General features: G+C 48.7%; 2 protein-coding genes across 9 annotated transcripts; both read left to right on the top strand.

The window, feature by feature from the left end:
* Positions 1-59,393: 59,393 nt before the first annotated feature.
* PTK2 (protein tyrosine kinase 2) lies at positions 59,394-183,371 on the top strand. Of its 7 annotated transcripts, XM_033125810.1 has the most exons (34): positions 59,394-59,616; positions 70,101-70,267; positions 82,021-82,108; positions 88,106-88,185; positions 88,738-88,800; positions 91,232-91,286; positions 93,209-93,349; positions 93,857-93,934; positions 95,060-95,167; positions 96,651-96,768; positions 102,589-102,619; positions 105,857-105,909; positions 114,617-114,700; positions 115,666-115,683; positions 122,534-122,590; positions 123,977-123,997; positions 125,072-125,169; positions 133,293-133,377; positions 134,504-134,604; positions 136,350-136,465; positions 137,301-137,401; positions 140,368-140,457; positions 142,989-143,193; positions 154,595-154,706; positions 161,576-161,662; positions 163,874-164,011; positions 164,595-164,726; positions 172,811-172,867; positions 176,291-176,330; positions 176,654-176,760; positions 179,789-179,797; positions 180,837-180,992; positions 181,787-181,867; positions 182,139-183,365. In XM_033125810.1, exons 1-34 carry the CDS (start codon positions 59,422-59,424, stop codon positions 182,349-182,351), a joined length of 3,285 nt encoding a protein of 1,094 aa, XP_032981701.1. In that variant the 5' UTR covers positions 59,394-59,421; the 3' UTR covers positions 182,352-183,365. The 7 variants fall into 7 exon arrangements, with proteins under 7 accessions (XP_032981701.1, XP_032981702.1, XP_032981704.1 ...); XM_033125811.1 differs by lacking the exon at positions 114,617-114,700; XM_033125813.1 differs by lacking the exons at positions 114,617-114,700; positions 115,666-115,683; positions 123,977-123,997; positions 179,789-179,797 and having other exon boundaries at positions 182,139-183,371.
* An 11,508-nt stretch (positions 183,372-194,879) lies between these two features.
* AGO2 (argonaute RISC catalytic component 2) lies at positions 194,880-281,461 on the top strand. 2 transcript variants are annotated; one of them, XM_033126155.1, is made up of 19 exons: positions 194,880-194,994; positions 236,737-236,932; positions 250,517-250,637; positions 256,952-257,133; positions 258,284-258,420; positions 259,208-259,342; positions 260,157-260,244; positions 261,476-261,623; positions 262,353-262,472; positions 262,640-262,762; positions 264,237-264,370; positions 267,020-267,204; positions 268,390-268,549; positions 271,186-271,276; positions 273,369-273,563; positions 275,434-275,568; positions 278,593-278,694; positions 280,624-280,823; positions 281,086-281,461. In XM_033126155.1, the coding sequence occupies exons 1-19, from the start codon at positions 194,973-194,975 to the stop codon at positions 281,192-281,194; spliced, it is 2,583 nt and encodes an 860-aa protein (XP_032982046.1). In that variant the 5' UTR covers positions 194,880-194,972; the 3' UTR covers positions 281,195-281,461. The 2 variants fall into 2 exon arrangements, with proteins under 2 accessions (XP_032982046.1, XP_032982047.1); XM_033126156.1 differs by lacking the exon at positions 194,880-194,994 and adding an exon at positions 211,495-211,757.
* The last annotated feature ends 3,616 nt before the right edge of the window (positions 281,462-285,077 follow it).

Genomic DNA, 285,077 nt, shown 5'->3' with positions numbered 1-285,077 from the left:
CTCCTCCCCCTAATCAAGCTTCAAGACCCAGGGCAGCGGCGCCTTGGGGTGAATGGCCCCAGACCTGTGCCAGCTGGCGCTCAGGTAGATACTCTGTCCCCCTCGAGCTGATTTACACGGCCCCTTTCAGACCGACTTCCAGGATCAAATCTTGGCACGCCCAGTATGAGCTACGATGCCACTAAAACAAGTCCCTGAGCCTCAGCTTCCCTGTCTGCAAAGGGGTCCAGGACACCTACCTCCTCAGCGTGGGCATGAAGCCCGGAGAGGTCACCGGCCAGGCCCGGACCCACGGCGGGGTCCGACACCGGTGGTCCCGGCTCCGGGCCAGGCTGTGGCGCCGCCGAGCAGGGCGTCCTCCAGAGAGGCCGGTCTGGGGAGGGCTCCCCCTAAGTGTCCCACCCGCCGGTGCACAGCGCCCTCCAGGACGTCCGCTCAGCGCGGCGCCCCCTCCCGCCCCCGGCCAGGGTTTCCCGGGGCCCCCGCGCGGGGCCGCGGGGCCGGCGGCTACGCCCGCGCGCAGCCCCTGCCCGTCCCGAGACCTCCGCCCGGCGTCCCCGGCGCGATCCCGGGAGCGGAGCCCGGCGGCGTGTGGGCATGCGCGGGCCGGGTCCTCCGGGAGGCGGAAGCTCGGGACGGGGCCCAGGCGGGCGCGCGCGGCGGAGGGGGGCGCGCACCTCAGGCGGCCGGCGCGCACGCGCGGCCCGCGCCGACGCAGCACGGCCCCGAGGGCGCGCGCCCGCTGCTGCCGCCGCCGCCGCCGCCGGGACCGGACCGCTGTGCGCCCGCGGCGTGAGGCGTGGGAGGGATCGCGGCCCGTCCGCCCGCCGCGCCGCCCCGTCGCCGTCAGCCTTCGCCTCCCCGCGCCGAGCGCGGGCCGGGTGAGTGCGGGGCGGGGGCCGGGTCGAGGCGCGGGCGGCCGGGCGGGCCGACTCCGGGAGCTGGTGGTTGGCAGGGCCGCGGCCCGAGGGCGGAGGGCCGAGCGGAGCCGGACCCGCCAGTCCCGGCGACAGATGCGACGGAGATCGGTTCCTCCCGCGCCGCCAGCCCGCGGGCCACGGCTCCGGGAGGCTGGGGGTTCGGGGAGGCCGGGGGATCGGGGAGGCCGGGGGCGGTGGGGAGGCCGGGGGATCGGGGAGGCTGGGAGCTCGGGGAGCCCGGGGGTCGGGGCGGTAGGAGGCTGTGGGGGGGTCGGGGAGGCGGGGAGGCCGGGGGGCTCGGGGAAAACGGAGAGGTCGGAGGATGTGGGAGGCTGGAGGCTCTGGGAGGACGGCCGGCCTCCGCCGGAGCGGGCCAAGTGCCTCAAAAACAAAAGGGGAGAGAGAGGAAGGAGGAGGAAGAGGGAAATCCGCGGGGACGCCGGGGGGGACCGGCCGTGGAGACTGACGGGCTCCGAGGGCTGCGGGCGGGTGAGCCTCTAACCCGCGGCTGGGGTGGCCCCGGCATCTCCCGCTGCGGGCGCTCAAGTTTTCTGTGGCCCAGTGGTTCTCTGGGCGATAGCCCTGAAGACCGGGTTTGATTCATTGTACCTCCCAAGTTTCCTCCTCTTCTGCCCCAGCCCCCAACGCTGCTGCAGGGCCGTGTTAGTTAGGTGGGACGAGTACTTGCTGTTTCTCTCCTACACCCCTTCTTGTTCAGGAGGGGGTGGTGATGTGTGTGTGTGTGTGTGTGTGTGTGTGTGTGTGACTTGAGTACAGGATTTTGTAACTTAATGCACTAAGGGTAAAAAAATTTTTTGAGCCATTTTCAACAGTATCTCATTCTTGCATAGTTAGCCTGCAGCTGGGTTTTAGGCAGTGCGACTAAGATAATAGTAATATTGTAGTAATTATGGGAACTGGTTGAAATACGGTTAAGCTGAAGGCAGTGTAAGAGTTTGGGGATCTGTATTTAAGATGGCCATCATTGGGATTTTTACTTAGAAGGTAAAGATTTTCATGGTTGGAAAAAGGGACAGACCATTACTATTTGAAGTGAAATACAGAGCCTCACCTTTAATATTTTATTTCTAAAACGGGTAGTGAAAATAGTCTCCTCTTCGAAATGACACAGCTGAGCACTCAGGTCGGTTGTCCCATCTTTGAAAACCTTTGAAAGGTGGGAGGAAAGTATGTGGATGAAGTGATCAAAGATACATAAATTAGCATTCTGCTTATTTTTGTCGAGGTACATACAGCATAATGTTTTTATCCAGTTGTACTATTGAGTTAATTTTTTTAAAACCCTGCAATATTTAAACACATGAAACTTTAAAGGAAGTTTGTGTTTCAGTATCTTTATGAGCATATGGTTTCTTTAATAACCGTGGCTCTCCTTGGAGGGGAAAAACTAGCTGACTGTACTGTTAGTCTCTTTTGAACACTTTTGTGTACTAAATGCTGCCGAAATGGCAAGATCAAATAATATAAATTCTCCTCTAAAGAATTTCTTTCAGGTCATTACCAAACAATCCAATTGAATAATGAACACTGGAAAAGATTGTTGAAAACACATGTTCCCTTTTAAAGGAGCCCACAATCACATGAGACTTGAGTACACACAGGCACTGAATGAACAGACCAGGCATCAGATAGCAAGTCGGAGGGTAAATACAGACACTGAATCCAAAACTTAATATTTATGGTTTGGGCAAATACTGGGACTCCTAGAGGAGATGTGACAGCCTCTTTTGAGACTGGCAGCTCACCGAAAGTGAGTAAGTGTTAGGTTAGGAGTGGAGTTCTATGAATGCGGCAGTGATGAAATGTCTGCAGAAAGGGGAAGTTAGGAGCATCAGTGAGGATCATTAAGACGTTTTGAACAAATTGTTTCTGTAACACTCCATGCCCATTGTTGGAAATTACAGAACTTAATGTACTAGTTCTCAAAACTCGGTTCCTCAGCTAGTCAGATAACTTTCTTGGTAGGAAATTAGAGAAATTGTCTAAATAATGTAATTGTATTGTTAAAACTAGTCCCTTTAAAAGTTATTGATTAGCTCCTGCAGAAGAAATTACTACATATTCTGTATTATATATATATGTGTGTATGTGGATATATACATACACTATAATGTAAGAAATAATTTAGAAAATTACTATCTTTTCTTTGGATGTTATTTTGAGTTAGAGAAGTAGAATCTTAGTTCATATCTCTATAAAGATTTTATGGAGTTGGGGGAGGGGGGTTATGTTATCACTTTGTGAGTGATAAATGTCCAACTAGTTTATTGCTTTGTACACCTGAAAGTAATTTAAGAAAAATTCTAGTATACATTTTATAATACATTGTCTACCTTTTTTCCTTTGCTAAAATATATATATATATATATATATATATATATATATATATATATATGGAAACCTTTTTTCCTGTATTTTAAGGTGTCTGAAGTTTGAGAAGATAATTAAAAATTATCTTAAGGGTAACAAAAGATGCGATTCAAAGTGTTAATATAATATGTAAATCCTTAACCTTTGAAATTAAACATCTTTAGACTTATTTTTACTTGTAGGTAGAATAAATCTTGTTTTAAATTTCAATAGCATTAAAAGTTCTGTTATTTTTATCATATTTATGAAAAGAGGTTGTTGCTTTTTTGGCTAAAACAGAAAAATTAGTTTCTATAGTACTTTATTTTGCCTTAAAGCTCTAGTTTAAGAACATTTTCATCACTAAAGGGATTTCAGTATAATCCCTTAAGTAATTAGCAAAAAATTGCTGTGGAAGTCTTTGAGACTTTTTACTGATGCAAATTTTACATAAATTATGTAAAATGGAAATTTTAAAATTTGGGCAAAGTAAATGACCTTATTTGAGTCAACGTAACAAAGTCCAGGAAGTTGATGAATACAAATAGCCGTTAAACGTGAAGATGATGAGCTCTTAGAAGAGTCCTTGGAATGGAGAAGATGGAGAGCAGCTGGACCTCGGATCTGGGTGCACCTGCGCTTCACTCTCTCCCGCTACAATGGGAAGGGATTTCTCTGTAAACAGTATTAGTAGTGGATTATTTCAGCTCTTTATTGCTTTTTCTCTCTACCAACATTTTGGCAGTTTTTTACCCCCCTTCATTTCATGACTACCAAAAAGGCAAAACAAGAGAAATGAAATTCGTATCTATCAGTTTCTGGCATGAATTTCTAGAAGTTGTGCCAGATCTTACTATTCAGAACTGCATACACATGTTTCTGATTGTAAAGCAGCAGAGAACCCCCTCTGCTCTTATCTGTAACAATTGTATTGTTTTTTACTAGGCTCTATGATGGAAATAAATTCAGATAAGCATATATAGTTCCACCTCCAGTTTAAATGGCATTTTTAGCAAATGCTGTTAATTATAGTCTGATTTGCATAAACACTAATGAAATGGTTTATAGGCAGAAGTTGGAAATTGATGTTTCTGCCTAAGTGGCACTATTCCCGCTCTTTAGCAGTTGGAAGCCTCAGAGAAAAATACTAGTAGCATCACCACACAGTTTACCTGTTTTTAGCAACATGAAGGTGTCTCCTTACAAGCTTTGTAGTTAATTTTAAAAATCCTGCCGAAATTTTACGTACACCACCATTTACCATAAACACTTTGAAATAAGAAAAGTGAGTTCAGTTCCACATTTGAGTATCATCCAGTGATGGGGAAGCAGAGTAACATACTGGGTACCTATGTGGGCACGTGTTGTTGGGAGTGTCACTACCTTTTTCCAGACGGATGAAATCTGGGACGGGCGCCGTACTGTCAGTTACATGTGTTTCACACCACGTGCCCAACCTGAGCTGAGTGCGTTAGTGCTTCCTTTCCTGTATTCCTCCCAAGAACTGGAGAGTGACGGTGCTCTTCCTGTCCTCATTTTACAGACGAAGCACTGCAAGGTTAGAATTAGGGTCTCTCACCCTGGGTGTCTCAGCCCGAAAGTGGCGGGTCCTGATGGGCCAGGCTGAGGGGCCAGCAGTGCACACTTGTCTGTAGCATCTTAACCCCGCCTCCTGAAGTAGGCGTGAAGTGTGCAGGAGTAATTACCTTGTCTGGGGAAGTTTACATCAGTATGTCTTCTATTTGAATCTGATACTTTCAGATCATGAAGTTCTGATCTGGCCAACATAGTGTCAGGAAACATTTTAATGAACAAATAATGAAAACTGGTTAATTGAAATCAATTTAGAATTAAGTAAAAATGTATACTGCATGGTACAGTGATTGACAGTTATTTGTCAAAGGACATGCTTTAGTAACTTCCACATTGACAGTTTTTTCATCGGTGACCTTTTTTTGGGGTCGATGTTGTTTATGAATACAGTTTTGTGGGAAGCAAGGAGTAACGTGAGGGAAAAACAAATTGCATGTTTCTCACCTGGGTAGAAGTATAAGCCTGTTGTAATCCTAGTCTTTACCATCTGTAACCATTACCGCTGTGAAAGTATTTCTGAAGTGAATGTATGCATTCTCACCAATTTAGGATTTTCCATCTGGTTTTACGGGTTGACATACTCTCTACTCCTTTATGTGGGGCCAATGGACCAAAACAAAGGCTTAGAAGAATGTGAAAAGTCATGTCTGTGGGCTCTCCGTGCCTGGGATCTCCCTGTGCCTCCATATTCTGGATCACAAGTCCTGCTGTCTGGTGGTTTGGGTTCCGCTGTGAATGCTGGGCGCTTGTGTCTACTCACGGCCACGGGACCACCATTTGTCTTTGCTGGACTGAAGGAAGAGCTTAAACGGTGTCATGCATTGTATGTTTGTAGTGGATTGTGCGTCTTCTCATGAGAACTGAAGCACCTTCTCACGAGGGCAGAAACTTTGTTTTACACACTGCCGCCTCCCCCAGTGTCTGACACAATAAACACTTATTGAATGAAAAGAACTCTAGCCTGTTGATTATTGAGAACTGTTACTGCATCAGGGGGCAGTCTGCTGCTTGCTTTGCTTTGGTGAAGAACCCTCCTTCAAGACCACTTAGGTCTGATACCAGAGAAGAACCTGGATGATCTGTGTTTTCCCTGTTGTCTGCTTTATTTCAGGGTACTAGTAGCATCACACTTGAGCCAGGAAAAGGTGTTGCTATGCCCCTGTACAACTTTGAAATGTTTTTTTCCCCCCTAGAAATTGTTCTTGTGGTTCATTAGGACTCATTCTAAGTTCTGAAGACAGAAAATTGCTCAAGGTGACACTAAATGAGTGGGATTTGTAAAAGTTGCTCCATGGCTGCCCCAGAAGCTCTCATGTACCTTTTACTAATGAGCTGGAGTCATTGGATGCTTTACACCGGTTTGGCATTATGCCCTGAAACCAATTTTTAAAAACCCGTCTTCCTAATACTGCAGTGCCAATTATACAGTATGCCAGCTTTCCCTTGACTTGTTCAAAGAGTCTTTTACTGTCATGCTGCCATTCAGATAAAAGATTTCGAGTGACAGGTCACTTCCCTTCACTTAGGTAAGGACACAGAGCTCAGTGAGCCCCAGGTAGTTGGCAGTGGTTCTCAGTGTGGTCACGGGACACAGTGTCACTGTCCCGTCCCATCGAGCTGAGAAACTACCAAGAAACTCCACTTAGGCTCTGAGGTGGGGCCGGCAGGCTGACCGGTGGCATGTGTTGTCCAGGACCTTTGGTGCCTGGTGCATTGGTGAGCCGCAGCTTTGGCTGTTTCAAAAGAAATGCAAGTTGTAGTGGCAGAAATCAGTCACAAATGGCAGAGGTGCGTGTGTGGTCTCCTTGGCCACCTAGATTTCTAATGCCATTGCCTTCACATCAGGACTCTTAAATATGCTATTCAGCATTTTGGGTCTTGGGGAGACACTAAGAACTATTTTGTTGAGGGAGTTTGGATGTGCTATGCTGAGTCTTTGTTTGGATTTGAAACGAACACGTTTACGTTGAAGCAGCTTGTATGGCCCCTGGATTTGTGGCTTTTGGCAGATAGCAGGAGAGTGTGCATGGGGGTGTTTAAGGCACACGTTCCCTGGTGGTTTTGTCTTGGTGCCAAAAAAGTGGCTGGCTTATACTAGAGTCAGGGTGACTGCCAAATCTGGGGGTGACTGGTGAAGCAGTATTGTGTGAATTGGTTTTCTGCGTAGCATTAAGTTCATATCAAACTTGAATACATTTTGTTTGTTGTTTTGTCCTTTCCTTTTTCCCTAAGGAAAGGGCTAAATAAAAGTTACACGAAGATGGGAATGATGATATACCTCCTGTCTGTTGTGTCTCCTACTGAATTATCTGCACCGTTGGCAGAATATTGTGAGCTTGGGCGAGGACTGTGTATCGTCCTTTCCATATCTTGGGGTCCCTGACAGCTTCCTCATACTGCGAGAGGGGTCGCTGCTCAGTCATTGGTTTAGTGCCTGAACACAAGTCTCTTCTGCTGAGGTCCTGAAGGGAGCTGATTACAGTGACACGTGATGACTGGTGGGGTCTGGAGTCTAGCAGAGTTGTTACAAAGGTAGAAGAGAAGAATTAGGGATAGACGGGGAAGTCAGTGTCATTTCAAAACAGTGAAAAGGATGTTTCCCTGTGAATCACCCCCTCACCTCACCATGGACACCCCCCACCCCCAGCCCCACGATCAAACTTGCAGTCATTGCCCAGTGCTGTGAAGACGAGAACAGAAATGAGCTGGTGTGAAAGCGCCATCTGAACAATATCTTTCTCCTTAAGATTGGTCAGGCGCAATGAAAGTTATAGTTTATAGTGAGTTAGAGGCTGTGGCCCCTTAAATGGATCAGACGCCCGGCGCAGCCAGTCAGTGGTCTTGCTGTTAACTCCTCACTGAACCTTATAGGCTCCAGCCATTGACTGGTCGTCTATCTCATTCCTTCTTCAGCCCCCTCTCTGGTCTTGTGTGTCTTTCCTCCCCACCCCTTCTGGTGGTTTCTGTAGTATTACCACTTGTGGTTTTAAATAGCCTTTTCCTGGTTATAATCTTTTTATACATTTACTGGCCATTTGGCCATTCACTGTTTTACAAAGTGCCCATATTTTTCTATTAGGTTTTTAAAAATTGATTTGTACACTTCTGTGTATTATTCAGAACATAAGTCCTTGGTGGTTATATATTTTGCCACTATCTCTTCCCACTTGATCACATGCAGTTTCACTGACTCAGTTGTGGTGTGTTTTTGTTTTGTTTTTTTGGTTTTTTTTTTTTGGGACAGACATTCTTAAACTTAATGCAATGTCATTCTCAGTCTTTTTCTGTATAGTTGGTGCTTTTTTTGTCTTTCCGTACCCTGAGTTGCTGAATTAATTCCTCTGTTATCTTCTAAAGGCTTTCTAAGTTTGCCTTTCACCTTTAACTTGGTAATTCTCTTGAGCTGGTTTTGGTGTGTAGTATGAAGAAGGGGTCCGATTTCATTGACATGTGAGCATCTAGTTGTGCCAACACTATTGATTGAAAAGAGCAGCCTCCTCCCTAATGCTCTGCGGTGCCGCTTTTATTGTAAATGAAAGGTCTGTATAAATGTGCGTCTGTGTTTGGACTCTGTCCAATTCCCCTGGTACTGAGCTGCCTGAATTACTAAGCTTTGGAGTAAGTCCCATCTTACACCGGCACTCATCTCACCTGGTTCTCCTTCAGGTGTCCCTCGGCTGTCCTAGACCTATGCAGATCTGTACATGTTTAGAATCACTTGTCAACTTCCACAGAATTTCTTCTGGATGTTGTTTGGGATGACAGTGGATGTATATAGATCAGTGTGTGGAGAAGTTTTCTAGTTTTGGATTATTGTAAATAAAGGCTTGAATATTTTTGTGCAAGTCTTTGTGTGGATGTAGGCTTTTGTGTTTCCTGCGAATGGTTGGGTCTGGTACTGTAACGGCTGGATCACATGGTAGGTGTATTTTTAGTTTTTTAAGAAAGTGTCAAACTCCTAAGTAGTGTGTGACGACTCACCTGCCTGATCAACTAGCCCTGAAAATGAATGGGGCTGGCACGTTGGGCCCATAGCTGGCTGGCGTGGGCAGTGGGCTTGAAATTAAAGAAATCAACAGAGTTTTTTTTGTTTGTTTGTTTTAAGTGCTGAACTGTGTTTTAGAGTGGCTGCACCACTTTACATCTCCACCAGCAGTGTATGAGAATTCCACTTGGTGGAACACTTGATACAATTAGTCTTTTAAATTTTAGCTCATCTAATAGGTGACTGATGGTATTTCATTGTGGTTTTAACTGGTAGTGCCCAAATGCCTAGTAATGCTGAGTATCTTTTCATATGCTTGATATCCTTATATCTTTGGTGTTCAAATATTTTGCCTGTTAAAAAAATTTTTTTCTTGTTGGGTTCTTTGCATATTCTAGATACAAGTCTTTTATCAGGTGTAAGTTCTGCTTTTCTCCCTGGCTGTGGTTTGGTTTTTCATTCTCTTAACAGTTCTGAAGGGCAGAAGTTATGCATTTTGATGGTGTCCTGTTTATCAATTTGTTGCTTTATGGATGGTGCTTTTTCGTTGTCATATTTAAGAAATTGGTGCCTAATCCTAGGTCACAAAGAGCTCTTCTGAGGCCTGGAACGAAGGCAGCTCCCTTCAGAGAGCGTTAGTTTTGCTTCATCCAGTCTGGGATCACCTTAAACCAAGTTCAAGGCTTCAGGGTCTTTGCACCACCACGGGCTGTAACTCCTGGGGAGGTGGTTACTCCTGCTTTCCTCTCCTCCTCGAGCGGTGTAGCCTTTGGGGTACTGCTTAGTGAGGTTAGACACTTTGGGGGACCCAGCCTTGGAGTCCTGTCCTTCTTTTCCTGTACTGTTGAAAATTTCAGAGTTGGCAAATGACTTCAGGACAAAGGTGGTTTCTGTGCTTGTTTATCTCTTTGGGTTCTTGATTTCACTTTAATTTGGGCCTGGTATTTCCTTACTGTCTTGTCAGTTTCTGGTTGCTTTTAAGATTTTGAAAGTAGTTTATCAGTCTTTGTTAGTCTTCAACAAGGAGAGGGTTGGCCCAAACCCCAGCCTGCAGTTAAGAAACCAAGGAAATTCATTTTTCATTTCACTCCAGTGTCTGGAGTCTGGAGTTGGACCTGCTGTCTCCTATAGCAGCCACTCACCTCATGTGGCTGTTCAAGTTAAAACTAAATGAAAGGTTCTGTTCCACAGTCACACGGGCCCCATTTCACGTGCTGAGTCCCCCGTGGCTGATGGCCACCACGTTGGACAGTGCAGACAGGGAACCTTTTCCTCGTTGCAGGAGTTCCGTTGGGCCCCGCTGACGGAACTGAGAACCTCGTCGAGACTCGCTGTGGCCTGGGACCAGCGCCAGTCTGCACGGGAGAACCACTGGTACAGGTACTCCGGCTGCTCACGGTTTGACTTTTTCTGGGACCTGCCTGCAGCTAAAGGACATGATTGAACCCCGTTAGAGGCCTTATCATGAAGCCTCTCCAGAAGGTGCAGTGTGGCTTCTCAGACTGGTGTAGGTGGGGAAGGGGAAGCTGTGCTGAGAGCAGCCACTGCGTCCCGCTCCTTGATTTACAGACACCTGCCGACGGGGCTGAGACGTGGAGGGAACACTTACCGTGTGTTGGTCTGAGCGCCTGCCCGGAGGGCTCCTGGTCTAGTCAACAGGCAGTTGCAATTCCGTGTTACTAGTGCTTTGCGCAGCTGCAGGGGGCTGTGGGGACTGGCAGGAGGGCTGCACCCCTGACTCTTGAGGGATCAGTGGGAATTAGCCTGGTGGAAAGGGGAAGGAGCGGGAGGGGTTCTCGGGAGAAGAAAAGCACAGGCAAGGAGAGAGGCTGGTGGGAACGTGCAGGGATTGCTTTACTGCACCTAAATTAGGTTCTCGTAGCAAGAGGAAGCAGAAACCAGAGGTTTAAGAAAATTTCATGAGAGAAAACCTAGAAGGACATCCCATCCATTCACTCAGTAATCCTGTAAGTTGCTAGGAGCGTTATTATCATCAGTTGTCACTGTTCCTAGGACTGAGTTGGAACCTCTCTTAGCTCGCTGAGCTGCAGTCTTGGAGAGTGTTCACAGTAAGATCAGAAACGCTGCAGCAGCCCCGGCGGCCCCTTTGTGCCCGCTGACCATGCTGTGGATGGCCCCGGCCCTGTAAGACTGGGCACGTTTCTAGCCACTCGGGGCATGGTGAGTGTTGCCCACTGCTTCAGGAGGAACGTCCCCCACAGCAGTGAGTGGGGCTGTGACCGCTCAGGCTTTGTCACAGCGAGGACGGACTGAGGCCCCGCAGAGGTGGAAGGTCAGGACCTCGGACACGGGCTGCTCCTTTCAACCCTCTTGGCTGCCCGGGGAGTAGTCTGCCTGCACTTGTCAGCCTTTGCTTTGGGATCAGAGAGCAGGCAGCAGAGATGAAAGTGCAGTGTAACTACGCGAGGGTGTGTCTGAGCTGAACGATCAATGTCAGAATACAGTGTGTGGTGCAGGATGTCGGAGCTTCTCAGACGTGGGCATGCGCGTACATCGCCTGGGGGTCTTGTTAAATTCCAGGTTCGAATTCAGTCTGTCCGGAGTGGGGCATCAGATCTTGCATTTCTAATAGGCTCCAGATGATGCCAGTGCTGGGGTTCCAGGGACCCCACTTCTAGTGACAAGGCGTCGGTTTCCAAAGTATGGCTCGGAAGATGGCATTGGCCACTGAGTTTGACAGTTGCGTAACCGTTGCCGAGTGCAGTGGTTGAGGGCATGGCCTCGGGGTGGAATCTGACTCTGGTGTTCAGCTAGTTTGTTAACTCACCCTGATCTCCATCTTCTTGTCCAGTAAATTGGCCAAATACTGGCAACATAGGCTGATGAGAGGGGGGTACGTGATACACAGCGTGTGATGTCTGATGCTCACTAGTGCCTGGCCTTAGGAAAAGTTTCATAAAGATAGTAATTATCAAAAGCAAACGTACATTAAAAGTTTGCCAGTTTTCAAAGTTCTCGATCCTTCCTGCGTCTTCAGTTTGTAAAATTGCAGCTCAGGGGGAGTGGAGTAATTCTGTCATTTACTGCGCAACACACAGAGAAAGTAGAGGCCCAGGCTGCTGGCTCCCCCTTTCCCTCCCATCCACCCACCCATAAAGAACAGGGCTGGGACACTGATGAAGCAGCCTGCTCGTGGGGAAGGAGTGCCCACTATACAAATTCATAAAGGCTGTCTGGCACGTGGACAGATTTACTCGTCCCCCTGAAGTGGGAGAGGTGGCTGTGGTGTTGGGCCCTTGACAAGGGCTGAGGGGACTCTGAGGGGATAGGACTTGCTCTCCTGGACGGGTGTCCTTTCTCTTTCTCAGTCTCTGCTGACAGCTTCCGCCTTTTCTGTGAGGACCACAAGACGCAGTGCTATTTCTTCACGTGGATTTTGAAATATGCATCTTTTTAAATTTGTCAGTAGTAAGGATGCTGGAAAACTATTTTGTACTAAGGATTTTGAAAGATGCCTAAATGGGAATTGTATGAGAGCTTCTGTTACATGAGTATTAATAATTAAAGTTAAAACATCAATCTTCAGCTTTATTTTAAAACCTTGGGGAAATTTTCAGACCCGTGCAAAAACAATGTTATGAGCTCCCTGTGTTACTCATCAACAATTACCGTTACTTAATTAATGTTGGTAACTATTCAGAGGTACCAGTTTATATTTAAAAGATGTGAAGGCACTTGTTTTGGGGACATGTATGCTAACATTGGACAGATATTGTGGCCCCCGCTAAAATGTGACACAACGATTCGTGACACATTGCTCTAAGTTGGGCAAGTAATGAGATGTAGCTCTGCAGGTTTTCTAAGACCACACAGTGAGTCGGTGATGCAGCGAGGGTCCCATAGTCCCAGGGACCTGGGCGGTGAGCGAGGCTGTGGGACCTCTCCACATCCCCCTGTCTGTCTGTCTGTCTGTCGTCTGTCTTCCTTATACTTGAGTCAGAATAAATGGCAGCTTGCTTCGCTTTGCGACGTTGGTTAGACTTAGTCATTGGATAGAGGAGAAGCACGTGGCTTTCATAGAGCAAAGGCTCATCAGAGAAATATTTTCATATGTCAGTCTTTTTTCAAAAACCGATTTCATGAACTACTGAAGAGATAGGAAAGAATATGTGTAAGCTGCGTGCAAGGTGTAAAGCAGGGTGCTCTGAGCGCCTGCAGGAAGGGCACCCAAACTCCACTAATGCTCCAGCTCAAGGGCTGGCCCCCCGTTCTCTGTAAAGGGCAGTTTAGGCTTTGCAGGTCACGTGTCGCCTCTGTCACAAGTCGTCAGCCCTTACCATTGCAGTGGGAAAGCAGCCATGGACAGTATGTACAGGAATCAGTTATCTGTTTCCCAATGAAATTTTATTTCTGGACCCTCCCTCAGATTTGGATTTCATATAATTTCATGTGCAATGAAATGTTATTATATTATTCTTTTCATTGTTTCTTTAATCAGTGGTGATTAAAGTCTCAAGACCATTCTTAGCTCATGGGCTATACAAAAACCAGTGACAGGGCCAGATTGGCCCTGGCTGCCGTTGGCACTCTGATGCAGAGAAGAGTGAAGCCCACGCTGGGCACCTCCGCTCAGCTTACACCTGGAGCCGTCCCATCACACCCCCCGCCCCCCATCGGGAAACCTGGGGTAACCACCTGCCCTGCAGCCCCTTAGCTCCCTGCCTCCTCCTCCAAGCCCTCTTCACCGTCTGCTGTTGTTTGTAGTTGCCTGATTTCTTGGGTTTTTCTTTCTCACTTGGCTGGGATGCATACTCTGAAAGCAAATGTCTCTGTATTCACTACTGTATCCCCAGCGCTTCAAACACGGCTCATTGAATGACGATTGTGTTTTCTTATCTTGTGTCACTTTTATCTGTGTTGATCTTGAAGGGACTCACACTGTATGTGTTTTTCCGTGACTTGCTCGTCCCCACTCAGCTCTGACTCTGCGCCTCACCTGAGGGGTTGGTTGTTGTCAGTGTTGGTTCATTTTCCCTGGTGTATACGTGGCCTGCAGTTGACGGGCACTGGGGCTGTTGGCAGCTTCCTGCTGTTGCAGACACTGTGACACACCCCTGCTTCCCACGCGTGTGGACATGTCCAGCTGGTACAGCTGGGAGTGTGTGTGTGCTTTCAAAGGGCTCGTTGCACTTCACCCCCTGCTAATGAATGGAAGAAGGACTCCTGGGTGCCCCAGCGTTTCCATTCTGGTGTGTGTGTAATAATATCTATTTGTGGCTTTAAATTGAATTTCCCTTATTACTAATGCTATTGAGCCTCTTTTTATACAGTGGTCGTAGCTCTTCTCTCTTCTGTGAAGGACTTGTGAGGTCATCGGCCTAATTTTCTTTTAGTGTGTTTCTGAACTGACTTGTAGCTGTTCTTTCTATGTGTGGATGACAGTCCTCTGTCATTATATAAGTTGCAAATATTTTCTTTCGGTTTCTGGTTTGTGTCTACTTTAGAGGTGTCTTGGGACTAAAGTTCTCATTTTACTTATTTATTTATTTGTTTATTTATTTATTTAGGAGGGCACAGCTCACAGGGGCCCGTGTGGGGACCGAACCGGCAACCTTGGTGTTATTAGCACCACACGCCAACCAACTGAGCTAACCGGCCACGCCCTAAAGTTCTCATTTTAATATCGTTGACTTTATCAGTGTTTTCCTTTATGGTTTGTATTTTCATGTCTCCTCTAAGGAATCTTTCTTTACCTGAGGGCTAAATTTTGATGTGAGGTATTTTTGTTATTTAGTCCATAAAGCCTGTATTGTTCCGTTCAATAAATGTGGTCAATATTTAGATATCTGTTCTAATTTCCATTACTTCCTTTGATGACTCATGATTTTAAAGTGTTTGATAAATTCCAAATGAATTTTTTTTTACGTACCTTGTTGTGACTTATTTCTAACATTGGATTGTAGTCAGAAAATGTGTTGTATGTGGAACCACTTCTTAGAAATTAATGTTATTTTAGACACACACAGTTCACTTTGGCTAATATAGAAGATCTTGGTCTACCTCAGAAGCTTAAACGCCAGCTTTGCGTAATTTATCCCTTTGTTATGCAAAGTAAGTTAGAATAATAGATTCGACTTAGTTAATAGAGTTTCTTGTATTTCATTTCTGCCTCTGGAAACACTGGTGCTGCTTCCTGGCTCACGTTGAGGTGTTAATGTACATTACCGGCTTTTGGCCTCTGTTCTGCCCAAACTGAAGCCTCAGGACAGGTGACCGCCTCACCTGCTAGTGTGTTTCAGCTCAGCTGACAGACAAGGGGATCACGCTGTGACCGCAGCTGCCTGCCTGCCTGCCTTTCAGTGGCATTTGTTAATTAAGCTGTTTAATTTTACTTGCTCAGGGACTGAAAAAAAAAAAGAAAGAAAATTTTTAGTTTGTGGTTATTCTGAGGCCATTTAGCCTAGTGCTTATTTTGGATGTCCTTTTCATTTTTGTTTTGAAAAAGTAGCATTACCTTGGAAATTATGGAAATTAAATAAGCAGAAATTAAATTTTGTCCCTCCCCTAAAGTCTCAGGTGTTCGTAATTGAAGCCGTCTAGGCATTGGAGTTTGCCTAGAGGGGCAGGTCTTTTTAATAGAAACAGCATCTCATCTGGGAAACATAAGACCTACTGTGTTTCTTCGAAAATAAGAGCTAGCCAGACAGTCAGCTCTAATGCGTCTTTTGGAGCAAAAAGTAATAGACCTGATCTTATTTTACTATAAATATAAGACCGGGTATAGTATAATATAATATAATATAATATAATATAATATAATATAATATCGGGTCTTATATTAATTTTTGCTTATATAAGACCTGGTCTTATATTAATTTTTGCTCCAAAGACGCATTAGAGCTGGTTGTCCAACTAGGTTTTATTTTCGGGGAAACACGGTAAGTGCAAACATTGGCTCTCTGTCTTTGGTCATGTGACTTCTGATCAGTTGTTTAGTTTCTGTGATTCTCAGTGTCCTTATCTATAAAGTCTGTATTTATGATTTCAGCCTTCGAGGTTATATGTACAGTTACCATGTAAAGTGGATACCAGTGTAAAGTGCTCATATTAGATCTTTAACAGACTTGTGTAGTGTTTTACTACTAAAGGCCAATCCTTTGCACTTGGAGTGTTTCCCTACTTGGTTCTTGAGCTGGTCTATTCAGTTAATTCGTTTGTTTGGCATTTGTTACACGTCTGTCTTGTGTCTGGTGCGGTGCTAAGCTCTAGTGGCACCGACATGAGGGGACCGAGTCTGATGCAGCCCGTGGTGTGCAGTGTGAGGCCTGCAGTGCCGTGGCATAGCAGGTGTACTGGGGACCCAGCGGGCACGTCCCCAGGGATGGTCACGTTCAGGCGGCAGCAAGCTTTCTTTGCTAATGGCCAGACAGTAAACACTTAGGCTCGGTGGGCCACATATGGCCTGTCCCTTTTTTTTAACCCTTTAAAATGATTTAAAACCATTTTTTCAGCCCAGGAACGATACAGAAACTGGCTGTGGACCAGATGTGGTGACATCTGGAGGTTCAAGTTCAGTGGACAATGGGAAGCAGGAAGGGCCTTCCACACAGACGACACCTGTGTGAAAGTGCAGAGGGTGAGAAGCGGGGGTTTGTGGAACGGAATGTTTGTACCCAGTGTGGAGTACAGGATGGGTTGGGAGAGGAGGTGGTGAAGTGGATGCTATAGGCAGATCGCTGCAGTTTGTCCTCGATTCTGGTACAGGACAGGTTTACACGGCAGGAAATGGTTGGGCTGCAGTTACAAGGCTCACGTTAGAAGGGGACAGGAAGCAAACCTTTGTCCCTCAGGAAATGGCCACCCAGTGTCGCCTAGCTAGTAGAGTGACGGGCAGAGTTCAGATGGTCTGATTTAACTGCCTGTGTTCTTTTAAGTATAGAACCATGTTGTACAAATAAAGAAAGACGGCCTTAATTAAGGGCATGACTGAGGAGCGTGGTGACTGGCGTGGAGCCTGTCTCTGAGGTCATCTGGCCCCAGCAGGTCAGGGAAGCGAGGGCTGAGCCAGGAGTCCAGAGGAGTGCCAGCATAGCTGCCAGGTTTCTCCTTTGGTGACAAGTTCATGAAGCTCTTTTTGCTCTTTAGCAAATACTAATGATGGAACATTCTCTCGTAGGTCTGGGAACCCCAGAAATTGTAGGAGAACTGTGTGTGCATGTGAGTTGTTTTCCCTGGGGAGGGGCCCTAGGGCTTTCAGCAGATTATCAAAAGGAGCCTACTGCGCGGGAGAGCCCCTTCTTGTCAGATTGTGGGCACCTGGTGCTCTACAAAGGGAGGGCTAATCATCCAAGTCATAGGACTTTGACTTTAAATATAATCCATCCCAAACTGCAATCAAATGCAAACACCAGCAGCTGTCTCCTAAATTGAACCATTTCGACCAGCAATTAAAGCGTTTCCCCTGGCCTCCCTTTCCAAAAGCTAAAACGAGACCCATTTTTGGTACATCGAGGCCAGCCAGGTGTTTGGGATTCTAATTGGGATGGAATGTGTTCAACATGCTATTTGTTGTTCATTAGACAAAGCTAAAGTGTTACACTGTTAGCCACGTGGCTACGAGAGAGACGGACAGTGTAGGATATGCCAGCCCCCAAAATGAGTGTAGTTTCCTCTGTCGAGTTAGAAATGTGTGACTGAGTTTACAGCAGTACCTGCACCGTGTGGTGGTGAGCTCCTTGGTGAGCACGGGCGGGAGAGGCAGGGCCGCTGGTGACTCCGGCGGAAGTACACGCCGCAGGCAGACTCACCTGGTGTGCTGGTCATGCTTGACATTGGCGTTGTTATACGCCACGTAGAAGTTACAGCCTCCAAGGAGAGAGTTGGTGAGCTGGGCAGAGATGGCTGTCCTGTAGGGGTGGGTCTTAGAGAGGAGAGGTTGGACCTGGGTTTTCCTCGGAGAAAGTTCTTCTTTCCTGTTGAGAAAAATTGTGACCTCCACCAAGCTCAAAATTGTGAATGGCAAAGAAATGATGGTATTCAGTGATGGTGTAGAAGGTAAAAGTGACAACGTGGACCATTTAAGATTTCAGGCTGGGGGTAGCTGTGACTCATTGGAGGCGGAAAGCTTTTGAGTCTCCTTGGGCTTAGGTCACAGCAAAGCTTAGGTGGCAGTTTTGCTTTCTGTTTGGAAAAAATAGCATTAGCCGTGTCTTTAAGGAATCAATTTAATAGAACAGGTTGCAGGAGGAATTTAGCTTAAATGCAGATTGTCTACATCTGAATTAATTTTTTTTTAATTATAGTTAACATACACTCTTAATTTCACAGGTGTACAACTGTGATTCATTGAATTAATTTTTGCAGTTCATAGTTGATTATTTGGTTGGTGAAGAGTTGATGTCTTTGCTTTTCATCTATCCTACAAGTCTGCCCTTTTGACTATTTCATTGGACCTTTTGACTATTTCAAACTTCTCCTCTGGGGTTTTGCCCCGTTTATTCTTACTGCTTTTGATAATCCAGAGTTTGAGAGGTTGATCTAAATTTAGGGATCTTCTGGTCCAGGGCTCTCACTTTAGAGATGAGGAAATAACCCAGGGAGGGTAGGTGACTATTTGATGGTGAATGGGAGAGCTGTCCAGAGAACCCTAGCTGTCCTGACTTTTAGATCAATATCGATTATTTTAGTAGATGAGAAGGGTGTGAAGACGGCTTATAAGACTGAACTTTCCTGTTAACTGGCGGAGAGGAGATTGAAACAATTGACATTATTGACAAAGTAGCATAAGAAATGGACGTCGTTGAATCTATTGTTCCCAAGCAACTTGTGGTTTCCATTCACTTATTTCCACCTTATCTTGGATATTTGAGAAATGACAAGACTTACATGTTTATATGTTCTAAGTTTTAAAAGACTAGTAATGTTAGTTCTTCTCACCTATGTGTCACACTTACGGGGTTTCCATGAGGTGTTCTTGAGCACCTACCTACCCTGTGAAGACACTGTGCTAGCTTATGGGGATTCATTGAAGAGACAATCCCTGTCCTTCTGAGGCTTTTAGGTGGGTCCGTGGTGCTGAATGTGGTGTATATGAGAACCACCAAGGAGGGTGTATTAAAAACGTGAATGCCGGGGGCCATCCCGCAGAATTGGTGAATAAACACTCCTGATGTAGAGTCCAGTCACGTCACCTGCATTTTAAACTCTCATTGCCCATGTTGAGAAACACTGCTCTAGTGTTGGTGAAAATAGGAGTGGGATCAAACAATATGGTGAATGTTTCAATTTAAAAAAAATTATTACAGTAGAAGATACATTGCCATTAATGTCCCTCAAAATGCTCCCCCTCGCTTCAAACACACTCATCCCATCATCTTGCCACTTTCTTAAGTTGTTCTGGAAGTCCTCTTTCATGTGTGTCTTTAGTTGCGCTGTTGTGGCTGCCTCGATGTCCTGAATCAATTCAAAACGTTTACCTTTCATGGTTATATTGACTTTGGGGAAGAGCCAGAAGTCGCATGGTACCAGATCTGGTGAATAACGTGGATGAGGACACACTGTAATGTTTTAATTTGACAGAAATTGCTGTACCAGAAGCGATTTGTGACACGGAGCGTTATCATGATGGAGGATGATTTACGGAACACTTTAAAACACACCTTCTCTCAACCATAGCTCACACCCAACTGACTGCACCGAACAAGTTGAAACTTGTCACACACTATTACTAAGGTTTGATGCACCGCTTCCCGTATTGAAGATTCCTGCCTTTCCTTTGGGTGGCATTTGGCAGCAGCATTCACCATATTTTGTGATCACAACGGAAAGGCTCCATGTCACACATCGCTTCTGGTACGGCAGTTTCTGTCAAGTAAAAACATCACTGTGTGTCCTCATCCATCGTACTCGTCGGAACTGTCACCATGCGACTTCTGATTCTTCCCCAAAGTCAATATAACCATGAAAGGTAAACGTTTTGAATCGATTCAGGACATTGAGGCAGCCACAATAGCATAACTAAAGACCCAAAAGAGGACTTCCAGAACTGCTTCAGAAAGTGGCAAGAATGATGGGATAAGTGTGTTAGAAGTGAGGGGGTGTATTTTGAGGGGGATTTGATGGCAATGTGTCTTTTACTGTAATCATTTTTTTTTTTTAAATTTAAACATTCACCGTATTGTTTGATCACACCTTGTAAATCACAAAGACCCGTCGCTCTGGAGGCCCCCAAGACTACCTGAAGGTTCAGTGAGTCCTTACAAGGACTCACAGAACTCAGGAAAGCCATTTTACTCACAGTTATGGTTATGGTTTCTTGCAGTGAAAGGATACCGATGAAAATAAGCAAAGGAATGGCACGTAGGGCAGAGTCCAGGAGAGACCAGGCCTGCGCTTCCCGCCGTCCCGTTCCAGGGGAGTCGTGCTTATTCCTTCCAGCAGCTCTGTGTGACAACACACTGAGTGCTGCCAACCAGGAAGGTCACCTGGGCCTTGGTGTCCAGGGTATCTGTGCGGCTGGACTTAGTCTCCAGCCCCTGCAGGGATCATGCTGGTAGAGTGTGGCCCCAGGCTGCACCACAAATCCCATTGTCAGCAGAGGCCATCGGGTGACACCCAGGGCCCCCAGCTAATCAGGCAGCCTTACCGGGCAGGGTACTCCAAGCGCTGACAGGTCACTTCCCAGGACCAGGGAAAGCCTCTCTTTGGACAAGTTTAATCCTTTATTGCATGAGGCCTAAAAAAAGTATGTAAATGATTATTTCTGTCATTACGAGCAAGTTTAAGAAATTACTGCTTTTAGGTGGAAGATACATGTTGCAGCCACCACACGTAGTATAATTTACCACAAGATAAAAATAAAAATACATAAGAACTTTTACACATAGGATGTTCCCAGAGGTGTGTCACATTTGACACCTGTCCTAACATTTTTAAATCAGGAATTTGAATAAAAATCAGGAGTCATGCGGGGAGATAGCTTATTTTTAGAATCAAAAATTTAAAACATTTTGACAGGTTGTGGTAAATGAAGTGCTAAAGTCAATGAGGTAAAATTTACCAGGAATAAATGTAAAATGGCAGACTTAAAAAGGAAACCAGCTGAGAAAGTGGAGCAATGATCTTAGATCCTTCTTGGTATTTGCCTGTTAGAATGTCATTTCATTGCAGATCTATCACTTCCAAGTGATGGTTAGTCTGTTGGCGCCATTTTTCCAACAGCATTTGCTCCCTTCAGGTCTCTGTGTCACATTTTGATCATTCTCGCAATACCTCAAACTTTTTCATTGTTATTATATTTGTTATGGTGATTTGTGACCAGTGATCTTCGATATTACTATTGTAAATGTTTGGGGGTACCACGAACCGTGCCCACATAAGACGGTGAATTTAATCAGTAAATGTTATGTGTGTTCTGACAGCTCCACCAACCGGCCATTCCCCCATTCTCTGTCTCTCTCCCTTGGGCCTCCCTGTTCTGAGACACAACAGTATTGAAATCAGGCCAATTAATAACCCTTCAGTGGCCCCTAAGTGCTCAAGTGAAAGGAAGAGTCGCACGTCTCTCAGTTTAACCAAAAGCTAGAAATGGTTGAGCTCAGTGAGGAAGGCACATGGGAAGCCGAGACAGGCCTAAAGCGAGGCCTCTTGTGCCAAGCAGTTAGCCAAGTCGTGACTGCAAAGGAAACGTTCTTGAAGGAAATTAAAAGTACTACTCCAGTGAATGCACGGATGATAAGAAAGCAAAACAGTCTTACTGCTGTTATGGGGAAGTTTTAGTGGTCTGGATAGAAAATCAAACCAGCCACAACATTCCCTAAGCCAAAGCCTAATCCAGAGCAAGGCCCTGACTCTCTTCAATTCTATGAAGGCTGACAGAGGTGAGGAGGCTGTAAAAGAAAAGGGTGAAGCTGGCAGAGGTTGGTTCATGAGGTTTAAGGAGAGAACATAAAAGTGCAAAGTGAAGCAGCAAGTGCTGATGGAGAAGCTGCAGCAAGTTATCCAGAAGATTCAGCAAAGATAATTCATGACGGTGGCTACACTGAACAACAGATTTTCAGTGTAGACAAAACAGTCTCATATTGGAAGAAGATGCCATCTAGGACCTTCATAGCTTAGAGAGAAGTCAGTGACTTAGACAGAAATCAGCTTCAAAGGACAGGCTGACTCTCTTACTAGGGGCTCATGTAGCTGGTGACTTGGAGTTGAGGACAGTGCTCAGTTGCCATCCTGAAAGTCCTAGGGCCCTTAAGAGTTGTGCGAAATCTACTCTGCCTGTGCTCTGAAAATGGAACCGTAAAGCCCGGATGACAGCACATCTGCTTATAACATGGTGTACTGAACGTTGTAAGCCCACTGTTGAGACCTACTGCTCAGAAAAAAAGATTCCTTTCAAAATATGACTGTGCATTGACATCGCTCTGATGGTGATGGCAATGAGACTGATGTTGTTTGCCTGCCGGCGAGCACAACATCCATTCTGCAGCCCACGGCTCAAGGAGTCATTTCGACTTCCAAGTCTTGTTAAGAAATAAGACTTACTTAAGAAATACGTTTCTTAAGGCCATAGCTGCCATAGAGAGTGATTCCCCTGTGGATCTGGGCAGAGTCAATTGAGAACCTTCTGGAAAGGATTCACCGTGCTACATGCCATGAAGAACATGCACGACCACAGGAAGAGGTCAAAATATCGGCGTTAACAGGAGCTCGCAAGACGCCGGTTCCGGCCCTCATGCGTGACTTTGGAGGGCTCACGATCGGTAGAGGAAGTAACGGTGGACGCGGGACAAACAGCACGAGAAGCAGAATTAGCAGGGACTGTATGGCTGCAGTCTCGCGAGCAAACTTAACGGGTGAGGAGTGGCTTCTTCTGGATGAGCAAAGACAGTGGTTGCTCGGACGGAATCGACTCTGGTGAAGATTCTGTGAGGATTGTTGAAATGACACCAAAGGGCTTAGTAAACTTAAACTTAATTGATCACGTAAACTTAGTTGATAAAGCAGTGGCAGGGTTTGAGAGGACTGACTCCAAGTTTGAAAGAAGCTGTACTCGGGGTAAAATGTTATCAAACACTCTCCCATGTACAGAGAAATCGTTCACGAAAGGAAGAGTCAATTGATGTGGCAAACTTCATTGTGGTCTTATTTTAAGAAATCGCCATGGCCACCCCAACCTTTCGCAACCACCCCTGACCAGTCAGCAGCCATCACCATGGAGACAAGACCCTCTACCAGCAAAAGGATTGACTCCCTGAAGTGTCAGATGATGTGTAGCATTTTTTAGCAATAAAGTATTTTTAAATTAAGTTATGTACCTTGGTGTTTTTTTTATGACATAATGCTATTGCACACTTAATAAGCTACAGTCTAGTGTAAACATAACTTTTATATGCACTGGGAAACCAGAAAACTCATGAGACTGGCTTTATTGCAATATTTGCTTTATGGCGGTTGTCTGGAACCGAACCCTCAATATCCGAGGTACGCCCGGACAAGGAGTGAGACTCTCTCACCGCCCTTGGAAGGGCTGGCAGAGGTGAAGGTCAAGGAAGGACTTCCCTGGAGGTCATCTGGAATCAAGAGTGATCTGGGCAGTTGGAGCCTCTGCTGCTGATCTTGGCTGATCCCAGAAACAGGTGCTTTCTGGGGTGTCTCTCAGAAGCCGCTGGGAATTCTCAGTAGAAGACGTTCTAGGTCTTAGCTGCCAAAGTTGGTGAATTCTTTTTTTCTCCCTGCACATCTCCCTGCAGCTGTGCTTCTGCCCACACCTGCCTGCAGAGGATTCTGTCCTCCTTCATCTTCCAGTCTCCTGGAGCGCCTCTTATTAGTTACCTCCGACCCCGAGGAGGGGTCGCAGGGGTAGCAGGAAGGGATTGGGAATGTAGTTCTGGCTCCTCTGTGATGCACGGGGGGATAGGCAAGGTGGTGGCTGTGATGCAGAGGTGACAACAGCCAGGCCAACACAACAGCCAGTCAAGAGGGCTGAGCCAGGATGCAGTTTGAAAGTTGTTACATAGCACAGAGACAGCATTTAAAGTGAGTTTGCCTGGGAAGTAAGCACAGGCAGGAGGAGAAAGGGCAGAGCCTGGGGGATTCTAGAATGATCTGGTTTGAGAGAAGAAGGACAAGCAGCTGTGAGGTAAGAAGAAAAGCAGCAGAAGGTGGCATCCTGGAAACCAAGAGAAGGGGAGTAGGGGACCTGCCCTTGTCAGTAGCTGCTGAAATGTCCGGCGAGAGCAGAGTTCGGACCATTGGGTTGAGTGGTCTGGAGGTTATTGGTGATCTTGAATAGAGAAGTTTTCATGGAAGGGGGTGGGGGTGGGCAGAGCCAGCGGGTTTAAGAGTAAAGGGAAGACTAGAAATGATACTGAGCATGTTGGGTGTTTATAGGATTACTACTGGCTAATTTATAGGATTATTCTGACATTTTCTCATCTCGGTGTTGGCTTATCTCGATTTTCTTTTCCCCAAATTAGGATTTTCCCAGTCCTTCCTGTGCTGAATAAGTTTGGAGTGTATCTGCCACATTTAGGGTATTATGTTAGGAGACGCTGGTCATATTTAAATCTGCTGACGTCATAGTGGTTTGAGCTCCAGCCTTCCTTCCTAACCTGCCTGCTCCTGTTTACTTTCCAGAGTCATCCAATAGCTTGTGCAGTTCCTCTGTCCAGGTTTCTAGTTGGGTTCTCCGGGAGAGACAGGATGAAGTGTGCCTACTCTTTCTTCTTTACCTGGATCCGGGGCCCTTCCCTTTGCAAACTCCTTCATCACCCAGGTGAGCTCTCCAGTCTTGGCTGGCTATTGATGCCTAAGTGCCTCGTACCCTGGAGCCGTTCTCTCTCCGCCCCCATGGGTGATGTTCCTTGTAATTACTTCTGCTTTTGGTTCATGGGTCCTGCTTTCGGTTGTGTCTCTCAGATAGACAAAATGACCCTCGATGTACCATGATAGCCACTAGTTCCTTTGAGTATGATTGAAGGGTTGCCTAGTCCTGACTGTATGAACTGTGTCTATTAATTAGTTTGAGTAGAATGGTGTTTCTTTAACATTTTGAAGACTTGCACACAACAGAATTTTCTGGAGCTGGTATTTGCAGTGCAAAATAGGCAGTGTGAAGAGCGCAGGCTTTGGCCAGATTTTGCTTTGAATCTCAGAGCTGACCCCTGCTCCCTGTGTGATGCTGACGGTGTCACTCTCCTGCGTTAGGCAGAGATTATCTGAACTCTTATACACGTGACGTGATAGTTCTCAGTACGTGGCTCGTCATATAAACAATTAAAAACTTACTGTTTAGGGAAGAATCAACCTGATGTCCAGCAAATGTAGTCCCTAACAATCTAGTAATTTCTATTGTGGGAATTTAAAGGCTGATCTTACTTCCTGATGGAGTTTGATCAGATTGTCTAAGGACCGGAAGACAGTTTGTATTCATCATCTGCTCTGCTGCACGCCCAACAGGAAATTGATTAGTATTGTTAGTGCTGCTTTTTCACAATTTAGGCACTGTTCCTTCTCTTTTCTGTTCGTGAGTCCATTTAGTCAGTTGTTTAGTACCAGTGGGATGGCAAACCCTGTACCACACACACTGGCCCCGAGGTCACAGAGACACAGTCTCCCCGCCACGAGCAGTTCCACTGTCTAGTATTGCAATATTTTGGGCTAGAAAATTATATTGAAGCATAAGAAAGCTTTTGTTGGCACAGATGATTTTCATAATCATACTCACATTCTTCATATATTTTTGGTTTTCCAGGAAGTTCCTTCTGACCTCTGTTCTTTCAGAATGCAGGTTGCAGCTTGCCTGAGTCCAGAAACTGTCAATAGACTCAGCTTAGACGAAGAGACAGCTTTGTGAAATGGTTGCATATTTTGGACATTGGACACCATCACAGATAAATTGCTAGGGTGTGATGGGTTAAGAAGTAGTGGGTTGGGGCCTTATTTAGCAGTCAGTATTAAACAGACCGTTTCTTTTCCAGGAGCTCAGCCTGTGTTCTTAATTCCACCCAGATGTCTTACAAGTTGTCAGTATGTTACGTTGAATGTTACTCAGCTTTAGGAAGTTTTTTGGTCATGCTTGTTTTTGTAAAGGCCAGCGCATTGTTCTTACACTATTATCTGGTTAATTGGGGAAGCCAGAGGAGCCTCATAGTTTCAAGACTGCTGACAAGCTGATGTTTGAATCCCTCACCTCTCCCTTGTTTGCTGTGTGACCTTGGACATTTTCTTAATGTCTTTAAGATTTAGTGTCCCTACGTATAAAACGGGAATAATAGTAGTAACCAGTGGGGCTGTGAGGGTTAGGAGCTGGTGCTCGGAAGGCACTTAGGAGAGTGTGGAGCACACCAGACACTCCAGCAGTGTGAGGCTGTCATTGTTCCCACCATGACGATTGTCCCTCGGGCTTAGAGACGGAGGGTAGAAAGTTGGCTGAGTCGGATTGTGCGCTGAAATGCGAGCATTGCAAGCAAGGTGATGAAAGGAAATATTTTACGTGTTAGTGACGCACAGATACAGAGGTGTGACTGGTGGGAAATTGTAGTCTACGTGCTGGAAAGGGTGAGGGTTCTGAGCTGCTCAGGCATCTATCAACTCGCTTTAAAATGTGCCCATCCCACCAAAAACGTAGAGTATCCGTCTTACAAATATCTTCAGGGAGCTGACAATATATTTCGTTGTATAATGAACCATGTTTAATTTTTCTTTATCTTTCTGGAGCAAAAGAATTTAGGCCTTTTCATTATACAGTTTGAGAAATACCTAGTTTTCTGTCCTGTTTGAACTAGTTCAAATTTTTATGCTCATATTTTATCAATTTCCTAGTTAAAATATGTAGATCCATGTTCTTGATAAAGATACATTAATTCATGGGCTAAACAGTGTTGAATGTAGCATCCATGACGCTGCCTGCTGCTCAGATAGCGCACAGTAGGCGTCGTGCTGATAGGATGGGATGTTACAGCAGAGGCACCCAAAGGCAGGGGTCAATCCACTTACCCCTCATTACGCCGTTCCTTCATCCAGTGCGTGTTCACTGACTGTGTGCTCTACGTGTTTGCTGCAGTGCATCCTGCTGGGAATAGAGTGGGGAACGAAAGCCAGACTCGGGGTAGCTGGGATGTTTGGCTTTTGCACTTAGCATGAAGAAGGAAACCAGTCCCAAGAGACTTGCAAGATTTCGGATGAAGACGTTTTCAGGTTTATACTTCCAACAGGAAAGAAGCGAGGGAAAAAAAAAAAAAGGCGGCAGGCCTCTACGCAGCATCACCTGCCTGCTGCAACCAACCGGAGCTTTTGGGCCTTCACTTTGGGTTTATTTAATAGTGCTTAAATTATTTAGCTGGTATCTGCAGTCCTGAGGCTGCAGAGCTAAAAGAAGCTGTCATTGTCCCTAGAATCTTGCTGTGTGGGTGGAGGAAGAAACTGAGGAGGCCAGATTCAACACCCGCTCTAGTGGAAGCGACACCACAAGGCCGTGTCTCTCGTTCACAGCCGTGCGTGCTCATCTCAGTACAATGTGTGGCATGTGTCAGTCACTCCATAAATACCTATGTCAGGGGAGGGAATGCCGAGGGAATGCAGGAGAGAGCCACCTAACCTGGAGGGAGGGGCACAGCCCCTGCCAGTTTGCATCCAGTTCAGCCAGGGGAGGGAGAGCCTGGTGGAGGAACCAGCTAATGTCGGAGGTAAGAGGGTACGCTGGTGGTTCTGTGAACTGAAAATGGTTTAATTTTGCTGGAGTGTAGGATTCATATGAGACAATGGTGAGAGAAGTTGGACTGGTGAGTTAGACGGGGCTTGATCAGGAAGGGCCTGACAGGTCATGTGAAGGAGTGTGGGTTCTCTTTTCTTGAAATGTAATAATTCTAAAGTACTAGAAGCCAGGTTTCTTAATGCCCAGGCCGATACTCCTTTCATACTGCATAATGCATATAATGTCAAAAAAGCATCCTCAGTTCTTGGGTTGCATATCCATTAGTGATAGCTGGACTATTAAAGTTCTATAAGCCACTGGTGAACTTTTCCTCTTTTGAGGAGAATGAGAATATAGGATAAATATTTGTTTTCTCAAGAGTGAAAGATAGTTTAAACCCTTTAAGGGCAAGCAAGGTTGGTATATCTTTGAATTCTAGTCCCCTAGAAGAATGCCGGGTATGTATAGTGGGTACTCATTACATGAACAAGTGCAAAAAACAGCGCTGCTGTTGTGTGTACTACTGTGGTAAGCCTTATACTGAGTTCTGAAAAGTGATAGAGGAGGAATGGCCCTGAAGGTCTTTCCAGTCAGGTGAGGGAAAGAGAAATGAGTCACTGATCACAGTACAGAGGGCTGAGTCCTATGATGGAGATATGCACAGGGTACTGTGACAGGTGTTCACCTTTCTGTGACCACTCAACCCCCCTCTTAGTTCTTTTTATACCTATTCCTGATTTTCCCCATATTTTCCTATAGCCTCTTAGTGAGTGTCCCACAAGGTCAGTCACACAGACTCATCTAGTCACGTTTTATTTCTGGGAGACAATTTCCTGGAAATCTCTGTTCTCTACTGAGCTGGTTGCTCCTTCTGCTTTTCACTGTGTTGTCCCTGGACATCCCCTTGCTCTCATCCTTTGGCTTTTCTCCACAGTTTGTGATATCTCTTGTCTTTGTTTTCCTTCGCCGACTTCTTCATTTTGGTTGATCAGTCATCCAGAGGTTAATCACTTTAAAAAGATGGTCCAGTGCCCTTGAGCAAGGTGAAGACAGCCTCCACACCCCTTCTCTGGAGCGCCTGCCCAGCTGGGCCTCCTTCCCTCCGGGTGCACAGCTGCCATTCTGGAATCTCCCTTCATCACTGTCCTGGAGATTCGCTTATCTTTATCTCTTCTCCATTGAAGCTCATGTTTTCTGTATCCCAGGTCTTCCTCATACTTGCTTATGCTCACATTTTGGTGGAGGACTTTCTACAGTGGCTTTCTCAGATACGATACTTAGGAGGTAAAATGTTTGAGATCATGCATGATTGAAAACACGATTGATAGTTTGGCTGGGTATAGAGTTCTATATTGGCATTTATTTTTCATAAATTCAAAGGTACTGCTCTATTGCCTTCTTATTTTCATGTTACTGTTATTGAATTCAGAAGCTATTCTGATTTTTTATTCTTTGTATGTAACATTTTTTTCTCTCCCATCTTTAGAAGCTTGTGGAAGTTTTAAAATGTAACCGAGCCTTTGAAATGTCATGATGGTGTCCTGAGCTGTAGGTCTGTTTTCATCTACTATTCTGCTTATTCAGTGGGTTCCTTCATTCTGCAAACTTGTAATCTTCAGTTCTAGGAAAACTTTTTTAGAGTTACTGTGCTGAATATTTTCTCTCTTTCGTTTTCTTCTGTCTATCTGAAAGTCCTGTTAACTTGGCTGTCCTGGATAATTTGTAGTTTTCTTATACTTTCATTCCAACATATTTTTTCTTTTTTCCTTCATTCTTTCCTCCCTCCTTCCCTCCTTCTCTCTTTTCCTCCCATGTTCCCTCCCTCCATTCCTTCCTTCCTTCTCCTGTTTGACATGGGTGGGGCCTTTTGATTTATATCAGGATATTCTGGGTGGGCCATTTGTTGGGGAATCCCCAGTGTTGGTATTTTTAGGTTTTTCTTCTTGGGCTGATCGGATTCCCCCCAAATATTCTTCTGTTTGTTTTTCACAGAATTCTGACTACAGAATTTTGGGAGCTGAGTGTGTGGGTGTCATAGGGGAGCTGGAAAGTTCACATTTCAGTGTGTGTACAGTGATTAGGTCCACCTCTGTTTTGTACAGCTGGGCAAGGTGACTTCAGGGTAAAGACACTCTGTTTTTTACAGAGAAGGACCCTCTCCAGTCTTCTGCCAGTGGGGGAGTCACGTGGAGGTGTGGTGTTGGCTTCTAGCTGCAGCCCCACCCACCTTTACCCTCCCCTCCATGCTTTCAGCCTCTGCCTCCCTTACCCCCAGTTCCGTCTGCATTGATGCTGCAGCTGTGAGCCTTCTAGGAGGACGCTGCTGTGGCGCCGGGTTGGTTCCGTTTTTTTCCATGATGGTGCAGGATCTGCCTTTCGTGAGCCTGTGTATGCTTACGATCTTGCATGCTTTCTGTGTCCTCCACGGTTTTTATCCTGCTTTTCTCCTATTTGTTTTGGTTTCCATCTTCCATGTTAGAACTAAGATTTCCTCACAGCTTGCAAAGTGGTGTCCCTTTGTCTCCTTTCGGTTCTCCCTTTGCTGTTTTTCTAAAAAAAAATTTGAAAACTACCTCTTTAGTATAATTTTGGTGGGAGGGAGTAGATGTGTATATTCTGTTTGTCATCTTACCCTGAACTTTTAAGCTAACTTTATGCCATATTAGCTTATGATTACTGATCTATTTCAGTAGTTTCAGTTGCTTCACCTGCATTTTCTTCACTAGAAGACAGGTTTGAAGACAGGAGCTTGGTGTCCCATTTTTATCCCTCGTTCCACACAGCATGCGTGGTAGGTAATAAAGCTGACTGTGAGGTGGTGACACAACAGCTTTGAATAAATACGGACATATAGGTGGTCTGATACGTGCGTGTTGTCTTTTCTTGTCAGGTTCTCTTTGACTACTATGCGAAGAGCAAAGAGGAACTAGGAGTATTTCCTGTAAATCGTCATTGGACTTCTTCACTGAGCTATTGTGGCCTTCTGAACTGTGAGTATAATTCTCTTGATACGCTTGCTTGCGGCTTGGTTTTTCGTTTTGTTTGTTTTTTCTTTCACTTGCCTTGGAGTTTCGATACACAGTGGAAACAAAGAAAAGGTAGTTGAATTTGCAGAGTAGCTAAGGGAAGAAATATCCGTTGTTCATTGGCTCCTATGTGTCCATACTTTATATATATGTTTTCTGACGTAGGTAGTGTTAGAATAATGGTTAACAACATGCCACAGATAAGAACACCAACACGTGCCTTAGAATAGTGCCCGGCACACTGTACACACTCAGTTACAACTGCGGCTTGAGTCCTCACAACAGCCCTGTGAGTGGGGTTACTCCTCTCACCCATCTCACAGTCGCATAACTGAAATACAGAGGTTAAAGGTCACTGAGGCAGACGGCAAAGCTGGACTTACCGACTCCCTGCCCTCCGCGTGCGTGGGCCCTGGACGCTGGTGTTGGCTTCGTGTACCAACTCTTTATTAACGACCTCCCGGTTCCTGGCTTCTCCTCTGGCAGAGTGTTACTGTGGGATGTCCCTCCCAGGCTGTGGCGAAGGTGCTGGGAGAGTGGAGTGTGCTTGCTCAGCACTCAGGTAGTGGCACTGATTCTTCGGGGCTGTTTCCCCATTTTAACAAGGGGCAAACTGCACCCCAGAGAGATGGGCATATGGGTAGCTTTGGAATTTGTAGCTTTGAAATTTGTCCTGTGCTCCGCAGTGGGGGAGTTGTAGAATCGAGGTTGGTTCGATCCCAGTTTGTCTTGTTTCCAGGCTGCTCATTCTGGTGGATTAGTGGTAAGTTGAGGACAGGGAGTTCATACTGGAAGGTTCATAGATCTCTCTGTGTGTATGGCACTGGTAAGCATTTTGTTTTACCAATGTGTTGCTACCGTTAAACCCCATGGACTTGGACGTCATGGGTTCAGGATTCATGATAGTTTATAATCACGTTGAATTGGACTTTGGCAGTGTGTTTGTGTTGGATGCCCAAGCGGCAGGGCCCTGGATTGTTTTTTTCATTTCCTTCTGAGGGTCATTTCCCTTTCCTCCTTTGTTCTCCTTTCTCCCCCAAACCCACTTCTCTTTCTACAGAGCTTAGGTATTAAAGAAAGGAAATTATGTCATGCAGTTTCAATGTCCTAGCAGGCCTGGAAGTGTCACTCCTGGTTTCCCAATTCCCCCGGCTCTTTATTGGCTGCGAGAGAGCCTGCTCTGTGTATGCTCTGCTAGGTGTGATTGTGTTACAGGTTGTGGGGAGATCACAGCCCAGTGACTTGCCGCCCTTGTTGAACCCTTCCCCGTCCTACAATGATGCGCTGTGTGCATTTGGGCCACATCTGTTTCTGAGAGTCCTTGAGGACGAAGATTTTATTATTTCATCTCTGTATCTTCTCTGCTTAACCCACTTAGTTTTCATGAAGTATGAATGGAGGAATGTTTAATGCTTACCACAACATAAATTCTAGATCCGAACGAGCGGGAGCATAGCAAGTGTAACTTACAATAATAGCACCTTTGGCTATTCAGAGTAGTTCATCTTGGTAGAGCACAAGACAGCTTCATGGGGAGGCAGTAGTTAGCAAAGGTTACATAGAATTTTTCTTCTTCATTACTGTGCATTGGAATGCAGGTTGGACAGGTAAGCAGGTGAGCAGCCGTGAGATAGCCATTAGGGATCCAAGTAGAGACCTCATGTCAGCAGTTGGAACTTGGACGAGAAAGCCCAATGACACTGGCTGGCTGAGGGACTGATGCAGAGAAAGGCGACAAGCAAGCCTGAGCCGTGTTTAGGTCACGGCCGTTCAGGGGTCAGGGAGAGGAGTGCGCCACAGGCACCAGTAGGTGCGAGGCAGACCGGGAGCCTGGCCTCCGCGGAAAGAAGGGACGAGAACGTTTCAGGGAGGGCGGTGAGAGCGACTCTGCCGACCGTGCCGGAAGGTGAAGGGGAGGATTGAGGTTCGATGTCCGATTTAGCGCTTGGGGGGCATTTTGGTGGCATTCAGAGCAGCCTGAGGGAATGACAGTTTGAAGTCGGACGAAAGTAATGAAACAAAAACTGCATCTAGGTGACTTGGGTCTGAGGATATAACCGCCATCATCACCGTTACCAGGTGATGTCGCCATGGATTCGACTGCTCCAGGTACCTCCTGTAAATGGAATCCTACAGTATTTGTCCTCTCGTGACTGGCTTGCCTCACTTCACATAGTGTCCCAGGTCCATCCACATGGTAGCGGGTGTCAGGATGACACCTTTCAAAGGTGGAGTGACATTCCGTTGTCTGGATGTGCGGCACATTTTGTTTAGCTGTTCCTCCATCAGGGGACACTTGGTTTGCTTCCACGTCTTGGCTGTTGTGAATCGTGCTGCTGGCTGTGAACGTGGGTGTGCCGATGTTTCTTCAAGACCCTGCTTTCAGTTCTTTTGGGTGTTCAGCCAGAAGTGGGATTGCTGGGTCATGTGGTAACTCTATTTTGATTTTTTTTGAGGAACCTCCGTACCGTTTTTCATAGCGGCTGCACCATTTTACATTCCTACCAACAGTGCACGGGGTTACAATTTCTCCACATCCTCGCCAGTGCTTGTTATCTTCTCTTTGGGTTTTTAAATACTAATCATCCCAGTAGATGTGAGGTTGGTTTTAACATTTCTTAAGGGTAAAAAACTTTAGGTAGAATTAGAAAAGTGCATACATTTCTTGCTAAATTGGAATAATCTGTTAATACCAATGTGACAAAACCAAAAGTGGGAGGGGAAATTGACACAGAAAACCAGCCACTGTGTGGCTGTTTGGAAAGAAGTTGCCTTATTAATGCCTTTTACTCACAGTATAACTAGAGCAAGGGACAGATCCGTACTAGATGCTACTGCTAGTTCTTGAAAACTGACTATGGAGTCATGTTGTCAAAACAGTTTGCTTATTCAAGCCATAACGAGGGGTAGACTGAAAAAGTAGATGTTGGCTTTTCACTCTTATAGCTGAGAAACATAGGTTGTCGAAGGGACTGACATTCACCACCAGGGGTCCTCCAGACACCGGCGACCTTCCTTCCTACTGTAGCTGTGTGATCGCAGGCGCATGGCCTGATTTCTACCAGGCATCTAAGCCAGAGGTTTTCTCCGCTTCCCTTATCTAACGTGGAAAGGAAGTCCTTTGCATTGTTGCTACTTGCTAAATAAGGTGAGTGATCACACCAGAGCCAAATGGATTTATAAGGTAAAAAATGTACAGTGGGGAAATGTTGACATAATTTGGGTGTGTATGTGTCTATTCAAAATAAAATCTCTGAGTTTATGTGAGCAGTGTCAACATTAAAATAAATAACCATTTGGTCGTCTTTTGATATTTCTCATATTTAATCAATATAAGCAAAAGAACCTTCTGTTTTATAACACCTGTAGTTAGGTTGAAATGTTTGCGGAGTTTCTTGTCCTGTCCCGTGTTTCCGTGCCTCTACTAGTATATTTGAAAAACTAAAGCAGCATCTTCTTACAGATTTCAGGGGCTTTTTTTTTTTTTTTAACTTGATGGCAAGTTACCTCCCAGTAGTTTCTAAACCTAGAATTTAGCTTTGATCGCCTATATAGCAAAACAGATAAGAAAGAGCCATTAATTAATGCCTGTGAAGGTACTCTAGTTCAGTACTGTTCAGATTTTCTGCCTTTTTAGAACTGCGTTTTCCCTTTGATTTCCTATATTTCAATGTTGCTTGATTCAGTGGTTGCGCGTCGTTTCTGGTGATTTTGATGCATTCGTCTGGCACCAGCTGCATGTCCAGCAAGTACTACGATGGCGCTTGCCCGGCTTTGTGCTGACACCAGGGGACGGTCACATGAGTGAGTGCAGGGTTTGGTGAATTCGGGGACGCATGGCGACGAGAGCAGCTTCTTGCCTGTTTGTTCTTTCTGCAGACACGTTTCTTCTCTTGCTTTCTTTGTCCCTTTTGTCCTCCTGACTGACTCTCTGGAAACCTGACAACATTAGGTAGGTGGCATTCTAGGTGGGGGTTTGAGTGTGGGTCTGGCTGGTGTTGGTGGTGGTGCGTGTCCCAGCTCTGATCAGATAGCTGTAATGTTAGGTGTGTTCCCTCGTGTCTCTATTCCTGTTTGTCCACGTGTCACATGTGGATTATAAATAACATCGTGCGCCTCATTGGTTGTCGGAAGTCCTGATTGAGAAAATAGGTGAGAAAAAGCACTGTGGCCAGAATTGGTCGGGCGCGCCAGCTGTGGAGTCCGGCTGCCTGACTTTGGTTTCTAGCTTTGCTGCTTAGCAGCCCTATGACCTTGAACAAGTAACTTGGCTCTGTGCGCTTCAGTTTCTTCAGCTGTGAATCGGGTAATAGAGTCTACCCCGCGGGGTTGGTTGTCAATAACGAAATCTGTCAGGATTTTTAAAAGACTTAGAACAGGGCTTGGCACATAGTGAACATTACCTGGGTATCATTGGACCATCCTTCTCGTTATATGTGCACTGGTGTTAGTGTTGCTCTGATGCTGTTTTGTGACTGGCACATAGTCACTCATCAGGAATTGACAGCTATTGTCCTTGTCCTCATTTTACAGGTGCACAAACAGTCGGGGTAGTGGAATAGTCTTTCTTTGTCTCACAGATAGTCTTTGTCTCACTGGGGCTCCTTTGCGTCTTCCAGTTGCAAATTCAGTGCCTTCCTCAGCTTCCCCAGAGTCCCTCCCGAGTGACAGAGGGGATGCAGAGTAATTGTTACGAAGCTTTGCTGGGGAAGCAAGTAACACCAGTACCAACACCTTTTGGAGAAGGCAGTGTTTTGAGACCTCCTGTTATTTGTCTTCACAAGGTGATTATATGCTTTATTGTAACTGGAGTTCTTTCGTCCTTACCAAGTCATATGTTTTGTTGATAGACTAAAATTTTCAGAAAATTATTCGTTTTTTTGTGGTGGAAACAGTGAGACACAGTGACATAGAAATGGTAATTCGATGAGTCCTAATGGAAGTTCATTTAGGGCAGGACACCTTACTTTCGGAGTTAGGGTGTATGGTAACTGTAAGTTGCTAATGGACATGGTGCTATATTGTAAGTGTCGGTTTTATTTAAATCTGTAACTTAATCGATACAGACATAACAGAGATAAGAGAAGATAAATTTTGAATTAATGTGTATATAATGTGAATTATATTTTTCTTTTATGTTTCTCCTGTTGGCTGACATAAAAGTATTTACCAGCACTTTACTGGAAGTTTTGGTGTTACTACTTAAGGCAAGCAAATCAACCAGGATAACTGATGAGGAAGGGGAGCGTCCGGCTTGCATTTGTGTGAATTGCTGGTAGTGACATTTCTAAGCACTTAGTTCCTTAATAGTTCCTTCCCTATGACTTTCTCACAGAGGGCAGCGGTTCTGTAAGGAAGCCACATTGCACAAAACTGTGGTCTTTGAAGGGTTTGGAATTCCCTTTTCTGCTTACTGATCTTGCTCCTAGCATCGTTCTCTAGCCTTCTAATCATTTTTATCTAGCCTGACTCACTATTTTTTTTTTTGCTCTACTAACATTTTCAGTAGGTGTTTTGATAGGAGTGTCAAAATGCCACAATTGTGTGATTGATTTTTTTATGTGGTGTAAGAAGCGGCGGTCCATGTGATTTTCCTGGATTTTCTGTCACTGTTTCTTTTTCCCTTTTTAGATTCATGAAAAAGCAAGGTTTTCTCTAAGTTTAATTCCCTTATTTCTTCTGTCCGTGTTGACCGAGTCCCTGTGTTGGGTCCTGGAGGTAAAGCGGTGCCCAGACCGTGGCCGGCAGCTGGCAGGGCGCTCAGTGTCGTCGGGTTGTGACATCACAACGTCTGGAGTCTGGACACCACCTCTGCAGCCATGGCCTCTGAAATAAACTAGAAATTCCTTCTGCCGTGTTCTTACCGCTTACAGATGACAGAAGGACATTTTACTAACCACTGAGGAACCCGACCCTCGAGATAATATGTGCATAACAGACAGAACTCCTTCCCGCCATACAGATGGCTTTGTGGTGGGGACAGCTCGACAGTCGATGTAATGTACTGACAGGTCAGGTGGTGTTTAGAAGGTGTCAGTGGCGTGGGGAGGGTGACGCAGCAGAAGGGTTGGGCTGCGCAATTTTAGACGAGGCGGTGGGGATGGGCCTCGTGACAGAGGTGACATTGGAACGAAGACTTGGCAGAGGAGAGAGAGTGAGCCTGCTGGGCATCTGGGCAGGAACATCCTGCTGCCAGGGACAGGCAGGGTACAGGCCCTGAGGTGGCCCGGGCCTGTCGTGGTGCAGACGGGGGAACCGCCTGCGCAGGGCCACGCTGACCTCGCCGCGTTTGCAGGCTGGGTTCTGGGGCCTGGCGCCTGGCGCCTGGTGGTGGGTTGTAGCAGAGGCGTGAAACTGTGTGAGTGACGTTTGAAAGGTTCAGTGCAGCTGCTGGGTGATAGTGGAGTGTCGAGAGGCAAGAGGAACTTGGGGATCAGGAGGAGGCCTGCAGCGGTACCCCAGGGGCAAGGTGGCAGTGCAGGGCTGGGTTGGCAGTAGACGTGAGGAGAACTACATGCTTTGGAGGTACAGCGGACCCTTGGGCATGGGTTTGAACTGCATGGGTCCACTTACACGTGGAGGTTTTTCAATAGATGTACAGTCAGTCCCCCGTATCCCCAGGTTTCACAGCTGAGGACTGAACCAACCTCAAATGCGAAGGGCCAACTGTGTGTGACGTTCTAGGCCGTCGATATCAGGGAGTTGAGCATCCATTGGCTTTGGTGTCTGTTGGGGGGGGGGGGTCCTGGAACCAATCCCTGTGGCAACTGAGGGACGACTGCACTGGAGCTTTGGGGGAGTCAGAAGTTACATAGGGATTTTTGACTGTGTGGGGATCTGCACCCCAAACCCCTGCGTTGTTCTAGGGTCAGCGGTATCTCGAAGGTGAGGATGAAGGGTTTTGCCGATGAGCTGCTTTGTGGTAAGAGACAGACAGAGAGTCAGGGATGACTAAGGTTTGGGTCTGAGCAAATAGTGAGATCTTTCTGGTAAAGAAAAGGCTCTCAACGAAGACTTCACTTGTGAAGTGGGACTTACCAGAGTTGCTTTTAACTATTCTGATACTACAGAGAGTTTGTTTTGAAAATCACAGTGAGCGATGGCCTTTATAAACTAGTATATAGAATTCATAAATCAGCAGAAAGAGACTGCTTACTTTTTTCACTTATGTTGCCATTAACTATAGGCTATTCCGGTTCTTGCCAGGATGTCACTGGATTCGGACTTTAAAAGCATAAGTTGTTCTTACTATTGAGCAGGAAGAAAACAAGAGTACTGACGCCGCCAAACTGCCCAGCACGCTCGCACCTGGTCAGCTCTTTGGCTTTAGGCAAGTTGCTGGACCTTTCTGAGCCTCAGGTTTGTCTCCTGTGAAAACGGGGAAGGCAGTGCTTTGTTGGGACTGTCAGGACTGAGCGTCTTGTGTCACATATGGAAGCATCTGGCACCGTGGCTGGTGTGACTGCTCTTTTTGTTGAGAGCTGGGCACCTCCTCTCTCATACCGTCTGCTCTTTCTTCTCAGTGTCGGGGCTGGTTCCGAACCTCCCCACGGCTGCTGCTCCCATCGGGCTCTGCTTCGTGGCCGGGAGGAGGCTATGCTTCTTTACCTTGTCGTTGCCTTAGCCACTCAGGACGTTGTACAGTAGGAGGTGGTACTGGGCTGTCACCAAAGCTTGGCCAGGCTGCGAGAGAAAGCTGCCATTCACTGCTTACTTCAGCCAGAAACTCGGCTTCTCCTCTCCCTTACTCTCTACACTCACTCTCTGCATCCTAAGAAGCTCCGAGTCTGCCCCCGTCCCCTCCTCCCCTGCCCTGCCTTACCTCCAGCTTCCACCCCTGTTTGCTTGCACCAGCCGCTCTCTTTTCTGCGCAGCTGGTGCTGTGGCGTCTGTTCAGTCTTGCTCATGTCCCTTTTCTGTGATACGGGACGTGTGTGTGTGTGTGTGTGTGTGTGTGTGTGTGTGTGTGAAGACCCCTGGCTTCTTGGCTAACGGGTGGGCTCAGTGACACTGTGCCTCTTCCTTTAAAAGATGTGATAGCTCTGATTTTGCTTAGAAGATAGAAAAATTACATGTAATCTGTATTTAGTGTGTAGAATATCGGAGGTGACTGACTAGTGGCGGTAGGTCTTTTAACTTGTGAGAGTCATAAGTTCTAAGGGAGACGCACAGTTTGCTTGGGTTGTTTGTACAGCCTGTCAGTTGATGGTTCAGATTCAACCCCCAGCCATCGTCAGGGGTCTGAGTCCGTTATCAGATTCACTTCCGTTCTTCCCGTGGTGCCAGGAGGCATTTATGTTCTGGGCTCTTGGTAACGGTGGAGCTGGGGCTATTTTTTATGCTTTCGAATTGACCTATCTGCATCTTTTTCTAGCTTGCTTGCCTGTGGTTTTTCTGGAGCCCCTTTTCTTCCCTGGGGTCAGAGTTCACACTGATGAATGATGTGTTTTCACTGGGGCACAGAAGAGGTCACTTGAGCTCTGGCTGCTATTAGGAGCCTGGAAACAAAGCCATCACCAAGAGCAGCGTGTTAGAACTGAAACAGACTGTCCTGGGGCGTCCCTGGACACAGATATGCCTCTTGTTCTTAGCCTTTGTTCAGCTCTTGTTTTCAGACATTCGTGAATTCATAATGCCTCAGTCACGTTCACAGTTAAATAAAGCACTTGACATTTTATTAGTGTGTGAGATTGAGTACGAACAGAATGGCCCATATATTTGTAGCGATTGACTGTATTACATCTACTCAGACGATAAGGGTTTCAGGGCCTCGTTACTTACTGTCTTAGTGCTAAAGTGGGATGTGTTCAGATTAGCTGAATTTTTGAGATGACCGTGACTATCTCGCAGTTTGATGGAAAAGTAAGTAGCTTTACATTTTAAAACATTGCTAGTACAGATTGTTTTCTGTCCTGCTTCTTCAGTGTGAGTCTGTTTCTCACTTATATAATCTGAAGCTAAGAAAGGAGATCAGGCATGTTGGATCTGTCAGTGTTCCTTCAAGGTAATTGTACAAACATTTGGCAACCTCAAGTTCTTGTTTCTGTGTGTTTTCTAGAAAATCTGGAAAAAATTTGACCTCAGAAATGTTGGTGTTCCTACGGACGTAACTTTTCACAGACTTGATTTTACTGTTGATGAGGATTTTTTTTTTTTCAAAACGATTCTTACTTTGTCAAGGTAATCTTTTTAACCGCGAGGTCAGTTCGGCTGGAAAAATGCCAAAGGCATGACTTTAAAAACAAAAATGGTTTGAGGAGGCGTCTACAGACATGACCTGGGTCAGACTTGGTTTGCAGCTGCCTTGACTTCGGAGTCCCTGTCCGTCCTGTGAACAGGAGTCCGCGCTGGTGGGATTAGCATGTAAATTAGCATGTAAATGAGGTGCCGGCCTCCTCCCTCCGTCCCCTCCTGCCCCGAATGAATCGAGGAACACAGGCCCGCGGGTCACATTACCGGCTGGTTTCATTCTGTTCAGTGGCTTCATCTGGCCAGGACGCTCTGTGTTTCAGATTGCGGAAGCAGGAGCAGATTGTGTAACTGAGAGGCATTCCGCGGGGCTGCGGAATATTGCAGAAGGGACACCTCCCGGATTTCGCTTCAGGCTCTGAAAAAAGGAGCGCGGGGGGCAGCGGGGTCTCGCTTGTGGGCGGAAGCATACCGTGTGGGAGCCATGCCCTGGGGCTCGGCGTGCGGCCGGGCCTGCGCTTTATAGCGCTGAGTTCATGTTGTTGGAACTGGAGGGCGGAGAGGCCCGGAGAGCGGCCGCGCCGTCTGCATGGAGAGGAGCGGCTGTAGTCCATTTCCAGTGTGTTGGGGCCAAGGTATAAAGAACGGACACATCTGTTCGGTTTCAGTTTTGCTTCAATTCATGCTTTTGTACTAAGAAGGTGGATAAGAGATTTTCAGAATTTATTTCGAGTAGATTTATAGTTAAATTAAGGAAGAATGAAGATTGATGTGGTGGGTTTGCAACTATTGCCTAAAACCAATTAGATGGCTTTTCAAATGGTAAATAAAACTGGCATGGAAATGCATCTTAAGTGAGTGAGCTACCTTTTTTATGCTCTGTCCTACGTCTCTTAAAATTTTATGTTTTATTTTGTGTTTTAATCAAGACCTTCATATCCATTCTGTGATGTGAAAGTTTTTAAAGAATAAAGAGACTAGCTTTCACTTAAATAGGACTGTAGCAAAAAAGAGGAACATGGATTTTCTTATTTCAAAACTTGGTTTCCTTTACCGACTGTAAAGACTATATTTAGCTTGAAACCCCATTATTATTGTAAAGTGGGCCTGTCGTGAAGTGTCCGCAGTACTGTAACTGAACAACTTTCCGCTTCATGTTAGGGTTTTCATTTCATAAATGTAAAGGGTAGGCTTGTCATTATAACAGTCAGGACAGTATTCGGGGAGCGTGTGTGGAAGTTAAAAATGCCATGTAATTTATGTGTGAATAAGACCAAAGTGTGTAGCTGCTTTGCTTACACTGTAGTGAATATTTAAGCTGGAAGATCAAGTCCTTAATGAAGACTTTAGTAAAATATTTATTATCATTTTGAAATACGCTGTTTAAATATCATGGTACTCCACTTAGGAAGTACTCTTAGGAGGAGGAGCCTGCACGGGGCAAAGGGCTGCGGTATCTCGGGGGACCACAGGATACTGAGGGGGTGGCAGCCAACTGAGTGGCACCGTTAAATTGGTTTTCATGTATTTATCCATTAATTCTCTTCTCGTCTTTTAAACATTTCTAAAACGTGATATGAGGATGCTTTTAGTATGACGCTGCCGGGATGAAGCACCTGTCACTTTGTTAAATAATTAGATTTTCAGAGTAAAGATTTTGCTGAGTTAATTCAAACTCTTGAATTTCAAAGGGGCTTGGGTTTGGGAAATTTTTGTTTTTCCTTTTATGTGACCAGTTTTATTATTTAAAAAAAATTTTTTTTTAAATGTTTTGGATGATAGAGCATTTAATTTTTTAAAAAATTTTTAATCACGGTTGACATTCAATATTTTATATATTAATTTCAGGTGTACAGCATAGTGGTAAGACATTCATATAATTTATGAAGTGATGCCCCCCCAATTAGTCTAGTACCCACCTGGCACCATACGTGGTTATGACCGTATTATTGACTGTATTCCCTGTGCTGTACTTCACATCCCCGTGACTGTTTTGTAACTGCCAATTTGTACTTCTTAATCCCTTCTCCTTTTTTATCCAGCCCCTCAACCCCCTCCCATCTGGCAACCCTCAATTTGTTCTCTGTATCTTTGAGTCTGTTTCTGTTTTGTTTGTTTGTTTATTGTTCTTTAGATTCTACATAGGGATTTGGGAACTTTTTAAATTGGGTTTGTAGCCTCAGGACGGACTGGAATAATTGGCATAACCAGTGAGGAGTTCTCAGAGGCAGAGTTCTGGACTTGTTGAAAATTTTGGTATTTTCCTCATGCCACCTCCATCGTGGGAGCTATCTGTCAGCACTGACCCTTCACTGGAACTGTTAGGCTCTGCCCTCGCTCCCGGAGCTGGATCCAAGACCGGTGACCCCAGTGGCAGTGGGGTATGACAGAATCAGCTGCTAGGTCTGTAAAAATTCCAAGTAACTTTAGAAATAGAAACTAGGGAAGAGACTGGAGTGGTTTTACCCATCTCAAAGCAATTGACCCAAGCAACTTACGTTCCCATTGTGTTTGCTGAGTGGAGGTGTTTTTAGCTGAAATACCCTTTGGATGAACGTGGAACGGGTTAGGCAAGGTGGCAGAGCCCACGTGTGTAGAAGCAGGAAAAGGTGGGACAGCATCAGGCCAGAATCAGCCTCGTTTGTAAGACTGGAGCGGGCCATCTCCTCAGATGAACGGCCTTGCTTTTGCGTCGTTTAGGAGCAGGTTCTGACAACACTGCGGCCCTTCTTGGGGCCGAGCACACTGCTTCCACAGTGAGCCTGTTCACGGCGTCTCGGCACTCTTCCTCTCCGCCTCTCAGCTTACTCGCGCATCAGGACAGGAAGGCAGGAAGCCGTAGATTTTATTCTGGGTAATTTTTGTTGTGTGATAAGGATAACGAAGTCGGTGGATACAAAGTGGCCGAATTGGTTGCTTTCAAGTATGGAAGGTACTCCTTTTAGATGAAGACAAAGTAAAAAGCCCAGGTCCAAAGAATACACAAATCTCTATTTGCAGTTAGACATTCTAAACCTCACCTTTGATTTCACCAGTCCCATTAACCTCAAAAAACAGCAGTGTCCCCATTTAAGAAGGCATGTAAAGTACTTATTAGAACAGGCTAAAAATAGTGAGAAAGACCTATATTTATACTTTGAACTGAAATCTGTAAGGTATCCTTAGAACCTCTGGGGTCTTTTCTGTAATAAAGTTTATTGTCCTGTGAAATTTGGTGGAAAGAGTCCACCTTAGATCCCATACGTGGAAGATTATATTTTAACATGTTTCGAAGGACTTTGTTATAACATGTGTTCAACTGTATCTTAATTTGCTAGGCTTACAGACGGTTTTAATTCCTAGTATTGAAGTAAATGTGATGTTCCAGTGCTGAGTTTGGTCCAGGATGAAATGCAGAAAGGCCTGCCTGGAGAGTTCTTGGATTATATCAGTGTGCACATTACTTGTTTCATCCTTTTGAAAGTCTGGGGAGGATTAGAGATGTCAGAGATTTGGGTGTTAGGAACAAGTGTGTTTGTTCATTTTTTTTTTTTCTCTATTAGGTTGGTGCAAAAGTAATTGTGGTTTAAAAGGTTAAAAAAAAAAAATTGCAAAAACCGCAATTACTTTTGCACCAACCTAATATTACCTTTCAGTAGTAGATTGAGATTGAATGTACTATTACTAGTTCATTTATGTGATTCTGGATTCTGTGGTTTGAAGTCATGACTCCGTCCGTCCGTCCGTCCGTCCGTCCTTCCGTCCATCCATCCATCCATCCCAATAGCTCTGTGTATAGCCCGACTTCTCTGTCTCAAGATGCCCGTGGTCAAGTGCCTCTTGATGTCTATATTTGTATTTTTCACGAGCATCTGACACTTAACCTGCCAGAGATCTCGTTAGCCTCTTCATTGTTGCCCTGACATCTGTCACTCCGCAAATCCTCCATTTTAATAAAAACGTTGGGCCCACATGTACTCAGTTGTTCATGGCACAGACGCAGGATGCCTCTCACACATCTCCTTCCGTGAATAGTGAATCCACCTTTTCATCCTGATGGTTCTGTCTCCACAGTATGTCTCTGGTCCATGACGCAGGACCATGGGAATTGCTTCCTTTTGGTCTCCCTGTTCCCTCACGCATCCATCCATCCTCTAGACCAGGGGTGTCCAAACTTTTTTCAACGGTTTTCACCAAGGGCCATGTGCGGTAAAATACACCAACTGCCGGGCCACTCACTCCAGGTGAAGTACGTGTTGCCTCACCTGGTTTATTTAAGTAAACTAAATATATTTTTGGAATTTGCTGCGGGCCAATTAACAATGGATTGCAGGCTGCAGTTGGCCCGTGGGCCGCAGTTTGGACACCCCTGCTCTAGACAACTACCAGAGTGATTCTGTAAAAACGTAAATCTGATGTTACTCTTCTTAAAACTGCCCAGTGGCCCCTCCTTAGAATCGGGTGAAAGCGCAGGACCTGAGCACGGCCTCCAGGCATCCCCGCCCTCCGTCCCTGCATCCAGCGGCCTCGCGCTCATCAGGCGGCTGTTTTGACTGGTCGGTGCCTTGAACGTCGAAGCCCTGTCCTCTCAGGCCTTGTGCACCTGCAGTGGCCTCGTCCTGTGACCGTCTTCTCTCCTCCTCTGCTTGGCTGACTCCTGGTACCTGTTAGGTCTCCGCTTAAATGAGCTGTAATCCCTCTCGTCCTGAAGCAGTTTCTCTCTGATGTCCCTCCCTGCGCCTTCTCTGGGTCCTGCCCAGCGTCTGCGGCAATTGGTCATTAGATGTTGTACTTGTTTTCATTTCTGCCTCCTTTGCCAGATGGATTAGGTCCGGTTCTTCTGCGTGGCAAGCAGTTGGCACGAATGCATATTCCCTTAATGAGTGAATCAGTTCCGTGTAGGGTTAGCTAATCCACATGCCTTCAAACAGCTCAGGGTGGGGGTGACTTGGCTTTGAGTTTCCTCTGGTAGCAACACACGTGCTACCCTCGAGTCCTAACAGATGGGCCTCGGCCAGGCTCCCACATCTGATGGCTCCCCTGGGAATTACGTCCCTGGTCCTCCCCACTCCTGTGGGATCCTGACCATCCGGTCTGACAGCTTGAGGAGCTAATTGACTCATGGGGCAGACAGATTAAAAATGTATTGGTTTGTAAGCATATAAAGGACTTTATGTTTATACTGATATAAATATCGGATGCCTACGAATTTACAGTAAAAGATATTAAATGCTTTCCAGAAGGGTGACTACGTTTTATGAGTACACAGCCAGGGGACAACTCATGGTGCCTGGCACATAGTAGGCCCTCAGGGCATGCCAAGCTGAGTGCAGCCCATCCTCTACCCACCCGGATGCTGGAGCGGTGTTAGAAAAGACTGTTACCTCTCTCCCACCCCACCTGTCTCAGGCTCCTGCTACACATCACTGCATGTGGCTACTTTGCTGAAAGGACCCTGCTTGGTTCCGCTGCTTCGGGCCCCTTTATGCTTGTGTAGTTCCTTCTGCGTGGAACTTTCAGGATCCCGCTCCAGGACGTGGCCTCCCTCCTCCTCTCTCCCCTGCACGCAGGGCTGCGCCCTGGTGCCTCTGCCTCAACTTCCCCACAGGCCTGGCTCGTGCCCACTTAGCCGCCTCATGTTCTTCACTTGTGAGCTCCCTGTGGACCAGCTTCACATCTGACTGCTGTTTGAGTCCGTGTGTTCTGACCAGTTATCAGCAGTCAGTGACTTGGGGGTGAAAAAAACATGTGAATTGGTGGAGTCCGGGGCTTTTTTCTAGAGGAGGAAGTGGGGAAGGTGCTCCGTGCTGTGAGAGTTCTGCCTGCAAAGGCACCGAGGCCTGTCTGGAGTGCTCAGGAAGACGGGCTTGCCCGCTGGTCGCAGCTGGAGTTGCACTAAGGTGTCTGGCGAGGAGTCAGCAGGCTGGGCTTGCTCCCGGGGCTCCGTCCCAGGCCTTTCTGTCTGGTCCCTGTGCACCATCTCCATGCGTCCCCCTCGGCCCACCACGTGGCTTTGCACACCTGTGTGCCCCGTCCCTCACTGCCATTTAGCCGTAAGTGCCATCTCAGCACCTGGACCTTCTTCAGGTGGTGGTGCTCTTCTTCCTCTTGCCCCCAGTCATGCCAGCTTGGATTCCTTGGTTTTCTCTCAGAGCCCCTCTCCTTCTTTTAAACTTTTCCCATCGTGCAAAGTTCCTTGTTGGTAGGTGTCACTGTGATGTGTTCGTATTGCCAGCATGGAGTAGGTAAGGTGAGTGTGGGGACAGAGCCCCAGAGAGCAGTTTCCAGGCTCTCGGCCTCATGTGGAAAGGTGCTGGCTCAGGTAGTAGATGGCCATCAGCTGTGGCTGGTTGGCCGTCAGCTGTGACCATTGAGCCATTGGCCACTAATATAACTGCCGCGGCTACGGAAGGAAGTCGAGGAGAGAGGAGGAGACTGAAGGAGAGTGGAGGAGAGTCGGTCGGTTGGCAGCAAAGCGGACAGCAGGTCGCACGTCGTGTAAACCCAGCCTCCAGTGAGACCATAGTGGTGTGACTCCCCTACCTATGGCTCCGTGCGTGTTCCTGTTTGGCCTCACCATGTCCTGCGTTCTTGTGTGGGGAGTGGGACCAGAGACCCCGCCGGACACCCTGCACGACAGTGAGTAAGCGAGCGTATGATAAATTAGGGTTTCCAGGTGGGAATTCCCACCCGTTCTCAGGAATTTTTTTCCTTTCCTGTTCCCGAATCCCAAGATATAAACTGTTTTCTGTTCTCCATGATGAATCTTTTCCACAAAGTGACGGCTGATACTACCAACCACCTGGGTTCAAGGAGCCGATTTCCCCGATTTCCCGACCGACTTTTCTCGGGATTCGGGAAGGGGAAAGTGAAAAAAATTCCTGAGAACCCTATGATAAATCAAGTACAGGAAAGCAGTAGGTATCTGCCCCTGCCAAGGTGGCATGGAGGCGGGGGAGCGGCGAGCAGGCAGGAGCTAAAGGACAGCAGCAGGCGGTGTTTGAGCGAAGGTGAGGGGGGCAGCGGCGTGTGTTCTCCGGGCAGGGTCCGCCTCTGCTCCTGGCGTCTTAGCCAGAAGGACGCGTGAACCCCCCCTTCGTCCCTGTTTTGAATATTAGAGCATCAGGGCCGTCACCCACAAAAATAATAGTATTAAGGTTTCTTTGTCTTTCAGATTCTTTCTCGTGCCATCGTTATATCTGGGGAAGAGGCTGCTGCTTCTCTCCAGGATTCCCTTCATGTGTGTTTAGAGCTTTTAGTTGGACATGTGGTTTCTGCTCATTACGTGACCTTCTCAGTGAGGTCGGGGCGCTGAGTGGCCCAGCTTCTGCCTTTTGTCCCAGGCTTCCATCCAGCTCTTGTGCACCAACCCCTCCAAGTCCCCAGTCAGACAATGAATTATAGGGGGACCCTAGCGTGTGCCCTCCTGGAACACCCTGTGTAACGTGGACCATCATCTCGCTGTCATCGTCCTCCCCATTTCTTGGGCTTTGTTTTCTGCGTAGTTTGCTGGTCTGGATGGTTGGCTCCCCACAGCGACATGTGCAGAGAGGACACAGGAGCCTGTGGTCGTGCTCATGGTGCGTCACCCGGGCCTTGGACACGTTAGGCTCCCGTGGTGAACGGGGAACGGATTGGTGAACTGAGTCATCCTGTCTGCTTGGAACAGCACAGGTTCAAGTCACTGGAAGCTAGTAAGAAGGGCGATGGAGGTTTTTGTGAGTAGAGTCCTTTCTAATACTTGAATGGTTAGTGACATTGATTTTTTCAACTAGGGTTCTCAAATCTTGGAACTCAGATTCATCTGTAATTGTTTAAACTGTAAGGAATTTACCGTTTTCTGTATTTCATAACTTTATCAGTTTTCAGTTAAGAGAAACCTCTAACTTCAGAACAATTATCACAATATTTTAATTTTGCATTTGAGTAATATTAGTGTAAATTTTATAAGGTTATTGATGTAGCTCACATAATTTTATATTTATGTGTATATTTAACATCTTTAAGTTATACACATTTGTATTTTTATACCTTTTTTCCTGAAAAGTTATGTAAAATAAGTCATATTTTAAGTATTTTATAGGAGTTTGCTGTTGAAAAGAAACCAATGGTAGTAACTTTTTTCTTTGATGAAAAAGAGGATCAAACGTTTAGTTTGTTTTGTGGCGCATGTGGCTTTGGTTTATTTTCTGTGTTCTTATTTTTATAGATGTTGGTGAAATGTTTTTGCCAGCTGTTCACAGTATTCAGTTGGATTTGCAGGCTTATGGAGAGGAAGTTTTACTAGTTACAGTAGTTTGTGGAGTTAATTAGTTTCTCGTTCTATTCTATTTTGATGGAGCAGTATTGAGACTTGTGGTGTATGTACCCAATTATCTTTGTCTTCTTTAATTTCTCCTAGCAGGGTGTAGTGGATCTGGGTGTGGAGGCCTTCATGGTTTGTTTGTTTGTTTTTTATGTATTGGATAGTTTTGGGGTTTTAAGTTTAATTTTCCAATTCTTGGCCTAGTATGTAGAGATAGATTATCTTGCGTCCTTCCTATGTATTCACTGATTAGTTCTGGTGGTTTATATGAGCAAATAGAAAATTCCAAAGAAATTTCTAATCATGTATCTGCGAATGCAAACTGTTTTCCTCTCCAGTCTTTATATTTTTCCTTTATTTGTCCTGCCTTTTGCCTTGACGAGGACCTTCATGATCGTGTTCATTACAGAAGTGGAGAGAGGGCGTCTTTGTCTTGTTCCGACCTTAGGGAGAAAGTATTCCAGGTTAAATATGATGCATATCTAGTTTTGTCTTTGTGTTTGTAGATATCCTTTATCAAATTGAAAAAAAACTTTCCTTTTAATTCCTAGTTTTCTTGGAGGTTTTTTAAAATCATGAGAAGGTATTGTATTTTGTCAAATGCTTTTTCTGTATATTGAATTGATCATGATTTTTTCTGTTTTATTTTTTATGTGATGAATTATGTTTCGATTGTTAAACCAACCTTGCATTCTCAAGATAAATCCCACTTAATCATGATGTGTTATCCTGTTTATTCCTTGCTAGATTTAATATGCAGTATTTTGCATATAAAGTTTATTTTTTTGTCTATTTTCATGAGGGATACCAGTCTGTAATTTTGTTGTTGTTGTTATAATCTTATTTCCCGGTTTTCATGGCAACGTGACAGATTGGGAAGTTTTCCCTTATGTTTCCATTTCTATGGTTAATTTACATAAAGTTTAAGAAACACTTACCTGTAGTGACGATGATGGGAGGAGTGGTTCCATTTGGTGGGTGTTATTAATTAGAAATGGACATGAAGAGAAAGCAGTGACGGAGATGTTCCGTAGCTGGTCTAGGTGGGCATAGGGTAGGGACACACACACGTGTGTGTATGTGTGTACAAAGTAATCGAACTGTGCACTTGAGATCTGTACATTTTACAAATTACACTTCAGTACAGAACTATTAACATTTATGAGAGATGCATCTCCTATTTAGCAGTGTGTTTCTGAAAATCAGTCATTGTTCTGTTTTACAAAGGGAAAATTATGTACACCAACACAAAACATTAAACCAGTTCCCTTAAAACCCAGAGAAAAGACTGTAGATAGAATCTAAAATGTAAGATTTAAAACGCGCAAATATTGTTTCTTGAGTACCAGACTGTATGGTTAACAATTGTTTATATGGAAAATGCATGCTCTTCACTAAACATTACATGTACAGTAAAGTGCTACACCATTAGATAAGTTTGCTGGAAAAATGCAGACAGAAACTTATAATAAAAAAAGAAGTTAGTTCCCTAGAATTACGAAGTGAGGAAAACTGAGGCTTGAGGCAAGTTGAGGAAGGGAAGGAGCTGAGAGGGGTGGGAGCAGAGGATGGGGGTGAAGGGGTAGCCCATTGTTCTGGGAAGAAGTCCCAGAGGTGCTCAGTCACCTGGTGTGGCTCTCCAGCCAGGACGGTCTGAGGTAGTCCTAGCAGTGGGAGATGTTTAGGGTGCAAACATTGCACACTGGACCCTGTTTGCGCTCCCATTGTTTATGCTCTAAATTTCTTGGGCTGGTGCCGTTAGAGGCTTCCGGGTCCTTCTGGAAGAAAGACTTCTGTAGCACTTTGCAGGAGAGTGTTCCCCAGTTTTCTGACACTCGGCTTTTCAAACTCGGGGGATGATTTGGAGGTCCTACAGTTCTTATTTGGATTTAACTTGAGGCCTCTCCACACATACTTTGGTTTAAAATTATGTATTGAGTTTGGAAGATGTAAATATAAATTTTCCTTATATTTACATTGGCCAGAAAATGTCATATTGAAAGACGTGTGTAGTCTGTCTTATTAAAAACACCAAGGAGGGAGCACTTGAGATCTTGCTCCCCAGCGTATGTCATCAATTTGGCTCAAATAAACTCTTACGGGGGGAAAAAAAAACCTCCAAGGAAAAAACGACCTTGTTAACTAGAGTGATGTCCACATATTGTATCTCCCCAAGGTCTGTTTTATTACCCCCCGCCCCTTTTCAAAGAAATGAAGTACCGCTAGAATATCAGACGTTAATTTTTTTCACTGTAAAATCCTTACTGTTCTGTAGAGTTGACAGACTCTTTGAGAAGGTAAGAATCCCAGACTGTTGAATTTTCTTCATGTTTTAACTTTTAAGTGAGTTCATGATGGAATGGTGGCGTAGTTTCAGTTTTGGAAACTCCATATTTTTCTTTTATAGGGCAAGGTGTAGGAGAAAATTCTAAAGAAACACTTTTTGCGCTTAATTTGTTATTGGATTTAATAATACGTTTCAAATATAGCGGATATTATCATAGCAAGAATGGTGCTCTGTTCCCTTTTCAGACAAGGATTCCTAATGCTGTGACTTGTCACAGGCAAGGTGCTTTTTAGGGCTAGGGTGGTGCTTTCAATGAAATGTGCGGCTCTGGCAGGCTCTCCGTTTAGAACAGTCATACTCGGTGCTCCCTTCCTTGGCCTTCCTTCACAACTGTCATCATCTCCTGCATGCTGACTTTGTTTCAAGTGTCTTGCTAAGCACTTCACATTTATTATCTCAGCTCACAGGGGAGGTATTGTTACTTCCACGGACGGATAAGGAATCTATAGTAACTTAAGAGTCATATGGTTGTGGCAGGCACAGTTCTTAGCGTTACTAGGCGACATGTAGACCTTAATCAAGACCGTGCTCAGATGTCACTGTCTGTGAGGCCGGCTCCGAGACGCACCTTTGCTGTGTCATGTCCAGCCTTCTGCAGTTACAGCCTCAAATCCCATGTTGGGCTCGTTCTTGTAAATGTTTGTGTTTGTGATTGCGGTGAAGTTTTAGCTGCCTTGGAGTCTCTAGGGTGTCTTGCCCAGAGTAAGTCAGTAATCGGCTCGCGGCAGAGTTAATTCCGTCTCAGTGTTCTGAGGGACGCACCTAAGCAGTGAGTCTTCAGAGCCATCGCAGTTGAAACGCTGTTGTATAATAAGAAGTTATTTTCCCCACGTGGGTTGTCTGCCTATATAGCTTTAAAAACGTCACTATGGACATTTCTGGTAGAAGCCAATACGATAATGCTGGTGTGTTCTTGTTCTCAAGATTGGGGGTCGAGTGACGGGGAGCAGGCTTTCTTGCTCCTGGGTCCCCGGAACCCTGTGGCGGGCTTTTACTCGACCCGGCAGGACATGGAAACGTTCTCTTCCGAGGAGACTGGTCTAAGAGGAAAGGAGAGTCTGACATTCGGATCTCAAGCTGATTGGCGGCTTCTCAGCGCAGGGCTCATCCTGCCACCGTCCTGCACGGGTTCCTTGGCAGACAACCCTTTGTTTAAAGGCACACTCTGCTTTCAAAACGTGAGACCAAGACAGAGAGATGTACAGAGAAAACAGTTCACAGGCCACAAAGATGAAACAGCAAACAGAAGGAAGCTAAGAGAACGAGGTGAAACATTTAATGTCAGTGTCAGATCTCCAGAGAGCTCAGGAGACGGCATCTGTGAAGGACCCACAGAATTCTTTAAAAGTGCATTCGAGAACAAGAAAATTAAGGGAGCAGAAATAAACTCAGTGTGGGAAGCATTTGGAAGTAATGGGGAGGTCACTTCTCAGAAGGTGGACAGGAAAGACAAATGGAGGAGAAAAGAAAGAAGTGAAGGTGATGACTGCATAAGGTCCAGCATCCAAATGATAAGAGCTGCAGAAAGAGAAAAAGGATAAAGGCATCAAGGAACTACTCTAAGAACATTGTCTGGAACCAAAGGATAATGCTTTCTAGATTGAAGGCTCTCAAATATTGAAGCTTCCTTCATTCTGGCGAGAGCTCAGGCATGTCGGCCTGTTCCCCAAACTGAATTAATCCTGCTTCCTGCCCCCTCCTTTCCCTCTTGTGTCTCTTATTTAGCGAATGGCATCACTTCCCACCCAGGTACCCAAGCCAGAAAAATGGCTGCTGATTCCCCCCGCCGCCACTTACTGTTTCCTGCCGTTTTCTAATTGTTTACTGGGGCAGGGGGTAATGGGGACCCTGTTACTCTCTCATTTTTGAGTCTCAGATTTTCTCTCCCGTATATTGAGATTCATGTTTACTTCTTAGGATTTGTATCAGGATTAAATTAAATGAGACAGCATGTATAACAAACTGCTTGGGTAGCTGATGTATTGTCAGTGCTCAGTAAAAGGCTTTTTGTTCGTGTTTTTGTTTTTTACCTTGTAATACTTGACTCAGTTTTGTCTTATTTCATAGAGGCTAGACATATGCTGTCTTTGAGTAAAAGTGTAGTCATGTACTCAGTGAACATCTGCAGAATTGCGTGACCTGGCTTCCAGGGACTGTTGTGTGGCCTCCGTGGGCTGGCTGGCAGGTCACCTGGAAGCCCCTGCCACCCCTTCAGTGGCCTCCGGGCTTTGCTCCCCTTTGCAGCAAAGTGCTGGGCGTTCCTTCTGCTTCCTGCACTGCCTTCTTTACCCAGTCGGGACTCCCCTCCCCAGCACAGTGCACTGAAACCACTGTCTCGGGGTCACCAGGATCTCCTAACCTGCCCAATGCCGAGATTCTGATTTTGACCAGGTAGTGTCCAGAAGACACGTCTGTCTTCTGGAGACATTTTCTGGCTTTGTTCCTAAGCGATCACTCCTGGTTGGCCTCCTAACTTATGGGCTGCCGCTTCTTGCTTCCCCCGGTAGTTCCAAATGTCTCTCTCCTGTCTCTAAAGGTTACAGGGAGCTAGACTCAGTTTTCAAACTTCCTTCTATTTGGGAGGTGACTTCGAGGGGGCACAGACATGAAAGAGTTAAAAGCGATGGATGGATGGGCAGTGTTTGCCCGTCTCCAACCGCAGGGCTCTGAGATGCAGGGCAGAGCACAGGGCCTGGAGCCCATCACAGTGGGTCGAGGAGTCAAGGTTGGAAGAATGCCGACAACAGAAGGTACCAAGGCCATTTGGGAAGAAGGGGCACTAACTCCCTTGGGTAAGATGTGACGGAAGAGCACAGAAGCTTTAGAGCTTGTGGAGCCGAGTACTCTCTGAATATCAGGAGGCATTGAAAAGGTGCTCAGGCTGTATCCTCAGGGTCCAGTGGGGTGACGGAGGCAGCATGTGCTGTTCACGTTACTTCTGGGAAGTCACGTGGAGGTCCCACGCTCCCATGCAAAGTGAGAACCAGCTGTGCTTACGTTAGTCGAGGACATGCTTTATCTACTGCTAACAAGCCATCCCAACACAGTGGCTTAAAATGACGAGAATTCATTGTTTTGTTCAGATCCATAACCTGGACAGGGCTCAGCGGGGGCCAGTGCATCTCTCTCCAGGTGGTGGTAGCACAACTGGGAGCCAGAGGGTCCACTTTCAAGGTGGCTGTGTCACATCCTGTGTGGCTCTGTCTGCACAAGATGGCTCGGACGTCGATGCTGGCTGTCGGGAAGCTCAGCTCTTCTGGGTTCCTTGGGCTCCTTGTAGCATGGCCGCTGGCTTCCATGAGCGAGCCCCAGAGGACGGAGGGAACCTGGGCTGCCTTTCCTTTCTGTCTTCTGGCTTCACTGTTTACGATCTAGCTGAGGTTGTTAGAAGTCCACCCAGGTTCAAGGGGGAGGAATGCAGACTTGGCCCCTTGAAAGGAGGGTGTCAGAGTCACATTGGTGGAAGAGCAGTGGGAATGGGAGATAGCATTACAGCTACTTGTGGAAAATATAAGTGGCTGCACTTTGATCTTATAATATTGAATGAACATCTAAGTAATTTAATGTTAGCTTTTCTGTCTAGCAAAATCAGTATAGGAAATTTAGGATATTCAAGTTAGATGTTTTATGAGCAAATAAACTGAAATCTTGTGTCAAAGAATGAAATCAGGGAGAGGAAAACTTTTATACCAGTTTAGTTTAAGTTATTTAAACTAGGATTATTCCCAAATTATTAAAAACTCTTCAGACTTGTTTGCCTTGATTAAAAAAAAAATAGCTGTAGTAATTTACAGTCTTTGCTTCTCTCATATTCCGGCAAGTACCTTGAGTCTTCTTAAAGGGTGCTCTCTCGGTGGGCTCTCTGTGTCAGTGAATATAAACTCGGGAACTCTGGACTAAGACGCGCGTTATGGTCCTTCACTTCTCTCCCATGGTCTCCTGTGCTGTTGTATGGAGCATTTAGGTCAGATTGGGAGCTGAGCCCCTGAGTGAGCTCCAGGGTCGTCAGCACCTTGTTTCCTCACTCCCTGACTTGGGTCTGCCCTGCTTCTTCAAGAGAAGAAAAAGTCGGGCGCGAAGAACCCTTGAGGTGGTTCCTCTGTGAACTAACAGGAGACCTCTGCGTTACGTTTCCATAAGCACTTGCAACCCCTCTTTCCTGCCGCGGCCTGGCTGAGAAGTTGGGCCTCGCAATGTGGTAGCAGGCTGGGGTGCAGCTGGAACTGCTTCCAGCCTAGGGCACAGTAAGAGTAGAATTTGATGGAAGCATCTAGAACCTTTCCAGCAATCTGACAGTAATTTTATGTTTATTGACTCTGACGATAGAAGTTTTGTGCTTGGCTTTTGTATGTCTTTTATTTTTAAATTTCACTTTTCTAGAAATTCCTTTTTATTGTGTTTTACAAAAGTATTGGTCTATGACAGGTTGAAAAATAAAACAAACTGGTCCTTCATCACAGGCAGTTTGAGGAGTATGGGTCTAAGCCTTGGGAAACTGGTTGTTTCAGTTTTTAAAATTTTCATTTCCTCTCCTTTGATACTATGTTGAAAAAGATACTCTGGTTAATGTGTACAAGTATCAGACTCCCAAGTTTGGTTAATCTCAAAAAGTTACAAAAGATACAACTGGCCACAGCTGACAGAAAGGCTACAATTATAGCCAGGCCCTGAGAGAGCCAACCTCTGACCTCTCCTGGGTGGGTAGGAAGCTGAAGGGCTTTTACCAGCTGGAGATGGAATTGGCAGCCCCAACTGTACAGCTTTAGCCATGGGTCAAAAACACATACAGAACCGCAGCAACAGCGCAGAGAATTCTGTTCATTGTTTGGAGACAGAGTAGTGAGTGTAGCAGACAGCAGCTCTGGGCTTCTCATCCGCAGTGGAGACCATCCTCACACTCACTCACTAACCCGTGCTGGTGTCACTGCCGAGAGGTGACCCAGAAGCCAGGTCTCAGCATCCTCCAGGCCAACAAGCAGACAAACATGCGTGCCACCCACGGAGGTGGCATCTAACAGAATCAGATGCAGAACTACCTAGAAAGGTCAAGGAAGACTTAATGGTGAAAATGTGGTCAGTTGGAGAATCATAGCACAAGTAGGATTTAGATAAACAGATGAAAGCACTACACTGGACCACAGAATCACGTTCTGTCAGGGAAAGTGCTTCACTGGTACCATGACAATGGTTTATCTTCCCACCCGCTGCGGCCTGCTTTCTGAGCACTTAGGAGCGGTGTTGCCCTCGGTTTGGGCCCCGGAGGTGGATTGGGTTGGGTCGTGGTTTTGGGTAGCTTCTCCCTTGCTCTCTCAGTACTAAGAGTAATTAGTGATGTTTCACCGCGCGTGTTTCAGTTCTCCTGACTCGGGAGACGCACTGTTTCTTTTCAGGAAGAGTTGCCACTGTACTCTCTTTAGTCTTCCTTCCTTACTGAGGTTGCGGCTCTTGTGCCATGATCCAGCAGACCGCTAAATTCATTGATTAATTCTAATAGTTTATCAACAGATTCTTATAGATGTTCTTCGTACGTAGTGGTGGAGTCTGAGAATGATGATGGTTTTATGTCTTCCCTCCTAACCCTCTTTTTACTTCCCTTTTGCCTCTGGCACGTGGCTCAGACTTCCAGAACAGTGTCAACTACAAGTAGTGGTGCTGGTGGGCATTCGTGACTTACTCCCGGTCTTAGGGCCTGGGGGATGGGTGAGGATTCTTTTCCACCAGTTCTTAATTTTAATGTAGACACTTCTTATCAAATTAAGGAAGTTTATTCCATTTCTACTTTGGTAAGAATTCTTTTTTTTCCATGAATGGTTGATAAACTCTGTAAGATGCTTTTTCTGTACATATTGAGGTAGCTATGATTCTTCTCCTTTCTGAAAATATGGTGGATTACATTGATAGCTTGTTTTAAATGTAAGATTTTATATTTTTTAGAGCAGTTTCTGGTTCACAACACAGTTGGAGTGGAGGGTACAGAGGGTCCCCATTGGCCCCTGCCCTGCATGTGCACAGCCCTCCGATGTCCACCAGAGTGGTACCTTTGTTACAACTGATGGACCCACACTGACACGTGACTATCACCCTACGTCCATAGGTGACCTTAGGGTTCACTCATTCTATGGGTTTGGACAAATGGACAAAGGCGTGTGTCCATCATGGGGTCACACAGAGCAGTTTCACTGCCCTAAGAACCCTCGGTGCTCCCACCTACTGATCCTTTCCCAACACCCCGACCCCCCAGCCTTTGCATCCACTGAAATGTTTACTGTCTCTGGTTTTGCCTTTTGCAGAATGTCCTAGAGTTACCAGCACGCAGTGTGCAGCCTTCTCAGATGGGCTTCTTTTACTTAGTAACATGCATTTAAGGGTCCTCCGTGTCTTTCCATGACTTCACAGCTCATTTCTTTTCAGCGCTGAGTAATGTTCCGTCATCTGGATGGACCACAGTCTGTCTGTCCATCACCTCCTGAAGGACAGCTTGGTGGCTTCCAGGCTTTGGTGATTCTGAGTAAAGCTGCTGTAAACATTGACTGCTTTTTGAATATTTAGCTGCCTGTGCATTTCTTGAATAAACTCCTCTTGGTCATAACATATAATTATTTTTAAATGTTACTGATAAAATTTGCTAATATTTTGTAAAGATTTTTGTATCTGTTTTATTTTATTATTTTTTAAATTATATATTTATTATTAGTTTCAGGTATACAAAACAACATAATGATTAGACATTTACACCCCTCACAAAGTGATAACCCCACCAAGTCTACTTCCCCTCTGACATTGTACATTCGTAGCTATTACCATTCCATTGACTCTATTCCCTATACTGTACTTTACATTCTGTGACTATATTTTTTAAAATTATACTTGCCATTCATTATTATTTTGTATTAGTTTCAGGTGGACAGCATAGTGGTTAGGCATTTATATAATTTATGAAGAGATCCCCCCGATATGTCTAGTACCCACCTGACACTATACATAGTTTTTACTGTACCTGTTTTTATAAGAAATACTGGTTTGTACTCTTTCTCATAGTGTCCTCGTTAGGTTTTTGTATCACTGTTTTGCTGGTCTCAACACAAGTTGGGAAATGTTCCCTAGTCTCTGGAAGAATATCTATAAGATTAATATTATTTCTTCCTTAAATTGTTATAAGAATACAAATATTCCTTTGTGGGAATAATTTTAAGTACAGATAAACTATTTTTAGTAGAATAGGTTTATTTAGATTTTATATTTCTTGTTTCAGTTTTGGTAGGGGGTACTTTGCAAGGAATTGTGCGTGCATCGAAATTTTCAGATTCATTGGCATAAAGTTGTTCATAATATTTTCTTATTAATACATTAATGTTCTATTATTACCTCTTATTACTTGTTAATCTCTTATCTGTTCTCCTTCACCCTCTATGTTGCTAGTTTTACCCTTTCCCCCCTTGATTAGCCTTGCGAGAGGTCTATTGTATAATTTCAGTTGCATTATTCTTTTCAGAGAAATATGCTCAGTGTGTTCAGCTTCTAAATTGTACTGTTAGATGTTAATACTCAGGTCATTGATTTCCATTCTCCATTTCTGAAATACGCGTTTAAAAGTACAGATTTTAATCTAAGTACAATTCTATCTGCATCCATCCAGTTTTCATACTTCTTTTTCTTGTATCATTCAGTTCAAAATACTTTGAGCTCCTTTTTGGCTAATGAGTACTTGAAATATGTTGCTTAATTTCCAGACAATTGGGGGGTTTTCTAGGTATCTTTTTGTTGTCGTCCAGTTTAATGCTAGACACAGAACATACTCTGAATAATTTTAGTCCTTTGATATTTATGAATCCTTCTCTTTCACCCAGTATGAGGTCAATTTTAGTAAATACTTCGTGTGCATATTTAGTAAGAATTTCACCTGCAAAGGTGAATTGCTATTGGGTGTAGTGTTTTCTGTGTCCATTAGATCAGTTTTGTTTACTGTGTTGTTCAGGTCTTTATGGTGTCGGAAGTTAGAAGGGTGTAATCAGGTTTACCTGTCTTCCCCTTAGCTCCCTCTGGGCTGGCTTTCAGGACTGGTGACTGTCTCAAGGGAACAACCAGCAGAGAGGGGGACTCAGTTCTCCACCCCGTCCTTCTCACCGGAATCCTGGGCCCCTCACACACATGCTTTGGTCCCTCACTGCCAAAAGCTGTGCAGTTTCTCTCTCACGAGTGGCTTTTTCTTGGATCTTCAGGCTCTTAGAGGCACAGAACTGGCAAATACCCTTTAGGAAAAGGACGCCGTTACCTGTTCACGGAGGCCTCTGTCACCTGTTGTCTTGGTTGCCTCAGAATGCCTGAGACCCCAGACCTTGCCTGCGTTGTAGTCTGGCTTTGCTGGCTTCTCTTAGTGGGAGTTCTAGTCTTGCCCAAGCTATTCCCTCAGAGTCAAATGGAAATCCTCCTGTCACCCTTTAAAACTGCAGTTGTTGATGCTTTTTGGTTTTATTTTGTTTTCTGTTGTGACGTATCTGCCTCTCCTGCAAAGTGACTGACTAAGTAGAGAACCTGGTTTGAGCTATAGTTTTTCATCACGAATGCCTAATATGTATAATGACCACTTACTGAATTTCTATTGTGTGAGCAAAGAACTTGTATCTCACGTAGAAGTTTTTAAAAGTATACAGTAAAATTAGTATACTTTGTTTTTCTATGAGATCTTCCCACAAGTTTAAAGCTTGTGATTAAAGGAAAGGGAAAATCTAAGTTACATTGTTTGTAGATAACAGTGATTTTTTTGACAGAGCTGAAATAGAACCCTTGGCCTTTTAATATTTTTTATGCCACCGCAAATCAGGTACAGCTCTGGGTGTGGGGGCGGTGGCGGGAAACGCTGATTATTTTGTTGGAGTAGGTCCCAGCTCTCCCACACTCACCTTCTGTATGTAACATGTCAGAGGGAGAGAATATAAAACAATGTTGTTACTGTAAGTATCAACATCACATTTTAACCCGATTTCAAATATTGTACCGTGAAAATTGTTTTGTCTGTCTTACAGAATATGACAGGTACCTAGCATCTAGCAAAATAATGGCCGCTGCTTACCTCGACCCAAACTTGAATCACACACCGAATTCAAGTACCAAGACTCACCTGGGTGCCAGTGTGGAACGTTCCCCTGGAGCGATGGAACGCGTGCTGAAGGTCTTTCATTATTTTGAAAGTAACAGCGAGCCGGCCACGTGGGCCAGTATCATCAGGCACGGAGACGCCACTGACGTCAGGGTAAGTCTGCTTCCGTAGGAGGCGTCTTCCGTGTGTGTGGAGGTTGCACATCAGTGGTACCCACCAAACAGATAGGAAGTAATAGTGTTTATCCCCGTGTTACAGTGGGGTTAGCATTTTATTTATGATACTTATTCAGCTAAGATGTGACTGACCAGAGTTTCAATTGTTGTAAAATTTCTTAGGAAAATAATAACTGAATCATATATTATTCATATAATGCCATCGATTTGTTTTTCTCCCCTGGTTTTCTTTTTCATTCTTTGAAGGGTAGAAAGAAACAACGCAATTAAAATAGCGCCTAATACTTATGAAATAAGAAAGTTATTTTCTAGAGAGTGTAATTTTGAAGGTATTTGCACGACTCCAAATAGGTTAGTTTTCTTAAAAATTGTTGAGTAGCTTCTATGTACCGACTCGTGGCCGCGTTCTGGGCCTAGGAAAGGCCCTGGTAGGGCAGCTCAATGGGAGAGCGACCCCCGTGGCCTGGCCACAGTGCAGTGCACAAGGTGCTTCCCGAGGCCGTCCAGGAGCCAGCACTGCGGGAGTGGTACTGGACATGGGGTGAGTGGGCGCTGGGGATAGAGAACTGGGGGAGAAGCAGTCCTGGCAAAGGCTGCCGCCAGCCGCACGGAGAGGGGGAGGGGCTCTGTGGTTTCAGAAAACTGAGTTCAGTGTGTAGATTTTCAGGAAGGGTTTACTGTGGTCAGATGTTACCTCCTTCCGGCCCCCCGCCACTTAGTCCAGACTCATCTCGAAGGAGGGCGAGTGTCCAGTGAGGGGGAGGAACATGTGTCTTTTCCCCTTTGTTTTTATAATAATGAAAGTAATCAGTTTGCTACTCTTTCATTTACATGTTGTAACTACTTTTAAGCAAAATACAGGGAATAGTAGAATTTCGATTTCAGCCTACACTACGATACTACATTTGAATTCTATCTAATTTTCTGGTTACCTCTGTAATATTGCAATACTGATTATTCGAATGATTAATTAAGAGGAGAGTCATTCAGGATCGAAATACGCATTAATACCTGTTCATATAATGGTTTCTCTTCATAAATGTTTTTGGAAGCCTGCTGCCTCTTTCTAGTTTTTCTGTAGTTCTGTTTTGTATTTAGTCTCATAAACACAACCGCTCGGTAGAGAGGCCTGCAGCCAGTGTTCTACCTTCATGTGAATCAGGTGATAATTGCAAAGAGACTTTGCAAGTGTCACACTTGTGGGAAGGTTCTTAGTGTACGTTCTCGTCTTTGTAAATTTCAGATACAATGAATGAGGAAGTATTTAAACCATTGCATGAGCCTTAATAAATTCAGAATATTTGTACAGGAGGGGAACCTTTCAAAGATTATGAATTTGAAAAGACATTTAGCAAATGTTCAAGATTTACTGTATCCGATTCGCTGTGGAGAGAGTCCGTGGTGACTGTGCCGTGGCTTTAGTGCCATACGTGCCGCACGATTGGTACGTGGAGAAAACAGCTATCGCTGGACACCTGTCAGCTCTCACAGCCAATGCTGGGAACTCACCAGATAGCAGACATCCATCTGTGAAGGAAAAGTTATAAATTAGGTACAAATACGTAAGTTATGAGAACGTACTTATCAAACTTGGATGAAAATCGCCACAAGCAAATCTGTGTGGCCAAAAAGCAAGTTGTTTTATTTCATAGTAATTGATAAATGTTTGAAATTTAATTACCCTTATCAGTTGGTGATTTTCAACTTGAGGCAGAGAAATCTCAGTTGGCGTTGATCTACCACAGTGCTTTCCTGGAATAGCGTGGAATCCACACGGCACTGGGTCAGTGTGATAGAAAGTGGGATTATTCATAAACAACCCACTTCAGCGAATGCTGTGATGTTTGAAAATGTAGTCTTTTTTTACTTTTATTTTTTTATTTTGGGTGTACAAAACAATGTGATAGACATTTCACCCCTCTCAAAGTGATAACCCCTGTGCCCCCGTCTGTTGTCCCTCTGACAGCATATGCATCTATTACAAGTCCACTGACTCTATTCCCTGTGCTGTACTCCATAGCCTGTGAGATATATATATATATTTAATTACAGTTGACATACAGTGTTGTTCCGCTTCAGCTTCAGGTGTCCAGTGCAGTGGTCAGGCACCTACACCGTCCCTGAAGTGGTCCCCTTAGTAAGACACGTGCCCGTCTGACACCAATAAAATCTTCACAGCGTAATTGATTCTGGTCCCTAACCTGTCCCTCACCTCCCTGTGGCGGTATGGTACTTCCGACTTGTGCTTCCCAAGCCCCTCCCCGCCTCCCTAATCCCCACCCACTGAAGTGCAGTCTGTTCATTGTAAGTTAATGAATGGGTGCGTCTGCACCAAATGGCACTGAAGGGCACGCCTGTGACATCTTTCTCCCCAAGAAGAGACATCAGAGGAACACTGTGGAAGCAGAGACTGGCATACACTGTCGGGCAAGAGTAAAATGGGAGAAGCATTTGAGGGCCTGATGGCTTGAGAACAGAAACGGGGTGGGGGGTAAGTTAAGAGTGGACGTGTAGTCACTTGGCAGAGAGAAGCGGACCAATGTGATGGCAGCAGCGAGGAAGCCCCGCCTGCCGTTTTCGGAAAGGACAGAGCTTCTTGTTACCTGGAGTTGTGAATAATTAGATCCAGTCGTTGCCTCTAGCCCTACATGGCCTGGGATGGTGGCCATGCGCTGCTGTTCAGCACGCGAATGTGGCCGCTCTCGGTTGATGTTCTGTGGGTGTGAAAACACACCCTGGATTCCCAAGGTCTAATATGGAAAAAGGATGTGAAATATCTCATCGGTCATTCATTATGAATGTGTGTCGAAAAGATAATGCTCTGACATATTTAGGTTAAGTAAAATGTATTATTAAAATTGAATTCACCTGTTTCTTTTTACTCTTTTTTAATGTGGCTACTAGAAATTTAAAAATGACATGTGGCTTGCATGATATTTCGTCTGAACAGTTGTGTTCTGTAGCAAATAATTATCAGAGAGACTGGTTGGCTCAGAAGAACCAAAACCTTTGGTGAAGCTGAAAGATTTATTTTTACCAGGAAGATACTTGGATCCTGTAATAGTTCATTTACAGAGGTTTTATTTTTCATGCTTCAATTAATAAATTTTACTCCTTTTACATTTTTATGCCAATTACACACATTAATTAGCTTACATGTTTGGTTGCTGAAAGGATTCACAGAAATTCACAGAAATCCTTTTGATTGGCAAAGTATACAGAACAGCAGCAGTAGCGAAACGGTACTCAAGGACGAGATCTGGACATCTCAGGCGCGGGCCTCAGCGCCTTGGACACTCAACAGCATCCCGGCCCACAGGGGCACCTGGGTGTGAGGAGGTCGGAGCCTCCGTGTGGTGGGCTCTGTGAGACGGGCAGGTAGGCACCTTCCATCTAGGAAGCAGCCTCGACCTTTGTAACTGCCAAGCTCCACCAAAATCAAGTGCGAGGCATAAATCCAGTTATGATTACTAACCAACTCTGACAGGCCCGTACGTTCTGCCACTAAGCGGTCAGGACCCATGGCTGCAGACCTCACTTATCTCGGCTGAGGGTCGGTACCGCGCTCCAGGCACCTTTGGCGATAAGTAGGGGGTCGTCCACAGGAGCCAAGATGACCCCATGCTGGACAGTATCGAATCGGATTGGCCACCCAGAAACGTTGTAGTGATGCTTCAGAATGATGCGAGGAGAGAGCAAATTCCAAATTCTACCAGAGAAGTCCCCTGCTTGTGGAGAAGAATGACATTTCCATCAGACTTTTCATCAGTGATGCTAGGTGCCAGAAAACATTGGAACTGTATCTTCAAAGGGCTCTGGGAAAGAACCATATGTGCCTCAGAAACATATACCAGTTAGAATACCAATCACAAAAAAAATGTGGAGTGAAGTTTTCCGTAGAGAAATAAGGATGGAGGAAGTTAATACCATAGACTGTCTTTGGAAAAACAATTAGATGGCATAATGGAGCATGCAAAAGAGTGAACCCGGAAGGAAACCTTCAGGGTGATGGCTGCAGGGGGCAGCGGTCCCCTTATACCTGCCGTCCCACACGTGTCTTCCTGCATGTCACGTCTCGTACACCGTCATGGGCTCTCAGGGAGCAGTCAGCCTCTGCCTCGTCCACAGCTGTACCCCCGTCTGACTGGTCTCATTCCGACCTTTTGATCTTAATGCGACCCAGTGGCCTCCGTCCCTCTCTTCTTGGCCTTTCCACTTCTTACTACAGAAGACCTGCCCAGAGCTTTGGTCTAGGGTTTTCCCTTCTAGTTGCTGTGGCCCCTGGAACAATCTAGTCCTGCTTTGCTTACACCCTACAGTACGTTAACTGACTGCCCACGTCGTCTTCAGAACATACCTGGAACCCACCCACTGCAGGTGACCTCCACTGCTGTGCTTCCTTCCAGCCACCGCCGTCTCTTTTGTACATTGTCACGTGGCCTCCTGACGTCCTGCCTTCCCCACTGTGCCCTCAGGGTGCTCACAGCCCAGCAGCCAGAATGATCCTGTTAAAACGAAAGCCAGAGCACGTTGCTCCTTCACGCAGAACCTTCCAGACGCTTCCTGCCTCATTAGAGTACATTCAAGTCCTTCAGGGGCCCGTCACCCTCTCCTTTCCCGTCATGCCCGGTGACCTCTGTCCTACTCGTGCCTCACTTTACTCCCCACTTCCTGGACTGTTTTTCTAACATCCACTCTTCTAGTCAGTAATTTGCTCAAAACTCCAAGAAGTCCCCATTTCTCAGAGAAAAGCCAGATTCCTGCGGTGGCCAACAGGACCCTCAGGCCCTGGTCCCTGTCGCCCACTGTCATCCCATTTCCCACGACTGCCTCTCCTTCCGCCCAAGGGTGTCCATCCTCCACCTTTTCTGTCCCAGCACCCTGGCTTGTTACATTTTCTTAAGCTCATTTTTCCGTATTGAAATTATCTTGTTTCTTGATTGACTGCTCATTTATTTTCACTTTCCTCCACTCAACTGGCAGCTCTGTGACAGCTGGGACCTGTGTGCTTCACGGCGTGTCAGCGGTGCCTAGCAGGCACGCAGCCTGTGCTCAGCAGACACTTCTCTGAATGACTCCATGAACTCCTAGATGAAGTGGAGGATTTCTGAGAGAAATACAAGTTAGGAAAGGGAAGTAGAAAGTCTTAATAGGCTAATAACCACAAAAGAAATGGAATTGATAGAGATTACACCTGTCCAAAACCATACCTGGCCTTACTGACGTGTCTGTCAGACCCTCATCCCTACCTTATCATTCTGACTGTTTAACTCACAAGGCCGAGAACAACTTACTTTATGCTCTGACACCAGATTCAGGCAAGTACGGTGTAACGCTGCAGTTAAGTTCTTGGGCAATATTCCCGTTCCGTTCAAAGCATCTTCAGATTTATTAGCAGGCTCAGGGAAGTTTCGTAAACACGTAGCACACTCTCAGGGTTCAGTACCGCTCTTGAGCCACTAGAGAAAGGCTGACATAATTACCTGAACCTGTAGTAGTAAGTAAACACAGTATGTCCCTCCACGTAGTTTGCGAAAAGGTGAGTGTACGTGTTTGGGTGAGTATTAACTATTGGGACCAAGCTGTTAGTGGATACAGCACAGCAGTAGAAAGCAATGTTCTGATCCATTTAAAATCAGCCTTCTGGTTGGAGTGGGCAAATGCACAAACAATGTGGGATTCTGTGAGTTTGTGGAAGTTAAGAGAGTTGTGTGCAGAGCTGTCCTATGCCAAGAACGACTAGTAGCTGCAGGGGAAGGAACCCTTCTTTCAGGTTCCCCCTGAGTTCAAGCCCCGATGGTGGCCTGGAGAGTTTGCTGTTAGCTGGCATCACTCGATGTAAATGGCAGCGGTTCTCTCCGATAGAGGAGCGGGAGAGTGCATCCTTTAAAACTGCAACGTTGATTATTACGGATTCAAATAATTGTGGTGCCAGAGAGGACTATAAAGTGCTTAGAAAGTTCAGCTATTTCCTTAATGGATGGAGAATATCACCTAGGAAGAGAAGTAGAAAGAAAATCCTTAAGGATAAACAGCCAAAAGCAGTGTTGAGAAGGGGAAATCTGAGACAGCAGAGCCTGAGAAAGGAGAATTCTGTGTCACGTGTTCCTTAGAGATGGTGATTGTGGTAGCAGAATAACAGCCCAAAGATGTCCACGCCCTCATCCCCAGAGCCTGTGCACGTGTGACCACGGCTAAGGCTTTGAGATGGGGAAACTGAGTCCTTAAAAGCAGCAGACTTTTTCTGGCTGTGGTTCCGAGGCGGTGACAGCAGAAGAAAGGTCAGAGGCAGTGTCACTGGCTTTGAGGATGGAGGAAGGGGTCCGTGATCCGAGGAATGCAGGTGCCTCTAGCCCCTGGAAAAGGCCATCCTGGAACCTCTAGAAAGGAGCGCATCCCTCCTGACACCTCGATTTTAGCCCAGTAAGACTTGGCATCTACAGAACTGGAAAGTAGTGGATTTGTTGTGGTAAGCCCCTTGGATTGTGGCCATTTGTTACGGTGCAGTAGGGAACTGAGAGAGCGACTGCTTTGTCTCAGGAGTTTTAGGGGGACTCCTAGTGTGCTGCTGACCCGAGAGGGGGAGACGGACTGGCTTTGGATTTCCGGATCCTCTTGGTAACTGAGTGATGAGAGCCTCCTGCCAGTACACGTGCGATCAGAGAAGAACTGTGAGAACTGGCTGGTTTCCTAAATGTGAAGAACATCAGGAAAAGAAACACACAGAAAAGTAACCACTGGACATTATGAAAGATGAGTCACTAGTGGTGATAATACTCGGTAATTCTTAAGAGGAAGTAAAGAGACGAATAATAGATACGGTCTTAGGTATCTCCCCTCGTAATAAGGAAAGCTTGCAAATTACCCATGAGTCCATAGCTGAAAATACCAAATATCGCTTTTGTCTTGCCCCCCGCCCCACCTTCCCCACGGGCTGACTAGCCCTTCGCATGTGTTTGTTGTCATGGCTTTCTCCTGCTAGACTCTGCCTCGAGGGTGAGAGCGTGTCTCAGCCGTCACTGTGTCGCCAGCACCACGTGCACACTGGTTCTGGAGATGTTCCCTGAACGAATGAGTGAATACGCAGCTACAGATGAATGAACGGGAAGGGAAAGGTTGCATGGCTTCTTTCTACCAGTGCGAAAACGTCACTGCCTTTCAAAGCGCTGTCTAAAACTTAAGTGCCAAGTTGAACCAAGCAAATCATAAAAGAGAACTTCTAGAAACAAACAAAATTGCAGCCTCATCTCATTAGCAAGTAGTCAGGGAAATGGAAATTATAACAACAGAGACGTGTCCCTACCCCTTTTGTTGGTCCATCAAGTTCATAAACATTTTAAGGTTGATTTCAGCCGGTATTGGCATGGGATTGTCTCTAACGTTATGTGTCACGTGTAATTGGGGTAGTTTTGTTGGTGGGCGTTCTGGCTGTATTTATCAAAATGTCACATTTTGAGTGGCTTTTGACCCAGCATGTCTGTTTCTAAGCAGTGCCTGTATGTATGTGTGACGACAGCTAGAAAGATGTTCACAGCATTGCATGTGCATTGCCACCTCCCTTTCTTCCCGAAACATGGAAGTGAAAATGCAAACACCTGTCCACCGTCACCTGTGTGCGCTGTGCTGCGCTCCTGACATGCTCCTGACACGCTGGACGCACGATGCAGACATTGGCTGCTTGTATTTTCAACCTTAAGGAGAATCCTTGTACTATGACAACTTAATCAGGAAAATTGTGTTTCCAAAGCTTGGGTATGATACAAACAGATAAATGGCGATTTCAGAGTGGCCAACTGTTGTCCTGTTTGCTGCAGGACCAGGTTGTCATGACCTGCAAAACCAGGATGAGAAACTTTAATTTAGCCACCGTTAGAGGCATATCGTACCCCAGGCCTGTTAGCTCCCTAGAGACAGCCAATTTTCTAACTGTGTGTGTGCCCGAAATAATATATGCATGCACGTGTGTTTGTGTGTGTGTGTGATTTCCATAAAGTACTGTTTGTCCAGTATGTGTGCCTCACTAAATAGTTCTCAAAGTTACTTGTTCAGTTACCCAGAACCAGCTATTTGGTTCTCAGAATTATTTAAGTTACTGAATATATGTTTTCAGCATCAAATATTTACGTCCCTTGTATAGTCATAATTTTGGCTGCTATTCATCCACACTGAGTCAGAGATGAAATTTACAAGGGTACTAGAGGATGAGAAATAGGACAGAACACAATATGGAGACAGAATGAAAACGCAAAATAGGAAATAAAAGGTGTCTGTGTGTTACTGCTTTAAACTTAGTGGAGAGTAAAAGTTGTGGCCTTGTTTAGTCACGAGGTGCCACAGTACAGGAATGCTTCATTATGTGAGCCCAAAGCTGAAATTGTTCTGGGTGTCTTTGGACAGTATGATCAAATGAACTGACTAAAATTCTACCTGTTCCATAAAACCCCAAGACTGGGAACCCGCTTTCTCCTCAAAGCACCACAGTTCTGGACTGAGCCTCTCTCGTCAGCACTGCTTCTCTGCAGATGGCTCCTGGGCAGCCCCTTGAGGTCAGAGGACAGGACAGTAACCTTTGCGAAGGGTCGTGGGGAGGGGGGCACCCAGAAACGTGGCGTTTTTCCTGGGGTGTTGATGGCCAATGCAAGCGTCAGGATGGTGTGTGCCCTGCATTTACACACTGCTCCTGGGCGTGGAAGGACAGACAGGTGCGCTGGGACAGACAGATACAGACGTGAGGTGTAGCTGTAACAGGAGAAAGGTCGCTCTGGAATCGACAGTGCCAGTGAGCTGTTGTGCAATAAGGAGATGACCTGTGCTTCAGCGAGGGTGACGGCTTGGTGTGCACTCGGAGTGAGCTGGCAGAGCTGAGACACGGACACAAAGGCACTTTTGTGGGGCTTTGAAAGAGGCGCCAGCTCCCGTCCTTTGCAGCTCAAGGCTTGTGTGTTGGCAAGGAGCAGCTGCAGAAGGCGCGAGGAGAGAACTGCTAGCAAAAGACGTGCCTTCCCTGAGGCACATCTCCCACCCCAGAGCGCAAGATTCGAAGATGAGCTCAGGCTGGATGTCCGCGCCCGCTGGCCCCTCGGCTGGGCGCCCTCGCTCGGCACAGCCTGCACTGTCCGTGGTGGCCCTGTCAGAAGTTCCTGGCTTTGAATCCAAAAGCCAGAAAGGACGTTTTATGCCTATCTCGGTTCCACCCACCTTTCCTGTCCCGTGAGAATTCCTCTTTATAAAGCTATCTTTGACTCTTCCCTCCTGGTCCTATGTTCGCGGATGCCGTGTTTACTCCCTCCTCCCGTCCTCCCTCTGCCAGTCTCCTGGGCTTGATACAGACCTTGTCCCCGGGCCTGAGCCGGCGGAGAGGGAGGTCGGCCACGTGCAGGTACTAGGAGCGCAGCGCACGACTTGCCGTCCGTGCGATGCACTGGGTGCCGGTCGGTTTCTGTGTATAGTACGTGCTGTTATTGATCTGTTCTTCTGGGAGGGCTGGGGCATCGTTAACTGTGTTACCAGCAACATCATGCTGTGAAAAGGAAGTATGTACAGTGTGTGCAGGAACTTGTAAGATGTGTCATACGTTTGAAGTTATATGATAGCCTCAGTGAATTGCTCATTTTAAAAAACACATGATGATTTCTTTAGTAGACATTTTCATGTTAATAATCAGCATCATTAAAACAACTTATTAATGACCTGAGAAGTTGAGAAGATTGTGGGGCGAGATCAGCACACCGTGTAAGGGCAGAGGGTGGTTTCCATCGTATTTCCAAGTGAGTCCCCTGTGCGCCCATTTACAGACACACGTACGGAGCTTCCACACCTGTGCGGGTGCAGGGCCAGAATCAGATGTGCACTCCCTCCAGGGAGCCTTCCCTTCAGAGATTACCTTCACCTCAGGGGCCACATACGTTGGAAGCATCAGATTTGGGGGCTGTTTTAGATTGCTCTGTATTCATGTGCAGAGAGCAGACAGATTGGTTAGGCCCAACTTCGAATAACTTATCCTACATCATCCAAATTATCAGAAACATGGCCTTCATTGTATGTTCCTAAATGTGTGCTTTTTAAAAAGTGGTTTTAGTTGCAGCCAAGTCTCGAACAATACACTGTCCTTGGTTTAGAGAGTGTGGCCCCCTCCTTGGGTCTGGTCCTCAGCAGGTGATGCCCGAAGGGTGGGAAGTTTGGGGGACTGTTCAAAGGGGGAGCTGCAGAAATGTCTTTTACGTTTCCATGCCTTGTTTATCAATCAAGAAAAGGGAAGAGCCACCTTTTGTGTTTTAACTTTGCCTTGTTCATAAAAATACTATTTGAGAAAAAAGATTCCTCAGTAAAATGATGTGATTTATTTAACTTATACTCGTTTACCAAAGATTTCTGATAATTAACGAAAAGAAATGAACGTTGCATTAATTTCAGCATGCAGTTTTTGTTTATAACAGTCGTTTTTGTGGGGGTGTGTTTTAGGGCATCATTCAGAAGATAGTGGACAGCCACAGAGTAAAGCACGTGGCCTGCTATGGATTCCGCCTCAGTCACCTGCGGTCAGAGGAGGTTCACTGGCTCCATTTGGATATGGGTGTCTCCAATGTGAGGGAGAAGTATGAACTTGCACACCCCCCAGAAGAGTGGAAGTAAGATCACAAACCTACTTTGGTGTCGCTCACACTTGATTCGTTTTGTGTATTAAATCACGCACACGAGGATGAATGTCTGTGCTGCATTTTCACCCTGATTGTCCTACGACCTCCATGTCCAGCTGGTCGGTAACCCTTAACCGTGGGGTCTGCCTTTCTCTTCTGCACTTCCTCTGAGTCTGTCCTTGGGGCACCTTTGACTTTTGAGTGCTTGAGCCTTCTAGCCACGCTTCCTTGCCGATGCCACTTTGTTTCACCCTCTGCTCTCAGAATGCCAGGCTTGATTCTTGGCCTTTCTGTTCTGTGGCATCCTTTTGTGCGGCAGGACTTGATCTGCCCCCAGGAGACCACGCCTGATTGTCTTACTATGGGCCTCATAGCTTGCTTTACTGTGTCCAGGGGGTATGTTTGGCATTCACGTGTGACATTAAATTAGGAGGTGATCTAGTGATTCCTGCTGACCTTAAGGAAACGGAAATGATTCACGGTCAATTAAAAGACTTCCCGACAATTGTCCTTTCTCTGGGTCTCTCCTAATAATTTGTTTCACTATTACGTAAACTGACATGCTAGTTGGAAATCGTACATCTAAAACACTTACATCGGAGTGAAGTATAACTTGTAAAAACGGGGTTCTCGTGTTGATCAGTAAGGCTGCAGGAATGAAAGGGATGGTGGACTGAAGAGGGCGTCAGGTGGCGGCGGCTTCAGTCCAGGCACCCACGTTTGTCCCTTAGAATAGACATTTTCAAAGAAAAACTAGCATGTTTAGGTTCTTCAGTCTCTAGTTGAATAAAATCTTATGCCGGCTACAGAATTTAGCAAAGAAATATAATTGTACTTTCAGATTTATCAAATAACTGAAACCGAGTGAATTCCGTGATGATACAGTTTGCTTGGATAGCAGCAATGGCTAGTGAAGATTTGACCTCCAACGGTTTTGTCAGTTAATCGAATAAATGTTGAACAATGAGGACACTTCCAAGTTATCTGACACGGTTCTGCTACCCTCCTATTCATGGGAACACGTCAGAGCTGCAGTTCATCGTATTGATATTCCTAGTGCTCTGCAAATGTTGCTTGGGTGTAAATCTCTGAGTATGTGAGCTTTGTTTTTGTTTTTTCAGCCCGTTTATGTTACTTTATTTCAAGTAAAGATGAATAGGTACTACTTTCTCTGATGGAGCCTGAATTCTCAAAAGTAAGGAAACCTTGAACTGGGGTGGGTAGAGCGTCCCACAGGCCGACCTGCTCAGGTGAAGGGCGGGAGTGGAGCTGAGGATGCAGACATTTAGGCCGTCACCATGGAGTGGCTGCTGAGAGTCAGGTGCTGGGCCAGCTCCATGGTTGTTATCATGTGTAGGTTTGTCATTTTTACAATGTCTATTTCATTTCGTTCTCCCAAAACCTTATGAGGTGTAAAGACTATTGTTATCCCTATTTTACTGATGAAAACAGACACGACAAAATGGATTTAAGTTGTATTGCCATGGGTGGTTTGGGACACAGCTTCGACTTGAATTTAGCATGTTTGTAAAATCAACATGCCTTTCTCAGGAGGAATAATGTAATCTTAGGCTTATAAGATTAGTGAAGGCTGTGTGGAGAGTGGGTGGGGTAATGAAAGAGACTGTGAGCTACAGTGGATATCATTGTAGTGTTTTCAAGGGTGTGAAGGGTCATTACTGATTATTTCAAATATTTAAGAGGAGAGGGAATTTCAAGTGTCACTAATGAAGAGGAGACTATGAAAAATAACCAAGCAGATTTGGGAAAGAACCAAACAGAAGTTCTAGAAATCATTAGACAGCTAAAACAGCAGATTAGGTATAGCTGAAAAGTTAGTAAACAGGAACGTGGATCCAATAAAACGTGCCCAAAGCATGGCACAGAGAGATGAGCAAATGGGAAGTAGGAGCGCAAGTTTATGTAACAGGAAGAATGAGAAGACCAACCCATTTCTGCTAGGAACTCTAGAAGAAGAGAAGAAGAAGAATGAAGAGGAGGAAATAGTCCAGAGATAATGGCTGAGAATTTTCTAGAATCCATGAATGGCACATGCCTCCTTAAATATAGGGTTAACATAAGATCCCAAACAAGGTAATAAAACTAAGTCCACACTTTGGGAGAATATAGTAAAATAGCATTGTATAAAAGAAAAAGATGATGTTAAAAGCAACCAGAGAAAAATTCAGATTTCTTTCTCCAAGAAAATAGTGGACTAATATTCAAGGTGGTGAGAATGAGTAACTGGCAACGTGTAATAGTCTGCCCAGGGACTTGGTGACACAGAAATATTTTCCTTAGAGAGTTTACTGCCACAGGAATCCCCTACAAACATTTTTCCTTCTGGAAAAAGGAGAATGATTTCTGACGGAGGGTTTCATTTGCAAGAAGGAATGCTAGCAAAAAAATTGGGTAGATCTAAATAAACATTGGCTCTAAAAACAGAAATAATGATAAGAACTGACTTTTTTATATTAAAAAAGTAGCACTCAGATACTGAATGTGTGTCAAAAGAGAGGTGGTCAGAACTAAAGTTCTGTCAGCAAAGCTTTAAAATTCTATGTTAGGGTAAAGCTAACGCATTAGGGACAGATTTGACAGCTTAAACAGTAGGCAGGTAAGTAGGTGTTAGAGAAATGCAGCAACCAAAAGAAGGAAAGAAATGGAGGAAAAGAAAGCATGGGGAAACAGGATAAATAGGAATCACAAATAAGATTTTAGAAATACATGCAAGTATACTAACCAGAAATGATCAGAGGTGATTAGTGTGTGATTAAAAAATACATTCCAGCTATCTGCTATTTGTAAGAGCTATCTAAAACAGTGACGGGCAAACATCTTTCTTTGACTTACAGGGAGAATATATTTTACCTTTAGATCCAGTACACATGTAGATGTGTGTGTATCTTAGAACTATTTATATGGAATGGATCTATATATATCCCACAAAACCATACTTAATCTTACTATTTACACTAAAGTCTAAGGTTTTTCTCTTCAGTGTCATTCTATTCTGTTCAACTTCATTTAGGTAGTTGGTAGGTAGGTAGTAGGGGGGTGGGTAGATAGAGGGACAGACAGACAAAAGAATTTCCCTACCCATAATGGGGTGGTGGAGGTGGATTGGTATTGCTCTATTAATATCCTATGAAAAAAGTTTAAAGGCAGAAAAGCCTTATTAGGGATATAGAGCACACTAATAATAAAATTCTAATTTCACCAAGAATTTCGTAAGTATAGAAATAGCTATAATGCCTAAACTTGTAAATTCCTAAAGACATTTCTCAAAATGTATAAAGCAAAAATATTAATAACAGAATATAGCTTACCTCCTAATACTTAAAACAGAAGGAGCACAATAGTAAGGAAACAGTTTTCAGATTATGTGTTTATTCTTTCTAATGTGGAAACACAGGGCTGTGCACGTAACAGTGCATTAATCAGTTTAAAACACATAAATAACTCATGGCTCAACGTACAAAACCCAGCTTGCGGAGCGTGTGGCTTGAATGTTTTGCTCTAAACCCCCAACGGGCTCTCTGTCGTCCTGCAGGCCCCCGGCTGTCGCTCCCTCTCTCTAAGTACTTTCTTCACTCAGCCTCCGGGATCCCAGACTGTCCTGGTGAAGGTTTTCCTCCTGTGTTGCCGATCGTTCAGTCTCTGCTTAGCCTGTAAGTTTGGGGCTGCTCTAGGGACGCTTTTCCCTCATTCCACTCTCTGGAGACCTGCCTTTGTCACTGAATTCACCCTGTACGTGGCTGACACAGGGAACCATAAACAAGTGTGGCAATAACCCAGGCAGAAGGCATTCCAGGTGAAGGACTGGAAAGTAGCTGCAGACTGAGAAGCGGCTGTCCAGGGATGTGTTTCCAAGGCGGAGCTCGCGGGGTGTGCTGCTGGGTTTTAAAATGTAAGCATCCGCTGAAGTGTGTGCCTCATTCATCGCAGCCGGAGCCAGCCCCAGGGTCTGATCCTCTCTCAGCGCTCGTCTCCTCCTGAAGTCCCCCTCCTCCCTTTGGAATGGCCGTTTTCTATTTTCTCAGATACTCGGGTTTGGACTCGATTTGATGGCGTCTTCTCTCCTGCCGGCTCCCTTGCTGGTTGAAGAGCCCTCCACCTCATTTCTCTTTCTGCCTTTATCTTTCAGAACTTTTCACTTGCCCCACTAGCCACTCTGGCTCTCTCCCTGGTTCTTGAACAAGCCAAGTGCACCACTCCCTGGGGCCTTTGAGCTTGCTGTGACTGCCGACTATGCTCTTGTGCCATGTCCAGCGTGGCTGGGACTCCCTCCATCGAGGGCAGGTGCTCCCCTGGGGCCTCCCCGTGGCTGGCTCCACCCACTCTGTCTGTGGACCCCACTGCCTCCTGGTACCTCTTCCTCCTTAGGGCCCTTGTCTCTGTCGCTGCTCTGGTCCTGGGTCTAGTTCTACCTGGTACTAGGAGGTACTCAATAAAAAAACTAGTGAAAATTGAATCCGTGATAATGAAGTTGTAAAGTAAAGCATGAGGCAGAATAATACGAAGGTGTACGACTTGTATTGAAGTAGGAACCGAACAGGACTAGTTTATGTTAGTGAGACTGTTTCCACATTTACACACGCTTATCCGTGGCAGACATGCTAAGCACTTGATTTCCAAAATGAATTCATATCACGAGAGTCTTCTCAAGGAGGTGTTCTCCTTTTGCCATTTCAGGAGAAAGCTGAGGCTCAGAGACATGTGATAACTTTCCCAAGATCATGCAGCTGACGTGGTGGCAGAGTGGACACTGAGTCCAGATGTTCAGCTCTTCCTTCTCTGCTCCTGTGTTAGATTTGTAACTACAAGAAAGAGAGCATTCTATGATTTGTTTTCTCAGGCCCGCAGACATGTCTCTCAGTTCATAGGTGGGCCCGTGAGGGCGTCTGCAGTTCTGCTTTAATTCTGAGAAGTAAGATCTCCATGTCCAGAGGGAAGAGCCCCACTCAGAGAAGAACTGGATTTCAGTTTCCATGCCGTGAGGCTGGAGCATTTTTTATGTGGAAGATGTTTTACGCCGTCTGCTGTAGGATCGGGCATATTATTAAATAAGCCCGAGACGCAAACTCGTGCCCTTGAGTATTCTGTTCTTCAGATGCCTCAGTAAGCGGGCTCGCAGCACATGTTTGCTCCCACCTGCCTCAGGCAGGATGGCCTGACCGATGGCCAGGACATGTCACTGGGGACAGGAAGGTTGGTTTGATAAATAACTATTCTTGTAGGGAGAAGAACAACAAAATTAGATCCTACCTCAAACAATACACAGAAATCCACTTGAGATAGATCAAGTTTTTAAAAAGAGACGTTTAATGAAAGATATAGTTGATTGTATCTCTGGCCCTGGAGTAGGAAGATTTTCTTAATACCCCAAAAATGTTCACTGTAAGAGGAAAGAATGGCAAATTTGACTTTATTGAGATTAAGACATTCTGTTTGTCAAAAAATATATTTTTAAAAACACATCTATAAAGTAGAAAACAAGTTGCACCCGGGAGAAGATATTTGCAGTACATGTAATCCACAAAGGCGGTTCCTAGAGTTCTGAACAGTATGAAATCTGCAGCCACTCTGTAATGGGCAAGAGTCACGAAGAGAAAACAAGTTTGGCCAGTATTCCTGGGAAAATACTGTCTGCTTCATTAGTTATCAGGTAGGGAGATGTGGTCCTGTCTGGACCACAGTGAGGTTCTGGGAGGTTCTCTGACAGTGTCAGTAGCTGGAGAAGTTGTGGCTCCAGCAGGGTCTCGCCTGCACTGCTGGGGAGAATGTAAATGGGTAAACGGTTTGGGGAAACAGCGTAGCGTCCCCTTGAAACTGAGCCACACATACCCCACAACCCTGCTGCTCCGCTCCCAGTTCTGTACGAGGCTGCAGATGCAGGGTGTTCATGGACGAACCTGAGACCGTGCTGTCAGCTGGGAGGGCCGTTCCACAGGGCAGATGAACGTACTGTGGGGACGTGCAGCAGTCGGGTGGATATCAGCCATAAAACTGTGCAGAAGTCAGCCCCAGGACGACGTGCTGAGTGGAGAAACACCTGCGCCCCAAATGGAACACTTTAAAATGGTTCATTCTTTGTTATGTGACTTTTCCCTCAATCTTTAAAAAAAAGAGTAAGTTCCAGAAGAGTAACTAGTATGATACAGTTTTATAAAGTAAAAAGCAAAAGAAACCTGAAACTACTGTTGGGAACACACCAGTTGAGTAAGGCAACGTGGAAGATAGAAATAAAGTGTCAGAGGGAAATAGACGGGCCAGAGCCTTTGCAGGGGGGGCAGCCTGCCCCCCCAGCCTCTATGAGGCCCCAAAGCAACTGGGGTGAACCGAGTCCTGAGGCAGAGTTTGAAATCCCTCCCTTAGTGCGGGCACCTCCTGTCCCTGCTTCCTTCCTGGTCTGTCCAGGAGGGAGCGGGAGCGGGAGCTGCCCCCCCCCCCCCCCCCCCCCCCCCCCCCCCCCGTCACTGGGTTCCTGGGAGATCCCACTTAAGTAGGTGCTGTTGTTTGGTAGGATCAGTCAGCCAAAAACGTTTCAGTTGCAGAACCATGCTGAGTTTACAGAGCTGCACAGCTTTGAGAGATTGCCATCAAACATATTTAAATGTAAAAGTTTTGCATGTACTTTGATAATTAAACTCCGCTTGACTGACTTTTGATAACTAAATTTCAGTTCTCTGGGATCACCTGCATGGAATGTTCTGTTTGGCTTCTGAGTGGGTTAGTCAGTTATAAATAGACTGTAAGAGATTTTGGGGAAACGCCAGCCCTTTCAGATGTTGAATCTGGGCTTTGAGGTCCAGGTAAGAGAAGGCTCTCTTGGCTTTGAGAAAGTGTTGTGGGGCTTTTGCAGAGCCCCACTTGAAACAGAAAGCCCTTTTCATTGTTATCAAGATGTGGGTCACGTTCCCTGCTGAGCGCTGCTCTGTTCCCGCTCTTCAGCAGCTCCTCACTCTGGAGAGCGCGCTCCTCTGCCAGACCTTTGCAGGAGAAAAAATCTTTTATCTAGAGGAAAGGTGTCCTTTTTCACAGATGACAAAAGAAAATGAACACTGATAGTTTAGGAAGTTTTGGGTTGTATTTTGATACAGTTTTTATGTTATCTTGAAGTGACATTCCATATGCATTTACCTTAAGTTGAAAAGCCAGTCTTTCATTCCAGTACAGAATTCAGCAAGAGATCTTAAAAGGATTTCAAGCGGTAAGGCAGCAATTAGAGGAACAGTCTGGCAAGTTTGGAAGTGGCACCTTTGAAAAGTAGGATGGACTTCTACGTTGGCTGATTTATTAATTAGACATTAATCAGATGGTTCTGCAGCAGACACTGACAGCCCAAAGATAAGTAAGTTTCCAGTCGTCTCTGGCTGTACAACAGGTATTTACTGGCCAAGCTGGTTTACAACGGGTTCTGGTGGGTTTGTTGCCACAGCTGCAGAACAATCAGTCTCACGTGTGAGAGTTTTTAAAATTCTCAGTGTATATCCAAAGTTGCAAAAATAGTAGCCTCCCTAAATGTTAAAATCTCACGGAAACATAGTACATTATTGAAACCAAGAAATTCACACGGATGCAGTGCTAACTCATCTGTAGACACACCCCAGATTTCCCAGTTGTCCAGCAGCGTCCCCTCTGGTCCACGGTCCACGTCAGAATCCCACGTCGCCTCTCAAAACTGTCACGTTTCCTTACGTCTTCTCTGGTCTGGGACGGCTCCTCATCTGCCTTTGTCCATCATCATCTTGACATTTGGGAAGAATACTGGCTGGTGTTTCCCCCCAGGATTATATTAAGGTTATGCATTCGGGGCAAGAGAGCCGTGGCCAGGACGTTGTACCTTCTCATTCCATTTTATCAGGAAGTCTGTAAGTACACATGACTCCTTCTCCTGGTGGTTTTAACCTGGGTCTTTGGTTAGTGTGGTGGCCAGGTTTCTTCTCTATAAAGTTACTCGTTTCCCTTTGTAAGTAGGAAGCATCTTCTGAGAGAGACAGAGACTGTCCACATATCCAGTTTCTCATTATCTTCCCCCCGGCCCTCCATCTCAGCGTCATTGGTGAGTCTTGCAGCAGTTATACTGTAATTTTTGCCAAATGATGAGTTTCTGTTTCCATCCTTCCTCCTAGGTCTTTCAGTTGGAAGTCTGTTGTAAGAAAGAGCGTCCACACGGCGTGGTTCACGAGGGCCACCTCTTGTTCAGTGAAGTGGCGCTTGGTTCACTTTCCTGGCTCGCTCATGCCCCGTGTCAGGGATAGCACTTCCTTTGTCCAGCTCACCTTTTCAAGAACATGCCGGCTCCTCCCACCATTAGTTGGTTAGCTTGTGGCGGTCTTGGTGCTCAGAGCTGGTGATAGACTGAGGAAGTTAGACGTCAGTGGCATCGATAAGAATGTGTTACTTAGGTGTAGATGCAAAGGTGTGATTTCATGTTGGGCATGTTACATTTAGCTGCTGTTCAAACACTCATGGAGGGCCCATGGCAGAGAAGTGGAAATGTCCCCGCAGGTAGCCAGGCTCTCAGAATAGTAACCAAGGGGAAGGAAAACGGCGCGTTTCCGGAAGAGAAGGCGAGTGGAGATGTCGGTGCTTGTGAGCAGTCAGCTGTGGTTGCTGTGCTGTGGGGCCCAGGCGGGCGACGGGACTGGGCATGAGCCTGGTGACCTTGGGCAAGTTTCAGCAGCGTGTGGGGGGAGCCAGGCCGGACTGCGGGGGTTGACGCAGGGACCAGAATCCTTCCCACGATGGAAAGACCTTGCCTGTCTACACATAAGCAAGACCAGTGTGTGTTCCTATGTTTAAGCCCAGGTGCCTTCTCGTAGTCTCCTTCTGCCTTTGGCACCCTGCATGTTCTTGCTGGAGGGGAATCCCATGTCTGCCTCCTGATCGCCGTGGAACCTGGGGCAAGTCACCGAATTCCCTGAAACGTTCCCCCCACCTGTGAAAATGGGGTGCAGTAGTAACCTGGTTGCTATTTCTCCCCCACAGTACTGCAGTTGCCCCCTGGTCTCCTGCGGCCTCCTTTGGCCCCCATTGTCCGTTCTGCATAGCGTCCCTTGACCATCCGTAGCGTGTGCTTCCTGAGGGGGTCTGCCCTGTGCATGCTGCTCCAGGGGCTCCTTTCTCACAGTCACAACCTGCAGGTCCCACGTGATCTCCCGCTCTCTGAAGCTCTTCCACTCGCTGTCCCCACTCATGGGCTCTGGCCGCACTTGCCTTCACAAGCACCCTGCAACCCCAGGACCGCGACGCATCCTCCTGCATCTGAGCAGAACTCTTCCCTGCACGGAACTCCTGAACTCCCTGCCTCACTTCCTCTAGGTCTCGTTCAGATGCCACTAAATCAGTGTCCTGCCCTGGCTGCCCTGTTTACGGTACTTCCTCATTTCTTACTCCCCTCACCTTGCTGTTGTCTTTGTAGCGTGACCTACGACTCACGGATATCTGTGCTTCTGCTGTCTGACTTCACCACAAAAACACGCGCTTTCTGAGGGCCAACACTGCACCTGTTTTATTCTCTGTGGTGGTCCATGAGGGGTGCTGAAATAAGTATTTGTGGAGTCATCATTCCTGTAATAAACCAACCCAAGAGCCCGTTGGTTTTATGTGCTAGCGTCTGTGCTAGGTGTTTTGCGTTTTATTTCTCCCAACATCCTTGTAAGGAAGTTGAGGCACAGAGAGGTGATGGCCGACGGTGACCGAGGGTGGGGCCAGGATCCAGGCGGGGGTGCTCTTGATCCCAGAGCCCACGTTCTTTCTCCTTCTCCTAGGCTTGTGCCAATGAAAAGAAGTCCTGTGGTTAAAACGCTCGTCCCAGCTCCGGCCATGTACTGAGTCTTGACTAGTGTTCACTAGCTCATCACCACCGCCTTCAGCGTGCTGCATGTTAAGCGCACAGAATGGAGGCAGGCTGCCAAATGTTTGATTTGGGACCTGTTTCCTTACTGTTGCAGTGGGATCGCGGTGATACCCAGAGCCCCCTGCGCCCGGCGTGATCCGGAGCGTGCCGTCTTGGAACTGGGCGCTTACACTTGCTGAGTGGCGTTTCCCAGTCCGCTAGATACGAATAATCACGTCTGTCCTCTGGTGATGCCGAGTCAGAAAAGTAGTGCATATAAAGTGTCTAAGCCCCAAATTCAAAATACACGAGCTCTGTTCTGTTTCTGTAAATAATTGGCCAGGGCAGACTGTCTGCAGTAAGTTGTCGCACTCCTTCTAAAAGTAAGTAAAACAGACCCTCATGGTCTGCAGTTGTGCTTTTCAATGAAATGGACCCCTGGAAATCTCAGCAGAACCTGCATGTGGTAGCTCACACTTTTTTTCACCTTTAACCAAAAGAGTTGTACTGGTTACTTTGTTTGCATTGTTTTCCTTGTGAGCCTATTACATTTTTTAAAAGATCAATTAACAAAATTTTTAGAAAGAGTAGATATCTTTATAATGTATGGGTACACACATATTTTACAAACAAAACACTAAAAGAATTTACTAAAAAGGAAAAGAATAAGTAGGACTACATAAAGATGAAGACCTTTCCTCCTCAAAAGATACATTAAAATAAAATGATTTTAAAAATCATTTTTAAAAGATACCATTAAGAGAGTGAAAGGCAAGCCTCAGAGTGAGAGAGGCCAGTCACAGGGTAAGGAAGGACTCCCGCCCAGAGCACTTAGGAACACCTGCAGGTACCTGGGCGAGTGCGACGAGACAGGCGACTCAACAGTTAGAAGCAGGTCCATTTTAACGCACTTCAGAAAGGACGCTATCCCACACGGCCAGTTAGCATATGAAGCCCCCAGTTTCATTATCCATCAGGGAAGTGCCGGTTAAAACCACCACGTACTGTTGCAATAACTGTCAGAGTAACTAAAACGACAAAGTTAGAAATAACAAGTAGAGCCGGGGGTCTAGAGGAACCAGAACCCCATGTGGCTGGTGGGCGTATAAACTGGAACTTCTTCCTCTTTGGTAATAACAGCTAAAGCTAACGTGCGTATTTGTTACTATCCGGTGGTTCAACTCCTAGTGGCGAGCCAACAGAAACGTGTACATATGTTCACCAAAATACATACATAAAAGTGTTTATAGGGGTAGAGAGAGAGGGGACAAAAACAATGAGAGAGCGTCCTGGTGAAATTCATTTGTTACAGCGGTTCTTGAAGCTTGACTTCCTGGAGCAAATACATTATTTTTAGAGGAAGATAAAGGAGTTATTCCAATAGCCAAAAAGAGGAAAGAACTCAAATGGCCGTCAACAGTAATGTGGATAAATAATTGTGGTGTATCGTACAGTGGAATACTTGCAGCATCGGGCAAACCACAGCTACCGGATCTGGAGGAATCTCACAAGCCTACTGGTGAAGGACAGAAGCCAGGCACCAGAGGGGACAGACATACTGTGTGATTCCCTGCAGACAAAGTGGGCCACAGGGCACCACGACGGTGGTGCTGCCCTCAGGCAGTGGTGGGAAATGACTCAGGGCTGGATGGACTTGCGGCCCCGTCTGGGCTTCTCCTCACGCTTTGTCTGCTTGCAGAATGGTCGGGCTGACAGCACTGGGTGCATGTTTTTGTGCTGAAAAATAAAGCATTTACAGATTAATTGATTATATTTTAACATATTTTTAAAATAATGTTTCCGAGTAATTGGCAGTGTTATACTCACCATCATATTGTAATTGTAGATATGAATTGAGAAAATTCTTTCTAATTGTTCTATTTTGTGCATTACTTTTTAGATATGAATTGAGAATTCGTTATTTGCCAAAAGGATTTCTAAACCAGTTTACTGAAGACAAGCCAACTTTGAATTTCTTCTATCAGCAGGTACAGGAGGGTGGTTTAATATACATATTCCTTTGTCCTTTGAATCCTATTTGTTACATAGTTTTATTTTAGAATTAAACCCAACATTTGGGAGACTATACAATTCTCACTGTATGGCAATGAGAATCTTTTAACTAGTGAGAAATTAAGAACTTCGTGAATTTGTGTGTGCGTGGGCAGATCTCCCCAGATGCTTCTCTTTGTGTAGACGGTAAGTCCTAGGGGACACAGCCGTGGTTCTGCCTTTCATTCAAGTGTCGCCCTAATGCCTGAATATCAACCCATTTGTCAGATGGAGAATTTATTGTTAGACCAACTAACAATAGCTCAATAGCGATTTGTATAATAAAGCCCAAACTGACTCTTTTACACTAAGAGTAGCTTGCTTTTTACCCCTTAAGGTACTAGTTAGGCAATAACTATATGTGGCTTAAGTGAACCAACACAATTTATGACCAAATGTTACTTGTTAGCATTAGTAAAGTGTCCCTCAGAATTGTCTGAGTGTCAAAGAGACATTTGTACGTACAATTTTGCCATTAAATGCACTTGGGAATATGTTGGTTGAATAAAAATATTCACTATCTCCTGTGGGTCAGGAGTGCAGACACGCGTCACGTACTGCGCGTACCTTCCCCTCAGTCCCTCGGTCTGGTGGCGGAGTCCTGGCAACAGCTCCGTTGTGTTCAGTCTGGTGTGTGGGCAGCTGCGTGGCCATGCACAGGAGGGTCTGCTGCCCAGTGGAGCTTTGGAGTCCAGGGGCTCCCCTGACAACTGCCACATGAGGAGCCTCCAGCTTTGTAGATAAGGAAGCGATATCCTTTAGAAAACACCGTGCGTTTGAGTCGGAGCCAGTGTGCTTTGAGAAGCAGCGGGTCAGAGAGGTAGGACAGCACCATGTAAAGAGAGGATTTTGCTTTTCTCCTGCGATTATTGGGAGCATTTAGAGAATTTCATTAGGGAGGGCTTTGATCGGAATGTTTTTTAAATGAGACTACCTGATGTGTTGGCAGGACAGGGATGGATCGGGTTCGTAAAGGGCTGCCAGTAAGTTGGGGGGCGCTGCAGCCACGCAGGCAAGAAATGAGAGTACAGGAGGTGTAGCAGTGGAAGAAAGCAGATTTGGTGAGTGGATTTGCTAGAACTCAAGAGACCGAACTAAGACAGAGCATGAAAATGAAGAAGAGAGACTCCAGTCGCCGTCAGTCTGAGCACCCAGTGTCAGGGAAGAGAAGAGGTGGGTCGGATTCAGGGGGCAGGGGAGAAGGGGGAGCATTTCCCTGTGTGATCTAGATAGCTGGTATTCCTGCTTAGAAGATCCAAGCTGTGGGAGCAGGGAGCCCAGGAAGTGGCCGCCCATTGGGGTTTGTTTTCTTGTCTGGGGGGTAGTCCTACCGACAGTGGAAGGTGTTAGGTAAAGGGCTCGTGGAAAGTTGGGAACGCTTCCAGTAGTGCCGAGTGAGTGGGAGAAGGAGCTACCCGTGGCAGAATGGAGAGCGCAGTCATGCTGCGATGGCAGCCGAGACTGTTGGAAGCCTTCTCGTACTGCAGAGTCGGTTCCGGTTTAGGAGCTGCTTCTCCCCTGTGCGTACGGCTCCTCCTTTAGCACCACGGGGCACTGCAGGTTTCGGGGAAGCAGCTGACGGCAGCGTTCAGTTCACTAACATGTTTATGTTGTGTTTTTCTGTCGTGTAGGTGACCTGTGTCATTATTGGCATAATTTCCTTGAGAAGAGCCAGCCAGGGAGGAAGTCTGTGACTACTTTAGTGACACTGATTTCCAGAATGCCTGATACAGGCCTAAGTAGCTCACAGTTACTCCTTTTTATAATTTCTAGGCTAACCTACAAGTCGGCAACTTTTTGTTCCTCTCCCGCTGTTACTAGGTTGCCCTAGTTTTCCCTTTCGGAGGACCTCGCCCCACTCGTCTGATGAAAGTTAGCACTGCACTTCCTGGGACCCCAGGTTTTCCCCTCCTAACGGGATGTGCTGCAGTCTGTGGCACCCGGATGGCATACCGCACACTGGGTGGCCGGCTGGAGGTCGCTTCCTGGATGCACTCAGTCCCAGATGCGATGACCATTGTGAGATACTGCAGATGCTTCACTCAAAAGTTTTTGACCCATTTTAGAACATCCGGAAAGATATAAGCACACTCTAAAAATAAACTAGAATCTCGTTATAACCCGATACACTGTAGAGCAGGAGACTATAAAAATAAGTTTTGGTGCTAAAGCTAATGTCTCATTCTAAAGCAAGAAAAATATTGTTTTATCGTGAAACTGAATTTTTCCTTTGCCATATGGCATTCCGCTTTCTTTCTCTGAACTTGTGTTTGTTAAATGGATATTTGATTGATAACCTTTTGCAAATAGTGGTGGCCATTCGTGTGAAGAGCTATGTCCATATTTGTGGTCAAGTTGTCATATTAACGAGCTTGTGTAGAAACCATTTGGCACTGTCGAAATATTCAGGAAGCCTGGGCCTGACATGAAGTTTTCTCCTACAAATACTGTTTTCTCCTACAAATATTTAAAATTTTAAATGAGTATGTCCATCCATTGGCTCTTAACATTACATGTAACATAATCAGTGGTTTCTTTGACAAAAAGAGTTTCAGTAGGCAGTTGAAGACGATGCTGAGTCTAGAACCGTAGCTTAACTATATGGTGTAGAATCGATACTTGTCTGTAGAAATATGCATGGTGCTAGGGCATACTTATTTCTTGTTGACCAGTCTTACTTTTGAGTCTAGTTAATGAATTTGTTAGCTGACAGAGTATTCAGAAGAGAGCAAAACAAAACAGTCTCGTGTGGTGGCCAAAGCGTTGAGTTCACATATGGAATAAATTATGGAGTAACTTAGGATTAATGGTTTCTACCAGAGATGTGGGCAGTTTTTATATTAAACCTTAATTCTATTGCAGAGTAAGATGAAAAAACTCACGGATATAAATGCAGTACTTGCCCCCAGCAGGAAGCTCAAATACATCCTATTTTTTAAGTAGGAAGTTGATATCAACATAGAAACAGATCAATTTAGAAAAACAAGACACAGCTTTCAGAGGTGTCCTCTTGGAAGACTTGCAGATTTGCTGGCCCTGGCTTTGACAAACAGTATGATCTGTGACATAAAAGGAGAACGCAATCGAGTGACAGTGGTGACACTGCCCAGGAGAGGCATGTGAAGCCACACGTAGACCCTGGAGATGCCAGGGTGACGTGAGGAGTCCCCACTGGGCACTGATGTGCCTTCAGTAGAGGAAGCCCACACGTGGGCACAGACTGAAGCCTGGGTTGGAGGGTTGGCACATCTGATTTCGGAGTCTGCATTTTAACACTTGCTATGTGACCTTGGATAAGTCAACTTTTCTGATCTTTGTGTGTAAACGGACTATTCAAACCTACCTTGAAGAGCTGTTGTAAACATTATAAATACTATGCAAAACATTCAGCATGGTACCTGGGCTCTTGCAGACGCTCCTTAAATAAGGAATACGTGGTTCCTCTGCTGTCATCTCCACTCTTCTTAGGCTTTTTCTAGTAAGTTGGGATGGGAGTCGTGCCCAGCTCCCAGTGATGCTGTGACGATTAGATGAGTTAGTACCTGTAAGTCTGCCTGACATGGTGCTGAGTATATTTACCTCAAGCAATCAAACACATGCACACACTTCAATGGTCAATAAATTGCCTGTATTTCACAAATGACAGCAATAAATTCCTCTGGGAGTTAGTAGGAGTTGAAAGGCAGTCCAGAAATGTCTTATAAAAGAAATGAACACTGCTCATAAAGGACCGTGAGTCTTGATCCAGCGTCAGGATGTGACCCTGCCCGCGGCTCCAGAGGACAGCTCCTGGTGACAGGTGACAGGGAGCTGTGCTGGGCTGGACTGCACGGGGCGCCCCTGGGGATGGTGCCCGGTCCTCCCGCCAAGGGAAGCTGCCACGGAGGGGCCTGTGGGGGACGGGGGTGCTGAGGGCCTGTTGTGGTGACTTGCTCCGTCTTGGATCAGTGTACTTCCCAGAATACCCCGGGTGCTTGAGACGGTGAGTGGACTTCAGGCCATGGCCACACAGCTCTGAGGGTCAAGAGCAGCAGGTTGTTGCTGCAGGAAAAACAACTCACAGAACTTTACAGTCACATCCACAAAAAGGAGATTCCCCAAAGGGATTGTTCAGTGATCATGTCCCCTCTCTCCAGTTTTGCAACTAACAGGAACTTGGTTTTGATGAATGAAATAAAACAGGTGATTATACTTTCCCACCTGTGAATAGTGTTTCAAAATGACAGTAATTCATCTTGAGGACAATTTTGTAATGATGCAGTTTTCTCAACATGTAATTGACACCCTGCTGGGGTTTCTTTGAAGTCTGCACCAAACCATAGCGCTAAGAGCTAACATCCCCCGCATGTCTAGGTCCGAACAACTGTGCTGCTTCTCTGACGTGTATAAGTCATTCTTGGTTTATCTCTTGTGCCTTTATTTTTGTGTTCGATAATAAATCTACTTAGGCCAAAGCTTAGATTTTAAATTTGGGTTTATTTTCTGCTCTGTAGGAGAGAGAGCCAATTGAAATGTAAACAAAGTGATTCTAGAATGAAAGCTTTTCACTCAGTGCATTGAGTAGCTCAGTTCCGTTGAGTCAGTCTCCAATGCCCACCGTGTGTGAGGAATAGAAATTCCCATTGCTTGTAAGTCTTACGTGGAAAATAATGTTCACACAAACAGGCCTCTGAACTCCAGTTTGGTCACTGTTTATTCATTCGTTTGCGCTCTCGTTCAGTCAGTAAATATTTATTGACCACCGAGGTCTAAGTGCTAATGCAGAAAACAAAGCACAGGTTTTGAGAGGAATGGTGTGTAGTGCAGAAAGAGCCGCTGCTGCCACAAAGGGAGGGATGAGGAGGTGAGTACATGTGCATGTCAGCGGGTTATAAATTTTCTGCAGGTCCAGGAGGGCGTTGGTATCTGAAGACCGTTCTTTTCCCTGTAAGAAAGAGATGTGGCAGGGTGACTGGCAGTAGAAATCCTTTGTGCAAGTGAACTGACAGGCAAGGGACAAGGAGTCAGGAATTTGTCTAGGGCAGAGGTCAGCACACGTCTTCCGAGAAGGCCAGAGAGTAAACGCTGTAGGGTGGGGGACCAAGAGGCAAAATCAAGGCTGTTGTGAAATACTAGACACAAGACGGATTTCCACAGTTCTGTTGGGTCAAATTCATAATCTAACAGTTGAGCGCAGTTTTTGTCCGACAGATCTACTCATGAGAAGAATGGAGTCGCTCATGGGGGCAGAGATAACATTTCCCTTCACTCAGTTCAGAATGGGTGCTCCCGTCTCCCAGATCAGTTTACCAACGTTGACCCCTTCCTACTCACCTGTAAGGTTTCACGTATTTCACCTTTGAAAATGCCTGCACACTGACGGGTGGTACCGGTACAGTCCCTCAGTTACTTCAGTTGAGTGTCATCATGGTTAGGAGGGATTTATAACATCCTGTCAGATTTTGAGCAGGTTATGACCTCGCACATTGATCACTCACGGTGATGGGTCGGTGGGAGCACCTCAGGTGCAGGCTCATACGGATTTTGAAACATGGAAATTTTCTTTGCCCTTGCACTAAGGTCCAAAAACGCTGTTGGAATTGACATTTGAGTTCAGAAAGTACATCCACTGCGTGTTTGTGTGGAAATGGAGATGTCCCTTCTGGTTTTCAGTTTGACAGCATGGGACGTGAACTGAGTCGGTGTTGGTAGTTTCTTTAATTCCCTTCTAAGTGCTCCTAGATCATGTAAGCTTTCCTTGGTAGGAGAGACCGTTCTCCTTCTTTCGCGAGTTTTTGGTATCACGATTCATATTCATATCCAGCATCTAACCTAATTAATGACACAGTATATATAAGGTATGTAAAAGGGACCCCGTAAGCATTTGCTGAGTGACTAAGTCTAAAGTGGTTTCTTTTCAAACAGCATTGTTTCCCCCTTCCTTCTCATTGTAGGTGAAGAGCGATTACATGTTAGAGCTCGCCGACCAAGTGGACCAGGACACTGCTTTGAAGCTGGGCTGTCTAGAAATACGGTGAGGTGGTATCTGTGCAGTGAGGGCTTTACTCCTCGGTGCTTTTCATTACTTCTGGAAATTACCCCCGTGTTTTCCTTTTCCTCATAAAGATTGTCAATGAAATGTGAGTAAAACTTGGAGAAGATTCTGAGTGAGGTCGAGCGTTCCATGACATGTGTCCCTGTGCCTCTGTAGGAGTGGGTGTGGTGCACAGCTGGCCACAGCAGCCGTCTCGTGTGCCTGTAGCTGCTGTGCTGGCGCGTGCTGTCTCTTGAGAAAAGAGGGAGGACAGAGGAGTGAATTTCGCTGATCTCTTCTACAACTGGAATCTGTCTTATCTTTACAGAGAGCCAGACCTGCTTCACATTAAAAGGGCAAATGAGATTGTTCAGTAGAAATAAGGGCTGCCGTAACTGATTATGCTTCAGCAGGATGTGGGAACAAGGCTGTGATTCAAATTCCTTCTTTATTCAAAGTTTATCAGAATGTTTGTGGCTGAGCAGTGACCATTTAACAACATAGACATTCTCCGTGCGCACACGTAAAAATTCCTCTCTTTCCTGATTCTAGGCGATCATACTGGGAGATGCGGGGCAATGCACTAGAAAAGAAGTCCAACTATGAAGTGTTAGAGTAAGTATTACTCACAGGAAAACGGCCCTGGCAAAGCAACTGCTCAGGACCGAGTCCTTCTTCAAACTGTGGTGGTTATTAGTCTATCTTCACTTAATATTAAATACTAAATCTGAAACACTACTGTTTCTGAAACTTTTTTATCTGGAAGAGGGAAAGTTTTATTAAGAAAAGAAGTCTTGAGGACAGTAGTTGTGTGAGCAAACACTTAAATTCGTTGGTAAGTGTCTTAGTCTGATGAGGTCTATGATATGTTAATATACACATAATAAGTTATTTGTCTCTTTATATTTAATCATATTGGGATGAAAGTTTCACTTCTCATTTATACTGAAATCTATCATTGCCTGTAAATTATTATTTATGTTCTCTTTATAAGCTTACTAAGGAATTTTTTCCTTAGAAAAAAAAAGTAGAGATATGGAAGTTATTTGTTGCTCGTATACCAGAAAATTTAGAATACCTGAAAATTTTTCCAGCAATGGAATTGATTTGTATATTAGACTGTTAAGTTAGATTATTTAAAATACATATACGCCAAGCTGGAGCTTGTATCTTGGGGTGCTAGAGGTTCTGCTCTTCATCTTTTGATAATTTACCAAAGATAGTTGATATTCATTACATCCTAGAAGAAGTCAATTTTATTTTCATTAGCAGTGCTGCAACTTTTTGTCAACACTTTTCAGGCCATACTATTACTGCAGTTCTTATACTGTTTGGAAGGTGTTGGTAAAATAAAGTGGAAGGTTCCATAACTACTCTACTGAAATAGAGACTTTCCATGGCTTTGGGGTTTTATTTGGACTTTCTAGGTCACCCCAACTATCACACTCTGAAAGTTTGATAGTTCATCATTTTGAAAACAAGATTTTGCAGGGGAGTTATGTTTATTTAAAAATAAAAGAAGTAATATTTTTGGAAATTAGTTGCAAACGGGTCCAACCATTTGAGATGATAACTGGTAGTAGTAGCTGTGACTGTTATTTTTGGTAATTGCAGGAGCCTCCTTTGGGCCAAGTTGTGATGAATGAATGAGCACGACGCAGGTGGCCTGTGTAGTTTCAGAACGCCGAAAACTAACGCATGCCTTGACTTCCGGTGTCATATGTTAGTGTGACGTAAGGGCCGTGACACTGCAGGTCACAGTGGACACTCACTAAATCCTTGTGATTGCGTGTGTGTGTGTGTGTGTGGACATACCTGTCGCCTTGCTGTGCCCCTGCGCAGGTTAGAGAAGGACAAAAAGGAGTTGGTTGGAGTTGAATGAAAAAGTCTAGAGATGAGCTAGGATGTCTTCCCAGGCAGAATTACTTGAAGTAGACTTTCCCGCCTTCAGTTGGTGCTGTACATGAATACGGGTCGGTCCTCAGTCCAAATGGCAGTTCAGGAAAAATAGGAGTGGCTTTCCCTAAATGGTTATTTGGCCGATTATCTGGAAAGATACCTGCCTTTCGCTTGGCCGGTTAGCTCAGTTGGTTAGAGCGGGTGCTGATAACACCAAGGTTGCCAGTTCGATCCCCGTATGGGCCACTGTGAGCTACTCCCTCCTTAAAAAAAACACCTGCCATTCACTTTTCTAAGTCTTGACCCTTTTGTACCATTTCCCACGTGTCTGTCCTGACATTCCTTAATGTTTCCAGGCTTTATTTCATCTCCCCAGCACATGACTGCCATCTAGTGGCCAAAAATCCCGGGTCCCTTGGTACCCAAAGTAAGTAGACAAAAAGAATGATCTACTCTTCCCATCTATTTGCTTGGCCAGGGTGCTTTAAGGCTCTTGATAATAATGATTTATTTTGTAGCCTCATTTAAATAAAGTCACTGGGATTTCCAACATTTTCACACATTTAGGTCTTTGACTATAGGTGAATCACTTAATTTCTCTCTTTTTGTTTCCTATGTAAAAATGAGATGATAAACCTTGATTATGTGAATAAGTCCCTTAATCAAAAAAGTTTATTTTTGAACATAGACAACTTTTAGTACTAATGCAACGATTCTGTTTTTAAGAGTTCCATAGTACTTCTCAAATCTTTCCCTAACCGCGTCAGCCTGCTTTCTCTGCAAATACAACGTTACCCATTTGGCGCTGATGTTTATAAGTCTAACCTTCAAGCAGTGTTTGGAAAGTAACAGTTTAGATGTTGTAATTTGCAAAGAGGCAGTATTTTAAATGGGTTTTCAGTAAGTGTTTAAAAAAAGACTTTCTCTTTAAACCAAGTTGTATTGATGTTTTCTGCATATATCTAGAAAATTATATGTCTCACCCCTTCTGGGACTTCGCTGGTAAACTGGAGCTTTATTATACTTCCTTCCTGAATAATATATGGGAGGAGAAATAATTTAAATTGCTTTTATGTTCTTGCAACAGTGTCACTATATTAATGATTTGGTGGTGTTATGTGTTAATACCCTTCTTTTTATATTTCAGAAAAGATGTTGGTTTGAAGCGATTTTTTCCTAGGAGTTTACTGGATTCTGTCAAGGTAATTAGAGCTTGGTTTATCGGAATCAGATGACCATATTATGCAAATACCTTCCCCATGGTGTGTGTTTCTCCGTTACCTGTAAAAGTAGGATGTGCAGAGTTGAGTTATTCTAGTCGTGTTGATGGCAGCTAGGTGTTCGTTCATAGGACAGCTTTTGATCATCGTCTTCAGAAGTGCCCAGAGCTGTCACAGCTGCGGGAGACTGAGGAGGCACGAGTAAATGCCTCCCGGCTTCCCGGGCCAGGAAGAGGATGTAAGTGGGCACACAGGAGGTTAGAGGGCACTGCTGTACTGTGTTGGTGTCTCAGTCTGACATGTGCCCGCTCATGTAGGATGTGTGTGGGGAGCTGGGTGAAGAGCCTGCGCTCCCCTCTGTGCTGTCTTTACAGCTCTTTTGAACATGTACGGTTAGGTAGCAAATCTACAAACACCCAGATTTCCATGGAATATAATTCACAGTAGAAATCTAATTTCAGAACTAGAAATGTTAAGAGATCAATCGTTACTCGTGTTTTAACTGTAGTTGATAATACTGTGTTGCTTCCAGTATTTAATAATACTGTGCTGTTTAAAGGAGAGTAGGGCTTAAAAGTTCTTATCACAAGAAAAAAATTGAGGAATTATATGAGATGATGGATGTTACTAACTAGACTTTTTGTGGCATTCATTTCACAATATATACAAATATTGAATCATTATGTCGTACACTTAAAACTAATATAATGTTATATGTCAATTATACGTTGGTTTTGTCAAACATGTTTTGCATATAGTGTTAACATATGTATGTGTAGCATTTGGTGGGTGGGCGGATAATTCTTCAGTCAATGTCTTCTCAGCCTATTATTCTTTTATTGGACATTTTCTGTAGCATTACATCATAACATTTTCATTTGAGAAGCCCTCGGGTCCACTGTTGCTAGCAGCAGCTGATAAATATTAGGTTGACTAATATGAAATGATTTTTGTAGTTCAAAATGGCTGAATAGCAGCATTTTCTCGTGATTTGACCTAATAATACTGCTTCATGCAGAAGGAGTATCACCTTCTGAGTAGTTTTCTGTGTGAGAATTGGTGTAAAATTGCACAGCATGCACAGATGCCTTCTTTCCTGCAGAGGAAGGAGGCGCACCTGGTTGTGACGTCCTTGGGGCGCGTCCATGCCTGAGCTCACGGGTGCTCTCGTGTCTGCAGGTGTCCCCCCTGCTCTCCTTGTAGAAGCGTCTGTGTGTGCACCGGTTTGTCAGACTTCTTCACATGCCACCGATAGGATGTTGGTGTGGTCAGTCAGCTCTCAGGGCTGCACAGAGCATTGGGTGGACAGACGGGCACCGTGTCCGTCTGTCCGTATGGCACAGCCATGTGTTAACTGTGGGCAGCTCTGCAGTGAGCCCCCCGGTGCTGAATCTGTGCACATTCTGTAGTCATCCGTGAAGAGTCAAGTCCTGGGGTTTTAATTTCTGGGACCAGACGTGGGGTTTTTGGTGTTTAATTTGCATCACCAAGTTGCCCTTCAGAAAGGCTGCACCGACTTACCCCCCAGCAGTGGACGTGCAAGCGCCTTGAGCCGCTCACTGTGTCCCTGTCACGGGCAGATACGGGTCCTGCTTTTAATGCCTGACTTTCGACGTGTTCTAATGAGCAAATTACTGCCTTATAAGTTTCAATTTAAGAAATAAAGCGCAAAACCACTGAACTGTATTCTTAAAAATGGTTAAGATAGTGTGTTTTGTGTTGCGTGTATTTTATTCCAGTTATTTACAAAAAGGGATAAGTCCCTGATCAATACGACCTGTGTAGCAATGCGAGCACAGGTGGAGCTCAGCGGGGGTGGGGCCGTGTCCTTTCTGTTCACTAGCACGGCCATGGTCTTTACTCATTGTTGACTCTGAAAAGATTTTTGTGATTGTGTCCTGCAGGCCAAAACACTAAGAAAACTGATCCAACAGACGTTTAGACAGTTTGCCAACCTTAACAGAGAAGAAAGTATTCTGAAATTCTTTGAGATCCTTTCTCCGGTGTACAGATTTGATAAAGAATGCTTCAAGTGTGCTCTTGGTGTAAGTGGGGACGGAGTGGACTGGGCTTGATTTCTTTAGCTTCTTCTTATGTGTGTACATCCACATTTCTGATTGAAATAGAATTTATCACGTTTTTAATGGCAGGAAGATACTGTGTTTTCACTTTCAGTGGGAAAAATGCAAAAAAAATGATGTGAGAATAAAATTACCTTTTTTTAATAGCATGCCCAGGTTCATAATTAGATTTTTTTTTCCCTAGCCCAGTGATTTATTGATGAGCTCTTCTTGAAGGGCTAGTTTACTTATTCCAAGTCCTTCCCAGAGAAACCGTTAGCGTCAGACCACGGGGATGAGCACGGCATCTGTCTGGGCTCAGTAGACATTGGATTGATGGAGTTCTAAGTGGTTTATGTTATTTGGTTACGTAGATTAATGCAAACTAGGCCGACTCCCCATTGGTTCTTTCAAGTGTCCGTGGCTCTTTATCTAAAATATGTCTTCTGTTTCCTCTGGCACGTCTCTGCTCACCTGTCTCGCCTTCAAAAGTCAAGCTGGATTATTTCGGTGGAGTTGGCGATCGGCCCCGAGGAAGGCATCAGTTACCTCACAGACAAGGGCTGCAATGTAAGTGCAGCAGCGGCTCTCTGTGCACACGACACACGTCCCCCGTTGGGCTTGGTTGTGGGTAAAAAGCGATTGAGCCAAGGAAAGGGTCCTTGCTGGGCCGGGCTGTGCTGAGCCGGGGCTGGAATGGGGCCCACTCCAAGTGCTGTGGCACGTGACCACTTACAGGCTGAGCAGGGGAGAAGCCAGGAAAGGGACTGTGACAGAGCCAGAGAGCGGTGAGGAGACGCCAGTGGGCAGATGCCTGCGGCCACGCCGCTGCTGCCCAGTGGCTGGGGCAGGGAGGATGGGGGTTCCCTGGGGGCACCCGTGTGAAGGAGGACAGCCCTATAGACAGACATCCGTGTGCCTGGAAGCGGAGCTGTAAAGATGCTTTGCTCTGAAGGGACGCTGAGTGTTGACACTTTCTGAACCAGAATTCCAGCTCAGTCCCAGTGGCATAACCTGTGCTGAGTGGGACACTTGGCGGGAAAGGCTGATACCCTGTGGCATTCGGAGAACAAGAGGCCTTAACAGGCTAATCCTTTTGAATAATTGTGTAGGAATCCTTGCATGCAGAGTGATCATTGTGGTGAAATGCTAGAAGGATTCGAGACAGGTGGGCGTATTTTGTCTTCGTAAGAAGGAAAGAGTGGATTCCGCTTGGAAAATGAAGTCTGCCTTGGTCTGTCTGCATGGGAAGGGTCCTTCAGCTTCCTCCCGCCTCCCCAGCTCCATTCCACTCGGAACTTGAGGAGGTTCCAGAGACTTATTCAGGCCCAGGGTGTGTTGAGAGAGGCCCAGGTCCCTCTTTATGGGAAGGAGAGCAGAGTTTTCATTCTGACCAGGAATTGCACATGCTTACCTTACCCCAGGCCGGCAAGTGGTCAAGTCAGGTCGCCTCCTGCTTCCTTCCGTCTGTCTTGTGTTTTCTCCCTCTGGTTTCGGTGACCCCCTCCTAGGAGGGCGTGCGCCTCCCTGGCCACCCCTGGGTGCCGTGCAGACAGTCCACTTCCCCGCAGACACCTCGTCTCGGGGCGGGGTGTGCAGGAGAGTGGGCTGGGGTCGGCTCTGTGAGAACGTCCCAGCTGAAGTGAGCTCAGAGTTCTGTCTGAGGCCCACACGTGGTGTCTTTTCTTTCCCAAGCCCACACATCTGGCCGACTTCAATCAAGTGCAGACCATTCAGTATTCCAACAGCGAAGACAAGGACAGGAAAGGAACGCTGCAGCTGAAGATAGCCGGCGCGCCCGAGGTACGGCAAGCTCAGTCGTCGTTAGGGAGGCTGCACGGAGGGCATGGTGGGAATGATGACGCTTTAGGATGAAGTCTTCACAGACCCCCAAAAGCACACCTTTCCTTGTGTCATGAGTGCCAGCTTACAAATCCTAACCATTAAATGCTCCCAAGAGTAGAACAGGAGACGGGGTTAAAAATAAGTCAGGAACATTCTCGTGAAGATGCTTGAAGATTATGGTGAGTTACCAAGGAAATCAACTTGCTGGACTTCTATAGAGATGTGTGTGTGTTCTGTAGAACGTTATCTCCCAGACCGTGTCGTACGTGACGTTCTCTGGGTGGCAGTAATTATAACGATAACCGCAGCAGCAGCAGCTGAGGCTTCTTCCTGCCTCGCGTGGCCCTCACTGTTCCAGCACTTCACACAGAAGCCAGGAGCAGCACTGCCGTTCTCAGAACCCAGGAAAGAGGCGCTTGGAGACACTGTAGTGGTCCCCCTTGTGTAGTTGAGGAAACTGAGTACGAGAGGTACTCGGGACGGGGTCCTGAGCAGTAAGTGGTGGAGATGGGGCTCATCCCACTGGTACCCAGCGCCTGTGGGGTTGACGAGCACGTACAGTCAAGCCAGACGTGGCGTGAGAAATGACCGTTGGGCAAGCACTGCCTCAGGTGGCCCTTTCTGCACATGGATGAGCAACGCTCACAGAGGTAACAGATGGTACCAGAAAATGCTGAAACTTGACTGCAAAGTGAAATTTCCTGCAAGTAGCTTGGGAATGTTCTTGTTTGGCACCATCTCATTTTCAGACTGTCCTTTCTTTTTGCTCTCCCCCAAATAATATTAGGATAATGCAGGTAAAGTAAATTGTGCATTAAGAAGAGGGTATGAAAACTGCGTGAATTAGCATATACCTGTGTTTGAAAGTAAGGTACAGCTTTAATTATCTCCTGGGTAGCACTTAGTGATAGGTCTCTAGGAAGTTTATCAAAATTGCATGTTTTATATTAGAGTGAGTCCTGAGCTCTCAGGCAGAACATGTTATGCATGCTAAAAGTAATGAAATTTGACTAATTTTCTTTAATGTTAGAAAAATTGTGATGGATGGTTGATGAAATTCACTCCACGTTAGTCTAGTTCCTAAAAGAAGCCGTACTTGAACTTACTGATTATCTAAATTCTTCCCTTAGTTGGAATGTGCCAGAGGAGCCAGATATTCTGAAGGAAAATATTTGTTTTACCCCTTTTTGTTCTAGAAAGGGAGTCTCAGTTTAAGTGATGTTTCTGTTTTCATCTGGGCTTGCCTTCTGTCGTATATTCTAGGAATAATGTCCTCCAATATCAGACTTCCTTTTTTGCTCAGACCTTATGACAGCTCTTGCTCCACTCCCACTCTTCTCTGTGTTTGAGTGCATCTAGAGCTCTGATGTCACAGCGCAGCTGCCCCTTTGATTATGGGGCAGAACAATAACGGCTCTTTCTTGGTCTTTGCCCTTTCCAGCCTCTGACAGTGACGGCGCCGTCCCTGACCATTGCCGAGAATATGGCTGACCTGATAGATGGGTACTGCCGGCTGGTGAGTGGGGCCACGCAGTCTTTCATCATCAGACCCCAGAAAGGTGAGCTGCTGTCTCTGTTGAAACATTCCCACGGAACTGTCAGGCGAGCCTACCCCCCGAGCCATAGTTCTTTTCGCTACCTGTAAATATGAAGACCGAACGCATGATTCAGCTCAGTAAATCTGTGTTCTTGTTCTCCTCGGGAAGTGATCCAGCTCACAGCCTAGGAGCTGGGTTTGAATAGAGCTTAAAGAAAGCGACTGTTTTGCGCAACATACTTGGAGTGTTTTCTAGGTTACCGTTGGTATTTTTAAATTGATTTTGGGATCATGTTCTGGGTTTTGTTTTTGTTTTTTAAGTTTTGTGTAATACACGTAAATAAAGCCTCTTTTCTATTTTTTCTTATACATCTCAGAAGCTCAGAGCAGTCCAACAGCAAAATTGGTTCTAAGTCATGACGTAAAATCAGCGGTTAGAATGCATAACTATCCTAAAGGAAGGTGGCGTCACTTTAGAAATGAGGTGGCTTCTTGCAAAGCAAGAAGAAGCGATGTTTCAGAGATTGGGACTTCTGAAATAATCAAACGAAAACATCCCCAGCAGGATAAAGCACAGTGGCAGCAGGAAAAGCTGGGCTTTGGGGGCGTATCAACTTATGGGTTCAGATCACGAGCTGTCTGGGCTGCCGCCTGTGAAGTACTTGACCTTTCTGTGCCTTTGTGCCCTCGTGTGTACAACAGGAAGAGTGACACCTCGCTTGTGTGGTAGTTGGGGGGCAGATGCCCGCATATATAAGCTGAATGAGCCTGGCACGTAGTGTTCACAAAGTTTCGTTGTCTTGTCCCCATTGCTGCTACTGGTTGCCGTGTGAGCTTGACGCACTATATGAACCGTGCCTTTGAGATTTCCTCCTCTGTACGAGAAGAATGATATTTGGTAGCGTAGCATGGTAGGCGGGTCCACAGCAGGCCCAGCGAGCAGACAGCTTCGGGGCGGGTGGACACAGGATTCCTTCCAGCACGCACCTCCGTTCCGAGGACGAGCTCAGAGGGAGGAGTCAGGAAGGGCCTAGTGGTGTGTGTCCACGGAGGCAGAGCTGGGAGTACGAGTGAAGAGGAAGTAGGGAAACAGAGCAGAAGATGAAGTGCTGAGCTCCTGGTGTGGACACAGCAGAAAGCCCAGTGCTCTGTGTGATCCGAGCAGGATGAGGGAGTGTGTGTGTGTGTGTGTGTGTGAAGTGGAGGAATCATTGGAACCTTTGTTTAAAAGTTAGTGCCCTGTTGTTGTGCTCTGAAAACAGTAGCTAACCCCATAAGGCAAAACTTCAGTCAGTAAGTGTGTGGATTCCAGGTCTTGGCTAACGCAGCAGAAATGTTTTTCCCACTGCGATCAGACCAGTAAAGCCTATTCATTAATTTTTTTCTGAAATATGGTATAGATTTGTTGCAGCTTTCTCTATAGGAAATACAGGAATGAAGTTGCTTTTAGAAATGTCTACACTCTTCTCAGTTCACACTTTTGTAGCCATAAGCTCTTGGGTTTTCATTTTGTGCTTTAAACAGGGCTGGATACCTTGTAAATACTATTTTAAACATTTTGAGAGAATTCCTTCATACAATATTTTGCAAAAAAAATGTTAAATATGACTTATTATCTATCTCCGTTTTAGTAAATAATTTTTAAAATTTCATCCTAACTTACCAAAATGTTCTTTTATCAGTTTGTTATTACACGTTAAAAAAATAACATGCAGCCATGAAGCATTAAAAAAGCCATTCCATGTTTAAAGCTTCAGCATCTTCCTGTGTTGGTTTTTAATTGGCTTTTTCTTCTCCTCTGGGGGAAATGTTTTGATATCAAATCTCATGAAATGAGATGTATTATGTCCTTCATTCACATGAACAGAGCATAAGTGAAAATACTTTGTTTTGTTTTTTTTGTTTTGTTTTGTTTTGAGTTTTAAAAAGAGAATAGTTTATTAGAGGCAGGAGAAGAGTTTGCAGCTCTGGAGTGGGTGGGGGTACCCGAAACTCGAAAATGCTTTTCATACAGACCTGGTAGAGCATAGGTGTTACCAAGTTTGTTTCTTCATAGAATGAATTATTACACTTGATAATTTACTTACTTTATTCTAAATCACAGAGTATTTATTACACGACTGTTTTATAATAGCTACCTAAAGCGAACATACATTGCCTGAGATAATATTTTAAATCAAGAATCATTAATGGACTATAGTCAAAAAGATGTGGGCAAGAGCACATGTGCATTTTAATTTAGATTTTTTAAAATTTCAAATACGTAAATGTAAAACATGTTTCTCCCACTCTAATGTACTGTTTTTCTGGCACTGTGCTTTAAATAGCAATTATATACGTCCCCATCTGTCTTCTCTGGATCGTAAAGTGCTTCCCGGTAAGCAGCGTACCTTGCATGTTCACGTGTGTAACAGCATAGCGTCACACATGATCTAGAAGCTATCCGTGCGCTCTGAGCATGCCCAGGTGCAGTCTGCTCGCTCTGTGATTCTCCATGGTTATCAGGTACTTTTCAGGGTGGTACTTAGTGGGCAGAAAACACAGTAAGAGCCACAAAGCCCCGTGCCCTGAACCGAATCCGCCAGATTTCTGGGTGACCTTGCCCCTTATCCGCAGGAAAGCTCGATGGCAATTTTTCAATTTTGGTAGAATTCTCAGAGGAAAAAAACTATGCAGATTAATATAGGGTCATCATTTGTTCGTTTTTAAGGAGATTTCCTATTTGTAGGATGACCAGTAACTACTGTATGTTGCAAGGGAGGGGGTGCGTGAAACAAAACCCAGAAGATATAAAGAACCAGATTAATAGAGTTGATTATATAAATATGCAAATGATTTTACTGGTAAAATAAACTTTTTTTAAAGCTATGACACGGGGGAAAACACTTCTTGTAGCACATACAGTGAAGGATTAAAATCTCTGATTTTTCACGTGTTCTTTCAGCTGATTGAATGAGACAACCCAGTACATATAAACACGGGCACACAGATGTCCAGGAAACGAATGGACACAAACAGTGACGATGCCACTTTGTTGATTTGATTGGTATCCACTCTTGGCGAGGCTGTTGGAAACTGTGCTCTCGCTCTCTGGTGGGGTCAGTGCAGATTGGCGTTATGTGTTCGGAGGACAGGGGAACAGTGGCTCCCTGCCCAGGAGGCCACCTCCTAGAAGTCAGCCCTGCGGAGCTACTGGCACAGGGTGCCACTCTGCACTGTGTAGGACAGCACAGACTTGGGAACCAGCGAGGTGTCCACACAAGGCGGTGACTGATACGGTACCACGCAGCTGTTAGAAATGATGACATGGCACTGTTCTTGTGTTAAAGACCTACATGTGCGTACGTGTCTCTCTCCACACCTGTGTGTGTGTGAGCGTAAAGGCAGTCGGGGAGTTTGGAGAGTTACGGACCCAGCTGTGGTCAGTGACACTTCTAAGGAGGACGCAGTTGTATTGGCAGCAGGGAGGGGGCGGCTTCAACTTCCTACTTTTTTCCACATTATGGACCTTTATGTTTTAAATTTGTTACAATGAACCTGTATTCCTTGTTCAATTGAAAGACAATAGCTAAAAACTTTTATTCAAAATTTAAAGTCTCAGTTCTAAAACTCAAAAAATACATGGGTTAATACAAGGCACACCCTTATTCCTGGGGAATTATTCAGTGAAATAAGATCCGTACCACGTGAATGGCACGAGAAGTCCTGTTATTCATTCAACTCATAAATGTAAAGCCATGCTCAATGTTACCTCCCAGAATGGGGCATTTCGGTGAGTGAGGACTTGTTCTGCAACGACGCTGCCGCCAAGTACATTGGCTGCCGTTTCCCTCAATATTCTCACCTCTGGCTTCCTGGAAACGGACTGGCCTAAGACCTTCAGTTGTTCGTCCCCTCATTTGCGCCTTCCCTCTGCTGCTGCCCAGCTACTTAGGAAGTCCGTATTAACCAAATTTTGAATAACTGGGGTTTTTTCCCTGCGAGAACGTACGAGTTCCAACAGAGAGCGCACAGAAGCTGCCCTGACATGTCACCTGAAGGCCACATCATTCGTTGCTGGTGCCGCGCAGCCGCGGGCTGGTAAACTCGCGATGGGGTTTTCCAGGGATTCTGCCTGTGGCTGGTCTCCATGGTCTGACTGGGTTGTTTTGCTTGAAATTGGGCTGGAGTGATGCAGTGGTCCTGTGCCAGGGGTGCCAAAAACAGGTATACACATGACTTGTGTTCATCTTCTGTTACCAGTATGTATCGAGTATTACAATTTTAATGCACTTTTTTTCCTTTCTTAAAATGTGTTTACATTTTTTTGGCACCCTCTGTATGTTCTGTGTTACTTAAGCTCACAGCTGTTCCTGCAGATGAGGCAGTATGATCTCTGTTTTATAGGTAAATAAACAGTTATTCAGAAAGAGCCAGCGACCTGGGGTCCACGGCTGGTTTAGTTATTCATTTACCCAACAGTGGCTGAGAGCCCCTGAGTGCCCCTGAGTGCCAGGAGCTCTGCTAGGTGTTAGGGACCTCCGCGGGCAGGTGAAGTCTGACTTCGTATCATCTGACTTGTGGGAAATGCTGGCTTAATGGACAAGGGCCGTCCAAAGCCTCTTGTTATTCCAGGAAGGATTCTTGGAGCAGATCGTGCTTCAGTGGGTCTGGAGAGGTCAAGGGGTGACAGTCCCACCAGAAGGAAGAGCGTCTTTCAAGGGAAGGAATGTGTGAAGGCAGCATGACACATTCAGGAAAAGTGACCTGCAGTCGCGTAGGTCAGGGAATAGTGGAGGACGAGACTAGAGAGACCACTGACAAAGCCACTTCCACGCAGTGGGCTGAGGGACTGAGGTCAGGGCGGACGCCAGGAAAAGAGTTTTGGGCGGACAGCATGTGTGACTGCACCGGGGTGTGACCAGGGAGCTGCCCGGGGAGGCCGCAGAGAAATGGATGGTGGGTGGGCACATCCCGGCTCCACCCTTAGCCCCCACACACCTAAACACGGGAGACAGGAGCTGTGGGCCGATGGAAGCGCAGCCGGGCTTTGTGGGGTAAGCTGAGCTGCTGACGTCCTCCTAACAGCTATCGAGAGACGAACATTGTCAGCAGGTGAATGACTTGATGGAGTCACGCTGCGGGAGGATTATTCTGGTCCTGACACAGCTGGATCGTCAGGAGCCTGTTCAGTTCATCCAGATAAAAGAGATTAAGAGATTAACCTGGGGGACACCACGCTGCCTGCTTCACAAAAGGAGGGGTGGGGAGAGCCCCCCGCACCACTGAACGAAGTCCTGAGCTTCACAGTGAGAACAGCAGGCGCCCGTCGCTGTGCCCGAGGGGACGTGCCCGCCCCATCAGTGGTGGCAGGCGGCCGCCGGCGGTAGAGGGCTCCCCGGCACGCGTGGCACGCTCGTGACTGGGGAAGTCCTTCAGGTCACTGCCCCTTGGCTCCTGCCGTGCCTCAGACCCTCTGGCAGCCACATGCGGGGATCCGTGGTCTCTGTGTTTCTGCCCAGGTTTGGGGGTGCTGCTGCTGAGTGTGTGTCACTTACAGTGCAGAGTGTTGGGCCTCGGATCAGGGATGCCGGCTTTGACCAGAAGAAAGCCTCACCATGCAGAGCGCTTTGTCGTCGTTAGGCGGTACCTTTTATACCATATGCGCCAACAGTCTAATAATGTTAGTTATACATAGTGAAATAAAACCATGAGTGCCTAAGCTAGACAGTGTAATCACTTCCTCTGAAGGGTTGTCGCTAAAATCTGCAGTGGGGCTCAGCCTTCTCCCTCATTTCTATGCATAATCTTTTCCAAAAAAGTAAAAGGAACCTTACCATTTTCTTCTCTTTTTTTTCCCCAGAAGGTGAACGGGCTTTGCCATCAATACCAAAGTAAGTGCTCCTTTGTCATATTGTTAGTCACTGTGCTAGAAACGTCAGGAAATCAGATGCTGTACTGTCCATTTGCCTGAATAGTCAGATTTCCACACATGAACAGGAAACTAGAAAACAAATGTTTCCAGAAAGAAATCAAATCACTTGTAAATCATGTTATGTATTTAGGCTGAATCAAAAGTTTAAAGTGAATTTTTCCCTTTATTTTAAGTTCGGTAAGGAGTTCAAAAATACTCACGTGATAAGGCTGCCGGGGCCTGTCAAACAGTGACCTTATCGTCATTGCTAATCTTTGTAAGAACCTGAAAATAGCTACCATTCTGGCTACTTTACAAATAAGAAAATTAAAAAATAAGTAATGTATGTTAAGTTTTTACTTGTTGGTAGTCATGAATTTCATAATAGATGTGTTGATCTATAAAATTTAAAAAATTGAATAGTATTTCCATAAGAACTTACGTAATAACATCTCTATTCTCAGCCAGTGTGTTAGGAACTGGGGACCCACAGAAAGTTAGATCCAGGCATGCAGACGTACAGGGCAGTGAGCAGCCCCTGCCGAGAGCTCAGAGAGCAGTGTGAACTGAACCCCCTGCACGCGCAGAGCAGCCCCTCCCCTGGGAGGCCGCTGGGGACAGAGGGGAACGCGGCACCATTGTGCCGTCCTGCTCCCTCTTCTCCATCGCCAGTCCGTCTGTGATTCCCTCAGTTCTGTCCTAAACCCGTCACATCTGCCCACTGCACCACCTTCCCACAGCCCCTCTTCTGATTTTAGCTATTGGTGTCACCTGTCTGGCCACTCCACTATAAGCCTGTGTTGGGGTCCTCAAGACCACCCCGGGTTCTGGGTATTCTCTAAAAGGGACTCAGCATCTAAAAGGGACACAGTTGCACTCACGGCTATGCAAAAGACACAAAGCAAACCCAGCACAGAGAGAGGGCCCAGGGGGTGACATCCAGAAGAAAGCAGGGCAGGCTCAGGCAGGAACCCCCTAGTTCCTCTCACAGTGAGTTGTGATAACGTGAAGTATTGTCTACCCAGGAAGCCCAGTGGACACTTGGTGCTGGGTCATGTACACACTCTGTCCGGCGTGTACCCAAATCCAGGCTCCCAGGACGAAAGCGCCAGCATGCACCCTGTTGTTGGTACAGACAGTTGAGGCTCAGCCACGTTATCATCCCCTTATCAGTTAGGGGGTTGCGGGAACCCTCCTAAAATCCAAGTCCCCAACCACAGTCAAGGGCAGCCTCAGGACAGTGGCCCCAGGCCTGCTGGGTTAGCTCTGTTGGCCCACCTCCTGTCCATCTTTGTCCAGTTTTGCCCACCGTCCTGTCCATTGTCGGTTCTGCAGCGTGAGGACGTTCGTAGTGACAGCCCTGGCCGGCTGGCTGTTGCTCTGAGGTTGCATGCGTGTTCCCCTGCCAGTGCCTCTGGCCTCGTGTCGCCTGTCCTCACGCTGCTGTCCAGCTCCACTGGGCTTTCTCAGTCACGGGAGCACCACGCTGTCCTCCAGCCCCCTGTCCTCAGCCAGGCCAGCTCGCCTCCGGTCCCATCCTCCGTCATTTCCTGTGGAAACCTCCCAGGACTCCCGTCCGGGAGCGTCCGGTGTTTCCTGTGACATCTGCTGCGTCCCCGCAGTACTTACCACACCACAGTCCACACCCTGTGGCTCACCGAAGGTCAGCGTCCTGTGGCGCTGTAGACCCGACACTGGGCAGTATGTGGCACATAGTAGGTGCACAGTAGCTGTGTAGGTGAGTGGGGCTGAGGAGGCCTGCTTTCTCGTAGCTTTTAGGCCGTGTGCTTCACAAACTCAACAGTCTTCAGTAGATATTTAGTAATGTCCCATGTCAGGCCAGGAACTCCTGCTCAGAGTACTTTTCATCGTGGAAAGTCTGTAAGGGATGACATTGAGGCTTAAAACAGACAGGAACCATAAACAGAGCCCGAAAGTGAGTGAAGGAGCTGGGTCAGACGTGGTCATAGATACTAGGAAAACTGAGTAAACACAGAAACCTTTATTTGAATCATAGTGCAACGGCCCCTGTTGTTGCTACTGCCTAGGAAAGTGGTGAAACCACCCAGGTGTGAGGGAGGCGACTGAGTAGCAGGCAGGCAGTGTGGTGAAGGGGACCCAGTGTCCTGGCCGCCGGATGCAGGCAGATGACTGGCCTTCTCCTGAATCCATCCGCTGTGACTTCCCGTCAGTGTAGGTCAGAGCTAGCTGCAATGCGAGGGAAACTGGTGGCTTGTTAGAAAACGACTTTGGTTCAACTCTTATAAAAAGTATCATTTCAGATTCTTTAGTGAGTTCAATCAAAGGAACTCAATTCTGTGGCTTTATGCTATAATGATTCATTATATAAGTTTTATAGTTGTATGTGGAATATTTCTAGTTCTCAAAAATGATACTGTATTTTAAGTTCAAATATTTCCTAGTATAAATTTATATACTAGGAAACATTTCTATTCAGTACTTCGATAGTAAATGCCGATGTATCTGGAAAAAAAGTTTTCTTTTACAAAAAGATCAAAGTAATTTTGATGTCTGAAGACAGTAGGGTTCCTTTATTGTCTGTGTTTTGTGCTTTCCCAAAATTTGAAACTGAACTATACTTGCAGTTTTTAAATGTCCCTAAAACTTTTGGTCAAAATTTTATTTTATGTGTGTAAATATGTAAAATACAAATGTCGTTGAGCCATTTCCTGAAACAGTAGCAGATACATTAAGCTTACCTTTTTTCAGTCTAAATAATAATAATGTATTATTTGCTTTCATACATGCTCTAAATTGAAGAAGGACCGATCTTACAGCAGTATTTCAAATTATATTTTAGAGAGCAAATTTCAATTCCAGCTGTTTTTTCCCCCTCTGTTTTATAACTTTTGGGCAATCCCTTGCAGCCCAGGATTTAAATTTAAAATTGTATCTGACCGTGTCCACCACGTTAAATGGGCTTCCAGTGTTTTCAGTCACTGTCCAGAATTGCTTTCTCAGAGCAGTCCAATGTTCCTTCAGTTGTTTATCTTAATTTCTCATCTTTAAAACATTAAAGCAGTCTGTTTCTTTTAAGGGTTTTGGGTAGTAGAATCCAATTTTTAAAACCCCCACCCTCTAGCATGTAAGTCCCCGCTGAGGTGGTGTGGTCCTCTGGTTCTCGACAGTGCCCTTAGAGCGTGGCGGCCGTGTGGTCCTGAGAGCCCACCATTCACAGCAGGCCCGTCTCTTGCAGGCTCGCCAACAGCGAAAAGCAAGGTGTGCGGACGCATGCGGTCTCCGTGTCAGGTAAGAGGCTGCCGTAGAAACGCTTACAGCAGTTGTGGGGGGAGGAGCATTGCGTGTTAGATGTCTGTTCATTTTTATTATGATTACTCCTTCTGGAATAGCTTATAAAAGTAACACATTCTGACTGTCCCACTTTGCCTAATTTTCCCACCCTGAAATAGGTTTAAATATGGCTCATAGATTTTTTTCTTGATGAGACATAACACGTATAATACTAGATTACTCACAAGGTTATATATGAATTCCAAGTTGTTTTCCAGTTTTACTGTCATGTTAATCATATTCAGAGTGAATTTTTACCTTTGAAGTTGCTGTTACCATTTATCTTTGCAATTGAGCAGAATTTAACAGAATATACTTTGTATATTTATTGTTTTCTTAAAGTTCAGGATATGTGAAGCATTTTTTTTAACAATTTTGTCTTTCACAATTGACATAAAACTGTGTTTGAATGTTGCTTTTTAAAAAATGTAGTTAAGATACTGGTGTAAGCGTTACCTTAACTATTTGTTGGTATGATGAGTGTGGTGTACTTTCCTTGGTATGTTTTCAAAATATGTCTTTTTCCCCATTGAAAAATGTGGAAAACAAATTGCGAGGGAGAAGAAGCATTTTCTCTGGACCCAAGTTTTGTATCTTAGAATACAAATGCTATATGTACATACACACAGATACACATGCGTGTCTGTAGACACAGGTATGCAATCTGGTTTTAGAGACATGTTATATTTCTAAAATACATAAGTGCTTCTCAATAACTCTGACAATCTGACAATCTGACTTAGAAGATACCTAATTCCTGTTAGTTTAATTTGCATGAATTAATTTTTCCTGAAACTTCGTTTGGTGCTTTTGGCTAGTTGGTCACTGGATTCTTTTCGTGTTCCAGCGCACAAATGTGATTGCTCGTCACTACTTTATTGTGCACGCACATCCCATAAGCGCCCTCGGAAGAAATACTGTGCTCATAGGTATATGCTTGGTGAAGGTACTCCAGTGGTGGGCTGTGTGTGTCGGAGCGCCGAGGCGTAGCCGCGTCCTCGCAGGGTGGAGAGGAGATTTGAGTGCCAGCACTGGGGCTGCCGGGCAGTGTGCAGGGCCTGGCGACGGCAGGGTTGCCAGCATGTTCTGATGTACAGTGCATTGTGTCTGCCTGCACGCTGCCTGTTCCACACTCTCCCAGCCCCGGCGGGGAGGGACACTGAGGCCCTGAGGTGCTTAGCACTTGCGTTTGTTGGGCCTGCGCTTGTTTAGGTCGTGGTGGGAATGGGATTCAGGAGAGTAAACCAGGCCTTTCGGGGAGTTTGTAGTCTCACTGCAGAGACAAAGGCCAGCAGGTGAGTGTGAGCATGAGCGTGGTGAGCCAAGGGAGGGAGCAGTGGCTGGCCATCAGAGGGGGCGGCGTGTTCTGTAGAGCAGGTGACATTTGAGCTGGCTCAGTAATTGTCAGTGCTCTGGGCCGTGTGCTGACCTGCCCAGGCGTGAGGCCCCGGAGCTGCTGACATGCCTGGCGGCCGTGTTTGCCTGTGTGTGTGTGTGTGTCTGTGCACATGCTCCAGTCACTCTGTCCGTTAGGTGTCAGGACTCTGCCGCCGGTGCTGAAATACAGCAGGTCTGCCTGGTACCTCGGCTCTCGTTCCTCCTAACTCCCCAGTCCCTTTTTATCCGCGTCTCAGGTCTTCATGTGTCAAACCTCGGAGCTTCTTTAGCGACTAACTGGTAGTCACCCAGCCTCTGGATGGTGCCTCCTTTGTGCTTCTGCCTGGGGTATTTCTGCCTAGTTATCCCTGAACTAGAAGTTCACCTTCAGCCCCCTCCCAACATGAAGTCTTTGATTGCTTCCAGCTTTATGGAATTAAACAGGCGATTCTCCGGTCGGTTTCAGGAATCACTTGTGATCCATCAGACAGAGTTTAGTCTCCTTAACTCAGCCCTTCCTCTCCCTCCGCACATTGTTTTTAGCCAAATGAATTTGGGAGTTTGCCCCTCCACCCACCTTCCTCCTGTGGTTCTGCTCGAGCATTCTGTCCTCCAGGATGTTCTTTGTATCTTCACGTGTCAGTGTCTCCGTCCCTCAGTCAGTAACACTGTTCCGTATCAGACCACCACTTTGGTGATTCACGGGTCCAGCCAGAGCGCCCAGTGTCCCGGGGCTGTTTGGTGAGAGCGCCAATTGTTTTAGGTTGCTGTTTATCCATCATCATTCCCCGATGGCTTGCTCACTTCGGTGGAACTGGACTAACAGTGGGGTATTTGCATCTTGCACAAAGACCAGAAAACACCCTCTTACCAGCCCAGCCAGCAGCAGCTTATGTCTTTCACTTGACCTCTACGCTGTTAAGCTGATACCTAGAAAACCGGTCCTGTTACTAAAGCTCAAGGCTATTTCTTTACCCAGTGACCTGGAAACCCTGCACCATGTGGGTGCAATAACGCTGGGGCAGAGGCCCCACCTGCCCTCGCATGGGTCGGGGCTCCCCATCCGCAGTGAGCCAGCTCTGTCTCTAGGTTGTGGGCTGGGCTATGGTCTGTCGGCTGCGGGCCGTGACTGTGCTGCTGTCATGCTCCGTCTCCTTTACCGCCGATGACCCCTACAAACTGGGTGTTCTTCCGCTGTACATTTCCTGTTTTATGCTAACTCAGTCAGCAAATACTTCCTGAGCACCTGCTGTGTGCCAGGCACTGTTCTAGATGCCGGGGCGTGATCGTGACCAAAGGCAAATCCCTCCTTCATGTAGTTGACGTTCTGTGGAGGAGACAGACCAGAGACACTGGTCATTGCACAGCGGGGGGTGGAGGAGTGCTGTCACCTGTGGTCAGGTGACATGGGCAGGTCACTGAATGGAGTGAGAGATGGCATCCCACAGGCACCGAGGGACAGTGAGCACAGGCCCAGAAGCAGAGGCTGACAATGCAGGCCTCGGTCGGGGGAGCAGCGAGGAGCAGTGTAGACGGCTGGGGACACAGGGGCAGGGTGGTCAGGACTCACACACAGCTAGTAGGGACACGTCTCTTCTTCCTGAGGGTTGAGCGTGTTGTGCATGGCATTAGATATTGTCTTGTTTAAGCCTGAGTTTTCATCCCCCCATTTCACAGATATGAGGAAAGAAATTCCGAGAGGAAACAAACTGGTTCAGTTTTACACAGCTTGAAAAGGATGGAGCTGGGGTTGGAATTCAGGTTGTAACTGTCCTCCAGGCTCTACGGCGTTTTAGCCCCAACGTAAGGGAATTTGTCCCAAGTATAGATGAAGAAGTACTTGGGAAGATGCTTCTATTCACCACTGGAAAGGTCTTACCTTACCTTCAAGATCAGCTTTGGATGTCACCACCTCCTGGAAGCCTTCCCTGACTACTGCAGCACTTTTCTTCCTCAGGGTTCTCGAGCCCAGTGTACAGCTCTCTGGGCTTTAAGTGGATGTAATCATTTTAGAAGCGAAGCCCCTTGTCCACTAGACCGCAGCCCCATCATGGGGAAAGCCATACGCTGTCTGTTTATTGTCTGGGACTTAGGTGCTTAGTAATGGCTTCAGATGAACCGATGAGTGTCTGCGCAAGGTGTGGACACAAGCTGGGACAAGGAGCAATGCATCCAGGTAGTGGGAGCAGACGGCAAAAGGGCAGGCGTGTCAGAGCTAGCAGTGACATTGAGAGCTGCTGGAGTCCCACATGGTTCCCGGGAGCTGGTCACCCAATTTTCCTGGATGCTTTCGAGGAGGTTTTAGGCACGGGGCGTGGAGGCTAGGTGACAGAATAAGGGTCGTGATGACTGGAGTTTTCAGCTCTCGATGGATCCCTGGCTGGGAAATGAAACAGTGTCCTTCCCTTCCAGAGACGTGATACCAGGCTCTCATTCACATTTCCTTGCAAAGGAAATGTAGTTCTCAGATCTTCAGTAAGATCACAGTTACAATTGATGTTGAATATATGAAGAGTTGCTGTGAAACCTAGACAAGGTTCTCTATAAAAATCAGTGTAAGATGAACAGATGTACAGGCCAGTGCATTTCCTTGAACACGTTATTCTCACGGCCTCGAGTAATTGTTTTAGCCTAATTACTGTTTTTAGGAAACTTGCACTTAGATGTCATGGCGCTCAGGTAGAGCTTAGATCGGAGAGGCTGGTGCTTATAATAAGAGGTCCGTCGGCGGCCATCGCCGGAGTGTGGCCTGGATCGGGAGGGGTGCCTGAGCGGAGTTTGTGTGGGTGACAGTTCCCAGGAATGCAGATGTTTCCAAGGAAAATCAGTGAAGAAAGCTGAATTTAAATGTCTTGAAAGAATAAATTGTTTTTTGTTCTGTTGGTTTTGTGTCTTAGGATTTGCATTGTTTTGTTAATAACCAGGCCTCTGTTAAGCTGTAAAACCATAGGTGGGGGGGCAGTAGCAGGGGGTCAGTAGGTGAGGGCCACAGGTGGATGCGAGGAGAGCTGCAGGCTCACGCTTGGTGCCTGCGGGCTGTGAGCTGTCTGCGTCGCACGTGAGGCGACTGTGAAACAGGTTTTCTCTTTCGTTTCCATCATGAAACCAGCACAATGGCCGTTTCCTGTGGGCAGAAATGTTTGGCTGGATGTCTCTGCTGATTCTTTGTGAGGAGACTTATTCAGTATTTATTGCAAATAAAGTTTGTTGTTTTTTTACTTTGTAACCGATTCTTTTGGTTTAGTTATTAATCATTCAACATCATTTCCTTTATATGAAATTACTTTTAGGTTTTTCAAGTTAGTGACTGACAATTCTAAATTGAAATATACTTAACAAAATAAATGTTATTTTCATTAACCTGCTTCATTATAAATTCTACAACTACTTTACACATGCAAAAGTAGTTTGTAAACTTCTGTAAAATATAACAAGGTGATGTGTACGTAGTCCACGGTAATTATTGCATTTTTTTCTCTTTTCCCGTCATCTCTGAAATACAGGTGTGTCATCCATTCGTTGCTATGTCACTGCTTTGTAGACATATGTAGTCACACATGAATGAGGCCCATTCACGTGTGTTAGCTTGTGTAACCCTCAGGACCGTTCCTGCAGTAGTATCTCCACGTACACATGAGGAGGCACGGCGGCTCAGAGTCGCGGTGGCCTGGCCTGTTCACGGAGCAGTCAGCGATAGAGAACCTGAGTGGGGAGCCGGATCTTGCACTTGGAAGCCCACTGCCCCTGCTTGAGACCCCGCTGACTCCTGCAGGGCTGGGCCATGTCCGCTGGGCAGGGAAGGAAGGGAGGAGTACTGAGAAGAGAGATTCCTTTGTAGCTCCCACATTCGCTAGGACTGACTCATTTCTGACAGACACTCGGGTTAAAATTCAAAAGTCTACCCTGCTTTCAGGTGTGAAGGAATTGTTTCGTATGGTTTACTTCCCAGTTTCAATTTTGATAATGCTGGATTTACAGGGTAGTCTGTCTGCTGCTGAAAGCTTGATTTAAATGCCAGCTTTCGGGAATTTTTTAAAAATGCCACATTTAGAGTAGTTTTTGTAAATTATATGCTTTATGACATAATTTCACCACTTTAGTGCCGCTGATCGTTTTGTGTGCAGAGTGGTAAGTACTGGATGGTACTGACATCTTCCCTGATGCACAGGGAATTCTCCTCACCTCACCAGTGGTGTTAGCAGAGACTCAGCCCCGAGGCTTGCCCTTGTCTCTCACTGGGTATAGACAGGAAGTGGCTTGAGCCTGAGTGAGGAAGTGAATCGTCTCAATCCCCCGCCCTGCTGCCCTGCTCCCAGCCCGCCTCTCCCACCATTCCATCATTCGAACTCTCTTTGCCTCTTGAGATCTGAGGGTGCTGCTTAATCATGTCCCTCTCCTCTCTGGTTTCTGAAAGAGTTGAGAGAAATGCTCCAGTGGCACATGGGTGCTGAAATGTCTGCGTCATGTGTGGTAAAGCAGCGCCCTTGACCTGAACTTCCCTCTCAGCTGCAGGCGCGGTGCAGACGCTCACTCGCTGGGCCCCTGCCAGGAGCAGCTAAGACACTTTCTCGTGACGAAGAGCCCAAAGGCAAAGCAGAGCAGTAGTGAGCACAGCACACATTGAAAGAGGATGTTTTCTTTACAGACTCTTTCCTGGCCACACACGTCTGTTCCCTCGGCCTGTGAATTTTGTTTCCAGATGGAGAGTAGTCCCATCTTCTCCCTGTGGCCTCCATACAGTACGGGACAGCGCACTGCTGCCGAGAGACTTGGAGCAAAAGTGCATTTCTGTCTCTATAAAAACAGGCCTCACGATTGACAGTGTTTGGGTGTGCTTGGCTCCTAACCTTAATCCTCTGGCCAAAATCATTAGCACAATAAAGAATGAACTTTAATAATCTTTAAAAATTGTATTCCTAAAATACAAGAAGCCCAAGTGTCATCCTGCTAAATATATAAACAGATATTGCTAATATCAAAAGGCCCTGTTATTTATTTCCTTTACAGAAAAAAAATTTTAAAGGACGGCTTGAAACTTTGGAACTTTAGTATAAATTCTAGGATTTGATATTAAAGCTTCGCCGCCCTCCCCACCCCACCAGTCTGTAGCATGTTGTGGCTACATAATAATTGTGTAATTTATTAAAATCAAACTGCATGAGTCAGGACAAAAATATTTGATACTTTCACAAGCAAGAAACTTAAGTGAATGGATATTGTTATGCTTTTGAATGTTTCATTTTTAAAAAACCTTTTATCATGGGAAATTTCAAACATATACAAGGTAAAGAAAGACAAGTTCATTGTAGCTCATCTCTGCCTCCGTCCCCTTTCAGAAGCACATGTCCCCCAGTGGGCGTTTTAAAGCGTCTGAGAGTCAGAGAAGCATTGCTTGTTGAACTTGGTTTGCTGTATCTCCTGTCTCTTCCTATATCTGTCGGGTAGGACTCTTTTTGTTTGTTTGTTTTCCTGATTGCAGTTTATTTGTTGAAGAAATTGTGTCACGCTATTGTTCCCCACACTGGATCTGGCCGATCGCATCTCTGTGATGTGTTGACGGCGTTCCTCTCAGGCCCCGGTGTTTCCTGGAAGCCAGGCGTGAGGATTGAGAGAAGTCTGATCAGAGTTGGGCTCCGTGAATGTTGATTTTTACAAGAATACGTCATGGTTACGTGCATGACACCTGGCTGTCTCTCTGTGACATAAGACCCGTGGGTAGGTTTGGTCAGCCTGTGATGCGTCCATTGTAGAGTTCCCGTGAGCGTTTTACCTCAGGCTTCGGCAGCTACTGTTGTTCATGCCTGGATTTCATGGGCGGTCGTAAAACAGTGACGTGCAAATTCTGTCATTTCTTCCTTGGTTATTAGCTGGAATACTTCTAAAGACAACTTGCCCTCGTCAGCTAAAGAGAAATGCCTTATTCTTTCCCTTCATTTACCAAATTTTAAATAACGAGCTGCCTCCCTAGCCAGATGTTGTTGTTGTTTATGGCGTTTTTCTCTTCTGAGCATCGTGAGGGATTCATGGATCTTTAACACTGTTGAGGGCAGGGTTGTTCCCATGACAAGCCCAGGTTGGGTGATTTCCCAGAAAGACCGTTTTCAGAACACGGGGCTCAGATAATGTTCAACATCGTCAACACTAAACCAACGTCTGAGGAGAGGCACAGATTGAGAGTTCTGGGCAGAAGGGTCTGTTGCTTTATTTGTGTGTGTAACTAAAGATGAAAGGAAAGTACATTATCCACTTGGTCTGAGCTTGTGATGCCCTTGATGTTGCCTTAAATGTTGTTGGAAACACATGATACCGAAAATACCACTAGATTTTATGTTTCGCTTCTTCTCGTTTCTGCTTCTGACGCATTGATACATCTGTAAGTTGTGCCACCTTGACTCTGACCCGTGCTCTGCCTCGACCCACACCTAACGTCCTGATTTTTCTTGATCGGTCCCTGTGGGTCTGTTGTTAAATTTTCATGCCACCTGTGTCTCCTCTGTCACATGTTATCAGCGCTGCAGCTAAAGGGCTTTGCTGTGTGTCCGTTGTTTGCCTTCACTTTGTTATGCCCACTGATGCTCTCACCACATGTAATCGTTGCTTCTCTGTTTTCCTTTGTGCAGTGAGTTCCTAGAGGGCTAGGATGTATCTAGTGGCCCAACAGTTGACTAACACAGAGTAGGCTTTCAGATGAGTTTGGAGTGTGTGAATGAGGGAGGGAATGTGTAAATGATGCTGTGGGAAGGGGCTTTGCATCCTGTGTGTCCAAACAAGCTCATCACCAGTTTTTATGTTAAGGTAATTTGTTTAAGGTGTCCCCTTAGCTCTGTGTGTCGGTGTCTTTGCTCATGGTTTGGGGAAATGGCTCATAAAGCTGTTTCACAAATCAAGATCTGCTAGTTTTCTGCCATTTTGTCTTTATGGTTGAATGTTAGATGTTCCTTGAATTATTTATTGGTCTTTGTTTTTTGTCTTGTTTCCTTTTGTTTCGGATTTGTTACCTGTAAAGATACCTGTGCCTCACTTGGCTCCGGGGAGACTCTCCTTATGTCTTGAGAGAAGTTTCCGTATCTAGTGCTAATATTCGCTAAAAGAGGAAATTGCGTTTTAAAATGTTAATATGTTTTTTAAAACCCAAGTCAATCATAGTGAGAAATAGTATCAGTAGTCAAATAAAACATTGCAATTTTGTGTTTGTTTTTATAGTATACCTTAACTTGTAACATAGTTTCCTTTCGAATTGAAATAATGTTTCTGTTTTTCTCTCTCCTCCTCCTGCCTCTCTGTAAAGGAGTCAGTCCCCGCCAGCATAAAGTTAAGAAGGCTAGGCGCTTTCTCCCTCTGGTCTTCTGTGCCCACGACCCTCCTCCTGCCGGTACTGCACTCACACCTGCACAGGCTCTTACTAACCCAGTGCCCGGGCCGCGAGCGGGTCTAACCGGACACTTGTAGCTGGCCCTGCGCAGGGCACCCCTTTACTGGTGTCCCTGTTTGCTGCCCACTACCCGGCAGCTACATGGGGGCGAGAGCTCGCCTGCAGGTCTTCGGGCTGCCCTGCTGACAGAAGACTTTGTTGGCCTGTTTGCAGATTTTACATGCATGGCAGGGCAAGAAGTAGCATTCCTGGTCCATCAGTGGGTCTCAGCGTGGTACTGCAGAGGTGGCAGGGCCCCGCATTTGCCGCGTGGGTTTCCTGGTGCAGCATGCAGCCCGGGGAAGGGCAATGAGCGGCCAGAGTGAGCACCTGTGGTCTGCTTTTGTGCTTCGGGGCAGCTGTTCGGGTGCTGTAGAGTAGAGGGTGTTCTAGAAAAGCAGAGTATTTGTAATGATGGAACAGACCTTCTTCCAATGCTGCATAAATGTAAATGGAAACTTGACTTGTTCTCAGATCTTCGAGAACCCAACTCCTCACGCTTGTGTACTGGGCTCCCCAAAAGGGACCCATCAGGGTTAAGCACACACTCAGGACCAGTTTTTTTCATTTTGTCTAAGAGGGGACAAATTCCCCGTGAGGGGGTGGAAGCCATTTGGGACATTTAACTGTGAGAGGCAATCCAATTAGTTTTGCTTAGTGTGGTAGAAACCGACTTAAACTCAGCAGCGCTGCTCTGTAACTTGGTATAATGTGTTGACTGCTTAGAAGTCTGCGTAATGCTTTAAATCATGTAAGCACACTTCCTGCTGCAATCTCTCTTTTATCTTTTGAATTAGACCTTGGGGGGTAAATTTTTTGTTTTCTTTACACTTTGATTTACTTGTCATTTTAATAGTGTTTTCCCTCTCTCTCCTTCCCTCTCTTCCTACTCCCCGCCTTTCTTTGCATGCCACCTGGATCTGCAGATGAAATTAGTGGGGACGGTAATATTTCTTTTCACATTCATGTTACTAATATGAGAGAATTATTTATTGATATAAATATAGTTCAGTATTCAATGAAAGGCAAAATGGGGTTTGATCCAAGAGAACAAATATGAAAAGTGATAGTGTGAACAAATGATCTAAAAATCGTTTAGGGTTTTGACTTGGAAAGGATAACTGTCATTTTCTTTATCACATCTGAGTGGTAAATTTGAGTTGTATATATTCATAGTGGGTTTTCTAGATTTCCATGATCAAAACTTCAGAGTTGTAGAAAAACTGTCAAAATAGTATCCTTCAGCAAGATTAGTCCTGCTTGAAAGCAGTAAATGGGAGCGATCGATCCACTGTTTCCCAAGTACGTGCATGTATGCAGTAGTCCTTAGCTTGGGAGTGAGGTAGTGGACAGAGAAGAATGCAAACTAATGAGTAAGTCACACAAACTAATTAGAGAAATGTCAGCGGTGGTGAGAAGGTGCTTTTTCAGGCAGTTGTTGATAACACTTAATAAACTGGACATTGAAAAGTCGCGTGTAGTGTCTTACGTTTCCCATTTACTTTGTGCGTGGGCTGCATAAAACTTTATACTCTTTCAGACAAAAGGAATAAGATTGTTTAAACTAAAATTAAGGGGGAGGTGCATTTTTTTCCCCTCACAATTAACTGAAAGGTCGCTTTTCCTGAAGATTTCATCTGTGTTCATATTTGTGGTCGGATTGGTAACTTCAGCTTAATGAGCACAGAAAGCGCGTAACTCTGACTTTGGGAAAGCGTGTCTTCTTCATGAGACGTCAGCACGAAGGGTCGAGCTCATTTCTAGATTGCCTCTTGGTAGGAGCACGTCTGCAGTGAGTCCTCATTCTCAGAGCAGTCCCCCAGGATGCCCGTGGGCATTGTCCTCAGGTGGGGTACGCAGGTGGGGACACGGACCACCAGAGGGCTCAGACACTGACCTGCCCGCGGCTGCTGGGCCATGAGTGAGTGGTCAGGTGTCAGGTCCGGCCTCCCCCACCCCATCCTGTCACCGGCTGCCTAGCTGAGTGGTCGTGAGCGAGCTGCTTCATCTGCTGTCTCATCTGTGAAGTCGCTGTGCTTGTCACAAGAATTACTGAGCATAAGGACTCAGAGGTCTGCTTAGGTGGCTGTGCCCACATTATTTACGGAAGGAAAGCATTTCCATGCATTTGCCCACGTTTGAATTTCCCAGGATTGTAAGTTAGATGGGGCAAGTGCTGTTGTTATTCCCATTCTACAGGCGAGTAAGCTGAGCCTTAAGCATTTAATCACTTGGTCTAGGTCGGGGGTCTGCAAACCAAGGTCCACAGGCCAAATAGGGCCCCCTCCGATTGTACTGCCCCTTGAGCTAGGAATAATTATGTCTTTTAATGGTTGGGGATGGATCCAAAGGAAAGTATTTGTGGCATCGAAACCCTGTGTGCTTCAAACTCCAGTGTCCCTAGTCAAGTTTCACTGGAACACGGCCACGCCTTTCGTTTACACGCTGGCTGGGGCTCTTACCCACTGTGCTGTGGACGGCAGAGCTGAAGGGTTTCGGCGCAGACAGTGTGACCAGCAAAGTCTGAAATATCGCTGTCTGGCCTTGTACGGGGACAGGTGGCCGACGCCTCGGCTGGGTCCCAGCTAAGTAAGCTAGTGAGTATCATAGGGCAGGTGGGGTGCTTCCTCGCTTCCAGGAAAGAACTCATCCCACCGCTTCCCAGGGCTGCAGGTTAAGGGCGAGTCTCGGTTTCCCAGGTTGGGTAAGAAGCTGTGCAACTGGTGAGTCCCCTGAACTGCCAAAGCCGTCTAGTCACTGCAGATGTCACCCTGCGGGTTTGGCAACTCATCCACACTTCCTGAGGGGCGGGGAGGCCAGGCAGGGGAACAAGGTGTCAGAATGCCGGTGTCCAAGCCAACACCAGTGCCACCAGGGGAAAAGGGCACCGTTTCCTGCCAGGCGAGCAGAGGAGGCGGGTGACAGAATCACATTGTCTGCAGCCTCTTCCAGGAAAGTTCAGCAGGTTGCCAGTGGTTCAGAAACGTGGAGCCTCAGGGCGTTTGTGCAGCTTCTTTTATTTCCAAGCAATGGATGGTGTTCGTTGTCCACCAGCGTCCCTCCCAGACTCCAGGATGACCCCCGCCCGGTGACCCCAGCGCACCAGGCTCTTTCTGTGTGTGTCCATGTTTTCAGAAGGGACTTTACTGCATCTCTTTTCACCTTGCTTTAAAATGAGAACTCAGTACTTGCCTCATTTCTGACCTGTGGGTTTCTGTCCTTTTTATATGTCTCCCTGTCATTTTTACTTTATCACATATTGTGATACCAAGCCTTTCAAATTATAACACTGTCCAGGGTTTTAGAAGTCTCCTTTCTTTGGTGTTTATTTTTGAAATATTTAACTCATGGGTCAGGGATCCGAAATTGTCTCCCAAGTACACAGGCCCAGTGAGCCTTCCTACAAGCAGCCCTGCAGCAAAGCTGTGCCAGGGGCCGGGGTGGGGGTGGGGGTGTCCCCAGCATATCCCTGGGGGACAGTCCATGTCTCACAAGGAAAGGTGCCCATCAGCGTGTGGAAGGCCGTTCTGATGCCAGCCAGCCCGCACTGATCGATGTGGGACCGTGAGAAGCTTACATGTCCTCTGGTGCCTCAGTGTCCTGCCTGTGACACAGGCGTGATGATAACAGTGCCACCTCTGGATTTTCCCAGGGATTAAATGGCAGTGTACGGGATTGTGCAGAGCATGTCTGGCATGGGGCCAAGCTGCCATCTTCAGTCCTAAGTGGGGATGCAGACCTACCTGCTTCATTTGTGCCCCAGCTCTTTGAACCTGTCTCCCTTCTTCTTATATTTTCCTTGGATCATGCCATTATTTTGGAGGCCCAGGCAGTTTTAGCCTGGGCTCCAATTTTTCAGAGGCCCTGGAGTATGTAAATATACTTCTGTCAGTGTCATACTATCCATAATCCTAACAGCTAGGAAAGAAAAATATAGAATAGAACCAAATCAGCATCCAGAATCCTTGGAGGAACCTTGCGAGTATTGTCACTGCAGACACCTGTGGGGGTTCCAGCAGCACTTCAGGGGGTCCGTTACCTTCTGCAGTGTTGGCTGTTGGTCTATGAGAACCAGCTCAGGAGCGACACAAGCTCCGTTTATGGCAGCAAAACTTCTCCACTCCCATTACCTCTCAGTACACACACCTGCACCCCAAATGTCCTCATGAATAATTCCCGGAAAGCCTTGATAGTCCCCAAAGGCTTCATATAGAATTCACAGAGCGTCAAAGGGAAGAATTACAGGTTCTTTACAGTGACTGTGGATGAATTAAAGTGCATGCGACTTGATTTTTCCCAAATCAGTTTGGTGTGCTAGCCTGATACACGTTAGCTATTTGTCTTTGCTCCTTCAAAGTGTTACAAAGGTTGGTATCTCCACTGAGGGCTTTCTAAAGAGGCCGCCCTGGAAGACATCGCTGTCAGACCAGGAGGGAAGCCCAGCTCCCTCCCCGTCCGCAGAGCCCAGAAGCAGCAGGAGAACCTGTGTGGGCAGTGTGAGCCCCCTAACGCCCTGGGGCACGTGTTCTCATTTTACACCTGAGGGCGCAGCTGAGGCAGAGCCGGGGAGGTGACTTCTCAAGGCCAAGCAGGTGCCCCCCAAATGTGTGGACTGTGCTTTGTCCCGAGCATCGTGGCTCCCGCCTTCACCACTCGGCCTTGCACAAGTGACATGGCTTCCCTTTCCCAGCAGCGGGACACGCCGTCCACTCCCTGTGTCACCGCAGTGCATTTGTTCTTCTTGTTCCGCAAGGACTTGCCGAGTGCGCGAGTGCCTTCTCTGTGCCCAGCACTGCCTGGGGGCCGGGAATACAGTGATAAACAAGACCCACAGGGCCCGCCCCCATGGGGGCCCGTTCTGGGCACAGGGCAGGCAGTGGACAAGGAACCAAGGACTGCCAGGCAGCTGGCAAGGATAGGTTCCAAGGATGAGAAATGAGGCCATGTGATGAAGAGTAATGGGCGCATGGGGGCGGGGGGTGGGGGCAGATTCGCTTGAGGAGGCGTCTCTGAGTAGGTGACCCTGGCTGAGAGCAGAGGAGGCCCTGAGCCAGCAGGCGCGGTTGCGCGTGGTGGGCCCTTACCTCATAAGAGTCACTGCTTTGCTGTGGGCAGTCTCGTACTTTCTCCACGGGCAGCAGACACCCGCTCCCCGAGAAAGAGGCTTGAGGACGGGCTGGCAGTGACGCCCATGGCCGTGGGATCCCTCGGTGCCTGTGCAGTGGATTGGTCCAGAACATTTCCTTAGTGAAGCTGGGGGCTGAGTGCAGGGGCTGCTGCAGATTCCTGAGCAGCTGGGAGGGAAGCAGGGAGGATGGCTGAGCAGCTCTCAAGCCCGCGTCCTGCCAACGCAGGGTCCACTGGTGCCCTTTCCTCCGAAGGTCTTGCTTTGTGTGACAGCAGGCAGGAAGGGCAGCGTTTGATGGTGGCAATTCAGCCTCAGTCACATCAGCTTTCTGAGGGGAGTGGCACGAAGCTGAGCTTATTAGATTACCTGATAGAGAGAGTAACTGGTCTTAGCTGTGAGAGTCGTTTCCTCCCCCACCTGCCACTTGGTCCCGTTCCTCACAGGTGCCTGAGTAGCTCACTCTGTCCCCAGATGTCATTTCACAGTGTCTTTTGTTAAGCCATCCTACATGAAAGCCTAGAACATGACAATTTACTAAGAGCAGGAGCAGAGGGAGAAATAGAGAAATAAAAGACTGTAAGGTTTGGGGAAGATTCGATGTTTTCCTTTAATCCTGTATGTAGTATTATGTATAAACCTGTAAGAATAATGGAGATTGTCCACCTGGCACATTGGACCTACAAATAGTTTATATTTGCTCAATGTCTTAAAGAAAATTAATTTATTGACTTTACATTCTGCCAGCTGAAAATTTTTTTAACTTTAATCATTGTAAATAATGATTACAAATGAAGAAAGGAATTCTCCCAGGAGCTCTTAGGTTGGAGCTCAGTCATTGCCGTAGTAGTAGGGGGAGAGATTGGCATCCTAGAGAGCGTGGACTATATATACAGCCTCTATTTTCTTTGCTTCCTATAATTTAATATCTGAATGAAGTAATAATGGCATCACAGAAGAAAGAACTTTGAGCTTTTAGTTTCTCGGGGGTTGACAGTGGTTGCCAGATCAAGTTATAAAAATAGAGCTCTCTTTTTTTTTATTATTATTATTATTTTTTAATTTATTGGGGTGACAGTTGTTAGTAACATTACATAGATTTCAGGTGTGCAATTCTGTATCACATCATCCATAAATCACACTGTGTGTTCACCACCCAGAGTCAGCTCCCCTTCCATCACCATACATTTGATCCCCCTCACCCTCATCCCCCACCCCCCAACCCCCTTACCCTCTGGTAACCACCAAATTACGTTCCCCAGATTAATTTTCAAACCCGTGGCCATCCTGTGGTCACCGACTGCCCTCCAATCCCCTCACCCGCCCCCCACCCCCCGAGCTCTCTTTAAAAGGTAATTCCGAAAGGACCTCCACTCCTTTCCTGGCCCAGCAGCTTAAATCCTTACACACGCAGCAACTAAAGGTTTCCCTCTTTCCAGATGTTTCAGTGGGATCGTTACCCAAGTGAGTGGTGGATTCCTTCACATGGGCTTTTCTCCCATTACTATGGTGGTGGACTTTAAAAACCTTTTTACTAGGAAACATGTAGGCATTAAAAAGGGAAACTCGTGTAATGAACCCCGTCTACAAGTTTCAGCAGTTACCAACTCACGACACTCGTGTTTTCTTGGTCTCCTCACCCTAAATCACTTAGCAGCGAGCATCATACCATCCCCCCTGTAAATACTTTCATGTGTGTGTCTTAGAAGGAGGGGACTCCCTTTTAAACACAAGCATGTCATCTGCCCCCAAACATCAGTGGTAGGTGTTAACTGGATTCATCTGATCATCTTGCAATATCTACGTATCCAATCGTTATGTTGTCCACCTCAAATCAATACAGTGTCACATGCAGTTACATCTCAGTAAAACCAGCAAAAAGAAACAGTCAGGGTGGGTGGGCCTGGGCCGGGAAATAGATCAGCAGTCACCCTTCTGTCCTGTGGTGGACTTTTACGTTACTGTATCACTGAAAGGAAGAAATGGAAACACTGGAACCCTTGACCTTCTCTCAGAAAAGAACTCACTTGAATATGCTGTTCGTTCTCGTTTTATTCTTTTTGGTAGGCCTTTCACCCTTTGACATTAATGTATGCTCTTCAAATATCTGAGTGAAAAAGTTACAAGAGCTAAATTCTTGGGTTGCTTTCACTCTGAACAAATGAAATGAATTAGTATAGCAATCACAAAAATCGGGCTGCTGTTTTTGTTTTCCGAAGCACATTCGTGTTACCCTGTAGAATCTAATTATGGATCACATCAGACACTGTTTGGAGATGCCGGTCTCGGTTGCAGACATCTCAGTAGACACGCTGTGGTTTTTAGCATGTGTTTGGTGCAGTCGAGGGAGCATTGCGCAGTCAGGACAGATAGGTGGATTTGAACCATATACGTGGTGGTTTCATGTCTTTCTGTTTTTCACAAGGGATTTCTGTGTTAGCTCTGTTTGCCCTCTGAGAAACAAGTCTATGTCTTCTAACACACTGGTGCATGATGTCACTTTTATTTCCATAAATGACTCATGTGTGAACAAAAATTGAGTAATAGTGTTTTAAGAAGATGACAGCATAGTGGGGGATTTAGGCAGACCATTTTGCCTTTCAAATTATATTAAAGGCCGGGAGGTCAAACATTTAACCTCTTCCAACATACCCTTTCCTTTCCTACAGAAACAGACGATTATGCTGAGATTATAGACGAAGAAGATACTTACACTATGCCCTCAAGTAAGTAGACGGCTGATTTTGTTCTCCTTCAGATCTGACAGGCATTTAACTTTTAAATATCTCACCTTTCAAAGTTTTACATATTTATTGTCCTTTTAGAGCTATTTTTAATACCTCGTCGAATGCATAACAGAAATACTCTTTTCAACTTTCAGAGTTCTGTATTTTATATGCCTGAAACTCAGATATCTATAGTGACTCAGTGTAGTGATGGGCGTTTTGTCCTCTTGCTTTCTGGCTCTGTGATAATATAAGCTTTATTGATTAGAGTGTTTCCTCTGTGTAAAAAGTATTATTTCAAGTTAAATACATACATCTATATTCGATTCTTTAAATGTGTATATTCAATGAATTGCGTTTCCCCTCTGAAATATTGTTCTTTATAGTCCTTGACGAACCGGTTATCAAGAGCTCCCCACATCCAGTCTGTACAGCTCAGAGTGGGAGGTGTGGGGGGAGAGGGAGACCCCTTAAGGAGTTTCCAGAAATGTCAGCACTCTGTTTCTCTCCACTGTGCTGCTTGTCGGTTGAGGAGAACTGGAAGCCCGGATTTCGAGTTGGAGTATTTAGTGCCAGATTTTGAATTGGAGATGCCCTTGACATTTCATTCACATAAAACAAATTGTAAACCTACCTTTGAAAGAGGCCCAATTGTGAGTCCACCTTACAGCCTTAGAGGCTGTAATAATTCACATCTGAGGCCCTAATTTCAGTAAAGCTGTACATGTTTGTAATAGAAATGCCCTGTTGTGTAAATCTTCCCAAAGATGCTCAAATCTACATTTACATTACTTCCCAAAGATGCTCAAATCTGTATACATTGAGGAGATGTTACCGAAACAAGGAGAAACACACAACCGCCTGTCTCAGGCGTGCATAACCCTGGGGGACTCTTTCTAGAGCTTCTGTACTAGAGAGCCATTCGAAACAGAGGCAAAAGACAAGACTTCAGTGGGCACATTTTTGACTTGCAGTAGCAATTTGGAAAATGTTTCCATTTAGGTTGGAATTTTTGTTTAGCCATCTAGTCATTTTTACATTCCTGGAGAAAAGCCAAAATTTTATTTGTATGTTTATTGTTTAGAGGTGAGCAGTAAATGTGCAACATAGCTAACTCGTATCCAGACCCCACAAAAAGGAGTTATCATATAGGAATTAATGAGCGAGAACCTTACAGCGTGGTTTACATTACATCAAGTTAACTTGTGGAGATATAGCTTTTTTCCTTGTATCTAGTCCTCTTTTTAAATCATATTTGTGTTAAAATATTTAACAAAGTAAATATTATTGAAATGTACTCTCCGAGTTTATTGTTGTTAACCTAATTGCTATTAGTTATTTCTAAGCAAGGTCTTCCAATTTTTTTCTCTCTTAATTGCAATACAGAAAGCTATGGAATAGATGAAGGTAACAGGATTCCTTTAAAATAACTGCATTTGCTTGCATTTGCAACCTATGGAATGATACGGATGTTTCCATTTTCAGTTACCTTTTATTTTTAAACTATTTTTCATTGGTTTACTCATGCTGTGAAATCAATGGAACTACTAGCTAAAGTGATTTTAAAGAGGAAAATACCATCTAAAATTTGGGTTGAATTTTCTACATGTTGTATAGTTTGATAAACCGAGGAGAAAGTTATAAGCTGTTTGGCCATCATTTTACTCTGTGGCCGATCACACTAATGGGATGTGTGCAGTATGCGCTGTGGGGTGGCGTTCCTGACTGGAAGAAGTCAAAATCCGGACCGAGTAGTTAATTGGATTAGAATCAAGCTCCTCGGTTTCTAGTGGATATTTTCTTTCCGTGTGCCTCAACTCAGCAGCCTGTAAATAATTGGTTTTGTGTATAAGTCAACAATCTACATATTAATTTGAAGCAAATGCTCTCAGAAGTGTGAACTATTCATGATTTATGTAACGTGTTCAACCTGATCACAAGTCACCTCATTTTGAAACTAGTTTTTAGAAGCTTCCTCTTTAAACTCTTTTAGCTCCATGAATAATATCGTGATAAGGTTACAGTAAAGTGGGACACTCTTAAACTTTTAAGACGTACAGTTACTCATGGCACAATTTGTGTTGCCTCCACATTTACAAACTTTAGTTATTTGTAAAATAATTGCTTTAAATAACTATGTTTTTTAGCTTGCATATATTAATACCTGGACTCATAGTGCTCATTAATTAAGCATATACTTTATTATTTGGAGAAATTATTTAGAAAACTATCAAATAGATGTAAACTAAAGCAGACATTAAAAACTATCCAAAAAAATCTGCCTTTACTAGAACTCATCGTTTTGGTGCACCCAATGCTGTTTAAGAGAATTCCACTACGTTTAAAGTGTTGTCTGGAAAGATATGTCACTGATGAATCTTTTACTTGTGGATGATAATAAAATGAAATGTGCCAAGTGTTGTTTCTGCACTAGCGAGATTGTTCGTAAGTATTTCTTGACGTGTGGATTCTGTTTTGCAGCCAGGGATTACGAGATTCAGAGAGAAAGAATAGAACTTGGGCGGTGTATTGGAGAGGGCCAGTTTGGAGACGTCCACCAAGGCGTTTATGTGAGCCCAGTAAGTCCAAACGGCTGGGCCGCTTTTCACTGTTAAGTTCGCATTGCCTTTTGTTTGTCTTCCTAAGCCCTTCGCTCTTTGAGGTATTCACAATTGTCTTTTTTAAGCTCATCGTATATGTCAACTGACTTGAGATGTTCCGAAATCAAAAAAATGGCAAAATTATCTCCTAGAGGGCTGGGCCTGGTTTCCTTCATTTTACTCCTTCAGCCTCTGCCATCAGGAATAGATTATCCTATCAGGTGGCATTAACAAATGAAGGAACAACGTCAGCTTAGCCAGGATTCCCACTTACCTGCATTTTCGAGAAAAGAATATTGATTTGCCCCAAATTGCCCTCCAAAAGAGATCAGTGAATTTTTAAATTATTTCTTTAATAGCTTCATAGAGATACAATTCATATATTATAAAATCCACTCTTAATGTGTGCCATTTAGTGGTTTTTTAGTACATTCACGGAGTTGTCAATTTTAGAACACTTCCTTTACCCCCAAAAGAAACCCCTGTTAGCAGTTACTTCCTATTTCGCACCCTTCCCGCCACCCCCAGCCCTTGGCAACCACTCATCTATCTTCTTTTTCTGTAGATTTGCCTGTTCTTGACATTTCATCTAAGTGGAATTATACGACACGTGGCCTTTAGTGATTGGTCCATGTGTGTCATATAGCAGTACTTCATTTCTTTTTAGTGGCAAATACTATTCTTTCTGTTGTGTGGGTCAACCACTTTTTATTCACTGTTCCTCAGTTGATGGTTGTTTGGGTTGGTACCACTTTGGGGCCATTATGAATAATGCCGCTATGAGCAGTCATGTACAGATTTTTTGTGTACATAGTTGTCTGCTCTCTTGAGTATATTTTTAGGAGTGGAATGGCTGGGTCACAGCATAACTGTTGAACTTTTTGATGAAGTGCTACACCGTTTTCTAGAGAAGCTGCACCATTTACATTCCTAGCAGCTGTGTATAAGAGTGCTTATTTCTCCACGTCCTCACCAACGCTTATTATTGTGTCTTTTTTATTAGATCATTCATTTTTCAATGACATTTAAAAACAGTAGTACATACTTGCTCAAGAAACTTTTTAACTAGAATAATGACAGGCGCAGATGACGCTGACGAAGCTGGAAGAGCACAGATGATTGACGTTTAGTGATGCTTTGCTGTGGAAACTGCACGTGGTCTTTCCCCAGCACCTTTATGTCTGGTTTTTACCCCTTTACGCAGGCACTGCTGATGTACTGATCATTACTTGTCTAACAAAGAGCTGTAAGGTTTCGGTCAGCGCCAGCAGATAATTGCCACCAGGTAGCTGAACAGATTAGAAGTTCACTTTTTGAAAGTTCAGTTACAAAAGCCTTTGCCCTTGTACTTAATGTAAAATTGTGTCATTTATGATATATTTTCAGCCATTAACTCCTCTTCCAGTTGTTTTTTTACTATATCTGTATTGTTTATCTTCCTAATTCTCTTAACTCTGCTCTTCGAAACAAAATGCAGTAGAAACAGCCCTGGATCTAAATTTAATCAGAAGACCTAAATTTTAGCCCTGGCTCTTCCTGACTGAGAGGCCGACGTCAGGAGGTGAGGTTCCTTGCCTCTGAATGACTGCAGCTCAATCTGCTGGTCTCTGGGCTTCTTCCATCTCTTAGGCTCTGATAGGCCAGCATTCTGAGGTCTCCACAGCACAGCCCGGGACCATGGTTCATGCAGGGATGGCGGACTTCATTTCATTTGCTTGCTTTTTAATTTTAATTTTTCAGTTACAATTGACATTCAATATTATACAGTTTCAGGTGTACAGCATATGGTTAGACATTTATATAATTTATACAGTGATCCCTCTGACTAGTACCCACCTGGCACTACTACACGTAGTTATGAGCATATTATTGACTATATTCCCTATGCTTTACTTTACATTTACATCCCCAGGACTGTTTTGTAACTACCAATTTGTACTTCTTAATCCCTTCACCTTTTTCACCCAGCCCCCAAACTCCTATCTGGCAACCGTCAGTTTGTTCCCTGTATCTATGAATTTGTTTCTGTTTGTTTGTTTGTTTAGTTTGTTCTTAGATTCTAACTGTGAGATCGTATGGTATTTGTCTTTCTCTATCTGACTTACTTCACTTAGCGTAATACCCTCTAGGTCCATCCATACTGTCTCAAATGGCAAGTGTTCATTCTTTCTTATGGCCAAGTAATATTCCATTGTATAAATGTACCATATCTTATTTATCTAATCGTCTATAGATGGATCCTTCTGTTGCTTCCATATCTTGGCTATTGTAAATAATGCTGCAGCAAACATAGGGGTGTAGATGTCTTTTCAAATCAGTGTTTTGGATTTCTTCAGATAAATACCCAGAAGTCGAATTGCTGGATCATATAGTAGTTGTATTCCTAATTTTTTGAGAACCCTCCACACTGTTTTCCATAGTGGCTGCACCAATTTGCAATCCCATCAATAGTGCACGAGGGATCCCTTTTCTCCACATCCTCACCAACACTTGTTTGTTGATTTATTGATGATGGCCATTCTGAAGAGTGTGAGGTGATATCTCATTGAGGTTTCAATTTGCATTTCCCTGATGATTAGTGACATTGAGTATCTTTTCACATGTCTGTTGGGCATCTGTGTGTCTTCTTTGGAGAAGTGTCTATTCAGGTCCGCTGCCCATTTTTTAATTGGATTGTTTGGGTTTTTGGTGTTTGAGTTCTTTATACGCATATATTTTAGATATTAACCCCTTATCAGATGTATCATTGGCGAATATCTTCTCCCATTCAGTAGGCTCTCTTTTCATTTTGTTGATGGTTTCCTTTGCTGTGAACTTTTTAGTTTATGTAGTCCCATTTGTTTATTTTTTTCTTTTGTTTCCCAGGCCCTAGGAGATATGTCAGAAAAAAATATTAGTAAGAGCAATGTCAGAGAATTTACTGCCTATGTTTTCTTCTAGTAGCGTTATTGTTTCAGGTCTTACATTTAAATGTTGATACCATTTTGAGTTTATTTTTATATATGGTGTAAGAAAGTGGTTTAGTTTCATTTTTTTGCATGTATCTGTCCAGTTGTTTCAACACGATTTATTAAAGAGACTGTCTTTACCCCACTGTATATTCTTGCTTCCTTTGTCATAGATTAATTGACCACATAGGCACTGGTTTACTTCTGGGCTCTCAATTCTGTTCCATTGATTTATGTGTCTTTTATGCCAATACCATGCTGTTTTGATGATGACAGCCTTGTAGTACAGATTGATATCAGGTAGTATGATACCTCCAATTTAGTTCTTCTTTGTCAAGGTTGCTGTGGCTATTCACCGTCTTCTGTGGTTTCATATAAATTTTAGGATTATTTGTTCTAGTTCTATAAAAAATGCCATTGGTATTTTAATAGGGATTGCAGTGAATCTGTAGATTGATTTTCTGTTCCTTTCTACAGTATCTTACAATTTTCCGAGTACAGGTATTTTGTAACCTCCTTGGTTACATTTATTCCTAGCTATTTTAATTTTTTTGATGCAATTATAAGTGGGATTGTTTTCTTAATTTTTCTTTACTTCATTCACTGTTAAAATTAGCAATCCATTTTAGTTGTGAAAATACAAGAGATCAGTTTTTTAAATATCCATTGTCCAGTGTTTACTAAATACTTATTGAATGAATGGTGCCCCCAGAAGAGCACCAGGGTTCACATTTATGTTTAATATCTCCCTGATATATGTTGTACGTGAATGTTTCTTTTGTTTTTAATGTGGGAACCTACTTTTATAATGCAAAGGAATCTTCATTTTTCTGGGCTCCTATTAAAAATCCTTTTTCCAGATTGTGTTCTTTAGTGTTCTAGAAGATCAAACAGCCGTTTTTTCAAGGATTCTTAATATTTGGTCAGAATGTAACTCAGCATAGATTTCATGGGCAAGAACCTACCATTGGTGTCTGGATTTGAGATTCAATGATTCTTTCAACAATTAATTCTTAATCATAAGCTAAGTGGTGGGTACATAATAATGAACAAAATAGGTAAAATCCCTGGTCTCACTGAACCTAAATTCTGTGTGAGGCCCAGGGGACTGGCAAAAACAGAGACACTAAGTAGTGAGTGGGGAGTAAGTGCTCCGAGAGGAGGTCAGGACACTGGTCCCATCAGGTGGTCAAAAAGGCCTCTGACAGATGACACAGGGCAGAGACCTGAAGCAAGGAAGGGAGTGGTCCACGAGCTTCCCGGGGGAGGCGTGTGCTGAGCAGAAAAAGCAACCAGTCCAGAGACCCGAGTGTGACACGGAAGCTCCAGGGAGGCCACGTGGCTGCAGGGCAGTGGGGTGGGCAGGGAAGAGATGAGGCCAGGTCGGACACTGGGACTTGTGTGGGGCTGGGGGCCTTGGGGTCAGAGCTTTGAGTTTCAGTCTGAGTCAGGAAACCTGGAGTTTATCTACAGGCTCACGAGCACACGTTTTTCTGTTATTAATAAGTTTATCAGGCTTATTTTCTGTTATTTGAGCATCCACTGATCACTGGCACATTCTCTCATCATCGTTATTCTCGCCTTAAATTTGGTTTTGAAATCTGTTTTTCTCTCAAGGTATCCCAGAATAGTTCTTCTCTAGATTTATTTGTTAAACACTTTCTAATGTCTACTACCTGTTATTAATTCAGGACCTAATCATACATCTTTTAGGTGGAGCAGACACCAGAGTGGCATTTTCATTGGACATTGAAAAACTTCTCTCTCCCCTAAATGTTGCCTGTATTTTAAAGAAGATTTCTAAAATATATCTGGAGAGTTACCCAGACATGTTTGAATCTGTCCCTTTTAAAGGTTTTTAGAAAAAAACCCTTCAAGCTGCCTTTTTCTCCAGTATTCGGTCCCTCTGTGGACCATGGTGAAGGGTTGGGCATTTATTCTAAGTAGGATGGGTGTGGAAGCCTTCAGAGGGACGGAAGCAGAGCCCTAAGACGCCCTGTGGGGATTCGGTGGCAGAGGGGCACAAGCCGTGTTGCTGTTGGGAACAGAGCCCTCGAGTAGGTGGCTGTGGGGGTGGGGGTGTGAGCTTACAGCAGTAGTGGGAGTAGGGCGGGGCCGGCCCTAGGTTCGTGCGTGCCGAGCGCCATTGGCCTTGCTCCTGGTTGTTGGACGTGTACGAGGTGAGGGAAATAGAGGATCGAAAATGGCTTCTGGGTTGTTTACCTTGAGCAACTGGATGACTGCTGATTGTTTAATGAGAAGGAGAAGACTAAGGAAGAAACAGGTTTGATTGTGGGTGTATTGGTCAGCATTCTCCAGAGAAACAACTAAGAAGGTGTGTGTGTGAGTGTGTGTGTGAGTGTGTGTGTGTGTGACTGTGTGTGTGAGTGTGTGTGACTGTGAGTGTGTGTGAGTGTGTGTGTGTGTGTGACTGAGTGTATGTGTGAGTGAGGGTGTGTGTGTGAGTGTGTGTGTGTGTGTGAGTGTGTGTGTGTATAGAAAGAGAAATTTATTAGGAATTGGCTCACATGGTTATGGAGGCTGACAGCCCTGAGATCTGCAGTTGGCAGGCTGGACACGCAGGAGAACTGGTGGTGTGGTTAGTTCCAGTCTGAATCTGAAGGCCTGAGAACCAACAGAGCCGATGGTGGTGTTCAGGGAGGGTCAGCCTTTTGCATTATTTGGGCCTTCAGCTGATTAGACAAGGCCCACCACATTAGGGAGAGCAATCTGCTTTACTCAGTGTCTCAGCTTACGTGTCACGTTCATCCAGAAACACCCAGAATAATGCTTGACCAAACACCTGGGCACCCCATGGCCCAGTCAAGTTGACACATAAAATTAACTATCACAGTGGGATATCCGGAGTTTTGTTTTGGTCACAGCAAGTTTAAAATAATTGCCACATCCTAATCAGGACAGGGACTAGGTAGGTTGGATCTCTGAGTCTGGGCTGAAAAGAGAAGTGAGACTAGAGACAGAACTGTGGGGGTCCGCCAGAGGTGGTACCTGAGTCCTTTGGCACCGGAGGAGGTAACGTAGACTAGAGTTGGCCTGAGGATTGAACCCAGGGGTGTTAAACACTGAGAAGGTCGCAAGTAATAGCTTGTCTTGCCACGTCTCCTCCGATGCCAGTCTCTTCTGCCTGAGGCTAGAGCTTATGTGGGCAGCTACCCGTAGTTACGTAGCAACAGCTCTTCTGAGAAAAGTGTGGCATTTTCAGGTTTCATCAGCACGCAGGACACTCACCGGGGGCACCATTTCACAGCCAGGTCGTGGGACGAGCAGCAGCCCCTCCCGTGCTGGGGCGTAATGGGCACTGGGGCACCCAGCTGCTGCCACCCCTGCAGTTTGTCACAGTTACACACTGCCCTCAGTCACTCCGGAAGTAGTGTCCTATCACAGAGGGGGCATGTCACTGCCAGCCACGTACCTTTCAGTCTCTGCCCCGTCACCTCCAGAGTGGGCAGCCCAGGTCCCCCTGCCACCTGTTCTCCAGAGTGAGATACCCTGTAAGCCCCAGGGCATGATTGCCATAAAGCACAGACGTGCTCAAGACCTACTGAGAAAACTAAAGACAGCGAGACCACACAGCCCTCCCAAGGGACCAAGTGGCTCTGTTCTCCTCACAGCTGTGTGATGGTGACGCCAGCTGGCCCCTCCCCGGGAAGGAAGAGGAAGACTAGAAACAGGGGCACCCCGTGGTTCCTCTCTTCTCCCCCTGGGGCTGCAGGCTCTGCCCGTTGCTCTCATCCCCTCTCAGGACCCACTGCAGAGACAGGCGGGGAGGCACCTACCAGCCTGTCTTAAACCTTTGCCCATCCTGCCTCTCCCCTCTTTCTTCTTCCCTCTGGTTTTCCTCGTCTCTCCTGCCTCTAACAGAATGTGAGTCACCTGACAAAAATAGTCAGCATGACATAAGACACATAGATGGTCTGAAAAGACAACATACAGTAAGAAGACAGCACCTAAGCTGCGGATTAGAATAATCTATGGAATTCTTTTGGTTTGCTTGACATGGCCTCTTATTCCTTGTATTTCTGAAGCTCTCTCTCTTGAACTTGTTCAAGAAAAGATGGACTTATCTGGCTCCCAGAACAACACATTTTCTTGGACCACCCTGTCAGGGCCCCTTGTGTTTTTTCCTCCCTGACCTCATTGTAGAGCCCGGAGACGCTGTCCTGGGACCTCTGTCTCCTGGGGCAGTTTCCTCTAGTCCCATGGCTTTCAACCCCGTCCATATTGTGACTACTTTCACATTTCTTATCCAGCCCTGAGTCTCCCCCTGAACTCCTGTCATGGCACCCTACTGCCCCCTCACCTGTGTGACGTGGGTGACCTCAGCGTGTCACGTCCAGAGCTGGGCATCTCATCTTCCTCTTCTGTCTTCCCGTTTCTCTGGCCAAAAACCTGAACTCGACTTCTGTCACACCCAGGCCAGCCTCTCAGCCCTTCCTCACCTCCACTGCCCCCACACTTGTCCGAGCTGCCTCTACCTGCAGCCGTCACCTCTCTGTAGCCCTTCCTCAGTACCACGGCAGAGTTCCTCTTCAGCTGGAGGTCAGCGGTGACACGCCTCGGCCCAGACCGTCCACCGGCCAGGCCCACTCAGTCAATGTCTTCCCAGCGGCCTAGGAGGCCCCACGTGCCCGGCCCCTCTGAGCTCATACCCCACCCCGCCCAGGCCTTGGCTCCACAGTACCCCCACACCTCCAGTTCTTCGCCCCCATCTCCTGATGGGCACCTCCTCGTACACACGCCTTGTCCTTCCTGCCCACTGCAGAATGACTTGTTTCTGGTGTTTCCTGTCTGCACTGGAGCAGAAGCTGGACGCTGGAGTAGAACCGACTCGCTGCCTGTCGTCCGCTGGTGTATCTCGGCACCCACAACAGTGCCCGCAACATGGCAGGCCGCAAACGTGGGCCAGAGGAGCTGGGGCTAGGCTGCGACATTTCACACACACAACCGTTCTCATTGGGGGGTTCTGCAGAGTATTTTAGGTGTCCTCTCACTCTCAAGATTGCACAGTTCTGGTCCTGTCTGGTCCAGAGTCCATGTAGTTGCAGAACCAACAGACTTTCATGAATGTGCCCACCGATTCTTATACAGACCCTCTGTTTGCATGTGTGTGATTCTGTGATTTCCCTGACACAGGAGAATCCAGCTTTGGCAGTTGCAATTAAAACCTGTAAAAACTGTACTTCGGACAGCGTGAGAGAGAAATTCCTTCAGGAAGCCTGTAAGTTTCTAGAAATTTCTGTGGAACTCCATTTGACTTTCTGTGAAATCCAAAGTGAAGAAGAAAAATAATGTTTTGAGTTTTATGAGACAATTACAAATTCATATCCTTATTCATAGAGGCCCATAGCTACACATTTTTCCAGGTAAGCCATGGTGTTTGGGGTATAAAGGTAGATTGGTTTACTGTCCCTTTATCCTCCAATACCCCGTACCATTAAATATCTTGGCCCTGGAATTGGGCAGACACAGAAGTGGTGGCGGCCCAGGTGCTGCCAGACCCTGGAGTTCGCAGGTGAGCAGGACACAGTCCCTGCCCCGATAGCTCGCGCAGACTAGTGGGGAGCAAGGGCCGCGACTGGTCCCCTCATCCTGCCACAGGCTCACCACCCTCTGGCTCGCGGTTCATAACCTCCCGTAAGGCAGCTGCCTGGGGAGAGCCAGGTCTGACGAGGTCTTCTGTGCTGAGTCAGACTCTCAGACGGCCGGGATCTTGTCCATCTGTCTGTACCCATCGGGTTCCTTCCCACCTCCTCCCAAGCTGGGATGTCCTTCTGCCTCTCATGTGGCTTGTCCCTTCTCCTCTGACCCCATATAGTAGTCTCTCCTCAGAAGCTTTGTCACAGGGCCGTGTCCTTTCCTTCCTAAGTATTCGTAATTACATATGCCTTGCCTAAAATCATATTGCCTCTCCCTCCCTCTAGACGCTAAGCTCCATGGGGGCAAGGACCTTGTCTGTTTTGCCCGCTGCTCAGACCCGGTGACTGGCACAGGGCTTGCCCGTTAGAGGCACACGGTCGACAGGGGTTGTGTGGTCGAGTCTCGTGTGCTTCGTCACTTATACAATGACTGACTGCCTTCTCCCCAAGTCCGTGAAAATTTATCACGTGACAGTCTGATAAATTAGGAAGTCATAGAGGAAGTCGTATTGTCAATTCATCAGTTACATCTAAGTATGTCCTTTATCCTGTCCCTGTGTCCCCGGCTTGAGTATAGGACAAGGCCTGGCGGGGTTCTGTCTCAACTAATTTATTTCCACGGAGCGTCTAGGCCAAGGAAGCACAGATGCATCAGCCGCCATCCCCTAACACCCTGTCGAGAGAGTAACTGTGGACTGTTGTTCCTAGTAACCATGCGTCAGTTTGATCATCCTCACATTGTGAAGCTGATCGGAGTCATCACGGAGAACCCCGTCTGGATCATCATGGAGCTGTGCACGCTGGGAGAGGTACCGCTGCCCAGGCCTGGCCGTGGGGCGGGGCGGGGCGGGGCTGCCAGGGCGTGGCCTCCTGCCTAGTACTCACCCAGCTGCCCTCGCTACCTGCTGTCCTTTGTTTAAGGAAAGGAAGTGCGTGAGGTACACATACCCCTGTGGTTTGAGTCAGAGAGTCCGGGTATGTCTCCATCATTAGGTTCCCAGGTAAACCCTAACTCAGTACCAGCAGCAGCCCTTCCCAAGCAACAGTTTTACCAGCACTAGAAGCAGCGGATGCCCAGGTGGTTCTTTTTCCCTCGGGTGCCGTTGCCTAAAGAGCTCACCCAGTGATTTCAGGATGAAGGAAGCAGTGTTAATGGAGTTTGGGTCAATTAAAGCTAAATTTAGGTAAATCGAATCAGTTCCTTAATCTTTCTGAGAGTTTGCTTTGTAGTCTTTTAGACCGACTGGCATTAGTCATAAGTTTCTTTTTAAAACATGAGTAACCGATTGTGAACATGTCTCCTTATTTGACTTTCTCCAGAGTACAGACACTCTTAATCAGTGTATCACCGTCACCTGGAAACTTGTCAGAAATGCACATTCTTGGCCCCACCCAGGCCTGCGGAACAGGCCCCGGGCAGGGCGGGCGTGGGCCCAGCACCGGTCTCGTCTGTGCTCTGCCCTGTAGCCCGCAGCCAGCCTACTTGTGCAGAAACACAGTCCGTTTCTCAGATGCCCACACTTGACTTGCTGGTCCTGAAATTTAGTAATTTAACCTTCTAAAACGTTACACACATTCCTCCTTTTTTAAAGGATACCACACTTTTGCTTTTAATGAGTATTGGGGTTACCAGTCCCCAGGAACCAAAGAGTAGTTTGGGTCCTTCCTCCATTCCGTGACGCTGCCAGCCCTCCTTCCCGCTGACAGGGCCCGGCCTGAACGCTCCCCACTTTTGCCCACACGTAATAACCGAGTTTTCTCGATGAAGCATTTTAAGGCTTCTACAACATTTCTTCTTCCTCTGCTCTACCTTTCCAGATAAAATGGAGTTTTTGTGTGTGTTTTTTTACCCTGTGTTTCTGCTTTTGCTTTCGAAGAATTTGCTAATTCTTCTGGCTTAAAAACTATTGCTAAATGTTTCTCCTTTATGGACTGATTTTGTAGAATTAAGAGTGTTAAATCCCTCTGCCTTTGTTACGTTAGCATTTAGTTGAACTAATCATGAGTCGTAGTAGGAATTGCTAAGCCCATTAGGAGAAATATCCAGCACGTGACCCCTTTACCTGTCTGCACCCAGAACTCCATGGAGTGGGGGGAGACCTCTTTCTTGTCTCCCCTCCCTCTCATCACCTTACCTCAGATCTGCCTGGGACACAGTGAGGTTTAGAGAGGGGTGAGCTGACCTTGCCAGTATATTGGGCTTGTTGAGTGGTAACTAGATCTTTTTGTTTTCTAAGTATTGTTTAGCAATATTTTATACTATGCTTTTATTCATTTCCTGGAAGCCTCTTTCTGTATTTTTTTTATAAATTTGTCTATAGTCGTGAAGATTCCAATTTTACAATAGGATTTCAAATAAAGAATGATTAACCGTGTTTTCTGAGCTAGTATGTTTTAGTCATTATGCTTTTTTTAATTAGGGGACAGTTGAAGCCATTCTGATAAAAAGGAGTTTGCAGATAGGCAGATTGATATTAAATGTGGCTCTTCTGCTGTTAATTTCTCTTCTCCGTCACTGATTCTTTTTTCTTTTGTCTTGGTCTCTGTCCCAAAGCTGAGGTCGTTTCTGCAAGTCAGGAAGTACAGTTTGGACCTGGCCTCGTTGATCCTGTATGCCTACCAGCTCAGCACAGCTCTCGCGTACCTGGAGAGCAAAAGATTTGTGCACAGGTGAGGTCCAAGCAGCCTTCTGCAGAAACGGGGATGGGGCACAGGTACTCGCTGTGTCCTGAGGCCCTCTGGACCCCTCGACTCGGTTGGACACGGCACTGGAGTGTCGTGCTGTACAAGCCCTAGGCGAGTGACGTGCCATGCACGCTAATATGCGCGTTTAAAGCGCTGTCCCTCACACGGACTTTGAAACATCCTGTATCAGTTACTCCTACGGATACTCTTGAGAGCCTGTCCGTGGCACTAGCACAGTGAACCTATGGTCCTAAAACAGATATTGTCCTGGGATTTCCCAGGACACCACAGTGTCACGAGTGGCAGCTGTGGGCATTGTTTGGAATGTCTCATTGTACGTGGGGCCTCTAGTTGGAATACAAGTGAAAGCTGTTAGAGGCTGTTGGCCTGGTTTTGTGTCAGTTTTGTTACCAAGCATTAATGCAGACTGCATCGGCAAGACAATTTACAGGTGTTCAGAAGAGACTTTCATTTTCTTTAATGCAGTCTCTTCAGAACAGCAGGGTGACAAACCACGGCTGTGTGTGACATCTCAGTGATGCAGTTGGTAATACGGCTGTCTGGAAAGTGATGAGGTTTCATTATTTGTTCATGTACTTTGCCACCATTCACAATTCTGGTCATCATATTAGTAAGTAAATATCTACCAAAAGGAATACAGCTGCAGGAAAAAATGAAAGTGTCCTCTTTTGGTATATAAATAAATCTCCCATTTGCATTGTATATAAGCTGTCTCTCAAAGCAAGTGCATGTCCTTATATGATATAGATGAGTGTGTAGTTTCTGTGCACATTTATTGTCCCCAACTCTTCCTTACCAGGGACATAGCTGCTCGGAATGTTCTGGTGTCCTCAAATGATTGTGTGAAATTAGGAGACTTTGGGTTATCCCGGTATATGGAAGACAGTACTTACTACAAAGGTAAGAAATCAGCGATACAGAAGAGAGACAGAGGAAATGTAACAATTTTTGTTTCTGACAAAGGTATGTTTTTAAGAAACATGCTCAGAGGATGGTTGACAGAAGACTAAAACCAGCTCCATGTGGGAAGCACAGCCTTTCCAATATACGGTGGCCATCCGCAGGCAGGGAAAGCGGACCTCGGCCTCGGCATCATTCCACAGCCACTCAGGACGGCTCTTAGGCTTCCTTACAATCTCAGACTTGAAGGACTAACAAAAAAATCTTTGGGATCTAGGGCGAGGCAAAGAGTCCTTAGATTTGACACCTAAGGCATGGTTCGTAAAAGGAAAAAATTGATAGATTGAACCTCATGGAAATTAAAAATTTTTGTTCTGCAAAGACCCTGTTAAAAGGATGAAAAAACAAGCTGCAGAGTGGGAGAAAATACTTGCCAACCATGTATCTATTCAACAAAGAACTAGAATGTAGAAAGAACTCTTAAAACCCAAGAGTCAAAAAAGAAAGAAACAAGATGGTTAGAAGATGAGCAAAACATAGGAAGAGAGGTTTTACTGAAGCGGGTATACAGAAGGCAAATAAGCACATTCCCCCTCATGGAAATGCAGACTAAAACCTCAGTCATGTCATTGCACACCCATCAGAATGGCTAAGATAAAAAATAGTTATAACACCAAGTGCTGGCCAACATGCAGAGAAACTAAATTACTCATGAATTGATTGTGAGAATGTAAAATGGTACAGCCACTCCGGACAAGAGTTTTGCAGATTCTTAAAAACTAAGCGTGCAACTACCATACGACCCATCAGTTACACTCTAAACATTTCTCTGGGAGAACTGAACACTTGTGTTCACACAAAGCCTGTATTTGAATGTTCGCTGCAGCTTATTTTTAACAGCAAAAATTGGAATCAGCACAGGCGTCCTTCACCTGGTCGACGTCGTTAGACACCTCACGCAGGGGTCGGGAGCATTGGCCTGGAGAAAGCCATTTGTCTTTGAAATCTCCAGTTGACTAACTGCAGGCTTGGATCCATTAGTTTTGGAACTGAAATCTGGCTCATCGGGTTTTTCTTTGATTTTGCCAATCTTGGAATCAGACTGACTTGGCCCTTTAAATTACTATTGAACACATGTTCTAATTAATTAAACTTCATATTCCTGGTACTTCTGCTAAGGTTTGGATTATAAGTTCATATCATGCTATTTGTACGTATTCTGAGTCCTACCATTTTACGAAGGCCAGTTTCTGCCTCAGGTTGCTTGACTTTTTATACTACAGCTCATGACTATTCTCTTTCCACATCCTTTCTATAAACTACAGCCTGAAACAGTTTTAAAAGTGATCCTTTGTTGTGTGAAAAAAAGATTATCTGGTTGTTGATTCCTTTTGGTGGTTTAATCATCAAACTTGAAAACGACTAAGTCAGCTGTCCACTGTGTTAAACGTTTCATGTCCAGCTCACATCCTGACTGGTCCAGGGCCTAGAGTCCCAGTAAGAGCTCCAGTCAGGAAGGGTGGGTGGCCCAGGCTGTCGTCACTTAGACAGCATGGAATCGGGCAGCACACCATGCGTGTGTGTTGTCATCTCAGAAAGGTCAGTGAGCACAGACTTCATTAGGCTTCGGGAGAACTGCCCTAAAGGTTAGGGAGCTTCAGTTCAGAGCACAGTTGGAGGACTCAGACAGAGGATCTGACCTCAGTGGTCATGAAGGTGCTGGAAGTTAAATGGAAACAAGTAAGCGAAACAAATAGAATTGTCTCCTGCTGGAAGTCTTCAGAGGCACGGCCTGCTTACAGGAGGAAGTCTGAAGCCTGGGCGGCTGCCAGAGCCCAGGGCCCCTGCTCCACCCTTTTGGGCTGGGCCTTCTTCCCCTCCCCCAGCCTTCCCTGGCATGCCTCACGCTCACGGTTCCTCTCTAATTCCGGGGCTCTTGGCGTGTATCCTGTCATACCCCGTAGCGTATCTGAAGAGACTGTCTCTACCTTACAATTAGAAGTCCATGCAGAGAGTTACTCTGCCTGGGTGGTTCATCTGGTCACCCAACAGTCGGAGGACCGTTTAGTGACGGGCTAAGCTGTTTCCCCTGTGGCACAAAGGAAAGTTCTTAGGCCTTCAAAGAGGGATGATTCCAGGCTTCCTTCAGAAGGGTCCTTTGTCATCCCCTCGCCCCCTCCACTCTTCGCATACTGATGAGGGTACAGTCAGTGTCTTTATTTGTGGGCTCCATGTTTGCACATTCACCTATTGGCTAACATTTGTAGCCCCCCCGACCAGTCCTCACGCTGCTTTTGTAGTCATGTGAGGACACACACAGAGCAGTGAAAAATGTCTGCTCCCGCTGGAGGAAGGAGACAGAAGGGGCCGTCAGCACGGTAGGAGCTCTCTAGCTCTGGGCCAGTTGGATGGTTTAAATCCCACTTCTGACACCTGTTAGTGGGGGTGGCTTTGGGCACGTCACTGAACACTCTAGTTTTCTAAAGAAACTAAAACCTACCAGGACCTGTGCTCTTAGGATTTAAGGTCTCTGTGAGCTAAGCATGTATGTGCATGTATTTCCCTACGTGCAGTGGTTCTGTGTTTGAAGTGGCTTTGCGGAACATGACTGCACAAGTGGGAATGGACCGTATGTCCTTAGCAGGCCACTCTTAAAGCCAGGTTCCATCCTGTAGATGAGGACCCAGTCTGAGAAGCTGCGAAGCGTGTGTAACTTCCCTGCTCCCCGCCTCTCACCAGAGAGAAGGACCCCAGTGTGTCATGTCCCTACCGCAGTGTAACCACTCATCCCCCCAAATGACCTCAGAACATCAAGGAAAAGAAAAGTAGTTTTCCCAAAGAAACAAAGTCCAAGGGTCAAATATCTGAAGCTTTTTATTTTGATACTAAAAATCTCAGCTAGCTATAGCTATTACATTCTTCAGCTGATAACAAGGAAAACTCACTTTCTAAAATTAATCTTCCAGCTTCCAAAGGAAAATTGCCTATTAAATGGATGGCTCCAGAGTCAATCAATTTTCGACGTTTTACCTCAGCTAGTGATGTGTGGATGTTTGGTGAGTATTTTGAAGTTTTGTGTTTTTTTCACTCATCTTTCATACGTTCTACAAAGCAAACTGAGCATTATTTCTTTCTAGAACTTGGAGGTTGATTTGCCTTCCGTTACCTGACATCTCCTTCATTAAACTTCCTCTTTGGTTCATTCGCAGACAGTGGTGGAGCGCGTACGTGTGCCCGCTTCCCGATGTGGCTTCTGTGCTGTTCTGCTCTTCTCAGTCTCCTCCCAGTTCCTCCCTTTTGTTGCCCTTCGCCATCTCGTCTCCCGTCACAGGGAGGCACCTGTTTCCTTGTTTCTCCCCTCTCTCCCTTTGCCACCTCACTCATTCCTTATATGTGAGTGACTTTAAATAGGTAAGCTGTCCATCTGGCTCTGGGATCGCCCCTCAAATCCAGAGTATCTGAAATCGCACTTCATCTCTCTATTCTGGAACCTGACCTCCTTTCTGACTTGTCTCAAGCCTTAAGTCTGATCCTTGTCTTTTGTAGCTTTTACTTCTTGGATGCCTGTCCTGTCCGCCCCGCCCCCCCCCCCCCCCCCCCCCCGGCCCCGGGCTCCATTCAGTCAGTGTCATACTCCCGCTCTGAGTCATCGCAGCACCTAACAGCTGGTGTAAAAGTGTGGCTCCCACCCATTCCACACGACTTCCTCCACCTCCTTCATCCAGATTTTAAGTTACTCACCTTTTTAATATGGACGATACTCCCGCCCCCACCCACCTTCCTGGTGAGACTCTTTCTGCCTGGAACACCTTATCCTTACACCCTCTCCTCCAGCTGAAGTTCTGTCTGACCTTCGAGATCACCTGAAATGTCCCCTCTTCCATGAAGCCAGGTATAAAAACTCCCCTTTCTGTACTTCCTGCCCTTTCTCTCTGTCATAACTCTCACACGTTAATCTTGTGAATAGTCTTATGTGTGTATTTTCTCTGCTGGATTTTAAACTACTTCCGAGTACTAGTAAGTATGTAAATAAAAATAATTTTGTAAACTTTAATTAAAAAAAATTGTAATACATATATGATGTTACATGATGATAACAAAAGATGAAAAAAGTAACTTTGTAGACATCAAGTACCTGCTTTTATGTTTTCTTCTCTTTACTTGCGGTTGATTTTTATGAACCATTTAGAGCCCTAATGGATACCCGGTACAGGAAGGAACTGTTCTGTAGGACAGGAAGTAGCGTGACCATGATCAGAGAAGGCTCTGGGGCCCGGCTGACGTGGCCTCAGCTGTTAGGGGTGTGACCGGAGAGCAGGTCGCTTATCCTCTCAAGTCTGTTCCTGGTTTCAGAGCTTCTAAGATGCGTAAAATTCTAAAGATGTTTTCTCTCCTTTTAATGTTTCCAGAACTGGGTGTGTCACAAATCAGTGCATTTTACATTTGATGTTAGTTGGGGACATGTTTGTGTGGCTGCATTGCCCTCATGAGGATTTTATTTTGTTCATATTGCTGTTCCTTTCTCTTCTGAAAGAGTTAGAAGAGCTCTTTGGTAAGAATAAAATAATTCTAAGAGGCACCAAAGGGTTGTATCATCATTTAGTTGTCAGCATTCCCTCCCTTATCGTCATATAAAATAATACTGTGTCATCTTAGATTTGATAAAATACAGTATTTAAAGCAATATAAGGTGTGAGGATTCAGGTAGCATATGTACATTCAAAGAAGAGTGCAGAGATATATTAAGGTCTCAAAAAATGATTCCTGGTGTTAATATTTCTATAAGGTCATAATATCTGGTGAGAAAAGCAGAACTAAGGCGTTCTTTTTGCCATGCACTCTTTACTTTGAAACGATCAGACTTAAGGCTGATTTCAGGGTCTCCTTCACGTTGCTATGAGACCAGGCCTATCTCCTTGGAGGCAAGTGCCATTCTCGGTGCTGAGGACACACAAGTGAAGTGACGCCGCAGCTCCTGTGTCCCAGGGCAGCTCTCGGTGTGCACCCACGATGGGGGAGAGGTGGGTCCTGCCCACGAGAATCAGGAGAAGGAAAAGCATTGTAGAACTCACAGATGGACTTAAAAGGAAGAAAACCCGTGGCGAAGAAAACAAAAGGGCATTAATTAGAGAATTTGACGCAAGCAACATGCTGGTGCACTGTGCACCCTAGGCCAGCACCAGCCGCCTCCAGCGGGGACTCTTTAGAGGACCATTCCGGACATGGAAGGCTTACCTTGGGGGGTTCTCTTTGTTAGGCCACAGGTCAGCTGCTGGGGTCAGAAGCAAGTTGGACTGAAAAGGGGGAACCTAAAATTCATCCAGCTTGTTTTGAACTGGTTCACTAAACCAGGAGTGTCCCCAGAGCTGCTGGGCCATCTTCTAATACAGGAGTTTTAGAGAAACCTTAGGAAAACTGTTTTTTTCCTTTCATAATTTAATATTATTCGCATTATATCAAATGAGTATTGCTGTTCTTAATTTGTGCCAGTTCGTCGAATGCTGCTTTATTTGGCTGATTGCCCCAAATCCCACGGCTCTCAGGTGGTCCCTGCTGAGCTCACTGCTGTGTCTCCGCCCCCTCCCAGGTGTGTGTATGTGGGAGATACTGATGCATGGTGTGAAGCCTTTTCAAGGAGTGAAGAACAACGATGTGATCGGAAGAATTGAGAATGGGGAAAGACTGCCAATGCCTCCGAACTGCCCTCCTACCCTCTACAGCCTCATGACGAAGTGCTGGGCCTACGACCCCAGCCGGCGGCCCCGGTTCACTGAGCTCAAAGCTCAGCTCAGGTAGGGGTGGGGGGGAGGGGGCCGGGCTGGGCAGGCTGACGCTGCTTCTCCCCGCAGCACCAGCATTTCACGTCACTTTGTCAGCCCGTCGAAGGCTCACCTCTTGCTGGGACAAACTTAGTTACTTTTCCAATCAGTTTGCATTTGTTTATGCCTTGCTAAGGTCTTAAGTTGACTGTATCTTAAAATCTTAGTAAACTTCAGATTATGATGGGCTCCTGCTCCCCTGACTTCTAACTCACGTAGCGTGGCGCATGAGGTCTGTAACAACGTAGCCAGCCACCGCTTGCCTCTCCCATCCTGTCACACAGCTCCTTCCGCTCGCTGATGCTTAGGCCCCGGCAGTCCCTGCTTCTCCTTCTCCCAGCACAGCCTCCGCCTTTGCACACGCGGTTGTCTCTCTCAGAAATGCTCTGCCCCACTTTTGACGTCTGGTGAACCCTATTCAGTCTTTAGAATCCAGCTCCTTTAGGAAACTTCCCTGACCAGTGCCACCCCAAAGAGACAGCCACTGCTTCGGCATCTTCCAGGGCTTCTGTTGCTAGAGGTCAGACAGCCTCATTGGCGTTCAGCTGACCAGTGAGCCATTTGGTGGCTCCTGCTTTGTGCTGGGCGTGTTAGACCCAGACCTCCTGGCGCTCTCAGCGCCCAGGGACACACAGGGACTTCTGGGTGCGCTCGGCCCTCAGTGTCTGCACAGTGGGCTTCCGCCTGGCTGGCAGGGTCTTGTTGGCCTGTCTGTGTCCCCAGCCAGACTCCAGCTCCTGATGGGCCTGGGGCCAAGCTTTGGACTGGGCACCTAACAAGTGCTCGGGGAGCATTTGTCAAACTGCCTTGACTTAAAGTCCACATTGAGACTTCATACTTTAAGAAACAAGAGACTTTTGTAGTATACATACGCAGTGAGCTTAATTAGGGAGCTTAATTACATAACCAACCAATGGTTTAAGGTACGCTGTATCACCTGTTTTCATAGTTCATACTTCCCTGCTTTTATGTGAGATTGTTTTTTTATTTGCTATATTTTAGTCTTTTTTCATGAAAATTACCAAATATCTGCGTCCAAAAGACCCTGAGCTCATCTAGCCCAGTCATAATCCCAGTGCTTGAACCCTCTCTCCACGTCCTCTGGGCTCACCTCTTCTCAGGCAGCTTAACCTGCTGGGAAGAGACTCATCCAGTCAGCAGCTACTTGCTAAGTGCCTGCTTTGTTCTGAGCTGGGTTCCGTGGATTCAACAGCTAACCAGCCCCCAGAGTTCAAAGCCTTGGAGGAGACCGAACGGGGGGAGAGGGGGGGGCGCAGCAGGTCCTCACACAGTGAGAAGCACGCTGGCTTCTCCTGTGTCCCACCCAGCCAGGCCTGCTTTCTAGGGCCGCATAGAACAAGTCTGCTCTGTATTTCACGATGGGTCTGCAGCGTCTCCAGACAGCATTCTTCAAGCTAAAAACCTCACTGCTTAATTCTCATTCGTCTTAATTGTGTGGTCTCTCACTATTAGAGCTGGCTTTTGCACATTCTTTGTTTCTTGTTTTGCTCATAAATTGTTTTGTCCCTCCTTGATCTTTCCTCACATTTTGACAGGTTCTGTCCTTCAGATGCCTGCCCTCTCTGATCCCTGCCTCCCAGACACGCCCTTGTCCCTCTGGCCTGCTGTCCCTGCTGAGTATGGACAGGAGTCCTCTCAGGCCCCTCCTCCCCAGTCCTTCTGGATCCTCTGGCCTCGGGCTGTTTCCCCCTGTCTTGCCCTTTTCTCACACGTCCCGTGCCTGAGGTTTGAGTTGCCGCTGGACATCATGTTTATCCTAAAGCAAAGGTGCTCCCTTCTCCTCTCGGCCAGCTGGCACCCTCACCTCCTGCAGGTGACAGTGGTGCCTGTGTCTACCTCGGCACCCCATCCCCCAGCAGCTGGAGAGGCCCCACGCAGCGTCTTCAGACCCACTCCCCCTTCCTGCCCTTCCTTCCTCCTCATTCTCCTCTGTCTGGGGAAGAATCGTAGGTCCCATGCTCTGAACGCCCGTCGTGGGTTCCTGTTGCTCCGCGTTGGGTCGAGGTGTGCAGAGCAGTGCTGAGACCCCTTCCACCACGCCTGACGGTCTCCAGTCCTCTGTCACCCCATGGCCACTCATCGCCGCCTGGCCTGGGACGCCTCCTCCTCCTCTTGAAATCCTACCCATCTTTCTCGGCTCCTTTTCCATGCTGGCTCTTCCGTGACTTCCCAGCTGACGAGGCTCCGCCCGCAGTCCCCTGAGCACTTTCCTTGTTTTGTCCGCCCCCCCCCACCCCCCCGTGCCGCCAAGCTTGGCGCGCCCCGTGCCCAGTGGCCCAGACACTGAGCACCACCATCGCTGAGCCTGGTGCCGGTCACTGGGGCAGGATGGCTAACACTTTTCCTGCCCTCGAGGAGCTCACAGTCTAGTATGTCTCCTCCCCTACTAGACTGAAGCTCCTTGAGGACAGGGATGGTCATACTCACCTGGTGTCGCTCGCACCGCCGGGCCAGGAGCCCAGACCCAGGGAGGGACCAGGCAGTCCCCGAATTAGTGCCTCACACGAGTGAGTTCAGGCAAACATTAAGTTAGGACTGTCCCATTAGGGGAGTTAGCTCCACAGACGACCCAAGATGAACTTAGAACTAAATAGAATTGCTTATACACACACACGCGCGCGCATGTATATATATATATATATATATATATATGTGTGTATATATATATATATATATATATATATATATATATATATGAATGTACCTGGACGATAATTGATGGGTATCTTCTTATGCACAGTTAGCACAGGTCATTGAACATTAACGTATCCTGCATTGTTCTGTTTTAGTCAGAAATGGAGTTTAACTTTGCATTTTGAACACTACAATATGGCTACCAAATAGGCCAATAAAATTTTGCTATAATATAATAGCTTGCTTGGTCACATATATGTAACATCTATCACAGTAATTAAATAGGTTCTTTTGTTGAGTTTTTCAAAATTTTCATTATCCACGATGTTAGCAAAGTAATAAATTTTGGATAGCCCTTACCTCAGGGCAGTTAAAAATGTTTCCCAAATCCTATTCTCTTCCTCTTCCTTAAAAGAGAAGTTTGCAAATAGACTCAAATTACTGTGGAATCCCACTCACGTTTGGGCCATACATTTGCTTTGCCCTCTATTAGAAGTGGAGAAAAGTGGCTGTCAGGATGAATTCTGTTAGGCAGAATAGAAAATACTTGGCTCATACTGTCATGGCTTGATCTCAGTGACTCAAAAGAGTCTCCTCCTAGTTCCTTATTCCTCGGCGTGAATTCACTGAGACCAGAATGAGGTTAAGCCGTAGGTGGCCTATTATCAAGTGTGAAAATTCCTCAACAGGAGCATTTTACAGCGATCTACAATGAAAATTCCTCTTAACGTGTGTACTCTAGCATTTTTGTACTGTGTGACTGACGGTTGTAAGAGTGAACTGCATAGTTTTTGAATGGAAAAGTCATATGATCCCTGGTGAATTCCGCTCATTCTTTGGTAGATATGATACCAAGGGAACCGCAGTAAACAGCGTTAATATTTGCCCTTTTGGAGCTCACGTTCATTTACTCCCAGGCATCCTGTGTGTGAGTGACTGACGTGTCTGTGCCGTTAAGAGAAAAGATGGACAGTTTAGGGAAACATTTTAACTTCGTGTGTAGTTTCTTAAATCCTTTTAGACAAATGAGGGCAATAGACAGAATTGTCAATTTAAAGTTTTATGCCATACTTTTTATATTTTCTTAACTTTTTACTGACATACAAACATGTGAACATATGAACAGGCTAAGATGTAAACAGCTTGTTCAGTTTTCACAACTTGGGCACAGCCATGTAACCAAAATCCAGAACCAGAACACAACACTGCCAGCTGCCAGAAACCCACCAAGGCCCTTTCCAGTACCGCCCACCCTCCGAGGGCACCCACACACCGTGCTTGAGCTCATGTCAGAAGTGTCAGCACGCACTTTCCTGTTTGTGGTTTCTTTGACTCGGCATGCAGTGTGAGGTCGTCCCTGTTGTTCAGGGGCTTATGCTTTGTTCTCGCTGCTGTCTCGTGTCCACTTGTGGACGTGCCATCGTTTATCTGTTCCACTACTGCTGGCAATTCGGATCGTCGCCAGTTTGGGGCTTTGGAGACTCTTGCTGTATGAACATAATTGTAAGTGTGAGCATGTGTACGAGAATTTCAGGTGGGTGTATGTCCAGGGGTCTGTGGGTATGCACAAGTCCAGCTTCAGTGCCTGGCTCCGGTTTTCCAAAGCAGATATACCGATATACCGCTCCCTGCGTGAACGGAAGCTGCAGCTGCCAGCCTAGTTTTGTTTAAACCTTTGGCAATCCCTCCTTGTTTCTAAGCACGCCATTTTCACTTATGAAGGTTAGGTCAAAGAATGTACGTGCTATGTAAGCAGTTCACCTGAACCTTTCTCTGCGAAAGAACACTGGCCTGGGAAGGACCGGTGTGGCCCATGAGGTTGGGTGGGTCTCCGTCCCTGAGCCCAGTGGGAAGACCTTTGGAACCAGTGCCATATTCACTGATGACAAGTCCCCATCCCCTTCCGTCAGCCTTACTAGTTGTGATGTTAAACGCCAGTGTGTACTGAGTGCTTTCTGTGCGTGAGCCTTCGCACGTGATTCCATCTTAGTCCTCACAGTCCCTGGGGGTGCAGGTGGTGGAATCATTGTCAGTTTACAGACGAGGAGGCTGCGGCTGAGCTTAGGCAGCCGAGCGGAGGTCACGAGGCTGGAATTCCAAGCACGTCCGCCCGAGTGCGGCGCCCTGCTCTCAGCTCTCATGCTCTGCACCTTGATTTGAGACGCGGCTGGAAGTCCTGAAGTTCTCTGTCTTATGATCATGACTGGTGAGCAAGTTGTTACTATTGTTCGGTCGAAAGGAAACAAAATACTATTACAAGGAATTCCTCAGCGGTTTCCTTACCAAAGTCGCCAAAAAGGACGGCAGCCTCGCCACCCAAGGACCTTGAAGGGTGACGTGGTCTCTCTATGTTAGTTTCAAAATATTCATTCTATTTATTTTGTTGTTGCATCTTGAGTGTGTGCATTTTGATGCTGTGACCCTCTGGGATCGCAGACACAATGAGGAGCAGCTTTGGAAGTTTCGATGAGGCTGCATCCTCCAGGGGTAACAAGGCAAGCCAGAGGCAAGCCATGCCAGCGTGTGTGAGCCAGAGTGTGCAGCTACTTGCTGTGAGCTCGTCCTGCGTACATAATACAGAGCCTGTCCTTAGCTTGGGGGGCGGGAATCAAGGGGGTGTTTGTTATTTTAACTTAATATTGTCATGTTGGCTGTTAACTGTATCACACCAAGCTGCCTTTGAGAGATGTGTTTGATCAAGGCTGTAACAGCTTGGCTGCAGCCACAAACTTATTACTTCTGTTTTTCCTATCACTTCTCGGTATCATACCCAAGTGAAGTTATAGAGAGTTTCAGGACACAAACTGCATCTCAGTCGATCTGTGAGGCTGCCAGTTCAAGCCAGCGACACCTTAAGAGTGAATGGGTGTGTGTGTGTGTGTGTGTGTGTGTAACCTACGTAAGTACAAGCACAGAGAACACTAGAGTTTGGAGGAGCTTAGCCTGCTGTTTAGACTTATGTGTGTTGTATTATGAAGGTTAGAATTTAAAAAGAATTTTTAAAAGGCTCTGTGGCCTCAGGCAGGTGACTTCACCTTCCTGTAAGAGCAGGACCACACATCCCACCTATGCTCTAGTTTTCGGGATTACCTCAAATCATCTACCTCCCAGTGGAACATGGCTCCGGGAAGCACACACTGTGAGAGCTGTTCTAGGGACAGGAGTAACAACAGAGCTTGTTCTGAGGATCTATAGGGACCTGGGGACCTTAGGGTACAGGCAACTTGTTGGTTACCTTACAAACCATCTGGTTATTGGAATTGAAAAGTGTTAGCTATCATTACTAAAACACAGAGTGCGTCTTTCTGACATTTCATAAATGTTTTATGAAGACAAGGATTGAACATTTTTAACCTGTGAGCAGCATCTTATGCGAGTTTTTCTGAATCCTTTTGGATTCTTCATTTATCCTAAAATGTGAACTCTGAATTGGAAGCTCTAGGTCTGGTTAGTGACATGAGGTTACTTGTGGTTTTTCACTGAGTGTGGGTTTTGTTCAGTGGTTTTGTATTTGCTTCCAAAATTCCTTTCAAAGGTGGAGTATAAACTCCTCCTTAGTCATCGTTGCAGTATTTTCCTTCTCATTGCTCTCCTGTTGGGTCTAGATAAGATCTGTAAAAGGACTGTCTCTCAGTTCTCTCTCTGTATACTTTAAAACAGTCATGGTACCTGAACTGTAAGGGTTTTGTTGTTGTTGTTTGGTTTGCTTTGATTTGGTTTTGGTCCTTAGCCTTCCCAGTGATAAAAAAGTAAATAGTAAATCTAAATTTAATGGGCATTTAATGTAAAACTTAAATTGTTTCTACTAAAAATGGTGTCTTAACCGTTTATTATCTAGGAATAATTCTTACAGTTGCTATTTCGCTGCTGACATTTCCTATCTTTTCATTAATTATGAACAAGTTTTTCTTTATGTCCTTGAACATAATAGCTCTTTAAAGTTCTTGCCTGATAATTCCAATTTCTGAGTCATCTTTGGAGTCTTCCTCCTTTAGATTTTTTTTTTTTCCTTCTGAGAATGGATCGCATTTTCATGTTATTTTGTATATCAAGTAATTTTAGATTGTCCTTGACATTGCAACTCTTGATTCAGTTATATTCCTCTGAAGAGTGGTTGGTTGGTTGGTTAGTTGGTTCCTTGGTTTTAACAGGTAGTTAACTTGGCTGGTCGCAAATGGCAGACTCTCTCCATGCTGTGGGCAGCATCATATTTCACTTCATTTCTCTTAGCTTTAGCTGGGCTGCTTGGAGCCCATCTTGTATGTGCCTGGCTTACAGTCAGCTAGAGATTTGGGCAGAATTTATACCCAGAATTGAGGAACCCCCTTCCTGAGATGTCCCCTCTCACTCTCTACCTGCTGTGCTGACCCAAACTCGGTCGTCTGGGTCTTCAAACCAGCAAGACTGGAGCTGCTCCTGGCTCTAGTGGCCATTAGAATGTGGAGACATTGCCTTCCTATGGTGCCAGCTCCCCCAGAATCTGACTGCTATGGGGTGCTCTCCTGCTCTCATGGAGCCACTTGGGATGTCCATAGTCCATAGTCACTACCTGCAAGACGCTTGGTCAAGGAGGGGCTACTCAAACTTGCCAGAACTCCCAAGAGGTGACTCTTTTAAAGTAAGATTTGAGTAGAAATCACTTTTGTTCTAATTTTGAGATGGATAACAGCACAACCAAACAGAAGTGCATGTTTCCTGCAGGTTTAGATACATGATAAGTAGAGAGAGAAATGCAGTCTCGGTGTATTCATGACACTAGACGTCCAGCCTGCCGTGCGTATTTGTCAGAAAGAAAGAGCAGAGGCTGGCGCTGCCACGTTGCCGTGTGGCATTGCTCCACTGGACCAGCCCCTCATCAATACGCCAGCTCCTGCTGCATCTCAGTCGCCAGCCTTGTTTTCTGCACAGATACCAGGAGTTGTGTTGTTCTTAAAAGGTCAATCCCATTCCTTTGTGGTGAGGCAATGGCGGGTAATTAAAAGAGATCATGTTTCAAAACGTATTCCCGTGAACTTGCCAAAACAAGCCATTTCCCTCTTGGCTTTTTTCCCTTCCAATTTTTTGCTGCTATTTCTCTGGGTATCTTTCAGATTAGCCTAAGTAGCTATGAACCCAGACTGATTTTATATCCAAAGCAAATTTTGTGATGTCACCATAAAATTATTATGTTTAGGTGATCAAAGTCCAATCTTTTTTTAAAAAAGTTATTCAAGCAAAGAGTATTTCTTACATTTAAAGGAAGAAATGTTTTGTAGTTTCAAAGAAAAGAATAGTATAGTCACTCTCAGGAAAAATGCTACAGAAATGAAATAGGTAAAAATACTAAGTTTTTCCCTAGTAGTTTGTAAGGCAGGTAAGAGTACAGAATTAACTCACATTTCCTTAGGGGTTTTACTTTTTTCACATACTCTATTTTTCCATCTGACAATGGATAGAACAGACATTATTCTCATTTATGAATGAGGAAACAAGTTGAAATAGGCCAGACTGCCTGTGTCACCTGCCTCAGCAGAGATGCAGCTCCTAGCTGTGCCCCGTCTCCTGGGACAACTTGACGGGCTCCTCAGACACTCAGGCTCGTGGCCTTTTTCCACTCTGAACCTTGTCTGTGCTAGAGATTTGTGTTTGTATCTCAGGTCAGCACTGGAGACATAGAACCTATGAGACCATGTTCTTGCTGTCCATGAAAATACCTTGGAAGTAAAGTCACATTTTGTTACTCCAGAACGTCAGTTTCATAAGACCTCTGCATCCCAGCTCACGGAGGCTGAGAGCAGGTGTCACAGGTGTCGCAGGCCAAGAGGATACAGCCAGAGCAGCCTCAGGCTGTCGGTGTCCTTTTACTCTGAGTTGGTCTCTTAGATGACTCTTTCTGTTCAAGCCAGGGCCATGAAAAATAAAACTAACATTCACTAATGTACCTCTTGCTCCTTGTCACAGTTCTCTTCCTAGATGAGACTCCTGGATGAACAAAGACGTTGTTGTCGCGTGTTCTGTTTGTTAAATGAAGTCTTAGCTTTTACTGTTTCATCTGCCTGCAAGTTTGAAACTTAGAAATCAGCATCTCAGGAAAACCACAGGGCTCATTGCCAGTTCACATTAGGCCGCTCAGAGCTTCCAAATGGAATGTAATGCTACTAAAAATACTTGTAGTTTGGGAAAATATGTTTAAATCTGACCTCCTTGACACTCTGCACATTCCAGCTTATTGCTCTGGGTTCTCGAGCAGCTGTAAAGAGAAGAGTTCAGAAATGTTTCCTCGTGTACCCTTCCTCCATCTATGGGAGAGTCTTCCCATTGTAAAAACAGCTATCTTAGGAGTTATTTATATTCCTGACTCCTCTGGGCAGCAGACTAGGGTTTCTCAGAAGCATTTTAAGCTGTTATTTGGGGAAGAGAATAAAGTACTGAGATGGAAGTACTCCCTTCCCAGTTATCACTGTTCTTTGACGGACAAGAGAGGCACATTCGGTAGAAGAAATACTGAAGTGCCTGTCACGGACAGGTGCTGTACTGCCGACAAGAGAACTCGGACCCCAGTCTGACAGCCGTGGGAAGCTTACGACCTAAATCGCAAAACGCAGAGGAATGATGTAGATGCTGGTGTGTGATGAAGGGCAGCCGCATATAAGGTTTCAGACCGTAAATTCAGGAGGTCGGAGAATAGGGGAAAGCGGGTGTGGGTGGACGGAGCCTGCGAGGGTCTCCTGATGGGCAGGGGCCTCCCGAGACCCATTTGGAGGGTTTGTGGGGAACAGTAACCTTAAGACCAGGGTGGCCCCATTCACAAAACAACCACGTGCAATGAATTGCCTCCGTGGCAGCTATTTAAATGGAGGTTCCCTTGCCTTCAGGACGATGTCACATGTGCCTTCTCGTAGCTTGCCTGCATTTTAACTATTTGAAGAAGTTGGAAGAAAAGACAAATTTTTTTTTTTTACTTGAATTCTTTTTTCTTTATTTCTATGGACTTTTCAGTTTAAAACTAAAATTTTTGGAAATTCTGGGGCTTTGTTATTTATTTCGGGGGTTGGGTGATTGAGAGAGGGCACTGAAAAACTCCCAGCCGGGGACAGTCCTCTTGGGCCCGTGCCCCCAGGGGCCATCTGGGAGAAGGTCGCCCGCAGCCCTTCCCTGCTGAGTGTGCGGGAAGCTGGCCATGGGCTCCTCACTGACTGGGGCTTTGCTCACCACTTCACCGTCGTTATTAACACAAATATGAGTCTGCTCCAGGTCTGTGCTCACTCTGGCTGTGAGGACGGGCTGTCCAGTAGTAACCCTCAGCCTCCTGGGAGCACAAGTCAAGCAAACACACTTACAGGGCGTTCGAGCAAGGCTTACGGTCGTCAGACCTGGGGCCCGATGGCCGGCAGGGCTGGCCCAGTGTGCGCCCGGAAGTCTCGAGGGTGACACTAAATTCTTAAGTATCATGAAAGTTTCCTGCTGTTCTTCAGTCTGATCATCTAGCTCTAGCCAGCAGAAAACCGAAATCCTGTTTTGAGGAAGGGGTGGGATCATTTGGCTGAGAGCTTTTTTCTAAAGTGCTAATGTGATCATTAAGAGAACCATCCCCTTTCCTTAAAAAAGGATAAAAAACACCACCTTACATCTGGAGTAATGGTTTGCTGACTCAGGGCAGTTATGAAATGAATTGTGTCTGTCTTTTCCTGATTTAGAAGGTGATTGCGTGAGTCGGGTTGTATGAGAAAGCTCGCCCCAGCCTCCAGGCAGGCAGGAATGTCTGTCTGAAACAGTTGAGCAAATTCCCAGATTAGAAAGGGTCCGCTGCAGCTGACCTCACTCTCGTGAGTAATTCTGGGTGGTTATTTACTGCGCTGCCCCAGCAGGCTGGCCACTGAACGTGCTGCATTGTTAGGGCGCAGAGTTGCAGGCATGTAGGAGAGAGCTGTTGGCCTCCGTGGGGACGAAGGTTTCCAGGACCTGCCGCGCGCAGAGCCCCAGGGAGTCGGCGTGGGATGGGAGGTTAGCAGAGGCTCCTGGGGCCGCCTTCTGGGCAGGCCAGCTGATGGCAGAGGGCCAAGACGAGACTGCTCAGCAGGATGACGTGGGGCGGCAGATAGCGTCCGAGCAGTCAGGCCGCGGTAAGTAGCCGTGTGACTTCCGCCGGTCTGTCCCGTTGGAGGCAGCCAGGACTTTCAGAAGCACTGGCAAATGCTGTTGCATATTTCCTTATTTTCCTGAGGAGGGGAAGTTCGGGTTAAGCTGAAAGTTAGTAGGAAGGCTGCAGCGAGCAGCTTCGGGAGATCATGGCCAGATTGCTAATGTGTCCCAACCAGAACGAGCTGATGCGGTCTCCTGGCCGGGGGCGGGGCGGGGGGCCTGTGTGCCCGTGAAGACTGTCCTGAGACGTGTCTCTGCCTGACGCAGTGCTGCTGGGATTTCTCAGGGTGACTGTTCTGTTCAGAATAGACGCTGGCATACAAACGTTCTGCTCGACTCATCTTCGATTGCCCTGTGCATCTCCCTGTCTTACCAGCTGTCCTCTCCTCCCCTGTGGCTGTGCTGCGACTAGACTTGCCTTTGGACCGACGCTGTTCTAGAGGCATCTGGGGAAGCGGAGCCTGAGCCCCTCTCCCTTTCTTTCTCGTTACCCTCTTCTGTTAGCGGCTGGTGCCCCCGCCGTCAGTCCGCGTGGGTCTGGTGTGTGCTCACCCCTTGTGCTCGGCAGCGCCCCTCACACCGTGTGTTGTCTCTCTAGCACAATCCTGGAGGAAGAGAAGGCTCAGCAGGAAGAGCGGATGAGGATGGAGTCCAGAAGACAGGTCACAGTGTCCTGGGACTCCGGAGGGCCCGACGAAGCACCGCCCAAGGTAGCAAAGGCCCCCACCCCAACTTTGCACTCCTCTTCCTGACTTGTGCGTTTCCGTGTAGGCAGCTGCTGTCGGCGGGGAGGAAGCCGAATGCCGGCTTATTCTAAAAGCATCCTTGTAACTCCAGCTGTTGTTTCTGGTTTGCCCCTCTGCGTAGTGCCCTCCTGTGCACTCCTTTTCCTAACTGCACTTCAACTATAGGCCCTTCAATCCGCGAGTGATTGGTTTCAATGCGATCTGGAAACTCTCTGTCCGTCTCCCCCTCCCCCCTCCTCTGCAGCGTCAGACCACCTGGGGTGGGGGAGGCTTTTCCCTGTGGGTTGTTAGGGACCTCCCAGATGTCAAGGCTAAAACCTCAGATGGTTAACACCAGGCCAGGAGTGCCTGACATTTTGCTGTAATTTAAAGGAGTCACAGTCCTCCTGACCCTGTTCCTTTTGGGTTTGCTTTTGTTTTGTTGAGAACCTTGTGCACATTTTCTGTCTTGCCTGTGGCTGTGAGCCGAGGGTTGGTGTGGGAGCAGCGTCCTCAGCCTGGCCTGCCCCTTACTGCCCATCCCCGACCCCTGGGAGGCGGCCACAGCTGCCCCCGCTGCCTCACTGTCCTGTGCTTGGGGCCTGGCCATCGCTGGCCCTCCAACACTCCTGGGTTAGGGGTGCTTGAGACCCCTTAGGCTTTTGAGCTTGTGAAAACAGGGTGCTGTTTTCACACGCTGGCTTAGTTGCCCTGAACAATGCAGTTCAGGTCAGTTTCTGGAAAGTAAATAGGTCATAGGTTGGTAGTTACCTGCTATTTGATACCTGATGAGCTAACAATACATTACTAAAGACTTATATTTGATAAGTCTTTACTTCATTTGCTTTTTGAAAAATGTTCAGAAATCTGTTAGTACAAAGTGCTATTTAGATACTGTGCCTGTTTTTTTATCACGATGTCTGAATGCTTACATTTTGTCGGTCAGTGTTTTAAATTGTGCAACAGTGACCATCATTGCACATTTAACGTGAATACGGGTGGTTGATGCAGCTCTTCAGCGTCTCAGAGCTCTACAAATAGAAAAATTGAGGCCAGAGAAGGAAGGTCATGCCTCTGTCCGAGGGATGTTACTTGGGCGAGTTAGTGAGGAAACCAGAACGTGTCCCTGTCTCTCCTAGGCTAACAACAACAACAAGAATCCTTAGTTACCCACAGAGAAGCTATGACTCCACATCCCGGTACTGTCTATGCAAGTCTGCCCAGCTCCCACCCCAGTAACAGCTCAGCCGCATCCAGTCCTGGGAGCAGGAGGGCCTCGGGGTTCACTGCTCGGGCCTGGAGCCTGCATCTGCTCCCATCCCACTGGGCTCTGATGTCTGGGCAAGTGACCTGCCTCTTCCCACCCTCACTCTCCTCGCCTGTGAAACGAGGGTGTGAATATTCCCTCCCTCTTAGGGGCGCTGCGAATATCACTGAAATGTAAGGTCCTGTATATATTTGGTGGTGGGCACCCGATAATATTGCACTCCCCTAAAACCCACAGAATTAACCAACTTTTTTTATCCAAACTTTTTTCTCGATCTCAGTGTAGGAGTTTTAAAAATTTTCATTTGGCTAAATTTAAAAAGCCATGCGCTGGGTTCGTGGGTGAAGGCGCTTCAGCTTTTCTTGTTTTTGAGTACAAAGATGAGTTAGTTCTGTTTACATTTTTTAATGTCCTCACTTTTCTTTTTTGAGAAGTTTCAAAATGCAGCATCTCTTCAGTTTTTTTGTTTTTTTTCCTATAATCAGAGATTGTTCTGCCTTTTGAAACGGGTCAGTGAACTGCAGCTCTTCTTGTTAAAGTTGGAGTAGAATGAGCTGCACCCTTGTCTGTGGTTGTCGTGGCCGGTTCCACCCCCAGAGTTGAGCAGTGTGGTTACAGTGTGCACCACGAAGATTCACATATCCACTCTTGGACCCTTCAAGAAAAAGCTTGGGAAAACCCGGACTAAAAGTTTGAACAGCTAGACAATCATCCACACGTGTCTAAATACACAGATGCTTGGTGATAATAAACACACACACTGTTCAGTGCCCTGCCAGTTCGGATCAAGACCTGTGTGCGCCTTCTGCCTTCTCCTCCGTCAGTCCGTCGGTAGAATCACGTTCTGCTGTTATGGGGCCAGTATCTGAAGTCAGAAACGAGTCTGCCATGTCCACATGGCTGGCCAGCGTTTCCTCTCACAGGCTGCTCTGCCCTTTGCAGAGGGAGTTCTGTAATTCTGCCCCAGGTGTCTGGGGACAGCTCAGTCCCACTTAGAACTCTTCTAGTCGGGGAGGATCTCAGCCTTTTGTAGATAAGTTTTGTATACGAATAAATAAAATTTGTAATGTAGTTTAATTAGTTTTTCAAAGGGAAGTATTTTTCTCTCACCCTTTCAAGATTCAAAAGTAAAAGCTTAATTATTGTTACTTAATGACAAAAGCATTATAACCACAAAGCTGATTATTCAGTCTATGTTACTGACCTCTTCATCAGCACTCAGTACCAGTTTTTTTTCACACACTAGTCATCTGGAGACGTTCGCCTGACAAGGGCCCCGTGCGGGGATGGGCCCATTTAGGGCTCAGTCATTCGTCCTGCAGATTCCCATGAGATCAGCGGAGCCTCAGGAGAAAATTAGAATAGCAGTTTTGAAGTGTCATCCTTGGACCTCGGGGGGTCCCCAAGACCATTGAGAGGGCCTTGAGATCTAAACCCGTGTCATAATCACGTTGAGACGTCCTTTGCCTCGTGCACTGTGTTGACAGACGTAGCAGTGGATAAAGCTCTCTCACCTCGGCACCACCTGTACCAGCCGGCACTGAGTTCTCTACCACGGGCCTCACGCAATAAGAAAAGTTGCCAGTGTGCCTAGGACTGACCTGGTGAAGCCATGAGAAGTCTCTCTGCGTTCGTAGGAAGTCCATGTACAGCTCTCGCTGTGTGGCTGAGGGCCGGACTCAACTGACCGATTTTCTCATGAAGACCAGTTAGATGTGAAAGAGCTGCTGGCACGTACCCGGCGGTGGCTCCGAGTTGTGTGTGTGGTAGATACCTTCTCAAAAGAAAGAAGCGAGACTGTCACATCAAGGAAAACAACGGATGATATTTGTTGCCAGTGATAAAACTGGAATTTTCAAGCAAAAATGGGAATTTTGAAAAACTTATATCCATCACCATGACCTTGATAGCTTAAACTTTTCTGATGAGCTCAGGGTGATACTAACAAATGTGATTATTTTTTCATATTGTATACTGAAATGTGTCAACATTGGGAAGATCTGCGTTACTCAGTGACCCAGATTTTCCAAATGGTCACATCGCACCTTTATGCACCATGTGGGTAAAGGTCCACAGTACAAGACAGAGACGGATTGAATGGAGCATAACAATCTGGTTCCAGGTTCCACGTGGCAAGTCACCTTTAAGAAAATGCCACTTGTAGTGTCAGAAAACAGTGTCCCCAGTTGTGCCAAGACCCTGTTAAATGTTCCTCCCTTTTCCAAGCACGTAGCTGTGTGGAGCTGGATCTCTCTGCAGCCTGTCACGCCAACTGGATGTGGACGTAGCCCGGACAGCCGGCTGCCTTCCTGCCACGAGGAGGCGCCACTCCTCTCACTGGCTTTTTTTGGGGGGTTTGGAGGTGGGGTAAAAAATAGTGTTTTTTTTAAATGTAATTAGTTTGTTATCGTGAAGGGTCTGTTTTAATTTCTAATACTGGAAGTATTGGTAGATACATTCCAGATAAACAAAAGCTCCTGGGGTCCTCAGTAAGTTTTGAGAATAAAGCGTCCTGAAAATGAAACCTTTGAGGAGTAGGTGTTCCGAACAGGGTTTCTCAACCCTAACCAGACCTAGCACTCCATTTCTATAAAAAATATTCGACAATGTCCCATTTCCTAATTCTGAAGTGAAATACATAGGTAATCGAGTGACGTGCTAAACATCAGTTCTGCCAGGAGACCGCTAACTATACAAGAGAAATAAAAGTAGATCTTAATAACGTATGCACTCACCTGTAGGGAATACTCTGGTCTGTGACACGGAGAGGCGTGTGGGGGGCCAGGTGCACCTGTGGATTCACCACAAGCGCAGCCCCAGCCATGACCGAGAAGGAATCTCATTGGTCCTGATGACATGATTTTCTACAGTGGCAGGAAATCTTGGTAAAGTTAAAAACCAAACAAAATAAATTGGCCGTTAGTATACAGTAGTTGCAGTTCTGGCAAGTTCAGTGTCTGATAAACTGTGCAAAATACTGTTTGTGTTCCCATGCCAGACAGTTGGTTCTAGGTTCTAGTTACAGGGCCGTGTTGTTTTACTTCGATAAGGTTGAGAGAGACATCTGGAAGGAACGGTCCTGTTGCTCGGACCCGTTTCTCCCCCTCCTGCCCGCCACCCTAAGTGCCCACCATCGTGATCTCAGAGCCCCTCAGACACCCCGAACGCCCGCCAGGAGCACGGCTGCCCAGCTGAGAACGCTCCTTTCGGGCACATCAGGTTTTCCTTTTTCTTCCTCCTCACTTGGGAGATATCAAGAAAAATTCCCTCAGCTCCATAGTCTGCTTATATTTAAAATTCAAGTTTCTCTTTGAGGAGGACATGTCGTGTTCCTGGTAAATCGTAGCGCTTAGTAGCGGGTGACACTTTGGGACGCTCACGTGGAAGAACTTGACATGTTAGCTTATTTAATCTTCATGGCAGCCACTCCTTCACTGAGACTGGAGGCAAGGGAGGTGAAGTGCCCGGTCACCTGCTGGCTGCCTGGTTCTCCGCCCGCCCTCCTGCCCGCCGTGCCAAGTCCGTGTGTGCAGAGAGCACAGGTGGACGGCCGCAGCACCCCACGCTGTGATGAGCAGGGGTGCTGCTGTGCCCTCCTTTTGGAGCAGTTTTCTTTCCATCTTTGTACCTGTTGGTTTTACTTTGAAATGGAACCTTACCGGTGCTATCATTTGCTACCCTGTACCTCCCTGTGAGACATTGTGTGGAGACTGCCATTCTCTGGCAAATCCCTCTCGTGCTTGCCTTTTTATTGGTGAGACAGAAGTGCGCTTGTCAGAGTAGCATCACAACACAGCGGCTTCTGGAGCAGGCGGTCCTGTCATTCCTGCCATGTAGCCTGTCCTCATTGCCTGACTTCTCTGAGCCTCAGTTTTATCCTCTGTACAATGGGCCGGTAATACTGCTTGGTACATTGCTCTCCGAAGGATCAAATGGTATATAAAGTACCTAGCTTGGGGCACACGGGACAGGCTGAGTAAAAGTTTTCATTTTTGCCACCTCCAGAATGTCAGCCAGAGGACACACCATACAGCTGTCAGGTGTTCTGTTTACTGCGTGATTCTTGACTGTGTACGTCCATCCTTGGACTCCGGGAAGCCTTTCCCAAACAACCACTGTAAGGCGCACATATCAACACATCCCTTCAAAATGACTGTACAGAGAGAGTCAAACTCCTATTTTGCCTCCTCTTAATACATGTTCAAATGACACCTTTAAAACTAAATCGGAAGGGTAGTCCTTGGACTTCAGAGACCCTTAGGAAATTGCCCCCAGCGATCAGAGGAAAGCCCCCTCCATGCCCCTTTCCTGTGTCAGGGCGTCTCGGGGGTCTGTCCTCATAAGTAGTTAAGTCTGGAGTGGACTGCATCTGGGACAGTGAGGTCGGGCGGTGCCACAGGGATAAGGAAACGATTTCCACCCTCACGTTAAGAGGCCCGTAATGGCCGGGCCAGAGCAGGTACAGGGTACCTGCAGGCCTGGCCAGGATTCTAACACCTGCGGAGAGCAGAGGACTTAGGTTTATGTCAGGTGGGAGAACTCAGGAGCCGCTGCATGAAGGAAGTAACGTGGGAAAGACTCCCAGGACAGGACAGGAAACATTCTCCAAGTGGTGGGGACATTGTAAGTGGAGGAGGGGGAGACTTTAGAGCTTCCAGTTCACTCAGAGCTTAACTGGAGCAAAGCACCAGTCTCCCTTTAGGACCGAGCACATCCGTGGGAAAGACAGACAGGGACTGAAGCATTTTCTGTCCTCCCTTGGGCCTGCTGGGGCCTCAGTCCATTTCCTTTCTTTCTGGTCATCACTTGGCTGGGGAATAATGGTTTCCATTTTGTGAAATCCCTCAGGATTAGACTTCTGTGTCACACCAACTGTTCTTTCACTATGAACTTTAAATTCAGGTATCTCACAAGCAGAAGGAAGATTTTAGAGCTGGAAGGACTTCCGAGTGCCTGTAGCTCAACTCCCATTTTACAGATATGGCAAGAAAGCGAGTTGGTCTATTCATTGCTCTCTGCCACCCGGCCGGCAAGTGATAGAACAGGACGAATGTCCGCTCGCTGCACAGAAGCGTCCCCGTTGGCATTTTCTTAATGCTGGGTGGTATCGGGCATCTTCTCAGGCATGAGCTCGTTGGCCATTGGTCCTCGTCTCGGGGTCTTCCCAAGTCCTTCGCCCACGGTGTAGATTATTTCTCATTTATCTTTTCTTTTGTTGCTGGGGCTTTTGGTGTCATTTCTAAGAAACCATTGCCTAACCCAAGGACACAAAGATTTGCTCCTGTTTTCTTGTAAGAGTTTTCTAGTTTTAGCTCTTACAGTTAGATCTGTGATCCACTTGGAGTCAAGGTCTGTGTATGTTGTGTGGGAAGCGGCCACCGTCGTGTTTTCACATGTGGGCCTCCTGCTGGCCCAGCGTCACTTGCTGAAAAGACTGTTTCCCCTTGAAATGTCTTGGCATCCTTTATCATTCTTTCCTACCAAGCTTTGTAGAGAAATACCTTTTCCTGTTATTTTCAGTGAAACATAGATTTACCAAAATAATCAAAATCCTCATGTGTGTGACACTCTGTCGGTTTGTTCACAGCCCAGCAGGCCTGGCTACCCCAGCCCGAGGTCCAGTGAAGGGTTCTACCCCAGCCCACAGCACGTGGTGCAGACCAACCACTACCAGGTATGCCCGTCGTTTCAGGCGCAACATGTGTTCTTTATTCCTCGGCACGTTTGGGGGTAGGGAGGTATGTTGTCTATGTCTGTGCTTTTTATTTGTGTATTTATGAGTGTCACTTGGCAAACAGAATGCCAAGAATGCCATCAGTCTAGTAACTATCTAAGGGAGCGTTGTCTTGCCATCCTGTCCCAAGCAGCGGCCATAAGTAGTCACTCAGTCACATGTCCCCCAGTTGTCAGGTCCGTTCTCTTCTCCCTGATCTGAGAAGGTACAGGGCAGACCCGGCAGGCACACGCTGTGCAGAGGTGACACTAAACTGGGCAGTTTTTCTGGAAGGGAAGAATGAAATTGAAAGTCGCCTTAAAAGCCAGATGAGATGCCATGTAGACGGTGTGGAAAGAGTTAGAGTCAACTATCCTATACAAATTAGAAAAGAGTATCATTGAAAGAAAAGGGCCAGAAGCAGAGTCAGCCATTTTTTGTTCTTTTTGAGGGAAGGCATTAGCTTTTCCTGGTGAGCAGGAAGGCACAGCTCAGCGGGCACCGAGCAGGAGTTGGGTACCAGAGTAGTTTAGAGAAAGCACGACATCGCCTGCTGATGAGACGGCAGAAAGAGAAAGCACTCAGAGCTGGCAGGCCTCGGGGGCTTGGCCAGGGGCTGGGCACAGGCCCGTGGCACATTCACGGCCGGGGGGTTTGTGGCGTGTTTGTTCGAGGTTGTCCCAGCTAGAGTAGAAGCCCCGAGCAGAGGGACTTGATGCGACTTTTAAGTGCCTCCGTAGAACAGTGTGTAGCTTAGAGTTCTGTGGATAAGTTAACATTCATTTTTTTCATAGAACAGATGGATGAGTAACCTCTCCCAAGCCGCACGTTTCCACACCTTGTCCGTGACAACAGCTGTAGGACATCTCCTGGTCTCGTTTCATGTTCTCCCTCAGCCTCAGTGCTCTTCTGCTCCTTTCACGTGGTTGCTGTTGTGGAGAAAAATGCCTGAGATCATTTGAAATCTTTGTTGTGAAAATTCCTAAAAGTTCTCATGCAGGAATGTGTTCATTCTGACCAAAAATAGTGGTGATGTAGCATTTTATGTTTAGTAGAAGGTTTTATGATTAGATATTTTCATTCAAGTAAACTGTGAGAGCTATCTGTATGTCTTATTTGAAAGTTTATTGATTACATAATGTCAGTAGGGAATTTGAGTATAAATTAGAGTCTGGAAATGGAACAGATACACAAAACCTGTGCTGAAAGGTGTGCTGCTCTGTGGAAATCCTAATTTGGCTGCTTTATCGCATTAAAAAATTACCTGACAGCCCTGGCCACTCCATACGACTCTGATGAGTGATGGGAACAAATACTGATTTCCTTCTCTCTCTATCAATTGGAGAACAGAACTATATAAAGAAACTTGTTTTCCTTGAGCCTGACCCTTCTCTCCAAGGCCACCTGTGTGTCTTCTCTCTGGCTGGGTCGTCATTGCTCAAACATGAAGAGTGACTTTTTGCCCCACCAGCCCCGGTTCACTAGAGGACAGACATTCAGGGGTTTGTTTGTTTGTTGTTGGGGCATGGTGGTGGGTCTGGCAGGAAAGGGAGTCCCGAGCAGTGCAAGGTGGTCCTCTTGGTGGCCTCCTGTTGCTTTTGCATGGAGGGCGGTCGGCTCTTGGCACTGCAGTAAGTATAAGACTCCAAAGTAGGTGATTTCTGATTTTCTAGTGAACATTTGCATTCGTTGTCTAGCCTGACCATAACAGAGGACCTGTTCTGAAGGTGTAGTTAAGAACCCATTTCCTCGTCCTTAGCAGCTTCTGGAAGCCGCCTGCCTTCTTGAGCTCAGACCCCTTCCTCCATCGTCACAGCCAGCAGTCAGCGTGCCCTGTCTGACCCTTCTTCAGTGGTCACAACTCCCACTCTGCCTTCTGCTTCCCTTGAGCGCTTTTCAAGAGCCTCGTGGTCACATTGGGTCCCTTTGGATAACCAGGATGATCTGCCCATCTCAGGACTCCTCATTTATAATCCCTTGTGCAAAGTCCCTTTGCCTTGTGAGGTGCCGTGTTCACAGGCTCTGGGGACGGGCCAGGGACATCTTTGGGGGGCCAGTATTCTCGCACAGCACTCTCTGTAACCGTAGTTACTCCTTTCACGTGGAGAGCGAGCAGAGCCGTGTAGGAGCGTCCTATGTCGGGACGTGACCCGGCCGCTCGCTTACCCGCAGGTCTCTGGCTACCCGGGCTCACATGGGATGACAGCCATGGCCGGCAGTGTCTACCCAGGGCCGGCACCCCTGCTGGACCAGACAGATGCGTGGAACCACAGAGCACAGGAGATATCGATGTGGCAGCCCAATGTGGAGGTAAGTGCGGTATTCTCGGGCTTCAGTTTGCTCACGGATGAAGCTTTGCCCAAGGTCCCTTTCCTCTCTAAATCCTAAGATTTCTTGGTTTTGAGTACCTAGTTCTAAGATCAGGGTACTCCATCTACTCATATGCTTTCTGGCTCTGAATCCTTTTTGCTAAAGAAAGGAGAGATGGTCATTCATCTGAAAGGCAGAGCCCCAAGTTGAATAGAATCAGCGTGTCCATGAGGCCCAGGAAGAAACTGGAAGACAGTCAGAGCCTGTTAGTACCGACCCGCGCACACCACGACTTCCCTCCCAGATTGTCCCACCGTGTATGGTAACAATGCTGCATCCTTTGCACGTGGCGTGGATTCTTTCCTTAGAATAATGCCCTGCGAGTTGAGCTGAGTGCAGCGATTTTTAAATGAGCTGGGCACGTGTCAACTCGTGGCTTCCAGAAAGTCCCCTTCAGGCAGCCTAAGAGCCCCATGTCCACCACCCTTGCTGTTTTGCTTGATTTTTTGGAAAGACAGACAGAAAAAAAGTGAGGGCATCACAGTGGGCTCTGAGAGCAGGATCCTGTCTCTCACTCGCCCAGGACTCTGCAGCACGGGACCTGCGAGGGCTCGGGCAGGTGCTGCCACCCCACTTGATGGAAGAGCGGCTGATCCGACAGCAGCAGGAGATGGAGGAAGACCAGCGCTGGCTGGAGAAAGAGGAGAGATTTCTGGTAAGCACATCCCGGGAAGGCTGCCCACCCGAGCCCTGTGGGACCTGCAGTATGGCAGAAAGTCGTGTCTTCCAACGCAGGAGAGCCAGCGGTACACCTGGTTCCTGGACTTGCAGCACTGGGGCACTTGCTTTTCTGGACTTACCTTTTCAGAACACACTTGTACGGTTTCCGTGGTGGCATTGTGGGCTCCGAGGCGAGCAGTCCTGTGGGTTTTCACACAGAAACAACTCCCAGAAGTGGCAGCCTGCACCTGAAACATGTGACCGTGCTGCTGCAGGGAATGTCGCCAGGTGGCCAGAATCGCGGGCGCTGCCTTTCCTTCGTTCTGGCCGGACAGACTACATCTCCTTCCCTGTGCGTCTGGCCTTGTGGGTGGACATGTCTTTCTCAGCAACTGTTGTCAACACTCCCTCAGAAGTCCCCTGGGGACAGAGAGGAAGTGGTGACACAGAGCAGCCTTTGTGTCAGTTGACACAGGGCCCTTTTGGACTCATGGCCCCACTTCTGCGCCCTGAGCCTCAGAACCCACTCCACCCACCGCACATGGCCGTTTCAGTCTTTCCAAAGTAGCCTGAGGAGAGCGACCACTGAACAGCCAGGGCTCGTGCTGTTTCCACAAAACCTTGAGTGGCTGACGTGTCCCATGTGGTCCAGAGCTGTTCCCTCGTACTTGGACTCGGTAGACATTCGTGGAGGCCAACTCTGCCAGGCTCTGTGCCGAGGGACTGAGTACCAGTGAAGGCAGGAGCCAGCCCTGTTTTGAAATCACTTAGTCGTACAGACACAGAAACATTAAATCAATTAATGGAGTTAGGAGGCAGCGGTTTCAGACTGTATTCTACAGAATTCATCACCCTGTGACCCTGTTTCATTCTTTATATGTGCCTTTCATTTTTTACACATAGTTTAAAATTAAACAAAGCGACCTGTACTGTCAGGCTTGGTGAAGCACGTTGGAACCTGTTGGAGAGGCCAGTGGCCTCACTGCAGACAGAGTGTGTTGGGGCAGAGCCTGCCAGCCCATGCACACCTGTGAACTTGAAATGAGGTCACATTAAGAGGAGTGCTTTCTTCTTTTTGGGGGGGGCCTGCGAACGTCACACATGCTTCCATCCTCGGTTGAGTGCCAGACAGGTCTGACACACTTATGAGCACACACCCTTGCCACGATGTAGCAGGATAACACATAGTGTTTACTAGATGCTGGTCACCGTCCTGCATCACAGCCACCCAGTGAGGAAGAGACAGGTCCAAAATCTTGTGTCCGAAACTCGTGGGTTCTGTGGACTTTGGAATTCAGTATTTTCTTCTTTCAGAAAGTTAATGTAATGGGACGCACGTGCCATATGTTATGTACTACTTCAGTGGCATCCCAGAGTTAAGAGCACAAATACTGCTACAGCAGAACACAAGCATCCACAGTAACAGATAGAAAGACAGACGCACATCAGGTCAGGTCCGGTTTAGGCATAAGGTTCGTTTGCTTCAAATGGAAACAACAGTCTCACGAGTCTTCAGTGCTTTTTAGGTTTTGGAAATGAGGCTAAAGGGATGTGAACCTGTGCCTTCATTCCCCTCATGTAGAGATGAGGAAGTGGGCCAGGCCGCCCGGGTAGTGTGGGCAGGTCCCTGTCCCAGGGCCCGAGGCTGTGCCCTCGCTGCCATCTGCCTCTGGCACACGCTGCATAATGTCTGGCTGCGGGGCGCTGGAACGCCGACTGCCCCGCAGGCCGCCTTCTCAGCGTGTGTGTACAGTAAGGTTCCCGAGCTGTTTGTGGACATGGTGAGTGATCTCACACTGTCAGAATTCCGAATGAGTTAACTGAGTTACAGCATTCTCGAGATGCTAAGGCTTCAAAAGTGGTTCTTCCGTCCTGTAGTGAGCTGAGTGGGTCCGTTTGGGTACCACATCGGTTCTGACAGTACAACCACCTTACATTTTCAGCTTCTATCCAGACAGCCTATCTTCCCACATCGACGTGTGTTTTAAAAAGTAAATGGTACAAATTCTCTGAATTAGAGTTCATGTATTTAAATTCCGGTACAGTCGCATTTGAGCAAAGGTTTTGCTCCCAAGCGAGTGAAGCCACTGGTGTCTGAGGGTGTGACGGAGGCCAGCATGCAGTGAGCTGGGCGGGGTGGGGGCATTGGAGTCGAGATAACGGAGCCAAGGCTTGAAAACAAATTGGAATTTTCCAGGGAAACAGGCTCAGGAAATACATTCCAGGCGGATGGAACAGCGTGTGTGATGACATGGGTCCCAAGCCTGTTCTCAGCAGAGCTCCACGCTCCATGCGCCTGGAGCGTGCTGCTGGGGAAGCAGACGATGAGTTCAGGCACTAAGTCGTCTGAGTGAGTTCACGTCTTCTAAACAGAAGGCTCAAGACTGCGTTTACTCTGCTGGCGGGTCAGTTGCAGTGGCTTTTTTTTTTATTATTGAGATAATTTACATATAATGGACTACAGATCAATGAGTTTTTATACACGCGTGTGTCCATGTGACCTATACCCATATGCAAGATGTTTCTATCCCTCCAAATGGCTTCCAAATTACGTTCAAAATCCACTTACGAAGTTGCATAGGCTTCCCCCCAGAGGTTCTAATCAGTGTCGCCTCACGTCTGGAGGATAACCCAAGTGGTGTGACGTCCTCAGTGAGCCTGTCTCCTCAGCTCAGAGGAAGGACTTTCCCCAGAGTTCATTCCTGACTTCTTTTCTTCCTCCCAAGTAGCGTTTATGATTTTCCTTAAGTACATGCCTCAGTTCCCCTGTTAAATTACTACCCAGCCATTGCGACTTCCTGTCACTGATATAATGGCATCTCGTTTTCATTGAACTTGTCCGTTGTGTATTTCTGTGTGTGCATGTGCAGTTTTGTTTTAGGAATTTATTTTGTATTTTTCAGTATTTATCACATGACATCTTTTTGACGATTTCCTTGGATTTTCCGAATGCACAGTTGTTGCTTTTTAAAAAGCATGTTCTGTCTTCATTTTCAGTGTTCGTTCCATTCTGCATGTTTCTCTCCTGAAGCATCGCTTACCAACTTTTATATTAAATAGGTCTTTGCCCATTTTCCTGCTTTTATTTTTAAAGATATTGTCTATAGTAGTTTTCTCTGTTAAGTATAATGTTGGCTCTACATTTTAAATACTTGGGTGTTTTTTTGTTTTTGTTTTTTTTTTTAAGAAATCTTTACAAGGTTCTACATGATGATTTATGTGGAGTGTTCTGCGTGGGTTTATGCTGGTCCGTATCCCAGAGATAAGTCCCTACTTGGTCAGAGTTGATCATTCTTTTAAGGCCGTGATTATTCTGTTGGTGACGTTTCACTGGGGTTTGGTGTTGGTGTTCAGAAGTGAGAATGATTTGTTTGTTGGCTTCGAGGTCAACATAGTCCTGGTTTCCTAAGATGAGCTGAGGAATCGCTACCTGGTTTGGGTGTCCGTTAGGTCGCGGGTGGGGCTGCTTCCAGCATGAGAGCTGGGGGACCAGTCATAGCTTCCCCAAAAAGGGACTGAGGGCAAAGCGTAAGCATTCCGCCGAAGGCATTTTAAATTGGGATCTCTGAAATATTGTCCCTTCCAAGCCGTTTTTCCTGTGCAGCCACAGCAATATTTCTAAAACAAGCATCTATCTGATCGTGTCACTCTCTGACCTAAGATCTGCCAGTGGTTAGCACAGGATGACCTGCTTAGGGTCCTGGCCTGTGAGCTGACCGCCCTGCCTCCCTCCCTCCCGGCTCCGGCTCCGTACTTCCTGTCCTCTTTCTCAGACCCTGATGTGACTAAGGGGACTGAGCACAGAGGGGGGCACAGCATATAGGCCATCGGGGAGGGCTGAGCAGCTGAAAGGATAGACCAGCCCGGAAGAACATTCCAGCGAAAGGGCACACCAAGTGCAAGGGCGCACGGCCAGCTGGGAAGGAGCCACGTACATCTGAGGGTCGGAAGAACAGCCACAGTGGCCAGAGTGCAGAGAATGAAGGGGGCAGACCACACGGCAGGGGGCCAGGGGCATGGGAGGGGCAGGGAAACAGCGCAGGCTGCAGCTCCACACTCGGGATGACCCTTCCCACCCTGTTCAGGACGGCGTTACTGGAAAGAACCTGGACTCTGGACTCAGCCAGAGGAGAATTAAAAATCCTGGTGATTCTGCCCCTACACAAGTTGTGTTACCTCTTTAGGCTTTCATTCATTAATCTGTAAAATAGTTATAATATCCTCTGTAAGCTGTGGTAGTACTTTTCCCAGCGTTGGGTGGAGAATTAAATGTTTGCCGTGTAAACAGTGGAGGTGGTGGGGACTACGCCTTAATCTTTCAAAGGGCATTTATCGCTCTTCCTCATCCGTTTGATTGCCACAGCAGCCAAGAGAGCTGCACTGCTGAGAATCTGGAATCCTGGATCGTATGGCTTATATGACACAAAGTTCCCGTGGACAGAATATCTTAGGGCCGCTCCGGACCAAAGACTAGTGTCCCAGGTCGAGGGTCAGGCCGTCGCCGCCCCCACAGGGGCTCTGCAGGGAGCACTGAGCATCACTCACAGCTGAGCTTCCTTGTACTGGGCGTGTGTGTTGTTAGAAACCTTAGAGCTCCTTGAGTGGATCAGTGCTAGCAGGCAGCTAAGAGGCCCCTGGTTGTCTGAGCCTGGTGTGTGTCCCCTGGATGCAGTCTGTGCTGGACATGCCACCTTCTGGGCAGGCACGTTCCAGGCAGGCTTCTCCAGCCACCACGAGGGGGCCCGTTTCCGGGCTCGTTCTGCGCTAGACTGTAGACCTGCCGCTCCGGTAAAATAAAGTTAAAAGCAGTGACTACAAAAGGGAAATTATTTTAGTAAAGATGCACAAAATATAAGCCAAATTTTTTCATTATGAACTTCAACCTACCCAAAACTGACTATTTCAGGTTGCTGTAGAAATTTCTGCAGACTCTCACCTGTTTGCATGTCATCGTGGCCGGGGAACAAATCGTTCCCGACCTGCCCTGGTCCTGGGACTGAGCGGGGAGCAGCACAGCCGCTCCTCAGGAGGCCGGTGTATGCAGCCTGGTAGCAGCTTCTCATTTGAAAAGCTGACTCCTAAGTTGCTTTGTCAGTAAGATTGCCGAGACACTTCCTAATCGATCACAGTAAGTAGCTGTTCAGTGAAACCTTCTGTTTTTAGGACCTACGTGGTCGTGTGCGGGTACTGTCCTAATAATGGCTCCTATCTTCTCCTGAACACTTTGGGGAGCCAGGGTCCCTCAGGTGTATCCGTCCACGTTTTTGTAGCAGCAGTTGTGCTGTCCGCTGTGCCTGATCCCGTCTCTTATCCCAGGTGAGCTCCCTCCGAGGAGCTGTGCCTGGGAATCCCCTGCTGTGAAAGCTCTTGCCTGCAGCTGTGACTGGGGCTTGTCTGTTTCCAGGGCTTTCTTTCCTGTTTGAGGCACTACTTAAAGACAGAGTAACTTTGTTACTGATTTTTATTATTATGTGCACAGTAGTTTCTGATGTGATACTATGTTAAAAACAGGATTTTAACTTTAAAGCGGAAAAAGTCCTGTCTATATATATATATATATATGGCCTACTTTGTGTTCTGAGAAAGGAAATAAATATTCGAGCTGTTTCTCCTCTCATAGCAGACCCAAAGACAGCCCGTTGGAAGGCCCCTTCTGGGCCTGTTCTGCTTCCGAGCTGGGCCACTCCTCCTGTGGTCTTCCATATGCCATGTTCCGGATTTGAAGGAGATGGAGGATAATTCAAGGAGGAAGGCCTTTGGGTTGAAAGCCTTAATTTGAAGTTTTTAGGATGATGGCAGCGTGAGAGTAGAGACGAGCTAGCCTGTGGGTTGCTGTGTCCCCCGGAACCTACAACAGCGCCTTCAGCTCTCTCCTGCCGCCTAGGGCAGTGGGGTACACATGCCCTCTCGCAGCATTCTTCCTGGTGCCAGGACCTGGAAATAACCCACTTGCCCTTTAAGTGCAGAATGGATAAACGTTCATGCATGGGATACTGCACAACAGTCAAAATGAACAAATCACGGCGACACACAACTGCATGGACGAATATACAGACCCAGTGTTCACAGAAGACTCCAGATGCAGTTGAGCGCATATCACTACAACCACTTGCCTGCAGTTCAGAAGTGTCGTCGCTGGCAGGCAGGGCCTGGTCCCTTTGGCGAGTGGGAGGCGGGTCTCACTGTCGGGGAGGCAGCATCCTGCCGGTAGGTGGCTGTGCCTTGATCTGGGTGCTGTGTGAGGCGGGTTACACACATACGAATGTGCTGCGCTTTACGCTTAAGATTCGTGTGCTCTGTTGTACAGAAGTTATACCTAAGTAAAAAAATACGAGGAGATGCATACCAGATGGGAAAGTCAACAAGTAGCCCCAAACGTTATGTCTGTGACCCATTCGTATGAGCTTGTAAATCTAAGTTGCCTCACTTTATCTTTTCTTTTTTTTAAGAAGGGCGCAGCTCACAGTGGCCCATGCAGGGATTGAACCAGCAACCTTGGTGCTACCAGCACCACGCTCTAACTAACCGGCCACCCTGCCTCACTTTATCTTTGCCATTACTGTCTTCAGATGTAGAATATTCTGTAAGGGGGAAATAGGAGAATTTAGTCTCACCCAGTAGCAGACACAGTTATGGAGTCTCTTCTTTCTGACGGGCTGTCTGGCCCGGTCTTGGCGCTCACCTTTCATTCAGGTGGCCTGGGCCGGTGCTGTGAGGAAAAAGCGTAGCTCTCCCCACTCATGGAATACAATGGACTTGATGTTGGACAGGACTTTCTCAGGTAAAATTGAAATCCTCTCTGGAAAAGTGTGACGTTAAGGATTATTGTGCATGAAGGAATGAAAATAAGTCATTTCCTGTGATTTACATGGAAATGAAAATAGACAATTCATGTAAATCCATGAAACCCAGCACCTTGCTCTATAAGCAACAAGAGACCTGAGCTGCTTATGTAAAAAGTACCTAAAATATCTCCGGCGCTGGTGCTCACGAAACATCTGTGGGTTGAAAGAACCCACCCGTGTTGCCTCAGATGACTAATCCCACTTTTCTAAGCGTCGCGTTCCTCATCTGTGAATTTCTTTCTGCCTCGCGTTTGGATTAAAGATTCCTTCAGCAAGGGTTTGCTAAACGTCCGATGTGTGCACGTGGCTGAGCCAAGCATTGTGTAATCCGGTACTCACCGTGTGATGGCGGACACACGTTTGGAGGGGTGAGGTGCCTTGTCCAAAGGGGTGTAGACGGTCAGTGCACAGGAAACCGTGCCAGGTCCTTCCTTTCCTTCCACCTGTCTGTCTTGCATTGTACCAGGTAGCGGATCCAGTGGGGAGGCAGGAAGCACTCCTGTCGTGTCCCGGGTGCCAGGCCTTCGTCAGGCGTGGAAGGTGCAGACGAGCCAGACATCAGGCTTTGTCTGTGCAGCAAAGGAAGTAATGACTGTGCCGTTCCTGCCACACTCTGTGAGACACAGTGGCTGGAGGGGGCCGGGACACGGACCCCGAGAAGGCTGTGGGGCTGTGTGCGTGGGCAGTGTGGTCAGCGTGGCTGCCGGCGCTCCACGAAACCCAGCACTGGAGCTTGTGGGCGTGGGAGGCCTGCAGGCGGCCGCCTGGGGGCAGGTAACCCACTGTGAGCGAAATTCACATCCTCCTCCTCCTGTGAAATCTGGATTTCTCTGTTGATTTCTGCATTCTGGGTGTATTGTGGGGAAAGGCTTGCAAGTGGACCTTCTTGCTTTGGCCCTACACCACCGGGAAGCAGGCAGGGCTCGAGGCCTAGCGGTGTGTCCTGGGGTGGTGGTTCTCTTAGGTGAGAAAAAACTCACTCCGCTGCTGGGAAGAGACGTGAGATGCAGCTTCCCAGTGTGGAGGCAGCCGTGGCACAGGCACATGTGGACAGAGAGGGGCCGCCAACCAGGGCTTGTTACCTCTGAGTATTGAGAACTTTCCTCCAACTGGGGACCTTTCAGCTCTTCTTACGCAGAGGACAGTTGTGTCTTGAAAGGAAGGAAGTGCCTGCAGACTGTGCCAAGGACCTTCTAGCCAAGCATGACACTGTTTGCTTTTGTCCCCACTGCAGAAACCTGACGTGCGGCTCTCTCGAGGCAGCGACAGGGAGGACGGAATTCAGGGCCCGGTAAGCAGCCGCCACGTTTTCACAAGGATTGGACCGGCGTCATGGCAGCTGTACTGATGCTGCGCTCAGGGATGCCCTCTCCGTTCTGTAAACAAAGTGGCCGTTTTAGCCAAGACAAGTAAATGCACGCCCCGTGGCCCGCAGGCGTGTTCTGCCCCTTCACTGACAAATCTCCGTAGTGAGCTGAACGCCTTGTGCCCTGAGGAAGTGTGTACACATACGAAGTGTTGCTACACACACGTCATGTGCTGAATTTGTATACTCTCACTGCATGGTTCTCAAAGTTTCCACAGTCATAGAAAATGCGTTGAAGCAGGAATCTTTCTTCTAGGTGTTGTGAGCAGAAATGCCTGATACTCTCTTTAAAGAGCTAGTTTACGATTATTCCAAATATATTTAAAACCTGCTAGAACTGTTCCCTAGTCTTTTAGGGAAGTCGTTAAAATGGTTGTGTTAGGATTTCCATCAGATGTCTGGTTAAAATAAATGCAGATTTCTTCAAATGCTTAAAGAAGTTCCAGTAAAATGTGGAAACCTGTGCCTGCCAGGAAGCAGACTTCCGGCTAGAAATCAACCCCTAGTTTACTTCTGAACACACGTGCATACACACACGAAACCACGGCCGGCTGGCTCCACGACCCATCTACGCATGGACCCCACCAGGAACCTGCCCTCATCTGGATGTAAATCCCGCCACCCCTGAGATTGGGGCCCTGGGAGGGGAGCATAGCTGCTAGCGGGTGAAGGTCTGGCATTTCCCGCCAGTGCTGGTGCCCCGGGCCCATAGACAGTATTAGACGCCCTTCTTCCCGGGCGTAGTCACCCACACACACCTCCTTCCTTCCACTGACGAGTTGAACGTGTGACGAGCAGTCTGACCTACGCTGTCAAGGAGAAAGTGAGAATTGGAATGAAAACAAACCCTAGTCACGGGGCCGGTTGTTTAGAAGGAACATTACTAATAGGGAAGTTTATTAAAAAAGGAAAACTGTGTGTTGCAGTCTGTGGCATATAGAAGACACCCAGGAAATACATGGAATGAATGGATTACACCTGGATAGAAGGATTACTCAGAAACACCTTGTAAAACAGACAACGTGTGAAAGGTCCACGTGTGGTCTGGTAGCATTTGCTATCCGCCAGCTCTGGGGGACAGCAAGAGTGCGTAGTACTGATAGAGAAGGTGCTGAGTACTGCAGGGTGCTGTGCTGAGTGCTTTGCTCATGTGACTTCACTGAATCCTCCACACTCTTGGCAGGGGCTCTTGCCATTCCTGCTCCACAAACGAGTCAACTGAGGCTTGTAGAAAAGAACATGCGCAAAGCCACCATCGCAGAGGCAGATGCCAGCCACGCACATGACAGCAGGCAGCCAGCCTGGGTCAGCTGGCTTCCTCGCTGGACACGTGCAGTTTAGGTTGTGGCTGCTTCCTTCCCGGGGCTTGGTACACATTGTGACTGTGTCTACTTTTCTTTCTTCTGTCCTTTGCTGAAGATAACTGTTTGGTTTGGCCCACTTCTGAAGCTCTCCAACTTAGTGCTTTTGGAATGTGCCACAATTTCAGGGAGAACCCTTTGTCTGGTGGAGCCGTGTGGATATAAGTAGGTCTGAGCCAATGATAAACACTAATGACTGCCTCCTGGAAATGGAGCCCATCGGTTTGCATAAAAAGTAAATCTTTGGATTTTCAAAATAGTGCACAGATTGACATCACGTTTACTTTGTGGCACCAGCCTCTTGTGGGTACATGTTATTAGCCTCAGTTTATGGGGAAAGCAAAGCTCCAAAGAGCTGAGTGAGCCTGCAGGCCCAGCACCTGGACACGCAGCAGCACGAGAACACGGCCTGACCACACCCTGAAAGCGGGCGCTTCTGTGCCTGCCCTTCCAGAGCACACCTGGGCGGCTGCCTCTCGGTGCGCGATACTAATCTAGAATGTTCTGAGAATAGAATTTTCTCATTATTTGAATTTTCATGGTAGGTACCTAAGTCAACCAGAAAATTTTTTTGTGGGATTTAAGGTTTTTAAATGTGTGTGTTTTCCCGCCTGGATCAGTTGACAGAGCACAGCCAACAAACTATCCATTGTTAGTTTTGGCCACGTTTCCACTGTTCTCAGCACTTGCTCAGGCCTCGCTACACTGGGCACCTCGGTCCCTCAGACACTCAGTCTGCCCGTCCTGGGGGCTGCTGTCCTCGGTTTTTTCACACCTTCCCCCACTGCAGTCTGCCCAGACGTCGTGTTATCCAAAGCTCCAGCCTTTGTACTTAACACTGCAGTTTCCTGCTCTCGCAGCCCGGTGCCCGGGTCCTTTCTCACTGGACACAGCCGCTCTAACAGCTTGCACAGCGTGCTGTCCTGTGTGCTTACTGGGTATCAGCTTTCCTTCCACTGCTGTGAGCTCCGACTGGGCGGGCCTTGTCCTGGGCCTGGAACAGAGCAGGAGTCCAACAGACAAATGACAGGCAGACTGCAAAGTGGTCCGCAGAGGCAAGTTGTTAAGGGATCCTCCCTCATTCTTCTCACGTCCCAGCTCGAGGGCTTTTCCAGTCTGTGCAGGCAGGACTGCCCTGTGGCTTGTCACAAGGAACAGCGAGGCTGGGGGCGCAGCTGATCACCTCTGCCATTTCACAGTCCTTGTGGTTTAAAGGTGTGGGTCTCCAGGAAGTGCAGCACCTGATGTATATATGCCGTTTATTATTTTAAAATAAGCAAAGAAAGTCTCTTTTCACAAGTAGAATGTAGTTCTAGAAAGTATCTCTTTGTGAAGCCAGCCTGGGCCAGGCTGTTCTAAGTGCTGTCGCCGCCTGACAGCCTGAACCTGGTCAGATTGTAAGTGGAGCTGCGTTTTTACCCTGTCCCTGCGGTGGGTTTCAGGGCTTGTGGTTTGGCTACCTGGGTTGGCCTATGGCTGGTCCGGGTCTGCTGGAGGGTAACACCAGCTCCTGGAACGCACAGAGCTTCGGGCAACAATGACAATACGGGCACGTGGAAGGTGTAGACACCCAGCTCTGTGAGATCTCTTCTCATCGTCGCTGTTCCCTATTGCACCCCTCTTGTAATCAGAGTGTGGGAGGTGGGAGGGAGGCAGTTTCCGGAGCAAAGGCCCGCACGCTGGGAGGCCTGGAGTTCACACCCGGGAGGGGACCTAGAACATCCATGGACGTAATTTTTTTAAAGAACATTCTAGATTGGTGGTGACTGCCGTGTCCATGCCCGCGTCGTGCCCCATGCTTGCTCTGACAGCTCTCGTGTCATGCCCTGGGGGCATTATGGGCTAACCCCCACCCACCCTTCATCTTGTTGGTCTTTGAACCCAGCGTTTATCCCAGGTGTCCATGGGAATGGGGGGACGGGCCGGAGGGGCGTCGTGACCCTGTTACACACTCTGGTGCATTGACCGACCTTTTCTCCTCCCACAGGCTGGAAACCAACACATCTATCAGCCTGTGGGGAAACCAGGTACGTGAAGAAAGTAATTGTGTATCAGAAGTTTGTGTGACTTTGAGGGAACGGCTTTTGAATGTGTCGCTTTCTTAGCTCTGGAATACTGGGATTTTTTAACACATTTCCCTCTACAAGCCGTGGCATGTGCCATGATTCCCGAATTCAGCCCACGCTGAGAATACTGGGAACTGAGCCTGTTGTGTCACGCCGGGCGTGCCTCCAGGCTGCCGTCTCCAGACAGGGTCTGCCATGGTGCCAGGACCGCGAGCTTGTTTGGGAGCCGTCCGCGGGCCCCTCGTGAAGCTGCAGTACTCAGTGCGACTTGTTCCTTTTAGCAGACCCTGCAGCTCCGCCAAAGAAGCCGCCGCGCCCCGGAGCCCCCGGCCACCTGGGCAGCCTGTCCGGCCTCAGCAGCCCTGGGGACAGCTACAACGAGGGTGTCAAGGTGGGCGTCCTGCGTCGGTTGGTGACCCTGTGACATGGAGTGGTCAGCGCCTGAAGGCGAGCCACAGGGTGGGCTTGCAATAGGCTGCAGGACGCAATGTGGTCTGGTTCCGAACCCCCCCAGAGTCAGGGACGCGCTTACAGAACTTTCTTCCCCGTTGTCCTCTCATGTGATAGATTTCTCGGGCCTTGGTCAGATCCTAACTTTCTAAATACACGTTCTTCTGATCGGGCTTTGGAATAAGGTGCTGGGTGGCTTCTGGTTGCAGAAATTCATTAAAGCCGGTGCTGGGGTAAGTGAGACCTCCAGGAGGCTCATGGTGTCCAAGTTTGTCAGTGTGGCGTGGTGGAAAACAGCGTCGTTTTCCAGTAGGGCCGGAACTGCCTTGGTACACGCAGTGCGAGCTGTGGGCCGCCCTCAGTCGGGGCAGCGTGAGGCCTGAGGGTGCTGGCTGGGCCACCGGGTTCCTGACCCTCGGGACCCTCCCGTCCCCAGCAAGTCCGTAGGGCACGGGCCTGTCCAGAGCACCTTGGAAGCAGCTGTCCCGTCCTGCCTGTTTAAGGAGCGGTGCCCCTCCACTCCCCACTAGACAGCCGTTGCTTTCACGTTTACTCTGCTTCTCCATGTGACACACTTCTTTTCATGTTCTGATGTCTCCGGAATCTGGAGGGTCTGTTGGTTCAATTGGCAGCATTTTTTTCTTAGTGGTGCAAATAAAAGGTGCCTCTTGTCCTGGAAGGACCTTAGAGTATGATGACTAAGGTATCGGTTAGGACAACCTTCCCACAGTGCCAAGTGCTGTAACAGCCTGTCCTCACAGCTCTGCCGGTGGTATTCTTTCTCCCACATGTCGCATGAGACGGCCAAGGTCTACAGAAGTTAAGGAGCCTCTGAGCTTCTGCCTCCCATAGCTGAGTCAGTGTTTAGCCGTAGACCTGGCTGTCCAGACATGTGCTTCTGCTCCCAGGTTCCCCTCCAGAGCTGACAGGCTGGTCCCTTGCGGTCTCAGGGAGTCAGAGAAGTAGTGCTGGGGAAGAGGAGAGTGTCGTCTCCAGGCACAGGGTACAAGTCAGCTAGTAGCCCAGAGGGCGGCACCCCGCCTGCCCACTGCAGAGTGTAGCACGGTCCCCCTGGCGAGGACCGGCTCCCCGAGTGCGGCTGGCGGGTTACCAGAAGTGAGTGCCAAGGGGCTTGGCCTCAGGTGGTGCCCCAGCTCCCCAGGGCTCTGTCCCAAGGACGCCTCCCGGCAACTCTGCTGGCATCAGACCGCTGGTCTCTGGGGAGGAGCAAAGGAGGACACGCCCTTCCTGATGTGGCTTCTTGACATAAATTAAAGTGCGAGAAATTAGGTTAATGAGCTTCCTTCATTTTCATAAGCCACAAGAGCACACTTTTCAAAATGGCTTGTATTATAATGAAAAACCAACTTTAGAAATAGATCAAACACCAGCTTAGATTTCCAACATATGTTCATTTTTCACAATGGGAATAGCATGAATAAACGTAACTGGGAAACACCCTTCATGTAGGGTATTAGGCAAGTAGAAATCTTGGTGGAAATTGTATGCTTATGTCAATCTATTAGGTGAGGATTTTTTAAATAATTAGTATGAAGTATGTATCTCTAGTCGTTATCCATCTGTTCGGTAGAGGTTAACAAATCAGCCTAAAAAAACAACACTACTGTTCTAATACAGAAATGCTTACCTTTAGCTACGGTAGGTATAACGAAAGTAGTGCATCCAAATGACCTTTAGCCAGAAATCAGTCTCAGTTTTTCCTTGGTGGCTTTCAGTTCTGAATTATCTGAGTCTTTAAGCCACCAGCAGAGTGGTTGGACCTGGCTGTGTCTGCCGGGGAGTCTCCAAGTTGTGAAGCTCTAGCACATAAGCCGGCAACATGTCTCTGCAGAGTAAGCGTTTGCTTTGAGAGTGTCACTGTGAATGTCCGTGGAAGCATTGTGGCAGTGCTGTGACAAGAGTTGGGCAAGGGGAAATCCAAAGGGAAAAAGAGCAGACGCTTTACACAGGTTAGAAGTACCGCCCCCACTCTGAGGGCCTAGACCAGGCGTGGTCCTGGCTGCGGGAGCTCTGCCTGCAGCTGGCTCCTCCTCGGAGCCCACGCCTTTCTTGTTAGTCCAGTTTGAAGGGTGCCTCCTGCCACGTTCCACTGGCCACACTGTGAACCTCAGTGCAGACGGTGAGATCCGGGGACATCGTCTCCTGGACACAATGCAGACAAACGACCTCCCTCTGTCTAGTGCCCATGGGCAGTGGGCCTCGACATTTAAGGTTCTGCTCAACTTACATACCAAAGTTACACTTTTTCAGACAATTCTAAGGAAAGGACAGGATATCCACATTCCCCATAACTGACTCTGCCTTTTAATTTATGGTAGGATAGCCCTAGTTTAAGCTGTAGAGAAAAAAATATTAAATAAAAATGCTAAGTTTAAGGGAACCTAACCATAAGAATTGGTTCAAAAGAAGGGTTCTTTGTTTTAGTTTTGTTTTTAAAATCAGCTCCTAATGTCTTTAGATGAAGCCCAAGGCAGGAATCTGTTATGGTGGTGTGGGTAGGTGACAGGCCATTCCACAGGTGCCGGGGCCCAGGCACGGGGTCGAGGGTTCACGGCTTCTCCAAGTCAGTCAGAGGTCGGATGGCAGCTGTCAGTGCTGACGGCGTGTCTCCTCCTCCTCGCTTTTTGAAGACCCTGATTCTCTTGATCCTTGCACGGCTGCCAGATGGTCACTGTCAGGCTTTGCATGTTGTTTTCCTCACTGACTTCATGGAAGCAGGCGGTGCATGGCAGACCTTGGTGTGGAACATGCCGGTGCCCCGAACACGTGGCCCGGCAGCTCTGCTTCCAGAACCAGCACACTGAGAGCCGGGAGGCAGGCGCGCGCTCCTTTGAGTTCTGTCATTGTGTGGATGGGGGTTTGTCTGCTGCCTTCACTAATATTGTTTTTCTTTTTTCCCTTTCTCTGATAACTTCTTTAACTTTTCCTCACCTTCCGTGCGACAATAGCCGTGGAGGGTAAGCACATCATGTCTGTGTGTCTGTCCAGCTCTGTATCACACCCAGCACTCTGCATGTGACTGGACCAGAAATCTGGGGCCAGGGCGGGTACTTTTGCTCGGTTCCGCACCAAAAGCAGCGATTACAGTTGCCAGAGAGTGAGATGGACTATCTTTGCAGTGATGGAACTAATCGTGTCCTTTTCTGTCTCGTGCCCAGACCTGGATCACCCAGGTTCCGCTCTCTGGGCAAAGGTGTCCCGAGAGCTCAGAAACGGGCACCTAACATTTTAGACTGAGCCCTGGCAGCAGGTTCCCGAGCCCACAACGACTCTGTGCGGTGATTCAGTCTTCTGAAAATACAGACTGCCCTTTGAACCAGGGGTGGCCACTGTACATACTGTTGAAGATTTCCCAGTGGCCCTTGTGTAGCTCAGTGCCTGGGTTATCTTGGATTACATCTGTGGGTGTCCCTCTGCTCCTAGGCCCTGGGTGGGGGCGATGCCTCCACCAGGAAGTGCAGCGCTGGGCTCTGCCGGCACCATTGCAGACAGACAGCGTGTGCTTGCAGAAGTCTTGTTTGTCAGCCCTTTAAAATCGTAAAAGGAACAGCTTTCCACTACATACAGTGTTTCGTGCACAATCCAAAGCGAGAGGAAATTCTTAGTCTTCAAGTAGAACAGCTGACCCTTTAGCCAGCTTTCTCTAAAATCCCCAGCACGATGTAAGATAATGGATTCTTTCTCTTTTGCTGAATGATTCTGGGGGGACGTCGAATCACTTCTCTGAAATAATTGGGGGCTTTTTAGTGTAATGTGTATGATTCCATCTCATTTCCTTTAACTGAGCTCAAAGTTAGAAAAAATGACCGCCTCATTTATTTGTCATTCGGATGAATTAGTTCACTATCATCCTAAACTGAACTGTACCCCATGCAGACAAGAAAATCAGCTCTGTGATCTGCTTTGATCTCTTTTAAAGACCCTTGCTAACGTAGTGGCAGTGGCACGCTGCCACCTAGTGGACAGCAGAAAGGTAATGGGCTTCTGTGTTGGCAGCTTCCGCCACAGGACATCAGCCCACCTCCCACCGCCAACCTGGACCGCTCCAATGACAGGGTGTACGAGAACGTGACGGGCCTGGTGAAAGCGGTCATCGAAATGTCCAGTAAGATCCAACCAGCCCCGCCAGAGGAGTACGTCCCCATGGTGAAGGTAAAGGGCACTCGTGTCTCATGCCAGCCAGCGGGCTGCATCCGTCCCTATTGCACGGGCACGCCGCGCGCCCTCCGTCAGGCCTGACACTTCAGCAGGTCCATCTGAAGGCACCGCGGTGGCTGTGATGAGTCAGAACCGCCTTTACACGAATTGTTGTTCCTGGCCTTGACCTCCAGGTGGGAATGTCCTGGAGCAACACAGGTTTAATACTTACTGTTCACACAGTAAACACTCAGCGGAAAAGCAGGCGGTAAATGGCCATTTGTGTGGTTTACAAACATGCACACTGGTCCTGGGTGCGTGTGTGTGCTGTGGCAGCGGGAACACCCCTTTTGCTGGCCTCCAGAGGCTGTGAGAGCACCTGGGGGAGAGCAGACACTGAGAAGGGGTGCTGTTGGCCGAGGCTGTTGTCCACCTTCCCCTGTGTGGGCAGGTGCGCGTTTCTGAACCCTGAGGGCAGTGCGGTCTGGGTGCAAGCGCTCAGCGAGAAGGCGGAGAAACGGGGCTCAGTCCCTTCCCCCCGACATCCTTTCCTGGCAGGAGTGTCTGTCCCTCTCCCCGTCCCCAGGGTAGTAGAGTGATGAGTATTCAGAGATCTGAATCTTTGGGGGGGGGGGGGGGGGGAATTGCCTCGTAACCTATAAGATGAGTCTCGGCACTGAGGAAAAGAAATGGAAAATGTCCTAGAAGTGGTAGGAAGGACATAAAACATCTCCCAGCTGAGAGGCAAGCCTGTCACTGTCAGCGTGAAACTCCCTGCGTGCTCTGACTCTTGTGATCTCATCTGTCAGGAGGTCGGCCTGGCCCTGCGGACCCTGCTGGCCACTGTGGATGACACCATCCCCGTCCTGCCAGCCAGCACTCACCGAGAGGTAGGCCGGCCCTGCGCCGCTGCTCTGGACAGTGCAGGTGGGGTACCAGGGGCGGGCGGGGTCCGTCCAGGAGCCGTGCAGACAGCGAGTGAGGGTTGCGGTGCCGAGGGCGGTGTCTCAGTGTGCAGCTCCGTGACAGCCTGCTGCCTTTGAGGGCGGTTGTTCAAGGGCAGAAAAGAAAGGTTTTTCTCGGGGAGGCACCTAAGAGAGGTGCATGAAACCCTGAGAAGTTTGTTGAAAGCAGCTCTCCTGCCCTCTCCTGTCCTTTCAGATCGAGATGGCCCAGAAGCTGCTGAACTCCGACCTGGGGGAGCTCATCAATAAGATGAAGCTGGCCCAGCAGTATGTCATGACCAGCCTCCAGCATGAGTACAAGAAGCAGATGCTGACTGCCGCTCACGCCCTGGCCGTGGACGCCAAGAACTTACTGGACGTCATTGACCAGGCGAGGCTGAAAATGCTTGGGCAGGCGCGGCCGCACTGAGACGCCTGCCTGCCCACCCGCCAGCAGTGAGGAGCCCGCCCGCCCGCCCGTCCTCAGTCGCCAGCACTTGCAGGCCGGCTGTTTCGGCTGACAGCTGGTTGAAAATCTCTCATAGAAGTTTAACCACATTTTGATTTGGGTTCATTTCTGGTTTTATTGTTTTAATCATGGTGTTCAGAAAAGTTCAAGATCCAAAACGTGGCATTTTTCTGAGAATGAAAATTCTACATGAGAAGCTTTTAAGGATCATGAAGAGAGGACATGGGCATTCTGCTGTGTTTTCGTGGAAATGGGCAAGGCGGTGACATGTCACTTCCTGAACTCACCCAGCTGCATATTGGAAGAGGAGGGGCTGAGGGGAGAATTCCGGGAAACCCAGGGGGCTGAGAATTCGTTGCCGACCACAGGATATTACCCAGACTGGGATTTTTGTTGTTGTTAGAACTCTTCAGTTGCAATATGCTAATACCACTTTACAAAGAAAGAAGATAAAAGCTATATTTTGAAGACCTGAGTCATTTCAGAAAAAAAACTACATCCCTTTCGTCTTTCCTGCCTTTACTTTTCATGTGATATGTGAAGCGTTTGGTTGGAAACTAGCTGTAGAACACACTAAAAACTTTGGTCTTCTTTCACCAGAATAATGTGCCAGTTTTTTGTAGCAATGTTATTTGGAAGCAGAAATGCTTTGTACCAGAGCACCTCCAAACTGCATTGAGAAGAGGTTCTGGAACCATCCCCGTTTTCCATTTTTATATAATTTATAAAGAAAGATCAAAGCCATGTTGACTATTGACAGCCACTGGAGTTAACTAACCCTTCATTGTATCTGCCTTCCCAGGGACAATTAAGCAAACAGATTTGGTTTCCTTTTGATGTCCATGTCACACCATCAATTCTGTTAAATAATTTTGAGAACTATGCCCTCCCTTTAGTTCGTTGGGGGATATAAATTATTCTCAGGAAGAATATAATGAACTGTACAGTTACTTTGACCTATTAAAAAGGTGTTACCAGTAACGGTCTCAGTGTAATATCCTTTCTGTTGGTTCTTTTCCTCCAAACGATTTAAAATTTTTCCAGGTGACTTGTCAGATAAAATGCCATACCAGAAAGCTCTCAGTGATTACCAGTTTCTTCTTTCTTTGCCTTCCAGACCCGTCAAGGATATTACCACAGACGGATGGCCCCGTGTAAGTCACTCTTTCCCTTCCGTCTTCCTTACTAAACACAGAAATGAACGTAGGAGCAGTGTCATCTAGGAAGACGCTGCCTTTGCAGCCCTGATGCTGTCGTGTCATTCCAGCCTCAGGGAAGCCACTCTTAATGAAGTCTGCTCTTGAAGGGACTTGACGGCAGCAGCTCTCTCAGACCAGATCCAGCCTCCTCCTGCTGGAATCTGAGCCATGGAGCCGGAACAGGTGGCACTGGGGTCCACAGCACTGGGGACCCAGAAGGAGCTGGTCGGGAGCAGAGCTCCAGGGTGCTGGATTAGAGGAAATGTCCCCAGATGAACACGTGTTTTTTCCTGCTGTGGTTGTGGCATGTACTTCGTCAGATGTCAGTGATGTTGACCGTCTTTTCCCCTGCCTCTTAGCCCTCTGAGAAAGGGGGTGTCATCCTTCTGAGTGTCTCTTGTTGTCTGCCATTCTTCGGTCTCCGCGTCTCGGTTTCCTCATCTGTACAAAGGTGATTGTGAGGATAAGGACCGCAAGCAGGGTGTCGGGTGCAGTACATTACCGGGTACCAGGGTTTGGCAGGAGAGCCGTCCTGTGCTCTGTAGAATTTCAGCAGCGGCCCTGGCCTCCACCCGCTAGAAGCCAGGTACACTCCTCCTTTCCGGCTGTGATAACTAAAACTGTCCCCATGGTTGCCCAGTGTCCCTGGGGAATGGGGACTGAACCGCCTGAGTGAGAACCAATGCCTCAGAGTGACATTCTACCTGAGATCGTACCCTTTTCTTCCTGATCTGACTTTCCCTCTAGTCCAGAGTGACAGGTAAGACCCTCACATCCTGTAAGTCAAAGAAAAAGAAACACATTTTGGTCGTGAGAACGAGTGGAGACAGGTAACAGAGGGTGGTGTGTCAGCATGTGAGCTGGAGGGCACTGCCCAGGCGTGCTGGCCCCTGGGCCGAGGGGCTGTCAGACCTCGGTGATCCCGCTTCCTTATTCTGCAGGTAACAGCTACGTGGTGAGGCCACCTGTACATGCTCAAAATAGCTTTTCAAATGTATTTAAGCCGTTCTCTTTTGGCTAATCTTAGGACTCATCCTGGTTGGCATGTCATTAAGTGGAAAGAGAAAGCCCCTTCCGATAGCAGAAACTGACGTTGATGATAATTTTTTGAACTCTAACTGGCATGTTTTGGGGACTATCACATTTTTCAACATGTATTCCATGAAACCCAGATGGAACTTCTGCACAGGCTCTTCGTCTTGGATGGGCATTTGTCAGCAAGGCAGTTAAAACTCATTCTACTAAATTATTTCAAGAAGTGCTCTTTGATCAATCCTCGTCTTACTTTATCTTATCAAATTCTTAATATTTGCTACCCCAACAGCAAAAAGTAAGTATGACGTGTGAGCTGCCAGAGCGACTATTTCAAAACAGTTTACACCTTTCTCTTTCTTTCTATCATAAGAAAGCCCAACCAGGATGTGTAACAAACTGAATGAAATTATTTCTGAATTTTATACTTGATTCTCATTCAGTTCATCTCAAAAGCCAAAAGTACATATCAGTATTAACATCCACACACATTTACCAAAGGAAACCCATGCCTTTGTCCTACTCCTTGCCTCCCAAGTAACTTGCCCCTCGATACATGTTACATTGTATTGTTACCAACTAAGTCCTGTTAGGGAGCATACTGATGTTTTCTTCTCTTGCAACATATTATGTAATAGATACATTCATTATATTAGACCTTTATCAATTTAATCTCAACCTGGCTGCTTTTAGCAATCTAACAAAATACATTCCTTAATTTAATTCTCAGTGGATTCTGTAATATTCCTGGAAATGTGCATTAGTATTTGTATAAAGTCACCTTCCAACAAGACGTATGTCAGGCTGCCGGGAGTGGCAAGGACTGGCTCTGCAAATCCCATCGTGTGCCGGATGTTCCCATAAACTGAAGAAATTCGCAGCGCTAGGAGTCTGATAAAAATGTATCTAAAGAACTAGTAAAAACTTCAGCTTAAAAAAATTTTGTTGAGAAAGGTATAGGTGAATTAATAATATGTCTATGTCCCCCAAAGCTTTCTGAATAGATTCAGTTAAACTTGGTGGCTCTAAATGAAAGGATGTAGATATCGGTCTCAGAAAAGCACTTTTCCACACGAGCCACCCCAGCTTGGTGGTTGTCACTTCATAATCAGCCTTGAAGTCTTGCTGGAATCATCTGGTTTGTTTTTTTCTTTTATATTTTCCTAGGGGCTTTCCTAACTCATTTGCAGTGTTAGCCTAGAAATCAAAAGGCCTGTAAAGGGAGAGGCAACAGCATTTACTTGAGGTTTTCAAACAGAGCGATTGAGGAAGCACTGATGCAGGCCTAGGCCCGCGCAGTGTTCCGATGGGGAGACGAAGGCGGTGGGTGTGCATGAGAAGGGAAGGGGACAGTGACGGCTGTGAAGGAGGCGTTTCTGTTCGTGCAGAGTCATCGGTCTGTTAATGGCACCGTGGCCACCTTGCCTGCTTGCTTTGTTACCTGTGTAGTTGTTTGGGCGTGGTTGCTCTCGGCCAGTCCAGCGGTCATTGTGCCCTGTTTTCACTTTCCAAGAATTGAGATATAAGACAGGCTAGGCAGTTCCTCTGGCATGGCAGCTACGGCTCCATTTTAAAGTGGCTTGCTTTTTTTTTTTTTTTTTGGACAGCAGTTAAGTATAAATTTTACAATCACTTTGTCAATTTCCGTCTTTTAAAAAGCCCCTTAGGATTTTGGATCAGTCAGCTTTCGCTGTGAAACAACTCACTCGTCTCACTCCACATCTGTGCACCAGCTGGTAGATGGCAGCTGGCGCCGGCTCCCGGCTGCGCTCCATCAGGAGGCTCCCATCGGTTCTCTCAGCGGTGACCTGGGTGGGCTGTGGGGAGGGGGCCGAGCCTGAGGCCAAACCAGGCTAAAACCTCTTAGGGCAGCTCTGCTAACACCCCAGGGAGGGCCTAAGCAAGTCACACGACTGAGCCCAGCGTCTATGCATTGAGAATTAAGCTCCCCGTGGGAGAGCGTTCTGTCACCATGACCTTGGACAGTGATCCAATCTGCCACACCTTTCGTGCAGACACACACTATCAGGGTCATAAAAGCCAAGTGACTTCCAGAGCTTGGCTATCCTGACCCAAAGGCAGAGCTCGTTGAACTGTCAGCTGTTGGTCACACACACACACATAATGGTTGGGAGGAGGTCACTGCGATTCTTGGCACAGCCTGGGAAGGGGTTCAGAGATGATTCACCCCGCTGTGACATTTCCTTCCCTCCCCATGTGTGTAGTGAGCGCTGCTGACACCTGCCAGAAGGAGAAATGGTTGTGGAATTGACGAGCTTTGTCTCTGCCCAGCACTGAGTCACCGTCCTTCCCGACCCTTGAACTAACAGGAAAAGGAAGTCCCGTTTGCTTTAAGAGATGTGTTTCCAACAGGTGTACTTTTCATGGCCAGTAGTTATTATTCCAAATTAGTAATGTATTTGTGTTTGATCAGTTGTAAACTGATTAATTGTAATGATAGATAAATCCAGAAGAATTTTTCTAACACTTAAAGCCTCCAGGAAATAAAACAAGTTTTAAAATTTCAATTTATATACATGTTGTAGAGAGAAGTATGTACTAAGACTTTCAGATGTAGAAATATTACCTTAGGACAAATGTCTGGAAGAATTCAAACAGAAACACGAGTGCCCTGGGCCTCAGAGAGACGTCAGGTATGTATGTGTTAAAAGGAGAGGTCGGATTGTGCTGAATAGCAAATCGATCACAGAATTTACATTCCATCTGCTGACATTTTAAGGTGATACGACAGTTTTATTTTTTAGTGTCAATATTTACGATATGCCAGAAATTGTATTCTTTGTAACTATTTAAACACAAAACATTTTAGGTGTCAACTTAATGTGTGAAGGGGATAAAAGTATTTAAAACTATTCTAGGAAGTATGTGAACAAAACTGGAGACAACTGACGCCAAGTGCATCAGTGAACCTCACCATCAGAAGCAACCGAGAGATCACGTGCAGACCCTTGCTGCGACAGCCCCACTGCACCTGGCGGGAGATGGCCGGCGTGGGGGTTTACACCGAGCTGCTCACTGGCTGTGTGGCCCCTCTGCCTCAGTTTCCCCTCTGTGGCATGAGCGATGCTGTGAGGACGGAGACAGGCAGGCACGCCGGCCAGAAGGAGCGCACTTCGCCAGGGTTACTGTCCTGATGGAAGCGTCTCTCCTAACAGGCAGGGTCCCAGCCCGTGGATGCCGCAAGGCCGTGCTCTCGCCAAGCCACACTCAGGCCTGCTTCTCCGGAAACAGCCACACTCTTCCCTTGTCAGCAGAAGGCCGGCCTGAGGTTTGACGCAGCAGCGCAGGCTGACGATTCCCATCGTCCTCTGCCGTGACCGCCGGTACCCAGATGGCCCCCCTCCGTGGGGGGACATGGGGCCTTGGGTGAGTGTTGGGCCACCACTTACGGAGTGCCCAGGAGTGCCCACCAGTGTGCCGCGCCGCACGGCAGGAACGAGACATGTGTCCCCTCACCATTGAGCACACCGGCCCGTGCAGTTCCACCCAGGATGCTGTGTTAACGCCAGCAGGTGCGCAGGACGCAGACCGGCCCAGAGCTGTGGGACTCCACCCACTGCCTCTGCAGACAGGTGAGGCCTCCGAGACAGGGTTTAGGGCACAGAAGCCCAAGCACTATGTAAACGCTGGGGCTTCTCCCGGATCGTCCATCGGTGCCCCTCGCCGGCACTATTCAGAGGAGGAGGCAGATGAAGAGAACGCTGTGGTCCTGCGGTGTGAAAACCAGAGTTCCCAGCTTCTTTGTGGGTTAGCTCTTCCTGGTACCCTTCAGAGGTGGGCTCAGGCATCACGAGGACAAGTGGTGAGGGGCAGGGTGGCTCCGCACAGCTGGGGAGGCGGCCACAGCCCTGCGCGACTTCACCCCACTAGCGGTGCAGCGGGATGGCCCGGGAAGTAGGGGCAGGAGTGACTCGGTCTCACGTGCTTTAAAATGTGGAGATGAGACCAGAGGAGGGGGAGGGGTGAGGGAGGCAGCAGATGGCGCAGGGCCCTGAGGGGAGAGGTGGGCGCTTCAGGTGTTCAGCAAGTACTGTCTGCAGTCGTGATGGGGAAGGAACTTCAAACAGAAACCCCAGCGACGCCACCACACGCTCAGAAACCCCGTGTCCCCAGTGAGGACATTCAGGTCTCCTCCTCCTGACTTTGAAGCCCCCGCCCCACCTGGTGGCCTTTTGCATTTCTCTTTCTGAAATGTGTCTGTCCAAGTGTTTTGTCAATTTTTCTGTCGGATTGCCTTACATTTTTTTTTTCAAACTCCCTATATTCTGAATAGGGAGGCTTTTTTGCTTGTTGGGTACATCCGGTGCAAATGTCTTCTCCCGCTCCAGGGCCTTCCTCACTTTTTCTATGATGCTGTTCTTTAACTTTTTATTATGGAAAGTTCAAATGTACAAAAGAGGAGTAGAATGGCCCCCACGCGCCCAGCACCTACCTTCTCTCTTCGCCAGGCCGCGCCCCCACTGGCTTATTTCGAGCGAGGCCAATTCCAGCCATTGTGTCTTCTTACTTGAAAGCGCGTCAGTATGATTCTCTAAAAGATAAGGGCTTCTTTTTTATAGAAGTAATCAAAACACCATTGTCACAACTAAAAAGAATGAGTAAGTTATTCCTTTATGTCATCAAATATCCAGTCAGAATTCAGATTTTCCTAGTAGTCTCCCAATTTTTTGTCTAATTAAAAAAAAAAATCCAAATAAGGGGCACACGTATGGTGTCTTTTGATGAACAGTTCTTAATTTAATGAAATCCAATATTTCATTATTTTCCTTCATGGTAGTGTTCTTTTGTTTCATTTAAGAAATCTTTCCCAACCTCAAGGTCAAGAAAACAGTCTCCTGTATTGCCCTATAACACTTGCTTGTTTTGCCTTTCACATGTAACCCACCTGGCATTCGGTTTGGAGGTGTTTTTCCCATGAGGGGACTGAGTCGTCCCATCACCATTTTAGCAAAAAGGCTGTCCTTTACCCCGCCGATCTCAGGTGCCTATCTCTTCATAAATCAAGTGTCCACATACGTGTGGGCACTTTCGGGCCCCTCTCTTCTCCTCCATTGGTCTATACACAGTAGTGCCATCCTGTCTTCATGTACCTGGCTTCATACTGAATGTTGATACTTTGCAGGCTGAGTCCGACCACCTGCTTCCTTCTCAGGAGTGGCTTGGCTATTTTTGTCCTTTACATTTCCACATAAATTGTCAAATAAGCTTGTCAAGTTCCTCCCCGTGATACAAAAACCAAATCTATTGAAATTGCATTGAATTTATCGGTCCATTTGAGGACAAGTGACATCTTTACCCTAGTGAGTCCCAATACAGGAACATGCCATCTCCCTCCATTTATTTAGGTCTTATTAATGTTTATAGAGTTCTGTGCAGAGGTTTTGCGTGTCTTTCATAAGATTTATTTCTAGATTTTTGATGTTTCGTTCTGTTTCAATTTGACTTTTAATTGTTTCTCAAAAGTATATAGAATGATGGTTAATTTTTAAATTTTGGCCTTATAGCCAAAAACCTTACTGAATGACAGTTTATCAGTAGATTATTTCAAAGAAACATGCTAGATGATAAGAATGACAGTATAAAGGAATTGTGGAGTTAAAAATTGGTACTTGTTTATGTTACATACTTTACTCCTTTGACAAATATTATAATGTTAATTAATGGTTTCTCCCTATATGAAAAATAGCTTTTATTTATCTGTTTTGACTCCAGGAAATACTTCAAGTTGCATCCTCCACAGCCACATTCTTCTCCAAGACCTTTTGTAGAAAATGAATTTGAGTTTGCAACCCTTGATGTTATAGCAGAAGCAAGACTTTGTGGCATCTTGCACACGCTGTCACTGTTTTTATTTTAGGCATTGTAGTGGGTGTGTATTGTTGTCTTACTGTGGCTGGAACTTGCATTTTCCTAATGGTCAGTGATGTGGAACATCTTTCCATCTTATTTGTTTTTCAGGTTACCTATTTGAGCTCTTACCCTCCGTATCTCCTCTTTAGTGAAATCTCTCTCCAGGTCTTTTGCCCCTATTCTAAATGAAGTTTGTTTTTTTACTGTTGAGTTTTGAGGGTTCTTTATATATTCTAGATACTTTGTCAGATGTGCGGTATACAAATATTTTCTCCCACTCGATAGCTCATCTTTTGACCCTTTTAACCGGGCCTTTCACAGAGCAAAAGCTTGAATTTTGATGAAGTCCAGTGTACCCACTTTTCCTGTTACGGATTGTGATTTTTGGTGTCAAGTGTAAGAACTATTTGCCTAGCCCTAGATCCCAAAGATTTTTCTCCTGATTTTTTGTCTGTTTTATGTTCACATTTAAATCTTCCCTCCATTGAGAGTCAGTTTTTCAGTGTCCTCACGTTAGTGACAGCTTGGTTCTTCTCTCCTTACTACACAGAAGAAAGAACCGTCGTGGAGCCAGCCGACAGTGTCTCAGGAGCACTGCTGGATGAGCCCCTCTTGCAGTTCTGTGTCCCAGTGAGTGATACCCTCTGCAGACCGCGGTGTCAGTGGCCTCGGGGTCTGTGCAAGGAGGCAGCCCTGACCGCCTGCCTCTGTTGGGTGCACAAAATGACAAAGTGATCTGCGTTCAGACTCAGTGGTTTCCGTGTGGAGAAATGGCTGCCACGTGGACTCTGTTCCTACTTTGATGGAAGTATTTGTCAATCCACAACCACACTCTTGGGTTTTCAATTCAGACAGACAGCTGATATTTTTATCCAAACGATCTTTAAACATTAGAGCTGCAAGAGATCATAGATTTCTACCTCAGTGTTTCCCAAAGTGTGCTCCATGGAACCCGAAGGTGCCCTGGGATAAACGGGTTCTGTCGCGGAATAGATTTGGGACAGGCTGCATAGGGTCTTTTCTCTTCCTTCCTCTTTGTAGAATCCTGATTCTTAATCTTTTGTTAAAGGCTCTGTGAAGGCTGGCGGTCAATAAATCCGTTTGGTGTTGTTTAACTGAATGATTCCCAATTTATTGGACCTTCTAACTCCTCTTTTATCACGTGCAGACATGTTTTTGGAACAATCGAATTATTCCAGTGTCGTGAAGAAGCGTAGGGCCTCTTGAGTTGAGAGCGTCGTGGGTGGGATGACCGCAGGAGGGCGCTGTGCGCTTGGCCTCCCCGCGCGGAACTGCTCTAGACCGCGGCACCCAATGCGCAAACCGGGGCTGACCAGCATGGGGGACCCTGGCAGTGATTAGGCCCTGCAGTCTTAGCAGAGCATAGGGACCCCTGTATCAGGGAGAGAGACTGGGCCCCGGAAGACCCGTGAGTCGGCCCTGTGGGGCCAACATCCAGGTGTTGGTTGAAGGCCTGACGAAACCGGGCAGCGGCAGTTGGATGCGGTTCTAGAGCCATGTTAAGCCAGAATTGAGTGGACTCGAGTAAGTGGGTTAAATGGATTCACGGATTGCGGTAGAGGTAGCAGGCAGAGGCCCTGGGGTTTCTTCGGTGGATGGTGAGTGTTGGCTCTGCTGGGGGCACAGGAGAAGGAGCAGGTGGGGAGGACGGCTGAGCTGCTGAACTTGGTTTGATGCTTGTGGGCCTGGAGCTGCGGGGCCGGGGGCAGGAAAGGGGTGGGATTCCTCAGCACAGGCAGTGGGGGGTAAAGTCTGGGAGAGGAGGGCACAGGGGAACCCCAGTCCTAGCAGCGGGGGGCAGGAGAACCCCACCCAGATCCTGGGCTCACGGGTCTGGAGGGCCCGGCAGGCCGCAATAGCGCTCCTCCACCAGCAGGGATCGCGCGTGTCAATCTCGGCGGGGCAGTGACACAAAGAAACGCCTGAGAGATACTATCTTGCCAGACCTCCTGCAAAGGAACCCTGGCAACAAACTTAAACCCGCCTGGGCTCTCCCAGAAGCAGGGCGCTGAGGGAAGGAGATGAAACAGTTTTCCGGTGGTTTCCAGAGGCCATAGGTTACAGCAGAAGCAGCAGAGCGTTTAAGCCTCTGAGTCATTGGGGATTTCGGGGAGGCGACACTGTGCTGGGTGTGTAAGACAGAGACACACCTCGGAGGGTCATGGTTCATACACAGTGGAGTCATGTCTGGTATGTTACAATGTTTCGGTTGTGAACTATAGTAAAGGTACAGAAAAGTATATAGAAAGTAAATGTACAGCTTAGGAGACTTGCCAAACCAACAGTAGTGGTACCGGAATGAGAGTGCCCGGCACCCCAAAATCCCCCAAGGCCTCTGGTCACAGCAACCCCCTGCCGCCAACCAGTACCCACCATTCTGATTCTTATGGTAACCACCTCCTTTTTCCTTAGCTCTTAATTACTTAATTATGCATCCCTGACCCATGTGGTTTCATGGCTCCTGCTTTGGAACTTCATAACTGGGATTCTGCAGGGAGTGTGGCCTGTGGCTTCTTTCACCAACATTGCTGAGATGCGGGTCACACTTAGCTGAAGGGTGTTCGTTCTCACTGGGTTCACCTTTATGAATATGTACGGCTCTCTGACCTGTTCCACGGCTGAGTACCTGGGTGGTGCCCAGTCCTGTGCTCGGGGTCGCACATTCAGCAGCCTGTCCACCTGGGGCCCGGTGGTCAGCTCTGCCAGACACTGGTCTTCAAAATGATTGTACTCAGTCCCACTCTCGCAGTAACACTCGAGGAAGAACCTGAAGGGGGTGAAGTAGAAGATTCTGGCAAAGCAGGTAGGGCTGTGTCACAGGGCACTGGAAACCAAATGGAGAGTGTGGACCACGTGCGTACGGAAATGGGGAGCCAATGAAGGATTTGGAGCAAAGCAGGCACAAGATCAGATGTGTGTTCACACAAGAGACTGTTGGGTGGAGAGTGGGTAATGGCGGAGAGTGATTTCAGGGGCTTTTCAGGTGCTCCAGACCACCTGGTCCGCCGTGAGGGTGGAGATGGTGGGCCGAGGATTAGAGAGTGATGGATGGGCATCTGGAAGACTGATTGATGTCAATGATTTGAAGATTGATGTCCCTTTAAGTTTCTCTCTGGAGGAAATGCTGGTTTTCCTGCCCTTCTTTAGGGAGATCCTTGAGGGTTGCCGAAGAACTGGTGATGAACCTATTGCATGCCGACCTCCTTGCAAGCGGGACTCCAGTTCACGTCCACGTTACCCTCCGCGGGAGGAACACGCCGCTCCTAGCAACCAGTAGCAGATGATACAAGTTTATAGAGTGAAGAAGCGAGCGAGCAAGGATGTTACAAGGTGATGAGCACCTCTGCACTGTTTCACCTACGATTAGGGGAGAAAGGAGGTTCCCGTTGGCTGCCCTGGAAAAGGCTCCAAAATACCGCTGGACCCCGGGGGACGTGAAGGACGGAGGATGTGGGTACGAGGGAGGAGTTCCGACGCAGGTGGGGCAGGTACAGAAACGCACGCAGGAGCACGATGGGGACCCGTGTGAAGAGCCTGGGGAGACCCCTGAGTGCTGGCCCGGGGAGTTTTAGTCTGATCGCGTCGTTGACGGCATCTGAAATTTACCGAAACTTAGTAAGAATTTTTTTACATGGATTTTCTGGGTTCTTGGCCGGGAGGTGGCGGTGTGGTCGTGTACGAGGGCCGGACGCGTTCCAGTTCAAACTCCGGGTGGGAAGCTAGCTTCCCGACATTCAGGTTTGGTTAATAACTTAAAAAAAAAAAAAAAAAAAAAAAAAGGCCAGGCTGAGACGCTGGGCCCCCAACCCGTGCCCAAGTGCACCCGGCCGGGTGGGGTGAGGATGGAGAGGGTCATGCGCGCCCCCCTCCACACCCCGCGAACAACCAGAAGGGGGTCCCCACGAGCCCGGAGGCGGCGGGGAAACAAGGGCTGTTTTCTCGTCTTTCTCCCAGGTCTCCGGCAGCGACGCCGAGCTGGCCCTGCTCCGCCCCGGCAGAGGCCACGTCGCCCATCTGAGTGGCTGTGAGGGGTCCCCCCCCCCCCCCCCCGCTCCGCGCCGCCCCCGTCCCCGTCCCGGTCCCGCCCCAGGCCGGGTCCTGGATCCCCGCCCGCCCCCAGTTTCCACCGCCCCGCGGGGTCCCCGCCCGGGCCCCCCAGACTCGCGCGCGCCCGGCTCCCCTTCCCTTCTCCCGCCTGCGCTCGCGCCTCCCTCCTCCCCCGCCCTCTCCTCCCTCGCCCCTCCCTCTCCCCGCCCCGCCCCCTCCCTCCTCCCCTCCCCCTCCCGCCGCCGCCGCCGCCTCCGCCCGCCGCCCGGGCCGCGTCGGGTAAACCTGTTTGGCCAGGCGGCCGCGCTGGGGCGGATCGTGCGGCCGGCGGCTCCCTCGCGGCTCGCGGCGTCGGGGCCCGTGGCGCGCGCGCGGCCGCCCCTCGGCCCCGGAGCCCCTCGGCGGCGCCACCATGTACTCGGGAGCCGGCACCGGTGAGTCCTCGCGCGCGGCGCGGGGAGCGGTTGGCGGGCGGGCGCGAGCGCGGCGCGGGCCGGGCCCGGGCGGCGGGCGGGCGGCGGTTCGGGGCCGGGAACCGGGGCCCGGAGCCGCCGGCCGTTCCCCGATCCCGGCGCAGCCGCTCAGCCCGGCCTTCTCGGGCCGGGTCGTCGGGGCGCCCCCGCGGCCTGGGCCTCCCGCGTCCCCGTCGCCGCCTGGGGCCCCGCGGGCCGGGACCAGGGCCGGGCGGGCGCGTGTAGGCCCGAGGCCCGCGTGTGGGCCCCGCGCCGCCGGGTCGGGCGCGGAGGCCGGGCTCTGAGCGCCGAGGACGCAGGCCCGGGTCGGGGCGCGGGGCGCGGGGCGCGGGGCGCGGGGCGCGGGGCGCGGGCGGCGGGAGAGGAGGCGGCGAGGCTGGAGCGCACTCAGTTTCGTTTTTCTTGTTGCCAGCACTTCTGCGGCCCCTTCTCTGAAGGAAAGTCTGCAGATGCTGAATTTTGGCCAATTGCTGTTGGTAGTTCGGATTGTAAACTGAGAGGGATAGGAAGCGGTCCCCTGAACCCTGAAACTGCATGCGGCTCAGTCTCATTCCAGACACGCCAGCCCCTTATTCAAGTGCTAATTGCCTTTTCCAATTTGCTAGGAGAGGTAAGGAGATGTGTTGATTTCCTTAGCACCCCTTCTTACTAGTCAGCCTTTTCCTTTGGAGAAGTTCTAAAAAACTTAAAATGCTAAAAGCGGTAACACATTGCCCCCACCTTTTTTAAATGCACAGTTAGAAGGACCATTGACTTGCTCGTCCAAGAAAATGGTCCAGTGTTATAAAGCTTTATCGCTGCCTCCCGCCAGGCACGTGGCTTCTAAATTTCCCGCTGGCCCTGCCACTTGCACAGGGTATTGCCTGTCCCCTTTGTCCGCCAGGCTGGAGCAAGCTGCAGGCCCCACGGGCTCCATGCTAGGGGGCTCTGGCCCTGTGCTAGGTGTGTCCCAGGCCTGGGCCCTTGACGGCCTCCTGCCATGGGGCCCTGGCCCCACCTGTTCCAGACCTGCTCCAGATCTCCAGTCTGGAAGCCCCTCTTGATCCGCTCGGGTCCCTTGACATTGTCTCCCACTGTGTGTCTGTTCACAAACAGATCTATGTCTGTGACTTCTGAGTGTCTTTTTTCTGATGTCACTTAGCTTCTCCAAGGCTGAGCCTGACAAACTCTTAAGGGCACTCAGCAAGTTGACTGAAGAATGACTTTAACCCTCCACCTGGGAGGGGACTCAGCCCTTGTGGGGAATGGGCCTGGACTCTTGCTGTTACTGTCCTGGGGCATATTTGGCTTCTTGAGATTCTGGGCGGTGCCCCCCACCCCCATCTGTGACTTGGCCGGGTCGCCCCTCTCCCAGATGATCCTTGTAGAGGACCCAGCAAGTGTTTGCTGCCCCACTGGACATGTTTCCTGGTTTTCGGTTTAAAAGTCGAAGGCCTGGAGAAAGTGAAGAACCTTGAGGAAGGTCAAGTTTTTGTGTTGTGTTTCACGGTATTGAATCTGCGGGACAGCTTGCTAAGTTGGTGGTGTTCATCATGACAGAGGCTCAGAGAGGTTAAGACCTTGCCAAGGTCATAGGACCAGCGAGCATTAGGACGATCTGTCTGATCCCCAAGCTGACTCTCTGTGCACTGTCCTCAGAGAGTAGTGGCTGTCAGTCTTTTGACTTTGACCCACAGTGAGAAATACCTGTTACATCTGGACTAGAGTGGGGTGTGAGTACACACAGGTATCGTTGAAACTGGAGCTTCTGGAGGCACCGCTCACCTTACTGCATAACCTGCATCATGAGATTTCCTCGTCTGTTTCATTTTTTTTTTTAAATGCTTTAGTCCCGTCCATCTCCTGGCTCCCTTTTCTGGTCGCTGAGGGCTTTTGGAAGACTCTTGCTGTGGTGCAGGCCTCCGTGCTGTGCATGGTGGGAGAGGGCCGTGCTGCACAGACCAGCGTGCCCTGCAGCCGGCCAGCGGAGCCTGAGAAAATAAATGGGTCTGGATAGTTCTTAGATAATGGCAGGATGGGACTGAACCCAACTTTCAAGCTGTATGAGTGAGCTGTAATTACAAGGCTGTGGTGGCACACGATTTTATTCTACACACTAAGGCTTTTAATTTTTGGACTAGAGTCTCCTCAATGAAACTCTTTTTAATATTATATTTCTTAATTTAGAATAACGAGAAGACATTCGATCTGGATTGTACAAAAATTACAAACAGTTTTGCTACTTCCAATTTTAATACACTTACTAAGCGACTTACCCAGTAAATTAATTTTTAAAATAGAGTTCACAGTAGGTCTCTTATGCCCATCGTCACTGCTCGAGCGCATGCGTGAATATCTGGACTCTCAGGTTAGGTATGTTACTATTCGTCTTTTGTTTAACTGTTCGAAAGAGTTAGTGGTTTGGGGTGGGTGGATTCGCCAGTGACCGTGAACCTTCCTGGGTGAACCAATGAGTTTCGTTTTGTTTATTTAACCCTTTCATGACCTTAGCCTGTGTCTGAGCAAATGCCTTCTGTGAGGGCATCGTTGGTCTCACTGTGTTTCGACTCCTGGGGGTCACCACTCCACTCAGATAGGCTACAAAGTAACCTTGGGGACACCGAGGCTCCTTGGAGAATGGTCCAGGCAGGATGGTGACTTGGAGAAGTAACGGCTTCCATCGTGGTTTCTAACTCCTCCTGCACCCCACTTCGTCTCCCCACCCTCGGTTATCTCAGGGAAGATAGGACCCATCTCCCACTAGTGGAGCACGCGGGCCATCGCGGCAGATGGCCTCTGCCCTGGTGCGGAGGGCGGTGGGTAGTTGTACAGAGTCCCCTTGGATCTGTTACAAACCTTGAAGAAGAAGTTAAATAAGTGTGTAAGGAAAAAAAGTAAAAGCCCCAACTCCTAAAGCCTGTTTAGGAAGCAGAATATTTTTCGTTAACTTCTAGTTTCAGTGTTACAAGTTTTAACAATGCCAGTTGGGTTTCTTCTTTATGAGGTATGCAACCCTACTGTAAAGTGCCAGTCTGGTAAAATATATTTTTGTTTCTTGAATTGTTAGCGTGAGCCTTCAAAATATATCGCTTAATTTTTCAAAACACTTTCTATTGTGAACTAATTGAAAATACACAAAAGTAGGGTGACTACTGCAGTACGCTCCCGTTTGTCCATCAGCTTCAACAGTTACGCACATTTCCCAGCTTTGCCTCAGATACACCCCTTTCCCCCTTTTCTTTGCAGCAGTATTCGAAAGCCAGTTGTAAGCCTGCCGCCTCAGCCCTAGTGCTTACGTCCCATGTCTGCAGGGTGGCACTTTCTCAGCCCAGTGCCATTATCTCACTTAGGCCAGACTCGGTGTCTCATTATCTCAGAAGTTTGTTGACAGGTGGTGGTTGTGGCTCCTGGATTTGAATAAAAGTTCATAGAAATTTGGTTTGATGTTTTCTGAGCCTCTTTAATCGAGAGTCTAAAGCTGGCGTCCCCCCTTTGCCCTGCTCTTGACTTAATGAAGCCATTGAAGTTTTAAACTTCTCCTTTCTTCAGAGTATGTAACGCCTCACCCCAGCCCCCCAGTTTTCCTTCTTTAGTAGGTTCTGTAAAGATCCCCGTCGATCAGGGTCCCTTTATTCGGCTGGAGAAGGCCGACTGGAGGTGCGGGTGCTCGTGCTTTTCCTTCTGACACATTACTTGTGAGCGGTGTGTCTGGACAGGTCACTTGGCATCTGGAACGTCCCGTTGCAGTAGAGCCGTTTTCCTGTAGCAGAAGGGCTGTTTCCTACTGTGTGAAAACACGAATGACTCCAGCTCATCTCTTCTAATCATTCCAACCAGATGGGCTTTCCTCCCCAGCCTTGGCTGGGCCCGTCACTGCGGTGTGAGCCAGGTAGATGGGTTCCTGGGTCACCTCCACCCGTCTGTTCCCGGCCGTGTCTCCAGACTGTGCCATCACCTTGTTCTCCACTGATGGCCGGCTGGCATGCACGCAGCCTCCCGAGACCCAAGTGCAGCGTCCCGGTGAGGGGCCTGCCCTCTTGCCCTCCTGCCAGTTAAAATATCATTAAGCGTCACTATTCTATTTTTTTCTCTGCCTTTTTTCCGCTCGAATTTTCAAAACTCGAAAGTACCATTCATTCTCTGGGCCCTTACTCTTCATGACCAAAGCACCTGTGCCCTTCTCATTTAGCTGTCCATAGAGCTGTTCCCCAGATGACTGTACCTGGAAACTTTTGCAGTGAGACTTGTGATGATTTCCCTGGGCCAGCAGGCGTGACCGAGGGCTGTCTGGGCAAATCAGGATGGACGCCCGTCGGACCAAAAGGTCTCAACTCTTACGCTGGTGGATAGGTCCACAGATCAACGGCTTACCCACGGGCAACTTCATTCACTCTCCAGTGGCTTCACGCTTAACCAAAATCCCATAAAATCTGAAGGGCGCACAGGTGGTCTTTGAGAGGTTGCCGCCGATTTGTACCAAAGGGGTGCCACCTAGGGCAGTGGGTGCGGAGGTGATGCCCGGCCCCTCCTGCCTGCCGAGGACTCGCTCCACGCTCATCGGTGGGTGGAGACACTTTACCCAGCAGGCTGGTCCACGTGGTCAGGGGCCAGGTCTGGGGCTTCCTGCCATTCTTGCTTGAACTTGAATGGGGCAGCTGCACGGGAACGCGCACACCACATTCTCAGGTTCCCTGGTCAGTGTTGCTTCAACTGGGCTCATGCGGGATCCGAGGATGGTGTGGCAGGGCGTTGGGTACGATGGAGTGCCCTTTAGCTGGCACTTGGGGTGGCTACCTCGGAGTGTCGGTTACAGACAAGGCCTCAGGCTCCCGTCCCAGTGGCACTGTGTTCTCAGCGTCCTGGACGCCTGTTGGAGCAGTGACGGGACGACTCCGAAACCCCGGGAGATGGTGACGTCCCCAGGCCTCAGGCAAGCAGATGGTGACATCTTTGGCTTTTTGTAGGAACAAAAGAATGAATGTGGTAACACAAGTAGAAAGTGGGGAGGAAGCAAAGGAAGATGCAGGGAGTGATGAGGACACCTGGACGAATGCCGGGTGTCAGGTGCATCGTCAGGTGTCTCCTGAGCCGCGACTCTCCTCCCCTCACCGTGACACCAGCCAGAGCGCATTCCAGGTCGGGCCCCCTCACCGGAATCCCGACTGGGTGCTCACGTCCCTCTGGACCACGGGGTCTCCTGCTGGTGGAGGCACTTCTACCAGTGGGGTGGTGCAGGCGGATTGCGGTTGCTCCTCACGGCGCCGGCCCACAGAAGGGCCTGCTTATGGCCGTCTCTACTGCTGTCGGTTTTCCCTTGTCGTTTCCTCTGCCTGAGAGTGGTGGCACCTGCGCCCGTCCGTGGCTGCTGGATGGACCCATGTGGCCAACGTCTGCATCTTTACTGTGCCAGCAGCGAGGGTGAGAGCTCAGCCCGACACTCACACTCTGTGGGCACTCGCTGTCTCCGGCTGTATCCCCAGGGAGACTGGGATTGGCCATGTCGCTCAGAGCCGCCAGAACAGACCCAAATACCATGCCGAGACGTGAAGTCCACATACACGGGACGCCCACGGCCGGAGGACCCGCCTTGCCTCGTCATGGGGACGGGGACAGGTGAGGCCTAGGGAACACCAGGCTCTGTGTCCCAGTCCAGTCACAACTGGAGGAAGCAAGAGACAGTTTTCTGCTTGTCGTTTGTACCTGGCGGCTCTCAGTGGCCCGCCCGTGACTGGCCATCACAGGGGACGCTGTGATCCCTTTGTGCTGCAGCTCTGGGAAGTGTGCCGTTTGTTAAATGTTAGAACACCTGGCTTCCCGGGGGGAGGACGTCACAGCAGCCTTGGAAGGCGTCTGAGACTTGTAGTTACCACTTAACCTTGAGCTGTCGGCATTGAAAGCTTTGGGGAGGAACAGGGTCAGGAGCACGTGTGAGGGGAGGTGGACATTGAAAACGACATACACAGGTAATGGTGTCAGGTGTGACCACGGGGTGCGGGGCAGGGCTGCACTGAGAAGGGGAGGCAGGTGCAGCCTGAGGGTGTGGCGGACGACGGGCTTGGCGGCCTTTGAAGGGACTTGGAGGCCAGGAGGACAGCACTGGAGGGGCATCAGCTGAGTCTCCAAGGGATCCCTGGGGCTGCTGTGCTCAGTACGGACAGGAGGGTGGGTGGGGGCGGGGAGTCTGCCTGCTGGGATCGCGGTGGGGGAGCTGAGCTGGGTCGGGTGGAAAAGGGGTGGTGGAGAGCTTTGGGTGCCCCACGGGGCCTCCCCTCAAAGATCCGTGTTTTGTCAGAGCCCAGTGAGCCTCTGGCCTGTTGGATGAGACCCCAGTCACATCACACAGTCCCAGATGTTCAGGAGACAGCTCTGTGCAGCGGGGGTGTCTGTCAGTCCCTCCCCTCACCCCCACTTGAGGACTTGAGCATCCCCCAGTGTTCAGATCTGTCCGGTTTCTGGGTTTTAACACTTGATTGACTCAGGATCCAAGTAAGGCCCACATTGTAATGGGTTGATGTGTCTGCTCAATCTCATTTTAAAATAAGTTTTATTAAGGTGTCGTTCACGTACCATACCAGTCCCATTTAAAGTGGAAGTAAACCCCGGTGCTTTAGTATATTCACAGACACGTGCAGCCATCACCACCATCTCACTTCTTATTTTGTCCCCTCCCTCCATTAGCCATCACTCCACCTTCCCCTCCCCCCAGCCCGAACAGCCACTGTCCCCTGTCCCCGACTCTGCGACTCTGCAGCTCGCCCTGCTCCCCCCTCGGCCCTGTTGGCTGAAGAGACTGGCTTGAGGGCGCTGTCAGTTTCCCGCCGGCTGGGTTTTGCTGGCTGCATCTTCCCGGTGTCGTCAGCACGTCCCTCTGTCCTGTGTGTGCTTCACGCCGACCGGTGGGCAGACCCACAGGCCTCAGCCGATGCAGAGTCTCCTGTTTTGGGTTTGGGGTGCGAATACTCACTGATGGCAGGTGCCCCCCCAGGAGGCGGGCTGGTGGCTGCTGGTGATCGCTGCTCATTAGGCCACATGGCTCCGCGAGGATTGTACCCAGTGGGGCTCTGCTTCTGCCCCCAAGGAGAGTGTCCCCTGGTCAGCTGTTTGGCTTGGAGACTATGTTGAAGGCAGGGGAATGTCAGTGAATGGCAGGAAGGCAGGACAGCGTGTTGGGAGAGGAGAGACTGGCCCGGTGATGGAGGAGGGCATCCATCCTGGCCCGGGGCTGCTGTGGGTACTAGGAGGCCCCTCCCGGCCCCCCCCCCCGCAGCAGTACTAAGCAGGGGTGAGTGGAGGACAGCCCACCCCGCCTGCCCGCCGCCACTGGGGCAGGAGGTAGGGTCACTCCTGCACTTGGCCTGGGAAGGACGCTGGCTTCCTTGAGGAGAGTGAGTAAGGAAGAGCAGCTGGGTACGTTTTCTTTTAGATCTGCTAAAATTAAGGCGATTCTGAGCAACCCAGGAGAAAAAATCCAAGGCATTCCCTTTGCATCTTTATAGCATCTGCTGTGAGTGGTGTCTGTCCCCTTCATTCGCCACTGGTGCCGGAACCACCTTGGTTACCTTTTGTCCACTCTCCAGTGTCCTGCCCGCTTATTACATTCAAATGTTTCTTGTTTAAGTTAAATCTGGTGACTTGAAACTTGTAGAAAGTTTTGAAAACCCCACACCCAGCCCATCCCGGTGCTTTTTCTCGTGTGGCCCTCGGCCCTTCCCCGTATCCCTGGAGATTCTCCGGTCTCAGTGCAGGTGGTCCCCCGGCTGTGTCGGGAGCAGAAGGTGGCCTGGGACACAAGGAGACGCGTGGTCAGCAGTGTGGAGCGGAGTGGACCGTGGGGCCACGTGTGAAATGATTTACTTGACAGGTCGCGGATGTACACGGGGAGCGTGAACTCACAGCATATCAGAGGGCAGCCAGTGGACAGTCTCCCTTCCATCCCCCAGACCTCCCAGCTCCCCTCCTGTGGGCACATGGGCTCCAGGTATCAGATTCAGTGCCTGGGACACGAGTCCGTCCCATTGAGCCTGACTGTCCCTCTGGCCGCCTCCCTCCTTGCTTCCTCAGGTCTAGTCCACAGCTGTGCCCTCAGGAGACGCCTGGAGCAGCCAGTGCTGGGCGGTGAGGGCGGGGGCATTGGAGCATCCCGGCCTGGCCGCGGCGAGGCCTGTTTGTAGCTCAGCGCCTCCATCTGGACAAGGGGGACAGTTGCAGCCCCTCCCTTCCTGTGGGGACCGGGGCCAAGCACACAGTGTGGCCTCTCTCGGGCTGGAGTCCTCTGGCAGAGAGCTGGTGAACCTCCTTCCTAGCGGTGAACTCGGAGGGAAAAAATGGATGTGGTGGGAGAAAATCTTCTGGAAAATAAATGCCCTGAAGTAACTAGAAGAGATGGGCGATGTTGGGTTGGGAAGCTGTATGAGCTCCGCGTGGCACGGACGGTTTCTGTCTTGGCTTTTGGAGGGATTAAGAATTTGTTCCATTGGGCGTCCTGTCACCTTATGATCAGGGACTGAGAAGTCCTGGCTGCCCCGAGCAGCATTCTGAGAGAGGACGTGCCCGGCTCTGGGCTCACTGGAGAATGGCCCTGATGGGGTCCCCGCGTCTCCCTGGCTCCCTGTGGGCAGCGAGGGTGGTGCCCTGCGGGCCGACGGTTGCCGCCCCTGCTGGACTCTCTTGGAGGATGACGTGTAAGTTGTAGCTTGTAAGACATTCCTCTACAAAGCTTTCTGAGGTGCTCAGTGTCATTCCAGAAAAGAGTGGTTTTTCTTTTATTTTTGCACATTTTATGGAAAGAAGGCATTTTTAAGTCCGTGCTGTAGAATGATGGGTGTTGAAGAATCTTGCAAAGTCATCGTTCAGATTGATCATTCTCAGACTGCTGCAGCCAGGTGGTTGCTTTTACGTCCCCTGCTCCAGAGAGCCGCCAGCCTCCTGGCTCCAGCTTTCCGGGGTTGCACACTGGTCCCCTTCACTCTGAGGCTAACCCCACAGTACTCCCGGCCGCTACTTACGTTATTGGTGTGGTCTATTCCAAGTGTGTTTGCGCCGTTAACAAAGGGAAAAGAAAAATGATAAGTGTTTCACAGAGAGGCAGTTCTTGCAAAATGTCATAGCCTTTTTCAGAAATCGAGGTGAAATTCACACAACATAAAATGAACCACGTTAAAGCGAGCAGTTCACTAGCACTTAGCACATTCGGACTGTTGTGCAGCCATCACCTCTCTCCACTTCCAAAACATTTCCGTCACCCCGAAAGGACACCCTGTGCTCCCTTAGCAGTCACCCCCCCGTCCCCCCTCCTCCAGCTGCGCAGCCACCAGTCTGGGTTCTGTCCCTACGGGTTTCCCTAACCTGGGTACTTCATGTAAGTGGAGTCACAAAATGCATGGCCTTTCGCCTGGCTTCTTTCCCTGCGCGTGATGCTTTCCAGTGTGTGTCGGCACTTCCACCTTCTCGGCGTTCCCATAATCCATCGCATGATGACGTCACAGTCTGTCCACCCATTCCTTACTGATGGACACCCCAGTTGTTTCTACCTTTTGGCTCTTGTGCTGCCACGAACATTCGTGTACAGGTTGGTGTGTGGTGATGTTTTCATTTCTCTTGGGCACAAACCTAGGAGTGGAATTGCTGAGTTACACTGTGTCACGTGCTGAGGGACGGCCGGACCGCTTTGCGTTGTGGCTGCACCGGCTTCCATTCCCACCAGCAGGGTCTCGGGTTTGCATGTCTTCGCATCCACAGCAACCCTTACTGTCATCACAGCCTTTTAGAAAGTGAAATTCTTGGTGTGCTAAACCATTTCTGGCATGTTTTACTGTTAACAAAGTGGAGTAAATACTAGATTCAACCATGTTTTGCCCATTGCTACCTAATCGCTAAAAGGTCCATCCACTTCTTTATGCCAGAGTTTGGAGCATGTTGGGAACCTGGGCGACAGATAAACACAGTAAAGCTGAATGTACTGTAACGTGGCGGGGAGAACACAAGAGTCCGGTATGCAGGTTCAGGCCTGTATGTCCGACGTCAAAGAAGTTCACGTCTGAGTGAATACTGAGCACCAGCCGTGCGCTGGGCGTGGGACCTGTGCCGGGGAAACAAGGAGTGCAAACCCACGTGGCCCCTGAGTCACGAACACGGACATGAATCGAAGGGTCACCCACAAATCCATGGAAAACTCGGTGAGAACCCCTGTTACGGGAACAAGGAGGAAATGGGACCCTAGCCTGGCTTCTCGGGGATCCTTGGATGGTGCCAGACAGGCCCTGGGGGCAGAGGCTGCCCTGGGCACGGCGGCCTTCATCCAGAATGTTAGGGAGCATATTTGAGACACCTGTGCCCTGTGTGTTTCTAAGGAACCCACTGGCCTCGGGGACGTGCTTGGAGGTGCTCAGAGGCAGCACAGTGGAGCGGTATTTGCGGCACAGGACGGAGCACATGTGGAGCTAAGGGACAGGAGGCTGCCTAGAAGGTGTCTGATTTTGGGGGTGGGGGGTCAGGGGGCCTTGGATGGGTGGTGATACAACGTACTGATAGAAGTGAGCAGATTTATGCTGAGTTTGCAAACTTGGAGAGAAAGTTTTAAAGGACTTTTTAATGAGGGAAAATCCAAATGTACACAAAAATAGAGGAAATGCTAGGATCCCATCACGTGACCATCACTGCCCAGCAGTTGAGTCCGGCCTTGCCATCTCTCTGTCCCTGCTCCACGCCCTCTGTCACTTGAAGCATCAAGTCACTGCTTTCATTTATTTTGAAAAACGTTTAGGTTTACAGAGCAGGGGCCAAAGTAGTACAGGGTTCCCGCACCAGCTCCCCCAGTGTTACCACCCTCTGAAATCGAAGGACAATTACCAGGAACGGGAAACCAAGATGGATACGGTACTATTACCTGACCTACGGGTCTTGTTTAATTCTGACACATGTCCATCTCTGGCCTTCCCTGTCCCACCCAACACCTCCCTTGCATGTGTTGTCACGTATCCCTGGCTTCCTCCGATCTGTCACAATTCCTCGTCTTTCTTTGGCTTTTGTGACCTTGACATGGGAGCTCTTTCAGGCGCCTATGTCCTGTCAACATGGTCCCCTCGCTTTCTGAGTATTTCCTTCTGGATCTGGAAGGCACGCCCGGCTCGCCACGTGTGTCTTCTGCCCCAGCCCATTTCATCCAGGAGCCCTTGTTCCTTTGATGGGAGGATGCTGTGCTTTTTTCCCTCTGTACTTGTGTTACAGACCGTGAGTTTACAGTGGGACTTCGCATGCGATGCCAGTACAATGCCACAGCTCTGAATCTAGCTTTCCCCGTTCCTGATTTATAACTTCTTTATGAGACAGAAGTCTGGCTCTCATACCCACGATGTATTTGCTTGTTTGTTCACACCCAGCATCACAGAAAGTCATCTCAGAGTGACTGACCTGTACCTCTGGGAGAAACCAATGTCCCTTCTGAACGTTAGTTGCGTGTGTGTTCGGCCGTGCAGTGAAGTCTACCCATTGTCCCCGGTTCCTGCACCGACTGCTTTCTCTCCTCCCGCCAGTGGGCATAGCGCACGGCTCGCACACTCGTTCGCACGCGTCCTGGCGCCTTCTCAGCTTTTTCAGGGCGCGCTCTCTGTTCTGTTCTCCCTCTGACGGTCACTGTCTGCCTCCAGCATTTAGGGACCCCCCCCCACATGGTGGTGTTGGGTCGCCTCTTGTGGCCTCGCTTCTAATTCTTCCCGTCTATGAGAAATTGAGCTAAATGTGGAGGGTAAACACCTCTTTGGACTGAAAAATGAGATTGTTGTTCCCGTTGAAATCTGAAGCAAATTGAGGAGTGGGAACCCCGGCTTCTCTTATACATTGTTCTTCCTGTAGCCAGTGTCAACATTCGAGTGGCTACAATGTACATGCTAGAACCCGCGACTTTGTAACAGTTGTTGCCAAAGGCGCCGTGACCACTGTTTGCTACAGGTAGATACTGTCTGCCCAGTGAGAGTCCCAGACCTCCTTCCGTGTGGAAACCGAGAGACAAGATACAGGCCTCCTGCAGGAGCAGCCCCGCAGCTGGGTTCTCGGGAGGCTCGCCGCCCTCTCCCAGCTCCCCGCAGGCCCCTCCCAGTTCCCCGCAGGCCCCGCCCAGCTCCCCTCAGGCCCCGCCCATCTCCCGCAGGCCCCGCCCAGCTCCCCGCAGGCCCCTCCCAGCACCCCGCACGGTGTTGACGGGGAGTCTACCTGTGGTGTGGACTGTGGCCATAGGCAGTGCTGCCTTTTGAGTCTTTTTTTTTTTTTTAAATCATTCTTCCCTTCATATTAAAAGGAATAATACATGCTCATTTCAAAGAATTTAGAAGATCTGAAATAAAAAGAAAAAAACACCCATAATATTACTTTAGAAGAAATACTTAGTTTGTTTAGAAGAAATACTTGATGTGTATGTGTTTATTTCCAGACTTTTATTCAGTCTCTACATAGAGAGTTGGGATTAGCCTGCATTTATAATTTTTAGAAGTTTTCCTTTTCACCCAATACCTTGAGTATTTCCGAGTGCTGGTGTGTGTGTGTGTGTGTGTGTGTGTGTGTGTGTGTGTGGTGGGGTGGGGGCACTCATGCTTACAACAATGTCTAACGTAAGAAGGTGACAGCGGGACACTCGGTCAGTGGTGGCCTACCAGGCACGCAGGTGAGGAAAATGGTCGGCTGTGACCTGACTCCTGATTAGTGACCATCTAGCTGTGTGATGTTGGCACGTCAGCAACCTCTCCTTTCCTGTCCCTCAGTCTTCTCATTTGGTAAAATGGGCCAAAAAAAAAAAAGAGAGAAAATCCCCTCAAAGAGTTATTGTGGGTTCAGTGAGCTGATGAGTTTGAGTGGCTGGTCTCCAGCAAGCTCTTGTGGCAGCTGGTGTCATTGTCTTTCTTACATGTATTTCTGGTGAAGCCCCTCCTCCTTCAGGGCACTTTCTACATACAGCCTCTGATCCGGTGTTCAGGGGTGATTCAGTGTCCTGTCTCTCTGACTGGAGACTGCACCCCAACACCTGGCCAGGTCCTAGTGGGCAGCAGATCGTGAGTATCTATTTGTGTGGACTGGATGGTGTGGGGGTCGGGCGAGGGTAGCAGACACGCTGCTTAGTAAGAACACACAGGCACTTAGATATAAACAGACAACAGAAGACATGTCTGTTTCCTAAAACGTTGGTTGCAAAAGCCCCTTGCTGTAAACTGACTTCATGTGTAAGGCGGGTGGCCAGGACATGTGCCAAGCACTGTTGAGGGACACTGCCCCCCAAGACTGAGAGTAGAGAGGAATGGATGCCCCCCACCTCCCTGTGGCTCCCCCATTCTTGGGCAGTTTCGGGGCCCCCTCGCTGTATACTGGGTTCCCCTCCTGATTCTGCTCAGCACTTTAGCTCTTGGTACCTGTTTCTTTGTCTATAAAATGGGGATAATAGTAGCACATATTTTTGTTACTGTAACTAATAAGTATGTGTTCATATGAAATTATGTATCAGAACTGTCAGAATAATTAGCACAGTATGTTGCATTTTATATATAATATTTAGTTATAACGTTTATTATACTTACGTATTGTAACTGTTGATCATGACCGTGAATCCCAATAATGTACATAATTAATAATCACTCTAATTTTAATTAGCAGTGATTACTATTATGGAGATAAAAGGAGTTACACACGGGAAGTGCTTCCTGGTGCTTGGGATGTGTGCCCTACACTTGTCACTAGAATCGTGATGGTTTTAGGAGTGGGAGAAGTGCTGTGGCTCCTTTGGGGAGTGTGCCCTTCTTAGAGCATGTGGAAAGTCAGGCGTAGAGATGAGTCTGTGCCACCATTGCTGGGACTGGTGAGGGCCCCCCACATACCCCACTGGGCGAGCCCCACATGACAGCACATCTGTCAGTCCAGACGGTTTTCCACTGTGTTCCAGGAAGGCATGTCCACTGGGGTGAGTTGCTTCGATTCCAAGGTTAAAATTAGAGATCGATTTAGGTGAGTTGGAGCATGTAGTTCTCATAAAATGCCCCTCTTTGAATGGGGACACATTCTCTTCTAAGTGACCGGTCTCCTGTCTGGCCCCAGCTGTTTGCTTGGACATTGTCAGAGTTGTTTTCTAAACAAAGCCCCAGAAGAAACGAAGCAGACACATTAGTGCTGTAACTCGATCCTGCGTTTTAATTCAGAACAGACCTCTGCGTGGATGGGATCGTGACGCACGGAAGGGGGACGTGTCTGTGTGTAACAGAGCTGTGTGGAGGGCGGAAACAGACACTTGCAAGAGGCCCGTCCAGCTAACAAAAAGAAAAAAAATAACTCTGTAATTTAACCTGTGTTTCTCGCCCCCAAACACACTGCAGTCCACAGAGAAGACTCCTTTTGACCTGATATGGTGCCCTGCTGTCCTGTCCCTAAGATACCAGCTAGCGATCAGGTAGTGGAGAGGTCCCCGTTTCGTTCCGGTGCTTTGAGTTTGAGCCTGCCTCTGTTAGACGGTTGTTGAGGTGTCGTAAAAGCCATGCTGTGTGCCAGGCAGATCCCGCTGGGGCCAGGGTGGTATGAGAATGGCCGCCAGTGGGGTCCGGGGGCTGAGAGCAGGTGTAGGCAGCTGGTGGCAGCTTCCCTGGTCGGGTGGCCGCTCCTGGGCCATCAGGCCCTGCAGGCCTGGAAAGGTGCCCTGTCGCCTTCCACCTTACTATGTTTTTGGTTATTTTATTTTAAAAGTGGTCTGCTTTAAATGCTTGCATTTGGCAAATCAATACCTTTGGTCTTATAAAGAAATTTACAGCATAATTACCGGACTTGTGAAATGGTGACTAGGGGAAGTGGGTGGAAAGTCAGGAGTATGTGAATGGCAGTGACCTGCGGGAATAGCACCGGTGTGTTGTGTGATGGAGATGGTCACAAGAGTCGCACAGATGAAGTTTGGGGCTCAGGAAGTGGCTTCAGCTCCGGAGGTAAAGACTATTGGGGGTGGTAACTAACAGCAGCTCACACAGGCGGGCGGCATCTTTACTGTGTACCAGGCACAGGGAGAAGTGAGGGAACTGAGGCACAGAGCAGCTCGGGTCACGCAGCGGGAAGTGCTGGATCCCAGCTCTGGACTTGGGCGACCGCCTGCACGTCCTGGGGCATTGACCCTGGTGGGTGTCGTCTGGGTGTCGTGTGGGTGTCAGACCTGGAAGCCGCCTCAGGGAGCACATCAGAACGTAGCTGTCCTGACTTGACCGTAATTCTGCAGACGTGCAGGACTTGCAGAGGGAGCTCTTTGTAGTAGCACAAACTTCATCATTGAATAAAAGGGGAAAAAATCGACTTGAAACTAAGTGCATTTGGATTTTTCCAGTCTTTTTATTAAATAACAGTCACTTGAATTTTTTTTTAAGGAAGCTCTTTTGAATTTATGAATGCTGACTTGAGTTTCAGTTTTGCTTTCTTTTTTTGTGTTTTAAACTATGGATTTGAGTCATTTGGGGCCGTGACTTCCTCCGGCCTACTTTATGTGGTGACCCTGCAGGACCCCAAACATGCTGGGGGGTTCCCATTAACATGTCCCCTTTGCTAACATGTTGGGCATTATCTTAAGTGTTGTTGTTTTTTTTAAGGTTAAACTAAAAAATGGGCGAAGGAAAGCAGATGGTGGTATTTCCAAGTCTTCAGATGACTTCCCCTCTGTGGGATCTTAACCAGTCGAGACCCCAAGACTGGTTAGGGGCGGTTGTCGGTCCTCTAATCCTTCCCCTTAGTATCCAGTCGAAAGCGTTTGCTCAAAGTTGGGAGGCACTCCTGGTTGATCAGACCTGCTCCCTCCTGGAATTTTATGTATTTTGAAGTAGATGATGTTTGCTTTTTCTGAGTGGAGCACTTGATAAATAGTTGTTCAAACTGAAGTAACTGGATCAACTTGGAGGTAATGTGATGATTTGCCAAATCTCCAAAAAAGAAAATAAATGTACAGGAAATGTGGACTGGTCCCTTTATTACGGGATCCTGAAAGTTGAGCACTTACCCCAGACTGTGTGCCCACCTGCCTCTCCATTGCAGGCTGTTTATATTAGGAGAATACCAGCTGGGTTAATCCAGAGATGTTTGTAAATTGACTTCATCCATTGAGGTCCATTGTGGATTGTTTTCCTTCCTTTGGAACAGGCATGGACGGCTTCCATGTTTACTGATGATTAACTCTGTTTATTCTGTTGAAATTGGGTGTTTGTGTCCATTTCCCTTTTTTGGGTGGCAGTTTCCTAGAGAGTGGCCTGTCGAGTACGGTCTTACTTGTCACCTCCCACGTCAGTGAGACACAGCACCGCAGGCTGGGGGAAGTGAAATGGAGTCAGAGCGCCGAGCTCCCGGCGTGGGTCAGACGGACCAGTCCTCTGCCCGCTCGCCCCTGCTGTCGCTATTCCCATCATCAGACGAAACCCCCGTCAGAAATGCCTGTGGGGCTCCGGCTGTCAGCCTCCAGTGAGCCACCCTCGTCTGCCAGCATTTCCGCTCTTCCTGGGGACCTAGGCAGAGCCTCCGCCGTGTTTGTTTGCAGAGAGTACTCGGAACAGGCACACCACACCCACAACAGGGTGGATCCACACGGAACCATGTGTGGGATGCTTAAAGCCAGAGCATCCGTGAGAGCGGATGGCGGCTTTAATAAAATGGTTTCGTGATTTACAAACGTGTTTTCATCAGACTGCCGAGAGGACGGTCTGACTGGAGTCTGAGTTCCCAATGCTGTGGCCCAGCTGTCCGGGCTCTGACTGGTGAGGGGTCGGGTGGGTCCTTTTGTCTCGGGGCCTCCAAGGACCTGTCCCCAGGGGCAGGTGTGGGTGGGAGGCAGCTGTTGACGTTGGGTGGGGAAGGGCTCCCATCTCCGGAAGGCGGGGGCCTGCTGCCCTCGGGGCTGCCCTCGGGGCTGCCCTCGGGGCCGGCAGGCTCTGGCTGGGTCCGTTTCCCTTTGGGTTGCTGGCGGAGAGCCCACTCTCCCTCGGGCCCTGCAGACTTCTTTCTGAAAACAGACATCTTTAGTGGATGGTGTCTACAATTTGTTGAATCGTTTGTGCTTTTTATGGAGGTGTTTATAAAAGTTGTCCAATGCGGAAAACCTCTGTCTTTCCCAGCTGGTGCTGATGGAGTTTTCTAGTAATTTAAGTTCTCATTGACTTGAATGTGCGTCTAAGAGAGTTTAGAGGTCTGGAAGGGCCTTCCATTCCTGGCTGGCATCCAGAATGAGTTTAAATCATTTTGTGGGCCATGGAAAAAGACCCCTTCCCTGCCACCTGTCCTGCCTGTCCCTTACTGCCAGTGTTTAAAAATAAAGTGATTCCCTCCCCCCAAAGAAACGGCCGCCGGGAGCTCTGTTGGCAGGTGTGCTCATGCGAAACCTCATCCCTGGCCGAGCTGTAGGATGGTTTTCATGTGTTTCACTAGTGGCTTCTGACCTGCTCCAGAAAAATGCAAGTGCCGATGTGACCCACATAGAGGAAAGTGTCCTGACTGGTTCTCCACCCGCAGGCAGTCACTTCTGATGTTTGAAAACTGTGGATAAAGAGTAACTTATCCGCTGTCTTGTCAGAGCCCTGTCCCAGGGACAAGGGCAGAAACCTGGGCGTCTAATGCCAGGATCAGTGCAGTGCCCTCTCCCACCTGGGTGGGTGGGGAGTAAGAGGCGGCCAGGGCAGGGGCAGTGGGCAGGGGCCACCTCGGGCCTGCTGTGGTCACACTGCCTGCTTGGACAGTGGCCAAGGTTGTCAGCTATTTATAGCGTAGGTCTGAGCCCTGGAGCAGCAGGACTGGGTGACCTCGCCCGGCCCACTCCCGGTCTCTCCCTGGCCTGCCCCCGAGGCCCCCACTGGCTGCCTTCCACTCACTGCATTTCTGGTTGCCTTGTCGGTGGATCCTTGGTCCTGTCGTGTTTCCTGCTGATGGGAATTCCTTCTGCCCAGGACTTGCTCAAAATGGGTTTCTTATGCAACCTTGCCCCATCGCTGAGTAAGGATGCCTGCCTCTCCTCCACAGCTGGAAAGCTGTTGGCTGTTACTGGGTATTCATTTCCTTTCACCTCGTGTTCTAGAGCCTTGCAGGCCTGTCCCCGTCCCCCCCCTCCACCCCCCAGGACATGGTCAGACCCTCAGGGAAGGGCTGTGAAGCTCCAAATTCTACAACCCCCCCCCCCCGCCGGTCCTGACCTACCACTGAGTTGGCACAGTTACTGGGGTCTGGTGGGTGCTAGGTGCCTGGGAGGTGGTGTCAGCTGGACCCCCAGGTCCCATGCCACTGGGCGTGGGGAGAAGTCTCAGTGCCATGAGGGGCGCTGAGAGGGAAGGCGCATTGGCTGCTGTGGACGGACGGGCGGACGGACGGACATTGGCCACCTGGCTCTGGATGAGGGCTTGGCAGTCGGCTCCTTTGCTCAGCTGTGCTAATCGGCGTGGGAGAACTCTCCCTGAGGCCACCCTGACAACCTGCGGGGCTCACTCAGGTGGTCAGGACACTGCTCTGTGACCCACAGATGGTCGTGTGTCCCTGTGTGGAGCGACTGGACAGTAGTAAGTGTGGCAGAGAAGCTCGTCCCTTATAGCTCTTACCTGGCTCCTTCAGCAGGTAGGATGCTGGCCTTCTGGGGGCGGTATATCCATGGCCCCAAAAACCACAAGCTGTGCTGGCTGGAGTGCAGGGCCGGGCCGCCTCCCTGGAGCCAGTGTCACCGGGGCTGCCGAGAGCCCTCTGCTGTGGTGATGCTTGCAAACCACACCTGTGTGCGTGGTGCTGCCTTCCCTCGGCCCGCGCCATGCCCCGGGGGTTGGCGCAACGAGACGTGTCTGCTCGGGGCAGCCGCGGGGTCTGAGTGGCCCCCAGAACCGGAATGGAGGTGTGGGTCTCACCGACCATCGTGGAGCAGGGGCCGGGCAGATGAGACCAGTGCTCTCTGCAGACCTGGCGTCAACACTGGCCGTGCTGGGGCGTTTCTGGCCGGGAGGGATACACGGTGTGTCCTGGAGTGGAAGGCAGTGTGAGCACCCCGCTCCCCTGGGCGTCTCTGTCTTGTATAACACTGGTGTTCAAAAGAACAGCTTTATTTTCTCAAGATACAGCTCGCAAAAGCCCCAAATTACCACTGTGTTTTTATGTGTTGTGGTTACGAGCGGAAGAATCTGTTAGTGCTGATAATTCGTCCCATGGATGTGTCCCCTGAACACCCAGAGCGAGACCCAGCCCTGTGCTGTCTGAGGAGCACGGCAGAGCTCGGTGCTGAGAAAACACGTCGATTAAATAGGATACAGAGGAGTGTGTGCCTGTGAATTATGTGTGACGTGGAATTTACCGTCTTACAGGACACTGTTCAGTGGCGTTAAGTACGGTCACACACAGTGTTCGCAACCAGCGCCTCTTCCTGATTCCAGAACTTTCCCAGCACCCCACACAGAACCTGGGACCTGGTAGCTGTCACTCCCGTTCCTACTCCCCAGCTGCTGCTGACCACTCACCACAGACGTGACCTGCCCTTTCGGCCTCAGTGCTCTAGGCCCACCCACGTGGTGCTGTGGTCGGCGCCTTCTGTTCTCTCGTGGCTGAAGAATATTCCATGGTAGCGACAGACCACGCTTGTTTATCCCTTCTCTTATCCACGGACATGCGGGGTTGTTTCCAGACATTACATTTTGAATGATAAGATCTTTAATTTGCTGTGCCCTCCAGCCTTGCCGGGATTATAAATATGTGTGACTTTAGAAAACAAATCGGGATACATAAAAGCTCAGTTTCAGTTTTGTGTCACTGCAGAGAGCGTCACTTTGGAGAGAGTGACAGTTGTGCCGTGTTGGCGTTGTGGGAACTGGGAGCAGCAGGTGGGAGCTGCAAGGACCTGCATGTCTGTCCACCTGTCCGTCTGTCCCTGTCAAAACGGGCTGCCAAGGAATGTCACTGAGCGCCGTCCCGAGGGACTGGGACGCTTCCTTTGGGCAAATTAAAATGTAGCTGATGTTCGGGAAGGAGCTATGCTTCGATGTCATTAGGTTGCTGCGAAAAGTGCTTGCGGGTTAAAGGGTTAATAAGTACAAAAACCGCAGTTACTTTTGCACCAACCTAATATTTCTCTGCGTATGTAATTTTGGGAAAATTTTACTGTAGTTTCAATAAACCTCTCTGAGTTGTCGATTTCTTAGTGTGAGCATAACTGATTTACAAGATGAGAAAGGAACTTGTTCTGTATAATTTGTGTATAGTGTTGGCCATATTTGATGTATTTCATGGCTTGATGGCATGTGGGGAAACCGAGTTATTTTTGACACTTTGCTTCGTTATCCAGGCACTAATTGACATGTCCCTTTACTAAGGGTCGCATCAGGCCTGGGGAGCCCCCTGCCCAACAGCTGTGAAACCCCTCATTCCCACTTTGCTCCCCAGCTGGCTCCCAGGCCTGTCTGAGCAGGCTTTCTCCTTTCCGGCAACGTTCCTTTCGTTTGGCTTCATCAGCCATGGTTGCCACCATTCATTTTCCTGTTCAAGTCCACAGTCAGGAGGAAATCAAAACCTGAGCCAGTGTACGAAGCTGCCAGTCAGCCGATCCCAGGATCCCAGTGGCCTCAGAGCCAGCTGCTCTCCTCCAGAGACCACTGACGGAAGCTCCAGACCCCACCCGGGAAACGCACGCGTGCTGGTCACGCCGTCTCCTGCAGTGGTGGGCACGTGCGTCCCTGTGGTGGAGCCTGGAGTCCTGCTTCTGCGTCCGTCTTCAGCCCCGCTCACACCTCCCTTGTCTGGGTAATTCCAGACACTTTGATCGTCCCTCATATGCTGGCGTGTTTTTTACACTTTTAAAGGAACTTTTCACTTTCTAACGTGGATCATAGGAAAGTCGAATGGTCCCTGGTGACCTCATCACTCAGCCTCCAGAAGCCTAACCTGTGGCCGGTCTCATTTCCTCGCTGGAACACTTTGCGGGGTAGCCCACGTACCTCGTCATTCACCCGCACGTGCTTCAGTGCGTGTCTCCAGAAGATGAGGGCTCTTCAAAAATGGAACCACAGCACCATGACCCTTGAGAAGTGCCTGTTCCTTACTGTCATCAAACGCACACTTAGTGTCCCAGGTTCCAGGCTGTCTCAGCACTGCTTTCGCCTTGGTGTGTTGCAGTCAGTATTTGCACACATAATTAGCTGTCCATTCCAACGGACCTAAATATGTTTGCGGATGTAATTTCCAGGGTCTTGACAGGTAATGTCCAGCCAGGTGAAAGCAGGTGTCAAGCAGAGGCCGCATCTGCTGCTAACCCGCACCGCGCAGGGCACGCGCTGGTGTCGGTGAGGCTTAGAACATGTCTTTTCCGTGGTGTCATTCAGCTGGCGCTCCGCAGAACTCTGTGGCTTCCATCGCACCTGCTCTGGGGCTGAGTGTCCAGGCCGGCCAGGCAGCTCTGCCTCTTGGCTGGGTCCTCTCAGGGGCCTGGGCAGCTGGGCCCGGTCAGCGCTGATCCACATGTCTCATCCCCCAGAAGGCAGGGGTCCCTAGAAGAGAGAGCAGAAGCACTGAAGCTCTTTCGAAAGCTCCACAGAGTTGTGGAACGTTCCCTCCTGTTCCACTGGCCAGGGCAGGCCACACACCCGAGTCTGCGGGGGCCTCAGAGTTGCCGGACAAAGGGCACCTCCCCACGTGACACAGCTCTGCGACCGTGAGCTTGTCTAGGAGGGAACTGCTCATAGGTGGAGTCTATTAAAACTGCCCTGAGTGACATAGTGACAAGTGCTGCAAGAATGACCCTCAGAAACCACATGCTCAGTATTGAGGCTGTGTCATATGAGTCCGTTTATGTGAAATGCCCAGAGTAGCCAAATCCATGGAGGCAGAGAGCGGGGGGCTGGCTGCCCGGCGCTGGCGGAGGGAGTGGGGCGTGACACTCGTGGGCACAGGGCTTCCTTTGGGGTGACGGAACTGTCTGGAACCAGAGTGGCGATGGTGGCACAGCAGTGTGAATGTGCTAAAAGCCACTGAATGGTTAAGGTGATAAATTTTGTTATGTGAATTTTAATATAAAAGAAAAAAACTGGCCCTGGATCATCATATGCGTATTCATGAGCTCAGATTTCCAAACTTGACGTTGAGCTTGGAAGTGCCCGGCTGGCTCGTGACCAGCCAAAGACGACGTTTGGGCTCCCACCGTATGCTGAGTGGGGTCCCCCAGGACACAGGACACCCAGCCTGCAGTGTGCAAACGTTCCCCAAGCTGCAGAGGGCTCTAGGGAAGGTGGCCCAGAGCAGGCCTTTCAGAGAGGCATGACGAGACGTCTCGCTCGTGGCTGGAGCCTGGCGTGGACGGGGTAGGACCAGTTGTGTCACTGACAGATAGCACTCGGAACTCCGCGTCTGGCACCGTCGGAACCCGAGATACGAGGTGCAAGTATCATTAAGAACACAGAACACATTTGTATTTCTTTTAAATTGTGAGCGTCTCTCTCTTCTGGAAGAATTGATTAAAGAGGACCAACGGCCCTGGGGGTTTTCTCTGCTTGATTTCCAACAAATATCCTCCTGATTAATTATTCTGGCTCGGCAAAAATTGTACCTCTATGGAATGCCAGTATTCAGAAGTGACATTTCAAATGTGTAGTTGTACATATTGGGGGACTGCCTGGTTCCTGTCATTTGGTGGAGTTGGGGACTTGTGTCCCTTCCCAGTGTGTGGATGACAGGGGAATTGGCACTGACTGGATTAGAGCCACAGGCAGGGGTGGCAGCAGTCGCCTTGCTGAAGCATGCGAAGCGTTTTCCTTCTGAAAACAGTCTTCAGATGCTTTTCTTGGTATAAGGACATTCTGGGTTTTATTTGTTTGTTTGTGACAGTAGAGCCGTGATGTTTGCTATTCAATGTGGCCTGTTTTATTACCATTAAAGTCACATTTCTTTGCACAGAATATAGGGATTTTGATATCAAACAAACCTGGGAGTATTCTTATAACAAAGTCTGCACTGAACCGCCTGCCACCTAAAGGTGCCACTGAGGAGAGGGACCCTGCAGCCGTGACCTGCACATACCCAGGGGTATTTTGATGTGTAATGAAAACCATGTTATCACTAAAAAGATGTGAGCGGAGGCTGAAGTTTTCCCTTCGTAATGCTTATTTTTAAGCTCTGTCTTACTCTGTTTAAGAAGAAGAAGGACTCTTTGGTGTCGGTGTGGGAAGCAGCGGCCACGGGGGGGTTGGTTGGGCAGGTATGTGAGGCTCTTGACACAAATCACTCCGGTCAATTCTGTGGCAGGAATGCAAACCCAGCAGCCGTGTGCTTCTCTTTGTGCGAGTCCCCGGGGGAGTGTGGGCTCAGATGCGGTGCCCTGGCGAGGGGCTCGGGGGGTTTTGCAGGCCTAACCGCCAGGGAAGCCCGCACATGTGGTGTAGCTAGTCGGCCACGTGCCCGTTGGCCGTGGAAGACCAGGCAGCCAGACCCCCGGCCATCAGCCATCGGGCTCTGCCTCACTGGGGGAGCAAAAGAGAAAATCAGTCTACCGAGATGGCTCGTCACTGCCATTCACGTCCGGACGCCAGCCTGCTCTTGTCCTAAGTGCTGGCCGAGAGCAGTGGACAGACCCAACTGCGCTGCCCCTGGAAATGCACTTCTCAGAGAAGGCAGGGGCTCCTAACGGCCACAGCAGTGGTCCCTCTCACACGGTGACATTGAAGAAAGGCCCGAAAGAGATGAGGGAGGGAGCAAGCCACAGATCTCTGAGGAGCGAGCGTTTCTGGCAGAGGGACTGGCGAGTGGGAGCCCGGGAGCCCGCTGGGCAGCCTGCGGCAGGAGGGGGCCGGGCAGGGCAGTGGCTGAGATTCCGACCGAGATCGCATGCCGCTGGGGGTTCTGAGCTGAGTGACCATTTGCCTTTGCGTCTCTGGCTGCTGTGTGGACACAAAGAGGGCCCGTGAAGAGGACGATGGCCTGGACCCGTGTGTGGCCAGCGGACACGGCAGTTGATGAGTCTGGCTATGTGGTCACCTGTGGAAAGATGGAGGCAGCAGGACTCAGTCATGGCTGGTTGTGAGGATGGTGTAAGACGGGACAGTCGGGGAAGAGGCGACAGGTTGGCCTGAGCAGTGACCTCGTGAGTGAGATGAGGACACCTGGGGGGTGAATAATCGGGGGTCTGGTGGCTGTCGGGTAGGGTCCGAGGAGTCAGGGCCGTCTGCTGGTTTGGGGTCGGGCAGAGAGAAGGGGAGGACAGACTTGGAGCCAGCGAGTGTAGACGGCTCCTTCAAGAGAGGCCGCACAGGGGTGGGGAGTGAGGGGCTGGGGAGCGGAGCTGGTGGGGACACGTTTGAGTCCAAGGTGTTTGTTGGACATCCCAGAGGAGGTACTTGGAGGGCAGAGGGGCCACGTGTGGACTAGAGAGGGACCCAGCGGAGGTCAGTGCGTGGAGAGCGCTGGCACCACACGGCCAGGTGACATCCCCGGGCGAGCTGTGGGTGGGTGGACGGGGCAGTCCTGGAACGTCGAGGTCTAAGAGGACAGGAAGGTAGGAGGAGCCAGCCCAGTGGTGGAGGGACGGTCGGTCCCCTGTCAGGGCTGAGGTGCAGCCCGGTGATGTGGCAACGTGGTGACTTGGCAAGAGCAGTTTTGTTTGCATGGTGGGGCTCAGCCTGGCTGGAGGGTGACACAGACCAGGGAGCATTAGAAGTTGGTGAGCAGTTGATGGACAGCTGAAGGGAAATGGGGTCCCCAGTTTGCTTTGTCCCCGGAGCCAGTTGGTGGTGCGCTGTTGTCTGAGAGCACTGCTCCATCCTCATTCCTCAGAGTTTCTCCAGTACGAGCTCAGGGGCTGGGAGTCTGCTCTCAGCGTACCAGCAGTGTTTTCTGGGCATGCAAGTCAGCCGTCTGTCTGACCGTCGTGGTTTTACAGCCGCTCTGTTTTCTTCTCGTGTCTTGAACGATCTTTTCTCTGTCTGTGTCTTGTTCTGTTTAAGATGGGAGTGATCTCAGCATGTTTGTGTGCTACGGGGAATATCTGGTGGCAAGGGGAGAATTGTGATGCAGGAAGGTGGTGGCTGTTCCTGCGAGAAGCACGGACACCCCCACCCCCACCCTGGGGGTCTCTCTTTCGATGGCTTTTATTCCCTCATGAAGCCGAAAATGAGTCCCAAGCCCAAGAGGAGGACCAAAAGGAGGTGCCGAGGTGTGGACGGAGGTGCAGCCTGGACCCGGGTAGGCTTCAGATGGCGCGGGGGGATCCAGGGAGCCTGGGGGCCACAAAGGTAAAGGGGTGCAGTCAGCAGGAGCGTGTCCGTCACACGTGCAGCTCCGTTCAGACCAGCGTTGCCTCGCCCCTGGCCCCAGCGGAGCCTGCGTTCTCGGTGCCGACCGACTTGTGGAGGTGTTTCCTCCTGTCCCTTCTCATGAGCCCTGCAGCCCGTGCGTCAGGACACCTGCTTCTCCTGGGGGCTGGGTTGCTTTGCAGCGGGAGGTGCCCTCCCAGAGCCAGGCCGCCTGTGCCACGGACAACCCGAAACTAACCTCGTGTGTACCGTCGGCTGTCGTCCCCGCCCCCCATTTCCCTGAATGGGCAGATGACTGACAGGGAAATCCCCAGGAACCTTCCTCAGCTCCACGCATGTTTCCTGTAAGGTGCACGCAGATGACCCGGGGAGCCGCTGGTATGTCACCTGTGCTGAATTGGGGCCCTTGTGGGGAGCGTCACGCCGAGCAGGCAGGTCTGGTTGCCGCGGCCCTGGTGTGTGCGCCCCTTATCTGTCGCTGGGGGGAAACCCCTTCCAAACTGAGTGACAGCAACTATGTCATTACACTCATGCGTTCTGTAGGTCGGGCGCTTGGACAGGGCCCAGAAGGAACGTGTGTTTGCTCCGTGAACCCATGGCTCAGGGCGGAACCGTCTGGAGACGTCACTCACACGTCTGGCACCTGGGCTCGGGTCACTCGAAGGCTGGCCTCAGCTGGGACTGTCGGCCAGGGCACCCACGGGCGGCCTGTCGCTGTGGCCAGGCCCGGGCTCCCCAGGAAGCACGTCAGGACTGGAAGCGTCTGGAAAGCAGAGAGCAGGGTGGAAGCCGCTCGGCCGCCTCTCACCCAGCCTCTCGGGTCCCCGGCTTCCTGGTGGGTCAGTGCAGTCACAGCCTGCCCAGACTCGAAGGGGGCGGAACATGGACCCCACCTTTCCGTGTTGAAGGCTTTGGGCTGTTTTGAAACCGCCATTGTATTGTCCTGCCAAAAAACTTAATTAGGACCAACGTCAAGTTTAAGAAGTCTCATAATCGGCTGTGTTGGTCAAGATGGCCATCAAATGGCCACATTTCTTTAGTGCCAACGTGTGGGACAGCCTGGTCCCATGTCAGCTGCGTGTCACTGCACGTTCTCATTCAGGCAGCCTGGTTTCTGGGGACGAGTCCAGGTTTTGGAATCAGAGATGATGAGTCCACGCCTTGCCTCCATGACCTCTGTGTGACCTCAGGCAGGTCCTGTCACCTGTGTCAGTCTCTTCCCTGGCTTGCAGAGCTATAAATATTACAGACACTGTGAGGTGGCCGCTCCAGATGGGCATACCTGGAAGGTGGCCCAGGGATAGCCCCAGTGTCGTTGACGGGACACGCCGCCCCTCCCCATGGAGTCCTGGCGAGAATGACGACCAGTCTGCTTCCCCTTTTCTCAGAAGAAGTGAAGGCTTCTTGGATCTTTGAGCTCCCTTGACGCTGACTTATCAGTGTGCTGCAGGGGTCTGAACAGAGGTCACGTGTGCTCACGAGGCCAGTTGGCAGAGCCTATCTCCAAGCGCCAGACTAGTTAATTGAAATATCTTTTGAGCAGATTTTACGCTCGTCCCTCTCTTGTACCCAACAGTTTCTCTTGTTGCTAAGTGGTACCTTTGTACAATTAACTCTCCTCATTGGTACTTGCTCACATATAGGAAGGCAGGGGCTGTTTAGAATCTTGCTTTCAGCAAGCTTGTTGAATTCTCTTCAGTTCTGATGGTGTCTGTGGAGAACACCTTAATTCTGTGAGGGTGATCAGGTCGTCTGCGCATGGCAGTTTTGTGCCACGGGCTGTGTGTGAACAGATGAGCAGGACACATTGGTGGGTTTCGCTGCCCAGCTGGTAAAAATAGGCATTTGTTCTTTTTCTGGCCAGGCAGCAGCCTAAGACGTACTTCACTCAATAGCCCTGTGGGACAGAACTAGAAGTGCGGTCTTTCGTTCTCCAGGTCATTTTTCTTCCTAGCTCCTCTTCTCTTAAAATTCATCAGACCTCACAAGCTAATAATACTGGTAGACTGGCATGGGCTAGCGATACCTGAATGCTCATCCTTTCTGAGTCCATTGCTGAAGTGAAGGCTGGACGCCAGGAGTTAGTTCCCATGGGCAGCGCCCCGGCCCAGGATGCCAAGCCTTTGAAGCCAGAAAAGCAGTTAGAGAAGGTGGGGCAGCCAGACCTGTTGCGCTGCCGCTCACGATGACAGACTCCCCTCCCAGAGCACCTGCTGCATACCTGTACACAGGCCAGTGTGACACGTGGAAGTGGGCATGGCGATCCTCGCCCTTAGTGGGTGAGATGTGCTTTTGATATTACATTTTCTTTTCCATTATAAAAATGAAATGCTGGTCTGTGGGTGGCTACCTGTACTTGGCGGTCACCGCTCTAGCTGACTTGTGGGCCCGCTGTGCAGACACCACCCTACACTGGTGCAAATGTCGTGCCCACCTCCCCCGCCCCCAGAGGTGTGCAGCAGACTGGAAACAGTGCACACACCGGAGCCCTTGCAAGTGTGTGCCAGGGAAGGCGCATGTAAATTAGGTGGTTTTCTTGCCACCTCTGAAAGTGATTCAGCTATGAGGCCTGCAGGAAGGTGCAAGGGGGTCCCCCTCTGAGTGACCTGGGCAGGCGACCAGGGTCCCTCCACGCTGGTGCCTGGGGCCTGTTTATAAAAGAGCAGAAGCAGATGTCGGTGTTTTTTTTTTTCTTTGATACAATTCCTTTCTGGGCTCCCGTTATTTAGATGTAAAAACCCAAGTTGTGGCTTTGATCTGGTATCTTAAATTACGCTTGCTGGGACTAGTGCAGGTGAGAGACCTGCATGATGAACTTGGGGGTAAGGACACCTGGTTTGCATCCTTCCGTGGCCTGGTGGGTGCCTGTGGGCAGGTCCCCAGGTGCTGGCGGGCAGCACAGGAACCTCTGGGACGGGGACTTGTGGCTGCAGAGTGAGGCAGGGACCAAAATGCCACCCGTGCTGCTGCCTGCACCACCGGCCGGTGATGGCCCATCTTGCAGGTGGTGGAGGGTCTCCCCCAGGCTGGGTGCCTGCTACCTGCCCCCTCTCCCCTTTTTAGCTGTGGGTCCGTGGACAAGGGGCTCAACCTGCAAATCTCCTGTGTTTACTGGTAAAATGGACGTGGGACTCATAACAGGCCCGCCTCAAATCTCAGATTGGGCAGGTTTTAAAAAGTCTCTCTGGACATCTGTTAAATGGGGTGATGACTGTGCTTCCTGCCTAGTTATTATTGTCTTCAACTTTGGGTAATGTCAAACAGAGAAAAACAGAATATATCAAATGGCCATTTATCCTCCTCCCAGGATTTACTCACAGCTGCCTTTGTAGGGTTTTTTTTTTTTTTAAATAGAGGCGTAAAGAGGAGCAGAAAGACCTTGGGAATAATCGCTTTTCATATCTTTCTTTATAACCCTTCCGTAGCTGTTCCCATTTTTACACAAAGTGCGAGTGTAAATGCAGGACGTGGGGACTTGCATCAGACACCACTCTGAAACTGTCTTCCACTTAACAAGTGGGTGCCTTTCAATGTTGCAGGAATAGAGGTCGATATCACGAGGTGTCTGAGGCTTTATTTATCCAGCTCTCTGCTGGTGGACGTGTAAGGTATCGCCAGTCTTTTGTCGTCATAAACCAGGATGGATTCTCTGTATGTAGGTGTCTCGGTATTTTAGGTTAAACGCCTAGATGTTGAGTTACTAGATCAAAGGGCACGTGATTTTTCACAATTTCCAAAACATACCTTCAAAACCACCTGGCTTGGGTAGAAGGGTTCATTTTTTCCATGTTCTTATGAAGGCCAGATAGGCAAAAATTTATTTACAATTTTAGTTTGTGTTTCTTGGACTAGAGGCTGCCGTGTTTTGTTGGCTACCGGTGTTTCCTGTACACTCTCTCCATCCACGACATTGCCCAGTGTCCTGCTGGAGTTTTGATTCTTACGAATGCACATAAGCTCTATGCTGGTGGGTTTCTATCTTCAGCTTTGTGAATTTATCATGTCACAAAATGTTCTGAGTTTATCGAACAGTTAGAGAAGTTTTAAAAATCTGATGTGGTCAATCAAGCTTGTCTGTTCCGACCTCTGCTTTTTCACTCTAAGGAAGAGAGTGTGGTCCCGCCCCCAAAATTATAAAAGGTTATTAAATTTAAAAATACTCTTTGGATGTTTTTGCTTCATTCTAAGACATTATCTATCTACAGTTGGTACCCACTTGGAATTTGTTTTGTAATACAGATGTGAGGGAGCTCGCCCTAGTGTTCTCCCCTCGAATATTCAAAAACCCTTCATAGCTTTGTTCTGGCGCCTGTCCCGTTGATGGAAAGGCCACCGCAGCCCATCCTGAACTGTCCTCGTGGCCTGCTCACGACCTCTCGCGGGTTTTCCGCCGGCCCCCTCACAGCAGAGCTGGGCACACAGTCAGACCTCAGTGGCAGCTGTGGTCATGCTCCAAAAGCCTAGCTGGATAAACTCGGTGAGGCGACGTAGTTCTACACTGTTGGTTCACGCAGGTTTAAACCTGTCTGCAATCCCAAAGGACCCGAGGCAGTTTTGCCTGTGAGTTCCTTCTGGACCCTGGGTTTCCCATGTGTGTCCTGTGTGCCTTGTCTGGCTGACCGCCAAATGAGACGTTGCCCAGGAAGGCTTCCTGCTCCGTGCCTGGGGCACTGGTGGTGGTCACTACTTCCTAAACTATTGTGGGAACTTAATAGCACATGTGACAAAGGGCAACGACACGTTTTCTGTCGGTGCTGAGAGATGTTCCAGGTGACTGGGATGAGTTAGTTACCGTAAGAGAACCCTGAATTGATTTTCCGAACTTCCCGAGCTGCTTCAGAGAAATGGGGAGCAGGAGGATGGTAGGCTAGATTCCTGTGTGTTTGGGGTGATAGAAAGAAGGATTTGGGTGTTTTGGAGAAAAAGACTTTTCTGAGTGTGAGAGACGCCATGAACTCCTCTGTCGGGCAGGTGGGACGAGTCCATGAGCCAGGCTGTGTTGGCCAAGGGCTCCCTGGAAGCTGCGCTGGCGTCAGGCGGTTGGGGGTTGAACGTTTGCTCTGCGGTGGGCTGGCCCCGTGCCTGGGACTGACTCACCCTCCAAGCAGCCCTGTAGCCTCATCTGTGGACTGAAGACAGCTCCTGGCCGGGAAGCTGGATGTGAGCGTCGCCGAGAGGTGCCTGCAGTCCTTCCTGTGCCTGCACCGAAGTCGGTGTTGGGTGAACGCCGAGGAAGTGGTACAGACTGCCCGCAGAAGACAGTCGTCGCCTACGGAGAGTTAGTGTGACACTGACATATTCTTTCGTTCGCCTCATTGCTTCAGCAGTTGCACAAAACCACACATACTCCCTGCCCTGGCAGCGCTTACGTTCTAGTGGGAGAGACAGTTGCTGATCAGAGAAGCACAAAATAAACACAAAGCCAGAACCGGTGCCTCTGCAGAGATGTGCCGGGGAAGTGCGTGTTTTTACGGAGCTCTGGTCACGTGCTGACATCGCTGGAAAGACCCCTGGTCTACCCCAGGAGGGCCAGCAGCAGTGATGGTGGCCACAGCAGCCACCCTGGGGGACATTTCTGTGGTTTGGTGACATTTGCATCTTACAAGTATTTCCTTCGTCTCTCCTTGTGTTTATTGTAGTATTTCTAATATTGTCGAGTAAAGACAGATGGTGGGTCAGAGGGGACAGACGTTTTTAACGGACAAGGGACGTTTTATTAAAACAGCGTTTACAGGGGGAAAAAATATTTTCTTTTTACAGATCACAGGGGTGGCTTTCGGAAACCATTTCTCAGAAAGATGATGTTTCGAATAATGGTTGGAATTTCAGGTGGAACCACAGAAGTCCATTAAAAAACCCATTGTAGAAAATGAAGAGTCATATTGTTAGTCGGCGGCACGAGGGTCGTCGATGTTTGTTTTGTAGTTAATCCTAAACCATCCATGTGTCACCTGCGCGTCCACACGCTGCAGGGCTCAGCACAGTGAGGCTAACTTATTTTTAGAATGTTACTCATTCAACCACAGAAGTTGGGCGAGGCGTTTGAGCAGCGGTCCTCACGCCCGACTCGGCAGGCCCTGCACTGTCGGGGCCACGCTGTCGCCCGAGCCGACGGCTCCTCTGCTCACATGCCTCCCAGGACCCTCGCTCTGGGTTTGCCAGGAGACACATGGGAATTTCCCAGAGAACTTTTACCAAGAGAGGAAGAAAAGAAACGAGAGACTTACAGGAACTGGGGCCCACGTGGAGATGACACATTTCCAGAGAAGGACTCTGTGACCCCACCGTTGGCTGCCCCCTCACAGCGCCTGTGCCCTCACCCCTGCCTGAGGGCTGTCCCCCTGTCTCTCATTTTCTCCTCTCCCCACCGGGGGAGGCGCTGACCAAACCAGCCCAAAGGCATGAGGCATCCAAGTGACCGCCCCTCCTAAGGGTGGGGAATGGCCGCCTGTGTATTACCACTTCGGAACCCCAAGTGGCACCACCTAGCTCCCCTGGTTCCAAAGTACGCTGACCATGGCATGTCCTGTGTGGCCATTGTTCGCCTGCTGGTCTGTGCCTGGGGGACCCCTGAGGGGCCTGGGTCCCTTTTCCTCCCTGCCCTGCCACATGTCCCTCTCTGCGCCCTTGCGAACCTGGGAGCTCACGAGCTGACCCTGGATTGCGTTTGTGGAAGTTGGGAGTGAGAACTGCGACGACACAGACCGGCTTCCATCCAGGCGCCACGTGGCCATGAGTCCTGAGCCGGACGGGCTGTGCTTCCGGACTACAGGCCATTTCTCTGGGGGCTTGGTGACGTTCGCTTTGGTTTTCTTTGCTCACAGTTGGCTGGTGTGCTGTCCGGGTCTGACGCTGTGGTTCTGCAGACAGTGCGTAGTTGTTTCGTTTTTATCTCCAGCTGACAGAGCAGATGTTCCTGTCTGCAGTCTTCCTTCTTCCTTCTGAGAAGGCCTCCGTTCATGTCACCAAAAAGGCTGCTAGGGTGTGTTGAATGTGGTTCAGCCAACTCGGTGGCCATATGTGACACCTGCCTGTGGAGGCAACAGGTGGGTCCGGCGAGGGGTATCTTATGTCCTGGTGTTAGTGGGACGACGCTCGTCCCACAGCGTCTGCTTTCTGGTCTGCGCCTGGTGAGCCATCGGACTCCGTCCCCGTCTAGCACACCGTGAAAGCCGGTGTAGGAGACAGACCTCTGCCCGGCCAAGGGACCCTGACCCATCCCTCAACCCCGACATGTCCATTTCCTCCTCACAGGAGCACCCAGAAGCATAAAGCTGCCGGCCTCCATACCCGGCTTGGTGCGGGACGCAGCGTGGAGGGTGAACAGCTGTGAGCTGTTCTGGTCACTGGCTCTGCCTTCAGAGTTTCCGGCTGATGCCCCATGTAATAGGAACAATGCCAGGCAGAAAACAGAGGCCCAAGGCTCTGACTGCAAGCGCCTGCCCATGTTGAGGGCTGAGAGTGTGACGGCCTCGGGTTTGGTGGCAGAGCTCTGTCCCGGTCCCACTGAGACCTGGGTGCTGGTGGGTCGGGCTCACGTCCTACAGGACGGCCTCGTGCCCCACCCCACACGCACAGCAAGTCTGTGACACAGCGCACGTTGCAGCACACGGAGCCTGAGCCTTTGGGGTCACTCGCCACGGACCAGAGCCAGGCTGTGCGTTCATTCAGTGAGCCTGTGATTCCGATCTTTCTTAAGGAACATTTAAGTCACGCCGCACTGAACAGTCACGCAACTCTTGTTGATTTTGAAGGTTGTGTAACTCATAATGAGACGTGCTGGAAGGAGCAGTTGGGTGTGGGGGCGGTGACAGGAAGAGCTGTGCCCTTCTGGGAAGTCTGGATGCTTACCTCTCCCCTACACCGAGCCCCCCAGACCTGTCTCATTGGCGCGGTGTCCCCAGGACCCGCCTACAGCCAGGCTCACAGCCGATGACTCACAGCAGGTTGGAGGGGGAAGGGCGAGTTACTCTCCCCCCACTGCACCCCCTGCCCGGTTTCCAGGGTGACTTCCGGCTCCCAATCCTGTGATTTAGTACACAGCACATGTCACCTGTGGTCAAGCCTGCTGTCCTTGCCTGGTAGTATGAGCCGGCATTTGTGCTTGTCGCATGCAGACACGCGATGGAAGTTGCAGGAAAAGGCCGGGTGGTGGGGTGGGGACCGAGGCTGCAGTGAGCTGTCGTCCACCTGTTAGCCGTTAGATTCCACCTCCGTGTGCCTGGCCCGATGCGTTATGCAGTTTTTTGAAAATTCAATTCCATGTGCTTCAGTGTTTAGAGACTAGCAGAAAGGAAGAGGTTCTCTGAAGAGCAGCGCTTGTCTGCCTGCTGGCCCCGGAAGCTTGCTTTCCACACTGGGCAGCAGGTAAACCTGCCCGGCGACCGCTCCTTTCTTCCTGTGGTGCTGGAACGTTTTCCACGCGAGGCGATGCTGCCAGGCCTTATCGGGATGTCTGAGTTCTGAATCCTGACTCTGAGCCCCGCGGGGTAGGCCGTCTGTGTGATGAGCCGGGAGAGCTGGTTGTCATGGCAGCCGGTACATCGTGAGCTCACATCACATCAGGGATGGGTGCTGGTGGGGCAGCCATGGTGACAGAAAGCCCGGGCAGCGGGCCCTGCCAGGCGTGGTGCTGTGTGCAGGGCTGTCCCTCCGTGGACACTGCCACAGGAACCAGGGAGGTTTTGTGACATTGACAGGCGCCGAGACTCCATCTTCTTGGAGTAGAGAGGAGGCCACTCCGTCCTCGTAGAGCAGGGTGTGGGGTCATGGAGCCCTTTATCGGTCTGGTGAAGCTTATGGATGGAACCCGTAATAATGTTTTTCAAGGCACAAGACAAAACACACAGGATGACAAAGGAGCCTAGTCACGTTCAAATACCGTTATCAGAAACCCAGACGAATGTGTGACCCAGTGATAACGGTACCCTTTATCCCATCCAGTAACAAGGACAGCAGAGGTCTGATAAATATGATGTGAAGTAGTGGGGAGTTCAAATGTAACGGCTGCCCTGTGACACGAGAGTCCCCGTGTGTACCCCGGGTCACAGGTGTGGCAGATGCTTCTGTGTTTCTTGTCCCTGTTCGTAAAGGAAGGGAGTGCTGCCTTTCCCTTAGAGGCTGATCCAGGCTCACAGACCCCTGAGCCGTGTGTGTGGGTCCTCCTGCCTTGGGTGCACAGGGGCTGACCCCCCACCCCCAGGGTGCTGGGCAGGGCTCTCGGCCTGATCAGGACTGGTCCTGGGACACCCAGTGACCAGACCTGTGCCTCAGGAAGCCAGGCCAGCTGCCCTGTTGAAGGCCACAGCAGCGCGGGCAGGACGGGGGCCGGGGAGGAGATGCACTGTCGTGGCAGCAACACCATGAAGTCCCGATTTACATGCCAGGGGTGTGTGTGTCTGTGTGTGTGTGTGTGTTCCATCCTGAGGGAGATGGGCCTTTGAGTTCACCTGCTCCTCAGGGGAGGTCAGGACTTCAGAAAAGAGAGACAGTCACAGAACCTGGTGAGACTAGTCCAGAAAGGAGTGGGGGTGGGGGTGCGAGGCAGGCTGAGAAGTGGGGAGCAGTACCTCATTACTGTGGGCCTTGGTCTCCTGCATGTGGCACCTTCCACTTCTCGGGGCACCTGGGTGGCTCCTGACTAAGGTGGGAACAAGGTGTGTAGGGATAGTCCCTGCCCTGAAAGGACGCACCTTGTGTGGTCACCTGGACCCTGGGCAGGTGACTGAAACCCAGTGTGGTGATCGAGGGAACCCGGGGACACCCCAAGGCGTGGTTTGCTGTGTGGGGGAACTAGGGGAGGTGGGTCCCCAAGTTGAGCTTTGAAACGCTGGCCTGTGGTGGCCAGGAGGCCGGTGACCTGCTGGGCAAGGTGACAGGAGGAGGAGGAGACAGGCCACATACTGTGAATGTCCCTCTCGTTGGCTCTGAGATGGGTGGGGCTCGGGGGGCTGTTGGCCAGGGGTCAGGCTCAGGCCCCGCCTGCTGTGCCTGTGTGTGTGGCCGCTGCCTCTCCCCGGGGGCAGGGTCTGCAGGGCCTGGACCAGTGCTGGCGGAGTCATCAGTCAGACTTAGCGCCTCAGTCGGGCAGCCAGTCCTTGGTATGACGTCCAGAGGCTGCAGCAGTGAGAGCCTGGAGCCCAAACCCCGAGGGGCAGACATGGAGCCTTAGGGCTGTGGGCTTCCTGTGTGCGGGTGGGAAGGACGGGAAGAAGGCACCTAGGCAGGGCCGGCGGGCAGGCCGTGGAGGCCCCTGGCCCACCCGCGTCGCTGAGCGCGTCCGCCTGGTCCTGTGACCGACCCTCCTTGGATGAAAGTAGAGAGATTCCTGTTCGTACTCAGGTCTTCAGAATAGCACTGATTATTTTTTTTTTTTAAGTGAGAATTTGGAAGCCACTGAAATGTCATCAGCAGATGAGTCAACAAGTAAATGCCGTCATTGGTGATACATTTTGAGAGTGTTGTGTGTGCACAATGTCATGTTTGGAGACGGGAGCAGGTGTAAAACCACATAGCAGACGTGCACACATTACACGTGTGTGTGGAAAAAGACTGACGTTTTAACGGATTCTCTCTGAGCAATGGCATTGGAGGTGACATTGCATTTTCTCTGTATCTTGTGTCTTCTGTAATAAGTGTGTGTTTGATGATGAGAGAGGTGCCTTCACTGGGGGAGTGTTGCCCCCAGGTGCCGCTTTAGGAGGCAGGCAGGTGAGGAGCGGGCGTCCAGGTCGGCCCCACCCACAGGCTCATCCTTAACGAGAAGGTGTGCACGAGGTTTTCTGGAGGGCAGCAAACTGCCTTCTGGAGGAGTTGTTCGCCGTGCGGCCCACCGGCATTGCTGCTCCCCCTGTCCCCTGGGAGACGGAGACCGTGCCCTGCTCCTGGTTTGGTTCTGGGCCGGGCAGTAAACGGTCTCAGAATAGCGGTTATGTGACGTGGGACTCCGGGATCCAAGTGGGCGAGAAGAAAGGTGGTTGTGTGGTTTTTACGTTTCGTCCGTGTCCTGAACTACACTCCTCACTGTAGGGTCCAGGTGTTCTGATGAGGGGCCGGGGAGACCCCCACAGTGGTCCCGGGCTGGCCTGCCCACGGCCCCTGCAGCTCGCCTGGTTGGCCCCTGCCCGGCGCCTCTCGGGGCCGGCTTCGCGGATGGGGTGAGGCCAGAGGCTGCGGCCTCTCGTGTCTCCAGGCCGACCTGGGAGCACTTGGGTGGCCCAGCTGCGGGAATAGCCCAGCGTCTCTCACATTGCTCCCTGGGCCCCCAGACCTGCCAGCCCGGCTCTCCGTGTCCCCCTCCGTCTACCGTGTGGTTGAGTCTCTTTTGCCCCTACCATCCTGAAATGAGTCAGATACAAGCAAAAGTCCCCAGAGACAGGTGTTAGCAGTGTGTCTGCAGTGTGTCGTCATGCAGGAGTGTTCCGATGGCTCTGGACTGCGGCTGCACCTCCCACCCCCACCCAGGGTGCGAGCGGGCTGCCCCCTTGTTTTCACTGGGGGGGCGGCGGAGAGATCATGCATGGGGGCAGGTGTCACACAGCCCTGCTCTGAGACCTTCCTTGGAAAGTCGTCACAACCCAGCCACGTGGGGCGGGTTTCTACCGGAGGACCAGTAACGATGAGCTTGCTTCCCATGGCCTCTGTTAAAAACACCGAAACTTGCTGATTGCTGTGACCCTGTTAGTCATACGGGAAGTCGATTATTCATTCACTGTCTTTCCCTTTCACTGATTAAGAAGTGGCTCTAAACATGGGATTTTTTTAACACGTGTGTCGCGTTGTCGGCAGTCCAGCCAGCACGCTGCTTCGGCCTGACCCCGAGCTGGCCTCTGGGGCTCAGGAACCCCAGCCTCAGAGCTCGGCTAACCGGGCAGGACAGACTGACGGGTGTGTCCTGCCCAGACGCGTCATGCCCCCTCCGCACAGCCGAAGGCCCTCTCAGCTGGGACCATCCAGTGCTCCTGCATGGAAAAGGATTTGCCTCCCCATTTCTAAGGGTTTTGCGCCCCCAACCCCACCTCACACAGAGGCAGGACTCACATTTACGGAAGCAACAGGAAATCCATTCAAAACAAAACTAATGGATTCGTTGTCAGATGAGAACTGTGCCTGCGGCTGTGGTCAGGCTGTGGTCAGTGCGTGAGGGCGGGAACACAGGCTGGGGTGGGGGGTCCTTGTCAGAAGAAGGAAGAACTGGCATTTCCCCTTGGAGGTGGGGAACGCGCCTGGCCCAGTTCGGGCAGCTGGCAGACCAGCAGAGCTCTCGGTGCAGGGTAGGGATTTGGGGCGAGGTCCCCACTGAGCAGGTGGCCAGAGCCATGGCCACTTCATCTAACGCCAGCTCAGTGGCAGTGGCGTCTCCTAGGTGAAGGTTTCCCCAGGTGCCACCTCCTTTCAGGCGGTTGCTACTCAGGCTTTCATTTGTTCAACAGAGGTTGATGGCACCCGCTGCTGGGAGCCCGCGGTGAAGGAGGTTGGCCAGGTGCTCATCTCTGGGGCATCGGGGACCAGGCATCTCAGGAGCACATGTTCCCACCATTCACCGGGCCGGTGGGCTCACCCGGCTCGACTCCTCCTCTCCTCCCTCTCCCCTCTGATGGCTGCCCCATGGCATGTCTGCTGTCAGCTTCTCAGCTCAACCTGCAGGACCAGTGAAGGGAAATGGGCTGTGGGAAGGAGCACTGAGCGAATCTTCAGGTGATATTGGAATTACAGTAGTCCCCCTTCTTACCCAGGGTCAATCAAGGTGCAACGATATGGAATGGAAAATTCCAGAAACAAACAATTCATACATTTTGAATTGTGTGTCATTTCTGAGTAGCCTGCTGAAATGCCGTGCCAGCCCGCTCCATCCGGCCCGGGACGTGACTCATCCCTCTGTCCAGAGTCTCCATGCTGTAGACACGACCCGCCCCATAGCCGCCCATTAGTCACTTAGTAGCCATCCCAGTTTTCAGATTGATTGTCACGGTGTCACAGTGCTTGTGGCCCCAAAGCACAGGAATACTGATGCTGGCAATTTGGAGATGCCACAGAGAAGCATAGAGTGCTTCCCTTAAATGAAGAGGGGTGTGTGTGTGTGTGTGTGTGTGTGTGTAAAAACCAGAGTGTACCTACAGGGTTCATTACTCCGCTCGGTTTCAGGCGTCCGCTGGGGGGTCTTGGAACGTTCCCCGTGGGTACGGGGCTGCTATAGTTCTCAGGGCCATCTGCGTCCGGCGTGATGAAGGCGCGTGCGCCCACTCACTGTTCTGTTGGCCTCGTGTGGCGTTTGGTTTCCATCTTGATGCATTGTGATCATGTTGGAGCCAGGGGCTAGCAGTCCAGGGCACGGCCCCTCCCGCTTCATGCCTTTCGCGCGCACGGACTTCTGGGCACCTCCCGATGTACTTGGTCCTCCCCAGTGTTTTGTTTGTGACTCCTGCTTGCTCTGGCACTGTACGCTTGGGACTCCCTGTGAATTATAAGAACAGACATAAGATCTCTGAGGACTGAGGCCTCGCAGTTTTCATAGTCTTCAGCAGGAGAGTCCTTCCCAAAGGTATAAAACGGGTCTCTCCCTGCTCCCTCTGCTGCATGGAAAACTGTTACAACTTTAAATTGTGACTTTGTATCCCATATGCCTTCCCGCGAACTGTCAGTATTGTCATTATTAAAAGCTAGAAGCAAGGAAGAGATACCTTGTGAAATTATGTATTTTATGAATCTGCTACCGTTGCAGTTTTCACATGGCTTTTGTTAATACAGGTTAGTAACAAACCAGTGGACAGTTTTCCTCGTTTCCCATGGCAAATTCTGTAGAAGTCATAGGTGTTGGAGAAAACAGGAAAATAGGCTCAAGCTGAGACATGGCCCTACACCAAACTTGTGCCAGTTGGTCAGGTTTAATTTAAGTAAGGTGAAACCATCCATCATTGGTTGGGGATGGCGGCTGGCGATGGGGTGGGAGGGAGCTGGGTACCACGGTCGGCTCTGTCTGTCTGAGTCGTGGGCGGCTTCACGTCTCAAAGGCGACAGCTTTAACCCGTAGCTGTAAGTCACAATCAGAAACATACACAAGCACTTTGCAACCCGGGAAGCCCTTCAGTGCAGGTAGGGCTCCCGTTCCTGCCACTGACCGTAGGGGCCAGATTTCTGTGGCTCCGCACTGGACATTTTCGGGGATGCAAATGTAACTTCCTATAGTCTAACTGTATTCCTACATTCACAAGATTCCCCCTTCTGGAAAGGAGTCATCCACCTGAGAGCAGGGACACTCAGGGCAGGGCACCGAGAGGCCGCATCCGTCCTCAGGGAGCGAGCAGGAGGGGCTGGACAGTGGTGTCCACTCCTCAGCATGGTCACGGTCCCTGGTGCAAAGGATCACGTGTGGCCTGCTGCAAGCGCGCCTAATCCATTGCGAGACTTGCGCTCAGATACTCTCCTTGGAAGTGACAGGTGAGCTGCTTGGGAACACTATTTTCATCTCCTTGGTCCCTGGCACACGACTGAGCACGTACGGGGCACACGAGCGTGCTTGTGGAAGGGATGGAGTGTTGTGAAGTCATAGTCGCTTCGTGAAGAGAGGCCTGAAGGTTTCCAGATGGTAGAACTCAGTGAGATTAATACCTTTAACGCACGTCCGTTTTTTTCATAGAAAAATAAATTAATAATAAAAAACAAGTAATTCAAGGACTCTTGAGTTTTTCTAGGTCAGAAATACAGTAAGCACAGTTTGTATTATTTTTAGTAGAGTACTTTTGTTTCCAGTGAATGTCGATAGGGATTGAAGTACATGGAATTTTTATTTAATGATTTTTTTTTTTTGAAACAGACATTTGAGCAAAAGTGTTCTGTTATTGGAAAAATATTTAATTTCCCCCCCCAAAGCCACACTTTGAATTGTACTAATGGAATTACTGAAAATTTTATTTGGGACGAAGTTTCTTTCTACTAGTCTATGGGGAAAAAAAAGAGAGAGACACCCCCGATTAGATTAATGATTTAGATGGTGATGAAGGCGAGTGGAGCACGTTGACGATTTGGGTCCCTTTAACCACACTTGGCCTCACCCCACGTCCCCTTTGCTGATAATCCTCACGGCCCCATCTTCCCAAACTCCCACGTGCAAAGGAAGAGAACAGAATTTGTACACGGCGGGTGTGGTGAGCGCCGAGTTAGTAGGATGGACTCCCAGTATGGAATGCGCGTGCTGCTGAGACACCGCTTTTGTACAAGTGTGGTATTGGTCTTTGGCAGAGAAGGGGGTGTCGCATGGTGGTTTCCAGGGACCAGAGAGACTGTGGACGTTTGAGTGCCTGTGTGGACCCTTGCACAGCTGTCGGAAGCCCCTGGAAGCCGGACACACACGTGGGACGCGGTGCTCGGGGCGAGTGGCAGGGGTGTGCGCTGGCCCTGCTGTCAGGAAGGCTTGGCTTTCTTTACTCTGGATGTTCGAACATCTTCCTTTGTGACTTAGGCGGTGCCGTCCTTCTGAATGTCAGCTTCCTCAAATATAAACAGAGGGGGTTGAGCAGAGGTTCCCGGGCTCTTGCTGTGGGTCAGGTGCCCTCAGACCCTCAGGCACACTCTCACCTTGACCCTCCAGCTGCTCGTGGTCCCACTGGGGGAACAGCCAAATGGTGACGATTGCACCGGTGGGCACGTTTATGTGGAGATGTGGATGAAGTGAGCTGGAGATGGGAGGCACGCAGACCTCGTGACTCCCCTCGTCCATGGGCAGGACTGGTGTGCGGTGGGGGCTCTGACGTGTGTGGGCTGGGGCTCGGGTGCAGGGGTCAGGGAGCTTTGGGAGGAGGCTGAGGCCGGGCTGCGGACACTGGCGCGTGCCTGGATGTCGGAGCCAGGTGCCGGGGAGCGCGAAGGAGTTGGGATGGGGGCTCAGACGCTCGGGCCTGTGGTGTGGACAGTGGGTCAGGTGGACCAGTGAGCTGAGACCACCCGCTGGGAGGCTTCTGTAAGCGCTGCACAGAGTGAAGTGGGGACCCGCGCTGAGGCAGATGGGTGGGTAGGAAAGGATGGCTGAGGGCAAAGCAGGTAAAACAGTGAGGATGGCCTTGGTAGTGGGCAGACCGCGGCCTCATGATGGAGGTAAACTGGGGGTGCAGAGGGTGAATGGCTGAGAGTCCTCAGTAGGAAAGGAAGATGGCCGGGGGAGGAAGTACAACATTCCAAGGACCTGGGCAGAGCAGGAGAGGACCATGGAGGGGGCAGTTTGAAAAAGGAGGGCATGGCACCATGTCACATGCCACTGAGTGAGTGAGACAGGAGGGCATACTGTACTGAATGTGGAGGAGGAGAGAATGAAAGTACCAAGGGACACTGGTGGCGCAGGGTCCTAGGAGGGTGGGCAAGGGTGGGTCAGGTGCTGGAGGCTGGATACCCCCCCCAGCGCTCCAGCCGCCCCCCCCCCCGCGCCCCCGTGCCCCACTCTAGAGCAGAGCCGGTTCTTTCCCTGTGTAATGGCGACCTCTTTGCTTTCCAGTGCTCACGCCTCCTGCACCACCGCCACCCCCCATCCAAGGATATGCCTTCAAGCCTCCACCGAGACCCGACTTCGGGACCTCTGGGAGAACAATCAAGTTACAGGCCAACTTCTTTGAAATGGACATTCCAAAAATTGACATCTATCACTATGAATTGGATATCAAGCCAGAGAAATGCCCAAGGAGAGTTAACAGGTATGGTTACCTTCTTTATTGATTGGTTTATGTGGGTGATCTTTGTGCACAAACAAGATTTTGAACTAATCAGCCCTTTGATTCTCAGCAGATCCTTGTGACTGCCCCCGCACCACCCCCAGGAAGTTTCCATCGCATTTATTTTTTGAGAAACGTTTTTGTGTCGAGATGTAGTGAAATACATGTCCTAAGTGCAGTTCAGTGAGTTCTGACAGAATACACATGTATGCCCATCTCCCCAGAATGCGGCCTCGTGCCCTCGAGCCCTGGCTCACTGAAGTCACTGCTCCGATCTGGGTCACCGCAGACCCATTTCCTGCCATCTGAGAGGAGCTGCACAGCCTCCTGGAGGGGCTTCCTCCGCCCGCTTCTTTCTGTCAGCATCGTGTTTTTGAGATTGACCTGATCACTGTGTGTGTTAATTGCTCTTATTTTTACTGCTGAGGAATACTGGATGATATGAGTATTTCATAAATAATTCAGTAATTATTCATCCTCTTGTTAGCCGTTTGGGCTGTCAAGGCTTTGCTCTTACGAATAAAGCTGCTGAGAACATTCTCAAGTCTTTTTGTGGACATAAACGTTTTCATGTCGCTTAGATACATCACTAGAAGAGCAGTTGCTCTGCCAAAGGGCAGGTGTGGGTTCAGCTGTGTCAGAAACTGCCCGGTAGTTTTCCAGAGGAGCTGCACCCCTTACTCCCCTGCCAGCAGGGCGGGAGGGGTCCCGTCGTCATTGTCGGTCCATATTCTCAGCAGCACCCGGCAGCCAGTCATTCTGATTTTTGCTGTCCCGGGGGGCATGTAATGGTTTCTCATTGAGGATTTAATTTTCGTTTCCTGCTAACTGAGTTGAACCTTTCATGTGCTTACATCCATAATTATGTTACATTCCTGCATTACATAATGTCATACCATATATTATTTCTAGTAAAGCGTTGAAGTCTTTCCCCTACTTTGGAGGGTAGTTGTCTTTATGCTACCGATTTGTAGGCGTTTTCAATATAGTCCGCTTCCTAATTTGAGGGAGTTTTCCTAATTGGCTGAGAATTAGCCTCATCATAGGGTGTTGAATTCTGTCGAATGCTGTTTCTGTATCGATTGAGGTGATCATATAGTTTTTCTGCTTCCCCCCTCCTATGAATGTGGTAAATTACATTTTTGGGGAGGAGGTAGAGGCAGATGTTAAATCGGATTGAATTTCTGAGAGTCGTGATGTATTACTTTGTACATGCCTTTAGCCATGGCATACTATTTTAATATGTTGCTGGGGTTACTGTGAGTTTTTTGTACTGAGTTTCTGTGTCTGTGCCTCTAAGGGACAGTGCTCTGTAGTTTTCTTGCTGGGTTTTGGTTTCAGGGACGTGTCGGCGTCGTAAAGGAAGCTGGGAGGAGTTCCCTCCTCAGTACACCAAAAGAATAAAGTGTAAGATTGGTACAGTTTCTTTCTTAAATGTTTGAATTTGTCATTGAAACCATTTGGGCCTGGCGTTTTCTTGTTTTTCTTTCTTTCTTTCTTTTTTTTTTTAATTTTATTATTACTTTTTTTATTGGGGAATATTGGGGAACAGTATATTTCTCCAGGGCCCATCAGCTCCAAGTCGTTGTCCTTCAGTCTAGTTGTGGAGGGCGCAGCTCAGCTCCAAGTCCAGTTGCCATTTTCAATCTTTAGTTGCAGGAGGCGCAGCCCACCATCCCATGTGGGAATTGAACCGGCAACCTTGTTGTTAAGAGCTCACGCTCTAACCAACTGAGCCATCCGGCTGCCCGGGCTTGGCGTTTTCTTAATAAAAGGTGTTTCATACAATTTAATTTCTTTATCATGTATCAGGCTATTCAGATTTTTCCATTTCTTTTTGTATTAGTTTTGGTAATTTGTGTCTTTTAAGGAATCTGTCCATTTCACCTGAATTGTTGAGTTTCTTGGCTTACAGTTATTCATAATATTCTTTCAATGTCTGTACGAACTGTAGTGAAAGAGCATTTCATTCCTGGTATTTTAAATTTGTATTTTCTCTCTTTTTTTCCTCAATCATATTTGCTATGGGATTGTTAATTATATTTATTTCTTCACAAAAACAACTTTGCACTTTGTTGATTTTTTTTCTTTTGTCTGTTGATATTTTCCCTGTTTTTCTTCTCTGATCTTTATTATTTTCTTCCTTATACTTACTTTGAGTTTAGATCATCAATTTCAAACCTTTCTTCTTTTCCAAACCATTTGTTTAAGGCTGTAAATGCTCCATGAACCTGGTTTTAGCTACAGCCCACAAATTTTGAGACATTTTAGTTTTCATTTAGTTTAAAATATTTTTTTGTGAATTCTTCTTTAATCTATGGTTTTTAGAAGTGTAGTTAATTTTTAACTCTCTGGAGATCTTTTTTTATAATACCATTTTCATTGATTGCGAATTTAGTTTTTTATGCTTAGGGAACATACTCTGTAGGATTTCAGTTTTTTGAAACTTATTGGGACTTATTTTATGGTTAAGCATGTAATTTATCTTGTTAAACATTCCTCACACACTTGCAAAGAATGTGTATTCTGCAGTTGTTGGTTATGGGGGCTATCAATATTAGATTAGTTGGTTGGTAGTATTATTCCAATCTTTTATATGTGCTTTCTAATGTTTTCCCCCTCAAAGTATGATATGGATTGGTCTGTTTCTCTTTTTAGTACTATCTGATTTGGCTTTGTGTATTTCAAAGCTCTGTTACTAAGTACCTATATATTTATAATTTTGTCTTCCATGATAAATTGTTCCTTTATCACTAAGAAATGTCCTTCTCTATATTGGGTAATTCTTGTTTAAAAATCTTCACTATCTGATTATTCATACAGCCTCATGAACATCCTTAGCTTGCTGTTTGGCAGATAAATCATTGTTCAGGCTTAAACTTTCAACCTGTGGTGTGTGTGTGAGAGAGAGAGAGAGAGAAGAGGAGGGGAGCGGGGGAAGGGAAAGGGAGAGAGAATTTCAGGTGCATCCTTGTAGGTACCCATATAATTGGGACTGGCTTTATCTAGTCTGACAATTTCTGCCTTTTAATTGGAGTGTTAGGTTTGTTTACACTTAATGTTATTATCCGTGGATGGATTTAGGCCTACCATCCTGCTATTTCTTTATCTTTTTTATTGCAGTTTCTCTTTTCCCATTTCCTTTTGGGTTCACCAAATGTTCTTTAGTATTCCATTTTATTCTTGCTATTGGCTTTTAACTTTCTTTCTTTTTGCTTTTTAAATGATTACGCTACAGATTTCAGTATGCAGCTTTAACTTACAAAGTCTACTTAGTGTTACGTCGTAACTTCATATAAAACGGAAGAATTTTATAAGAGTATAATTCCATTTACCTCTCTGGTTTTTTGCTAATGTTGTCGTGTATTTTACTTCTACATATCATATTCGTGGTGTGATGTTCTTATTTTTAAGAAATTAAAAGAAAATGGTCTGTTTACCCACGTATTAACCATATCGAGTTCTCTTTATTTCTTCCTGTTGATCAGTGTGTTCACCTGGCAGCATCCCCCCTTAGCCTAAAGAATGTCCCTCAGCATTTCTTGTTGTACAAGTCTGCCAGTGATGAATCCTCCCAGCGCCTTCTTTAAATCTACAGATTTATTTCCTTCTTATTTTTGCTGGATATCAAATTCTAAGTTGACAGTTTTTTCCCCAGCACCTTAAAGATGTCATCACATTGTCTTTTAATCCTCATTGTTTCAGAGGAAATGTCAGCTCATTTTCTTATTGTACTTCCTTTGTATGTAATTTGTCATTTTTCTTCTGAATGTTTTCTATTTTCATTTTGCTTTTCAGCAGTTTATGATGTGCACAGGTGCGGTTTTCTTTGTATTATATTTTTCCCCTCGGGGTCATTGAGTTTCATGAATTTGTATGTTGACATCTTTCATGAAATTTGGGTGAAATGCAGGCATTTCTTCAAATATTTTTCTGCCCCATTTTTGCCTCTACTTCTGGGATTGCAGTTATGTGTATGCTAGACGGTTTGATATTGTCTTCAGACCTTTGACACTGTGGTTTTTTAAAAAAATATCTTTCCCCACTCTTTTTTCAGTTTGGATAATCTTTATTGATTTGTCTTCAAGATCACTTTTTAAAAAAATAATATCCAATCTTATGTGATAACTATCCAATAAATTTTGTTTTTCACTTAGGTATTGTGCTTTTCAGGTCTAGAATTTGCATTTGGTCCTTTTTCATGCTTTACGTTCTTTGCTGAGATTTCCCATCTGTTCATTCATTATTCCCATCTTTTTCTTGATGATCTTGGATATAATTCTAGTGCATATTTATTACGGCAGCCCTTGTCTGCTAATTACAAAATGTGAGTCATTTCAGCATGTGTTTTATTGACAGGTTTTACCTCAGATTACATGTCAGCTTTTCTTGCTTATTCATGTGTGAGGTAAATGTTTCTATTGAACATTATGTATGTTACATTACTGTCTTCTCTAGTACCCTGCCGCACAAATCCTGCCTCTTCTGCAACCCCAGACTTGGCGCTCGTCTCTTCAGCATGACAGGGCTGCCCCACTCTGCCACTCCTTCCCCCGTTTCGTGGTTTGGAAACTGTTCCCAGGCAGAGTGAATGTGTGGCTTACCTCAGGGTTTCCCTTCCCTCAACAATCACAGTCCTAGGCTGCCTGTTTTCCAAAGCCCAAAATGGCTGTCTCCTATTTCCTCTAGTTTTGTAGTTGTTTAGGGTAGGAGGACAAGCCCAATGCCAATTACTTTGTCACGGTCAGAAACAGAATTCTCAGCTGCAGCTGGTAACCAAATCGATTACCCAGGTAATCGATTTGGTGTCTTATCAAATAGTCTTTACGTAATAATTTCTCCTGATCATAGCTTTTTTGAGAGAAAGAATGTGTGGGGATTCGGTTCCCTTATCTATGAAACTAAACAGCTGGATTCACTCGGTGTGACCAGTGTACATTTTTTTAGGAGGTGATTTGGTGTATATATTAAACATAGTATAAACCCTTGACTCGCCGATTCTAAGTGTTTATCCCCAAAAGATATGTGTCCAAAAAGAGAGTACTTGACAGTTATGTGAGGCCCTTTACACATGTGCTAGCTGAAACATGTGTTTCTGAACAAAAGCTTTGGACACAGCTGTTTTCAACAGCTTTGTTTCCTGAAGGTCTGCGGAGACCCTTGAATCCATGTGATGTGCTCTGAGACTCTCCCTGAGTGGGCTTGTTTGTTTGTTTTTGAGTTTCCCTGGGGCAAAAACCTATGTGAATCTACAGTTTGGATCCACTCTTAGAGCTGGACTGAAGGCATGGAGCACATGCACGTTTTCTGGGCTCCTGATAGGTAAGGTGGCAGTTGGGCTCCTGTTACGCCATCAACCACAGCGTATGGGAAGCTTTCTTTTATGAAAGAAGGTCTGATTAAGACCTTTTCATCTGGCAACAGCAAAAGGCTGGTGGATTTAAGATTGGATGCCTTTACCTGACTGTACTGCCACATTCCTTACCAGTAGTTAGCCTGGTAAGGTTTGAAAGTTACCCAGTGTTTAGAAATCACCTCAAGTCAAACCGTAAGTAGCAAAGGAGGGGCCTGAGCTGCATTTCTGTGTCCAGGGCCAGCCCACGTAGTGCTAGGTGCTCTGCTGCTTCCCGAGGTTGTGAGCCAAACTCAGAGTCACTGCCTACTTAAATATGTGAGCCTTCAGGGCTCCTTATTTTATGATTAATTCTGTTGGACTTTGGCTAAGGTCCAATCTCAAAATTATAATCAATCAAAATAGTATAGAAAAATGTTGGAAGTGAAGATTTTGTGCCGGGAAAACCCATGTGCTAATGCTTTGTCTTAGCGCTTCCTTCAGCGCCCTACCAGCCGGCCAGCGTACATGGAACCTGCATTCGAGTGACGGGTGCTGTGCCCCTGGGCAGCCCCTGTCCCTCGTGGGAAAGAGGGAGCCTGACCAGTGACCTGCAGCACTCAGGGCCAGCGCGCTAGACGGAAGGAAGCTCAGAGGGAGTGGGAAGGCAGAAAAAGAGAACTGAGGTCATGCTGTGGGCTGTTCCGGGGTAACCCTGCCGAGAAGGTTGGAAACACCCCATCTCTCTACCTGTTTCTCCTTCTACACTGCATCCTGTTAAAGCATTCTTCATTCTCAGTTCCTAAAACCTGTGCTGAGCACAAGGTAGACGTTTAACAATCCCACCCTGAGGCTTTGTGCGAGGAGGAGGGGAAAATGCCATCTACACACATTGTGCTGAGTCGCTGTGAGTCCCAGCCCGGTGAACCCTCGCTCTGGCAGTGCAAGGCCAGGGCCATCTTCTGAGGAAGCCTCCAGTATCCTGTGGGTACAGAGATGGACGAGCCAGTGCCCAGCTCTGGTCTGGGTTTTGCCAGCCTTGCCGCCAGCACTAAGGAACCTGCTGGCCGGTCAGAATGAGCGGCGCTCAGCTCAGAAGCACAGCATGGGCGACAAGGTGTGCTTGTCAGCTTTCCACTGCCCTTTCCTTCTTGTTCCACTTCAGCTCCGTCCGGTGACCTCGGGAGAGCACTGCAGAGCACTCTCTGTGTGTCTGGGAGAGGTGGGGGACAGTGCGGAAGGACCGTCACCTGTAGCCTGCTACTTAATGGGCTCTGTCCCCTGCAAGGAATGTGTTTTGGGCCAGGCTTTTTAAAAGGTGGTTTGGGCGTGTGTGTGTGTGTGTGTACGTATACGTACACACACACACACAGTCTGACATACCAGTTCTACTTCTAACTATCCTAAAGAGATATGTGCAAGGATGTCTAATACAGTAAAGTCAAAAAGAGAGAGACAGAAACAGAAATCATCTGCATGTCAGCCGGCAGGGATGGGTAAATGAACGTACTGTGGAGTCCCGTGAAACTGTAACAATGTGACAGCAATGAAATGGGAATACAGACAACAGTGCTTTGTTGACATTACGTTACAGTACATGATACAGTAGCATCTCTGTTTCTGGACTTAATGGCCACTCTGTATAGTGACAAGGGAAGGTCTTAACGACATAGTGGGAAAACAGGGCGCTCTATGCGTGTGATGCAGTACATTCAAAAAAACGATAAGACCACGTATTTGTATAAATACCTACGTATTTCTTTCATGTACCTACGTATTTGTATAAATTCATAGGTTTGGAAGCGACCAGGTTACTTTGGAGCAAAGGATGGAGAGGTCAGGTGGTCTAGGCAGACTTCCAGCGTTATCCGTATTTGAATTTTACAGTGAGAATGCATTAATGCAAAACCCGTGATTAGAAGTTAACCAAAGAATGCACTTTTTTTAAAGAGAAAATTTCCCATAATTATGGCAGTCAAGCCAATCCAGATCATATGTCAGCTCCTGATTGGCAAGCACGTTCGGTTACTATGAGGCAGCTTTGCCTTCTGTCGCTGCCGTACCAGTGTGTGGCTGTGTGCCCCCGCGCCCCGTGTAACATGGAGGTGAGAGTGTCGGCCTCTGCGATTATCGTGAGGACTGAATGAGTGGTTCATGGAAGTGCCTGGCAGAGAGTAAGAGCTGGCACTTTGCCACTGTCCTCGTTATATGGACCACTCTGTAAGATCCCGAGCACGTAATGGGTGGTGCAGTGCACAGACCGTGTCGTGGGGCTGTTGCTTTTGCAGGAGGTCTGGAGGCAGCCCGAGAATCCGTTCAGTAAAGGTGTTTGTCCAGAAGCCACCCTGGTGCCCTATGGGAACTGTGCTTTCCAGGGGCCAAACTTGGTATTTAGGAAGAACCAAACGCAGCACTCCAAGAATAACTTGTCCCAGGTGGTTCCTCCTTGCTCTGGAGCCTTGTCAAGAAAAGTCCCTGGGGCTGAGTTGGAGGGGGGGCGGTGGGGAATTAGTGTTGAAAGGGTCGGAGCTTCCACTGGGGAGTAAGAAGTTCTGGAGGTGGATGGCCATGGTTGTGCGACAGTGGGAATGTACTGAATGCTACTGAACTGGACGTGTGACAGTGATTGAACTGGCACATTTTATGTTATCTGTTCCTATCACAGTTAAAACAGACAGAGACAGGGAGGGAGGGAGGAAGGGACAGAGCAAGGGAAGGAGGGAGGGTGAGAAGAAGGCAGGAAGGAGGGAGAGAGGGAGGAAAGGAGGGAAGGAGGATGAGAAGGAAGAAAGGAGGGAAGGAGGGAGGGAGGCAGGGGGCAAGGAAGGCGGGCCAGTCTCTGGGAGTAGGTCTGTGTTGATGGCGGGAAGGGGCCTCCATATTTCAGAACTAGTGGCCCTCCTGTCCTGAAAACTAAGCGGTTTGAGTCCTGTTTGCACAAATGATACAGGTGCTAGCACCTCCATTCCCTCGGGTGGCCGAGACATGGGAGCAGCGCGTGGATGGTGGTGACGCTTTCTCGTGGGCTGTGTGGTGGCCCGGGCTGTGTGCACATGGTCAGGGTTCTTTTTCGTCCGCCGGGGAGCTTCCCACTATAATGATTGACTGAACAGCCATCTCCTTTGAGCACATTTCCTGCGCCCCTGAAGAAGCCACGGTTTGGTGTGTGAGTCGCCATCATCAGCATGAGCAGGTGTGTCGCGTGGCAGGGCCCATTCTATTGCTTTGAATGCTAGATGCCTGGGTGCTGAAAAGCGTGCTGTGTCCCCTCTCCTGCCACTTCTGTCGCAGATGAAGCGCCTGTATGTCCACGGGGCCTGTTACTAGTGTCCTGTCGGTCCTCGCTCCAGCAGCACGCCGTCTCGCTCACGAGCTTTTACACATCCACCCTGTTCCTCTTTAAGAGCACGACTAGCCTCTGTCCTTTCCAAATACATTTAGAATTAGTTTATTAAATTCCGTCAAACACCAGTGAACCGTTCATTGGGGGTGAAAGAATGGATGTGTTTGGGGAGAATTGAATAATTGAATATTATGGTCCACAAATGTGGCTTGTTCATTGGTTGTTCTGTTTTTTAACCTCTTCTGGTGTTTCCAGCTCCCAAATAAAAGGTTTGGAACTCGTTATCCCTGCACGGTTAACTCTGGGTGAACCCATCCCTCACTGTGACACACTTACACGCTGCGTGTGGGAAGGGCCCTCTGCTGTGGCTGCTCTTCACCAGTCTCAGGGTAGAGGGGGTCAGTAGGAGGTGGGGAGAAGGACAAAGGGGAGGTGACTGTGCAGGGTGGCCGCTGATTCCAAAAGGTGAATATGTAACAAGTGACATACTGATACTGTGTTGCATTAGGTAACAAAGTAATTTACATGTGTGTTTCCAAGCGTGACCATCCTGTGTAGCCAGATCACTCAGGAACTCCTCTGCTGTTATAAGAGACTGTGTCAGAGCGGCCACAACCCAAGATTGTCTCACAGGAGAAGAAAGGACATAATTTCACATTTACTGCTGGAAACCAAAGCTTTGCAGGGAATTTTAACTCCCTAGAGAGGCTGAGAGGGAGGCAGCGGGTCCACCTCCTACTGGTTCTCCAGCCCCTCCGTGTTCCATTTCTGCTGGAGACTGACCTTCCTGGGCGTTATTACCGAAACAGGTTTATTTGGCGGGTGACTTGGCTGTTCTGGGCTCTTGGTCCCTGCGCTATGGCTGTCCCTACCTCTCCCCCTGAGGGTATGTAATGAATCAGTGAGTGAATGAATAAAGACTTGGTACCAGGGGAAAATATGAGCATTTGTTCTAAAAATATTTATGGGGTATCCACTATCTGCTGGACCCTGGAGGGACACAGATAAAAAGCAAGGATCTGTCTTCATGAAGCTTCCAGAGTTCCTCGGAAGGTTCGTCTGCATTTTTGTTAAATTTTTTAAATAAATTTTGTTGGGGAATATTGGGGTACAGTGTGTTTCTCCAGGGCCCATCAGCTCCAAGTCGTTGTCCTTCAGTCTAGTTGTGGAGGGCACAGCTCAGCTCCAAGTCCAGTTGCCGTTTTCAATCTTTAGTTGCAGGGGGCGCAGCCCACCATCCCATGTGGGAATTGAACCGGCAACCTTGTTGTTGAGAGCTCGCGCTCTAACCACCTGAGCCATCCGGCCGCCCATCGTCTGCATTTTTAACAAACACAGTCCCAGTGTCCACCAATAGTAGCAGTTTTTCTTCTTTACAACAGCCCTCCTCCCTTTTTCTTACCCTACTCCGGCAGCCACGGCCTGCAGCCCAATGTGGAACAAGTGGCAAGAGGGCATCTTCCTTAGAGGGAAACCTACCAGATTACGGAAGTTTCCTTCTGGTCTTAGTTTGCTAATTAAAAAAGAAATGCTGATGGGGTGTTGTATTTTATTAAATTTTGTTAAATGCTTTTTTCCTGCCTCTTGGAGATTATCATAATTTAAAAACTTTTCACACTCAATTTTTAAAACCTAAGTCAACTTTGTTGATATAATTACCTGCAACAAAACATGTTCTTTTGAAGTGTATGGTTAGATGAGCTTTAAAAAATGTGTACACTCTGGGCAGCCGGTCAGCTCAGTTGGTTAGAGCGCCGTGCTCTTAACAACAAGGTTGCCGGTTCGATCCCCACATGGGCCCCTGTGAGCTACACCCTCCACAACTAGATTGAAACAACTACTTGACTTGCAGCTGATGGGTCCTGGGAAAACACACTTAAAATAAATTTTTTAAAATGAAGTGTACACTCGTGTAACAATCGTGTGACAGTCAAGGCGTGGAGCGTTCTAAAGACCCCAGAGCTCTTTTATGCCCCTTTACAGTTAATGCTCTGCTAATAATCCCCCACCCCCTACCCCATGGCAACCACTGAAGTGCCTACTGTTGACGTAGATTAGTTTTTGCCTACCAGAAAATTTCATAGAAATGGAATCATGTAGTATGTACTGCTTTATAGCTAGTTTCTTTCCCTGAGCTTGTTTCTAAGATACAACCATCATGTTGCCTCTACCAGAAACTCATCGATAGAATAAAAGTATTCTATTGTAATGTTGTACCATAATTTGTCCACCAGTGGAGGGGCACTCAAGTTGTTCCCAGTCTGGGGCTATTGTAAACATTGGCATACACGTGGTTACATGTTTTCATTTCTCTTGCGTTGTTAAGTATCAGGTATTGCTAGATGGGTGGTCTGTGTACACTGAGCTTTATAAGAAATGGCCAAACTTTCTCCTCCTAAGTGGTCGTGTCATTTTTACATTCCCAGCAGCAACGTGTAAGAGTTAAGGGTCCACGTGCCCCTTCACCAACCCCGTGGTTGGGTGGGTCTGGAATGTTCGCCATTCTAGTGCGTGTGTGGTGATTTGTGGGTTTATTAGCATCTCCCTAATTACTAATGATGAACGTCTTTTCATGTGTGTATTGGCCACTTGGGTATCTGTTTTTTGCAAAGTGTTCAAATCTTTTACCTGTTTTTTTTTTTTTTTTAAAGTGGGTTGTGTGTCTGAGTTGTAGGAATTTATTTTATATATTATGCATGCAAGTCCTTTGTCAGATATATGTGTTTTTTAAAATACTCTCTCCCAGTGAGTGGCTTGCCTTTTCCCTTTGCATAACAGTATCTTTTAAAGAGTAAACATTTTTAATTTTGATGAAGTCCAATTTATTATTGTTTTCTTTTACAGTTGATCACTGTTTATGGTCTAAGAAATCTTTATCTCAGGGTTCATAAAGATTTTTCTCTTTTCTTTTTTTCCCCCAGAAGTTTCGTGGCTTTAGCTTTTACTGTAAGTCTGTAACTTGTTTCACATCACTTTTATCATGTTAAACCCGACCTTTCACTCCTGGTGTCTGCCCAACGTTGACATGTTGACAGCGTTATTTTTAACATGTTGCTGGATTCTGTTTGTTAGTACTTTGTTTCTTCATTTGTGTTTATAAGTGAGATTGGGCCATGACCACTTCATCAGGTTTCAAGATCAAAGTTTTGCTAGCCTCTTAAATGAGCTGGGGCCTGTGCCCCCTTAATTCTGTTCGTGGTAAGTTGGAGTTTGTTTGGATGATTTGCTCCTTGAGTGTGGATGGAACTCCCCGCGAGAGCCATCTGGACCTTGAGCTGATCGTAAAGTCTTGACCACGAAGGTGGGGTGCCTGAAACTTGGGAGTCAGTGGTCTGGAGGCAGCATGTCTGAGGTGCCCAGAGTAGCGTGTGGAGACACAGGTAAAGTTGTGCCCTGGCTGCTGGTCGGAAATGGCAGAGGTGGAGGTCTTTAGGGCTTCATACCTGCCGGGGCTGTGATCTCTCACCGGTGTCGGAGGCCTGGTGCATTCTTGGTGGCCCCTTCACAGGTGTTTCAAGAGGCTCCGTCTGGACCAGGGACTCCCGGGCAGTGGGTGTAGGGGCAGGTCTGGGTGGACTCCTAGAAACTGGCCTCCTGGACAGAGTCAGTGTGAGGAAGAAAGCCTGCTGAGGCTCGCTTTCCTCACGCTCTGGGAAAGGAATGCAATGCGTTTCTGATTCTTGCTTCCTGAACGACGACCAAGGCTCTGCCCAGAGAGAAACCCTCACGGCAGAGCTGGGCTCAGTCTGTCAGGTGTCCCCTCCCGCTCTGTCCCTGCTGTCGAGACCCGTGGCCCCCTCTTTACCACATCAGGAGCCGCTGCTTCCTGATGACGACTGGCATTTCAAGCCTCTGCCAGGCCGCTTGCTGTGGCCCCTTTGTGGACCTGAGGGGCGGGCCAGCGTCGTGGCCTTTCCTCTCTGTACCTCCTGACATGCTGTGTGTGCAAGGGGTCAGGTGTTTGGTGGGTTAAGTGGGATGCCTCAGCCCGCCCCCACCCCCAGTGCTGGCAGAGATGTGCCCAGTGGGCTCTCGGAGCAGAGACATGCAGGGTGGGTGGTGGCGTGCCTACCCCCCCAGCCTCCACGGCGCAGGACACTCGGGCAGTCCTTGGTCCCCCATAGCTTCTGCGTCTGTGTGGAGTGGCAGGCCAGCGGGGGCCGTGCGTGTGCCGCTGTGCCGCCTGAGGGACAGATAGCACCCCAGCTTAGTGGCGTAGAGCGCACATTGGGCGCTCAGGACCGTGCAGGTGGGCTGTGGGGTGACTGGCCCGGCTGGGCCAGGCTGGACTCGGGCTTTGAGTCAGGTTCAGGCTCTTTGTTCTGGAGCCCAGACTGAAAGGGCAGCAGTGACCAGGTGCGTTCTTACAGGGGCTCCCAGGAAGCCAGGCCAATCACATGACCCCTGACAGCCTCTGTTTATGTCACGACCTCTGACTTCCCGGTGACCAAAGCAAAGCACACGGCTGAGCCAGCACCCGATGTCAGCGGGGTGGGGATTCTTCCCTGTGAGCACGGGGGTGGTGGGGGGCAGCCCTGGGGGGGTGTCACAGACAAGCACGTGGTATCTAACGCTACGGCTGTGGGAACAGGGCTTCCTCCCCTCTGGTCCTCCCCTCAGTGCCCAGGAGGTTCTGGGAGCTTCTATCGTCCGCTGCGTGCAGCGTGTGCAGTGGCTGGTGGGGAAGACGTCCTCTGATGTTTGGGTGACTGACGAGCCTGAAGCCAGTGAAGGTTCTAGTTTGATTCTTTACAGAAGAAAGTTGGAGGTCATGTTACGAAAACGATCCATAGCTCTTCCAAAATGGCTTATAAACCAGTGTCAGAAGGATGGTCCTCATGCATGATCTCTGATTTTACTGACATTTTGCTCGAATTCTGTCTTGTTTCAGGGAAATAGTGGAACATATGGTCCAGCACTTTAAAACACAGATCTTTGGGGACCGGAAGCCAGTGTTTGATGGAAGAAAGAACCTCTACACAGCGATGCCTCTTCCAATTGGGAGGGAGAAGGTGAGTTCAGAGATGGGCTTGGACCACCCAGGTTACAAAGGTCATTGCTCCTCCTCATTCCACCTGAGACGCGCGGCCCCGGCGGCTCTGTGCCTCCTCCTGAGGCCCCTGACAACCGCCTTCCGTGCCCTGTGGTTGCCCACGGTAGAGCAGGAAGCTGTCTGCGTCCCCAGACAGGAGTTGAGAACGTTTTAAAACCACTGAACTTTGAAATGTAAAACCCAGGCCACGAACCACCACCAGGCGGGAGGCTGGATCACCCAGTGGGACTGTCAAGACCTAAGGAAAAGTGCGTCCGCGTAAGTGTAGGCGTGCGTGCCAATGGCAGTGAAACAGCTAATAACCGGCGTTAGCCAGTGATTCATCTGAAATAAGAGTCGTGACAGACAGTCAGCCCGGGAGTAGTGATTATATTAAAGTGTCACCTCTTCTTACTGTCTTTATCCTTATCATGGCTTTATTTAAAAAGTAATAAAATTTCTGCCTGGAAGTTGTCACCTCTTGGCACATCTTTCAACGAACAGGCTGCTCCAGGGTGATCATGGGTGGTGTTTATAAGTAGGAGAAGAGGAAGGACTCAGCTCAGCCATAATCTTTACATAAACTTAAAAAAAAAGAAAGTAACGATCCCAACAAGGACAGAAAAGATAGTTCCCTTTGAGAACAACTGCACAATTAGCTTCTGAAACCCCACCCCACCCACAACCCCGAGAAGGACCATAGCTCACAGCTCACAGCGTCTCACACTGGTGTCCAGTTGTCTAGTGACCTGTATGCTGTCTGCAGGCATTGCTCTTTTTTTTGCCTTTGTGTTTTAATGATAAAAAGACTTCAGCTCCTTTCACCCGTATGGATGCTCAGAATTTCCGGGTCCTGGTAAGAGTGGAGATGGTAGGGCTGGGGGAGGGCCGGTGGTGATAAGGGCTGTGTGCCGAATGGTCTCCGGATTCTCAGAGATAGCAGTGGCGCAGCCGGGCACTGCCCGTGTTCCGAATTGGAGGGAGTGCCGGGACCCTACGCCTGTCAGCTGAGGAGACTTGCCCCTTGTAAATTAGCATGCTGTGCATTTGAAAGTTATTGATTATAAAGCTTTGTGACTAATTTGCACATTTGTTTTTGTTTGAAATTGTATAAGGAACAAACACATAAGGAGTTTATTCACCGTATCGTCTGTGCGTGTTGACACTCGGACACTAGGCGGGCACAGGAACGTTTTCCTTCAGAAGGGGTGGGGGGGTCCCTGTGGTGTGCGTGTCTGAGACACGTCCTTGGAGAACAGCTCCGGGCTCCACAGACCTGACTGAGTCCTGCTTCACTCCTACTCCTGGCGAGACCTTGGGCAAGCCGCCTTCCCTTGCCACCCTCACTGTCACACCTCTAAGAGGGGACATTGCATAGAAATGACCTCGTGGGGCCTGGTGCGAGTCAAATGAGTGACTGCACCCCAAGAAGAGCTTTCCACGTGACGTGCTTCCAGCTGCCCTGGGTCTCTGCTAATCTGTGGGTGCTCATTCAGCGTCCGCATCTCTAACCAGCTCCCACTTCCTACTGCGGTCCCAAGTCATTGGGTTGTCAGATCTAATGTGCGTATTTACGCCTGGGACATGGCACTCACTGAGCAGGTCCACTGGTTACTGTTACTGGGCTAAGGGATCTGTATCTCTCATCCTAACCCACACGTCTCTGGGTGGCCCCCCACCTCTACTGCCTTGTACCTAGTGGACGCTCGGTGTCCCTGAAGTTTAATCCCTACCACCCTTGTCCTGTTCTCAGATGAGCTTCGAGAACCTACCCAAAGCCCCAGCGTTTGGTGAGCGTGGGGTCTCCTAACTGCACACCACTCCTGCCACTCATTCTCAAAGTTCTGTCAAATATTCGCGATACGCAGAAATTAATCTCTTCCCTCAGAGCTAAATAAAATGTTGCTTCCTACATTACATCTTGTAGCCAAGTGCTATCTTTTTTTTTTCTTTTATGTGTGCTCATTTTTCTATAAAGCACTTTTCTTTGTATCATGGGCACTTCTGTAGTCAGACAGAAAATCCTTTAGTGTCGTGTTGACCCCATGTCTCCTGGGGGCTAGATGGGGGCTGCCGCTGGCCTTGTCCAGGTTTATGCACGGAGCATGTCCTGGGTTCCATGGCCTGGCTCTTGTCATCTCCTCTTAATCTCTCGTACTGAAATACGAGCACACCTGCCTTAATTCCAGGCCCCGTGAGGGCTGAAACACCACGGGGCCAGTCTCTTATTGTGCAGAACCGGACACAGAGGAAGTTGTCCAAGTTGTTCACCATTCAGGATTTAACTCCGAGCTCTGTTTTAGCAGTGACACGATATGACTGGTAGGACCGGAATATGTGTGGTCTGTTGTTCCAGGTGCGGGTCCAGCCCTGGGCCTTCACTCACCAGGTCTGCAGGTTCCTGCATCTACAGCCTCCATCCATTTACTCAGGGAAGGTACGAGCATCTCCTTAGAAGAAAGCGGCATGTTAGGCCAGATGCACAACTCAGAGCAGTAACGGCCCTTGTGCAGAAGGCGCCCACTGTTAGGGACGACAGCCTCGCACAGAACCCACGCTCGGTGCTCCTGCCGGCTCACTCCCTGTGCCCGGGCCCGGGGGCCTGGGGGCCATGACTGCTGATTGCAGTGAGAGGTGTCAGGGATCCTGAGTGGGCACTGAAGCTTCTGCACTGGAGGGGCAGGAGGACTGAGGACAGGCAGGTGGGGGCAGGGGCCATCCTTGGCGTTCTCCTCCAGGTGGCACGCAGGTAGAGGGTCTGCTCGATTTGGGCCTAACCTGCTGCCTTTCCAAGCTAAGGGTCCCTCCAATAACACTGCGTTTGTCAAGGTGCCTTGAAGTGAGCCAGCCCGGAATGGAGGGGCACGGCAAGTGTCATTTACACCCAACAGAGCAGCCACTTCCTGTGTGCCGCTGCTGGTTTTACCTGCCATGGGTGACTCCACACCCCCAGCACCATGCTAGACGAGGCTGCGGTTTCTCTGGGTAATTTGGAGGGGCAACGCTTAGCTTTCTGAGGAGATTCGTTGCTGTGCAAAGTCCCAGAAAGCCTTCAACTCCCAGCTCCCTGTGCCCATTGAAAACAAGATGTGACCTGCACGTCCCCTTCTGGAAAGGGCCCGTGGCGAGGAGCCTAGCAGCTGTCTCCCTGGCACAGACTCCGGCCTGCAGACCCCTGGAGGGCCGCGGCAGGGTCTGGATCTCAACCAGCCCCACGCGGAGTGTGGCAGCCCAGGGCCCTGCCAGCACTGTCACTCCTTCCTTAGGAGAAGATGGCAGTGAATTACGGGGCCTGGCCCTCATGGCAGCCAAGTTGTGGACAAGAAGCTCCGATGGAGACACGGCTGCGGCTCTGCTCTCCTGGGTGCCTGCAAGTCTCTGTCCCTCCTTCGTCTCCTAGCGGCGTGGTGGCACCAATCCACGACTCTTCCCATCGCAATTCCGATTCTGTCACCCTGGTGGCTTCCACACAAAGGGAGTGGAGTGTGGCTTAGGTTTGTCTGCAGAGATGGGATCTCACAACTGTCTCAGCATCTCCCAGGCCCGGGGTCAGTGCTGTTAGCGGATGTTTCGGTTGTCCGTGTCAGAAGATGGCACTTGTCGTGTTCTGGGGTTCCAGACCGCCCTCCACGGGTGCTGGCAGCCTCAGTTGGCACAAGTGTCCTGCGACGTGGGCAGGCTGTCCTCTTATTCCTTACAGCGCATACAGGGAGCCCAGTGGAGCCACCTGCCCATGGGCAGGTTGTAGATGGTTACAGAACTGTGAGCCCCGTGTCCTGGGGACCTCCGTTCGGTGCCCTTTGGCTGCTACATTACTGGGACCAACGGCTTCAGGCTGTTCGGAGATTGAAGCGTCTTGGTGTGTGGACTTGCACCGCTGGCCAGCAGCCCAGACAGACATGCAGACTGTTTTCCAACTCATTCACAGCCGCAGCCCAGTGTCACCCTGCCCCACACAGTGTGACATTTCTGTTGAAATCTGCATCGTTCCTAAGCTGTGAGATACGTGTACCAGTCAGCCTCTCGAGACATCGTATCTGGCAGAGAACGTTGTACAGCCTGGAGTTTATTCTCTTCCCTTTTTATGGGGTCCAAGAGGAGGCAGGACTGGACTTGATTAAAAAGTATAAGGATCTTTTGCTAAAGGAAAATGCACCCCTCTGAGTCCCCTCTCAGTTCACTTCTAGAGGCATTTCTGAAGGGTGACATTAACCAGCATCCAATTAGTACCAATTCACAGAGTCGTCCTGCACCCAGGCCGAGAGCTGCTGGGTAGAGGCCTGCTGTGCACTTCGGAAATTTGCCTGGTGGTCGTCTTCCATCCACCTGTCTGCCGTCCTTGTCATACCACCTCTGAAGAGGTGCGCTTTCTGATGCCACCGGGGCCAGGCCTCTGCTGCTCCACACGGAAGCCCTCCCCTGACGCCCAGCACAGCCGCGGGCCACCGTCTCGTCCTTTTCTGGGGTCGCGCTGTCCGAGTGGCACCCTTGCCTCTTCACTGCACATGACCTGCTATAACACAGCCAGCCTCCTGGACCTCAGTTTCCCTAACTGAAAGTATGGGTGGGGCGGGGGTGTCGCGAACGGTAGGTTATTGGGTGAAATACATACTGCCTGCCCCTTTGTTATCACCACGTTAAATGCTGCGTTTCAGTTACTGCTTTTACATGACACATTTAAATTTTTATTACGAAATACAGTATACGCACATACACACACACACACACACACACACACACACGGTGCCAAAAAACATGAATACACATTTTAAGAAAGGAAAAAACTATTAATTGCAATACTCAATATATACCGAAAGCAAAAGATGAGTACAGGTCACGTTTGACGTCTACAATTACAAGAGGTGCTCAAAGTGGTTACCGTCAGCGTCCAGACACTTCTGATGACAGCGAACGACTGCTTGAGCATAGATAATGTCTCTTAAAATGTGTAGACGTTTTTTTGGCACCCCCAGTACATACATAAAACAGTAATAAGTTCCATGTACCCACCATCCAGGCCAAGACGCTGCCTCCCTCTCCGTGTCCCCCACTCTGCTCCCTGATTGCATGCCCCGCCCTTCCCCTCACTGCTGCTGTCCAGGGGACTCAGGTTAAGTTGACCCTTTGCTCTTTATTGGTCTCATCAGCTGTGCGTACATCCCTAAAATACTTTGTTTTGTTCTAAAGGGAACCCCACTGTAGTGTCCTGTGTCCGTGGGGGCCTGGGCCCAAGCACTGGGTACAGGTAAAAGGGATGTATCTACCTGGGCACAGGTGTGCAGGTGAGTTCTGTGTAGTCTGGCTGCTGCTGTAGTGATGGTTGGACGAGGTGGCCAGTACGTGAGGGCGGGAGCTAGCCTGTGTGGTCAAAATGATTGCCAGCGCTCGGTGGCCACAGGGCACCAGTGGCTGCCACCCTGGGCAGCTCAGGAAGAGACCGTTTTCATTCTCACAGGAAGTTCTGCTGGGCAGGGCTATTGTAGACTGTTGTGGTGAATTCTCTGAGGTTTGGCTCAGGATTTTCATTTCTTTCCAGATAACTCTGGTTGGTCTTGTAGTTGAAGCTGTCTGTCTTCTCTGCTGTTTTGTGCCTGGTGACGCTGGTGCCACCACCCTTCTGTACACGGTGGGGCATGGACGGTCCTGCAGAACAGCTTTGGGCAATGTCCAGTGTGTGATGTCCCCCCTGCCCACATTCTTCATTCAGAGATAACCATTTTCCCACTGGTGATCGTGGACTTATTTAATCAGACAGAAAGGTTGAATGGATTGTAGGATGTGCGCCCATCTAGATTGCGCGGTTGTTAGCGTTTTGCTATTTGTCTTACCACGTGTCTATTCTCAGAAGGCTTTTTTGTTCATGATTTAGTTGTTGCGAAACTAGCTTGTGGACACTTTTTTAAAGGGCTGAGAAAACGAATCCCAAGACCCCCAGCGAGCTGCCACGCCCCCTTTCTCTGGGGCCCCCTTCCTGAGAGGGGCCGACCCGACCGCCAGCCCCCCGGCCGAGCAGCTTCCCCCCCTGCCTGGCGTGGCCTCTGTGGGGGGTGGCGTGTCACCGCCTGTGTCCCGCTGCCACTTGTGCACTGGACGTGTGTGGAAGGCAGGAGTCCCTGTCCTGCCTCCCTGTGCGGTGGGCGTGAGGGCTGCGCACGTGCCCACACGCGTGTGCATGGAGGAAGGACTGAGTTTCCATAACCCAGGAGTGTCCTGGAAGCTGGTCCACCGCCTTCGACTCTCAGTAGCTTCTTCAGAGGGAAGCGTGAATAACTGTGTCCTCTGGGCCCCTCACAGGTGGAGCTGGAGGTCACGTTGCCGGGAGAAGGGAAAGACCGTATCTTCAAGGTGTCCATCAAGTGGGTGTCCTGTGTGAGCCTGCAGGCGTTACATGATGCACTTTCGGGGCGGCTGCCCAGCGTCCCCTTTGAGACGATCCAGGCCCTGGACGTGGTCATGAGGCATCTGCCGTCCATGAGGTGAGGACCAGGGAACCAGGAGCGTCTGCTTCTGAGCCTGTGCGTCACCTGGAGAGTGTGAACCCATCCGAGGAGGAGCTGGTTCCCGGAGTCAGGGTGATGGTCACATAAGTTTCCATAATGAAAACAGTAGCAGTGCCAACGTGGCCAGAAAGTTTAGTATAAAACTCGGTCACTGGAAGTCTCATCCTAGCACAGAAAGGTGACGTCCCGGCGTCTGAGCACGCGGGCGTGTTGTTCCTTGCCTGCGCCCCGTGCTCTGAGCCTGTTCTGTTCCTCCGTTGCCGTCACACTTGGGACTTGAATAGTGGGACAGTGTGCAGGTTCTGCACGTGACAGTTCCCACCACGTGGAGGAGACTTTCAGGACTGGGCAACATCACGGAGGCGTCAGACTCTTGTTTTATTCTGTGCGATTACTTTCTCACCACAAATCGCCACGCTTGAACTTGCTGAGAGTAGGTGATAGTCTAATGGATGGTAACACTCCAGTGACTCATGAGTTGCCTACTGAAGTCTCCCAGTACCGACCGGAACTCTGAGGTTTGAGGGGAGAACGAGGCTTTCTTGTCCCTTTGTGAGTAAGAGACGGTCACTTGAAGTGCCGTGCCAGAGGGGACCCTCGTGGCCTCAGTCTTCAGACTTCGGTGGGTGCAGGGATGTCACTCCTGGCAGAGATTCTCCCCTCCCACCCTCCCCCCTGGCCCCCAGCATCTAACCTGTCCCTGGTTGGAACATTGATGGGAGAAAGGTGGGTGGGTGCAAGGAAAAAAAAAAATCTAGAAGGGTAGTTGCCAAAACGTTGAATATGTTTTTCAAATGAGTGTCACAAATTACTGTGATTTTTATTTTCTGAATTCCTGTGAATGAATTACCATGTTGCTTTTATGATTGGGGAAAGTCTACTTTCATTTTGGAAAAATAATAGAAAAAGAGGGGCAAGATTAACCACCAAGGTCCGGGGACTGCAAGGGCCATCCCCACGAGCGGACCCCCAGTGCTGTCAGCAGGTGGGAGATGTCACCGCTAAACGACATGTCTTCCCTTCGGAGTCCTTAGTGATCCCGCGTCCCAGTGACCAGGCAGCGCTGGCGCCACCACAGACTTGGAGTCGGCCTGTCCTTGTTTTCAGACGGGGTCTCTTGTTTCAGGTACACCCCTGTGGGCCGTTCCTTCTTCACCGCGTCCGAGGGCTGCTCCAACCCCCTGGGAGGGGGCCGAGAAGTGTGGTTTGGTTTCCATCAGTCCGTCCGACCTTCTCTTTGGAAAATGATGCTAAATATTGATGGTAAGCAGCGCTCGGTCTTTCTTGGGGTTGGGGGCTTGCTGAGGGGCCAAGAGCTTGGGGAGAGCTTGTGCGGCCAGCTCCGAACACGGCCTGTGTGCGAGCCAGAGATGCTGCGTCTCACCTGGCCTGGCTCACCTGTGCGTCAGGCCAGGGCAGTGGTCCTCAGGTGTAGCACTGAGCTGCCTGGGGTCTGGGTCTCTAACAAGGTCCCCAATGCTGCTGCCCAGCTGGTGTGCACTGGGCAGAATTGGGTTTTCTTGGGGGTGGTGAGTGGATGTCTCACTGCCAAGTCCCCCTTATTTCCAGTGTGTGTTTCAGCCTGGTTGGTGCGACACAGGGTCACTGATGAGGGGCCCGCCTGGTCTGGCCTTTTGGCTCCTTCAGGTTGGGGGCTCACTGCCCCTCTTGGGGGACTCACTTCCTGTCTGTTGGGTCACACAGGGAATGGTAAACCTCAGAGAGATCTGCGCCAGAGGGAGTCAGGGAGTCCAAACCTTACGGTTATCGTGATCCGTTGGGATTTTTTTTTTGTTTTTTTAACCTAGTTTTCTTCTCAGAGGATAACTTTACGCTCTACCAGCCCCTCGTGGTTTCCCCCCAGAGGGGTTATCAGGCAGCCTGTGAGCAGACAGGAACCGCCCCTGGCTCTGTCCCACCTCCAAGGCTGGAGAGTGAGGACAGACCAGGTGACCCCCCCCACCGACCTGGCCCACACAGGCCGCCTGGAGCCACTGGTGGTCAGCCTCTCATGTCATGCTTCTGCCTTTGTCTCTTTTTCCGCCGACAGTCTCAGCAACCGCGTTTTATAAGGCACAGCCAGTAATCGAGTTTGTTTGTGAAGTTTTGGATTTTAAAAGTATTGAAGAACAACAAAAACCTCTGACAGATTCCCAAAGGGTCAAGTTTACCAAAGAAATCAAAGGTAAGTAGCTGCCCGGGTGTCCGAGGCCCTGCTGCTGGCTGCGCTCCCTGGATTCTGGCTGCTGCACGTGGGTCCAGAGGCGGCGGCTGCGCAGGGACCGTCGATGAATCAGCTTGGAGCTGGGTTGTACCCATTTCACAGAGTGGGAGGATTGACGTCCTAGATGATTGACTCTGTGGGGCGAGGGGTGGGGCGGTGACCCGGTAACGTCCCTGTCGTTGAGGCCAGGACCAGGGAGCAGCAGCCACGTCACAGTTGGTGGCTCAGGACCGTCAAGAACAGAGTTGCGCCCCCTTCCGTGCATTTAACCCTCACAGCCCCGGCCGTGCCGCACCCACTCCGCCTGAGTGCCGCCCGAGCACACGGAGGCCAGGGTTCCATGACCTGGCTGGGACCCGCAGCCTGTCCCCAGAGAATAGTGGGCACCTGTCACTCTCTCCGCTAGCCACCACGGTCCTCTGCACCTGTCCTTTCTTAGGACAACCTAAAGGCCGGAGCAGCACTCCTTGCTAAAAATAACCCTGGAGAAGAAGGCACAGAGCTGTGGTGGCAGATGCGGGTCCCAGACAGAGCCCACTGCGTCCCCCTTTTCTTGAAGAACACTGTCCTGACTGTGACCTTGGCGTCGCTGGGACGGAAGGCATCCCTGGGGGGGACAGGGGTCCAGCTAGGTGCCACCCTCCCCCAGCTTCTCAGAACACCCTGCTGTGGGCCTGGCCATGTGGTTCCTGTGAAAACTGGCCATCGGGAAGTGGGCTTTGTGCTCCCGGCCAGTGGGTCTCGACGCTGAGCCACGCTGTTCTGTGTCCGCCAGGTCTGAAGGTGGAGATCACGCATTGCGGGCAGATGAAGAGGAAGTACCGCGTCTGCAACGTGACCCGGCGGCCCGCCAGCCACCAAACGTAACTGCCTCTCCCCACTTGTGTCTCTCTGACCCACACTAGAGGCCCCGACTCAGGAACAGGGACTCTTCTGGAAAGGATGATTTCACTCTACTTTTAAAATTCCACAGCTACACCTTGAGCTCAGTAGATTCCAAATGTCACCTAAGGAAATAAGCTAAGGGGACCCCACCTGGGGCGAGGGAGCAGCTCCCTGCTGGTTTTCCTTGTGAAATGTTACAGGAGAGACGGGGCTGTTTTGTCCTCAGTGCTGAGCACGTGCTGGGAGGGTTGGGGGTCCGCGGGCACGAGTGCCATGTGCTCTGCCCTTGTGTCACTTAACAGTTTGCTGTGCAGCCCCGCGCAGCCACTAGTGTAGCCACAAGGACGGGCGCCCTCTCAGCTTGTGTGTGTGTTCATTGCGGGAGAAGTGAGATTTCACCCCTGCGCCCCCCACCTGAAGGTCTCCTGAAACCAGTGGACACGCGTTTGTTTATTTCATGGTCATTCCGTAGAACAGGCCAGGTCTGTCGCTGGGCTCTGCCTGGGGACACAAGAGGCCCAGCGCCCCGTGCAGTGGGAGAGCGGGACAAGCCTGCCTCCTGGTTCCGGTGATCTCCCCCGACGGGTCGCCCGGAAGTCTGGGTGGCCCCATCCTGGCACTGAGGCCACCCGCCAACGTGTGCAGGACACCACCGCGCTCTCCCTTCCCCGCATGCTGGCCTCTCCTGCCTCAGCCCGCCTACGTGTGGCCATGGCTGCCCGAGCAGACCCAGCTTGCCCCTTTCTTCATCCCGTCCTGGGAGGTGTCTCATCCTCGGGGGCAGGCACCTATGCCGCTCGGCCTGCGAACGACTTTCAGGGTCAGTCATGGCCTGCGGTTGGCCAGGAGGTGCACGGGCCTTTCTTTCTGGATTTGTCTTTATTTACCATGAATCCCCTACACACACTGTAGCTGCAATGCGTCATTGGTGGTTACTGCATATTGTAGGCATGGAGGTATTTTTTATTTCTCAACTGCAGAGACAAAATGAAAGGTTAGGGACTCGGGAATATTCCAGGGGACCAGAGTACATGCTTGGTTTGGGCTCCTGGGAAGGGCTTTGAACATTCGCCCCCACCCATCACCCTACCCTGCGCCTTCTTCAGCCCCGAGAAAGCAGCCCCGGGGGCACAGGTGTGTGCAGGGCTCGGCTGCCTGTCCTGTGGGCCCTGGGCAGCTGCGGCCTGAGCCAGCCCTTTGCTTTCCTAGATTCCCACTGCAGCAAGAGAGCGGGCAGACGGTGGAGTGCACGGTGGCCCAGTACTTCAAGGACAGGCACAAGCTGGTTCTGCGTTACCCCCACCTCCCGTGTTTACAAGTCGGACAGGAGCAGAAACACACCTACCTTCCCCTCGAGGCAAGTCCCATGTCTGGGGCGTCCCTGTGGGCTGCTCGGACGACTCCACAGGCGGGGCCCCGGTCGGCACCCCAGGTCCGGACTTTGTCGTCCTGCCACTGCGGGCCCTCATTGGATCCGTGGAAAGATGGAGAGCTCGTGCCTTGTGCTCGCCAGGTCCCTGGCACAGAGTAGAAGATGAACGTATACTGTTTTTCTTCACTTCTTGCTTGTCTGAAATCCACTTTCTTGTTTGAAAAATCTTTGTCTGGGAAAAGATCAGAGGCTGAAGCTGAGGCATAAGTTTTAACTCTTTTCCATTAGTATTTGAAATTCTCGGTACTTGTGCCATTCCTCCAATATCTAAGGCCTTGGTCTGGTCTTCCCATGCCGCATCCGAAGGTAACTTCCTTCCCGTTGGCAGGCAGCTCTGTATTCCCACTTCCAAGGACAGAAAGAGTCCACGAAACCCAGTGGCAGGACACAGAGCCGCTCACGGGGGCGGGTGACCTTGGAGGCTGTGCTTCCTTTTACCAGTGCGGGTCCCAACTCGGGTTTGTGTCATGCCGTGTTTACTTAGGGGGATTTCTGTCGTCAACCACAGGACCGCTAAGCAGCTCTTGCAGGCGTGCTGTGTCTGTGTGACACGTCACTGTGAAGCTTGAGGAATGGATGTGTCACAGGCAGAGCCAGCGCCCGGTCCCCCGGCACTGGCGCTGACGCCGTATTTTTTGTGCACCTTCTTCGTAGGTCTGTAACATAGTGGCAGGACAGAGATGTATAAAAAAGTTGACCGACAATCAGACCTCAACCATGATCAGAGCGACTGCCAGGTCAGCGCCCGACCGGCAGGAAGAGATTAGCAAACTGGTGAGCGTCGCGTCCCTGGGGCCCGTCCTTGGGTGGGGACATCCTTGGAAAGCCAGCAACATAGGGTGCGCAGGGCCAGGGAACCCCTGGTGCTTTGGACAGACACGCCTTCTGGAAAGAAGCACAGACCCCCTCTGACTGTGCCTTTTCTTTCTCGCCTTTTCAAGATGAGAAGTGCAAGTTTTAACACGGACCCGTATGTCCGGGAATTTGGAATCATGGTCAAAGACGAGATGACAGATGTGACCGGGCGGGTCCTACAACCGCCCTCCATCCTGTACGGGGGCAGGGTACGTGCAGGCTGGGCCGGGAGAGCACTTGTGTGTGTTTGGAGTGTGTGTCTGTAAGGTGATGGTGGAGCGGCAGCATGGGACCCCTCAGGTTGGAACCGTCCCCAGAGGTATAGACTCTGGTCCAGGTGAAGAATCATTTCTGCTCTGGTCTGCATTTGGTAAGAGTTGTGGGGCTTCATCAAGGGCTGAGTTTCCTTGGCGCTTTTTGAAGTTTTTCAGAATTCCCCTTTTTCTTTCCAAAGACAATGTTTATTACCCCATCAGAAGTTTGAAAGCACCCTTCTCTGTATGATGGGTATTTTGCCAGTGAAGAATTATTTTCTAGAAGCTTACGTTGCTTTTCTGTTGTTTAACTTTGTTTTGGACATATTTGGTCGCAATATAATGGTTCATCACCTGGGCGTCTGCACACTTTTGTCCGCTGACTCTCAAGCTGTAATCAGCATCAGTAATCAAAGGTGTCCTGAGCGCTAAGCCCTGCAGAGCTCGTGAGAACCCCCACGTCCCCTCAGCCACTCCCTCCGCGTGCAGAGCACAGCGTCTCGGGCTGGGTGGGCCTTTACTTCAGAGACCACGGGCTGGGCTCATCGGGGAATAAGGTGGAAGCAGTGTGCTACCTGACTTTATACCTTCTTACCTCAGGGAACGTTACTCTCGTCCTCAGGACTTGTGGCCACGTTTAATTTTGTTCTGTTTGTAGGGAGGGTTTTTTCCTTTCATTTTTTAAAATATAAGTTCTGTTTTTTAAAAAAATTTCAACGTTTAAAAGGTACATAAGAATTATAGGGGGAAAAAAATCTCTTTTATTTGCCCCGCATTCAGTTTTTTCCCAGGAAGCAATTGTGTTATATTTCTCCTTTGTAAAATCCCAGGGATGACTCACGTGTTTCTTTTCACCCCTCCTTATGCAAATAGCATATTAAATACACTTCTGTGCCTTGCTTTTCTTTTTACTTAGTGTTTTCTCTTAGACCCCATAGTGAGCTAGAGGTGGTTCCGTGTGTATAACGGGCAGCTCGCTCTTTTTTACCTGTTGCATAGTGTTCCTTTGTAGGGGTGTTTCGTCCTGACTACCGGGCCTGGACATTGCTCCCATCCACGCAGCCATCCTCCATTCACCTCTTCATTCATCCCTCCATCCACTCGTCCACCCATCCGTCCATCTGTTCATCCTACATCCATCCTCCATCCACCCATCTGTCCATCTGTTCATCCTACATCCATCCTGCATCCACCCATCTGTCCATCTGTTCATCCTACATCCATCCATCCATCCATCCATCCTCCCACCGTCCCACGCGTCCTGAGCCACCCGCAGTGCTAGGCAGTCAGAGATGGGCGGCAACACACAGGTTTAGTTCTCGGCCTCAGGAACCGAGGGGGAGCCAAGAGCAACAGGGGTGGTGACAAAGCCCAAGGTTAGAGGAGTATGTCCCCGTTTTTCTCACTCACAACGTCTTGCCCTTTGCAGAACAAAGCGATTGCCACCCCTGTCCAGGGCGTCTGGGACATGCGGAACAAGCAGTTTCACACGGGCATTGAGATCAAGGTGTGGGCTATCGCCTGCTTTGCCCCCCAGCGCCAGTGCACGGAGGTCCACCTCAAGTAAGGCCGCTCACAGGGCACAGGCACCTGCCTGGGCTGGGAGGGCAGGGACGGGGACTGCTGGGAAGGCCCACGCACTGTGCGCTGGGCTGGGGGGCAGGGGACATGGGCGCGGTTTTGATGGCAGGGGTTGGCAGCCTCTCCCTGCCCAGGAGTGCCAGCCCCGGACGGGGAAATGTGGGCACCTCCACTGCTTCCACATGTCGCACCCTTGTGGGAGCGAGTGTTGAAACAGCACCGATGAGAGAAGACCCCAAACAGCAAAGGAAGAGTAAGGTTAAAAAATAGAGACAAAAGACAAAATTGGATTCATGAGTTCAACTTATTTTTTTAAAACATGTTAGCTTTGTATTTCTCTAAGTCAGTGAGGAGAAAATGAAGCCAGAATGAAGAGGAAGATGGTCACAGAGACAGGAATGCAAGAGGAGTTTCTTCCTTCCCAGGCAAGGGGGGTAATTAAAAATCGTCCACAGGAGAAGGGAGTAAGAGAAGCAAAGGCTTTGGTTCACTCTGTTGTGAGGTCGTATGTCCTTCTGCTTGCCCAGGTAGCCCAGGTAAGGGGGCGGACGCTCCAGGAAGCCCGCGGGATGCAGAGACCGACCCTTTGGCAAAACGAAGGACAGGGAAAAGAAAGCCTTTACTTCCCACCTCCCTTGGGTGGAAGCAGGAGGAAAACGGCAAAGCCTGAGAAGCAGAGAGGGGTTCCGAAATGCTGTGGCTCTCAGAAACTTCTCCAGAGCCGACGGCCAGAGCGAGAGGCTGTCTGTGGGAGACTGCCTTTGGTCCCTGCCACACAGGGCCAGCAGGCGGCACAGAGAGGGCTTGGGGAGCCAAGCGGAGAGTTAGCGGCTGTGCCCTGGGCCCCTTCCTCCGCTTTTGCCTGGAGCTAGATGGGCTCAGGGTAAGTTCACGTGCAACTGCGAGGTGTGATCTAAAATTACAGTGAATAGGGGCCAGCCCGGTGACTCAGGCAGTTAGAGCTCCATGCTCCTAACTCCGAAGGCTGCCAGTTCGATTCCCACATGGGCCAGTGGGCTCTCAACCACAAGGTTGCCAGTTCGATTCCTCGAGTCCCACAAGGGATGGTGCGCTGCGCCCCCTGCAACTAAGATTGAACACGACACCTTGAGCTGAGCTGCCGCTGAGCTCCCGGATGGCTCAGTTGGTTGGACCGTGTCCTCAACCACAAGGTTGCCGGTTCGACTCCTGCAAGGGATGGTGGGCTGTGCCCCCTGCAATTAGCAATGGCAACTGGACCTGGAGCTGAGCTGCGCCCTCCACAACTAAGATTGAAAGGACAACAAGTTGACTTGTAAAATAGTCTTGGAAGTAGTGCACACTGTTCTCCAATGAAGTCCTGTTCCCTTTTCCCGATAAAAATAAAAATAATAATAATAATAATAAAAATACAGTGAATGTTTAAATTTAAAGGATTTATTACAGTAAAAGACACATTGCCAGTGGTCCCCTTCAAAATATTCCCTCTCGCCTCAAACACACTTATCCATCGTTCTTGCCACTTTCTGCAGTAGTTCTGGAAGTCCTCTTCTGTGAGTGTCTTTACTTCACTCTCCATCTTGACAACACTCTGTGTCACACATCGCTTCTGGTACAGCAATTTCTGTCAAATAAAAACATCACAGTGTGTCCTCAACGACCTTATTTGCCGGACATGGTACCATGCGACTTCTGGCTCTTTCCCAAAGTCAAAATGACTCAGGACATCGAGGCAGCCACGACAGTGCAACTAAAGATACTCACGAAAGAGGACTTCCAGAACTGCTTCAGAAAGTGGCAAGAATGATGGGATAAGAGTGCTCGAAGCGCTGGCGAGTGTTTCAAGGGGGATTAATGGCAATGTGTCTTTTACTGTAATAAATCCTTTTAAACATTCACCGTATTTTTTGATCACACCTCGTATACATGCAGATACGTACACGTCTGTTTCTTTAACTGGATGAAGGTGTGGCAGGCTGCACACTGCCTGGCTGGGTTGGATCCGAGTGTCCTTACGCTTATTGTAGAAGGCAACGTTATTTTTACTCCCAAGCTTAAAATAGAGGCCGTGGGTCTGCCTGCCCCGCCCCGCCGGTGACGGCACAGGCCCGTTGGCGCAGCTGCCGGTTGGGTTACTCCAGCTTGGGTTGTTTTGCTTTCTGCCATGATTATGTCATCCAAGTCTCCAAGTTGTACACACGAGAATAAGTTGGGAGAAGAGTCCATGGGGACAGTCCGCTGACAGTTTCCCTCTGACAGTGCTTGCCATTCATCGAGTGACTGTGCTGGGTGTGTGCAGACAGAACTAGTGGCCTGCCAGGTGGGCGGCAGCTGCCCCATGTGTGGCTTTAGGAGAACGGCGTCTTGTCACGCGGCACTGGGAGCGTCACCGCTGGTGAGGCACCACGGCCACGGTGTGAAGTCTTTTGCCATATCGTGGCAAAATAGCCCACGTGTGTGCTCAGCATACGGAATGTCGCTCACGAGTTAACACGTTGATGTGACTTTGTCCAGGCTTTACACTTAGGCTCTGAGCGCCACAAAAATGGTGGGTTTGGTTCTGCCAAACCGCGCCCGTGACGTCGGGCCTCAGGCTGGTGTGACTTCTTGGGCACGTGCAGTGTGCTCACTGTCACGGACCGTGTCTCTCAGGTCCTTCACCGAGCAACTCAGAAAAATCTCGAGAGACGCGGGGATGCCCATCCAGGGCCAGCCGTGCTTCTGCAAATATGCGCAGGGGGCCGACAGCGTGGAGCCGATGTTCAGGCACCTGAAGAACACGTACGCCGGCCTCCAGCTGGTGGTAGTCATCCTGCCCGGCAAGACCCCCGTGTACGGTAGGCCTCTGGACGCCGTCGTGACCGCGCGGATTCGCTGCAGCCTGACCCCTGGGTGTTTTTGCCACACTGAGGAGGTGCCCCCTTCTGGCCCGTCCGTGACTAAGAACGACAGGGCGGCTTCTGGGCACAGCCAAGCACATGCTCAGCCGCCCTCGTAGGCTTGTCAGAGGCCTCCAGGCACACGTGTGGGTATCTTGTCTGCCGCCCAACTCAAGCGCTGGTGGGATGGGGACAGTCGTGCAGAGCACTTGGAGTGACGTAGTAGCCGCCGTCACCAGCTCCTGCTGGGACCTGGCACTCCCGTGGTAATCGCTGTGCCCGCCTCAGAATTCTCTGGAAGGTCACCCAGGTCCTTTATGTCAGAGGGCAGTTGCACTTTCATTCAGCTCGAGTCTAGCAAGCCCCTGGGGTGATGTCCCAGGCCCTGGAGAATCAAAGATGAAATACGACAGGCCCTCCGATTCGGGCTGCTCTCGGAATCGGGGGAGGGAGGTGGAGACAGGTGGGAACAGTACAGGGAGAACAGGTGTGAGGTCTGTTGGAAGCGGGGCTCCTGGTGGGGAGGCATTGGGGTGTGGGGACGCCGTGGGAAAGACGGGAGACAGTGAGCCTGGGCTGCCTTGCCAAGTGGATGCCCGTGTGGCAGCGCAGAATACGGAGGAAGAGAAGCCCTGCGTCGCCTCCCGGTACGGATCCAGCAGACAGAGGAAAGCCGGCAGTGCTTCTGCCTGGTCATGTTCTCCCGGGAGTCACCGACCGTGTCTCCCGGGAGCGGTGGCCCAGTCGCTTCATGAAAGAATCAGAGGAGAGGGCGGGGGCCAAGCTCACTCTTTGATGTCGGGTTGGCACTGGCTGAGGGTATGCAGGATTCCAGTGGTTTATTTTTAACTCCTCGAGCATTTGCTCATAGCCCTGGGCACTGATGGGAAGCAGCGTTAGTCACCAGGAATGCTGGCCCCGGGGCTTGGGCGGGGCTCTGCTCTTACTTGGAGCTCAGCCTCGCGGCTGAGGGAGGGTGAGGCTTCTGCAGGTGGCGCGGGCAGGCGTGCCTGGCGCAGCGGCTGTGGGCACTCGTGGACGTTCGCCCCTGTGGTTTCCTGCGGGGTGGTCGTGGCGGGAGGGGCGCTCAGGGAGGGGTGCCTACGAGAGCTGTCACTCATGTGCGCCCTCTGTGCCCCGCAGCTGAGGTCAAGCGCGTGGGAGACACGGTGCTGGGGATGGCCACGCAGTGCGTGCAGATGAAAAACGTACAGCGGACCACGCCGCAGACGCTGTCCAACCTCTGCCTGAAGATCAATGTCAAGCTGGGAGGCGTGAACAACATCCTGCTGCCTCAGGGGAGGTAAGGCTGGCCCGCCCGCCAGCTGAGCGTCAGCCGCGTGATTCTACGGAGTGGTGCTGTGGTGCCGTCACCTGGAGAGAGTCCACCGAGTTGAATAGGAGGCAGCGTGGAAAGAACTGCAGTTCAGAGTCTGGCAGGCTTGACCTTGGGTGCTGGCTCTGCAGTGAGGGGACATGCATGTCACTCAGTTCACGGGGGTAAATGAGCAGGTGGTGAACTGAAAGCGTCCTTCGCTCAGTCAGCAGGTTCTGTGTTTAGTGAGTGCCTACTGTGTGCCAGGGGTTCGGGCCCCAGCAGTGAGCAGCGGGACCTACATCCTGGCCCTCTGGTGGATGGACCCAGACCGGCAGGTCCACACACCTGTCCCATAGTACTTCACAGGTGAGCAGCAGTGACGTAGCGAGACCGGAGCTCAGGAGGGTGACGAGCCGGGCTGTCCGTGGTGACAGTGTCACGAAGGTGGCAGGCGGCCTGCACCAAGGGCACGAGCGTGTGGGTCCCTGCGAGCAGAGCCTTCCAGACAGGTGGCATGGGCAGTGCGAGAGTCCTGCCATCCCTGCCAGGAGGGCTGGGCCTTGTAGCGAAGGGCAGAGGACGCTGGGGTCTGGGGCTCCCTCAGGCACGAGGCAGCCACTGGAGGTCATGAGTGAAGATGTGGCCCATCTGACCTTGTGCTAGAAGCCCACTTGGCTCCAGGTGCAGCGGGACGGCACGAGAGGGACTGGGGGCAGGCTTGGGCACGGGGCAGCCAGAGATGGGGACGTTTTGAAGATGAAGCTGCAAGACTAGGTGACAGGTTGGATTTGAGCTGTGAGTGAAGGAGGAGAATCAAAGATTAGTGAGTCCAAGGCCCTCCTCCTGCGCCTCTGGAGAGAGAAGCCAGCTTTCGCAGATGGGGGAGCCTGGAGGGGCCCCGGGGGGTGCGTGTTGGCCTCTGAGGGGACACAAGTCTGGTGTTGGGGATTCAGGCTTCGGGGTCCTTGGCACAGAAGTGGTATTAAGGCCACGAGGCTGGTGAGATCCCTCAGCAGAGGATGAGACAGGTGTCAGAGTCGTCTGCCCTGGGAAGTCCAGGGTTAAATGGTCCTGGAGGTGAGGAGCCAGCAGTGGAGCCGGAGAGGGGAGGGAGAAGGGTTGGTGCTGGACCCCCAGCGCCATGTGTCCTGTATCTTGACGGCTGATGGGCCAAGTAGGATGAGGTCTGAGGCTGGCACATGGGGTGGGCAACATGCAGGTCGTTGACGACGTGGCAGGATCGGTCTGGTTGCCAGGGCAGCGTGAGGCCCGGTTGGAGGGGCCTAAGAGCATCAGGAGGCAGTAAATGGTTCGGAGAATTCCGGGAGTTTTGCCCCGAGGTGCCTGGGTGAACAAGGGAGATGAGGAAGTAGTGGGAGCAGAGTGGAGTCCAAGGCAGGTGTGCTTTTGGCTGTTTAAGGGGTGAGTCATGCCTGTGGACACCCCTGGGAACAATCCAGGATTGGGGGGAGGGAGCAGCAGGTGAGAGCTGCGGGGTGGGGGCTCAGTGCAGGGTGGGTGGGCCACGCGTGAGCACTGTTGCGGGGAGGTGATGTGCTGGGATCCTGCCGCCCTCTTGTCACCGCTGCTGCTCTTGTGTGTGTGGGGGGAGTGAGGGCAGGGTGGGCGCTCGAGACTTAAAGATCGTGGTGATAGGACGCCATCCAAGGGCCGCCTGAAGCTCACGGTCAGGAGGGTGAGGCAGGGCGACTCAGCTGGGCTGTGGGCAGTGTCCCCTCCCAGCCCATCCCCCTCTGTACAGACATGGTGACAGTAACACAGGGAGTATCCAGTGCCTGCAAGTGCCATGCTTGGGAAGGGCAGAGCAAGCAGCCTCCCGATGCCTGCCCAGGTGTGGGTGGAACCATGCTGGACATTGAAGAGGGGACTGGTCCACACTCGTGGACACTGACTCGTGGTACACGTGCCGCAACGTGCAGACCCCACTTGCTGTGCGCACACACACTGCCTCTGGGGGTAGTGACGGCCGGAGGACAGTCAGCGTTTAAAAGACTGCAGTGCCGGGAAGCTCAGAGCAGTGCTGCTCAGCCGGGGCAGTTTGTCCCCCCACCCCCGGAATGTGTGGCCATGTTTGGAGACATTTTTGGAGCCAGGACTTGGGGTGCCATTCCCTGCACCCAGTGGGTGGAGAGCAAGGATGCTCTGTGCGTAGGGCGGCCCCTCCCCCAGCAGGAATGCCCCCAAGCGTCGGGGAGGGACTAGTGTGGCTGGACTAATGTGGCTGCAAGTCCGCGGCTGAGGGACAAACCGTGGGACTGTTTTGTTTTTGTACAATTAACTTGGAAATTTTCAAGTATGTGCAGAGGTAGACCCCTCACCTCCCTGACCCAGGACTCGGCTGGCAGCAGCCCTCATACGTCTGGTTCAGTCTACATTCCACCTACACCCTCTCCCTCCCTGGGTTCTTCTGAAGCAGACCTCAGACCGCGAGTCGTGTATCTGGAAGGTGTTCTGTACGCGTCATCAAAAGACAAGGGCTCTTTAAGAGCCTAACTGCAAGGCCCTTATCACACAAGCGACAGTGGTGCCAGGGCCATCAGCGGTCCAGACACTGTCCAAGCCTCGGTCTCTAACGCTTCGCTTCCCGCCCTCCCCCGCAGGCCGCCAGTGTTCCAGCAGCCCGTCATCTTTCTGGGGGCCGACGTCACACACCCACCCGCTGGGGACGGGAAGAAGCCTTCCATCGCTGCCGTGAGTGTCAGCTCTTCCCGCTGGGCCCGCTGTGGGCGACATCCCTTCCCTGAGCTGCCTGTGGGAGGGGACACGGTCCCATTGCCACCATATGGTCGGAGTTTCTTCCTGGAAAGCATTGAGGTTTACTAAAGTGCGGTTGGTGAAGTCAGAGTCTCATGGAAAATAGGTATTTGGGGGGACACTACAGAAACCGTGAGTCGTGCGAGCTCACACTGTCCAGAGAGCCTCAAAGCACAGTCAGCAGCGGAGGCCTCCTGTCCTGTGGGCGGGGCCTCAGCTCAGCTCAGCTCAGGTCGCACCTCATGGCCTCCCGGCCCCTGGGCAGATGCTGCCACAGCCTTAGCCGGCATGCTGTCCCTCGTTTCAGACATTTTCTGGTCTTGATTATAAAATGCTAAATGTGAAGTGGTGAGGTAGTCTAGAGGTAAAAGCCCATCTTTTTTGCACCCCTTTTTCAGTCTCCTAAAGGTGCCTTATTAACTGTAGCTTTGTAATGATGAGGGTGGCACAGGCTGAGCCGTAGTCCTTTCCCTCGTTCTCATTTTGTGAGTTTTGTTGGGTGGGGAGTTGGCAGCCTTCATTTCACAGACGGTCATAATGCTGACCACGTGGCTGGCCTGTCTCCCTCCCTCGGAGGCCGAGCCGCACCCACCGCTGGCTGTTCTCAGGAGGGCAGTGCAGTCGTGGCGGTGGCCTCTTGTCCCCGAGGACCAGGCACGCGTGCACCCAGCAGTGTGGATTTAAATGTGGGGTGTGGAGAGCACAGGCTGTCCCCTCCAAGTCCTCTGATGGGAGCCCCCAGTGCCCTGCAGCCAAGGCCGAGCGGTGGGAAAGGAGCGTCAGGCACAAGTTTGCACACCTCCCCAGTGGGGGACTGACAGAGTGACGTCTGGGTCGTGTGTCTCTGTCATTTGTCTGAAACCACCTGTTGGTTTTCTTTCTACCCAGGACGGCTCATGCGTCCTGCCCCTCTCCCGCTCCAGACTAATCAAGTGTTGGTTTTCTGAGCACCTGCTACGTGCCAGGCGCGCAGCTGTATCGTCTCCTACTCTCATGAGGTCAATATTAGTTTCCTCGTTTAACACAAGGAAGCTCAGAGAGACTGAGCCATTGCTGGGGAGAAACAGCAGGAAACAGCTGCAGCCTGCCCGAGTTCAGGGGTGTTCACAGCCGGGGATTTTCCTGGGCAGCGCGGGGTCTCGGTCAGGTCCCCGTGCGCAGGCTTCGTGCTCTCATCCCCTCTGTGGTAGCGGCTCTTTCTAGAGCAGCCACAGGTGCTCACTAGTCCCTGCAGGGTCTCAGATGAGGAAACTGAGGTACACACGTGGGCCAGGCCACCGCCTGGCAGCCCAGAGTTTCTCTCCGAGGTGCTTCTGTGCTAAGATGAGACAGAGTCCAGGGAGCCCCAAGCGCCCCACAAGGTACAGGTGTCCACGGGGGCAGTTGTGGGCCCAACACGTGATGTGCGTTGGTTCTTCAGGGGCCCGTGAGCCGAACACCACAACTTCCTACATATATAGCACTTTTTATTTTGCTAAATATTTTCCCACTCTTTTTCTTTAGTGAAGAGCAGCACAGAACAACCTGGTACAATAGTGTGTTGCTTTCACTGTCTCGTTCTGTCAGCTCCCTCTGGTTGGCACCTTCAGACAGCCCCTTGCAGGCCAGCTTGCCTTTGGGAGGCTCTGCCATTCCTTGGGGCTCAACATCTTGGGGTATTGTGGGTTGGTGTGCCACTGGCTTCTTTGGGAAAATATTGTGCTTGGAAGAAAACGAGGGAAGCTGTCACCAGGTGCGTTCTTTGGACTGATGTAATTCAGCCACATCTAATCACAAACAGATAAAAGTTGGGAATAATTACCTGCTTTTTACTCGGTACGTTGAGCAAGCTTTTATTCTCGAAGGTGTTCATAAATGCTTTTGCTACATACTTCAGAGCATGAAGGTAGTGGGTTGCCATCGGACTAGTCATCGTCACTTCACCTTGATGGGAAGCTCAGGGGGGAGACGCTTCTGCCCTCACCTGTCCTTTGTCTGGACCCACCCAGAGCCGGGAGGTCTTGACAAACACGCAGTCGTGCCCCAGCAGGTCGTGGGCAGCATGGACGCGCACCCCAATCGCTACTGCGCCACCGTGCGGGTCCAGCAGCACCGTCAGGAGATCATCCAGGACCTGGCCGCCATGGTCCGTGAGCTGCTCATCCAGTTCTACAAGTCCACGCGCTTCAAGCCCACACGCATCATCTTCTACCGCGACGGCGTCTCCGAGGGGCAGTTTCAGCAGGTGGGCGCCCCTCTTAGCTTTCTCTCTCACTCTCTGCCTCAATGTGTGTTAAATCCACATGCGTGGCCAGCAGGATAGCTTCCCATGTTCTCCAAGGAAAAGAACGGTGTCATTTCCCTTCTGCCCCAGTGTTTACCTGGTCAGTGTGTGGAAGGTGGTCCTGGCAGAGCCTGGGCATGGCATGGGGACTGTCAGGACCCTGCATCAGGCCGGCAGTGCTGAGGCAGGACGGGCGACCGGCTGGGCTTGGGCCGCTCGGCGGGGCCCAGTGTGTGTGGGGCGGGCACGCTGTTGCGTCTGCAGCGAGCAGGGCAGGCTAGACCGGGCACAGAGGCGCAGAGGCGGCGTGGGAACCATGTGGGGCTGGGGGCAGGGATGGCTGAGAGCCCTTTCGAAAGCAGGGTCAATGGGACCCCTGGCCAGTGTCTGGCTGTGGAGGGGAGGCTGGCATCCTGGATGACGTGTGGGCCATGGCTTTGGGCAGGTTCTGGGGGGCATAGGCGCCATCTCAGACGCAGGCAGCGCCAGGAGGGGGAGCGAGCAGGGAAGGGCAGTTTGTTGTGCTCTGGTTGGAAGCACCTGTGGCACCTCAGGTCAGCGTGACCGGTGAGCAGTGATGAATCCATCCGAGCCTGGATCTCGGGAGGTTAAGACCCTGCGTGTCTCCGCACTGGCTGGGGACAATGCACCTCTGTTCCCACCATGTCCCCAACACACTTCACTGGGAGACATGAGCAGTGACTGCCGCAGTGGGATGTGGGCCCGTGTCTGATGCTGCAGGAGACCCACCCAGGTGGGAAGGCAAACTGAGAATTGCCCTGGTGAGTTTCAGAGCCCCAGGCGGCCTCAGTGCACAGGCTGGTAGCTCGTGACAAGGCCCAATGTCACTTCCTTCCTGGTCTATAGCAGAGGCGCCAGCTCGTCCCCCAAATGCCCATAGTTGGTGAGGAGAACACAGTAGGAGCTCCTGTGCTGCTCCCTGTCAGGCCCACAGTCCATTGGGTGCCGGCCCACCTCGAACGCACCTCTCGTACGAAACCTTCTGGGTTCCCTCCAGTTGGAAATGCTGTCTCCTGAGCTTCCAGCCCTTTCTCCCTCCCTCAGTCACTGCTTCTAGAGAGGGGGATTCTCTGTGTTTATCACTCGTGATCGTACTCAGTGTCTTACAAAAGTACCACAACTGTGGTTTCTGAACCCAGACCCCAAGGCATATTTTTGAAATGTCGTAACACAGTATTTGATTAGGACAGTCAGTAAAATCTCAGGCGTGTGGACCCTGTATCTGCCTTCATCACGCATCATGGGTTGTCTGCACATCTAGATCTGATGACAGATGGTGGGAACAAGTCGATGTCTTACCATCCTTGCACCCTACCTCCCAGGGGCTTATGCACCACGTGCTTTGTACATTACTTTGTCTTCACGTGGCTGCTTAGTGGTAGAGCTAGCTAGCACTTGAACTTGGGCCGGACTCCTAAGCCAGTGTTTTTCCTACGAGCTCCTCTCCTTCCTCTCTGATCCAGAAGCAAGTTGTTGAGCTGATGTGTTCATGTGTGTTTCCCATAGTGCCTCACTGCCGCTCTGTGTGGTCGGTGCCGTTCATCGAGCACTTAGGAGGGTCCACATACTGAGTCGAAGCCTGTTTATGCATTGTCTCACTTGACTTTGAAACCTGGGCATCATTCGCTCCATTATATAAATAAAGAAATAGGCTCAGAAAGACAAAGGCACACAGCTAGTAACCAGCTCGCGGAACTGAAGACTCAAATACAAATATTTGTCAAACAGTAGATATTAAGGGATCTATTTTAAGATGGCAAGAGACCCTAAAAACAAAACAGTCCACAGCCATATTCTTTCTTCCTCTTAGGTTCTCCACCACGAGTTGCTGGCCATCCGCGAGGCTTGTATCAAGCTGGAAAAAGACTACCAGCCAGGAATCACATTCATCGTGGTCCAGAAGAGGCATCACACGCGACTCTTCTGTACGGACAAGAACGAGCGGGTGCGTCTCCTCGGCCGGGGCTGTGGGGCGTCAGCGCCGAGTGCGTGTGCCGACTGCTGCCGTCCCGGATTCTGGGGAGGCCCTGTCCTTGGCGGGGCTTCGTGGGGGCGCAGCCTTAGGTGTCACAGAAGGGCTCTCCTCAGTGTGGTGGGAAGCGGGGACCTGTAAACCCCGCAGTTCTGGTGACAGGACCAGGCGGGACACGTCATCTATCTGGTAACGACATTGCCATAGAGGTGGCTCTGAAAAAGAACCAGCTAGAACCACAGCAATGGACAGCGATCGGAAAGAGTGCAGTGGAGTGGAGCGACCTTGGGAGGCCTCGGGGAGCTGGGGGGTTGGCAGGTGGTTCTGCGAGCTCGCCCAGGGGCCTGGGGAGGACGTAAGAGGTGGGAGGTGAGCAGGCTCCGCCGTACATCTGTGTTTTCCAGAGTTAAGAATGAGGAGCACAGGGAGAAGCGAGATTTGCAGATGTAACTGCTAGGAATTCTCCCCAGTTGAAGAAAGATGGAAGTCCTCAGGTTAAAATGTTTTCTATGTTCCCAGAAGGATTTATGTAAATAAATCCACACCGTCCTAAAGCTGCAAATGCTCGAGGTAGTCACCTCAGAAAAGAGACCCACTCAGAAAGAGAGAATTAGACAGACAATGAGCAGCCCTCACGCTGGTCACGGCAGGGCCAGAAGCCTGTGGGTTAATACCCACCCAGTACCCAAGGCAGGCACTGCCACCACGGGGGTGACTCAGCACAGGAAATGCTCTTTGTCTATGTGGAAGACAAACTAGAGACTGAGCGATGTAGTGAGAAAAAGGGAGACTGTCACAGTCATCGAGATGACCGACCAAGAAGATGACACCTGAACTTCAATGTACCCAAACCATGACCTACAAATAGATGGGAAAAAAGTAAAGCAGAAACTGACAGGATTCCAAGGAGAAATGGGCAGACCCGCTATCCAAGCCGTATGGTCTAGGACCCCACCATGAGACACCAAAACAGGCACGTTGGTATGAACTGAATATTGGAAGCATGACGCGAACAAGCCAGATCTCATAGTCAGATAAAATCCAGCCTGTGACAGCTGAGAGCACGTGGAAGGCTTATGGAAGTTGGCCTCATGCCAGGTGACAAGGAGGCCTCAGTATTGTACAGACTACATTTTTTGATCATTATACAATTAGATTTTAAACCAACAGTAGAAAAAGACGTTTAAAGAAAGCTTGAAATTCTTAATTCACTTCTAAGTAGCACATGCATTAAACATATAAAGAGAATAAAAACTACAAAATAATCAGAACTGAACGAAAACAAGACACTTTCATATCAAGCCCCAGACAGGGGGGCTAACGCATTATTTGGAGATAAGCACGTAGGCTTAGATACATTTGCTGTAATACAAGAAAAGAACCATCAGATAAGCCTGGTGCAGGAAGGTATAGGAAGGATGGGTCCCAGGTCCAGAGAAAGCTGAGGGCGGTGTGCCTGGCTGCAGTCCAGCCCCTCGGTGTACAGGCTGCCAGCTCCCCGGCCCCCCATTACCTTCTTGGGACGTTGGGAGAGTCGACTAAGCTGCCACAGAAAGCACTTACCATCATCCTTGGCCATCTTGCGTTCCTACGAAGAGGACTCTCATATGATTTTGATGGGAGTACAAACTGATAACCAACTTGGACTGCATCTTGGCAATTCTAGAGAGATCGACCATAGAGAAACCCACACGCCTGTTGTGTCTACCGTGTTTCCCCAAAAATAACACTGGGTCTTATATTAATTTTTGCTCCAAAAGACGCATTAGGGTGTATTTTCAGGGGATGTCTTATTTTTTTCATGTACAACAATCTACATTTATTCAAATACAGTCATGTCATCTTCTGGAAGATGGTCATAACGCACTAAATGCGTCCGTCTGGCTGACGATCTTAACTGGGCCCTATTTTCGGGGAAACACGGTAATATCAAAAACTCATCTCCTGTCTACTAACAGGAGAAAAGATTGTGATTGGCGTTCTATACGGCAATGAAAGTTAATAAAGTATATCAAATGAATACATCTCAACATTGTAATATTGAGGCAAAAAACAGCAAGTAGCAGAATACGTGATACATGAGCACAGTTTACAGACCTGCAGAGTAACAGTATCGTGCCAATGGAGACTTAAATATGTAGCGAAAATAAAAGTATGTGTGGGAATAATAAAGTATAAATTTGAGACAGCAACATAGAAGGGATACAGAGGCGGAGAACTATGATCCATTATTCTGCTTTTTAAAAACCTCAAGGTATGCAAAACTTCGGCAAGAAGTAAAAAAATATATACGAAGGTGCCATGGGGCTACTCTTTTATGTGTGTATATTTGAAATATTGCACAACTGAAAACTAATCAGTGACTTAGTGACTCGTTGGGGTACAGTTCTGGAGTCGGGGGCCGCTGCTGCGGTAGCAGTAGGGGACCTTCGGGGACTTAAGTTAAGCAGTGCGGTGTAACACAGAGGCCCCGCTCACACTCCAGCCTCTCGTAGTCTGCGGTGGTGGTTAAGCCCCTGGCTAAGAGCAGAAGACCCGATGGCTTTCAGGGTTTCGTAGCTCTTGTGCCTTAAATATCGTGGGTGTTTGTGCATGGATGATGGCCCGTCACGTGTCCGTCGTCCACAGTCTTAGATTTGTGTGTTGGTGACCGTTTCCATCTTGCCCTCCACGATACTGAAGCACCCTCAAGCGTTACATGCAAGTTCTTTGGTGAAAGCAAGGCACTGCATTTCCCTTGTGGGCCTGTGTGAGACATGATGAAAATGACAACCGCCCAGACAGAGCAGGAACGAATTTAATTTGGTCGGTACTATTTATTAAATTGTATTGTAATCCTGGAGCGCTGAGCAAGTGTATCGGCCAATTTAAAGACTTGCCAGTAGGGCCGCCTCTGCCGGAAGAGCCCAGCCTCGGCAGGCTGTGGGGTGAGGGTGGCTTGCTGGCTTTGCTGTGTTGACCCCTGGAGGTGTCTGACAGGCTTCTGTGTTGCTCAAGGTTGGGAAAAGCGGGAACATTCCAGCAGGCACAACCGTGGACACGAAGATCACCCACCCAACCGAGTTTGACTTCTACCTGTGCAGTCATGCTGGCATCCAGGTAAGGACGGGGGCTCCCTTCAGACAAAATCTCGAGGTCTCTGCGACTTCGTCCACACGTTCAGCAAATGTATGCAGAGCGTGAACCCTGTGCCAGGTACACCGGTGGTGAGCAGCTAGAGTTTCTGTCCCCAGCCTGTTGCGAGGGGAGTCGGCCGGTTAACCAGTGACCAGAGGCTCGGGACGGCCAGGTGTTGGGAACAAAAGCCCCACTGGGATGCTGTGTGTGTGTGGTGGGGAGGGAGGGACAGGTTAGGTGCTGTGAGGTCCAGGCAGAAGAAGCAGCAAACTAGGTGAGGTCGAGGAGGTGACAAGACCACTGGGCTGCTGAGAGAAGGGTGGTGGCAGCGGACAGGCCGCCTCTGTGTCAGCTCGCGCCTACTTGGCGGCGTTCAGCCCTGTGTTCCCTTCCACCCATGTTCACTGGACATAGAGGGAAGGTCACCGTGAGGCTCTCCTGGCCTTTGTCAGTGAGGAGACCCCCAGCTGGCTGAGGGTGACCCCGAGGGAGCGTTGTCACCACGGAGGTGCCACGTCCTGCCGCATCCACTGTCAGCTGAGTCGCCAGGATCTGGGAAGCCGTGCCCCTTGGGACAGGAGGCACTTACTTCTGGCTGCCTGTCCCTGCCTCAGGACACCTCATCACAGGGGGCTTTGGGTTTTCAGAGTGTAAGTAAGGACTTAAGTATCCCTCCCCAAAGGATTGGAAGCTACAATTTGGGGACTGCGCCATGAGCTCTGTACTTTCAATATTCCACGGGAAAGAATAACCCATCCACATCCTTTACATGCTGTGGACCCAGAACAGGGCCGGGCACACTGGCGTGTGGGCTGAGAAGGGTTTTTACAGTTTTAAAGGGTTGTTAAAAAGAAAGAAAAAGAACAGAGAGCACAGAGGCTGTGCACCGTTCGTTAGTGTGAGTTGTCTGTCCCGTGTTCACGTCATGTCAGGCTGGCCTGCCTTCTTTGTCAAGGACCACTTTGTCAGGAATATTTGGGCTTTGTGCGCTGAGGCATATTCTCTTTTTCTGACTTTCTTCCTGGTAGGCGGAGCCCTCATCTTCCGGGGCCTCTTTCGTTTGTTTAATGGCTAAACCTTCCCCCTCTGTTTCCTGCCCAGGAGCTTTCTAATGGGGGAACTCTCCTCTGCTAAGGTAGTTAGGTGCTGTGACATAAAATTTGCCTCAAGAGGGCCTGCTCTGCCACCAACGCTCTGTCCTCGGCAGACCCTCTTATATAAAACACCCGCTGTCCACAGGCCCCTGTGATAGCCAACAATGAAGTGCCCAAAGTGGGGCACCGGCACGTGTACGCTGGTTAAGAATGTCTGCCACCAGTTCCCAAGAGCAGGGCGGGAGGTGAGGCGGGCAGGGAGAAGCCACAGAGAGACCCACCCGTGAGCGGGCACCGGGCGAGCAGTGCAGCAGCTGGCTCAGTGCCAGCACCTTCTGCTTGCTGCTGAGGTGGGTGGCAAGGCCACCAACTCCCACTTCCTTCCGTTTCAAAAGATTTCTAACTACAGAAACTGCATAAAAACACCCATGTTTAAACTCCCATTTAAAAAGTGTTAGTACGTAACTCTTCGTAACTCTTTATTAAGAGAGTTTTTTTCTTGCCTGTAAATAAATCGTTGTAGAAGACCTGATATGTACAAACGACATTGTCCTCTGAATAACCATTTCTGTAGTTTTTCCTCTTTTCCTCTGATTTTTCTATATGTAAACAAATGTGTGTAAAGCCTGTGCTTTACAAATGGGAGGATAAGATACATGGCTCTGATGCCTTTTTATACTAATACATGGTAAACTATTTGTCAGATATTCTTCCACTGTGTCCCTTGTGAAGCGTCTGGCTCAGCACAGCCTGTCTCAGCAGCTCCGTGTTGCAGGGGAGCCCTGGGCCTCTCTCTGACCCTCCGATCTGCTTTCAGGGAACAAGCAGGCCTTCCCACTATCATGTGCTTTGGGACGACAATCGTTTCTCCTCCGATGAGCTGCAGATCCTCACCTACCAGCTGTGTCACACCTACGTGCGCTGCACGCGCTCCGTGTCCATCCCGGCCCCAGCATACTATGCTCACCTGGTGGCGTTCCGGGCCAGGTACCACCTGGTGGACAAAGAACATGACAGGTGAGTGGCAGGCCTCTCCTGGCTGGAGGTCACTGTGGGGTCATTTCAGAAGCAGGCTTTGGCAGCTGCTTTTCCAGAGTGGGGAAAATGGCTGGGAAACCATGGCTGGAGCAGACCGACACAGGCGGCCACGTGCCAGCATCTTCGCTGCCGCTTGGTCGCTGTATGTGTGGCCGCTTCCCCACAGGTCTGACTCAGTCATCAGGATGCTGCCCCATGCTGCGTTAAAGGCTGCACTCTCTGTGTCCCCCTGTCCCCACAGTGCTGAAGGAAGCCATACCTCCGGGCAGAGTAACGGACGAGACCATCAGGCACTGGCCAAGGCGGTCCAGGTCCATCAGGACACACTGCGTACCATGTACTTCGCGTGACGTGGTCGTGTTTACGATTGTGTGCCGAGTTGGATTCACATGAGACCAGCTACACTCAGACCAACAGACGCCCAGCCCTTCCCAGCCAGCATTGAACATGAGACGTCATTGATTTTAGTAGTCTCCGTTTTCCAGAATGCCTTCCGTCCCAGATTTCAAACTCGGATTTTGAACTGCAGACCTGTATGAGACCCCATTGTCGTAGGAAATGATGGTTTGCCAAAATCTATAAGCTGCTTATTAAAATAGAGTCCCATGTTTCCTAAACATCTCCTAAAAGCAGTCTATGAACTCAGGGCTTTAAAACATTTTTAATTTATTAGGTCATTCAATTTACTTGTTTGTAACACATGATTCTATATGAAATTGGTGGGCTCAAACTAGCTGTGAACGTTCTCTGAGAGTGAAAGCAACACAAAACACAATTGTGGTTTTAAAGCCTTGAACATTCTGATGTCACTAAAGTTGATTTGAAAGTGAGACCGGTGTGCTCCTGACTTGGCTTCCACAAGCTCTTCAGGACCCAAGGGCAGGTGGCCGCGCCAGGGCGCCCACGGGTGTCTCGATCTGCCACTGCCCGCCTTTCACTCAGCTCGAAACAAGGAGCGGTGACAGAAGGTGGTCCACGTGCGTTTACAACATTTCTAGGTCCAGAGAGATTGGCAGACAAGTGCCATTTTAATAAAAATTTATTTAAAAAAAGAAAAAGGACAATATGCTGACAGTCTAATCATAAGATTTGTCCTATAGGACTGTGACATTTATTTTCCAAAGTTTCTAAAGAATACGGGTCTGTGGTGATAAATATAGTACAATCCTTTTTCACTGTTTTGTCTTTAATGTAAGAAAAAATATATATATCTGGTTTGCAGTATTAATGTGATAGGTAGATGCTGTTTTTCATTTTATTGACTACGGGGTGCTTCTTGTGATCTGTTTAGCATATCAAGAGTGTTTCGGAGCCTGGAGACTGGGCCACCTCTTGTGGTTCTCGTGCTTAAGTACAGGAGTATGCAGTCGACTTACTGTGACAGCGACCCGCCTCCCCTCGGTGTAGTGACGACGCCTGAACCGTCGGGAGCTCCGGGTCTGCTCCCAGCAGTCACTCCACACCCTCCCCGCCTCGTGCCCGTGTGTTGCTCAGCCGATTAAGCACAATGGAATGTATGTATCCTTCCATCCTGGGAAGCAAATCCGTGTGTCAGTTAGAGCGCACTTCCTTCCCTCTGTGTATGGTGTTGTTCCACAAGTTTCATAGGATCTATGCACTGAAACACTTAGAAAGCTGTTGGTGGCGGCTCTGTGGTGGGTGCACGGCCCGCAGTCAGTGACGGAGCCCTGCCCTCAGGACGATGGCTGACGGAAGCCAGCGGAAGAGGCAGACCCTCCTGCTGGGATGTGCGTTCTGAGCCCCGCATGTGGGTTTGCCAATCTAGAAACCATTGCCCTCAGAGTGGTACCATGGACAGCTCGAGAAGACTAACAACAGACACCTCTGTTTGGGCTAACTGGGCCTTTTGTCCCTGTAGGCAGTTTCATTAATTTCATAGTCCACGTTCATGTAGAAGTTCAAGGAAGGACACGAACCTTCCCCAGTGCTGCTTTGTGCTCTGTAGGTTTCCTGTCCCTGCTGACGGCCTTCCCCACCTGGCCGGTGGCGCTGTTGTGGATGAGGGACCCCACAGGGGTACCTCTTGCTGGAGTGAGTACCCACCTCTGTTGTCTTGTCTGCCGGTTGCTAGGGGTGGGCGGCAGCAGAGAACCGCGGGTGGGGTTGTCGTGGACACTTGGCCTGGATTTTGGCGGAGATGACAAAGGGATGACTATTTGTGAAGCTATCTACTCAGAGTGGTGCGTGCGTGTGTACGGGTGTGTGACCATGTGTGCATGTGAGTGTCTTACTAAGGCGTTAGTCTCTTGCTGTATCTTTTTTTTTTTTTTGTCTTTTTAAATGACAGAAGCCTCTGCTCTAAGAAATGTTGCAGTTCCCTGTCGTTTTGTTGGCAAGTGGCACTTTCTGCTATTTTCAGAAGAATACCAATACGTTCTTGGCTTAAATGACTTGGAGCATTCAAGCTGGGGAGGGAGTCTTCAGATACAGTTTTAAATTCTGAAATTAGGTTGGTTTCGGCCATTTTCAGGATCACCTAGAACCATGTTTCTCAAGGGCGTGTGTTTCTACCACCGGGATCTTGGTGGCGGGCAGTGTGGTGCTTGGACTCCTGGGCTGGCTGCGAGGCTCCTGAAGTCAGTTCTCCAGGGCTGCCTGAAGTCTGAGAGGCCCTGATCTGGAGCTTTCTGAGGAGGAAGGGCCCAGCAGCAATGCAAGGAGACGTTTTCTAAGCTAAAACCTAGGAAAGATTGCAGGCTGGCAGAAAATTGGACCTGAATTTCTTTTTTCTTTGTTTTTTTTAAATTACTTTGAAGGCAAAGTTTTCTTTTCCATGGGCCAAAGTACTTTGAGAAGGGTGCTTTTTATAGCCCTCTGCTTGTTTTATGAAACTTCTCACACTAAGAACATTAACAGACCAAATGTGTCCAGCTGGGTTGGCCGCACACCTTAGTACCTGTCTGATGATTCAGAATTCGAATGGCTGTCATTACAATCTCTCAGGTAAACAGTTGTTTTCCCAAATTTCTAACAGTTCCCCCATTATTAGGATGAATGCTGAGTTCTGAGGCAGCGTGAAACCTCACAGTGCAGTAGAAACAGACCAAGTCCTGTTCATTTGGAAGCCAAGGAGGCCCCTTGCCATCTTCTGGCTGTTCTCGCACCCACACAGGGCTACCTCACGCCCCCGGCCGAGAAGGGACCCCCCACACTTGACTGGCTTCGCCCCACCCCACTGTTAAGTAAGGTGTGCCTTGCTTTAAGCAAACTGAATGTGAAAATGATGACATAGAAGTCACTTTTGATTTCCAAGAAAAACGGAGATTGATCTCGCCTCTTTAAAAGAGGCGTCGCAGTGAGATTCCTGTTCTGGTATTCTTCCTAGTATATTTTAAAATATCCACTTTAGGAAAGATTCATGTATTCTCATCCCATCACCATCTAGTACATTGGACAAGCTCTCGCCCTAAAGAAACCCTGAGGAGCCGTCAAAGTCGCCATGATTTACCCCTTGGTGACGTTAAGACTACCCCCAGCTCTCTCTGTAGACTACACTCAGATTCCCCTGGTTCAGGTAAATTTTGTACGATTGGCCAGACCTGTACTTTTAGAAAGGGACCGTTTCATTTGGGTTTTGGTTTGGAGTTTCTGCTTTGAGAAGTCTTCACCCATACACTTGACTCACTACATATTGGGGGCTGCCTTTTCTTTTCAAGATTCTGTGTCTTTTTGGTAGTGTTCTCAAACTCGCTCAGATGGATGTGTGCACCCCAGAACTGCAGACGACCCCGGGCACGGCGCTGGCTGGCCCCGAGGGGGACTGTTGGGAACGGAATGACTTCCGTGCTGTTTGAGGTGGCTGTAATCACTGCTACTCCTGCCATCTAGTCCAGGTGATTGAGTGCTGGTTACAAAGGACAACTCGGGCTCAGTTCCTCCAGCAGGGTTGGGAGGGGGGGGTTATTGATGTTGTATGTTATTTTTATTGTTGTTAAATGCAGATGTTGCTATTTATTTTTTCCTTTCCAATGCGGATATCGCAGAGCAGGTGGTACCTGATACATATGCTAGAAATGATCTTCCCCAACTTTTATAAATCACCTAATGTTTACCTTCAAGTTTGCTGGATGGTTTATTTTTGAAAGCCACAAATGTAATTTTTCTGGATAAATTGTTTTTCTTGTATATGCAGCGATGTAACTTTACATTGATCTGCGGGGTGGTTTAAATTTTATTTTTGCAAGGCAGTTTTTCAGTCAAATTATATATTTG

The sequence above is a fragment of the Rhinolophus ferrumequinum genome, chromosome 14, assembly GCF_004115265.2.
Source record: "Rhinolophus ferrumequinum isolate MPI-CBG mRhiFer1 chromosome 14, mRhiFer1_v1.p, whole genome shotgun sequence".
In the NCBI taxonomy this organism is placed as follows: Eukaryota; Metazoa; Chordata; class Mammalia; order Chiroptera; family Rhinolophidae; genus Rhinolophus; species Rhinolophus ferrumequinum.
Note: the sequence above shows the minus strand (reverse complement) of the source record. Positions and strands in the feature narration are given on the sequence as shown.

What these genes read in the sequence shown, in the direction of transcription:
- PTK2 (XM_033125810.1), top strand. Translation starts at nt 59,422, where the DNA reads ATGGCCGCTGCTTACCTCGACCCAAACTTGAATCACACACCGAATTCA. An exon ending in TAGTGATGTGTGGATGTTTG is followed by an intron (nt 140,458 to 142,988) that starts GTGAGTATTTTG and finishes GCCCCCTCCCAG; the next exon opens with GTGTGTGTATGTGGGAGATA. An exon ending in TGTGGCAGCCCAATGTGGAG is followed by an intron (nt 164,012 to 164,594) that starts GTAAGTGCGGTA and finishes TCACTCGCCCAG; the next exon opens with GACTCTGCAGCACGGGACCT.
- AGO2 (XM_033126155.1), top strand. Translation starts at nt 194,973, where the DNA reads ATGTACTCGGGAGCCGGCACCG. An exon ending in GTTTACCAAAGAAATCAAAG is followed by an intron (nt 259,343 to 260,156) that starts GTAAGTAGCTGC and finishes TGTGTCCGCCAG; the next exon opens with GTCTGAAGGTGGAGATCACG. An exon ending in ACACCTACCTTCCCCTCGAG is followed by an intron (nt 261,624 to 262,352) that starts GCAAGTCCCATG and finishes CCTTCTTCGTAG; the next exon opens with GTCTGTAACATAGTGGCAGG.